Source organism: Polypterus senegalus, chromosome 8 (genome assembly GCF_016835505.1).
Source record: "Polypterus senegalus isolate Bchr_013 chromosome 8, ASM1683550v1, whole genome shotgun sequence".
NCBI lineage: Eukaryota > Metazoa > Chordata > Cladistia > Polypteriformes > Polypteridae > Polypterus > Polypterus senegalus.
In genome coordinates, this window is record NC_053161.1 from 124,669,773 (window position 1) to 124,958,130 (window position 288,358).

Here is a 288,358-nt window from a genome sequence, read left to right on the forward strand (position 1 = left end):
TCTCTTCTGCACATTCCTAAATTATCTCAACCTAGCCTCTCTCACTTGGTCATCAAACGGTTGCACCTGTGTTGTCCCTAAAATATACTCATTCCTAATCCTGTCTACCCTCATTACTCCAAGCGAAAATTGTAGCTTCTTTAACTGTGCCACTTCCAGCTCTTCTTCCCATCTTTTCATCAGTGCCACAGTCCTCAAACCATACAACATAGTTGGTCTCACTACCATTTTATAGACCTTCCCTTTCACTTTTGCAGGTACTCTTCTATCACAAATCACTACTTACTCTCAACTCCACCTAGTCCACCCAGCCTGCACTCTTTCCTCCGCTCTCTCCCACACTCTCTGTTCCTTTGGACTGTTAAACCCAAGTATTTAAATTTGTTTACCATCCACCACCTACCCTGTCATTAGCGCAAATGTACTCCATCTTATTCCTACTGACTTTCATTCCCCCTTCTCTCCAGTGCATACCTCCATCTCTCCAGGTTCATCTAAACCTGCTGTCTACTCTCACTGTAGATCACAATGTCATCTGCTAACCATCATAGTCCATGGAGGCTCCTATCTGAACTCATTTGTTAATCTGTCCAACACTATTGCAAACGGGAAAGGACTCAGAGTTGTTCCTTGATGCATTTGTTACACCACACTCACTGCTACTTTTCTGCTACTTACAGCTTCCTAATACAGTACCATAACTCCTCTCTTGACACCCCGTCATTTGCTTCATGTAAGTCCACAAACATGCAGTGCAGTTTCTTCTGGCCTTCCCTATATTTCTCCATCAACACTCTTAAAGAAAACATTGCATCTGCAGTACTCTTTCCTATCATGAAATCATATTGCTGCTCACAGACCACCATCTATCCACTCTGCCTTACATCCAACACTCTTTCCCATATCTTCATGATGTGGCTGATCAACTTTATATTCCTGTTGTTACTGCAACTGTGCAGTAACAACTTCTTCTCCACTTCTCAGGCATCTTCTTGCTTTTCAAGATGTTCTTAAACAATCTAGTTAGAAACTCTACAGCTATCTTAAATAAACATCTTCATGCGTCCACTGGTATATCGTCTGTGCCAACTACTTTTCCACTATTCATTCTCTTCATAGCTTCCCTCACTTCAGCCTGGCTGATCTCTGGTAGTCCTTGTTGTACTATCTCCACTTTATCCAGCCTACACTCTGTCTCATGTCCTGTATTCATAACTTCATCAAAGTACTCCTTCCAGCTTTTCAACACACTCACCCCACTTTTCAGCAAATTTCCATCCACATCCTTTATTACCCTGACCTGCAGCACATCCTTCCCAGCTCGGTCCCACTGTCTAGCCAATTGGTACAAGTGCTTTTCTCCTTCCTTTGTGTCCATCTTCTCGTATAGTTTGACATACGTCATTTCCTTTTCCTTCGCCACCTCTCTCTTCACCTTGTGCCTCATCTCTTTGTAAACCTGTATGCTTTCGCTATCTCTCCAATTATCCCAATTCATTACTAACCTCTTCCTCTTTATTCTTTCCTGCATTTCCTCATTCTACCACCAAGACTCTTTGTCTTCCTTCCTTTGTCCAGATGTCACACCAAGCACCTTACTAGTGCTCTCCCTTACTACTTCAGCCATGGTTTTCCAATCATCTATCATGTCTTCACCACCACCAGCACCTGTTTCACCTCCTTTCAGGTTCCACCACCTGATCCTTAATTCCATTTTCACTCTCTTCCAATTTTCACCCTGAAATCATCACGCATACCACCAATTGATGCTATTTAGCTACACTACCCTCTGTCACCACCTTATAGTCTATAATGTCTTACACATCGTATCTACCTGTGTTCCTCCTTCTTCTTAAAATATGTATTCACCAACACCCTTTCCATCCTTTTTGCAAAGTCAACCTTCATTTGTCCTTTCAACAGTTTCCCCTTAACACCATACCTGCCCATCACCTGCTCATCACCGCCGTTCCCTTCGCCAGCTTGCCCATAAAGGTCTGCTCCGTTCACCAGTCTTTCTTCTTTGGGTATACTTTCCACCATTTCATCTAACTCATTCAACAAATCTTCTTTCTCTTCCATCTCAACAGTTTACAACAAGAACAGTTTGCAACCATCACCGATGCTTCTGGCCTTACTCCCTTTCCACTTGGTCTAGTGTACACACAGTACATCTACCTTTCTCTGTTCTATTATGTCGGCCAGCTCTCTCCCTTTACAATTCACAAAGTAGCTGGTAACTGCGAAATAAAAATTTTAGACTGTTTTCCTCACTGTACATATTAAATATGTATTTTTTATTTAAGAGTCCATTTAGTAATAAAATGCATACTATTATTCCTGTGTGTGCAATGATAAGTTTAAAGGAAAATCTGAATATATATGTATAGCTAATAACTGGAAGCCTAAGAGACTTTATAATGAATGTGATATTGTCAAAAACAAACTCATTTCTATTTACTATTTATATTGTTAGATCTGTATTAGCTCTTTGCAAAAAAAACAATTATCATGAAATGGATATCTGGTTGTAATAAATCTGCAACTAATCACCCTTGTGCCTTAACAGAACTCATTGCTTTGGCTACCTTTTGCCAGGTAGCAGCTATGTAATAAATATTGTGACGACAAGTGGAAATAAGAGAAGCAAGCCTACTGTAATCATCGCTACAACATGTAAGTGCATACAGTATCTGATTAGGACTAATTTGTTAATCTAGCACTGCCTTGTTTAAAATTCAGTAACTGATTCAAACTGCATGGTGCTACTGCGGTAGTGTCAAATTCTGTCAAATACTGTCATTTATGAAGTTATATTATTAAATACTTGCAGCAGTGATGCAATTGTAAACCTTTTTATCTTTGCTAAAATAGAAAATATGTTAGTTTTCCATGGATTATGATACCAATCAGTCCATAGTGTTGTTCTAATAAAGTTGTTACAGTTCCAGATCCACCTCTAGATATAGAATTTGTTGAGCTGGATGAAACCTCCATTTATGTGTCCTGGAAGCCTCCACTGGGGAGAGTTGATGCATACAAGGTAAAGAGGTATTCCTTTGAGTACTACAGATAAAAAAATCACTTTATCTTTCTGTGTTGAACTTGACTAGAGTAAATAAGGGGTTGGTGGGATATTCTATTATTACTTATTACTGGAATTATGTAACACTTAGAAATACTAGACGGGGCTTTAGAAGCAATAATTTTCATACAATACTAAGAACTTGAATTATGGTGTTATGGAAAGAATGGTTTGACTGCTGCATACATTTCTCATCATGTATATTTTCATGAAATACACATGTCACTATACAGAATGTCAGTACCTCTTTTTTAAAATACAGTGCCTCTTCTCTTTCAAACTGTTACTTGCACCTTAGAAATTTTTTTGTTTAAATTAGATCTAGTGTAAATTTCTCCAAGCAGATTTAAAAACAAATAATATTTTTAATACCTCAACACAAGAAGAGTTGTTTTGAAATGCCAAAGAGAGAAAAAGAGGTTATCATGTGATTTCAATATTAATACTGATAGATCATATTGTGCAGAATTTAGCAGTGTGATTTTAAGACAGCAAGAAGACATTAAGATAAGGTTATATGCTGTAAGCAAGGATGATATTTTGGGATGCTGGAATGTAACACTCTATTATTTAGTACCTGGGCTTTGAAGTGGGTAATTATCAGATGGGAAGCCAGCAAACCAGCTGATGGGTGAAAAGGTTATAAAAATTTAATTTAGATGGTCACAATTGAAAAAGCTTGATTTAATTATGAAGTGACTCAGCCTTTTTAATTATTTTAGGCTCAACATTTCCTTTGCACCTTTTGTAACACAGACTGTTCATGTGTTTAGAACTGCTTGATCATTTTGTTATGTGGTATATTATACAAAGAAAAAATAAAAGCTGAAAAATCCTCAGCCTTATAAACCTCTGACTGTTTTCTTAGCCAAAGCTCCTTCTTAAATATTATAAATTTGTGTTTTATAAAGATATAACATTCTGTTTGAACACAGACGGTTTAAACAAACATGTTATTTGAGTAGAACAGCTATGTAATTTATTCTCAAACAATACAAAACTACCAAACATGCTGTTATTTAAGTAATTTGGAGTAGACTCTGATAGAATTCTCTATTTTGAGTGCACTGTGCCATGCACAGTTAAAAGGTTTCTTAGAATATCTCCTGAAGTACATGGTGTCACTGAGACTTTAACACTATAGTCCCCCATTTATTGGCCACAAAGCTTAAAGACCTGGGACTGAACACCTGCCTCCACCTGCCTCCATGACTCTCTGCTGAATTTTCTAACAGACAGGTGATGAGAGCAGGCAAACTGATTCTCCAACAATATCATTGTCAACACATTCCATAAAGCTGTGTGCTGAGTTCACTGCCATATTCCCTTTACATACACAATTGTGTGGCCAAGCACAGCTCCAACACAATTGTTAAGTTTTCTGGTGACTCATTGGTCTTAGGCCTCATTTCCAATTACGACAAGGAGGCCTGTGTAGACTAGGTTGAGAACCTCTCACTGAATGTCAGGAAGAGTGTCAGCTGGAAGCAGCAGCAGAGCTATGGAGCTCAGTGTAAATGGAGTTCCTGTTGAAAGGGTGTGCAGCCTCAAGTACCTGGATATGTACATCACCAAGGACCTGACATGGACCCAGCACACACAAACTCAGGTCAGGAAGGCAAGACACCACCTTTATCACCAGAGGCGTCTGAGGAAATTCTAGGTCTTGTGAATCATTTTGAAAAACTTTTTACACAGAGCATCCTAACACAGAGCTGCATATCCTGGTTTGAGAATTGCTCAGTCCAATATCCAAAGCCTTGCACAGAGTTGTACGTTTAGCAGAGCGCATATTAAGATCAGCACTGCCCTCTCTGCAGGACATCTACACAAAGTGCTGCAGGACCAGGGTAATTAAAATAATTATGCACTCTAACTACTTCAGAAACATGTTCAACTCAGGCAAGCGGCTACCCAGCTTAATAGTAAAGACCGCAGACTCAAGAGGAGTTTTTACCGTCAGGCCATCAAAATCCTGAATTCTGACATGCCAACAAACATTCAAAAGTAAAACTCACTTTAATTTACTGCACAGCCGCTTTATACTTTTCACTGTTTTTACTGTGTCAGATTTCAGATTTTAACTTAATTTTAATCTAGTTATACTTAATTTAATTTAAATTAATTTAGTTAATTTTAGTTAATTTTATTATCGTTTTATTAATTTTATTATTTATTATATTTTGTGTTTGCTTTTTGTTTTGTTTTGCACATTGTACCTGTATAACTGTGTGTGTGACAAATAAAACTCTTGAATATGGGCAAATTCTACACATACATGTTCAGACAGGCCAATATATTTTTACTTGATAAAAACTCAGCAACCCTAAGTTTCAAACCCTGCTCTGAATATGGTACATTTGTCACTAATATAACTATGTGAGTCACTGTTAAAAGTACAACTTAATATTCAATTTACACCTTATTGTAGACAAAGAATAGAGACTTTCTAAAGAAGGCAGAACATCGAGTTAATGTTTCATGGCAAGGCATTATTACAGAGGTTGCCTAGTGCTTGGTGCCTATATGAGGAGATTACATTTCTACTCATTTAAAAATTAATAGGACTGTCTTTTCTCAAAACTGTGACAATACACTTCACGTTGAAACTGAGATGTGCAACAGATATATTTTTAAATGCCATTTTCTGAGTGGACAAAATCTTAACACTTTTATTGTTCATAAAACTAAGGTTATTCAAATTAGAAAAAGTAATTGCTGTTCATTTGTCTAAAATATTTTAGCCTGCAGTCCTGCTTATACCAATTGAATAAAATACAGTTCATAAACTCACAAGGACTGAATACAGTTAAAAAAGGAACAATTTGTTTTATTAAATTTCTAAACTTAATTAATATTCAATTATACGTACTCTTAAAAAATGCTCTATGTTGTGAGTAATCCTTGACATTTGCAAAAATTTTAAAACGTTAAAAAAACATCAAGAAGCACAAGATGTGATTTTGATATTTTCTCTCTATATACTTATAAACGGGTGGCACAGTGGTAGTGCTGCTGCCTTGCAGTTAGGAGACCCGGGTTTGCTTCCTGCATGGAGTTTGCATGTTCTCCCCATGTCTGCGTGGGTTTCCTCCGGGTACTCTGGTTTCCTCCCTCAGTCCAAAGACATGCTGGTTAAGTGGATTGGCAATTCTGATTTGTCCCTAGTGCGTGCTTGGTGTGTGGATGTGTGTGTCCTGCAGTGGGTTGGTTCCTGCCTTGTGCCCTTTGTTAGCTGGGATTGGCTCCAGCAGACCCCCATGACCCTGTGTTTGGAATCAACAAGTTGGAAAATGGATGGATATACTCATAAACATAATGTTTGTTTGGTACCAAATGTGGTTCATGTTTGTTTTTTAAGTGTTTAAATTTAAATAGCACTGGGCATATCAGTCAGGTCAAGGTCTTTTCTTCCTCTTTTGCACTTGTATTCTCGATTTTTAATCAAATTTAAAAGATTATGTTTGTGATTTGTGCATTAAGGAGAGTGTTTATTATTTGCTACATAAAACTAAATTAGTGCAAAATTATTTAAACTTATCTAGAATAAAAATTGTTCTCTTGTAATTTAATTAAATATTCACTATGCTAGGACAGCATTTCCTTTTGTTGTGGTTCATATTTTATATTTAAGCCTAACTTTTTTCTCAAAGCAAACATGCAGCAGGTTTGATTTATTAATGGAACTCTGATAATTTTAGTCCTCATCCTTCAACTTAAAGGTCCGTCCCAGACAGTTAAAACGAAGGAAACACTATACAAAATACTGTCTTTTTGACTATCCTTCTAGCCTACTGCCCATAAATGAGTTACCGAGGCACCTTGCTGAACGTACATTACCTGATTGCAATGGCTTGGAAGTGGTTCTTATTTGTAAATATATACAGTATGAGGATAGCCAGCAGAATAATTTGTACTGAATACATTTAGGGTAAAGATACTAGGACATGTTGTTAGTCCTATTCTCAGAAGAGCGATGAAGAGAAAGAGAGCAAGTTACTATTTGTCTATTTGTTTCACCCCACAATTGTAATTACCAATATAATGACACACCCCTTCAATAATGATATGATTCAGTGTTAAAGCTAAGTGTTAAGCAATGTTAAGTAGCAGTATTCCTCTGACCAAACATTGCATTTAGTAAGCTGATTTGTCAAAAGCCTCAATCATGATCTAAAGAGAAAAAAAATGCTCCCACCTCACAGGCTAAATGCTAAGATAGTATTTTTACAGGGGACACACTTAATAAGTAATGTCTAGTTTCGACTGCAAAGAGACTGAACTGGCCAAATTTTTCATTTCAGCTATATAAAGAAAACCTGATGTGGGGGAATTTTAATACACCAGTCAATCCCATTTGTAGCATCAGATGCAGTATCTTATCCCAAAGGGTGCTATGTCATGGTGATGGGTAATTTAATCAATTCTAATGTAATTCTGATAAATATATATTCAACTTATGTGATTAATAGAATTATAGAATGGAATAATCTGTTTTAAGCTTATGAGCTCTAATACAGTTATAATGGATGGGGATTTTAATTGTGTTTTAAATCCAGTCCTAGATAGATCATCAACTACAGTGATGATACTATCTAATACCGTAAAGACAATCATAAAGTTTGTAATGGATCATATATCAAGTTCAAGAGAATATTCCTTTCTCTCGCCAGTCAGTAATAGTTACTGAAGAACTGATGATTTCTTCATTGATAATAATTTATTTCCCATTATCTACCTTGTTAAGTACAACAGTATTGTTATCTCTGATCACACTCCACTTATCTTGAAGCTTGAATCATTATGCGCTACACACTCATCTCGTAAATGGTATCTTAACCCCCTATCATTAGCTGATGTGAACTTTACAGACTTTATACCTAAATAAACCGATTATTTTTTAGAGACTAATGCATCCTCAGAGGTTTCCACAGGAATACATTGAACAATTTGGAAGGCATTTTTAAGAGGACAGATTATTTCATGTGTCTCTCATAAATGGAAGACAAAGAAGGCATCAGAGTTAGTGAGATTTCCAGAATAGGCTATGAATACACCATGTCTCCAAATGTGGCACTTTACAGGAAAAGATAGGTTCTACAATCAGATTTTAATCTCTTGACATGAAAAGAAATCAAACAGCTCATCTTTAATATTATAATCATGGAGAGAAGGCTAAAAATATTTTAGCTCAAAAATCCACAAGCAGGAATTTCACAATGCATGAACAGAAATTACCAGTGCAGCTGGAGATAAAATCACAGACCATAAAAATATAACTTACACATTTAAGGAGTACAATAAGTTCTTATATTCCATTCAGTTAAAAGAAGATGAGGCACAATATAAGGAGTTTTTTGATACAATACAAATACCAGAGCTCGATACTCTTAGTGCAACTACTGGATGCCATAAACTCACTCCAAAGAGGGAAAGCTGCAGGCACTGATAACTAACCAGTGAAATTTTATATACAATCTCCATTAAGTTAACAACATTCACAGAAGCAACAAAATTTAACCTCACACTTTTTTCCCAAACATTAATTACCATATTTCCAAAGTAAAATAAAAATTTACTAAAATTTGCATCATATAGACCAATTTCACTTCTTAGCTAGAAGGATTTAGAAAGTGTTTCCTCTGGGAATATCAAGGCCAAACCAGATTCATCTAAGGCAGGCACTTGGCTTCAGACCTTTGGCATCTTTTTAATGTAATATATTCACCCACAAAATTTAACACACAAGAGATCTTATTATCTTTGGTCACAGAAAAAACCTTTCACAAAGTCGAAGTCTATCTATTGACCACATTGCGTAAATATGGGGTTGTCCCAGATATATCTGTATGGTTAAAATTATACCAGTCCAGAAGACTCAGTGAGCCATTGTATTTGTTTTCAAAATTTTTCAGAGATCATGGGAATTATCAGAGAGGGACTTGAACAGAAAATATCACTATATGCAGGAGATATGGTTTTGCACTTTACAGTATTTCAAACCCACAAATATCTTTAGCATTAGTCCATTAGGCATTAGCATTAGCAGAATTTTAAAATACATCTGGACTTAAAATTAATCTAAATAAAAGTGTGTGTTTTCAGTGAACTTTCTAGCACACCATACTCGACAGGAAATCTGTTCATTTTGTCAAAACAAAGCTTCTTATTCTATTTCAGCATCCCTATATAATCCTTATATAATAATAATAATAATAATAATAACTCTTTGCATTTTTATAGAGTTTTTCTCACTACTCAAAACGCTTTAGTGAGTGTGGAGCCACTTTAGCCACTAGTAATGTATAGCATCCACTTGGATGGTGCAATGCCAGCCATTTTTGTGTCAGTACACCCACCACACTTTATAGTAACTTCATCTATCTGCTGTTTCTTCCTTTGAAATTCCTATGAAATCTTATCAATGCTCCATTTAAATTACCTTGTAATCCTGGGTTTATGATAAGAAAAAATGCTAATTTGTTTTTTTAGGATTGTTATTCCTTCACAGAATTTGATAAACTGTATCCTCATATTGTGAGTGGTGACATGTCCAGTCTTAGGCATGCATTAAAATACAAACACCATGTTAATATTCAGATATGAACAAGTAAAATCATTAACTACACAGATTATACATATTTTGCAATGCAAATGTCAACAGCTGAAAACATATTAAAGTAAGATATATAGTTGTTGATGTACAGTAAACTTTTTTTGAGTTAGCAAATTATCTGAAAAAATATTGCCTATATACAGTACTTTTAGTTCTAGTTCAATATGAAAAGAATTCTTAATGGCTGAAAGATAGTTGGAGTTACTGAACATTGCATGATTACCTATTCTCCTTAACAATTCTAATAATATACAGTATATTATATGCAAAAGTATTACAGTATTTTCAAGTCAAAAATATGTATGTCATTTCAAGCCTTTTTGGAGTTGTTATAACATTAAAGCCAAACATCAACCATTCTTGTTTTATCTATGACAGACTGTAGAGATTTAGACACATCTTCAAATGATTAAAGAGTGGTGCTCATTTTGCTGTAATTTTTCACATTTTTTAAGAGCTTTGAAAATAAATAGCAATGTAAATTGTTAATGTTTGTGTATCTAGCTAGTGTGTTCAGTTTTTACTTTATTTTCTTTCCATAGCTCCTTTACAGATTGCCAGCCAACAACAAAACACTTTATGTAACTAGAGTCACTGGAAACAGAACTCAGATTAAAAACCTATACCCTGGAAGTGACTATGTGTTTGAAATCCAGTCTTTATCTGCATCTGAAAGCAGTATGGCAGTTTCAAAGTTGTTCACTGCACGTAAGATTAACTTTTTTTTTCTTTTTGTATTACATATAAAATTAAGAACAAGCTACCATTTACTGCTTTAATTCTGATGATTCTGAGGGGTATACTCAGATCATTTTATCAAAAGCGAAACCCTCACTTGTTCTACCTGGTACAAAATAAGTCATTCAACTCATTTTTTGGAAAAATATTATTTTTGTGTAGTCTTTTCATGTATTAAACATATTAAAATAATCTGTTTCACTCTCCCAAACTGTGCTTCTTATAGGTCCACCTGGTGTCATTTCTCTGTCTGTTTCATCTGTTAGTACCTGTACTGCTGAAATAATCTGGAAATCAAGTTCAGGAATATTTGACCATTACAAAGTGACTGTTTCAAACTCTACTTTTTTAAGAGAATTGACTGTTGCAAAACTGTGGCTTAATTTTACAGCCACTGATCTTTTTCCTGGATGTACATATAATTTTACAGTAAGCAGAGTTCGTAAAAACATTGAAGGAACATCGGCAGTTGTAACAATTGTTGCTGGTAAGTTAAATTCTTACATAGCCTTTGTTTGATTATAAAAAAACAATACTCCTTCAAACCTTGGCTCACCATATCTTGTGTAACCTTTTAAAGAAGTAAGAATATATTTTACTTTATGTTTTGTAGCAGGGATGTCTTCTTGGACAGCAGGAGGATACCGTTGGAAACTTTTTAAGAACAAATTTCATTAGAAAGTATGTCTGCCTTCAAAGAACCATAAAAACATGGAATTAATTACCAAATAGTGTGGTAGAAGGGGGAACTTAAAGAACCTTAATCTCAACTCAGTGTTATTTTGACGAATCTTGGTGACTAAGATTTGTGAGGTTGTTGGATTGAATAGCCTGTTTTCATTAAAATAGTGGCTGTGTTCTAATGTTAATGTTGTGCTTTCTTATTTTGTTCTAAATTATATATTTTAAAGAAGCAAACTGAAAAAAGAACTGTTACCATTGACTCTTAATTAGCCAATAGCCGTTAGTATATGTTATTCTATGCACTTTGGTATGTTTAGAGTTGTTTGGCAGTTTTAAAGTTAAATATTGATAAAACAAAGAAGTAGCCACTTAGTAAAAACTTGAATTAAAGTGTATCGATCTTTTGTTTTATCTTGATTATTGCATTACAGGGACTTTCTCAGCAGCATCTGTTACAAGGCAGAAATTATCCTTGGGGTAATAAAGAGTTATAAATGTGTCCTGACACTAACAGCCAGACTTTCAGTCAGTCATTTTCCAACCCACTATTTCCCAACACAGGGTCATGGGGGTCTGCTGGAGCCAATCCCAGCCAACACAGGGCGCAAGGCAGGAACAAATCCTGGGCAGGGCGCAAGCCCACCGCCTGACACTAACAGGAACCTTGAAATCTTTTATGTAGATAGGGATCTGCAGAGGACCCACTAAAGACACAAGAGGTACAGAATATTAGGTATTTCCATGGAAAAAAAGCTTCTCGGTTCTATATAAAATGTTAGGTAGTTTCCTAAAGCCAACAAAAGAAGGAGCATATCCTGTCAAATTTGTGTTGAGTGAAGGGTCCTTCATGGAAAAATGCAAATGTCGATCCACCATTGAATCTACTTAATCCAGTTCAGGTTTCAGGGGGCTAGAGCCTATTCTGGCTGCACTGAGGACAATGTAGGTATCAGCTATGGATAGGGTGCTGGTCCAATGCAAAACACATTTACCCAAGGAAATAGAAGTTAAAAAAAGGTTGCAGTTAATTGTGTATTATCTTGCTTTTAAAAAAGTGAACTAAATGCCTTTCATTAGGGCTTAATTTAAATTTCCTGAAAATTGGTAATAGGTCTGGTTCCTTAATTCCTTTTCTTGCCTACTACTAAACTATATGCTGCGTGCTTTTTTGAGTATGGCAAGATACTGATATTATGTAAATATCTATACAAGATTAATGAAATGTAGTTCCATTTTTAGTAGATTAAAGACAACTGAAAGTTTTGTTAACAGCAAGCAATGTCTCAAACTTTCTACATGGTAACTAATGTAACAAAATTGTGGGCTACTTTATTTATTAATTTCTATGCTGTGTTTGTGCATTGGCTATAGTAACTCCGAAATGTTCCCTTGGGATCAGTTAAGTATGTTTAAAAACTGAAGGCGGCTTGATATGATGAGGTCTTCATTGTGGACATGCTTATTAAATGCTTTATGTTTTGCTAACATCTGCATTTTTTATTCTTTTGAAATAATATGCATATTTTGCCTTTTTTTCTTAAAATAATGAAAGAGCATATTTATGAAATAACAAGAATGCACTGATAAAGCTGAGTTTATAAAATCAAATTGACCACCTAAACAGCACTATGTGTATACCCTTGATCCCAAGCAGCATTTTGCTTATAATTAGCTAAATTTAGGGAGTATTTTGGAGTGCTTGATAATATGCTGCTATCAACCTAACTGTTTTTGGGCACAGGAGTTACAGTTCCTCTTGTTGCCAGTCATACAACTCTTCAAGATTTGTAGCATTCTTCTCATTTGGCTGTCTGCTGTTCTGATTTCTGTTCATACAGCCATTCAGTTTCATGATATAAAATCTAACAATCAATTTGGGAAATTGACAGCTATAGACAGAGCTTTCTGGAACTTTACAACAAGATTCCTGTTTCAATACCAACCTATACCAAACATTTTGGGCCTGAGTAAATTACTTACTCTGTTTCTGTTCCATCTGTGAAAAGTTGTAACATATCCTAATGTAAGTCACCTAAGATAAAGGCATCAGCCTAATATTTAATAATAATATAACCTCTTTTGCCTCCAGATTGAAACCATGGTGTTAGTAGTAGTTAGTTAGCAGTGGTCATACTTAGTAGTAATAATCATAGTTCCAGGAGACCTAGCATTCATCAAAGACAGAAAGAAATTATATTAATTTTCTATGTCCATTATCTGTTTGTGGCAGCTTCGGTTGTGGAAGTTTTTTATATTTTGCTTCTCATTACAAATAACAAACAAATTATCCAACACAGATGTTGGCAATCATCTTGCACTGCTTTGAATTACTTACTGCAGAGCTATGTGTAATTAGATTAGCAATAGCTGTAATATTTTAAGTTAGGCAAAAGACATCGTAATGATTTATTACATTTACAGGTTATCGGATGCAACAGTTAAAACAATAAAGATGGCACAGAAATATAAACAGAAAATATACTTGTTCTATCCATCCATTCATTCACTTATTTTCATGCATGCTTAGTCCAGTTAACAGTTTCAGAGGGCAATAGCTTAACTCTCCAGTATCATCCCTGGACAGGGTATGTGTTCATCTTAAGAGTATTTTCACAAATACATTAATGTCCATTTTCATTTACAACAGTACAGCTTAGAGCCACCAGTCACCCCTTCAGATATGCAAATGATTTGCAGATTCCATGCAGAGAGTGGGCAACCTGGGATTTAAACTCTTTATCCTAGACCTGTATATACTTTGTTTTATTGTAAACAACAGCTATTTTTCAGTGATTATGTTATATTGTTTTAGATCCAGAGAAGCCACAAGAGGTGGAAGTTGTAAATGTGACATCAAATAGTTTTTCAATACACTGGATAGCACCACCAGGACATGTTGACAGATACCATGTGGTTGTCTCCCCTAGCAGAGAAGATGTCACTGTCAAGGATCTTGGAAGCAATAGAATACAGGTATTGGAGGATGAAAGACACGTAGCCATGTGCCTCTTCATTCTTTTAAACAAGTTGGAAACATTTTTAACTAAGAGATTACATAGAACAGCAACTTCTTTTATGTGTATTACTCTTTAAAATGACAAAACAGAGTCCAAATAAGATGATTTTATACTGTGTTTTCCTTTTTCCCTTGGTCTTGCTCATCTAAAAACTCTGGTAATGAAGTACAGCCTTAACAAACAAAAGGCAGTGGTATTGTGTAATACAACTCATTATTTATTACACGGCTCCCTGACAGACCCACATTTAAAATATTAATGTGGAGAATCATTTCACATTTTGACTTGCACTGAAAGGAGCAAAAGCATTTAGTTCCTTTATGGAGACCATTAAGATGATAATGATTCATACTTTATTTCTATTTCTGACATTTTTTTGTGAATCTGCAAGAGTTCAGGTATTGTACAATGAACTTATAATGCTTAATTTATTATATAAAATATTTTTCTAACTATTGTTATGTCTAACTAATAAAATCTTAAAATTTAAAAGCATTTTCTTTTCATTTTTTATTTGTTTTATTCAAAGGCTACTGTCACCAATGCTGTTCCTGGACAGAATTACACAATTACAGTCTCTGCTGTTTCTTCATCATCATTCAGTTCACATGTTGTAAAATATGTGACAACTTATGAGACACGTATGGCTTATTTATTTCTACATTTCATAAATATCCATTGAACAAAATGTTATTTTTGTGTGCATTCATGTTTGTGCTTTTTAATAAGGTTAACCAGTATCAATGCATCTTTGAGTTTAATTTATGAAAAGCAAGTAGGGACAGATATATTGTACTAATAATGCATATTCTGGCATGGTGTAAAGCTGTTGTGAAAAGCATGTATCTTTTTTTTAATTAATTTCCTTAGGAGCTATAACATTGTATAAAGAGCCTTTTGTGTTTTCTAACATTTTTCATAAATATTAGACGTATGTATCCATCCATTTTTTTAATGTTATGTCAGTGCACATGTCTGTTTATACAAGATAAAAAGAAAAGAATTATTATTTAATACTTTCAGTCCACATTTGTTTCTAGGCTGTATTTCTGACTGTTTTTTGTACTCTGTTTAATGTAGTTCCTTTTTCATTAATAATTATTTTTTTAAATCAAGGTGCAGCTTAACTGCAATTTAAAGCCACATATCGCAATATGACTATGTTTTTCTTGTCAATGTCTGTTATCCCATTCTCATGATTTTTCTTCTTTGATTGGGATAAACTGCTTTATCCAAACAAAGGTTGGTGGGGTGTGGGATTGTACTGTTCTGGAGCCTGTCCTAGCTAATATAAGTCACAAGGCAGGAACAAACCCTGGACAGGGCGCCAGTCCATCTCTGGTTGATCACCCACATACACGCACACACCAAACGCACACTAGGGCCAATTTAGCATTACCAGTTTACCTAATCTGCATGTCTTTGGACATTGGAAGGAAGTCAGAGCACCAAAAGGTAACTCAGGCAGGAAGGCCTGAAAACGCAAACCCTGTTCTCCTTACAGTGCTGCCACTGTACCACTGTGCTGCCCCTATACCGAACATGTGTTGACATATAATACTTGAAGAAAAAGTTTTGGGAAAGTAACACATCTGATTATTTCAGAAGCAGAATCAAAAGTATCCAAAGATAAACTTACAAAAATAATTCAATGTACAATTTTTCATGTGAATATTTAGTATTTTGTATCTTTATCTTTTTAAGCAAATTATTCCATTATGGTATTTTTTTAGTATTTTTCTTGCAATGTTTTAATACTGTATTAATATAATGTATTAATACTGTATAAATGGTTTTGTGACTAAGGCAGATCTACAGTATAAGTAGCACATATTTGTTTGAAGGCTAATCTAAGACACATGTTGAAACAGAAAGGGTTAAACTCAAAATAACTAAACAAGCAAAAAGTGAAAAAATGAAACTCTTTTAAATCAAGCTTTACAAAAAATACTTCCTTTGCAAAAACATCAGGTTCAAGACAACATTGTTTGTTCCAGTTTCTTGCAGCTCTTTGGCTAAAAATGGTGACATAATACTAGTTAAGCACTGGCATAGGCTTCCTTAACCACAGATGGCTTTTTATGGTGAGAAATGCAAAACATGTAGTAATCCCAGTAACATCACTGATGATAAGTTTAAACAGAAAAGATACTGTATTGTGAAAGAAATGTTATTACTGTTCTAAGGGCATAAGCAGATGGCTGCTTAATGTGCATGCTTTGAGTATTTACTTTTTGTTTCCTCTGCTACACAGAGACCAATAGTTTTCACAAAGCAGCCAGGACTTCTGTGTTTACTGACTTGAGGTCATAATGTACTTGGCTCACCTGAGTAGGAGATGTAAGTGGTAGGTGATTTTGACAAATACTCAATATATCAATATATCTACTTTTTCCATTAACTGAGACTTGAACTCTTCAGTGAACTAATTGAGGAATTTCTGTTTGTCTGTATGCTTTCAGTGATGTTGTTGTATTGAGTAGTTGTATATCTTAACTTGGTTGGAACAGGGGATGCTCTTTAATTTAAGACAGAGCTCCTGACCATTGACTGTTAGAACTATGCTACTAAATGGTGGTTCAGAACCACTTTATTGAAGTATGGATAATTCTTGGAGAGGTTTTCTGCTAAGTTGAAAAAAAAAATCTGTGTCCTACAATATGACAGCGTAATCGATCCTGCTGTTTTATAAGTTAATTGCTTGGATTTCCATATTGCCCGCTCAATATTAAAGAAAAATTTTGACCTTCAAATTAAGTTGCAGAACTTGGACTATATATACTGTATCTTTTAATCTTTAATAAAGGTCACAAAGTGTAGTATGCTGCAGCCGGGCAGTGTTTAATGCACTTTTAATATAATATGCCAAATTTCATGCTCATTGTGCTCACGCTTACCTGTAACTATTATCCAGTATATCTAGGGCTGATCCTTGTAGATTGTTAACTTTGCATCCTTTCTTCACAAATTAAGGTGAGATAATTGATCTAGCATTGCTAATAAAATTAACATTAATATTTTGACTTGGAGTTATTCTCTGATTACATTGTTACCTCCGCAATTATTTGAAAAATTTTAAGAAAAGCTGAACTTTCTAATGCTATTGCAGATATTGTTATTTTGGATTCTCCATTTACAATGTTTAAACCTAAGTAATTGAGCTCTGGAAACTTTCCTAGACTTGGCAGCTCCCTATTGAATTTTACTGTACTTGTTGATATCATTTGTCATCTAGGTTTATTTAAATGGTGCAAACTGCTGCTTATTTGCTGGTAATAAATTCAAATCAAAGCATACCAGTTATATGCTTTTTGTTTAAAAACATAAATGCCCCCAATTATCTTCTAGTTGCTTGTCTTTGTATATATACAGTACATATAGTGGCAAAATACCTGTGCTTCGCAGCGGAGAAGTAGTGTGTTAAAGAAGTTATGAAAAAGAAAAGGAAAGATTTTAAAAATAACGTAACATGATTGTCAATATAATTGTTTTGTCAATGTTATGAGTGTTGCAGTCATATATATAAATATAGTGCATCCGATAAAGTATTCATAGCGCATCACTTTTTCCACATTTTGTTATGTTACAGCCTTATTCCAAATGGATTAAATTCATTTTTTTCCTCAGAATTCTACACACAACACCCCATAATGACAACATGAAAAAAGTTTACTTGAAGTTTTTACAAATTTATTAAAAACTAGTAAATTACATGATTGTCAATGTAATTGTTTTGTCACTGTTATGAGTGTTACTGTCATATATACTGTATACACACACAGACACACACACACATAAACATATATACATATCTACACATACACATATCTATATATATATACATATACACATCTACATATATATACATATATACAGTATACACATATCAACATATATATCCATCCATCCATCCATCCTCTTCCTCTTATCCGAGGTCGGGTCGCGGGGGTAGCAGCTTAAGCAGAGAAGCCCAGACTTCCCTCTCCCCGGCCACTTCTTCCAGCTCTTCGGGAGAATCCCAAAGGCGTTCCCAGGCCAGCCGGAGACATAGTCCCTCTAGCGTGTCCTGGGTCTTCCCGGGCCTCCTCCTGGTTGGGCGTGCCCGGAACACCTCACCAGGGAGGCGTCCAGGAGGCATCCTGATCAGATGCCCGAGCCACCTCATCTGACTCCTCTCGATGCGGAGGAGCAGCGGCTCTACTCTGAGCCCCTCCCAGATGACTGAGCTCCTCACCCTATCTTTAAGGGAAAGCCAACCCTGTGGAGGAAACTCATTTCAGCCGCTTGTATTCGCGATCTCGTTCTTTCGGTCACTACCCATAGCTCATGACCATAGGTGAGGGTAGGAAGGTAGATCGACTGGTAAATTGAGAGCTTTGCCTTACGGCTCAGCTCTTTTTTCACCACGACAGACCGATGCAGAGCCCGCATCACTGCGGATGCCGCACTGATCTGCCTGGCAATCTCACGATCCATTCTTCCCTCACTCGTGAACAAGACCCCGAGATACTTAAACTCCTCCACTTGGGGCAGGATCTCGCCCCCAACCCTGAGAGGGCACTCCACCCTTTTCCGGCTGAGGACCATGGTCTCGGATTTGGAGGTGCTGATTCTCATCCCAGCCGTTTCACACTCAGCTGCGAACCGCTCCAGAGAGAGCTGAAGACCACGACCTGATGAAGCAAACAGGACAACATCATCTGCAAAAAGCAGTGACCCAATCCTGAGTCCACCAAACCGGACCCCTTCAACACCCTGGCTGCGCCTAGAAATTCTGTCCATAAAAGTTATGAACAGAATCAGTGACAAAGGGCAGCGCTGGTGGAGTCCAACTCTCACTGGAAACGGGCTCGACTTACTGCCGGCAATGCGGACCAAGCTCTGACACCGGTTGTACAGGGACCGAACAGCTCTTATCAGGGAGTCCGGTACCCCATACTCCCGGAGCACCCCCCACAAGATTCCCCGAGGGACACGGTCAAACGCCTTTTCCAAGTCCACAAAGCACATGTAGACTGGTTGGGCAAACTCCCATGCACCCTCCAGGATCCTGCTAAGGGTGTATAGCTGGTCCACTGTTCCGTGACCAGGATAAAAACCACACTGTTCCTCCTGAATCCAAGGTTCGACTATCCAACGGACCCTCCTCTCCAGAACCCCCGAATAGACTTTTCCAGGGAGGCTGAGGAGTGTGATCCCTCTATAGTTGGAGGGAGGGGGATCACCACCCCGGTCTGCCAATCCAGAGGCACTGTCCCCGATGTCCATGCGATGTTGCAGAGACGTGTCAACCATAACAGTCCTACAACATCCAGAGCTTTAAGGAACTCCGGGCATATCTCATCCACCCCCGGGGCCCTGCCACCAAGGAGTTTTTTGACCACCTCGGTGACTTCAGTCCCAGAGATGGGAGAGCCCACCTCAGAGTCCCCAGGCTCTGCTTCCTCGTGGAAGGCATGTTAGTGGGATTGAGGAGGTCTTCAAAGTACTCCCCCCACCGACCACACAACGTCCCGAGTCGAGGTCAGCAGCGCACCATCCCCACCATATACGGTGTTGACACTGCACTGCTTCCCTTCCTGAGACGCCGGACGGTGAACCAGAATCTCCTCGAAGCCGTCCGAAAGTCGTTCTCCATGGCCTCTCCAAACTCCTCCCATGCCCGAGTTTTTGCCTCAGCAACAACCGAAGCCGCATTCCGCTTGGCCTGCCGGTACCTATCAGCTGCCTCCAGAGACCCACAGGACAAAAAGGTCCTATAGGACTCCTTCTTCAGCTTGATGGCATCCCTCACCGCCGGTGTCCACCAACGGGTTTGGGGATTGCCGCCGCAACAGGCACCGACCACCTTACGGGCACAGCTCCGGTCAGCCGCCTCAACAATAGAGGCACGGAACATGGCCCATATATATACACATACATATACATACATACATACACACACACACATATACATATATACATATACACATACATACATACAGATAAATATACATATATATACACACATACACATATATATATACACACATACATATATATATATACAGTACATGTATATATATATACTGTATATAGCAAAATCCCCGCTCTTCGCAGCGACGAAGAACTGCTTCTAAATTTTTATTAAAAAGAAGAGAAAACCTTTTTAAACTGAGGGAAAATATACCAATAACTATCTGTTAAGGATCTCTTAGTATACCACGTTGTCAGTTCAGCACTCCGGTTGTAAGCGAAGCAACGCCTTACTTGAAATTTGAGGCATTTGAATTGAAATGGGAGATCAGAGGGTATAACGGTGATGCGAAGAATACATTCAGAGTGTGGCGCTCTGGTGTTTTTTTGTGTAGCTGCCTTCACACAGCTTCTCCGCTGCTTTATAAACGAATGCCATATAAGGCTGTCGTTTCTCCTTGCTTTGCGGTTCTGTACTGTTTTATTGTTCGTTTATTACGATTGTTATAGTTATTGTGTAGCTATTCGAGACTTACTGTACTGTTCAGGTACCTATTTCCTTTATTTAATCCGCAGCTTGTATGCTATTTTTTGTTTGTTTATTACGATTGTTATAGTTCTCTTTATATAGCACATTGTCAGTTTAGCACTCTGGTTGTAATATGACGAAGCTGCATGAGCTCACTCTTGAGAATGCAACGTATAGTTAGTTGTCCAGGAGAAAAGCAATCTTGTCTGAAATCAGTGGCAACCTTTGGTAGGGTCTGTTCCCGAGACTTATTACTTGTCATCGCGAAGCAGAGCTTTACTGGAAATTGGAGGCATCTGAATTGAAATGGGAGATCAGAGGGTATAACGGGGATGCGAGGAATACATTGAGTGTGGACAAACTCTAGAGACAGCGTGTGTATTAACTTGTGGATTTTTCTGTGAGTATTTGGTGTCAGCGTGACGAAGTTGCTTCCGCAAGACCGCATTAGCTGTGGAGCTCAGCTCGGAGGATATTATTTTCCTACCTTGTCAATTGTGTAATGCGTTTTTTGAACAGGTTTGATGCATGGAAGTGATCACTCGTACTGCGTTCAGTTACTTCACGTGAGCTGCTCTCTTGTGTGATATTGCGATGTCCACTGCGGTATTTAATGTTAGCTAAGACCCGGCACTTAAAAGTATCTCACTGCAGTCTGGTTGTAATATGATGAAGCTGCGCAAGCTCACTTTTGAGAATGCAACGTATAGTTGTCCAGGAGAAAAGCAATCTTGCCTGAAATCAATGGCAACCTTTTGTAGGGTCTGTCCCTGAGACTTATTACTTGTCATCGCAAAGCAGAGCCTTACTGGAAATTGGAGGCATCTGAATTGAAATGGGAGATCAGAGGTTATAACGGGGATGCGAGGAATACTTTGAGTGTGGAGAAACTCTAGAGACAACGTGTGTATTAACTTGTGGATTTTTCTGTGAGTATTTGGTGGCAGCGTGACGAAGTTGCTTCCGCAAGACCGCGTTAGCTGTGGAGCTCAGCTCGGAGCATATTCTTTTCCTACCTTGTCAATTGTGTAATGCGTTTTTTGAACAGGTTTGATGCATGGAAGTGATCTCTCGTACTGTGTTGAGTCAGTTCATGTGAGCTGCTCTCTTGTGTGATGTTGCGATGTCCACGGCTTTATTTAATGTTAGCTAAGACCCGGCACTTAAAAGTTTCTCGCTACAGTAATTTTAACTCCATTACAAAGTGATCCAAAGTCTCGTTTATACCTCGTGTCTTCTCATTAAACTTGTATCTCGCGAATATGGTATCCGTCGTAGGCATGACAATCGGCAGCAGGAGTGTGTCTATAAACTTAATTTAAACTTACGGTTTACACCGTGCTTTGTTTCCGCAGTAGCTGCACTTATGAATATGCTTGCATGCGTTTTTTCTTCAGCGCTCTTTGGAGCTCTTCCTTGTTTTCTACGTACTGCGTTCACAGTCAGTTCACGTGATTATGTGGGAGGCGTGATGATGCGACACGCAACTCTGCCTCCCATGGCCATCGAGCTGCAGTCTATTACACTATATGGAGAAAAATAGGTTCCAGTTATGACCATTACACGTAGAATTTCGAAATGAAACCTGCCCAACTTTTGTAAGTAAGCTGTGAGGAATGAGCCTGCCAAATTTCAGCCTTCTACCTACACGGGAAGTTGGAGAATTAGTGATGAGTGAGTGAGTGAGTGAGTGAGTCAGTCAGTCAGTCAGTTAGTCAGTCAGCGAGGGCTTTGCCTTTTATTAGTATAGATTTAGATATATATACAGTATATATATATATATATACAGTAATCCCTCGCTATATCGCGCTTCGACTTTCACGGCTTCACTCTATCGCGATTTTATATGTAAGCATAACTAAATATATAGCAGATTTTTACGCTGCTTAGTGGGTTCTGCGGACAATGGGTCTTTTACTTCCTGTACATGCTTCCTCAGTTGGTTTGCCCAGTTGATTTCATACAAGGGACGCTATTGGCGGATGGCTGAGAAGCTAACCAATCAGAGCACGCAGTTAAGTTACTGTGTGCTGAATGCGGTGTTAACCAGGAAGTCTCGTCTTGCTCATTCAGCATCAACGTGTTTCGCTGTGTAAAGAGTTAACTTTTGTGCTGTTTTGTGTTTATCTTTGTGCATAGTCAAGCCCTTCATTAAGGCTCCAAAACGATCTGCTCCTGCTACTGCTTCAGGGTCTGTGCCCAAGCGCCAACTGAAGATGTTAACGATTGCCGAAAAGGTAAAAGTTTTGGATTTGTTGAAGGAAGGGAAAAGCTACACCGCTGCAGGATGTCATTACAGCATCAATGAGGCTACGATTCTTTTTATTTAAAAAGTAGGAAAGGAATATAAGATCTACGGCCGCAGTGTCCTTTTAACCAGGGTGCAAAACTAGTTGTAAGTGGATGTAATAAGGCAGTAGTCTGGATGGAAACTGCTTTAGAGATTTGGATTGAAGAAGAATACGGCGGTGCTACACAGTTGCCTGAAGTGGCTCCTTTAGAAGGGCTGTAACGCTCACCTTTGTTGTGCAGTAAAATTAAACTCATTGTTATCGGACGAGTCATCGTGTCATTGTTGGTGAGTAACCATAATTAATTTTCTACTTACAGTACTTAGTACATATACGTACGGTTAGTGTCACTGTACACACATTTACTGTATACAATTTTTCTTGCATTAAACGTATTTATTGCTGATGGCCTGTCTATCGTAATGGCTGTATCATATGTGATATCGGAGACACTCGATATCTTTAAAATAATATTTAGGTTTTACTGTATATAAACAGTGTGTTTACATACATAATTTCAATGAATCTTACCTTATATCTAAGAGAATACAAAGGGATTATGTTGTATAACTGTGCAGGGAATATTTATAAACAGTGTAGGAAAGTTTATAAGGGCTTAAAATATATAAAAATAACCATACAAACATATGGTTTCTACTTCGTGGATTTTCACCTATCATGGGGGGGTCTGGAACGCAACCCCTGCGATCAAGGAGGGATTACTATATATATACTGGCCCGGACACAGACAGGTACACATGGTTTAATCACTCAACACACGTTTATTTACAACTAATATATACAAATGTGCCACACACAACCCCAAAACGCCAGGGCTCTCCAGGCATCAGGGCGCCCCCAGTAGTGACCACGGGCCCCTATAGGGTTGAACTTCCAAGCTCAGTTCCCGTGGTCCCCAAAGCCACCAGGGCAGTTGCCCCCTCGTGGTCTAGAGGAAGCATAATCCCTTCCGGGCATCCTGGCTGGGTGCCACCCCCAGCCGCTTGCCACAATATATACTAGGTGGCTTTGCTCCCTGCTCGCTTCGCTAAATCCCCCAGTCTCGTATTGTGAAGAGGGGGGCTGAACGCACCCCAAGGAGATGTGATTGCTCCTCCGAAACCCCCTCTTAAACGGTGATACAATGGAAAACAAATACAGTTTTTTTCTTTACTCCTCTTTGCTCGATCAGCTGCTGGATTGCTGCTGCTGCCATGCCGCATGATCTGCATCTCGCGTGTAGCTTCAAACATTTAAAAGCCTGTACAGCAGCTTTCCTTTTGTCTCACTGCCTTGTCTCTCTTCTCCCCCAGGCATCCTCTGCTCCTATTGGGGGTTCCGTTCATGAGGTGCGCCCAAATGAAGTGGAAGATTTTCTATTCTTTTAATTGAGAGACTGAACTTTCTCCTCCGACTACACACGGAGCTCGATTCACTCCTAAAAGAGACTTATGCTTGTTTGAAGTGTTTGAATAATGTTTCTGTCTCTAAAATCTCCAGTGTATCTGTGCAACTCTATGACCCAAGTGTGACAGAGTATGTGGATTTTACTTTCACCAAACACCAAATCTTTTAATTCTCGTGGATACACTCTTCATTGGGAAGAAACACTACTTCTCCCTGATGGCAACACGAATTAGACAATCTACAAGTCTCTGACTTAAAAGTTTAAATCTGAACAATATTTTCAATCTTTTATTGCTATTCCATTATTTCCATTTGTTTGTGCTAATGCGATCTTTACTATAATTTTTTTGAGACTTTTGAATTTTCGTACTTCCATTTTCTCTAACCTGTTCTGCATGTGTATCGCACCAACGTTTTTGAATTCTTTGGGATGTTCTACTTTGTTATCTACTCTTTATCTTTTATTTCCTTGTATATATATGTATATGTATTCTGGAAGACGACCCGGACACAGACAGGCAGACATCGTTTAAAGCACCACAACACATTTATTTACACTATTTACAATATAAAGTGAAAACACACACAACCCATTTCACCACTAAGTCCAGGCCTCTTTCCAATGCCTCTCCTTCAGGTCCGCCTCCATTCCTCTCCTCCAAGCTCTATCCAGCTACACTTCCGACTCTAGCCATCGAATGGAGGGAGGCAGCCCCTTTTATACACACCAGGACATGCTCCAGGTGCCTCCCGATAACCTTCCGCCGGCCCTCCCAGGTGTGGTGGAAGTGCCGGCTGTTCACCCGGAAGCACTCCGGGTGTCCCTGGTCTTCTTCCACCCAGCACTTCCAGGTGTGGCAGAAGTGCTGAGGTTCCAGAGCTCCTCAGGCATCCGGGCGGGCCCCTATAGGTTTTAGCCTCTAAGCTCTGTTCCCATGGTCTCCAAAACCACCAGGGCGGTTGCCCCCTCGTGGTCTGGAGGAAGCGTAAGCCCTCCTCTGGTCCTTCCGGGCATCCTGGCTGGGTGCCACCCCCAGCCTCTTGCCACAATATATACATGCAAACATAAGGTCACATGCTAAGATTCTTGCAATAGAGATCAGTCTAGTTTTATTAAATCTCAACATGTCTCAGACAATTTTTGTTGATTATTGCCTATTGTTGATGGGGCATCATTTCTGTCTTCATCATCTGCAGTACTGTCACTTGACAAAAATTACTACTAAGTGTGTAATTAAATAAATAAATAAATGTTATTTTTAGGGTGTACTACCTCAAGTGGGTTTTGGCTTAGGATTATGTGAATGATTAAAACGTGGTTCTTAGAAACACTGTTATGTCTTCACATTTACTGGTTAGGAAAGGTACTGGGGAGGGTTATCCACTATCACAATTTAATTTCCTCTGTATTGAAGCCACTAGTGATAGCAGCTTGTAGTTTATATTATTTTCCCCTTTTTCATTATTAACAAGTCTTACCATTTCATTTCATTGAACAATGATACTGAAGATGTTTTTTTTATATTTTGGTAAGACAAAATGAGATAGACTTGATAACTTTTTGCCTAGTTCTAATATCATTCTGATTTGAAAATTAATTAGTCCATTTCTGATCTTTTCCTTTGATTTATCTCTGTTAGTCTGTTCCTTTATCTCCTTCTATTCTTTCAAAAACTTCAAATAGTTTGGCTGTGTGATTGGTTATCTTCACATTTGACTATAAGTCTAAAGTATTGTCATATACTTGAAGAAGTGAACAAGCCCCTCATTGGGTGCCCTAATTTAAACATGTCCTTTATGTTTTGTTTAACCGAGATCGGCACCATAGATGATGTCAAAGATGAGCATTGCCACTGAATGTTCTAGGACTAGGATATTTTTCTTTTACTTACAGCTCTCATCCTTATATTTAAATGGATTCACCTTTAAACCCCCAGTTAATATGTATCCTACATTTTAACTTTACATATCCTTAACTCTTATTAGTAAGCTGATTTCTGTTCCGTACCCTATTCTTTGTACTTTAGTTGGTACTCTTTCTTTGTGCGTATTGTACTGAATTGAGATTTTGTCTCCCCTTTCCTCTGCTGGCTGTTGTAATACTGTCTGTAGCAACTTTAAATATTTTTCCAGAAACCTAAATTATCTATTTACCTAGTTTCAGATCATTCGTATGTACCTAACATGAAAGGCACTTAACTTGTAGGTGCTTTTCTTAATTGGAGATATGAAGAAATGTCAAAACTAACTATAAACCTGTTTTCTGTAGCCTCTTACTGTCTTTACTGTACCCCATGTATTCAACCCTTGGGATGTTTAATAGCAGGCTGCCTGCTGACTGGGACTGTCGTTTACTTTCATTCCTTTGCTTCAGCCCAGTTTGCTAATAATAGAGGATTCTGCAAAGCTTCTTTTATGTCATTAAGGGACCACAGTTAGGCAAGGAATAATGATTCATAACATTCAGCTTAATAATTATCAATAATCATACAGAAACATTTTGCTTAAAAATTATATTTATTTTCATAATAACCAATAGCAGCAAATATAAGCAACTCAAAGAATTATGCAACCTTGGTGGGTTCATGCAGTCTTAATGCAGTCTCAATTCAGTTCCAGATTCCAGATAGCCCAGTTCCTTAATTATTGATTATATATTGTTAATCAAAAAGTGCAAAAAAAAAGATTTCTTGCCATAGATAAATCTCCTTGGAAAGTGTTCTGCAGATATGTAGAATGCAGACTCAATTTAAATGTCTGTGACTCCTCTTAGTGCATGAGAAAGAAAACAAAACACTCCATTTTGCAACACAGCACCAAGTAAAGATAAACTAAACCTACACAAAAAAAACAAAATTATTACCTTGAACACAACTGTTTCAGGAAAATAAATCAAATTAAAGGCAGCCAGTCTCTCCCCCCTTCTCATCCAAATTGAGTACATGGTTTTCTACAGTTAAATGAGCAGCTAACACTTTTTTTTTCTCAAAACAGAGGAAGTTATCACACAAGCTCAAGGTTGATTTTTTTCCTCACTGAAATTAAAAACTGCATTTAGCTGCAAACAGACAGACTATACCAAATATTCTAAGGTTCTGCTAAGTCTTTCTGAAAAACTTCAATCTTTCCATTTACCTGAAATCTGCCATTTGAAAAGGTTAAAACATTCCCCATACAATAGTTAATATACAACACTTCCTTAAGCTTTAGTAATTTCCTGTGACCCTTCCTGCTTTGCTTGCACATCTAATTTTACTGGTGCCTTTATGCATATGTTTTGCTTTTCTTCTTCTGCTTATGGGGTATCATTTGGTGTCACCCTCTCTAAAATTTTATTTGTCCTATTACCACATACTGTTATTTTATTAGATCCCATTATTTATAAAGGTGATCTGACTTATCCAAGCGACTTTATATCAAAAGCTTAATATGCATCACAGGCAAATTACTGAAACCAACTATTAAGGTAAATAACAAGCATTACATGGCAATAATTTGTGTACTGTATTTGTGAACAATCAACATGAAGTTAGACAGAGTAAATTAGCTCTCAAGAATATGCTGAAACTCAATGAAAAAGCAACAAAAGCTCTTGTGCATATCAGAGATGCATAAAACATCTTAATTTTTAGGCACTTTTGTTAAGGCACCACGTAAGAACCTTGTTATCAAACTAAAAAAGAGGTAGTTCAAGTTGCAGTGGTTGCAAATAATATATGTAGATGATTTTGGTAGGAATAAAATTAACAAGCTGATTGAGTTTTTAGATGATACTAAACTAAGAAATGGAATATGACCTTCAGTTGTTGAGAGTGTAATGATGTGACCAGTTAGCTGGGAATTGCAACCGTTTTAATATGTAGCATCTTGAACTGACTTAATTAGACATAATAGCATTATGATTTAAAACGCAGCCCTAAGAAGACTGCAATATTTTCATGGATTCTGTGACTATAAAGAATATGGCTACAGATGTACTGTACCTCTATCCATCCTTCCATTCTCTTACCTACATATCCAATCCAAGTTCTCAGGAAGTAACCTTCAAGGTCTGTGGTAAGTAAAGAGTAACAATAATGGAGCTCACCCATACACTCGGCAAAACTCTGTATGGAAATAATGTAGAATTGTCATTTAACCTAACTTAAATGTCTTTGTGATGTGAGAGGAATACCAAAGTACCCTATGAAAAACCCTACATTGACAGAGGGAGAATAAAGAAACTGCCATATAAGCAAAGCTAGCTACATTTGCAGAAAGGAAATATTGAAACAAGTTTCAAACCATGTGTCTGTACTAGTGACTAGTCCACAACTGCAGCAAAATGAGTCACATATGTTTATTCCAAAATAAATCTGAGGCACTGTTTCACAGCTTCAGACATTGGTCAGACATTTGTATAGCTCATCTTATGCTCCCACTTTGAGGCATGAGGCCAACCACACTAATGATATGATATTTATACAATATCTATGACAGTGCAGACCACCGGCTTATTTCATAGCTAAAAGTGAATGAAGAAAAACAACATAGTGATAATTGTTTACTTTTCCAGGTCAACTGAAATGTAACAAAAGCTGTGAAGCTTCATGACTGAATTGCTGAAGCTAAAGCCACTAGTTCTAATCTAGGGATAATTATAGATGGGTCCATATGAAACAGTAACAAACCTCTAATCGTTTGTGTGATATGACCTAAAAACAATACAACAAAGACCATATTTTATAGGAATTCTGCAATAATATATTGTTTTTAAATATATGAAAGAAAGATTAAAAGATGAGTAATTTGTGATATTTAAAAATCTAATTATTATGACTTGTTCATTATAAATTGTTTTTCAGTGTTATTGTCTACCCAGTGTTTCTTACATATACTGATGCAAACAGATCTCACAATAGCAAATGTCAAAAAACAATGCAAAAAGACCTGTTGACAGACCTGATTTGAAAAGTATGTTGTTACAAAACAGCTTTAAATATCTTTTGTAAAACAGATGTAAATAAAAGTATCCTGAATGATTTCTGTATAAACTAGTTTATGTGACACCCAAATAATTATATTTGGATTTTAATTTTATTAGCATTGAATTTAACCAGTATTTCTTGTACACTTAACCAAACAGAAAATATTGGAAAATAAATTTGGCATGTTCACATACAGTACTAAGGTAAACAATCTGAGGTGGAATATGTTGCCTTGATAACAAATCTTTCTTTGTGAAACTTACAGTGAAATCCTGTGATTTCTGGCTGCGTGGCAGTAAACCGTTTCTCAGCTACTGTTTATTCTACTTTTGGACTCATTTTCATTTCAGTTGCTTCTCCATGCCTCGCCTTTTTCTCGCTCTTCATCCAGTGGGTCACACTAGTGCCCAGATAATTTACTTCTTTTAGATATAGTGTTAAATGTTAAATACAATGTAAGCATGTTATTTACCTTGTTTGACATCTGATGGTAAACAATAACAATTTTATTTACTTTCTGGGTTGACAACTTTATTCAAGGTGCCTTACAACATTTGATATACAATTGGTTACATTTCTTTTGTTTTTCCAATTAGAGAACAGAGTGGTGAACTGACTTACTCATGGTCACACAGTGTCAATAGTGGGATTTGAACTTACAGCCCTCCGAATTTAAAGTCCAAAGCCTAATATACTAAATATTGACCGCAACAGCAATTCAGTAAAACTGAATTTTAAACATTCAGTTGGTTTCTTCCTCATCTTTCTCATTAAGAGAATATTCCCATCAGCAGTAGATGCTTACTGGCTCTGCTTACTCAGGAAAACAGCTTGCTCTACTTTATTGTCTTCTGAACACTAAGTAAATAGTATATATTATATATTAATTATATTAACTAGTTTCAATCTGGGTACAGGTGAAACTATCTCAGTAGACCTTTAATATATTAACAGATTATCTCTATATTGTAGACCTTTAATATATTAACAGATTCTCTCTATATTTAACATTATCCCAGATAACTTCCTCAATAACCAGTCTATTACAGCAGCTGCCTCTAATTTGGTGAATTAGGAGAAACCTGTAACACCCTTTATTCAACAAAGGCTTGTTGAAGTACTATAATATTCTACAAAATTTGATACAGCTTTTTATAAAATCCTACTTTTTCAACCCCCTTAAAATTTTCTTCTACCCCCTAACATTTCACTGTGAAAAAGGAAAAAAGGAAATTATTGGTAATGTAATAAAAATATGGAAAAAGTAAATAAATAAATTTAATATACCAGTATTGTTGGACTGTCCATCTTTTCCAAAACTTTATTAGAGTTTATTACAAAAATATAGTGAAAGCAAAAAGCTAGCTTTATAACTTAATTATATCAGTTTAAAAATGTTACTGTTCACAATATTTGTTTATAATAATGTCAAGAAAGAATTTCTTAGATTTGAATAAAAAATTAATCATAATAAAGAACCCACCTAAGCACACAAGTATGGAGCATTTTAAACTCCTGGTTGCCTCAGTTAATAATAATTGGGCATTCTACCTAACATAAATGATCTAAATCAGTCCTCATGGTTTTCAGACTTCACATGGAAAAATTAGATGATGATGGTCATATGGTCATCTGGCCTTCCATCCATCAATGTAGGAACTGCATGGTGCCTAGATCATGTGGTGGTGGTGCAGATCGAGGACCGGAGAAAGTAGGGGTTAGTATGGATTGCGGAGCCATGATAAAAAATAATTAAATACATATACGGAATATCAGGGTTATACTAAAATGAAGCTATAAGAAAACCCTATTAAAATAATGAGTTTTAGCAGTTTTTTAAAATGCTCCACAGTATTTAGCCTGGCGAATTTCTACTGGTAAGCTTAAGCTATTCCAGATTTTAGGTGCATAACAGCAGAAGGCTGCCTCACCACTTCTTTTAAGTTTAGCTCTTGGAACTATAAGCAGATACTCTTTTGAAGATCTAAGGTTATGTTTTGGAGTGTAAGGTGAGAGGCATTCCGAAATATAGGATGGAGCGAGATTATTTAAGGCTTTGTAAACCATAGCAGTATTTCAAAGTCAATGGCACATGTAACCAGTGTAGTGACGTCAAAACTTGAGAGATGTGCTCGAATTTTATTTTTAAACAAAATAACCTTTTATTCTGTCTGTCATTAGTTTGCAAATATATTAAATTAATGGCAAAAAGTTGCCATATAAACTTATATGAAAACTGGTACAGTACTCTCATATAAGATGACTTTATCCACTAATGTTTGGCATTAGACCAGAATATTGTTGCATAATGTAGACTTAACTCAGGTTCACTTAATATGGAAATTAACTTGACAATCTAAATACAGTAGATAATAATTTTGTATTTTGTTATTGCAGAAGGACCTTGGTAAAGAATTCATTATATGTCTACCCACTGACTGTGAGGTGTACACTTACTTGCAGTTCAGTGTTATTCTCTCTTACAACCTATTAGCTGTCTCACTTATGTTCTGGCCATTGCAATCTGATCTTCACTGGATATGTTACACAGATTCCTTTCGGGATCGCCACTCACTAGATTAGGTTAATATTCTTTTATTTATAAGTCTTGCTTGTACTTATGTGGTATGTCCTAAAATAATGAAATAGTTTTGAAATTATCATGGGACAATTAAATTTGCTCAAATCAATGCTTTCACCCTCACTATATCAGCTGTAAAAATAGCACACATTCACATAGCATTCCAGTTCCCACTCATTCTGGACATCTGGGTATTGGTTATTTCTTTGTGCTTAACTATTGTGATTATTACTCTTAACTGCATTAATGTTTTGCAATACAACACAACTTTGTTCTCTTGTTTGTGCCTTTGATACTTTCTGCTTGTAGTACTAGACTCCCTGCTTTATATATTGGGACAACTTTGGTATTTTAGCAAACAAGCAAGTTTGATGGACTGAATGGTCTCCTCTCATTTGACAAATGTCTTATGTTCTTTGGACTGCTACACAACTTTGAGACCAGAATCAACAGTGTGATCTTCCAGTTTTTATTAAATGTGGAAAGATTTTACACGTTCATTATTATTTTCCTTTTTATTTCCTGCCTTGCTGGTACTGTAATTCACTCCCCTACAGGTCTGAGAAGTGTATCAGTCCCTTTTGCATCAAATAAGCTTTTATTTACCATTGTCCATTGCTGAGAGATAAATTTGTTATCATATAATGTGAAACAAACGAACTCACCATTTTTAAAAATGATGCCTTCATGTAGTAAATGACCTTATAATTTTCTCCCATGATTTTAAGCAGTTTTTTTCAAAATGTCAGTATTTCTTACGCAAGTCAGTGCTTCTTCATTCAACACTACTTTTAATACTCAATGTGGGGTTGCATACCTCAGCTCATTTACTTAACTTTAACTCTTTAGTTTCAATTATTTTTTATGTCTTCAGCTAACTGACATAACCTGAAAAAGTGGGGATCATTTTTGTTGGCAGGTAGTTAATTATAATGGAGGATCCCTGCAACTATAGGATTATTTTTGTTATTCTCTTGAGTATTTACATATTTTCCTTGTGATCAGAAATGTATACTGTTAACCACTTTTAACCGTAGGAATTCATCATTTTGTTAGTATAACGGGGAAAAATGCATGGGATATTTTTACAACAGCGTCTAACAAATCTGAAAACTTACACAGTAAATTAGTAACTAGAGAAGCAAAATTGTCCTGCAGTACTCCTAGTTATTACCCATGCTGTATAATTTAGAGTAACCTGCAGGGTACGAATAGAGTTAGTTTCAAGATACTTGAATTATATTGTATTAATCATTTATTCATGAAAAATTAATAAATTAATTTATGTAATCCTTAATACAAATAAACCACCTTAGTTTACAATATTTCTAAGCCATATAAATATATCCTCGTATATTGTAGAAACCTGCTCCCTTAATGAAAGGTCACTGTTAAAGATAACATCTAAATTCTGAGGAAATGCAATGAAACTGAAATCCAAACATTCTTAGTTTAGAGTTGAAACAATTTTATTGATCTATCAAATTTTTCACCTACTAAAACTACTTAATTTTTTCCAAACATATAATCATGAATGCCAGCATATTTAGTTTCAGACTAAATAGTAAGTAGCAAGTTTAGGAGAAGTGCATCTTGTGACATGCATTTTTCTACACATACATTGCAAAATCTGAAATATCAATAAAAGAATATCTGAACTTTCAACTCATTCTGCTTGTCAGCTCTCACTTTCTATATTATGAGCTTGACTATCACTTAACTATAATGTTTCTTTACATATGCCAGCTGGCTTTTGTTTCAAATACATGCACATACACACATAAACACTTTTCAGATAAAGCAAACATCTGTTTTACATAGTGCAGCCCTTCAATTAAAATTGTCATACAAGTTTTCAGCTTCAAACATTTATTAATCACATACTATTTAGTCAATTAAAAACAACCTATCTCTCTCTCTCTTTCCCTCTCTCTCTTTCTCATGATCAAATCTATAAATTCGCTGTAGATTTAAATAGTCTGCATGAATTGCTGGACATTTTAAATTTTGGAATGAAGTACTGACTTAATTAATGGTCAGATAATGATATTTGTGCCTTATGCCATAATGGCAGACATTCTTGTAGCATCTACTGTTATAATTTATATTTAAGAAAAAGCACTTGTGACTATGCCTGCTTTTTGGCTTAATTCACTTAAATGTAGTGAACATCATGAGCTGTTAGTTCCTATTGTTTATGTTTTAGGGAAGCATGGTTTTTATTCAGCTATCTTGTATATGTGCATAGCACATTTATGTTAAGCTGATTTATGACTCTGAATTGTCACAGTGTAGTGTGTGCCATGTGAAAAAATAAACTCATCTGTGTGCAAATGCTGAAACAGGGAAAAACAGGATTTAGCTAAGCAAACATTTTTATTGTAGGCACAAATGATGAACATTATAGACCTGCCATGATGAAAGAAGTTATTACAGTTCATCTGCGTAGAATAAAAGAATCATAGAAATTGCATTATTTTAGTGCGTTTAACCACTTTTCTAATTTTAAGCAGCAGAGATGGAGAAAACACATCGCTAGAAAACTAGAGTGACTGCAGTGCTCAACAGGAGATCATGGAGAAGCTAACCCACCAAACTTGCATTGTGATACTCTTTGAGCAAAACAAAACATGTCAGCAGCAGATTTTTTTTATTTTTATTTAGTATACTAATCAAGTGAGGCCAGTATGATCGCTGTGACACTGTGGTACTTTAAAGTAGTATGCCTCTCACCCAGTTTAATAACAAATGTGGTACGCTTTTTTTACACTTCTTGTAGGCATTCCACCTAAAATCTTGTGATTTATAGTTTGTCATCTTAAACACAAAACCTTATACTTGCATAGTTAGGTACAATCACTGGCTGAATACAGGTTCATATTAGATTAACTAATGATAACCTCTCATGTCACCCAGAGTAACCTCTCAAACTCTAAATGTGACATGGTGGGTTGAAAAATGGATGGATAGTCAAATATTTCAAAATCTTGTCAGATCTATCTCTTCACTTTTCTTCTAATGTTATTTTTTCTTTCTTTTAAAGCTCCCAGTCAACCTTTAAGTGTTGAAGGAGAAGGAGTTGGAAATATTGCTATTTTGCTGTCTTGGACACCATCAAAGTTTTCAAATGGCGAAATAATATCCCATGTGATTTACTTCAGGGAAGTTTGCCCATGGTCTGAAACATCTTTTAAAGACGTTTTGTCCTATTCTAGTAGTCCAGAATATCTACTAAGTAATTTAAATGCTGGATCCACTTATGAAATCAAGGTATTACATTTATTCTTCTGTTTCAGATAAAGCTGAATTTTGTTCATTAATGTATTTTCATAGCATTTTATGTTTTAATAGAAAGCATATTATTAAATTGTAAAATGTAAGAAATGTTAATAGTCAAGTTATACATAAATATAGGAAATTAAAGAAGAATATACTATAAGGCTGGGTTTATACTTCACATGACGTAATGCGTGCTCCAGCAGATGCTACTGCTACCCAAAGCATTGTACTGTTTATACAACGCTATAAAGATGGCAGTGCGAGACATCATCATGGTGAGAAAACATTTGGCTTCCCTGAGTTGTGAATTGCCTGAAACATCCATTAAATACCAAGGACATATTGCCATAATATCTCTGAAAAGGACGGATGTTGAATGATTCATCAGTTCAGGAACCCACCCATTCCAGCAAGCATCAGGCACAAGACAGAAACAATCCCTGGACGGGGCATCAGCTCATCAAGCACACATACTGTATACACTAGTGTCATTTTTGCATCACCAAATCCCCAAACCTTCATGTCTTTGGAAGGAAACCAGAGCACATTGTGGTAACCGACCAGGAAAACAGGCAAACTCCAAGCAGGGAACACCAGGGACGTGACTCCCTGCGAGGAAGCAGTGCTTCTGCTCTGCCACCGTGCTGTCCCCACATGTGTAATTATTAACAGTATTCATTATGTAAATTAAGCTAACAACTTATCTGTAAAATGTAACATACACACTTTAATACATTTCATCATGAAAGTGATATCAAGTATACATCTAAGGATTCTAAATGTGCAGAGAGCTGGAGTATCATAAATTGAATCTGTTCCATGTGGCAATTGCTGCTTGCTGCTGTTATCAGTTCAGCAGGAAGACCCAGAAGCACATAATGATTAACAGCTGGGTTGGTTTTAAGATGATGTTTATGATGGTCTACTTTAATGATAAACTACGAGATTAAATTTGAAGTTTCTACTTTAATCACAAAATAGACCTTTTAACTGTCCTTAATTTTTTTTCTCTGTGGCACAAATACACTGCCGTACATTCTGATGCTGTCGTGAAGGGTCAAAAAAAAAAAAAGACAGCACAGAAGATGGTATGTGAGACTTTTAAAATGTATTGTGTCATTGCATTGGGGAATTTGCAACACTTGAATATAAAAGCACCACAGATGCATTTGTTTGTCGGCATTTTGCTTCACCACATAGAACCATTCATCAAACATCGAAGCACGCACATTGATCCTGTAGGATCCGCAAAGTGGCTTAATGTCACATGTAGATAGCAAACGGAGACTCTGACGTCACGTTACATCTTGATCACACTGTGCCCCCTGACTTTTCGCTGGTACTGCAACTCGCGCTAATTTCTGAGGAGTTGCTCAGTGGTTGCATCAAATGAACGCTGGGAAAGCATGGCAGCCATGATGCGTACACGTACACGTTCTGAGCGTGAAGTATAAACCAGCTCTTAAAGCTATAAAAATACAAGAAAGCCAGAAAATGAACAGTCACAAATACATATATAAGGGTATTTGCACTATTTAAGGGTGTTTACACTATATAAACACAAGGTAGTTTAACTGGAATAAATAATGGTTGGAATATTAGGGGCTAAAATTTCTTATAAATGGCCCAGATTAACCTAAGGTTCATGCCATAGTGTAAAATGAGAAAAAAATTTAAAAAAACTACTGAGGAAAAGGAAGTACAATAAAGCCTAGGCACAATGGACTTGCTGGAAAATTTAGGTCAGCCTGATATGCACAATTGCCATTTCAGTGGTCTCCCACGGCAACACACAAAATTTTAGTTCATCCTCAAGGACAAATGAGAATGGGGTAAGCTGGTATAAGCTTACCAGACAATTTTGATTGCTGAGAGTTGACAAGGTAATACTCTTTCCCCAAACTGGCACCATGCATGTAAAGAGGATATTAGCTAACTAGTCGGTGTACTTGTAAATTATTGTCAAGACAGAAGTTCTGAAGGAAATATTGTCAGCCAAAGTCTGAAATGGTCTTGGGAGACTACAACTACAAGGTCAAACCCAATGAGAGCAGGGGAAATAAAGATATGAGAAATGCTGCTTTATAAATTATTAAGCTGAGTTACTTATACCATGCTGTGCTATGGCCTATATCATTGAGTCTGCCAATAAGACCTGTTCATTGGTGAAATTGTGTTTGGTTATGAACATCATTTTTTCCATCCAATAACATCTTTTGAAGTGCACCGAAAGACTGGTCCAATACTGTGCTCTATGCTCCGTCATTTCAAATTAGCCACTTTTAGATATTATTACCACAGCTTAAGTTAGTGAGCTTTTAAGAAATAAAAGGCTCCGGTCCTCACAGCCCTAAACAGTTAAGCAGGTTAGAAAGTCTGTTTTCGTCTGTAAAAAATACACTGAAGTGGCTTCAGTTATGGTAGTTTCGTGCTACATCTAGAAACAAGGTGAAAACCATACTAATAATCATGTTTTCCTGTGTTTGGTGCAACACTTACATTTTGTGTAAAAAAACCTGTGAAGCATTCTTGGAAAATCTTCATTGTTTCTTGAAAATAACAGCCATTGTGTATAGTGTGACAATATTAAGGAAAATTTTTAAAATAATAAGAATATTCAAAATCAACAAGAACTATTCTAATGAAGCAAAAAGCTTCTGCAGGCGGCCTGTCAGTTCCTTTCTATTATCTGGAGTTAGTGGGAAAGTGCCATTTCTAACCATATCCACTTATCTATTGAAAGACTCTTTCTGGAGTTTTATGTTATGTTAAGTCTAATGTTATTTGCAGACAGTGTGGTGTAGTGGTTTAGGGCTTTGGATCAGTGAGCATGTCATTTTACTTGCCTGGGCTCCAATTGGAAAAACAAATTAAATTTAGTCAGTTACTGCATATCTCAGATGTTTTAAGCTGCCTTAGATAAAGGCATTAGTGAAGAAATAATAATATTTTTAGGTCACTGGAGCTGCTTATTCTTGAACATGTTATATGCAATTGCATGTGAGTTAAACAGATCAGTTCCTGCTTTTCCTAGTGACTTGGCCTTTGTTTATGGTAACTGCAAAACACAATTTTACAAGAAAGTGTATTATTTTGAACTGAAACAGGTACTCAGTAGGAATAGAATGAAATGTGAATATGTATTATTATTATTATTATTAGATCTTTGATTTTCAATTGTTTATATCACTCATCTACTGCTTTTCATGATTTTCCCCAGTTATTTATTTTTCCCTATAGTATGTTTTTGGTAATATGTGTCAACTACTGTATATTTGATTCTTAATATTGTTTTTAGTACAATTTAGATTTTGTACTTAGTCGGTTTAACTACTCATTGTAATTTTAGCCCTGTGATGGTTGTAATATAACCGTGCTGGCAGTATAATGATTTGCAGGGAAAAGGGCAACTTTACATGTAGTGGTGGGTGGCGAGAAGAAGAAAACCTAAATGTAAGATGGGATATACTAGGACATACAGTAAAATCTGAAGGAAGGTTTCATAGATATCCACAGGTATCACAAAGAGGTTAGGGGAAACACCTATGATAAAGTATCCATCTGTGGTATATTAAAGTCTTCTTTTCATTTAGAACTGAATTTTTCTGATAATCTGGATTTTTAGAACATAATTTGCCATTTATAGAAAAAGTGTTTCAATATAAAAAGAGCAAGATCATGAAAAAAGGCATTGATAATCTGGAATTGATTTTGAAACAGGAAGTAAAAACAGATTTTAATGAGGAAATATGGGGAACTAAAGAGAGATCTTGAAACTAAAGAGAGTTCATGGAAATATTTTTACAACTAAAAAAAATAAGAGAGATGATCATGAAATAACTAGGGCTGGGAATCAATTTAAAAAATTAACTAATTAATCACATCATTGTATGTAATTAACTGTGATTAATTGTATCTAACATTAAAACATAAGTGCTTAAATCATCAAGTAAATACACACTAAATCACAAAAATAATGTAGAATCTACACAAAGGAATTAATAAAAAATAGTGGCATAGCTTAAAATTAAACTTAAACTTGTAACAAAATACTACTTGAGCAATGAAGCCGATTAAGCAATTGAGAAAGGCCGCACCTTCATGTGCAGGTTTGTGTCATCCCAATAGCTCCATCAACTCCCTGCAGCTGCGTGAGCTTGCACCCACGGAACATGAGCCGGCCAATTGATCATTATATCTTTAAGGATTTACTACTTACTACTACTACTTCAACTACAATTGAAAGGTTTCTTGGCCTCCTGTTTTTGGCAAGCAGATAGTGTTGAGAGAGAGAGCAACCTGTGCTGATGATATAAAGAAGGCATCAAACATTATTAGATGCAGTATGAGATGAAATAGAGTCACTTTATGCATTGCATTTTGAAATTTTAGCAGATTAAATCACTGGAATTCATCAAAGATTGGAAGTGAGATTGTGTTAATTAACACAACAAGGTAAAATTGGAAGTGAGGATGCACCACAAACACGTTTATTGCTGTTGCATTAACCAACATACTGCACATAGTAAATATTATTCAGCCTGACTTTGAAAATGCTTGCTTAGGACCATTCACTTACCTTTCATTTAGAAAAAAATATATAATCTGAATGTAAATTCTTTCTTAGCTGCTGGTCATAGTCTTTACTGAAGATATGAATACAGTTATTAAATGGTTGAAATTTGGGTGAATTATTCCTTTAAACTCCTTTTGAACTATAATTAACACACTTAAAGAGCAAATTTGAAGAAATAAAAAATGCAAATTCCATAGACTAATATAAACAGAGTCATGCTCTTTTCAATATATTTGTCAAAATGTGATGTTAGTGTTCATTTCTGGCAGTATACAAACAATGTATTTTCAATATAGACATTTAAGTTATTTCTTACCTTGCATGCTTTTCTGGTTTAGGTAGCTGCACAAAATAGTGCTGGTACTGGAAACTTCAGCTATCCAATATTCTTTAAAACAGAAGACAGTGGTAAGTAGAAATATTTTAATAAACTGGTCTAAGAGGTATAAGAATAATTTATTGAAAGACTAATTATTTCATACTATTTATTTAGCTCCTGGTCAAGTTTCCAATCTAATAGCATTTACCTATAATCACACAATGGTAAATGTGAAATGGTTTTTACCAAAACGCCCAAATGGACGTATTACCAAATTTGTGGTCAACACGAAACTGGCAAGAAGTGGACAGCAGGTAAAATCCATTGAAATTAGTGCAGATGAAGTTTTGAAGGACGGTGTACCAGAATGTTTTGTAAGTATAATATTATGTTAATTTAAAATTAAACAGTATGGCTACAAGATTTTCTGTTTTATTGGCATACTTAAATTATGCAAATTCACCAACAGGAAGTGGAAGTACTGTAGTTTTGTAAATTGCAAGTTCTGATGCATAAAACTTGAGAAAGCCCTGGTTATCTGAGTATAGTTTAGAAATGCTATAGATGTTTGGTGAATGCAGTATTAGAAATAGTAAAACAAGAATTTACTGTATTGTGAATTTGAAAATTGAGTCTGGATTAAAGTTTCCATTTTTTGTAACATCTAGTTTGATTTATAATTCAGCAGAGTACATGTTGTCAGTGTTCATCAGTTCCAATGGCATTGGGTTTTAGAGTTTTTTTTATCAGTGAGTTACTGTGTGAAAACAGTGCCCATGCACTCAGAGATTGTAAATGTTTTTTTTACAATACATACATTATAATAAATGGTAATTTAGCAAAAATCAGACTAATACATGCAACTTTTTTTACACTCCCGTTTCATTTGTTTCTTTTTTAACAATGATTAATGAAAGTTCTAGGATAAAAGTTATATTTTATTATATATTGCAGTCTAGGAATAATAATCAATATTAGAATTTTATAATAAAAACAATAGAAATAATAATTTTAGGTTTATTATAAAAATGTTCAGGGTTTCATCAATTATTAAGCTCTAAGAGTGAAAGGCACTATTACAGTGTTGCCTTTGTGGAAGCTGGCCTGGATACAGACAGGCAGACATGTTCATGTCACCCACAACACGTTTATTATACAATATTTACAAGTCAAAGTGCCACACACAATCCCAAAGTCCCCAAAAGTCCAGGCCACAACACAGTGCCTATTTCCTCCTTCAGGCCGCCTCCTGCCTCCTCCAGAGACCTTGTCCACTACACTCCTGACTCCAGCCATTCAGTGAAGGGAGGCGGCCCCTTTTATAGCACCCGGATGTGCTCCAGGTGGGTTCCGTCAATCTTCCACCGACATGCCCCAGTGTGGCGGAAGTGCCGGCTGCATCCCCGGAAGCACTCTGGGTGTCCCCTCTTCTTCCCCCCAGCACTTCCGGGTGTGGCGGAAGTGCTGAGGTCCAGGGCTCCAAAGGCATAGGGGCACCCCCTCATGGTCTGGGGAAGGCGCAAGCCCTCCTCTGTTCCTCCTGGGTGTCCCGGCTGGGTACCACACCTTTTATAAAATATTTTCTGTAATATGAATACTGACACTTACTGTTCCTAAACATTGATATCACTTATTTGGTCACTACTAATGAACAACCTTAAATTGTTTCGCAGCTTTTGTTTAATCCCATTTATACATAGCTAATAAAGCAGATGCCAACTGTTTAGTGGTATAAAACATCAATTTGCAAATATGTTAAAATGATTTGTAGTTTCTTCTGTCTTGCATTTGAAGATACAAATACATTTGTTTATTATTTACTAAACAATATGGAATATTTGAAGCATAACTTTAGGTAATTTATTTTCAATATTTCCTTCTTTTTGACACTAGAATAACAGTGAATTATACTCAAGGACAACATTTAGCCCTACATCATCCCAGCCAGTGTCAGCCATACCTTTTGGATTTGCCTGGAGTGTACCAATCAGTGTTGTTGTTGACCAACTGAAGCCCTATACATCCTATGTTTTTGAAGTATTTCCCTATACTAAAGATTATGAAGGCCAAGTTTCAACTGCATTGGTCCGCATGCCAGAATCTGGTAAATAGCATTGTTTTTATATTCAAACCCTTTGTGTTTAAACAAGCTTCCACCTGTCAAATTATGGCCTCAGATGTTTGTTTCTTGCCCACCCCAACATGTTTGGAATGTTCAGAACTCTGTTCTTTTGTCACTTTGACAAACACTATTCTATCTTGAAGTTCACTTTAAATATATAATAGTTAAAGGCATATTCTTAACCTCAAGCCACTTCAAACACAAGAAACACTAAAAGGTTTCCATGGATTTTTTTGTAAAACAAAATGAAGTATTTATCTGATTGTGCCTAGATTTCTTTAATGAATTAGGTACTAATGAACTGAAAAATGCTGATTGACTGTTTGTTTGAAATTTAGAAGAATTTGTTTTTGAGCTATCTGTAGTAGCTAGCTCCGCCTGGAAAATTTCAACATGCCTTGGTTATAGTGTGGCATGAGATAGGCATAGAAACAGGTGACCTGTTTCAGCCTACAGAAGTTATTGTAAAATCTCCAACATCCATTGGGCTTGGAAACTTATTGTATTAGTCATTCTCATATATGAGAAGTACTATTGAACTAAGTATGTTTGTGTATACAATATTTGCAGGTTGTTTTTTTTTTTACCAGGGTCTGATATTATTAGTTCACTTGAGTTCATTACTGTTGATCATGGTACAATTGTCAATGACTGGAACATTTTTGCCGTACATCAATTCATGCTTTTTCAAGTGATACAGTGATCCCTCGCTATATCGCGCTTCGACTTTCGCAGCTTCACTCTATCGCGGATTTTAAATGTAAGCATATCTAAATATATATCACGGATTTTTTGCTGGTTTGCGGATTTCTGCGGACAGTGGGTCTTTTAATTTATGGTACATGCTTCCTCAGTTGCTTTGCCCAGTTGATTTCATACAAGGGTCGCTATTGCAAGATGGCTGAGAAGCTACCCAATCAGAGCACGTATTACATATTAAATAAAACTTCTCAATGATATACGAAATGCTTCCCGTGCGTTGCTTCGCATACTTGAAAGCCCAAACAGCACGTATTGATTTTTGATTGTTTGCTTGTCTCTGTCTCTCTCTCTCTCTCTCTCTGACATTCTCTGCTCCTGACGGAGGGGGTGTGAGCAGAGGGGGTGTGAGCACACTGGCTTAGAGGACACGTAAACTCCTCTAAAAAATGCTGAAAGACTACCTTCACATTGCTGCCTTCCTTGTAGCTGCTTTGTCTGGCGGTGCCTTGCATACTTAAAAGCCCAAACAGCCCTATTGATTTTTGATTGTTTGGTTTTCTCGCTCTCTCTCTCTCTCTCTGACATTCTCTGCTCCTGACGCACACTCCTTTGAAGAGGAAGATATGTTTGCATTCTTTTAATTGTGAGACGGAACTGTCATCTCTGTCTTGTCATGGAGCACAGTTTAAAAATTTGACTAAAGGGTGTTATTTCATGTCTAGAGGGCTCTAATAATGTTAGAATATGTATTTAGAAGGTCGTAAACAGGTTTTCTATGCTGTAACTGCAAAAATATTCGATTTATAAATAAAGAATCCTACTTCGCGGAAATTCATTTATCACGGCAGACTGGAACGGATTAACTGCGATTAACGAGGGTTGACTGTATGGCATTTATTCATGCTCGTTACCAAAGATAGTATTATATGAAACTGAAACAGGTAATTAGTATAAATAACTGAAATGTTTGGGATAGAAGCAGGATTTTTACATTCATTCAGTCTAGAATTTGTTTTCCAGTTTAGTAAATGCAATAGTATATTTACTTTTAATGGTATAGTATTATTATTAATTTGTTTTTTTAATGTAATGTAATTTCTGGCTTTGAATCCATAGCCAGACAATAAAGTTCTAACACTGTACTGAGTTTTAATTTAACTTACTACAAACACTAAATATGTTTACAGGCTCTACATTTAGGCAGAATTAGTTGAACATTTTAAGTATTGCACAGAACAGAACAGGTGAAAAGAAATAACATAACAACGTAAGAAATATGACAAGTGAGAGGAGACCATTAAGTCCATAAGGCCTGTTTGTTTAGCTAATATCTAAGATGTCCCAAATAATATTGTCAGCTATGTACAGGGTCCACCTATGACTTTGTTCTGGTTGTGGGGGATCCTTAACTGAGCAGTCACATAGTTGAGAGTTACAGCATGTTTGGTAACCATATTTTACTTAAGCTTGAATTAACATTCCTTCATCCAAGTCACAGCTCATTTTTCACATAGTGAGTCACTTTTTCCTGTGCAGGGCACCTCCTCTTCTTGACTAACAGTCAGCTCCATTTATCTATGCAATTAGTTTTTATTGCTGAGTCCAAAAACGACACAGTATATTAGCATAGCCTACTCATTTTATTGTTATTGTAATTGACAAATAAAAAAAAATAGAGCAGGTCATTTTTTTTTTCTATAGTGTCACCAAATTTCAATCAAATCAGTCAAAACATTTTCGCCACCTAGTCTGTTTTTGCTGTTCAGGACACTTCCCTTTCTTCATTTGTTCATCCATCCTATTTGGCACTGTTCATTTGGTATTCTTATGCATAAACCAGCAACCCCATTTCCTTAATGTAGTGCATCAGAATAGACCAATTGCTGTAGCATTATTATTGCCAAATAAAAAAACACGTCAGCTAATTTTCATTTTTCTATAACATCACGAGCAGTGTACTATGTCCTGTTAGAATCTTACTGTCTTTTGAGTTGGTATGCATCAAGGATCCACCCTCATGTCTTTACTGTTCATCTTCTGTGTGGACAACCAAATACTATACCAAATACTATATACTAATCTGTGCTGATGGTGACACTCTCCCTGATGCACAAGCATGAGTCAATGTTGCATGGCTGAAATGGAGGCAAGTCACTGAGATCCTTTTTTTCTCATTAAATTGTGAGCCCCCACTACTTCCGGTTTGAGTGAACGCTGGCGGGACTGGTCGCTGCTGCTCGCCGGTAACTAGAATATTGATTTTGCTAGACTAGTGATTTTGATGCTTCAGCCTAACCTCCGTTTCGTTTGAAATTTACCAATTTATTCTCTGGACGTCTGAGCTGCCTGCGGCCTCCTCACCTACAATGTGGACTGGTAGGATTTTTGCTTGGTTAATGTTTGTTTGGAGTCTTCTGTCGCTCGCTATCCAACCTGCGACTGGCCTCCTCCAGTACCCAGCTGCTGAGCTGCTTTGACTGCGTCTTCTCCAGTCTGTGCCTCTGCTGTCGGTGCTATATTTCGACCCGGGCGTCATACTTCTCCCTCGTCGGAGATACATCCATCGTGGGTCCCGCCGGAGATTCCGAACGAATGCCTCGAAAGGAATTAACTCTTTTTGGTGTGATTTTCGCCACCCTCCACATAACACAGATAGGAACGCTGACCATAGCGTGTTGGCCAGCTTAGCTCGGTCGACTAACACCACTGTCAAATGCGACAGCAACATCGTCAGCTTTGGTCTATTGAACATCCGCTCACTTACGAGCAAGGGACATCTCATTCAGGATCTCCTCATTGACCGTAAGTTTGACTTTCTCTGTTTAACTGAGACTTGGCAGCAACCTCAAGACTTTTCATAACTTAATGAATGCACCCCCCGGGGTTTGTTTACACTTGTCAACCCCGTGCATCTGGCCGTGGAGGAGGTGTCGCGATAATTTATCGCGAGAAGTGGAAAGTCCTGCCGTTGCCTGCTCCTGCTGTTAGCTCTTTTGAATCGACTGTGTGTCAACTGTCTGGGCCAGTTCCAACCATCATTGCAACTGTCTACCCTCCTCCTAAGTCTAACAACAATTTTTTGAACGATCTTGCTACCTTCCTTTCCAATCTATCTGTAATTACTCCAAATATAATTCTGCTGGGGGATTTTAATATACATCTGGACAATATCAATATCCCTCTCACTAGAGACTTTTTATCTTGCCTGGAGAGTTTTGGATACCAGCAGCACACTGATGTTCCTACCCATTTTAAAGGACATATCTTGGACCTGATTTGCTGCTCTGGTGTTGTTCCTTTTGATCTTACAGCAGATGAACTCACTATAACCGACCACTTTCTCCTCTCATTCAACGCTAAACTTACTTTTTCTGTTCCTAAGCTTCCACGTCTCATAGCCTTTCGTAACATTAAGAATATTAACTTGAATTTGCTGTCTTCTAGAATTGATTCGCAAATGGATTTTTATAATTTATCCACTCCCATAGAACTGGTCTCATATTATGACACTTGTCTTAATGGTATTCTTAATTCTCTGGCACCGCTAAAAACCAGATCTGTTTCTTTTTCCTTTTCTGCCCCCTGGTTTACGCCTGAACTTTGGCTTCTGAAAGCTAAAGGCAGGCAACTTGAAAGGTTGTTTAAAAAAAACAGACTCTTTGTCCACAAAGAGATGTATAAAAATCATCTACACTTTTACAAGGATTGTATAGCTCAAACCAAATCTAATTATTACACTCAGTTAATTACTTGTAATACAGGCAACACCAAGTCTTTGTTTTCTTTACTTAATAATGTTACACAACCTCCAGACTCTTTACCATCTCACCTTTACTCAACTGCCTTCTGTAATTCTCTTATGTCTTTTTTCAATGAGAAAATCCAAAAGATACATCAGCACCTTGGTCCACATCCTTTCTGTATTTCTTCTGAACTACACTCACCTATTCACTCTTTCTCTTCTTTCCAGCTTCCCACTTCTTCTGAAATCTCAGATCTCATCTGCAAATCCAAGTCATCTACTTGTCAGCTGGACCCCCTGCCTACAGTTTTGGTTAAAGCCTGCCTCCCCTCTCTAGTCCCTCTTATTTCTGCCATAATTCACTCTTCTCTTACTACTGGTATTATTCCCTCATCTTTCAAAACTGCTGCTATAACCCCAATACTAAAAAAACCTGGTTGTGATCCTACTAATTTCAATAATTTTCACCCCATTTCTAACTTGCCCTTTATCTCCAAATTCTTGAAAAAATAGTAGCTATCCAACTTCACACCCACTTGTCTCACAATAAAATATATGAGAAGTTCCAGTCTGGTTTTCGCCCCCTTCATAGTACAGAAACGGCACGTGTTAAAATTACCAATGACCTCCTTATGGCTGCTGATTCTGGTCTAATCACTATTCTCATCCTTCTTGATCTGAGTGCGGCCTTTGATACTATTTGTCATACCACTCTCCTTAATAGATTATCTTTGATTGGCATTACTCACACTCCACTTGATTGGTTTAGATCTTACCTCTCAGGCTGCACTCAGTTCATACAGCTTAAAACCTTCACATCCCAACCCACTGCTGTTACTTCTGGTGTTCCCCAAGGCCTCTTCTTTTTATTATTTACCTTCTTCCCCTTGGCAATATGTTTCGCAAATATAACATTAATTTTCACTGTTATGCTAGTGACACCCAGCTCTGCCTTGCTGGTAAACCCACCTCCTCTTTTCCATCACCCTCGCTTATTGACTGCATTTCTGAAATTAAATCCTGGTTCTCTTTAAATTTTCTTAAATTAAACAGTGATAACACTGAGGTTTTCCTCATTGGTTCAAAATCATTATTATCCAAAACCAATAATTTTTCTTTTATTATTGACTAGCAAAATGCCCGTGCTTCGCAGCGGAGAAGTAGTGTGTTAAAGAAGTAATGAAAAAGAAAAGGAAACATTTTGAAAATAACGCAACATGATTGTCAATGTAATTGTTTTGTCACTGTTGTGAGTGATGAGTGTTGCTGTCATATATATACTGTATATATATATATACACACACACACATACTGTATAAACATACAGTATAAATATACATATCCATACATATACACATATACACATATATATATATATACACACACATATATATACATACATATATACACATACATCCACATATATATACATATATATACATATCTACATATACACACATACATATACATACACACACATATATACACACAAATACATTGTGGACTGGGACCCGGACACAGACAGGCGGACATCGTATTTTCACCCAACACACGTTTATTTACAGTTATATATTATTTACAGTGCACACAAACCCCACTGCCTCTTGCACCGATTCCCCAAAGTCCAGGCCTCTCAGTCACTGTGCCTCTCTTTCTCTTGGCCGCCTCCTGTCCTCTCTCCAGCTCTGTCCTCTTCCACCCAACATCCCCTCATGACTGGAGGGAGGCGGCCCCTTAAATGGGAACCCAGATGGGCTCCAGCTGCTTCCCGGCACTCTCCTTTGGACACACCCCTGTGTGGCGGAAGTGCCGGCTGTGCACCCGGAAGCCGTCCGGGTGTCTCCTGTTCTCTTCCCCCCAGCACTTCCTGGTATGGCGGAAGTGCTGGGCTCCAGGGTTCCTCAGGCACCTGGGCGCCGCCTGGCGGTGGCCACAGCCCCTACAGGGTTGGGCTTCCAAGCCCTGTACCCGAGGCCCCCAACATAACCAGGAAGGACGCCCCCTCGCGGTCTGGAGGAGGCACAAGCCCTCCTCTGGTCCTCCTGGGCTGGACAACATATATATATACATACACACACACACACATATAAACATATATATACATACATATCTATATATATACATATATACACACACACACACACACATATATATATACACATATATACAGTCTTTGGGGTACGAGCAACTGTTGCTGGGGGTGCCAGAGTCCATGAAGGAAGAAAAATGAAAAACATTATTTGTACAAAATCTTAATTTATTTATCCATTCCTAAATAATTAAATGGCCAGGCTATTTCGTATCAGTGCAATACGCTGCTTGTTAAAACGGATGACTCCCGCTCTTACGTGCAAGTCTGCATGGATATTATGAACTATCGTTTCTGTTCAAGTTCTATTTAAATTTTAAATAGAAGGAATTTTTATTTAGTCAACAGAATATTATTCCGGAATAAATCAACTCAAACCTTAAATAACATAATATTTGCTCTCCATAAAAATATATCCTGTCTAAATTATACAAATTCAAATATGAACATGGTGCATAACAAAACCTGGAAATATAAATAAATTTTTTTCTTTTCAGCAATAACAAATCAAATCATTCATTTGTCTTTGCTCTTATGTCATTTTATCAGACCTGGGCGCCTGCCATCTTTTTTTGGCAACAAGTTTGTTTATGTTTGGTGTGAGGTTCTGTGTTGTGGAGATTCTCAGGATGGACTGCAGGTGCTCATCACTGAGGCGACTCCTGTGTGCTGTTTTGTTAGTCTTCATGACTGAGAAGAGCTTCTCACACAGATATGTGCTACCAAACATGCACAAGGTTCGAGCCGCATGTAGACGGAGCTGGAGCATTTCTGCGGGATTGGAGTGAAAAAACTGTGCGGGCCGTGCAGTATCGTACTTTGCCTTCAGTGTGCCATTACACTGCAGCTCAATCACCTCCATCTGAATGTGCACAGGTGCAGTTTCCACATCAACGGCAAATGGGTTGCGAAACAACTCAAAATTCTTTTTTTGTTCTTCAAAGTCACCAAAGCGCCATGCGAACTCAGTGCGCAGTGCGCTCAGTTTATCAGCAAAGTGCGTATTTGGGAACACCGTTGTGCCGAGTTGGTTCAACATTACTTGGCAACAGGGAAAGTGGGGCAAGTTGCACTGGTGCATTTGTGTCTCCCATAAAAGTAGCTTCACCTGAAATCATTTTTTGATTTTGCACGGGTAAAAACGTCTGCTGAAGTGTCAGATTCTTCTTTAACTCTTGTGCTTTCTGTATCTTGTGCATTGCATTCAGGTCTTCAGGTTATCTTGATGTTTTGTCTCATACTGCCGTCTTAGATTAAATTCTGTAATTACAGCCACATTAGCTCCACAAATGAGACACACGGGTTTACCGGCAATGTCAATAAAAATATACTCAGCCTCTCATCGGTTTTTAAAGGCTCTATATTCAGAATCACCTTTTCTCTTCGGCATCGTGTGGGCTAGCTTCGCAATAACTTGCAGCATCATAAGCTAGACTTGATTAACGCGGTAAGTGTTCGGCAAGGCAGCTGAAGCGCTGCATTATGGGATCTGTAGTTTATTGTGTTACCAGCGCTTCATATCCCCGGGCCATTAATAACAATAATACAGTATATAAAATGATCTCGCGGGCCGGATATAATTACACGCCGGGCGGATGTGCCCCGTGGGCCTTGAGTTTGACACATATGTACTAAATAGAACTTGAAAAGAAACATTTTTTCGAGTGTGATTGCGCAATTCAGATAGAGTTGACGCGCACTACAGTACATTGAGCCTGCGTGCTATTGTGGTTTTGCCTGTGTGCCTCAATAAGTTACCCTCCCCTTGCTCTTACTTTTTTACCGTTCATCTAATGAATACACTGAGTATGGCTTTACCAAAACAATCATTGATCGCGAATAAAGTATCCATTATTCATAAAGCTTCAATTGGTGACCTGTCTTTCTGCGTTAACCGGATATTTTTTCATACGTCTCAAACCAAGGGGATGCAAGGCTAAAATGAACCGAGAAGCGCGTGTACATACTTAGTGCATCCCCTCTTGGGAATCGAACCTCGGCGCTAGAGGCGAAGCCTCTACTATTGTGCCAGGGCGTGCGGTTTGTCTATTTGAGCGTAGCAGTGTAATTTTTTTTTGTTCAGCACTCTTTGGAACTGTTGCTTTTTGTCTGCGCACTGCGTCAGTTCACGTGAGCCGCTGAATATGGTTTTATATGTCACTCGCTCGCTTCTAATTGTTTCGCTGCCTTCTTAATTATATAATGCATGTTTTCTTCAGCGCTTTTTGTAGCTCTTCCTGGTTTTCTACGTAATGCGTGATTACGTGAGAGGCGTGATGATGTCACACGAAACTCCGCCCCCCACGGCTTTCGAGCTCAACTCCATTACAGTAAATGGAGAAAATAGCTTCTAGTTATGACCATTATGCGTAGAATTTCAAAATGAAACCTGCCCAACTTTTGTAAGGAAGCTGTAAGGAATGAGCCTGCCAAATTTCAGCCTTCTATCTATACGGGAAGTTGGAGAATTAGTGATGAGTCAGTGAGTCAGTCAGTGAGTCAGTCAGTCAGTCAGTGAGGGCTTTGCCTTTTATTAGTATAGATAACTCTGTTGTTTCCCCATCATCTTAGGTCAAGAGTCTGGGTGTCATCCTTGACAGTACTCTATCTTTCCAATGTCACATTAATAACATCACCCGGTCTGCTTACTTCTACTTACGTAATATTTATCGCATTCGCCCCTCCCTCACTCCTCATACCTCTGCCATTCTTGTTCATAGTCTTGTCACTTCTCGGCTGGACTACTGCAATTCACTCCTCTTTGGTCTCCCTAATAAATCTCTTCATAAGCTTCAGTTAGTCCAGAATTCTGCAGCATGTATCATCACTGGAATCCCATCTTTTCACCATATTACTCCGGTCTTGCAGCAGCTTCATTGGTTCCCGATCAAGTTTCGTATTGATTTTAAGATTCTGCTACTAACATTTAAGGCCATCCATAACCTCGCACCTCCATATCTGTCTGACCTTCTACATGTTGTCATTCCCTCCCGTAACCTTAGATCCTCTTCCTCCAACCATCTGACTGTTCCTCCCGCCCGTCTAACCACCATGGGGAGCAGAGCTTTTAGCCGTTCTGCTCCCAAGCACTGGAACTCATTACCTGCGGATCTCCGAAATATCAAATCATATTCATCTTTCAAATGTAAACTTAAAACACATTTGTTTAAAATGGATTTTTCTTCTTCCTCCTGATTATAGTGGTTTTGTTTGGTTTTAATTTTTAGATTTTCTGATGTTTTAAGTTGTTTATAATTGTGTCTTTTATTTATTTATTGTTTGTTCGGTGTCCTTGAGTTCTCTGAAAGGCGCCTTGTATAAATAAAATGTATTATTATTATTATTTAATGCCACAAGTTTCCAAACCACTTCAAGGCAAAGATATATACAAGACAGTCAATCACCCAGTCACCCTGTGTGGTATGATATGTTGGTCAGTGACTCCGAAATGAAGAAAGTGAGAAGGATCATGAGAGTTATGCTGATCACTAAGAAGTTCTGTAAAGCACGTCTCCAATGGTATTGCCATGGTTTTCGTAGTAACAATGAATTGGGACTAAAGACAACCCTGTACCTCAGTCCACATGGAAAGGAACTGCACAGAGACAAAGAATTGCTGGCTTGATTGGTTTAAAAAAACATGTAAGAAGTCAGTGTTGCATCTGAAGATGCCTTGGATCGGAAAAAGTGGAGATCGATGTGCAAATAAGTGGACCTGCACAGAAGTGGGCAAAATGCTTGTTAAAATTCTTCTAGAAATTTCCTATATTGACTATCTATGTTAATTTACCCCAACTAATGATGTGAGGGGGTAGTTTGTTCCTCTTAAAGTAACAAAAGACTAGTGGCTAACAAATAATGTCTGCCACAAGTTGTCCCTGCATTTCTTCTTGGTTTCCAAAATTCAAAACCTAGTGAAATTGCAAAGCTTCAAGCATTGAGTATGGCATGTGACAAAAAACATTCTACAATCCGAGTATCTTTGTTTTCCTTTCTGTGACTTTTAAAATAAGAACAGTTCAGACAAATGAAGGCAAAAATTCCATACCACACACAACAAATAAAAAATATTTCTTTTCTGTGATTTATCGGTTTCAAAAATTATTTTGCAGAGAGCAGAAACAGTTATATTGTATATTTGCCAGGTAATTAACTAATTATTAACTATTAATTATTAAGAGGTGGAGGTTGGAGCATGAGCTGATAGCACATTGCCACAACCAACAAACGCTGAATCACCTGGATTGGGATCAATTTATCTATTGGGTTAAATAATATTCAGCCCGGGATATTTAGTTAGGTAGTTTGCTTTCTCGAGCAGTTATCTTATGTAAACTGCCCTTTGGTGCATTGCCCTTTTTTTATTCACACTCTGGAGATGGAAGAGGCAGTTTTTTCTTTCTCCTTTTTGACCCATTTGGGTTCTGCTAGTCCCTTGGCAGATCTGGTGTTGCTTCTGGGTGTGTCCTGTCTAGCACATTCCCATTCTGTTATTGAAATGAGAGTAGAATGGACACTGAGGCATGTAGGATTCTCAAATTTGCATAGTGACGTGTCCTGTGTCCTTTGATCACTCCACCTGTTCAGATGCAGAAAGCATTGGCAGTATGCATGCTAAGGTATTGACAATGCTTTAACTTCTATAGCCCTGCCTTTGTTTACACATATGGATAAAATTGATTAATTTTTAGAATATAGAGTAATGATGAATTCTTTTTTTCCTTCCAGTGCCTGAAGATGCACCTCAGAACCTAGCCAAGGGAAACATCACATCTAAATCATTTTCAGTTTTCTGGGATTCTCCAACAATTGTGACTGGAAAATTCAGCTATAAAGTTGAACTATATGGCCCTTCAGGTACAGTAAGCAGTGTGACAGTGTGAAAAAAATATTATTGTTATTATAGTTCTGGGGAAATGGTACAAGACTGACCTAGGAGCCATTCTGGTCATATATAAAAGCTGAAGCTGTCTGAGCAGAAACAAAAAAGATTGAATTCTTGAGCTGTTTCACAAGAGATGGGTATTTGTGACATATCCAGTGGTGATTAAAAGACCCAGAAGAAAGCAATATATTAAGGCCTTGTAAATTATATTTTTGTGGTTTTGAGCTCTTAGTTTATATATTATATATAGTAAAATGTTATGTATATTTTTTGTTAGTGTTCACATACTGTAATGGCCGACAAAGTAAGACTATTATGAAAAAGAATTCCAAATTTTTAATTAGGGTATTTAATTGAAGGTGATTGAAATAGAAAAGGTTTTTCATAAGCTATAAATGGGACTAGTTTATATCACAACATGAGGAAATCTAAATGTACATGCCCATATATTATTTAAACTCAGTTTTATTGGCATGCCATTTAAATCTTCATTTTATATAACAATTCAATTGTAAGAAAAGTAGCTAGCATTACTGAACAAGATATCCTAAGTAGTTGAATTGCAAATAGAGAATTGCAGAGTTAACAGCCAGACGTCACCCCTCATTGATGTTTCTTCATTCCCTTCCTCAGTCTTACTCCTGTTTAGCCAACAGGCTTAGGCAGGATATTCACAAAAAAGTTTTAGTCAATCCACTTTCACTGTACAGCTGGCTACACTCCATAATTTCTTACTGCAGTCAGACTTTTTTTTAAGAGCTCTGTAGCTGCTTAATGACTGCATGTGCCATCTTGTTGTCAGAAAGGCATGGGGTATACTGTATCTTAAGCTCCGGATGGGTTTAGCTAGTGCAAAGTCTTTTTGCCATTCATGAAGAATACAATCTGGTCATTCCTAATACCCATCCAAAATGATAGTCAGTGGGACTTTGCTAGTTTGATTTTCATTCTGGCCCATGTGAAAGGCTCTTATAATCTTTTCAGGAGTCAAACTGCGGGGGCCGTTGTTTGAAGAATATTAGGCAGGCTATCACTGCACAGTTGGGTTTTTTTTTACATTGTATTAATTATAATCAGATTTTCATTGTACTAGCATGAATGCTTTAAAAGAATGAAATCTTAATTTCCAAAAACTGTTGTATTTTGATACATTCTGTTAAAATCAACAGAGCAGTAGGTGATCTGTGAGTTAGTAAGTACTAAAATAAGCTACAGTAAGTGTCACAATTCCATTTTTTATTCCTGGGAGTTGAGTTTTCAACATTTTGTACATGCAAGTGAGTTATTTTAGGTTGTGGAATATTTTTACCATTATTTTGAAGATGTCATTGCACCACCATCTTTAAACATTTATTATTTACCAATGCCACATGTTGTTGCTGGCCAGGTGCTATGTGCTGACATGCAGAAGTTGGTGTCCTAATTTTGACCAATAATTGACCAAACATATCAGCACAAAAAAAAACACATTCCAGGACTCGTAAGACTAACTACAACAGTTATCCATTTAAGAGTGGTAGATAACCAGTTCTTGAGTTTGGTCTCGTCCGATGCGAGAGATGGACATCTGAAGTGGAGCTCCACTAGCAGTGGTGTTATTTTTCATATTATTTGCTTATTATTCTGAGATATCCTGTATTTATTCAACCCGAGAGGGACTGCTACAGTATATGTAAGCACATATAAACATGGCCAACAAGAAGGGGGGTTCGAAAGAATCGAAAACTAAAGCTACATCCAAGCTGCGATCAGCAAGCCCCAGTTCAAGATACAGCCTATCAGAGACAGACCTGGATCAGATGGGCGAAAGCACAGACTCCTCGGGACCACGGTCCGCTACATCGTCGCCGGCTGAGAGCGAAAAGGGGAGTGAAGGTGCGATCGTGAGTGCAGATGTGGATAGCTCGCCTATTGGAGAAGATTACCTGAAACTGGAAAGGGCCGGGAAGTCTGTGGCTTCAATTACGCAATTACGCGAGCCTGGAGCAGCGGGGACACCGGCTTCAGCAAAGTCTGCTGCTTCATCTACGGTACAAGAAGGCACAATTGAACTATCTGAACTGCAGGTGTTCCTCGCTGAGCTCATGCAAGATATATAGAAAAGCGAGAAGAATAATGAGAAAGCAACGGCAAAGGCACTTGAGAGACTGAAACAGGAATTGAAACAGGAGATGAAACAGGCCAATGAATGGCTGCGACAGGAATTTCAACAGGCAAATGAAAGGCTGCGTCAAGAGGTGCAACTTGAACTTCGACAGGTGCTGGGTAAAATTGAAGAGCACATTCAGGAAAACTTCGGTTAAACTGATCATGCTTGCTGATCAATTGGAGCATCGTAAGGAGACATTCACGAATTAGATTGAAATGGCCGAACATTTAGCTGCCAGTGCCGAGGAAAGAGCAGTAAATGTCAGTTCCGAATGCAAAAAACTCGGAGAAAAACTTGGAGACAGACTGGCTGCTTTAGAAGATGGGAGTAGAAGGTATAATGTCAGAATTGAAGGTCTGCCGGAGAATCGAGAAAGTTCAAAAACTGTGAAATTCACAGCTGAACTTTTTTCTAAAATAATCGGGGGCGACTTTAAAGCAGAATCTGAGATAGCAGCGGCTTACAGCGTCGCGATCAAACACCGTCAGACCCGACCAAGATCTTTTATAGTTCGTTTTGAGCGATTATCATTTAAGCTAGAGGTGATGGCACTCCTCAGAAACAAGGAAGATATTATATATGAAAATAACCACATTCGTATCTTCCTGACTTCTCTCCAGCAACAGCTATTAAACGCAGCCTTCTATAATATTAAACAGCGCTACGGCAAGCCAGTGTCAAATACAGCCTCCTGTATCCGCAAAACTGAAAGTGGAATGGCAGGTCATTTCTATGTCTTCGCTAGCAAGGAAGAAGCAGAAAATGAATTAAGAAAGCTGATCCCTGGACTATTCTGATACATAATAGTGAGTCATGGCTAAATGATAAAGCTAGGATTAATAATCTACTGTCTGATCTATTGTTTTAAAATACGGGTTTTTATCAGCATATATTCTCATATATTCTTATTATTACTTAGTATTACTAGGGCGTTACCTGTTTATGTTTTATTTTGCTTAATTGCCTTTTCCTCCTTTTTCTTTTCTAATTATTTCATTTGTACCCTAAACAAGACTGTTCAATATCATACCCTTGGTTTACTGTTATTGCTATTACTGCATTAAGACTTGTTATGCTTATTTTGGACACATCTTTAACACCATCACCGGGTTTATTATCTGGGTGTATCATCTTAATGCACTAAAATTGCTGAAGACTATATATATATTTTAAGTGCAAAATTCTTTTTTTTTTTTCTCTTTAAAGACTATATTGGTAACAGATATCTCTATCTTTTAACCTAAAGCCACTGCATGGGGCTTGTTGTGCTTTGGACGTGCTCTGTCTCTGGGTATGTCAGAGGACTGGGACTGCGTGAAGTGGGTTTTAGCCTCACTTGGGGAGGCAAAAAGGGAGGGTGGGGGGTTAAGGGGGGAGAGAAAGAGAGCAGGCTTGATCTATACCTAATCTATCCTCTCAATCTTTATAATTATAACTATCAACGTAATAATAAGCTGCATGGCAACAACTCTTGGGGAAATAGGAAATTAAGACCTAAACTATTCTCACTTCCAGTTAAGACTATAAAATGACATCAAAAACTCAGAATCAGTGTCTCCATGATGGGACAGTTAACTTCGTAAGCTGGAATGTTAAAGGCCTGAATCACGAATTAAAGAGAAAGAAAGTACTTTCTCACCTAACAGGTCTAAATGCTAAAATAGTATTTTTACAGGAAACCCACTTACTAAGCAAGGATCAGTTCCGGCTGCAAAAGACTGGACTGGCAAATGTTCCATTCTAGTTTTACAAAGAAAACTAGAGGGTGGGAATTCTCATACATAGAACAGTACCATTTGTAGCATCAGATGTAGTATTGGATCCTGAAGGGAGATATGTAATGGTCATGGGAGACTTATCTAACTGTAAAATGATTTTGATAAATGTTTATGCACCTAATGTTGATGATAAGGAATTTATACAAAATTTATTTGCATCCATTCCCAATCTGAACACTCATAAAGTTATAATGGCTGGGGACTTTAATTGTGTTTAAATCCACTTTTAGATAGGACTTCCTCCACAGGGGGAACGGCAACTAACACCGCAAAGATAATTACAAAGTTTATAACTGATCACAACTTATCAGATCCCTGGAGGTTTTTAAACCCAAATTCAAGAACATATTCTTTCTACTCACCAGTACATCATTGCTACTCAAGGATTGATTACTTCTTTATAGACAATAACTTCTTGCCTAAGATTAAATCTTGTAAATACGATGCTATTGTTATTTCGACCATGCACCTATGATCTTGGAGCTGAAATTACTAAGCCCCATACACTCACCCCAGATGGCCTCAACCCGCTTCTATTAGCTGACGAGAATTGTACTGAATTTATATTCAAACAAATCAAATTCTTTCTAGAGACAAATACATCCCCGAGATCTCTGCAGGAATACTCTGGGAAACTCTTAAGGCCTTCTTAAGAGGACAGATTATCTCATATCTTTCCCACAGAAATAAATCCGAAGCGAAGAAAGTAGCAGAGATAAAAAGCGAAATTACTAAAATAGATGAAGAACATGCCAGACTACCAAGCGAGACTCTACATAGGAGGAGGCAGGCTCTACATTCAGAATTAAACCTCTTGACAACTAAAGAAACTGAACAACTAATTTACAAATCCAGACATCATTACTATGAACATGGAGAAAGCTAATAAGCTTTTAGCTCAACAAATTCACAAGCAAGAAGTGCGCAACGCAATCTCGGTAATCACTAACACGAACAGAGATAAAATCATTGAACACAAAAATATAATGCAGAGACTATAATGCATTTCTGGATACATTACAGATACCACAAATAGATGCTTTTAGTGTGGAGGAACTTGATAAACCTCTGGCATTATCAGAATTACTAGATGCTATAAAGTCACTCCAAGGTGGAAAAGCAGCAGGCCCTGATGGCTACCCTGCAGAGTTTTACAAGAAATTCTCCGCTCAGCTAGCTCCCATCCTATTAGCAACATTTACAGAAGCCAGAGATAACCAATCTCTTCCACAAACCTTTCGCCAAGCACTAATCACTGTCTTTCCAAAACAAAATAAGGACTTATTACAATGTGCATCATACAGACCAATTTCACTTCTGAATAACGACGTTAAAATACTCTCTAAAATCATAGCTAGAAGGATGGAGAAAGTGCTCCCCTCGGTAATATCACAAGACCAAACTGGATTTATTAGGGGCCGACACTTATCTTCAAATCTTCGACGCCTGTTTAATGTAATATACTCACCAACTAAATCAAACACCCCAGAAATATTATTATCATTGGATGCAGAAAAAGCATTCGACATGATTGAATGGAAATACCTTTTACTATTTGGAGAAGTTTGGGTTTGGCCCGAACATTTGTGCATGGATTAAATTACTGTATACTAACCCAGAAGCTTCAGTTTGCATCAATAACATTTGCTCAGACTACTTTAAACTAGAGCGTGGTACTAGACAAGGATGCCCTTGTCACCGCTGCTGTTTGCATTGCCATTGAACCACTGGCAATACATTGTCGAAATACTGATCAGATAAAGGGGATTAGCAGAGAAGGACTGGAACAGAAAATCTCATTATATGCAGATGACATGGTACTGTATATATCGGACCCAGAAAATTCTGTGCCTGCAGTCTTAGCAGCACTCACAGAATTTCAAAAGATCTCTGGTCTCAGAATTAATCTGAATAAAAGTGTACTCTTTCCAGTGAATTCTCAAGCATATAATATTAGATTAGACACCCTACCTTTTATCATTGCAGAACAGTTTAAATACCTAGGGGTAAACATCACAAGTAAACATAAAGCTCTTTATCAACAAAATTTCGCGTCTGCATGGAAAAAATTAAACAAGACTTGCATAGATGGTCAACCCTTCATCTCACACTAGCTGGAAGAATTAACACTGTTAAGCTCCTTTTTTATTTCAAAACATCCCAATATACATTAATAAATCATTCTTTAAGCAATTAGATTCAACAATAACCTCATTTATTTGGAATTCAAAACATCCACGCATCAAAAGAGCGACCCTACAAAGACAAAAGGCAGAAGGCGGCATGGCTCTACCTAACTTCCAGTTTTATTACTGGGCAGCAAATATACAGGCGATAAGAACCTGGACACAAATAGAAGAACATACACAGGCTTGGACCGCAATAGAAGTAAAATCCTGCAGTACTTCTTTGTATTCCTTGCTCTGTGCTCCAATAAACACACGTTATCGGCAATACACTAATAACCCAATTGTGCTCCACTCACTTAGAATCTGGAACCAATGTAGAAAGCATTTTAAGACGGAGAAGCTTCTATCTGTGGCACCCATGCAAGAGAACCACCTCTTTCAACCTTCACAAACATATGCAGTTTTTAATATCTGGAAAAAATTTGGAATTAACTTGCTTAGAGATCTTTATATAGACAACGTCTTTGCATCCTATGAACAATTACATTCCAAATTTAACATTCCAGCTACACATTTCTTTCACTATCTTCAAATCAGGAACTTTGTTAAACAGAACCTTCCAGATTTTCCTCATCTTGCACCCTCATCCACGCTGGAAAAATATTGCTCAATCTCAAGGATTAGACTCCATCTCTACAATATATAAAATCATTTTACAATCCCTTCCTTTCAAAGATCCAAGAGGACACTGGGAAAATGATCTCTCAATTAATATATCAGAAAAGGAGTGGAAAGTAGCAATGCAGAGAATTCACTCGAGCTCCATATGCGCAAAGCATACAATTATACAACTCAAAATTATATATCGAGCACATCTGTCTCGACTAAAACTCTCCAAAATGTTTCCAGGGCATGATCCAACCTGCGAACGTTGCAACCAAGCCCCAGCCTCACTGGGTCACATGTTCTGGGCCTGCACCAAATTAACATTATTCTGGACAAAAATTTTTAATTACCTTTCAGACAGCCTTGGACTCACAATCCCTCATAACCCATTAACAGCTGTGTTTGGGGTTCTTCCAGAGGGGCTTAAAGTGGAGAAAGACAAACAAATTGTGATTGCATTCACTACACTTTGGCACGCAGACTTATTCTGATAAACTGGAAGAACCCAAACTCTCCTCTTTAAGTCAGTGGGAAACTGATGTGTTATATTATTTGAAATTGGAAAAATCAAATACTCAGTTAGAGGATCTGTACAGACTTTTTCAAAACATGGCAGGATCTAATCAGTAATATTTTAAAATAAGTTTATAAAGCACAGAGAATTTATTAATTTAGGTATGTTTACAAGCCTTAAATTTTACGCCGTTTGGCTTGCTCTCTCTCTCAGGGTGGGGATTGATCTGTTCTTAACTCAATTCTTCTTTTTGTAAAAACTTGATTGCTTTGTATGGATTGTAATAAAATTAATAAGAGAAAAAAAAAAAAAAGATAACCAGTTTTTGTCATAGCAACTTTAGATGCATGAACTGAACTAACCTTGTATAATGTATGAGTTGGTTTCAGGGCACTCACCTGCACTCACTTTTATTGGGCCAGTCAAAAAGTATAAATGAATCTGAATAACCCATCTTTAGTTATAACTGAGAGAAAACACATTCATTATCTGGTAGAAAGTTCACACAGACAAAACCCAAGCTGAGATATGTAAAACATTTTAATTTAAATCTTGACACCAACATTCTGCGGTGGTAAGCAAAAAAGATCTATTAACAGTTTCTAATAGTGCATGCAGACACCGATTGATGTGTGACAGACCTCAGTGGCTGGGCTAGGGTCTGTGATGTGACTGTTAAGTTTATCACTCCTGTGTCCTTGCATTCGTTTGTGTATTTAGGCACCCCAGATTCACTTCAATTGATCCCACTCTCCTCTACTCACTAATGGTATACTCATCACTGTGCTCAAATTCCATCCAAAGTAAGAGCTGATGTCTAAGAATTCCACATTTCCACAATTCTCTCATTCATAGTCAGAGAACAGGATGTATGGCTATCCTTCAATTTGCTGGGGCATGTTTTGTCCCTAAAAATATATTAACCAGCAGTCAATCAAAAAGGTATCCCTTTGCAGATGCCTTTTAAATACACTGTGGGAAAGTCAATTGGTCATAAGTTATACATATCATTTGGATATGCACTGCACTTATAATAACTTTCAAACTCTGGCATTATCTATTGATCCCCTCATGCTTCGGACCAATATGACACATCTTTCCCAGTATTTCAATTTTATTGGCCAGATATGTAGCATTACATTCCTCATGCTTGACTAAATCTGTTACTTTTTCTTTAAAATATTACATTGGAATGTATTACTTTTTACCAGTGGTTCTCATTTAATGTTTAACCATTTAGGTTGTATGAAAACATTAACATGTTAGATAACTGTGTGTTACAATGTGATGTATATTTTATTTTATACTGTAGCTTAACACTTAACACATTAATGAAGTACAAAAAAATAGAAAGATGCCAGTTTGAAATGACAAAATTTGGAGTAGCTGTTTTGGAGGTTATCATTACTTACCCCAAGCTAAATCACACAACAATTTCAAATACTTTTTCACTTATCAATTAACAGTTAACAAAATTAAATGTAATTACAATGGAGCATGGATTACCCAAAATAATGGAAATTGTGGATAGTTCAAATAGGTAATGAAAAAGAGATCGGATCGATGGATATATTTAGTTTTTAGCCTTATCAACAAAATTTTTCATAACAGATAGAAAAGTAAGTTATTTTGCCTATATTGTAGATATCATGATCTGAACAGTCTAATGTTACATCATATACATCCATGTTTACTACTGCATGTTATTATGTATAAGAATATCCTTGTTGACTTTATATGGTGACTTGTCAGTTGTTAATAACCCTGCTGGCCAAATATATTTCCCTTATCGGACAATGCGAATTAACTTGAATTCAAATTTTTGCCTATGCCATTTTACTGGTTAATGTTTAAAGAAATACTGTAATCTGTACTAAAAAGATGGTTGAATGATTTTTTTTTCTTGTGCTATTTACCTTTTAGGCCGTATCTTTGAAAACATAACAAGAGACTTAAGATTTTCATATTTTGGTCTTACACCATACACAATGTATACTGTGTTTGTTGGGGCAGAAACAGTTGCAGGACTTGGACCAAAGTCTAATATATCTATCTTCACACCAGCAGAAGGCAAGTATTCTGTTTCCTTTATTACTTGTGATTTACTTATTTACATAAAACAATAGCAAACTATACTGTTCCTGCTTCTGTTGAATGCAGCTCATGTCTTGATCTTGACTGCCCCCTGGTGTTTAATGCTTAGTCAAATTTTTTCTTTGCCAGTAGGTGGTGTAGTTAAACATGTTTTAAAGGTCTAAGTTAACCTAAACATACAGTACATTTAAAAAGCAGTGTGACTGCACACATACCACCCTTTAAAAACTTTATCTTTTTGTTTATATATTTGATTTGCAGTTAAATACAATCAAACAGGAGTTATTATTTGCACTTTTGTGTTAGGTGTCTTTATTCCAGGTTTCATTAGATTTAGAAACTTTGCTAGATTAGGTCATTTTAAAATTATTTGTTCCCAGCTATTTCTCATAAATGAATAAATTGTATGCCAATTCAGATCAATGATAAATTAATGAGAATTTCAGTAATTGAAGAATTCAGGTATCAAATTAATATTAACATCCTCATTCAAATATCTTTTGTAAAAAAAATTAAAATGGACCATTAATAGTGTTCAGTAAAGTTTTTTTACCTCAACACTTACAGGCTAGAAGAACAATTGTTTGTATTAGAGCCATCATTCTTAATGAATACTAATTGTCTGATCAGCAAAGACTTTATTTTCAAAGTATTACAAAAGAGTAATATATTCTAAAATTTGTTTAAGTAAACACAAGCAATTGTAGTAGAAGAACCACATATAGAATGACCCTCTTAGAGCTTTTGTTGAATCCTGATATTAGCTGTAATTAATAAGTTTTTGATATTTTAATTCACTTATTAAAAATCACAAACATAGTCTTAAGTTGTATTAAATTTCATTATTATTTTGACAAAGTACTATTACTTAATTTGAGTAAAGCTCTTTCTATGATTAAATACAGTATACCAGACATTTATTGAAGTGCTGGCATCACTAAAGTATTAGGATACTGTCTGAAATTTGATGAATTTAAATTGTCTTAGTGTGGCTCTTTGTGGATGTGTTCTGTGGTGAACTGGTACAGTTTTCATTGTTGATATTTCCAGCTCCTGCATTGCACAACTCTGAACTGGAATAAGTAGGTTCAGAAAGTAAATAGCTTGATGAAACTTAATTGACAAAGAGAGCTGGGTGGTGGCAGCATGACAGCAAAATACAGTATTTATCACTGCTATGTCACAGCTGCAAATCCTAAGTTCATATCACAGCCTCTTCACTGTTGTTTCCATGATCATTCCATTTTATTCCCACATCCAAACAGCATGTAGTTGAGTACCCACTCTAGAGGTACACATGGTGTACATGAACATGAGTGTGTGATGTGAGTATCCTCTGTGATTGGTGGGTTCCTGCCTCAAAATAAAGTTTGTAGCATTAATTTTTGTGGTCCCGTAATAGAAATTGTATCTTTTGAAAATAAATGAATGGGTGGAGGACATGCGTATCTTCAAAATATAGGCACTATTTTAATTTAAAAACAATCCGGAAGATCATATTGAAAACTTAGTAACAATATTAAATGAAAAGTAGCTGGTATACTTGCCATTCAGGTTCATGAATAAAGTTTGTTACTGGGGAAGCTATTCAACATTCTCTTTTGCAAGACAGAATAACATAATGGTCAGTAGTGATGCAATGATTTTTGAATATTTACCAAACTCTGCAGTAGCTAAAAGCATTTTAATCAATATATGAAGAAAGATCATTCAGTATATGCAGAAAGAGTGAGACAATGTTACTGTCCTCAATATCTCTAAGGATACTTACTGTATTATGTTTATTGAGGAAGAGAGACAGGAATTCATTTTGGCAGCTGTGACCAGTGGCAGGTACCCTCTGTATTCTGCAATATTTACAGACTCTTTAAAAATGGTTCTTACACACATTTATCAAGAGAAAAATGCACTCTTGAAATAAACTGCTGTGAAGGCTCTGAAAAGCAGCATGTCAACAGAACAAGAAATTCTTGTACAAAAATAAAAACATAAACATTTTCAAGTTTTTTTTGTTTGTTTTTGTCAGTTACCTAACTGTTAACTTCTTGGATGTTTTCAGGTGATTTACTTCAAAGAAAAGACCCAAAAGCTGAATGATAAGTTTGATTGTCATTTGATTGGCATTCAGATGTTATACCAAAGAGACAGCATACAAAATGTAGTAGCAGAGAGCAAAATATTTTATACATATTTAAATATAACTATAAGTAAAGGCAAGAAACATTTGGACATTAATGGAATTTTAAATTAGTTGTATATTCAATTTTTAAATTGAACTTTTGCAAATATGTAGAGAAAAGCCAAGAAAAATGACACCTTTTATTGGCTAACTAAAAAGATTACAATATGCAAGCTTTCGAGGCAACTGAGGACCCTTCTTCTTCTTACATCTTGCCTGAAGAAGGGGCCTGAGTTGCCTCAAAAGCTTGCATATGGTAATCTTTTTATTTAGCCAATAAAAGGTCATTTTGTTTGGCTTTTCTCTACATTCATAATGGCTAACATGGTACAACACCCTAGTACTACAAATATGTAGATACATTTGAATGTACTTATAATGAAGCAGTGATAGCTTTTTTTAAAATGATCAATTTTGTCATTCAACAAATAAATGTAGTTTGATATTAATAGTGATGTCTTCTTTTAGCCCCAGGACCAGTGTCTGATCTGAAAGTTAAATTAGTTGGTTCTACATCTGTAACACTTTCTTGGAAGACTCCACTTCAACAAAATGGCATTATTACACAATACAAGATTTTGGTGTTGAAGATGAACCAAGGCACAGTTTTTCAGAATATTGTTATCTCAAGAAAAGAAAAGGTAATTTACATTGAGTTTTTAAGCTTCCTGTCTTACAGGAGTAGAATGGAAAGGAAGCTAGTGCTCTTTTCATTTTCCTCTATTCTAGAAATGTAGGAAAATGACATTGAGTGAACAACTGTTTCACTCCTTTACTATAACCCTGGTGTATCCTTAAAATAGTCTCATAAGAGACTTGCCATGCTTTCTTGAATGACAGTGCTTCTACTTAGCGCTGCCATACAGGTAAAAGCAATATCCTGTCCTTGTGGTTATGGGTCCCAGAAATGGCATCAGCATTGGCATGGGGAAAGCATTTGGAGCCTACAACCATGTATTGGTAATGTTGAACATCAAGAAACAACTGGAAGACACAGGGATTTGATTCTTTGTATACAGCCATCCTTTACATTGAAGCTTGGTTTAGTCCTAGTTTGGTAATACCGTAATTTAGTGGTTGCCCATTTTATTGCTAAGGCTTCTCTTCCAACTTCTGCCTACTTTATCTCACACCTCACTAGATTCTGCCTAAGGTATGGGGTGTTCAGTGCCATTTTGCATGTTTTCCCTTTTATTCTGGATTTTCACATGTGAAGAATCTAATTTTGATATCTGTTTTCTAAAATTTAAAAATATTATTGTCTTTACTATCTTAATTTTATTTTTGTTTATGCAACACTGTTGAAATATGGATCATTTGCCTGTAATTCTCATGATTGTGACATCACAGTAAGTGATGCTATGAATATGGCATATTCACTTTCTGTATTATTCCGTGGTAGATGTAAATACTCTTATTCATAAGTGCTAGTTAGCTTTTTACCCAAATAGGTCCTAGCATTATGTTTTTGTTTTTCTGATTTTTGTCTTCTCCTCAGTATTTTGAGTTACAATTTCATTTTTGACTTTGTGTTCCTGTTTGCTCAGTCCCATTTTAATTTATTGTTATTTTGACTTTTGCTTGCCTCTAACCATGCTTATTTGCTTTTTTATCATCTCCTAGTTATTTTTTGCTCACAATTATCCTCAGAATCCTGCTTGTGATAACACATTAATGATCTGATTTAATCTAGCACCTAGCCCGGTTGTAGATGTTTCCATCTAGAAAATAAAAGGACATTAAAAATTAAGAGAAATCAAAATGACCTTAGAGATTAAAGATTTCTTAAGGCCACAAAATGTGTGTGTAACTTTTCATTCTATAAGGTTTGGATCCTGTTTTCTAGTTCAGATCAGTCAAAGGTGCAATCATTTTGGAAAAATTAGGTAAAAACCATTTCTGGTACCATGCTCATCCTAAGAAGTCTTGGATCAACAACAACAACAACATTTATTTATATAGCACATTTTCATACAAAAAAAATTAGCTCAAAGTGCTATCTGGGATCGGTCTTGGACTTTGTGTCCAAGGCCAGTTTTGCATAGCAGCAACCATTTGACCTGTCCATGGCCCAAAACTGATTCTAAATACTACACCTTAGCAAGTCCAAAGTAGTTTTATTGGACTAATGTGTAACCCTGCTTTTGTAAGAAACTCTAGGATAGCCTCAATGTTGTACAGACGCTGTTCCCAGATGCAGGAAATGACAATGATGTTGTCAAAGTAGACTACACTACAGGCTCTGTACAACTATGGCTGTCTGTCCACCAGACTTTGAAATGTCAATAGAGCCCTTTGGATAGACCATATATTTTTGTCATGCCTATTGTGGATAGGAAGTAAGTATTCCTAGGTTCACAATTAAATCATCAGTCCTTGGCATATGGTAACTAGGCACTGAATCATGAAAGTTGGTTGAATCTCCAGAAGGCATTGCAAAAACTTCTGTTAGAACAATCAAGCCAGAGGAAGCACTGGTACTCTTTTCTATGACTCCAATAAGTAGCATTTTGTTTACTCCCAATTCAACCACACAAACAATTACCCATTGTTAATAATAATATTGTACAAGATCAACTGAGTGAGGCCAGGTTTGTGTCCACAATATTGTTCAACTTTCCTAAAATATTTTGCAGTTGGTTTTTTTGATGAGGGGAGAGCAGCTCCCCTGTAATAAGGTCAGCTAGGTGATAAACAAATTGAGAGAGGTCTCCTACAATTCTGAAGAGTTCTCTCTAGATTTCCAAGGTAGTCATTGATTAACATGATAAATGCATTCAGTGGGCCATCAATGTTTTGTCACATAGTCTACCAATCCCTTTCCTTCCTTTATTTCATAAGGACCCTGTCAATCTACTAATAATTGTGAGAGTATGATAGGAATAAACACCATCACTCTATCTCTAGCCTGGAAATTACACAGTACTGTGTTTTGTTTGTAGAGTTGAACTGTTGTCCGCTCAGCTTTTTTCATGTCCTCAAGCATGAGACGATCTATTTTTTCCTAAATTGGTCACCCAGTTGTGTTAAAATGAGGTCCACAGCTGATTGGAACCATTGTAAATAAATAATCGCCAGACTTGCGTCGTTAAGGAGGGGGCCATGGTAATGTGGCAGGAGCGGTTCCCAGGTGTGATGCAGGTGGTCCCACATTTAAGTGCACAGGTGTGGAATCGACCATGGCTGTGAATGATGCTGGAAGCTGCTAATCGCCACACCTGTGCCACGTCCCCATTTTAGAAGGGGGAGTGTGAATACAAGATAAGAGCAAAAAAAGAAAGAACCGAAGTTAGTGAAGGCAGGAGGAAAAAGACCCGGTGCAGGAGTGAGCGAGGGAATGGGACTAGGCTCGTTGGAGAGAAGGCAGAAAGCTGTGAGGAGAGCACCGGGGAAAGAGTGTATGACCAACACATGGGGCAGTAAGAAGTGGTCGCTCCTATTGAGCAGTTAAGAGGGGCAGGAGTGACCAGGAAGGTGAACGGCTCACCGTGTAAGGCCAGGAAGGCAGTGGGGGGCAAGGAGGCTTGGGGACAGAGCCTCAGCATGAGTGTCCTGGCTTTTGGGGACCCAAATCTCAGTCTGGTGAGGGAGCCTGTACGTAGCCAGGGGACAGAAGGCAGCCGGACCTGATGAAGGTCAGCTGCATCCACTGATAGGGCGACTCCTCTGCGGCAAGACCTGTGAGTGATAAGAAGAGGTGCAAATAAAAAGAAAGAGGACAAGGTTTTTTAAAAAAAGGAGTGTTCCTGCCGGTAACTTAATCTTGTTTTTAATGGATTTGTTTTTGAATTTTTAACCTCCACCAATTCACCTGTTTTTAAAGATTATTTGTTTATGAACTTTGGGCATTGCACTATTTATTTGAATACTGTTTTGATTTTTATTTAATAAAAGCAGTGCACACTTTTGCACCTTCCCCTTGCTTCATGTGGTGCCCGCATTTGTCCAGCTGATCCCGGTCATGACTATCAACAGTGTCGGGTTCAAGAGGCTCCCAAAACATGAAGAGGGGTGCATATAGCAGGACCCGCACTATCAATTCAATTTAATGAATATTCCAACATATTAGTTTATGAATCGCATTGCTCCTCCTACCTTTCCTTAAATAAGTCAAGGATCCCTCTGGGTTGTTTCCCCATGCAGAAACTAAAAATGGGAAAGATGCATGGATGCTTATGGTGCCTCTCAGTAAGCAAAGAGGATAAGAGGGAGCATATGATCGCAGTCTGTACCAACCATTTTTAACATCTGTTTCAGGGTCTGAATAAAATGATCGACCAGACAGTCACTCTCTGGGTGACAGTCAACAGCTTGTGTGAAAAGTGCCTCATAGGACAACAGCTTTAAGAATAGTTTAACAACTGTGAACTATCCATATCTATTTTACTTTAATTTCAGAGTAAATTGAAACTGGCAGTGGTTTCTGGCTAAGGCAAGCCTCTTTCTCTTATTTTGCAATTTTAGCAGTAGCTTTCTATTGCCATTCAACCTGCCAAGCCTGTAGCACTACGTATTCCCCTCACAGTTGATGCTGACACTTGCTTACTTCTACCACTGTCCTAATAGGTGCCTACCACACAAGCTGTTCACTTTCAAAAACTTGTCTTCTGATTATGTTCTGGCTTTGGGTTTGCCAGACCTGTTCCTATCAGTATTTTCTCCTGTAGTGTAGAAAACTGTACACACTGACACCTTGGCATTCTTTGCAATTTCTCTAAAAAAATAACTACAGTTTTAAGGGTTGTAATGGTCTGTATGCCTTTCTTTGCTTAAGTGCCTTTTTCTCATCTTTATAATATCAATACACAGTTGTCCAAATAATGATTCAGAGGGTATAGCAACACAATTTGTTCCAACACTGCTTTTATATAGACATTGGATTTGAGATGCCTGTAGGAATTGTTTTCATCAAACATTAATTAACTTGCATTGCTGCAAAAAATCTGTACATTGTAAACCAATTACTATTTCTGTTAAAAAGGCTTTTTGTATATCTCTGAAAATTCCATTATTTTTCAGTTTCTGGTAATCTGAACTTTTTTTACCCTATAGGAATTTTACAGTATGCCAGTGTATCAGTTCAGGTTATTCACTGGACTTGAATAGATTATATTTGTGGTTTACATTTATCAACTCTTTTAATTTTGCTTTTAGCAAATTCCAAAGGCATAATACCATACAGGTACAAATCGTAGACCAGAGACTATATCGGTGGGATGCAGGAAGTTTGGCACATGCATGCCAATTCAAAGAGGGTTGCACATACACTTATTATACAACACATGCTGCTGAAAATGAGGATAAATGTTCAAATTTTTTTAGCATTTCTCAAATTTCCCATAAACCATCCTCTGTTCCTTATTTCTCTGAATAACTAATTGAGAAGACCTGTCAAATGCATTTAGGTAAAAAAAAATATCCATATGAATCATAGCAGAAAATAAAAGTATTAATCTGCAACAATAGAAGGACTAGTGTTATCCCCAGGTGTGGCATCAACAAAAAATAGGCCATATTGATATCTTTGACACATCTTTCTTTGTCTGTTTAATTAAAATAATATAAAATATATTTGTAGCAGTTCATTCTGTTTTCTAGCAGATTAATTAAATTAAACTTTGGGTTTCTGTTTTATTTCAATTTGATTGCTATTTTTTCTTATTATCAATGTGTTTTTGCACACTCTACATAAAGCATGTTGATTTAGTTCTGCTATGGCAAAAACTCTTTCATAGCAGTGTATTTTTATTGTGATAAAAAATATTACATAATTTAGTCACTTCAAAGGTTGTGCGAAGCATAACAACACCATATACAATTTATAAAGCCAAAACGTCACTCAGGCCTAGATCTGGGTGACCTCCTGTTTCTATGGTCCATGGTACATATCTCTTTTTTGAAAATTATGGTTTTCTGTATTGACTACAACAACAATGAACAAAGGTACAGTATATCATAAACATACTTTATATAAAAAGTATGGATATTTACTGTATTTAGAGATTTATGTATTGTTACAAAATTAGTTTGAATACACTTTTTCCAATAATATGTTAATCAGTTTTAAATTTAAAAAGGAAACCTTTTGTTCTTAAATAAGGAACACAATCTTTAAAGGCAGATATAGCAGATATATAACAAACCATTGGGAGTTTTGTTTTATGTTGCATCATGGCAGTACTGCTGCTACTGTGTTATAAACCGTTGTTTAAATTTCTGTATGCTTTTTCTCCATCATATTAGGAAATCAGATGCTCATTTTAGGTGTTTTTCTAGTCACTAATTTTGATTGTGAAGTCAGTTGTTAATGATTTTCTGTATGTTTGTTTTTGATAAAGTTTTGGGGATGAATTGGCCACCATTTAGTTTTTTCTAGGCCAATGGCAAATTGTGCTCTCGTCATTAGGGTAGTGCCATAATATGTTGTAACTTACAGGGAACCACACTGCAGGTTAAAAGGTCACCCAAGGGAATTCTTTTTTATTTATTTTTTCACTAATTCTTTTCTTGGATGCCCCATTTTTGTGATTAATGCTACATTTTCATCTTGCATTTTGGTTTTGCGTACTGTGTGGCTGTCTTTACAGTGCTGACCATTTTTGTCTTCCTAACTAAGTCTCTTCTTTCAATTGCCTCTTCTTTTTGCTAGTTTTACTAGCGTGACATTAAGAGATGCGATCCCAGCAAAAAGTTCGTCTGTGTGGAGTTTCCATATTCTCCCTGTTTCAGTATTGGTTTTTCTCTGGTTTCGGTTTTTTTTTATTTGTTTTTTTTTTTAGTTTACCACATCCTGAAGTTAAGTTGAGGCAGTGAGAATATATGTGAAAAGAGTAACTATGTAGATTTTGTATCCAGATGTAGATTTATTTTTTTCCATATCTGATGAGATGAGTGTCAGGGCAATTAGGCAAACTAGGTTCAAGAAATGAATTAAGGAATGAATTTTAAAAATGCTATTCCTCTTATTTTTCAATGACTCATATCTGCTTAGATATGTTGTTAAAATGTTAACTTCAGAATTGTATATTTTACGTTCTCTCCAACAATGCATTTCTAATTAAAAATTCTAATAGTTATTTTCATCTTTTTTCTTGAGTCTTGTCTATCTATTTTCAAATTCAGAATTAAAGCTTATATCTTTATTGGTCTTTAATTAACAGAGGAGGCTCATTTTATTTTTTACAAGTCTGCTTCACTGTACATTTGATTTTCAAGTACAGTTGCAATACTGTTTTGCAAAGAGTAATCAGTGTCTTTTATAACACGTTTGTATAATTATTGGGTAGGAAAAGTGACTTTTTCAGGGTCACACTGTCAGTTGAGAGTGGTATTTAAATATATAGTCTATGTTTTGCCATTTTTCATCAGACCAACAAAATTTGCCTTGAGAACCAGCTCATAATTGGAACTTTTTCATTCCCTTCTTCGATTTACTGTTACGTTTAGTTGTTATATTTACTCAGGCCACTGGGTTACTTATTCTTGGTCTGCAATGTTTAAGAGTATTTGTTTGGTAGTACATTACCTTTGCTGTTGTTTATAGAGGGAGAGTTTAGTGAAGTACTGAAATAATATTCAGGTATGTAAATACATATATTTAAAAAAAAAAATCAACAACAAAAATCTTTTTGAATATTTAAAGCCAACGAAAAGGGTGTACCGATCAATACTGGGTCTGGAAGATGAATTGTAAAATATGTATTGCTTAAATTAATGAAACATATTACTTATCTTTTTCACATTTATTTCTACTAAATGATTATAAAACAAATACATTTTATTTAATTTATTTGATTTTTTGTATTGAGAATGACAAAAATGTATTTATTATTCCAACCAAATATTCCACCTTTCCATCTTAGCTGTCACTACTTCTGATCAATTTTTGTTCTAATTATTACTTTCTTGCAGTTCAGTTTGAAGGTTAGTCACATTCAGAAAGTAGAGTAGCCTCAGCCCGTATACTGTATGTGTCTACCCATTATAGATAACTGCTCTTAATAAGTGATGTCTAATGCATTCTATAATAAATTCCTCTGATGTGTTCTTATTGCATTTCTGTTTTAGGAAGCAAATGGGTCCATGTTGCTAAGTGATGGTATGTTAACTGAACCTTTTGAAGGATCTGCAGACACTTCACGACTACCAGCAAATACAGTCACTTTGCCTGCATCACCTGCGGTTAGACTGGCTGCTTTTACTAACAAACTGAGTACATCCTCTGAAGACAACAGCAAAAGCACACTTTCTGACATTTCCCAAGTTCTACTAACTTCTCCATTGCCACAGAGTTCCTTTCTTGTAACAAATTCAAAGAAAGTGTCAACTAATAACATGTTGTCACTTCCCTACACTGGAAATGATGCTGCCCATCTTCTTCAAGGGAATGGAGCTGATAGTGGTTATTCATATACCTTGCCTGTACCACAGAGAGTTAAAAGATCAGTAGTTTCAGTTGTAACCACAGATGGAACAGTGTACCGCAGTCCTACTCAGCCACCACTTTCCTCCAGAGCTGCTAGTGCATTTCCAAATGTTATTGAAGGTAAACATGCACAAGTGTTAGCGAACAGTAAGGAACAGGTACAGCTGGACATATGAAAGGCTGATGTAATTAATGTGTGAATTTGCTGCACTTCTTATGTTTCTTATACCTTTCCTCATCGAAGGATGGTATAATGTTATAAATACTGTATAGTCTGCATTTCTTACATTTGAGAGTTTTAAAAAGGGTCACAATTAGAATGAAATATGTCAAGGCTATTTGAAAGTAAGTGTTTCCTCTGTACTGAAAAATTTAAAATTCAGAGCCAGTTTTTAAACATATTTAGAAAACAGTACCATAGAGTGACATAAAAGGTCTTAAAGGTTCAGACGTACATGTATTTGTTTGAGCCAAAGTTTATATGGAAGTTGAATGTTTTCCTATTGTTATAAAGAGTTTCTAAAGGTGTTTCAGTTTCTTTCCAATTTATAAAGATAGGTATGTTAAGTGGATACCTGCTTAGTCCAGTTCAGAGTCACTGGGGCTAGAGACTATTTTAACAACACTGATCACAGAGCAAGAACCAACTCTGAAACAACATTGGGGTCTCCAGTACTGTGGCGGTAATACCTAAACTCACAACCACACTCATTCATATGACCGTTTATTGCTGCCTTTTAACCTAACATTCAGGTCTTTGGGATGTAGATGGAGAAATGGAGAACTCAGAAAATTTAATGAGCACAAAAACACAATTCAGGGTACACATAAACAGTGAAAGGATATCTTGTTAGGTGCAGATGCAACTCAAAACTATCCCAAAATGAGTGTATGTGCACAAGAGAGTGTGCTGGTCCTGTGGTCTCATTCAGGATTGATCTCTGTAATGCATACTTTGGTACTATAATTAGATTTGGCTTCCCATGACCTTTTTAATGGAGTAATCAAATGTGGGTGGGTTAGGAGATGCAGTATTTAAAACTCATTACATCTCATAATATTCAAGCACTAATATCTGCTTAACTTACCTCTGCGATCAGCTTTCTTTCTTTATGGACTTCAAATTATGAGCAGAATTTTTTATCAGAACCTCATTTTAGTTGTTTGTTTTAACTTTGTCTTAGATTAAGAGTGATTAATTTTTTGGGTTGTGGGATGTAAGGTTGTTTAAGCAGTGCTTGTAATTAATATTTCCGTAGAAGTACTTTATTAATTAAATCATTGTGTAGCTTGCTACTGTGCACGGTATCTGTCTCAATGCTGCTATATAAAATGTGGTACTCTAAAGCATAGTAAATGGTTTTCAAATACACAAGAAGGTGTTATTGCAGGATGTTAAGATTAGCACATCAAATATAGCACAATGATTGTTTCTGTTTCTATACCCAAGAAATGATAAACAAAGAATATAAGAATTTGCTCCTTAGCTGTACATTTATTTATTTATTCTGCTCTGCAAGACCATGAGCATCCTAGTTCTCTTAATAAACATCGGTGAATATGACAGAACCCACTCACATATGCTGTACAGTCACTCTTACATCATTTATAGTTTTCAGTCATCCTAGCAGCAAGCGATTGCTGGGAGAAAATTTAGGACTATTGAGTTACCATTAACAAACACACACACACAAATATAAAACACTTCATACAAGAAGCACTGCTCATTCCATTTTAAAATACAAAAAGAAAGAACCATTTTACCTTTTCTCCACTTGCACAAAGAAAGATTATATGTGGTGACATAAATTTTTAAGTTTTAGAATTGTTGAGTTATAAAACAGTATACTGTATATTGTTTCATATTGCTTGCATCATTTGCCGGGTCATAAATGTGGAGTTTGTATATTCTCCCAGTGTGTTTGCACATCCTCTCTGTGTGTTAGTGGGTTTTAGATAGATAGATGATAGATAGATAGATACTTTATTAATCCCAAGGGGAAATTCACATAATCCAGCAGCAGTATACTGATACAAAGAAACAATATTAAGACCCTCTTTGTTTTCCTCTAAGTATTCTATTTTTTCACTCACATCCCCAAAGACATGCATGTTATTTTAACTGTCATGCATGTGTTTCGATTGTGGGAGAAAACCAGAGCACCTGGAGGAAGACTACATGGACAAATGGCAGATCTTTCAGTATTTTGCTGTTTTTTGCTTTATAATATGTTAAAGAAACTACAACTTTCTTTTAATATTTTGCTATTTGTTTTTTTTTTCTAATATGCTTAAGAAACCACAACCTTCCAGACAGCAGATCTTTCTATTGAAGAAATGTCTTACATTGTTACAAACCTTCTTCCTTACACTGATTACACGTTTAATGTTTCTGCCTCTACTGCTGTTGGTGAAGGACCTCAGGCCAGCATTGCTGTGAAAACAAAAGAACAAGGTAATTTGATATAAATGCGATGGAAATGACAAAAGAGGAAGAAAACAATGTCTTAATCTAATTTGTGGTTCATCAGTTCCAGGATCAGTTCAGGATGTGACATATCAAAATATTACATCATCCTCTGTTTTGGTGTCCTGGAAAGCACCATACAGACCTAATGGTAGGATTACTCACTACACTGTATATGGAATGGATCTGTTTACAAATGAAGCCTTCCAAAAATCTACCAATGAAACCAGCATTATTTTATCAGGTAATAATTGGTCAGAGTTTGAAATTAACTCTGCATGCATATTTGGTGTATACTTATAAAATAAAACTGGTTTTAATAGTGGTGATGACTTATCATTCAGTTAATCTATATACTATTAAGAATTTAATTTCATTTGACTAGATTTAACTTGGATTAATACACAGTTCTTGGTAAAAAAAATTGTTCTAGTCTGTGTTCATTAGCTACATACAAAATCTATTATTTTGCTTCAATGTTGGCACCCTGCCCAGGATTGGTTCCTGCCTTGTGCCCTGTGTTGGCTGGGATTGGCTCCAGCAGACCCCCGTGACCCTATTCGGATTCAGCGGGTTAGATGGGGATGGATGGATGGATGGATTTCAATACTTTTAACTATAAAAACTTAAATAATATTTTTATAGATCATTGTTCAGAAAATAGCTATTAAATTGTGTGGCACTGTAGCATTTTGTGATTCTAGACCTACTTAAAGACTAATTTAGTCAGTTTTATCTAAATTGCAGTTTTTATCATTATCCCAAGAGTAATCAAACATTTTTATAAGTAATACCAAACAATTATTATTTTTCAACATAATAACCCATGAACATTAATTTACTTGTTATAACATTTAAAAGGCTTTTCTCTTCCACTCACATTAAATGTTTTGTCTTGCTTGTACTACCACTTTTGCTAACTTATTATTTTCAGATGGTCACTGCATGGTGCCAAGGTTTGAAGGTAGAGAGGGTGTGACATCTCTTCAGATCTATAGTATTGTACAACAGCCTTTTCATTTTATCCCTTGAGAGTGGGGGTATTGTTGTGAAGCAGGACAGGAATGCTTGGCAACTTTCCTCTGCAATATAGACTATTACCTCTATGCCATACAAAATTGTACAAATGATCTTTCCAGCACCATCTTGAACTTTGAATTTCTTCAGTATTCTTCAGTGTTGCTTATGTTGTTTCAGTTGATATTTGGACAGTGCATCATAGTGAAACAAGTTTCATCCCCAGTTATGAAGCTCTCCTTAATTTTCTCTAAGTCCAGCTTCTTTGACTTGCAGTTCTCCTTGGAACAATTAATGTAGTGATGCTTCATTTCAGGAATAAACATTCTGAGCACTCAGCATGCAGAAATCTTGGTCATGTTTAATTTTTACTGAAGAATAGATTCAACTGACCCAACTAATTTCTCTAGTTTCTGTTATCTTGTGCATTATCACTCTCCAGTTATCCAATATAATTTGTTCCATGGTGGCAACATTTTCTTTCAAACCTATGGTCAACTTTGAAAGAAGTCCTGCTTCAATATAAATCTACTTTCTAGTTGTATCTCTTGACTGTTGCATATGAAGGACATCCATCTGGTACACAATGAATAGCTGAGAATACATTTCTAAATGTCCTCTAGATTTTCAATTTCTGTGATAGCTTGATGCTTTATTTTGTGGCTTTCAGCATTCAAGCTAATTTGATTTAAGTAACTTGGTTGTGAAACAAGAAACATGCAGTACTCTATTAACTACAAATACTAGAAGCTTAAATTGTTTTGATAGTCTCCTTCCTCCCATAAATATATCAATTAATTATTCTTACAAGAAAATCTGAGGTCTAAGGATCTGAAAAAAGGTGATGTTTAAAAAATGTATCATGCCTATTTTATAATTAAATATTTACATTTCAGGTTTAAAAAAGTATGGTCTGTACAAGCTAAGGGTTGCTGCATCAACAGCTGCTGGAGAAAGTTCACTTTCTGAACAGGATGATGTGTTTGTAAGAACACTTGAAGATGGTAAGTTCCAGCAGATGTAACTCTATTATATGGTAAATAAAGTATGGCAAAATGAGAGTATTTTGTCTTTTCAGCAATGTTACTAAATGAAATAAGAATTCATGAAATATAAAAGCAGAATAAGAATAATATAAAAAATAAAAACTTGTTACAACTTGATACAATGTTTAATGTATCAAGAAATTGTGCCTGGTTTGTTTAATGAGCTGAAACATAATAATTAGTGTTCATCTTAATGTGCATAGTACTATAAATATATTAATAAAGTGCATTCGTTGATGTGTTTATTCATACAGTATGTAGCAAAGCTATATATATATATATATATATTTATAAAGTCCTCCTTGATAAGCTAAGTTTCTCAATATGCCTGCAACAAATGCTTTATGCCTGTTATGTTAAAGAGCTTTTGGTAAACTTTAATATTGCTTCTGAAAAACTCAGAGTTTCTTCAGTTTAAGCCGTTCAGTTTTAAATATTTGCATTTAGTTTTATTTTCTTGTTACATTTTTAATTTTATGTCAGAATTATTCATCTAACAGACAGTGTTACAACAGAGTCCTGATGCACCAAAGCAGGACCAAATTAACCTGAGGTTCACATGTTCAAAGACAAAGTTTGGTTTTAATCCAAATTAACAGTGTGAACTACATTTTGAGACATTGAAACAAGGTCTGTTTTGACTATTCTATCCAGAAAACTGTAACCATGTGTTTTGATAATATAGAAAAACAATGCTAAAAGGGAAGGGAAAACATCAAAGATTTTAAATAAACAAATAAAATTTGACAATAATAATCAAAATTAATTTATTTAAAGTAATAAGAATATACCTGTGGTGGGCTGGCGCCCTGCCCGGGGTTTGTTTCCTGCCTTGTGCCCTGTGTTGGCTGGGATTGGCTCCAGCAGACCCCCGTGACCCTGTATTTTTAATATAGTGGGTTGGATAATGAATGGATGGATGGATAATAACAATATACAAAAATGAAACAAAATGGAAGGTTGGAATGTAATGATGTAAAAATGTCAAACATACAAAAAAGGCAAAACTCAAAACAACAAAACTAGAAAACAGTATTATTTTCAAAAATAAAAAACACAAAATTTGTAATAAAAAATAAAAGAAAACAGAACTTAATTTACTCACACACAGCCATAATCTAAATACCAAAATCCAAACATGTAGAAGAACTGGATCATAAAACAACTGCAAAGAAAATGGAAGAATCTAGTATAGAATCACAGTAGTGAATTAATGACACTCCACTAAAGAATTCAAACAAAATATTTAGTTACATATTAATTTCTGGATCATGAACTTGAATTGCAGAAGTTAATAAAGGTGATCATGTTCATTTTAGTTGTGAATATGTCAGACACTCTATATAGCTTTCGATTTCTGCACTCATTGGTGAGAAGGAACAACACTTTTTATTGACTGTAGTCTACTACACATGGTCCAAGACCATGTTGAATTAGTGTTAAAAGTGATCAATTTTGAAGCATCCTTAGTCAATTTAACGTATTATTATGTCTTTATGTGCTTTCAGTCTTGATATCTAAGCAGCAATACTAGTTAACATAAAGTCCATATAGTACTTCAAATTCAAATATGCATAAAAACAATTGCAATATGATGGTTTTGACCAACTCATAGCTGAACTGATAGAACAAATGTATGTATAGTCTTAAGCACCTCCATTATTTACTTCATTTCTGTAGTCAGAAGGGCACTTCCCATGGTTCTTCAATAACAGAAGTTCTGTTTGTTACCACAAGTTTATCACATTTGTTGTACTTTAATACACAAATTTTATTGCAGCTACCTTAATTTTAATTCATGCTGATCTGCATTTTTTCTTAAATACTTACGTTACATTAGCCTTATTTGTTGCTGAGCAAAATTTAAGCAAGAAATCAAGAAAAAAAGTGAGCTAAAGTTATTTTTCATTGATCAAGATATCTAAGCACTTTTCACTGGTATTTAGATAAATTAAAAAAGAGGTATTTTTTATATATATATTTCTTAGCTTACAAAATTCTAGTATGATTATTATTTCTTCACATTTTGTAGCCAAATATTAGGAATCAGTTACAGGTACTTTATTTTTGTCAATATTTATCTATAACCCAAAAAAGTTAAAGAACACCATATTTATACTTTTATGTTTAATCAGGTCATTCTACAGTATATAAAAGATATACAGCAAAAACATTGTGTTTTTAATGTCCTTTTTAGTTCTGGTAGTATTGTATTGTGTTCTATTTTGTTTAAAAATCTATCACTAATGAATATTACTAATTATATTTAACTGAACTAGATTAATATGTTTAATGATGTTATGTTATTTTTTTTTAGAACCAGAGTCACCTCCTCAGAACATCACACTTAAAAATGTTACTGCTACCTCTGCTAACTTACATTGGTCACCTCCAGATAAGCCTAATGGAATAATACAGTATTATGAGGCAATATATGTTAGCAAAACTGGCATGTTTAAGCTAAATACTTCATTAACAAACATTATACTTCAGAACCTTAAACCATACACTGTCTATAATTTTTCTGTAAAAGCATATACAAGATATGGGCATGGGAACCAGTCATCTTCAGTTTTTACGGTACTCACCGATGAAAGTGGTAAGTGATTGTTATTCCTCTGTAGAGTTTATTGAGTTTCTGTAGATGTAGAAGTGTAATCAATAATAACATTTTTAATTATAACCACTTCTTCACTAATTTAGAGTAAAAATGCAGATGCTATGTGTCTACCTTAACAAGGTGTTGTATTACACTGAAATATTTATTTAACTATTTTTCTTACTAAATTACATTTTATGCCTTGTAAAGATACTTACAAGTTGTCAATCAATATTTTATGTTAAATAAATTCCATTGTGAACATCATTCCAAAGTGCTTCATACAGAAAGTGCAGAGAAATGGTTTAAATAACCTCTTCAGATTCATCCAGAAAACATTATTAAATAAAATGGTAATAATAATGCAATGCAGAGTGATGTATATTATAACTGAAATCATTATCATTTTAAATATTGTGATTACATTTTTTCCAAAGCTGTATATGTAGATTAATTCATTTATTTGCTGCTGGGGAAAAATTGCTCAGGGTCTCACATAGAAAGGCTGGCCATGAATTCAAGGTCTTGTATTCTGAAAGCACAAGGTAAGCTGATGTTTGCAGCTTCAGTGCAATACAGGATTAGTGAAACCATACATCATTTATATATTTACAAACAAAAGCACACAGATTCTTCCAGAGCATTATAGAATGTATTGATTAAATAGTATTAGGCAAATGAAATATGTTCTGTGAATGGGCGAATTAGCTGTATAAAGTTGATACTAGTGCATAGGCATTCAAGTCATAGTTTTCAGTAAAGTTATTATTCTTCTGTTATTTTTGCAGCTCCTGGCAGTCCACCGTTTAATTTGACATATGAGGCCATTAGTTCCACCAAGGTGGAAGTTTCATGGATATCCCCTCTGCATGCCAATGGCATTATATTATCCTACACTATACAATATTGGAATGCATCCCACTCTCTGAACCTTACCAGCAACAGTACACAAGTTATTTTATCCAACCTAAGGAAATATGCACGCTACCAGCTGACAGTATCTGCTAACACAAAATTTGGAAATGGAAACCAGACAAGTGATATTTTAAATATAATAACTATGGAAGATGGTAAGTTACCAAGAAAAAACATGTATAAACATGTATAAACTGTGCAGTGCAAAAGCATTTAGACATTTCACCAATTCTCTGACTTTACTGAATAACAAATCCAAAACTAAAATATTATTATCTATGATATTTTTATGTCAAAGCATAGAAAGTAAAAAATACTTTTTAATATTACACTGTTGTATTTTGAAAAAAAAAATCTTATGAAGAAAAGGAAATATGCTGCTTGCATAATTACAAATCCCCAGAAATGTTCTGGGTTGTTCAGGTTAGTATGATGATTCTTGTCCTCTACAATTTTCAAATAAAGTAGGGGTATTTTGGTACACTGAACTTTTTGCTCCTGAGCCATCCCAAAGGTTTGATTGGCATTGTGTTTGGGATCATTGTCCTTTTGTGTAAGATTTGTTTTTTTAGCAGACTCTTGCTTGTTGTTTTCCAACATCCATTCAACTATTTTTTAACCAGATTTCCAGCCCTAGATGCAGAAAAGCAGACCCACAGCTGCTGCCTTCACCTCACGTCACTGTAAGCATGGTATTTTCAGGTGTGGGCAGTGTAACGTGTACACAGCACATATCTCTATGAATTTTATCTAAAAGCACTACCTTGGACTCATCAAAAAGTATTTCCCACATCACAACTGTGTAGATCTTATGGTTTGTTTTTTTTTTTTCAAAATCCAGATTTGGATGTTGTATAATTCTGTTTGAGTAATTGGCCTCTGTTTTGTCACCATCCCATGTAGGCAAGTTTTATGCAGATCTCCTGATATTACTGACTGGTGCAGCTTTACACCACTCTCAGCTACTGAATTCTGTAGCTCCTTTTCTCTTAAGTCTTCCTGTTTTCTATAGTAATGAGAAAAACGATTCTCGAAAACTGAAGTCACAACAAACTCTGTCTCACTTTACACAAAAAAAATCTAGTACAATTTGTGCAATTGACACAAGTAGAAGGGTGTGTAGTCATGTCTAGAAGCACATACATGCATTAATTATGCATGTAACTTATTTAAATGAAGATAAATTTTTTAAAATACTCATTTGCTTGTTGAGCCACCATACTTGTTCTGGTAGTTCAATCCCGACTTTTCCAATAATGATGATTGTCTTGGCTATTATAATCCTAAAGATTCATTGGAGACAATAAAGGAACTTGAAACTTCAAGGAGCTTGGCTGGAATCTGTAGGAATCAGAAATAAAAAGTGTGGTTACTAGCTAACCACAGTGTTTCCATGCAGTGAGATCTTCCCATGAAGGAAAGAGAGAACAATAGTGCATTTTTAGTGCGTCTTTATGTGAAAAATAGGCAGGATGTCACATTTATAAAAATACACTGCACTCATCTGTGGTGATGTTAATAAGAGGCATAGGCCTAATAAAAATGATTATGCATCTGCTGAAAAGAACACAGTTAAATACAGAAGTGTGAAAGAGACTCTAGGGAATAGTATTCCTTGTTTCATACTCCAGAAGAACTTTAACACTTTCAAAAAACTTTTTAGTGAGTTTTCTGTTTTTCAATTGTGAAATCGCCTACTAAGTTAATTTAGTGTCAGTTTCTTAAAACTGTACACAAATCGAAACATCATTGTTTCATTCATCACTAGTTTCAAGGGATGCTCTTTTCCAGGTAGTTTATTGTAGCTTTCACTTCATGATAATTGAATCAACAGTGCCCATTTGGACATAAAAACACCGCCTACATTATGTATTTGTATTTTTATTTCAAACTTTTTTGGAATGCTCTTTAGTCTTGATTTTTAAAGCTGTCTTTCAAATTCATAGCCTGAATAATTATCTCTTTACATTGAGACATTTCTAGAAGAATGTGACCCTTATTTTAACTATACAGTAATCCCTTGCTATATCGCACTTCGACTTTCGCTGCTTCACTCTATCGCGGATTTTAAATGTAAGCATATCTAAATATATATCACAGATTTTTCGCTGGTTTGCGGATTTCTGCGGACAATGGGTCTTTTAATTTATGGTACATGCTTCCTCAGTTTGTTTGTCTAGTTGATTTCATACAAGGGGCGCTATTGGCGGATGGCTTAGAAGCCACCCAGTCAGAGCATGTATTACATATTAACTAAAATTCCTCAATGATATAAGATATGCTTCCCGCACGGTGCTTGATTGTTTGCATTTTCTCTGTCTTTCTCACTCTCTCTGCCTGATGGAGGGGGTGTGAGCAGAGGGGCTGTTTGCACAGAGGCTGTTTGCCTAGAGGATATGGATGCTCCTCTACAAAATGCCGCTTTATCGCGGTGCTTCGGCATACTTAAAAGATTTTTTGATTGTTTGCTTTTATCTCGCTCTCTGTCTCTGACATTCTCTGCTCCTGACGGCACTCCTTTGAAGAGGGAGATATGTTTGCATTCTTTTAATTGTGAGAAAGAACTGTCATCTCTGTCTTGTCATGGAGCACAGTTTAAACTTTTGACTAAAGGGTGTTATTTCATGTCTAGAGGGCTCTAATAGTGTTAACAGTGTGGGAGAGTTTATAAGGGCTTAAAATATATAAAAATAACCATACAAACATATGGTTTCTACTTCGCAGATTTTCATCTATCGCAGGGGGTTCTGGAACGCAACCCCCGCGATCGAGGAGGGATTACTGTACACTAATGGATGTCATTTTTATTAAATTGTTTTAGTCTGTGAAAACGTAAAGCTTCTATATGACACAATGACTGAAGACTTATAAAAATAGCATATATTCTTTTTTCATCTTACAAGTTTTGTGAACATTAGCAGAGTGCCATTAAAATCCTAATTACCAGTGCTTTCAAATTAAAATATTGCTAACAAGTATTTTACTGCACAATTGAGTATATGTAGCAAAATAACATTTTTTGAGCTTAAAGTTATATAGCTATGGTGACGCTTGATACTTTATAACAAACAAGATAATAAGATAAAAGGTATCTAAAAACAGGTTAATACTAAGTTTACATATTCTGTTCAAATACAACGAGAAATCATTTGTACTGTTATACTTCCAAGACTACATACTATATGAAAGAGTATTTAAAGAGGGATTGGCTCTGCCATAGTATTTACAAAAGTAGTAGTTTTATCTTTTGTGCTTTCTGGCTGCATACAAAAATTAAGCATTATGCTACCTGTTAGCTCTAAAACTGTTTCTGAATTGTGTTTTTTATTCAATATTTTTTTCTGCAGTTCCTGATGATGCACCTCATAATCTATCATACAGTAATCTAAGTTCTGCTTCACTTCAGCTCTGTTACTTACCACCTATTTTCCCAAATGGCAAGATAGTGTTGTACACTATTTGTTATATGGGTGCTAATGGCATTCGAGAATATAGAAACACAACAAAACAGTGTGTGGTCCTTAGGGAGCTCCAGAAAAACAGTGTCTACTCTTTAACTGTAACAGCCTACACAACCAAAGGGAAAGGCAGACAAGCCAGTGAAACTCTCTCCATTCATACAGAGGAAGATGGTAAAATGTATATCAGTACAGTTCTTCTTCTACTAACCTGAAGATGTGTATACAATAATATACACTAATAATGACTAATAATAATATGAATTAAAAAATGAGACTAATTGTTACATTACTAATTCATCGCCTATGCATGTATGTGTAACAGTATTTGTTATATAATATTTCACATTTTTTGTTTGTCTCCTCTTTAGAGTGTAGCTCATCTAAAACTGTTGCATATTTATTGGTATATTGGTTTAGTGGTTTAGACCTGCAGACACTTGTGGACAGCTTTACCTAAGGTAGAACACTATACAGAATACAGGGATCATTGGACTATAATGAAAATTTGAAAAGCATTAATTATTTACATACAAGTCTTGATTATTCCAGCATTGAGCAATAACAAAAAAAAAGTTTATGGGGCAGAAATAGTATTAAAATGGCAAATTACATCTAGAAGAAACAAGATAACATAAGTGTAAAGCTTACATTTAAAAAACACAAAGGCATGTATATACAAAAAAGAGGATTTTTCTGTAAAATTTCTTTAACTTTCTTAGCATCTTAGCAAATATTTGCATATTAAAACAACAAAAATAGGGTTTTCAATTTGATTTATGCTTGCCAAGAAAGCCAACTTCCCCTAGCAAATGCACTACATTTTACATATGACCCACATCTGTAGAATTACTAAAATCTTACAGTTATGAAAATAACAGTAAAAAGACATGAACTACTTGCTTTTATTTTTTCTTTTTGTTTTATATTTTGGAAACAATCTCAGCATTGCAGTGAAGACTTAAACTGCAGTCCTTGTGCAGCTTAAGGAATTGTGTTTGTGACCTCATGTGTAAGGCAGTTGACCACAAAGCTGCCTGCTAAGTTTACACTGTTGACTCACTGCATGACTCTGAACAAGTAATCTAACTTTGCAAAGTCTTAAGATGTACTATATGTGTATATAGTTTGGATAAACAGTCAACAAGCTATAAAATGAATACCTTTATTTTGAAAATAATGCACAAATATTGGATTTTCTTTCAGTGCCAGATAGCGCCCCAGAAAATATCACGTTTAAAGTTCTGTCATCGACAACAATGCAGATTTTGTTTCTTCCACCAAGGCTCCCAAATGGAATCATTAGAAAGTATACAATATTTTTGACACCACAAAATGAGACTGCGATGCAAATTGTAAACACAACATTTTTAGCAAACAATATAACAGGTCAGTACTCACCTCTTTTAATGTACTGTTATTCCATACAAGAAGTAGTGAGGTTTTTTTTTTTTCAAATTACCGTAGATGATAAAGCTGTTTTTGTTGTTTTTAATTCATATAAGTTATTTAGATAAAAAAAAGCACTAAACTATGGGATAGGTAGATTCCTATGAATCCACAAAAACATTAAAGGTGAACCTGCACGGAATTTTTAATTGAGCAGATTTATGGCTTTCAAATTTTAATGTAAATCATTGTTCAGTTTTACACAAACTTTGAGATATAATAGGTCTAAAACATGAAAGTGCACCATATTAGGATGACATGGGATTCACAGTGGACTGATCACTGAATAGAATAAAACAGTATACAGGAGGAGTTTAAGCGGTGGCACTTTCTTATGTGTCTTCATCTGGAAGATTATGTGAACTATTGATCTTCATATTATTATAAAGACATAATAGAGCTAGGTGAAATCCAAAAATGAAGAGCTGGACTGTTATCATAACTGTGTGATATGAGCTCTGAGGAAGTACTGAATTAGTTAATCTTTTTAGTTTAAAATGTAAAGTAATAGAAGTGTTTATTATTATGAAGGAAAAGAGTATAGGAAATGCCATCTGTTACTTTAAAATTAATTCTTTAACAAAAAAATGGGGACAAGATGGGTGGTGTTTAATGGCAATTTTCATAGCAACATTGGAATTTGTTGCTTCATATAGAACTTAATTAAAACAGTACATGAAAAATAATAAAATGCAGTCCAGTTAAAAGGAGTAATCTGAGATCCTTTAAAATCTTGTCCTGATAATTGTTTTTTTGCAGCTTTTGCAAGAATTGACAAAGCTATGTTGGATTGAATAGTCTGTTCTCCTTAAAGGTTTTCTTATGTTTATAACACTTATTCTGTAATACTTGTCAGTTTTTAACTCGGATCTCTCATATGCAGTGTACGAAGCCCTTGCTTTTTAAAACAAATTGTATATGCAAATTAAACAAACATGGGTTACTCACTTTGAAACAATATTGTAAATCAGTTTAGAAACACTGTATATTGAATGTAACAAAGTGGTGAGGTTTCTGTACCCTTGCAAAGTTCCCAGATTAAATTAAAGTTTACACATTAATTTCTTGTAAACTGTTGATTCAAAATAGGCCCATTGTGGATCTGGCCAAGTGTGAGTTTGCCACTATGATTAGTAGGCACCCCAACCAGAGTTGCATCTAGTTCTCCCGGGATAGGTACCAGCACCCCACAACCTTAAACTACATTTATGAGTTAGAAAATGAGTGGCTGGATGGCAGAATATGCAGCTTATACAATAGTATAAAACTAACTTAATTCACGGGTATAATGCAATAATATTGCTAATACTGGCATGAAAAGTCAAACATAAACATTTAGTAAATAAATAAATTCAGGAATGGGATTAATGTAGCAATCTTGTGTAAGATATTGTACATTATGAGATGGCCCTGACAACATATGTTTTGGGGAACTTGACTCTCCCTTGTCAGCTGAGAGTGCAAGGTAAGATCCAACCTAGACATTGCTTCAGGCCATCACAAGACACACTTAAAGAAATTAAAATAATATGGGAAGAAACAAACAACTGTAATTTTTAAAGAATGCAGATTTCATTGCTTAATTAATGGCATAATCATTCAATAAAAGAAGAGAATGTCTCAGGTTTTGGTAAACAGCACCCAAGTTGTCCCAACTTGATTGTTCTTGTTTTAGCAAGATTTACAGGTATTGTAGCCAACAGCACATCCCTCATAATATATTTACCTGATTGTAGAAAATAGCCATGAACCATCCTACATTTTAGTAAAGTAAATTGCTCAAAAACTTGAAATGAGAGTGAACTGCAACTGTGAACATCACACCAGGCCCATGGAGCTGAATGACAGTGATAGCTACTGCAACCAACTGTGTTTTGCTTTTAAAATGTATGTTTTATTTAATTATGCTTTATTTACAAATTATAGGTTTACGTAAATATACCAATTACACAATTCAGTTATCAGCTTCCACAAGCAAAGGTGAAGGTGTCCGGAGTAAAAATGCCACTGTTTTGACTGGTGAAGATGGTAAATACATTTTTATTATCATTATTACTAATGGCTGGAATGTTGATAATTTGATGCAAATTTAAGGAATGTAGTGCATATTTTTAACGTGAGGAATGTTTGTATTTTCTACTTTTTATATTATTGAGGAATTATATTTACAATAATAAAATAATTCCTTAGTTTCTTTAGTAATAATCATTTACTGCCAACTGAGTATTTTTCCTGTTTATCAATTCAATTTGAAACTCACTATATTCAATTCAGAGTTGCAGGGGCCAGAGCTGACCTTAGCATCTCTTAAGGTGCCCTAGTTCATCATTGTGAAATTTTTTGTGATACTAAAGTCTAGTTTATTTGATATTATATTGTGATCGTATACTAACTAGTTAATCCTTCAGTGTTCTATTTATATAGCAAATAAATATATCAATAAAAAATCTGCATTGTGAGCAGCATGTAAATGCAGTTGAATATGATAGTGAAAAATTGGCTAAAACATCGTGAGCATTACTCTAATTTAAATGACTTGAAAATGTGCTTTGTTTTGTGTGCAGTTTACAGAAGCTAAACTGCCTGAGATATTTAGATTTGATGAGGTTTTAGTGTTCTGCTGAGTAGGAAATTTGTGTCTTATTTGCCTGTTTTTTATCTTCATATTTCTTATTCAAATGTCAAGTCAATAATGGCCATCTGCTTATTGATATCTACAAAGGGTTAGCAAACCCTTTGTAGTAAATAGTGTAATTTCTGAAAATGGTAATTAACTACTGCAAACAGCAGTTACAACCTGTACTTCTAGAAATTAATGATTCAACTTTCTATATAAATTTTGGGCACAATTATCTCAAACTGTCTTAGGTGTGATATTAACACCACTTCCATCATTAAAAAGGCTAATCAGTGGATGTATTTTTTTTTACCCCAACAAAATAAACTAAATGTTTCCAAGTCCATTCTAGTTCACTTATACTACTTATTATAAGCCATAATTCAAAGAGTGATCATATTCTCAACTGCTATCTGGTTTGGTTGAGGAATGGCCAAATCCAGAAATAACTTACAGTGTGTTGTTGAGTCTGCGGAGAAAATTATTGGCTTTACTATTCCATCTGTTGCAGACCTGTATGCACCTAGTGTCATAAAGCATCAACACTAACTCAACTCACTCTGGTCACTGCTTGGCTCCAAAACTCCCCTTTCATAACTCCCCTGTAGATCAATTAAAGCTAAAACTAATAGACACCTAAACAGTTTCTTTCTTATAGCCCTGGCCCTCACAAATCAGTAATTTAACCTGTCTTGCTTTCTTATTTGAGTGTTCTTTCATATATGAATGTGGCTGTGTGTGTGTGTATGTGTGTGTGTATATGCATATGCATGCTTTGTATGTGTGCATGTGCATGTGAATGTACGCCATATACACACACACTATTGCACTATTTTGCAACTTTTTATAATGTACAGGTATGTTATTTATGTTATTTGTATTGATCTTGTGTCCTGTTATAAGCAACTCCAAAGCTACCAAGTTAAATTCTTGTACATTAAGTATCGGAAAATAAAAATGATTCTAATTCAGATTTTTGCTTTAACCATACAAACTACGAGGGACATTCAAAAAGTTTCTGCACTTTTTTAAAATTCTGTTTATTAAGAATTTCAAAAACAAATGAAATCACTTTTCTACATAGTCACTTTCGTTTGCAATGCAATTTTCACAGCGTCATACCAATCTTTTAATGCCCAATTACTATTCATGCCCCCTTCACCGTTTCAAATGAAAATATAAAAGTGCGGAAACGTCCTTGTATGTATGTAATTATTGATTAAGAAGTATTGCAGTGAAAATTTATCTTTCATATTAATACCTAGCGCTGCTGCCTCACAGTAAGGTGACCTGGGTTCACTTCCTGGGTCCTCCCTGTGTGGAGTTTGCATGTTCTCCCAGTGTCTGCGTGGGTTTCCACCGGGTGCTCCAGTTTCCTCCCACAGTCCAAAGGCATGCAGGTTAGGTGCACTGGCGATCCTAAAGTTGTCCCTAGTGTGTGTGGGTGTGTGTGTGTGTGTGCCCTGCGGTGGGCTGGGATTGGCTCCAGCAGACCCCCGTGACCCTGTATTTAGGATGTAGCGGATTGGATAACGGGTGGATGGATGTTAATACCTGAAAGTTAATGCTGTTGTGTAAATGAATATTAAAATAATGTGCTTATTCATACTTGCAGTTCCAAGTTCTCCTCCACGTGCTCTCTCTATTAAACATATGCCTGACTCTGTTGTGAAATTGTCATGGAAGCCACCTTTGCATCCAAACGGAGAAATACAATATTATACAATTCATGTATGGTAAGCTGTTTATTTTCTATCCAATCACTCATTAATCTCTTTAGACTTTACAATTAATGTAAAACAATTAATGTGTGATCGTTTTGTATAACATATTCCATAACTGAATACATTATTTACCAGATTTATTAAATTACTTAGAGTATGTCAGCATGCTGAAGTAAATAAGAACTGACTTTTAAAAATATATGTGTGCTTTGTAACATGTTTGTATCTTTCTGAAACGTAAACAATGTTTTCTTTTTTTGGAAATAATCATTTCATTATAATAATAATTCCAAATCATTTTGTCTTGTGGATTAATGATAAAGGAGTGGAACAACAGAAATAGTTCAGAATGTTTCGAACATGTCTGTATTGCTGGATGACCTAGAAAGCAACAGTGAATATCATGCTTATGTCACCTCAAGTACTAGACTTGGTGATGGAGGAGTAAAGAGTGAAGTTGTAGTATTCCGCACATCTGAAGGGGGTGAGTGTATACCGTAATCGATACAATACAAAAAGTAAGCACCCTGATGTTTTGTTTACATGTATTTTTTTTTTTGTTTTCAATGTATTTTGATCTGGTTGTAAGTTTTCTGTTTTATTCCAGAATCAGGTTAATTCTGGTATCTTGATTCTAACAAAAAGAGTAACAGAAAACTAAAATGTGGCTGCATATTTAGGAAACACATACTGTACTCTGAAACAACCCATTCCTTCCAATTTTTTTCTTTTGCAAAGTTAAATCCATTTGTTACTTTGATGGAAAATGTCTACAACCATGCATTCACAAAATGCTTAAGAACCTAAAAACAGGGATGCGTTTCAAAACAGGAATATTAAAAATGCTTTATGAAAAAAGCTTCAATGTATATCATTCTCTGAATCAGGAATTGTTTCATTCGTCAAAACAGCATAATGTTAAATTTTAAAAATTTTTAAATGATGTGTTTGAAATTCAACGCTGTGTTTCTAAAATCTTGTGTCAGGATTTTAATATTTAATATTGGTTTAAACTTAATGTCAATCTGTGCTAATCTAGTGTGATCAAAATGGCTTTTTGTCTTTAAGCTTTAAGGTTTGGCCAGTTCCTTCTCCTTGACACTTCTCTTCACTAGCATTATTTTCTTAAATTTTATGAGCAATGCAATTCACATTCTTAGGTGACATTTCTCTGGTTATGTAGATGCACTTTTTATGGTATTATATTGTGCATGCCAAAATGAGAAGCCTGTAAAACAGTTTCAGTCCTCAGGGACTCCTGTGTCTGTAGGCTTTTGTTACATGTTTCACAATCAGTGAGTAATTTTACCACTTAAGGCTCTCATTGTGGTGGCGTGGTGGCGCAGTGGGTAGGGCTGCTGCCTCGCAATTAGGAGACCCAGGTTCGCTTCCTGGGTTCTCCCTGTGTGGAGTTTGCATGTTCTCCCCGTGTCTGTGTAGGTTTCCTCCCACAGTCTAAAGACATGCAGGTTAGGTACATTGGCGATTCTAAATTGTCCCATATGTGTGCATGCCCTATGGTGGGATGGCGCCCTGCCTGGGGTTTAATTCCTGCCTTGCGCACTGTGTTGGCTGGGATTGGCTCCAGCAGACCCCCATGACCCTGTAGTTAGGATATAGCGGGTTGGATAATGGATGGTCTCATTGTTTAACCCTAAACTACTTACGCTGGTGTACTTTGTACACCAATCTCAGTTATTTTTGTCCAACGTCCTTTTACTTGAACCTACTAGCATCATTCCCATTCTATCCTCAGCTTGATTTACTACAAGTATAGTGTCGCAATGGTTTCCCTCCAGTGTGCCCCCAGTCGGTTTCATGAGTGGATGCACAGTCACAAGTTTTATGCGGTGCATTTGGTACACCATGTGGGTACTTACGTATGTATGACAACAATGAAATTTTCTTCTTGCGATGACATTGTCTGCAAAGAACATTCAACAACTTAAGTGAAATGTGATACGTGTGCAAATACTGCAGTGAATAAAAGTGTGACCAGTGCCGAATGAGCATTGGAGAAGTGGATCAGGTTTATTTTCAGGTAGTCCTAGACTGTGTCATACTATTCAGTGCTGTGATATTAAATTACATTAAAAACATGTACAATTAAAAATTTTTGCAATATTTTATTTTACAACCACACAGCGTGCATATAAATAACCATTTTAATACTGGTGCATAAAGTACACTGCGCAAGTACTTAATGAGATGAGAAATGGTATGAGTAGTTAAGGATTACTTTGATGGTCATTTTTACTCTCGAATACTGCTAAGAAAAGAGCTGTGATATTTGAATTCCTAAAAGAAAAATAGAACTATTTTATTTTTTTCCATAATTTTAAGACCTTACCTCTATTTTGTCATTTTCCTATTAATTCATCTTTTTACTAAATAGAAGTTTAATACACATTCTGTGTATACTGTTAATTTATTAAATGCAATCTCCAAACATACTGTAACATTTAAAACCTAATACTTTATTTTTATTGTTATATTTCAGCACCAGCTGATCCACCAGGAAACTTATCTTACGTAAACATAAGCTCCACATCAATAGAAGTGTTATGGATGCCTCCTTCCAAGCCTAATGGTATCATTCAGTTTTACACTGTTTACTACAGTAACAGCTCAGGAAATATTTACAGTCAGGTAACATTATTTTATTATATTAACTATGGTTTATATTTATTATACTACAAATGAATGTAAACAAATTAACCAAAAATATTATAACCTACACAGTGCATCGAAGAGATGTGCTTTCTTTGATGATTTCATGTTTACTCTCAGTTTATTTTGATTTCCTATTATGTGAATGTGAGAATGAGGATGCCCTATCTTTGGTTAGTTAATACCTTGCAGCTCAGATAGGCACTGATATGTAGTTACTGTATATTTCAAAGCCTTTTTTTATCTGTAAAAGAGAGATATATTCTACCTATTTATTCTAGGACAACTCAGACATTTAAAATGCAGTGTTGTTTAGGCATTTCAAAACAGAAACAGATAACACTGCTCTCAGTGCCTAGTAAGATCGTTGCTAGAGTCATCCTCAATAGGATCCATGAACACTTGCTCACCTACCAGGGACCAGAGGAGTCTGGTTTTACACCTAAGAACTCTACCATCAGCTGCATCCTGGCACTGAGGGTTCTCATTAAGCACAAACTCAAATATCAGCAGAGTTTCTTTGCAGCACATACACCATCCTGATCTAAACACTAGTGTGGAGAATCGCTCATGTACTGAAGTCTACAGCTGTAGGTGAACACTGCCGTCACTGTACTTTGTATATAAGAGCCAGATCAAATGTTATTTACCTTGATTTATTTACTTATCTTCCTACAGTGTAAAGTCATAAGTAGACTGCAGGGTTTCCCGTGTACATATACTGTACAAAGTACAGCAACGGCAAAAGTACAACGTGCATTCTTTCTTCGATGCAGAACCCTCGTCATCATCTGAGTTCACCTCTGTTATAGGACATCTTTATGTGAAAACAGCAGTGTCAGATCGGGGGAAGCGTGATCGCGACTGAGAAATAAAACTGAGTAAAAAAAAAACCAAAGCTAACCTTTACAAGTTTCATAAATTTACACTGGCTGTTACAGACTCAAATCAAATGTATGTTTTTATTCTAAAATAGTAAGAATAAGAGCAGCTCACTTCTCAAAACAGAGTCGTCCAGGATCGAACCCATGAAGTTTTGATTACCAATCAACAGTTGTTACCATTGCACCACCAAAGCAATTGTATGAAAGAGGTGTCAATGTCGCACCCTAACGCGAGTTCTTTTTCTGCAGTTATATTATTCAGTAGAAGTGCAATTTTTCTGTTATTTTTGTATTTTGTATGCTTTAGTGTTGTGGACTTGAACCCGGACACAGACAGGCGGACATCTTAAGTTCACCTAACACACGTCTATTTACAGTTATATTTACAATAATTACGTCCGTGCACGTCCCACTGCCTCTTGCACAGTTCCCCCAAATGTCCAGGCCACACAGTCAAAATACCTCTCTCTTGGCCGCCTCCCGTCCTCTCTCTAGCTCCGTCCTCTTCCACCCGACTTCCACCATCGACTGAAGGGACGCAGCCCCTTAAATAGGAACCCGGATGGGTTCCTGCTGCTTCCCAGCACTCCTCCGTAGCCACACCCCAGTGTGGCGGAATTGCTGGTTGCGCACCAGGAAGCCGTCCGGGTGTCCCCTGTCGTCTTCCCCCCAGCACTTCCTGGTGTGGCGGAAGTGCTGGGCTCCAGGGATATTCAGGCACCGGGGTGCCGCCTTGCGGTGGCCACGGGTCCCTACAGGGCTGGGCTTCTAAGCCCTGTACCCGTGGCCCCCAGCATCACCAGGGCGGACGCCCTCGCGGTCTGGAGGAGACACAAGCCCTCCTCCGGTCCTCCTGGGCGTCCCGGCCGGATACCACAGTGTTTACTTGATATTTGGACTTCAGGCTTCACACATTATACACTTTATATGTATATTTTGTCAATTATTACTAAAACATGAAAAATGTTTATGTTTTAATGATGTGTTTACATAGATTGTTGTAGACATAGAACACACATGAAATGCATGTGTTCCAAATAACGATATAATGTTTATAAAAGGTGTCATTTTGCTTGACTTCTCACAACTCTAAGCAACTGACACGCAGGTAAACAGACTTGAGCTGAGAAAACTGTGCGGCGGTGGGGGGATGTGATAGTGGGCTGCTTGCTGTTTATCGACACATTTACAAGACAAAAGATGCTGACGGAGAGGTGTGATGGGATTTAAGGTGGGATTTATGGGTTTTTTTCGTAGGCTTTGGTAATTCTAGTGTTAACAAGTTGTTACTGATGAAATCCCAAATGAGGCACATTACCTGCATTGTGAGGGAATGTCAGTTACAGCACTGCAGCCAAATGGAGTGATTCCCCGAGGGTGATCCGGCTCCTCATTGCTGAGGACCCAAGGAGCTGGATCAGGCCAAGGGAATGCCCATGTAACACCTGGCTGTGGCAGATAGATGGTAATTTCTGAAGGGTGAGACTGGACTGGGGGGCTGCCAACTGGGATGCTGTTTCATTTTTTGGTGGGTGTGCCAACGTGCTGTGCCAGTGCATGCTCCCCAACCTGAATGACAAGTATCTTTAAATATTTCTGAAATAAAAACAAATTATAAATAACTAATTTATAAACAGTATCATTGTTTTATTTATATAGCACCTTTCCCATGTTCAAAGTCCTTCACAGAGGCTGAGCAGGGTATATATAACATTGGATGCAAATAATATCCACATACTTTGAGCATCAACAGGTTAAGTGCCTTTTTCAGCATTACACAGTAAGACCATACTGGGAATTGAAATGGCACCTTTTACCTAGTAAACCACCCTACAGTATATTACATTTACATTTTTTGCTTAGCAGATGATTTTATCCATAGAGATTTACAAAAGAGATCAACATTATCAAGTAAACATCCATGTTGGGGGACTGTTTGGAAACAGGTGTTACAGGACAAGGTTACAAAATCGATTATCACAAGTGAAGAGCTCAGAACAAAATGCAAGCTAGTCACACTTCCTTGTTTACAAGATTCTAACAAAGCCAATATTAATTAGACAGAAATTCACTGAACAAGAGAATTTTCAAACACTTCTTAAACACATTGAGGGAATCAGCAGTTTGAATCATGGCAGGCAGCTCATTCCATCAGCTAGAAGCTATACATGAAAAGAGTCTGGATTCAGATTTGATGCCTTGCAGAGGTGGCATCACCAGACACCATTCATCAGCAGACGCTGTATATATAGGTATTAACCACTATGCAACCATAAAGGATTTAAACTTTAATATGTGCTGCTACAGACAGCCAATGTAGTTACATGAAAAGAGGATAAAAATGTGCCCACCTTGGCTGATTAACCAGATGCGGTAAACTGTACCTGTACTCTGGAGAGCTGCAGTAGCTCAGAAAATACAAGACCAATGCTGCAATAAGATGTTTCATCATATAAATACAGGACCTAAAGACTATTATGTAACATCGGCTTGGTTTTTAATATGACTAGGTCAACAGCCAGACTTATAAAAAAGGAATGCTGTGTCAGAATCCTTACTTTGGTTTCTTATGTGCTATGCTGAATTAATTACCTCACAGGTGAAATAAAATCAATGCCATAATACATTGTGAAATAAAGTGTTTGGAATCCTAATAGCTTGTGTATATAAATTTAATATAGATGCTAGAAGGCATTTGTGGTTTCTCCACCTTCTTTATGTCAATAGCCTGCACAATAAATGCCACTAAAATATGTATTTAAATTTGTGGACTAGGAATAAATCCTTAGCACTTCTTCTTTACATTTCCAAAGTGTTAAGTTCAAATTCTGTCTCAATTTATCTTTCTACTTGTGTGGAATTTACTAGGCATGGGGATAGTTCTCCAGATACTCCTGTTTACTCCCAAAGCTGTCTGTAAAGGTTTCCTTCCAAAACACTATTCACAGTGGGATGGTATACCATATGCTCCCACATTGGCCTCTGGCTTACTACATTGAAATAGAAATGATATACAAGCAAGAAGAGTTTGACAGGCCATTCAGTGTATAAAACACGTTTGGTTAACAAATACTTTAACTGTCCCAAAAGTTTTTCTGCCTGACTTAATCATCTGTGTGAGTTTTCCCTTTCATTTCTTCTTCGTCTTCTTCTTTTGGCTGCTCCCGTTAGGGGTTGCCACAGCGGATCATCTTTTTCCATCTCTTTCTGTCCTCTGCATCTTGCTCTGTCACACCCATCAACTGCATGTCCTCTCTCACCACATCCATAAACCTTCTCTTAGGCCTTCCTCTTTTCCTCTTGCCTGGCAGCTCTATCTTTAACATCCTTTTCCCAGTATACCCAGCATCTCTCCTCCGTACATGTCCAAACCAACTTAATCTCGCCTCTCTGACTTTGTCTACCAACCTTTGAACCTGAGCTGACCTTTGACTAATTGCCAAATCTTGACTTTTTCCTCGTTTTGATTTTTCAGCTGATTATTTCATATATATGGTATAAAATTTGTATTTTTTGTTGCATGCTTTTATTTTTATTGCAGTGCTCTCTGATGTTGTAGCATGAAGAATTTTTTGCTTCCATAATTATATAGTAGTAGCTGTGTAAGTAGCATGGGGTCCTAGAAACTATTGAAACCTTCAGAAAAAAAATTGAAATGTAGTGGTGTCCGATAATTGAAAGGAACTACTCTGGGCATCTCTCTCCTAGGAGGTTTAGTTTTGCCAATGTGCTCGTATTGTTTGTGCATTAGCGGCTAAACGACTTTGTCTTTCTTCAGAGATTTCGTTTTACTGACGTGCTCACCTTGCTTGTGTATTAGTGGTGGTAGGAAAAGTAAAAGGGATACCATTTTTCCAATGTGCTTGCCTCGCTTCAGTATTAGCAGCTAAGCGAGTGACACATTCTTCTGAGGTTTCATTTTGCCAAATTGCTGGCCTCTCTTGCATATCCTCGGAGGTGGAGCCCTTACCCCGACTCCACCTTTCACTTCCGGGCCAGACAGACAGACACACACACTTCCACTCGTAGACGTTTATATATAAGATACAGTATTTAAAGTAATCACCCCCTTGGAAGTTTTTGCATTGTTATGTAAAATTGCATAACAGTGAGTTTAATTTGGCTTCCTGACACTGATCAAAATTCTCCTTAAAGCCAAAGTGAAGACAGATCTCTGTAAAGTGGTATAAATTAACTACAAATATTAAACACAAAATAACTGATGCATAAGTATTACACCTTTTAAATGGCACACCTAAATGAATAGGGTGGAGCCAATTGGTTTTAGAGGTCACATAATTAGCTCAATGGAGATCATCTGTAGGTAGTTAAGGGATTTCAATTTATTTTAACATAAATGCACCTTATCTTGAATATCTAATTTTTGGTGAGTCAGTATCATTGCCTAACCTACACAATGAAGGCAAAAAGAACATCCTAAACAACTCAATGAAAATGTGATTGACACCCACAAATCTGGGAATGGATACAAGTAAATATTTGGGTATCCCGTTTAGTCCAGTTAAATCGATAATAAAATAAATGGAAAGAATATGGCACAGCTGTAAATCTGCATGAAAAATTCTGAAATCAGCTGTAAGAAGTTCTGTGGTCCACCCAGACTAAGTGGCATATTTTGCATAAGCAAAACACTGCACATTATCAAAAACAAATCATTCCCATTGTGAACCATAGTGGTGGTACCATCATTTTCAAGGGAAGTGATGAATGATCCATGGGAGAAGATTTGTTTTCCAGCAAGACAATGACCCTAAGCCTAAAGCCAAAGCTACACAGAAATGACTTTAAAACAATAATGTTAATGTCTGGATCTCAAACCAATTCAGAATTTGTTGTGAGACTTGAAAAAGACTGTTGACTCAAGATGTCCATGCAAACTAAAAAGAGCTTGAGCAGTTTTGCATAGAAGAAATGTGGAAAAGCTGATAAGAGACCTGATTATTGAAATGGCACCTTTATCTGATTGAACAATTATAAGAAATGTGATTAACAAATGAATATCAGCATGTCAGTTGTGGCTAGTAAGGGGCATTTTGGAGTCATCCACTGACTCAAATAAGGAATGAAAGAGAGTAAACACAGAAAAAAGAGTGAATTTATTATAAAAAATAAGGTACAGAGGGATAGCTGTAAACAATGAACAAAATATAATGGAAAATAAACAAAGGGAAAAATGTACTGCTGCCCTTTAGACCCATTTGTAAAGGACTAACCCTTGACTCACAGATGGAGTGCCTACAATTTTACACACAAAACAACCATTCAGACACCTCTCAACTTTTTTCTCCACCTATGGTTCCTTTTCTTCCTGCCAGTTGAGCTCTTGGCAACTTGGACTCCTAACTGCAAGCTCACTGGTATCACGAACAGAAAGAGCTGTTGAGGCCTGTCTAAGAGTTACTTTCTGGCTGAGCCCATGTAACACATTTATGATCAGGACTGCCCTTTGAAACTCCTGGGGCCAGTCTTATAAAACTTCAGGAGTCCCAGCAGTCTTGACTCCATATTAATATTAAAAAGATCAGACAATCCCACAGAAGCATGTCTACTATAATACACAACAGGGGTCAGTTCCTATCATAATGAACCTTTTGCTGTTGAATGCTGGAGTGAATTTAACACAGTATTAATCGATATGTTTAATAGTAATAATTTAATATTTAAAGCAGTGCAAAACATAAATACTTCCACATACATTTACAGTATACAGTATATTTGAATTGTTCACATCACATTGGCTTTTACTTTCATGACTCTTATTTCAAAATATGATTACATGATTATGGAATAACAGTAACTTTAAAAAAGTAATGCACATAAAAACAGATAAAATGCATTTTCTATTAGAATAATACATGTGTGTATCTGTATGTGTATATCATTGCTTCACTAATTTTGAGTAACTGAAAATGTGGTTATATATTTCATTTAGTACAAGTAATTATTAGGGTCTGCAATTTCTTTTTCTAAAGCAGATGCTCAGTTAAGAAGATAAACAGCCATACAGCAGGAAGAACTTAGTTCCAGCTCTGCAAACTTGAAACCTGAGAATTGTGTGTTGGGAAAGTGCCTCTTTCACTGTTCACACCTTGTGTTGATTCCTACAACACTAATTGCAGAAACAGTAGACATGATTTGTTTTAAATCATGGCATGGTCTCTTTAATACACACACACTTTCTTTCAGTATAGTAAGTTAAAAGGCACTATTAACACATTAGCATTTAACATGTTCTCCTGATGTTCCTTTATCAAATGCATATAAACAATTGGTTCAGGATGTCAGACGTCACTAAACAGTAGCTAATGAACAAATGCTGAATCAGACTAAAAGGAAATGCAGGTTAGAGTATTGTAACATTAGTGTTGCCCTTTGTAAAGTGTTAACTAGTAGCTTTGTAGTAGAAAAATAACAAGTAGATAATCATTTGTCTAGCATGCGATTGGCAGTGAGTTGAATTGAGGATAAGAGGGTAAATTAAATGGGAAAAAAAACTGCAGTTAAAAGAAAACTAGAACAATACCCTTTTTCTTAAGTTGTTTTTGTTTTATTAACATAAGTAAATGTTTTAAAATGAAACATTCTAATTGCAGCAAAAATGAACATTATGTTAATTCATCCATCCTTTAAAATGTGTAAATGCTACACAATAAGACTTGGAACAGGTCATTTTACAACTAGCAAATGTCTATATTAGCATATCCTGCCATGTGCTATTAATGCCAGTATAATTCTCAGTCCTCAAGAAATGAATTTCCAGTTTATAAAATGAGCAGATAGATAAACACATGCATTTATTTTTATATGGATTGGCATTGTTTTCCAAAACTAAAACTATCCTGTCATTTTTGTGATTACTCAATATTTACATAAATGAAGTGCACATGCTTTATACATTCTACCTGTCCATAGTATCCCTATTGAAAACACAAATAATTATTCTTGATTTTATATAGTATATTTTTAGGCACCTTACAAAACAAAAAAATGTAGCATATAGGATTTTAAAGTAAACCCCCACAAAATGAGAACCATGGGAAAATACCTAAATATAAACAAATTCAGTAGCATTTGGTGCAAAGCAAGAATGGGCAAGAAACCCATTGAAAATACACTCACACACACACACCTACACTCACACATTCAGGGCCATTAATTAATCTAACCTACACCTCTTTGGGATGTAATGTGAAAATCTGGCTTCCTGGAGAAAAAAACTGCAGATACAAGGGGACTGTTCAGATTCAACAGAGACAATGTTCAGGCCAAGATTCAAAGGCAATACTGTGGAACTGCAGTGCTCAACAGCATGGCCCCCCAAAACACTAAATTGCGCCTCAACTTTTATAGAAGACAATGATGTTTGGCAATTCTATATTACAGGAAAACATGCAAGATTCCTTCTTGTTAGTGGTGATGATTCAAACTGTGCCTGAGCTTGTTGTTTTGCTTAAAGCATTTTGGGTTTTTTTCCCATCTGTTATAAATATTGGCATGTACTTCATGTCACAGAGTTTTAACTGACCTCCTTGTTATTTACAAGACTCTTGTAAAATTTTTTTACATATTTGATATTTGTTGACCTGATTTTAATCACATTTTACATTAAAGTTCAGCAGATGTTTTAAAATAACTTATGCAAGTACCTAAACAGTCCCAAATTTAATGTTTTATTTCATATAATAATATGCCATCACCTGTTTAGGGCAAATGCAGTACCTTTTTCAATTAAGCTTAAAAATCACATTATCTGTAAAACACAATCCAATCAAATAGCATTCAGTACAACATTTCCAAAATAGAGTAAAGATGCCTTGAATCGAAATGAACACTTAAGGCCTCATCCTAACTTGGTCTGAAGAGTTGCATGAGCAATAAATCCATATGATCACATATGATATAATATCAAAAGAATTATTGTACATATTAGCGTGGGGCAATCCAGAGTCCATGTAGGATAAATGGAGCGTTTAAAGCAAAACTGCACAGAAATGATTCCCCAGTTCTTTTGGTAGACACATTATCTGAATTATTTTTGAGGAAAGCCAAAGTGGAACTGTTTGATCATCCACAATGCAAAATTCAGCCCTTTCACAGAGCATAGTCATTTATTCAAACATACTAACTTTTTTGTCTTATTAGCACTCTTTAATACATGAATTTTCATTGGTGGACTTTTTCTATTTAAACTCTTCTATGTGACTGATACCCGTTTTAATGATTGATATTGTATTTTTATAATTTCCTCCTCGTTTTAAGACATTGCATTTCTTTCTTTTGTATGTTTAATATTAATTGTTGTCTTACAGAATGTCACAGATATTGACTTTGAAAACGTAAATGAGAACCAAACCTATTCCACTATAATTAATGATATGATGAAATATAGTTATTATAATCTGTGGATGACTGCTAGCACAGCCCTGGGTGATGGTAATCAGACAAGCACTATCCTAGCTGTACACACAGATGAAGATGGTAAGATGGTTAAAATGACTTTCCTGATTTTTCTTCTTAAACCTATAACTATTTTTTAGTTTAATGTTACATTTTTACTATGGCTACAATGTTAGACAGAATGTGGTGAATATCATTTGATATTAAAATCAATTTCATATTATCACATATAAAATGTCATGTTACTATACCTTAATTTGGTCTCACCTGTGACTTTCCTCTGCCTCAGGAAATAATTCTGAATAATATTCACCTTTAGTAGTTCTATTCTGCTTTTCTAAAACTTTATTTTCTTTTCCAGTTCCCGAAGATTCAGTTCAAAACCTGACACTTTTGTCCTGGTGTGCTCGTCGCATTTCCCTTGCCTGGTTTCCTCCTTTAAAGCCAAATGGCATTATAATTAAATACCATCTTTCTGTTAATAGCAATCAAACTTTCATTATTCAGCCTTCTCATACTTTCTTCATTCTTCATGACCTGACACCATTTACATGTTATGATGTTAATATTAGTGCTTTCACTGTCAAAGGAGAAGGGCCTGGACTCCACATATCAGTACTGACAGATGAAGACAGTAAGTAAGAACAAATAGTCCTATCTAATTTGATCACACTTTCCTTTTGATTAATGGAATATGTCTATGTTCAAACATAGTCCAAGGACAATTCTATGCCTCTCGGTTCTGTTGCAGTAAGATTTCCAACTTCATCCTTTATTTAAACCTCTGTTATAATTTGTTAATTTTTCACAATTATAGTTTTTATTAAGAAGAATACTGCATATAATCAGCTTTATTATCATATAATACATTATTCATTTTTCTTTGTATTAATACAGAACATTTTGTTTACTCTTTAGCACTTTCCACCAGAATAATACATGTTTCTAGAATGTATCCCAGTAAACTGCACGCATAGTGACTTTTTGGCCAAAGTCAAAAGTGAACTTCTATCACGCCGCTCACATTAACTCATATTCTCATCTGCAGAGCTGTCCAAACCAAACATTCTCTAGTAATGTGTGAGTGTGTTCCTTTCTACAAGTACATTATGTATATTGTAGAAAAATGACTTTCTTACAGAGTAGAGACAGGAGTAAAATCACATTTCTTAACAAAAAGAATCAAATACCTTATAGCCACTTTATGTTGTTTTTTTTTCCTCATTGATTTTATAAATAAATCATAGCAACAGTGCAAAGGCATTCCACCCCTTTCCCAATAGATACTGCATACATTACACAATGTTTATCTGAATGTTTTGCAAAAGCATTTAAAAAAAATTACAATAGGTTCAGGGTAAACTTTTTTTTGTTATATACTGTAGCTACTTGTTATATGAAGAGAGTAGAATGAGTGTGTGACTAAGGCAGTGCATCTTAATTGTACTTGTAGTTCTACAACCCACCCTGATCTGAGTCTGAAAACCAGAAGTGTGCATTTTGGTGTAATTTATGTATAAAAATGTACATAACACTACTTTACCATTACTAACTGTTATTCTGGATAACATTAAAGACCTAAGAAGTTCGAAGGGTTAGAAAAAACTGACTAACAGCTCTTTCAAGTCCTTAGTAAGGACAATCAGTTAATTTAAAAATAGTATGTAAAGGCTGTAAATATAAAAATTCACTATGAGTACATAATGAAAACAGACACAATATTTGAAACCATTCTTAAAATTAACTTAGGTAGTGTTTTTAAGTAAACAATGATATACAGGCTTTGCTGCTGGAATATTACATTGATACACTATGTGATCTTCAGTTCCAGATGATACTATACAGAATCTCATCTATCAGAATGTCTCTTCAACGGCAGTAAACATTAGTTGGCTTCCACCAACTTCACCAAATGGAAAAGTTTTTTACTTTGTTTCTCTATGGAAACCAGGAATGAGTACATTTTTGATTAATTCTACCAGCACTAAAATGTACATAACAATTGAAAATCTAGAGAAGTATACAGACTATATTCTGAAGATCACACCTGCAACTGGTGCTGGATTCTTGGAAAACTCAACCGTATCCTTACAGTTCAAAACAGATGAAGATGGTATGTTGACATGCTTTCAAAAACTTTTGATTGAAGTCACTTTTATTGTATTTTTAGATTATGATACAATTCCAGGACAAGACAATTGTACAGTAATGTAGTGTTCAAGATTCAATGTACTTAGGCCAGGCATAATTCTGGGTTAAGCTGCCAGTGGTGTTTTTTCTGGTTTACTGGTATAATTAAAAGGTCTGACATCTGGTTCATTACTGTTCTACTGTTTTGGAGATAGAGGACTTATGTTTGTGTGTGCATGCATGTGTGTGTTATGTGGATTAAGCTGATGTAACTATCTTTTTAATTTGAAAGTAAAGTGAAAAATGAAGTCAAATTGTTCTCAAAGGTGAAAGATTCTAGAGAAATTTTAAAATTAAATCCTTTAGGTTTAGCAAAGTGGCATTCTTATAGATTGTTAGGACTGTAGATGCTGTTAAGTATTAACTGCTGTTAAGATTCTTGTACCGCTGTATTAAAGTAGCTCAAGGAATATTTTTGTTTTGTGTCAGTTTCCAAATATGTAATATATATGTAAGATATGAAGTAGTAAAAGCTAAGGGATCACTGTATAAAATATAGAACCAATATTAGGTTACAGACCCATTTTAATCAGACAAACAGCATTGCCCGATCAACTAGAATTGTAATGATACCAGGTTCCAATTCCTAATTAGTGATCAAAATTCTATAATCTGAATTTTGTGGTAATTAGTAGCTGACATTTCTCAAATTACACAATAAAATGTTAATACAATAAAATGTAACTACTGTTTACCAACAAAAAAGTGCAAATGTATCAACTCTCCGGGTTGACTTAAAAATATACTGTACATGTAGTAAGCAATGTTGAACAATGAAAATATTTCTTGGCAGCGGAGAAGTAAAAAAGAAAAGGAAACATTTTAATAATAACGTAACATGATTGACAATGTAATTGTTTTGTCATTGTCATGAGTGTTGCTGGCATATATATATATATATATATATATATATATATATAGCAGAATACCACTTCGCAGTGTGGGGAAGTAGTGTGTTAATGATGTATGTGTGTGTGTGTATATATATATATATATATAATGTAGATAGGTGTGTGTGTGTGTGTGTATATATATATATATATATATATATATATATATATATATATATATATATATATATATATATATATATACACATACATACAAACATACACACAGGTATATATATGTGTATATATATGTGTGTGTATAGCTTTGGTCACTGAGTGCAAGGGAAAAATAATAAAATATAGTCTATAAGTTATTAAACAGTAAAACATTAACGTTTTAAGAAGTACAGGTACATTGAGCACTACTAGAGTGGTTGTGGGTAAACTACATTTTAAAGACTGTGTAACACAACAGGTAAGTAGTACTAACAGCAGTTAAAATGTATATGGATCATCTCTTGGTAGTTGATCCCTTTTGAAAGGCGCTACACGACAGCTGTGGTATAGAAATTACATTTTCTATGTGAACGTTCAAATTTCTGCCTCTGGTAATGTGCCTTACCGGTATTACCAGCAATTAAAGAAAATTAGTTTTGTGTCCTCTGCAGTGTTAAGAGAAAGGCTTTGGTTTGGGAAAAAAGGTGTAAAGAAAGGAAAGTTGCCTTTTTCTTTTATATAGTATAGATAGATGTGTTCGCTGACGATATGAGCGCCTTTTGGGGACAGCCGCGGTGTGTCTCGTGTAGACTGGTGAGACGTCCCTGCCATTAATCGGTTGTGATGGCACTGTCGGTCCTCCACTCCTGTGCGTGTCTTCATAATCCGAGCTGACGACCTCATAATCGTATGCGTGCAAAATAGAAAGTGCGAATTGACTTAATATTAGTTCGCCGCGGTGTAGAAAAGGGGTCCCGTGTTTGCACTTGTCTGGGCTATAGCTCAGGGGAGGATGAAAAAATGAAAAGTGCTCACTTTGACTTAAGGCAGAAGCGCAGTCAGCGTCTCAAAGGCCGGCACAGCTATGCGCGCGCGCCGGCTGCTCGATTTTGCTGGGCAGGAGACCCCAGTTTTTGCAGACACGTTCACGATATCAAAAGTCTCAGCGCTCTTTGGAGGTCATTCATATATATATATATATATCATATATATATAGCAAAATACCCGCGCCTCGCAGCGGAGAAGTAATGTGTTAAAGAAGTAATGAAAAAGAAAAGGAAACATTTTAATAATAACGTAACATGATTGACATTGTTATGAGTGTTGCTGTCATATATATGCCTGCCTAAATAAGTCACCCTTGCTTCGCTCTTACTTTTTTACCATTCATTTAATCATGGCTAGTGGCAGAAAAATTATAAAATGGAAGGAGGATTACACTGATGGCTTTACCAAAACAATTATTGATGACGAATCGATTATTCATAAAGCTTGAATTGGTTATCTGTTTTTCTTTGTTAACCTCATATTTTTTCATACTTCTTCTCAAACCAAGGTGGTGCAAGGGTAAAATGAATCGGGATGCGCTGATCAATGTAATCGGTGTACCAGGAAATCATGCATTGACAAAAGTTCCCCTTTGCTTGTAATGCAAAGTGTGATTAAATGCATTATTTTTTAACGCGTTATGGAGCACATGCATCAAAGCTTCTCAGCTGTGCTTGTGCTAAGAAAAGGAAAGATTTTAAAAATAACGTAACACGATTGTCAATGTAACCTTTTGTAAGTAGTGCCTGGAGGATTCAGTGTGGAGAAACTGTAGAGACAGCGTGTGTATTAACTTGTGGATTTTTCTGTGAGTACATTACATTACTGTAAATGGAGAAAAATACCTTCCAATTATGACCATTACGCGTAGAATTTCGAAATGAAACCTGCCCAACTTTTGTAAGTAAGCTGTAAGGAATGAGCCTGCCAAATTTCAGCCTTCTACCCACACGGGAACTTGGAGAATTAGTGATGAGTCAGTGAGTCAGTCAGTCAGTCAGTCAGTCAGTGACGGCTTTGCCTTTTATTTGTATAGATATAAGTAATGAAATCAACAAATAAGTTCAGTTCAAATAAAGCATCAAAACAATAATCTATCTGCCTGTGACAACATGTGAAAATTGTAAATACTGTTTATTAACCGTATTTATTGATGTCCCTGTTCATTATATTTTTAACTTCTTAGATGATTGTCTGTACTTTGTGATTAATCACTTCTTTTTTTTTGTATGTTCCTAATGAGATAATCTGACAATATCAGAACCACTTTAGCTTTTGAATCATTAAGTTCAAAAAGTTCTGTTTAACACCCAGACATTAGTTTTGGATATTTTAAAGTACAATTTCTTAACTCATAAATGATATGGCTTTGTTTCTGTATTGGCATTGTGTAAAAGGTGGATTTCCACTGTATGCCTTATAAAACTTCAACCTCCACAGAGCCTTAATTGAATTTGCACATAAGAGAATGTATACTCAGAGAAGAACCAAAAATACATTGGAAGCTTTGAAAAGCTACACAGATAGTGTTTGGGCTGGGATTTGAAATCCAGGACCATGAAGCTAACACCACCATGGCATTTAATGTTAACAATCACAACTTGGAAGTTCCATTGATGCATTTCATACCATAAAATACTTTAATGCTATTTTATTTTGATACATGCAGAAATAAATACATTTTCTTAGTCAATAACATTCACTTCATTGCTTTTTATGTATTAACTACACATCCTGTATGTATAAAGAGAACATATATTAAATCCTGACAGTAATAAAAGAAAAGAAAAAAAAAACAATAAAATACAAGAAATCATCATTCATTAATAGTGTTTCCATTTTCTCCTACTTAGCATAGTTACTTTGTTATTTTATAGGGTTTCAGGAGTGGTTTCCATGCATTGTTAGTGTACACAACTTTTATCACAAGTAACATTTGTTTTTTATTAGCAGAATTTCATTTTTGTGTTTAATATATTCATTTAAATGGAAACAGTACATGTACATACTGTAACAGTTTTATTATATTAGTATTTTCATTATTAATTTTGAAAATGTATCACTTTTTCTAGTCTGTGAAGTTTTAATACTTTGTGCACAATCTCTTTGAAAGCTGATCACCAGTTGAAATCAGCACATTGTTTTGTATTTTTCACTCACCTGCTGTTTGTATTTTCTTTTTTTACTTATCTACAGCCCCAGGTACACCTCCAAAGTTCATTAAATATAAAAACCTCACTGCATCATCTATTGAACTCTTTTGGGAGCCACCTGATCAACCCAATGGGATTATAACATCATATGATATAAACTTTCAAGGCCCAGCAAACAGCCATACCTTCAGTACTGCAAATATGAGCCATGTACTGTTTAACTTGATTCCATACACTTTATACAATCTATCAATATCTGCCCGCACAAGAAAAGGTAGTGGTCCATTTACCACACAGTTAGTGCACACTGACGAAACAGGTTGGTGTATTTTTAAATTCATAGTTTTATAAATTAAGAAAATGTTTTTATTTAAATGATGTCTTTATGTTATCTGATTTCTGTTTTTCTAACTACAGAACCATCTGCACCCCCACAAAACTTATCCGTGATCAGTTGCACAGCAGAGTCTGTTTGGTTAATGTGGAATCCAAGTCTAAAACCAAATGGGTTTGTGCGGGTGTACAGTTTTAAAATATTTAACAATCAGAGCCAACTGGTCTCATATCAGGTATTTTGCTTGCTTAAAAAGAAACTTGCTTAAAAATAAAAAAATAAAAAACTGAATTTTAAACCTTAAATTTTTTTGTCTTATGTGTACTAAGTGTTTACTGATTGAATGCCATAATCTTTCCCTTGTTTTAAGAATTCCTCTGCACAGTTTATGGAAGCAAATCTTACTGGATTACAGCCTTTTAGTCAATACCAAATCAGTGTCTCGGCATTCACACGACTTGGAAATGGAAATCTGTTCAGTAACACAGTCAGTTTCACAACAAAGCAATCAGGTATGTAGGGAGTTTTAATAGCATCATGTAGTTTACAATAAGGCCTGAGAAAGTGGCACAAAAATAAGGTTCTTGAGGTGCATTTGTGTTGTTAATTTTTAAAATTGTGTTTTTCATATTTAAAATTCCATTACCTTACCTTGAGTGTGAAAAATACCAAGAAAAGGAGAAGGCTATATAAATTTAGAATTTTGTAAGTATAGAATAGAATAAATCGAATTCATAGGGTAGTCGTACATGAATTATAAGGACCTACTGACCATAATATAACATTTTTCAATATTTTGGCAGAGCACATATTCAAAACATTAAACTATTCATATTTAACTGTATTAAGGAAGGCATTTAGCAAATGCTGTAGAGTGTAAAAAATACATAGGAATAAGCTTTTATATAGTAATTGGGCTCAGTTGAGGCGCAGGAGTAATAAGAATTAAATTGACTTCCAAGGTGGGTAAATACGGAGTGTAAAGAGAAGTCGGTGAAAAAAAAAATTCTAATATGTAGAAAAGAAGTAACTCCAGCTGCAAACAATAATATGTGAGAAACAGTGCTATATCTGCACAGCCTTGTGAAAATGCCATGTTTCGTGTTGTGTGTGTATGCTTTGGTGAAGTGTTTGTTTTTTTTTAAAATGTAAGAGACTGTTAAGTAAAGGATTTGTGTATATATGATAACCCTTTTAATCTCTTTATTTTAGCATTATAAACAAAACAGTTAAAATTATATTAGGAATGCTAAAAGGCAGAGACAATTATTGCAGAAAATGCTGAAATCAACTAAAGGAATTCTTTCAGTATTGTGGTAGTGAAAGAACTATAAAGAAGGAAGTGAAATGAAGTGTATTTGGAACAGAAAGGAGAACTAAAACAGACTTGGAGATCACAAATGCTCTACTCTCCTGTTTCTCTTGCATTTTGACATGTAAAGAAGCCAATAACCTCCAAGCAGTTACAGGGATTATCAAGGAGGAACTTAATGATTTGTGAATTGTTCAGTAGAGAGAAAAGTCAGTCAGTCTGTCAGTCATTGTCCAACCCGCTATATCCTAACACAGGGTCACGGGGGTCAGCTGGAGCCAATCCCAGCCAGCACAGGGCGCAAGGCAGGAACAAATCCCGGGCAGGGCACCAGCCCACTGCAGGAAACACAAACCCACACACCAAGCACACACTAGGGACAATTTAGGATCACCAATGCACCTAACCTGCATGTCTTTGGACCATGTGAGGAAACCAGAGCACCCGGAGGAAACCCATGCAGACACGGGGAGAACATGCAAACTCCACGCAGGGAGGACCCAGGAAGCAAACCTAGGTCTCCTTACTGCGAGGCAACAGCACTACCACTGCGCCACCATGCCGCCCATAGAGAGTAAAGTGCTGCTTAAATTTAAAAAAGATAAAATCAAACAAATCAAAAGGACCAAATAACATTTATGCTTGAGGAGGTTAATGACTACATACACAAACCTTTCTCATATATTTTTTAAAAATTACTGCACACTGGAGGTATTCCTAAAGACTGAAAGCTAGAAAATGTTTCTCATTATATAAAAAAGGTGATCAGACTTTACTATTTACTATAGGCCGGTATTCTTAACATACAGGTGCCGGTCATAAAATTAGAATATCATGACAAAGTTGATTTATTTCAGTAATTCCATTCAAAAAGTGAAACTTGTATATTAGATTCATTCATTACATTTAATTGTATTTAAAATGTTTATTTCTTTTAATTTTGATGATTATAACTGACAACTAAAGAAAGTCCCAAATTCAGTATCTCGGAAAATTAGAATATTGTGAAAAGGTTCAATATTGAAGACATCTGGTGCCACACTCTAATCAGCTAATTAACTCAAAACACCTGCAAAAGCCTTTAAATGATCTTTCAGTCTAGTTCTGTAGGCTACACAATCATGGGGAAGACTGCTGACTTGACAGTTGTCCAAAAGACGACCATTACAAGGAGTGCAAGACACAAAAGGTCATTGCTACAGAGGCTGGCTGTTCACAGAGCTCTGTATCCAAGCACATTAATAGAGAGGCGAAGTGAAGGACAAGATGTGGTAGAAAAAAGTGTACAAGCAATAGGGATAACCGCACCCTGGAGAGGATTGTGAAACAAAACCCATTCAAAACTGTGGGGGAGATTCACAAAGAGTGGGCTGCAGCTGGAGTCAGTGCTTCAAGAACCACCACGTACAGACGTATACAAGACATGGGTTTCAGCTGTCGCATTCCTTGTGTCAAACCACTCCTGAACAAGAGACAGCGTCAGAAGCATCTCGCCTGGGCTAAAGACAAAAAGGACTGGACAGCTGCTGAGTGGTCCAAAGTTATGTTCTCTGATGAAAGTAAATTTTGCATTTCCTCTGGAAATCAAGGTCCCAGAGTCTAGAGGAAGAGAGGAGAGGCACAAAATCCACATTGCTTGAGGTCCAGTGTAAAGTTTCCACAGTCAGTGATGGTTTGGGATGCCATGTCATCTGCTGGTGTGGGTCCATTGTGTTTTCTGAGGTCCAAGGTCAACGCAGCCGTCTACCAGGAAATTTTAGAGCACTTCATGCTTCCTGCTGCTGACGAACTTTATGGAGATGCAGATTTCATTTTCCAACAGGACCTGGCACCGGCACAAAGTGCCAAAACTACCAGTACCTGGTTTAAGGACCATGGTATCCCTTTTCTTGATTGGCCAGCAAACTCGCCTGACCTTAACCCCATAGAAAATCTATGAGGTATTGTGAAGAGCAAGATGCAATACGCCAAACCCAACAATTCAGAAGAGCTAAATGGCCACTATCAGAGCAACATGGGCTCTCATAACACCTGAGCAGTGCCACAGACTGATCGACTCCATGCCACGCCGCATTGCTGCAGTAATCCAGGCCAAAGGAGCCCCAACTAAATATTGAGTGCTGTACATGCTCATACTTTTCATGTTCATACCTTTCAGTTGGCCAACATTTCTAAAAAATCCTTTTTTTGCATTGGTCTTAATTTATATTGTAACTAGCAGAATACCCGCGCTTCGCAGTGGAGAAGTAGTGTGTTAAAGAAGGTATGAAAAAGAAAAGGAAAAATTTAAAAAATAACGTAACATTAATTGTTAATGTAATTGTTTTGTCATTGATATGAGTGTTGTTCTCATATCTATATATATATATATATATATATCTATATATATATATGCAATATATCTATATATATATTTCCAGAAACTAAAATGCAAGCATATCTTATGTCAAAATAGTAAATCCATAATGATTACTAAAATTTAAGGTAAGTAAGATTTATAATGCGATAGCAGAAATATTGTGTGTGCTTGTTTGCCATGATGGCTATAGGAAATGTCTATAGGACAGCATCATCAACTGTATTTTAAGTAGGAGTAATGTTTGTGTAGCTTCCCAAGCACTGGCATAATAAAGATGCTGCCTGAAAACAGAGAATTTCAGTTAAGCAACCAGGTTTAAGGCATGACTCCTGAATTGGTCCTAAGTGAAAATTATTATTCTGTTGCACAAATAATAAGAAAAGATATTTACTTTAGCAATACAGTATAGTGTTTTAAAATAAACTAGATGTTGTCAGTGGTATATATCAGCTGAAGCAATACAATTTACTCTATTAAAAATCTTCTGTTCTAGAGAAATAAATATTCCCTTGGTAATTTATAATTAATTGTTTATTTCTTGTACAGTTCCAGACATTGTGCAGAATTTGCTTTGCAGTGGTACTAGCTGGCAGTCAGTTCTGGTTCAATGGGATGCCCCTGCCAAGCCAAATGGAGTCATCACCCATTATGTTGTCCAATTTGGAAATGAAATTATGGAATTTCAACCTACTGATCGTGTTCACACCTTTAGAGATCTGTTGGCTAATGCATCTTACACATACTATGTGATGGCCTCTACTGTAGTTGGAAGAGGGAAAAGGTTATCATGTGTTGCTAAGACATTGCAAGAATCAGGTAAGATTTTTATATATATATTAAACAACATATTAAGTTCATGGAAGTGTAGTTTCTTAGTGAGACATTTTTTCCTTAATTGGTAATGAGTCTGTAAGTATGACTATGAGACAGTAGTGTCTGATTTATTCATCTTTCAGACTTTTTTTTCTTAAATTACTCGTGGATAAATGAAATGATTCATCTTGTGAGGAAATTATTACATTGTTTCTAGAAGTTCCAAAACCTTGGTTAAGCTGCATTTTAATGTCAAACGTCCACAGTTTTGGTATGAAAACTAAAATAAATCTCTACATTGATGGTTATCAAGTGTTAGTCACACAAAGGCAGCCAGCATTAAGTCATTCTTAATGCATTTATTTCAGACTTGAACTAAACTGCAATTAGTCTCACTGACTAATGTACCAGTGTGTATATTCCAAAAAAGTATTATTTTTAGGTCTTTTTTTCTCTCATTACTTTACAGTCAGATAAAGTGATATAATATTTGAATAAAAGTCATGAGAAGTGGTTGCAAAATTTAAAAAAATATTATTACCTGATTCCAATAAATTCATGACACAGTTCATTCTTTCACCTCTAGCTGTGAGAAAGCCAAGTTGAGAAGTTGACAGTCATCATGCTATGGTCTTTTTTTCTTCAGGATGGGAATAGGTGCTGATTCAAGTGAAGGTGTATAAATATCTTGAGGGTCTTATTCACAAGTGAGAGAAGAATGGAGTGGGAAATTGTCAGGCGGATCAGAGCAGTGGACGTTTATATCAGTCAGTGGTGGTAAACAGAGACCTGAGCCGAAAGTTGGATCAATGTTCCTGTCCTCAATTATGGTGACAAGCTTTAGGTAGTGACCAGAAGAACTAGATCGTAAATACAAGCGTCAGAAGTTAGCTTACTTCACAGGGTGTTTGGACTCAACCTTAGAGATAGGATAATGATCGTTAACATTCGGGAACAGCCGATGTTCTTCTGCATCAAAGGAATCAGTTGAAGTGGTTGGGGCTTTTGATTAGAATACCTACTGGATACCTCCCTAGAGAGGTGTTTTGGTCCTTTCTGACTGGAAAAAAATCTCTGGGATGACTCAGAACATCCTGGAGAGATTATATCTGTCAGGTGGCCTGGGAACTCCTTGGTATCACCCCTAGAGGAGTTGAAGGAGGTGGCAGTGAAGAGGGACATATCAATGTCTTTGCTCAGACTGACAATCTTGCGACCTGCACCCAGATAAACAGCAGAAAATGGAGTAGATGGTTGGATCAAGGGATGATTTTTTTATTAACACTTTTTCGCTTTCACCACTCAAAAGAATGCATTCTTGGAGCTTGAATTAGATGACTCACTGTGGTTTTTTTCTTCTTTTTTTCTATTTAGTGACCTGACCTCAAATTCGCTAACAATTGGAACAGTTCATAGCAGTAGCCTGGGAATCCCACAATGACGGACAATGCTGCCAATCATGGTCTCAGTCATGGAATGAAGAAAGCTCCCACATGTTAAATGTGTGGAAGCCCAGGCAGTGATAAATGGCACACATAAAACAGACACTAGTACAATATAATTACAGTAAAACCTTAGATTGCAAGTAACTTGGTCTGCAAGTGTTTTGCAAGTCAAGCAAAAATTTTTAATAAATTTTAACTTGATAAACGAGCGAGGTCTTGCAATACGAGTAGTATGCATTGTGAATACGGTGAACACGGCCCCAAAGGGATGTGGCCACTCGTCCGAAACCCCCTCTTAAACAGTGATACAATGGGAAACAAGCACAACTTTTCATCTCCTCTTTGCACGATAAGCTGCTAGCCTAATGCTTACTGCCGTGCCACATGATCTACATCTCACGCTGGGCTTTGAACATTTAAAAGACAGTACCCCAGCTGTCCTGTCTCTCTTCCCCCAGACATCCTTTGCTCCTGAGCCACCATGTCCCTTTGAGAAGGAAGATTTTGTGTTCTTTTGATCAAGAGGTGGAGCTGTGGCAACTAGTTTTGACAGTGCTTCCGGATCGCTCCTGAAAGAGACTCGTGTTTGTTCTGCCTGTATTTGAATAAAGTTTCTGTCTCTTAAAAATCCTGAGTGAACCTGTGCAACTTTGTGACCTAAGCGTGACACTATACACTTTGTCTGCCGAGTGTTACGTGATCACAACTGAGCCAATGGTTCTTCTCTCTCTGTCTCTCTCTCTCTCGCTGCAGAATTGTGAGTAATTGTCTCCCATGCTCGGTCTCAGTCGGCGTGCCACACTCATATAGTCAACATCCGTATGAGCATATACTGTATTCTAAAGCATTGTGACCACATGTATGTGCGTAAAAATTCTTTTCAAAGGTAAAGTGCAGGTTAATTTGTTTTATGTATTTTTACATTATATTTTTTATTAATCATTTTTATATGAATATTTTTGGGTTGTGGAACAAATCTGAGTGTCCATTATTTCTTATGGGGAAATTCACTTTGATATATGAGCGCTTTGGATTACAAGTACATTTCCAAAACGAATTATTCTCGCAATCCAAGGCACCACTGTAGTAGTGCTACACCACTACTACTATTATTGTACTTGGATTCATTTGGCACTAATTCATTAACGATGTGTGAAGTGTAGTCAGATTAATTCACTTAGGCTTTGCTTTACAAAAGTAATTGTAGAAATGGCAATTAAGTAGAATTCCTGAAGCCTACGGAAAAACTTGTAATCCTGGGGCACCTTAAATTCCTTCGCACCTCCCTATCAGCATCTTTTGTTTTGCAAATGTGTCGATCAGCAATAGCATCAAGCAGCCTACTATCCCATCCCCCTCATCGACGGTCTGTCGCTAAATTCTCACAGCTCAAGTCTCTTTATCTGGCACTGTGGTGCCTGAAGTTGTATAGGGTAAATAATATATAGTTGTTTGGAATACATACATTTCATGTGTGTTCTGAGTCTACAACGATCTGTGTAAGTGAAGGATGACAGGAACTGCTGAACACATAACAAAAACAGAATTTTTTCTATGTTATACTAATAATGGCATGAAGTGTATAACATGTGAAGACTTTAGACCAAATAAACACGTGCCCTCTTATTCAAGAATATAACCAAAGGAGTAAAAAAATCATTCGATTTACGTGTTGCTGCCAATGAGTTAAAAAGCTAAGCTCAAATGTAAATTGACAGGATATTGATATGTATTCTTGAATGGTGCAGAGGTAAGAACTGCTGCCTTATAACCTAAAGGTACCAGGTTCGAGTCTGTGCGCTCCAAGTTTTGAGTAGTGAGCTACTATTATTATTACTATAATATAATAAAAACATGCATTTGATTTGAGTCTTAACACCCAGTGTAAATTTTGAATGCTTGTAAAAGTTAGCGCTTGTTTTTTTATTAATCAGTTTTATTCTGTCAGTGACGTTCACGTGGTACAATGAACTTGCCTCTTCCTCTCTGAGTTGATGGCATTTATCTCCATTTTTTTCACAAGAACACAGATGACCACAGTTGGCTCTGTGCTTGATGCCTGCTTAGACCTATTTGTTGTACCGGCAATCAAAATACAATTTCCCGTGACTGCTATCAGACTACCATGCGGCATTTGCACTTTGACAACAAAGACATCCGTGTAGAACGTGTGAAAAACAACAGATAAGCTGTGATCTTGACATCTGGCAACGTTTTATTGAGAACTGTGTTTTGAGTTACAGCTCAGGGCAAAGATTTTCCAAGTCTTATGTGGTCATAAAGCTTCTGGACAAAGGCAGAACCCTAAAAACAGACAACTTCTTCACAGTGCTTTCACTGGCAAATAGACTGCTGCAACGCGACACAACTCTGCTTGGCACCATAAGCAAAATGAGACTTCCACCTGCACCTAAAATCACTTCAGTACGTGAGCAATTCGCCACGCTCGTGCACCCAAGAAGAAGAAGCCTGTGATTTCAGTCTGTAAGAGCTGGTGTAAAGTTTTGCTACCTTTAAAAGAAACCACTAAAGGGATATAAGCAGACACACAAATGCTGGTGAATCGTGTCTTCTTGGTATCTTGTTGTCACTTGAATTTTTTGTTATTCAGTTTTATTCTTGAATAAAATCACACTTGTTTTGCTAGACCTTTGCGAAAGTATTTATTTTATATTCCAGTAACCACTTGAATGAGATTGGATCTGTCTCTGCCTCTCTCGTGCATGCACACACACATTCATACATAAAAACGTCACTATTTGAAAACGCTATGCCATTTGAACATGAGTTGTCATTTGAACATTTTTTTTTTGATCTTGCCTGTACTGTAATAAGTCTGTCTGTATTTTCAGTATCATGCACCATAACGTCTGTGGGGGGGATGGGATAGCAGGCTGCTTGCACTGATTGACATATTTGCAAAACAAAAGATGCTGACGGAGATGTTTGAAGGAATTTAAAGTGATTACAAGTTTTTTCGTAGGGTTCAGGCATTCTACTGTTAATCATCAGCCCTGTTTCATACTGCATATATATAGTATCTCACAAAAGTGAGTACACCCCTCATATTTTTGTAAATATTTTATTATATCTTTTCATGGGACAACACTGCAGATATGACACTAAGGTACAATGTAAAGTAGTCAGTGTACAGCTTGTATAACAATGTAAATTTGCTGTCCCCTCAAAATAACTCAATACACAACCATTAATGTCTAAACTACTGGCAACAAAAGTGAGTACACCCGTAAGTGAAAAACGTCCAAATTGTGTCCAAAGTGTCAATATTTTGTGTGGCCACCAATATTTTCCAGTACTGCCTTAACCCTCTTGGGCATGGAGTTCACTAGAGCTTCACAGGTTGCCACTGGAATCCTCCTACACTCCTCCATGACAACATCACAGAACTGGTGGATGTTAGAGACCTCCACCTTCCATTTGAGGATTCCCCACAGATGTTCAATAGGGTTTAGGTCTGGAGACTTGGCCAGTCCAGCACCTTTACCCTCAGTTTCTTTAGCTTTCTTTTAGGGTTGTTATCATGTTGGAATACTGTCCTGCGGCCCAGTTTCTGAAGGGAGGGGATCATGCTCTGCTTCAGTATGTCACAGTACATGTTGGCATTCATGGTTCCCTCAATGAACTGTAGCTTCCCAGTGCCGACAGCACTCATGTACCCCAAACCATGACAAACCCACCACCATGCTTGACTGTAGGCAAGACGCACTTGTCTTTGTACTCCTCACCTCGTTGCTACCATACACGCTTGACACCATCAGAACCAAATAAGTTTGTCTTGGTCTCATCAGACCACAGGACATGGTTCCAGTAATCCATGTCCTTAATCTGCTTGTCTTCAGCAAACTGTTTGCGTGCTTTCTTGTACATCATCTTTAGAAGAGGCTTCCTTCTGGGATGACAGCCATGCAGACCAATTTGATGCAGTGTGCGGCGTATGGTCTGAGCACTGACAGGCTGATGCCCCACCCCTTCAACCTCTGCAGCAATGCTGGCAGCACTCATACGTCTACTTTCAAAGGAAAACCTCTGGATATGACGCTGAGCATGTGCACTCAACTTCTTTGGTCTACCATGGTGAGGCCTGTTCTGAGCGGAACCTGACCTGTTAAACCACTGTATGGTCTTGGCCACCGTGCTGCAGCTCAGTTTCAGGGTGTTGGCAGTCTTCTTATAGCCTAGGCCATCTTTATTTAGAGCAACAATTCTTTTTTTCAGATCCTCAGAGAGTTTTTTGCATTGAGGTTGCCATGTTAAACTTCCAGTGACCAGTATGAGAGAGTGTGAGAGCGATCACACCAAATTTAACACACCTGCTCCCCATTCACACCCGAGACCTTGTAACACTAATAAGTCACATGACACTGGGGAGGGAAAATGGCAAATTGGGCACAATTTGGACATTTTTCACTTAGGGGTGTACTCACTTTTGTTGCCAGCGGTTTTGACATTAATGTTGAGTTATTTTGAGGGGACAGCAAATTTACACTGTTTTACAAGCTGTACACTGCCTACTTTACATTGTATCAAAGTATCATATCTTCAGTGTTGTCCCATAAAAAGATGCAATAAAATATTTACAAAAATGTGAGGTGTGTACTCACATTTATATATATAGTATATGTAGTGGCGTATGGCTGGTGCTCTTGCCTGGTTGGGACGCCTCTATACTGAAAGGAACAGGGGAGAGAGCTTATCCAGGAGATTACCGGCTTGCAGTGGTGCCATGGGTTTGGAACATGGAAGTTCAACCCTGCTGGGGTCCATGTAGCCCTTGGTTGCAACACTTCCGCCCACTTGAAAGTGCTGCTGGGAGAAGGTCCTCAAGCACCTGGAGCACTTCCGAGTGCCTTATAAAAAGAGCCAGCCGCTACAAGTCCGATAGCCAGTCAGGAGGAGGTGGACATAGCTTGCTGGAGAAGGAGTGGAGGCGAAGAGAGAGAGAGAAGAGAAAATGAAGAAAGGAGTGGTTATGCTTGTGTTTTGATGGTGCTGTGCAGGTGGGAAACGGGAAGGCATTTCCCTTGTAAATAAAGAAATTAAAAATAAACCGTGTGTCTTCCTGCCACCACCAGGAGCGCACCCTGCAGGCCACAATATATATACATATATATATATATATACATATATATATATATATATATATATATATATATATATATATATATATATATATATATATATATATATATATATATATATATATATATATATATATATATATATATATTAGCTGTCCCCCGCATCTTTGCCCGCATAGTAGTGAAACAGGGCTAATTTTAAAAATCAATTAAAAATGTAATAATTTATATTGAAGATTTATAGTGATAGCTTTCGTATCAAGGGCCTATTGATATACAATATTTTTGGTTTTGCTACCAGGGGCGAGAATGTAGCTGTGATCTCGTTGCCAAAACTAAAAAGTTAAGGTATCTCTGGCCATGTGGAAGGTAGGTACGCTCCAACATCAAACGTTGCCACTGTATCTGATCGTTTTCAGCTGTGACGGTAGAGCATCCCCCACATAGGGGGAATAGCATGTGGCCGTTATATCTCTGCCACTTGAGCAGGTACCCTCTAAAACATACATATCTGTGATCTCTCTCACAAAAAAGTCAGATGTTACTCTTTAGCAATCTCTAGGTGATAATGTCTGCTGAACAAACAGGTATTGCTTGCTAAGCCGAAACAAGGTATGCTCCAACACGTGGCGAGAGGTAGATCGACTCGAACGGAGGCTGGCGTGTGAGTGAGGATGGCCTTGCCTGGCTCCCTACTCCTGAGGTCTCGCCTCCCCCTACCCTTGGATTTGCGCAAATAAATCGGTGCTACAAACAAACTATGATACTTGTGCAATGAGAGAAGTCGCAAAATCAACTGGAATGTTCAAGCTAAAGATGTTCTCTACAATGTTCCATTATATATGTAATGTTTTCAAAATTCACTTTCCATCTCTTCATCTAAAATTATCAATAATAATTATATAAAGCTTTTGAATTATAATTGAATTAGACCTGGAGAGATATCCACTAAGAAAAACTGATCTATTTTAGGTATACTCAGTGTGACTTAAATTAACAAGTAAATTAATTAAAATTACAGTAACAAAATCTGAATTATTAATAAGGGCACATAGACCTTTAAAATGTTTAGTTTACAAATAAAGAACTTTACTATACATTTGTAATATTGCACTCTTAAAATACATTGGGATGATGTTCACTACAGAAAAGGCACTGTATAAAAAGGTTGTTGGTTATTTAAGAAGATGTACAAATGAGAGATATCAATGTATTCTATTGAGCTTATTTAAATAGGTAATAGGTAAATTACACCAATATCTTATCCAGATATATTGCCTTTCAGGTTTTCATGCAATGTTTAGAATCCATTGCCTTAGTCACTAGTTCACACTGCTTGCCTCAACAGTTCTACAGTATGTTTGTATGAGTATTGTTTTTTTTTTTACTAAAGTCATTTTAGTCCATTTGCTTATTTTTATTTTATTTTTTTTTTTTGTCTAGTCCCAAGCGCACCTCTGAATATAAAAGTAAAGGCAATTCATCCAACAAATGTGACTTTAGGATGGACCAGACCAGAACAAGTACCAGGCAATTTGCTGAACTATCAGATTGTTGGGCAGATGCTTTCTTTGCTTTGCAATGACTGGATAAGAAAAGAATGTCTTGAAAAAGAAATAAACCAGTTTGTATACGGAGATGGTAATGAACTGGAAGCTACTATTTACTCTTTAATGAAATTTAGAGACTATAGATTTACAGTCGCTGCAACAACAAGTGCTGGTTATGGAAATTCATCTGAATGGGTCTACACAAAAACGGAAATAGGAGGTAAATTGATATAAAAAACTTCTTTCTGCAGTTAAGTTAAAATAGATGTACAAATAATTTGGATTGTTCATTATTTCCATGTGTTTAATTTTGGAGTATTTATTTGCTTTATATTATGGTTTAAAATATTTTGAATAATGTAATCATTTGCTCATTGCTCTCTGCTATGAATTATTATTCATGAAAAAGAAAATTTGTATTTTTGCTGACATTGAAAGCTGAATTTTATAGATACAGTGCATCCAGATGGTATTTACAGCACATCACTTTTTCCACATATTGTCATGTTACAGCCTTATTCCAAAATTGATTAAATTAATTTTTTTCCTCAGAATTCTACACATAACACTCCATAATGACAATGTGAAAAAAGTTTACTTGAGTTTTTTGCAAATTTATTAAAAATAAGAAAACTGAGAAAGCACATGTACATAAGTATTCACAGCCTTTGCTCAATACTTTGTCGATGCACCTTTGGAAGCAATTACAGCCTCAGGTCTTTTTGAATATGATACCACAAGCTTGGGACACCTATCCTTGGCCAGTTTCGCCCATTCCTCTTTGCAGCACCTCACAAGCTCCATCAGGTTGGATGGGAAGCGTCGGTACACAGCCATTTTAAGATCTCTCCAGAGATGTTCAATCGGATTCAAGTCTGGGCTCTGACTGGGCCACTCAAGGACATTCACAGAGTTGTCCTGAAGTCACTTCTTTGATATCTTGGCTGTGTGCTTAGGGTCGTTGTCCTGCTGAAAGATGAACCGTCGCCCCAGTCTGAGGTCAAGAGCGCTCTGGAGCAGGTTTTCATCCAGGATGTCTCTGTAAATTGCTGCAGTCATCTTTCCCTTTATCCTGACTAGTCTCCCAGTTCCTGCCACTGAAAAACATCCCCACAACATGATGCTGCCACCACCGTGCTTCACTGTAGGGATGGTATTGGCCTGGTGATGAGCGGTGCCTGGTTTCCTCCAAACGTGACGCCTGGCATTCACACCAAAGACCAATATTTGTCTCATCAGAACAGAGAATTTTGTTTCTCATGGTCTGAGAGTCCTTCAGGTGCCTTTTGGCAAACTCCAGACGGGCTGCCATGTGCCTTTTACTAAGGAGTGGCTTCCGTCTGGCCACCCTACCATACAGGCCTGATTGGTGGATTGCTGCAGGGATGGTTGTCCTTCTGGAAGGCTCTCCTCTTTCCACAGAGGACCACTGGAGCTCTGATAGAGTTAACATCGGGTTCTTGGTCACCTCTCTGACTAAGGCCCTTCTCCCCCGATCGCTCAGTTTGGATGGCTGGCCTGCTCTAGGAAGAGTCCTGGTGGTTTCAAACTTATTCCACTTACGGATGATGGAGGCTACTGTGCTCATTGGGACCTTCAAAGCAGCAGAAATTTTTCTGTAACCTTCCCCTGATTTGTGCCTCGAGACAATCCTGTCTCAGAGGTCTACAGAGAATTCCTTTGACTTTATGCTTGGTTTGTGCTCTGACATGAACTGTCAACTGTGGGACACTATATAGACAGGTGTGTGCCTTTCCAAATCATGTCCAATCAACTGAATTTACCACAGGTGGACTCCAATTAAGCTGCAGAAACATCTCAAGGATGATCAGGGGAAACAGGATGCACCTGAGCTCAATTTTTAGCTTCATGGCAAAGGCTGTAAATACTTATGTACATGCGCTTTCTCAATTTTTTTATTTTTAATAAATTTGCAAAAACCTCAAGTAAACGTTTTTCACATTGTCATTATGGGGTGTTGTGTGTAGAATTCTGAGGAAAAAAATGAATTTAATCCATTTTGGAATAAGGCTGTAACATAACAAAATGTGGACAAAGTGATGCACTGTGAATACTTTCCGGATGCACTGTATGTATGGATATGGAAGAGAAGGTCTATAATACGGTTTGCCAATTAAATGTATGTCCTGTTGATTTAGTATGCGTACAGATCAATGATAGTGAGTCCTTTCTTCTGACAGCGTTGCTGTGTTCCTGTATACGTGTTGCAATTCTTTTTGAAGTTTGTCCAATGTATTCCGCTGAGCACGAACTGCATACATTTAATTGGGACAGTGTACAAGTAAAATTTAAAGCCAATACTAAAAGTGCCAGATAGCTGAATCCTGGGTATCACATGAGAACACCACCAACAGACACTTGGACATAAATCCAGCATATGCAAACTTAAGAAGAACTTATTCATAATAAACAAGACTTTACATCCAATATTCCCCCCGACCACACGGACTTAGCTACCCCTCCCCACCCCCTCCACGTAATTTATTGCTATATATTGCCTTTGATTCTTGTAAGTCTAAGCATTACCCTCTGATGAAGAGCCCTTGTAGGGGTTGAAAGCTCAGGAATAAAAACTACTTTATGATACGTGATTAATTTTCTCCCTTTGTGGATCTCCAGCTGCAAATATGTATGGATATATACACACAGACACACATATATACATATTTATTTATATATATATCTGTGTCTGTATATAATATATATATATATATATATATATATATATATATATATATATATATATATATATATATATATGTATATGTAAAAGACGTGTAAATATAATTAAAATATATTTGTGAAAAAATATTGCCTATAATATAAAAAAGTTCAAACATTTTAAACCTCATTTAGACTAAATGTACTGTTCGACACGTGTAATTGAATGGGTGAAAGGCTGATGAAAGCTCTGAGATGCAGTCGATCCTAAAGGACTTGACACCCATGTACTCATCTTTCGACGAGGTGGTTATTTACAAAGAATCTGGCAGGCGTTCAACTCCATGTTAATAGGTTAGCCTGTTAGAACTATTGCTCTGAACTGTCTGTTAAAAAGATGCGTTATCCAGATTTACCCCAACCCAGCCAGTTCTTTTTAGCCATGGGCTAAACTTCCGGGTATAGGGAGCAGGAAAAATGACCCTGACCTCCCAAAGACCTGCATTCCTAAGGAAGGATGGAAGCATGATAATTGGGAAATGATGGTTATTAGTTACAGAAAATGCATTATTATGGAAGGCTAAGAAAACTGCTGTAGAGAGGAAGTGATTGGATTATGTGAGAATGAAAGAATGAGGACAGGAGTTTTTTGCAGGGTAAATTGCTGTGATTTATAAGGCCAAGGGGTATAGTGTACCTCACCCTAGTACTGAGTAGACATGATTTGCAAAAAACTCTAAATCTGCCATTGGCAGTTGCTATTGGGCCAAGCAGAGTTCATAGATTAGATTAATCTCCATTTTAAAGAGTTTTTCTTTTAAATGTAATTATTTTACTGTATTAAAAAGGAAGGAACCGGTGATCTTTTTGTGTCTCATTTCCATTTATGTAAATTACCTAACAGATTGAACTAAAATGTTAAGAAATGCTTACATGCAAAGACAGTGGAAATGCTTTTTTAGGTAGGTATGAATTATAAATCAGTGCTAAAGGAAAAAAATGTGTTTGTCTACAGGACTGTAATGGGCTTACATTGACTTACACTTTCCCAACTTTCTCAGATCCATCTACCCATTTTCTGAATTCATTTTTTCCAAAATGGATAGGCTGATGGGCTTAATGATGGGAAGTAGTAGGGTGGTGGAAATGGAACACTGCCAGTGCTCACACCCACATTTGCTCAAAACAAACAAAATTAATATCTCACGTGAGTGTCACTTAATGTATTTGGGGTTTCAAAAAAACCTAGTTCCCTGTGGAAAACTAAGTAAACACTAGAAGATCACACAATCTCCAAAGGAAATATACCCCAGCTGGGAATCAAAGCAGAGTGTAAAGTGCTTTAAAACAAATGTTTTGTACAAAAATGTACATATTTTAATTGTCTGGAGTCTAAATGTGTAAATGCAAATAATGAGATTAAAATAATCTGTATACCTGTACTCTTAACCTAGATAATTTATATAGATTCTCCAACTGTCAAATAGTTAATCTATATAAAAAAACATTTTTTAACTTCTGGAGAACAAAGTCAAATTAACAATTATCAGCTAGCATTTAAATATCATTTGCTATTAACTAGTAGTTAATCCCTTGCTATAGCACTGTTGTTTAGTGTTAAAAAATTCATTTTGGAATGATCTAGACCAGTGATGGCGAACCATTTAGAAACCAAGTGCCCAAACTGCAATCCGAAACCCACTTATTTATCGCAAAGTGCCAACATGGCAATTTAACCTGAATACCACCTAAAACTGAACAGCAGCATAACCAAGGATCTGGTGGTGGATTTTAGGAGGCCCAGGCCCCTCATGGGCCCCGTGATCATCAGAGGTGAGTGTGTGCAGAGGGTACAGACCTATAAATACCTGGGAGTGCAGCTGGATGATAAATTGGACGGAACTGCCAATACTGATGCTCTGTCTGTCTATCTACTGAGCTTTTAATTTAGAAAAGCCACTCATACATTAACATATTTTGTCTTAAAAGAAAAACATAATAATGGAGCTTTCAATGATACAAACAACTTTTTGTTGAAAGGTAAAAGTTTGCATTCGGTATGCTTTTGAACAATTAATGTGCTTTTTGCTGTTGTATGCATGCTGATAATTTGTCTAACCTTGGCTCATACTTTGTAAGTTTGAGAGCAACACATGCAGCACTCAGGTCATCTGTTAGTCTGTTTCTGGTGTCAGATTTGATTTAATTCAAAGCTGAAAACAGCTGCGCACAAGCATAAGATGTTCCAAACAAAGTAAGGAAAGCAATCTCAAGTGCCTTCATTGACTTAAGATTATTTGGCAGAGAAATCCACACTTTAAGGATTTCATTTTCATAACTAACTGTGCTGTCCTTTGTCATCCCTTCGATCCTCTCAAGTGTTTCACGCAGGTCTTCCCTATTAAGCTCCGCTCCCAAAGCTTCCATTATATATTACGGGGTCGTGGATCAGGTGTGGCGATTAGCAACTCCCGGCAATAATTACAGATGCGGACGACTCCTCACCTGTGCGCTTAAGCGAGGACTGCCCACATCACAAAGCTCCCGGAAACCGCTCCGGCCACTCTACCATAACCCCCTTTAAGCCGCGAGTTTATCTGTTAAAACTGGCCTTTTCAGTTTTGAGCTGTGGACCCGCTATACCACATCCCCTCCAACCCCACCACGAGAATCACAGGCTCAAAAGGCTGCAGTCCGTGCCGCACCCTCAAGCAGCATGTGTGCCGCCCGCCTTACCCCAGACAGGAGAGGAAGGAAGCGCTCCCATTGGGCTGCTGGGCAGGGGCGGGTGATGTGAGAAACGTCCTCCGGCGCGTGAAGAGGGGGAGCGGTGAGGGGAGCAGCCCGGCCGCGCATTCCTCTGGCTTTATAGTAACGAACTCTGTGCTCGGGCGACGGCGCGCGTGCCCACTGAGAGGGCTCTGAGTGCCCCCTTTGGCACGCGTGCCATAGGTTCGCCACCACTGATCTAGACCATTAACTGAACCAAAGAGGGTATCTTTAGACTTTTCATGGTTCATATCTCACAATATCAACAATTGTCATAATAAGAATCGCAACATACTTTATCAGTGCTTTAGTAATTCTAGTGAATACATTCTCTAAAATAATAGCTTTGTGGGGAGTTAATATGAAGCAAAAAGGAAAAATAAAATATTATAATTTGGTAATTTTGCTTCAAGGTGATTGGTTTATAACAGAAGATCAGCTAGCTCATTCCAAGCACCATTGTACTTAGTTTTTTTATTAATAGATCCACACAAGAATGTGACAGCAAGCTTGTTATTATATAATGTCATAGCTTCTGACTGCTTGACTACCTACTGAATTAGATCAACAAGCAAGATTTTTTTTTCATAAACTAACATAAAATATATGAAAGAAGTAAAAATGTCTTGGATATACTGTTTTTTTTACACTGGGACTTGAAGTATGCAATAATACCATTTACCATAGGTGTAAAAGACATTGCAGAATATAAAAGAGTATAACAGAGTAAAAATGTTCCAGAACCTAATTTGCAGCAAGGTTATGTTTGGGCCATAGTATATAATTTACTTATGAGATTACACTATCAGTATTGTGCAAATATCCTAGCAAGTATAAGAATTAATTAGCAAAGCTCCATTAATAAGCAAAAGTACCAAACTCAATCCAGGGCAGAATGGGTTTACCTGCAGTAAGTTAGGTGGCTCCCACAAATGCTCAGCACATCCATACAGCCAAACTTTTGCTTATATTACTTGCCCAACACAGGCTCACTTGGAGCCAGAAACTAACCTAGCAGTTTTGGATGTTTAGAATCAATGGAGTGGATTACCAGTCCACCATGAGACAAACTTATGTACACACACACTGTACTACAATTACCCATATTGGGTAAAAATAGAGCTATCATGTAACCTAAGAAAAATGCTTTTGGGATTTTGGAGGTCACCAGAGTACATGAAAAAACACAAGATGAACATTCAGAATACATTGGCCACAGACCGCTGACAAACCATTGCCCTACTGTGCTGCCATACTAAGTACAACAACAACAACAATAAACATTTACTTATATAGCACATTTTCATACAAATAAAGTAGCCCTAAAGTGCTTTACATGATGAAGGAAAGAGAAAAAAGGACAAAGTCAGAATTAAAATAAGACAGCTCTAATTAACATAGAATAATAGAAGATGGCCTGGGAGGACAGAAGAAAAAAAAAAAACTCTAGATGGCTGGAGAGAAAAAAATAAAATCTGCAGGGGTTCTAGACCATGAGACTGCCAAGCCCCCTCTGGACATTCTACCTAACATAAATGAAACAGTCCTCTTTTTATTTAGGGTTCTCATGGAAGAACTAGATGATGATGGTCATGTAGACTTCTGGCTTTTAATACATCAATGTAGGAACATCATGGTGCTTTGATTAGGTGGTGGTGGCGCAGGTCACAGAAAACCGGGAAAAGAAACAGAAGAGAGAAGTAGGAGTTAGTACGGATTTTAGAGTCACCATGAATTGTTATTATGATAATAAATTGAATATACAGAGTATCAGGATTAAATTAAAATGAAGTTATGAGAAGGCTATGTTAAAGTAATGAGTTTTTAGCAGTATTTTAAAGTGCTCCACTGTGTTAGCCTGGCGAATTCCTATTGGCAGGCTATTCCAGATTTTAGTTGCATAACAGCAGAAGGCTGCCTCACCACTTCTTTTAAGGTTAGTTCTTGGAATTATAAGCAGACACTCATTTAAGGATCTAAGGTTACGATTTGGAATATAAGGTGTCAGACATTCCGATATATAAGGTGGAGCGAGATTATTTAAGGCTTTGTAACAATAAGCAGTATTTTAAAGTCAATTTTGAATTACACAGGTAACCAGTGTAGTGACATCAAAACTGGAGAATTGTGCTTGGATTTTCTTTTCCTAGTTAGGATTCTAGCAGCTGCATTCTGCACTAGTTGCAAATGATTTATGTCTTCTTTGGGTAGTCCTGAGAGGAGTTCGTTGCAGTAATCAAGTTGACTGAAAACAAAAGCGTGAACTAATTTCTCAGCATCTTTCAGTGATATAAGAGGTCTAACTTTTGATATGTTTCTTAAGTGAAAAAATGCTGTCCTAATGATCTGATTAATATGCGATTTAAAATTCAGATTACAGTCAACAGTTACCCCTAAGTTCTTTACCTCAGTCTTAACTTTTAATCCTAATGCATCAAGTTTATTTCTAATAACCTCATTATATCCATTATTGCCAATCACTAAAATTTCTGTTTTCACTTTATTTAGCTTGAGAAAATTACTATTCATCCATTTAGAAACACAAGTAAGATATTGTGTTAGTGAAACAACAGAGTCATCAGGTGCTATTGATAAATAAAACTGTGTGTCATCAGCATAGCTGTGGTAACTCACATTATGCCTTGAGATAATCTGACCTAACGTAAGCATGTAGATTGAAAAGAGCAGCGGACCCAGGATAGAGCCTTATGGAACACCATATAGGATATCATGTGTCTTTGAGTTGTAATTACCACAACTAACAAAAAATTTTCTACCTGCCAGGTAGGATTCAAACCAATTTAAGACACTGCCCGAGAGGTCCACCCATTGACTAAGATGATTTCTAAGAAAGTTGTGATCAATGGTGTCAAGTGCGGCACTAAGATCTAAGAGGATGAGAACAGATAAATGGCCTCTGTCTGCATTTACCCAAAAGTCATTTACTACTCTAATGAGTGCAGTACTGTGATTTGTTCTAAAACCTGACTGAAATTTATCAAGAATAGCATGTTTATTGAGGTGGTCATTTAGCTTCCTTCTCTATAATTTTACTGAAGAATGCAGGTTAGAATTGGCTCTAAAATTTTCAAAAGCAGACGGGTCAAGATTATTTTTCTTGAGTAGGTGTTCAACTACAGCAGTCTTAAGACAGTCCGGAAAGACCCCCGTATCTAACGACGAGTTTAATATGTCAAGAATGCTATCAGTTAGCACGCCCAATACTTATTTAAAAAAAACTTGTTGGTATTGGATCAAGGACACAGGTGGAGGGTCTCAGTTGAAAGATTATTCTATGTAAATCAGGTAAATCTATCCTGGTGAAAGAATTTAATTTGTTTATAATGGAGTACTGGGGCTTAGGAGGATCCACAGTGTTGGAGAGATATACTATATTATTTCTAATATCATTCATTTTTAGAAATAAAATACAGCAATAGCCTCACAATCCTTAAATGCTCAAACCAATATGACACACAACGTCCATCTTTATTGTTAATGATTTTAGATCTTCACTTTAGAGAAAATAACTTTTGTAATGACATTGTCAGTGGCAAAATGATACACTGTAGTTTATTTCTATTTGATTTCAATCGATTTTTAATTGTCAGTTCCTCTCATTTAACAAATTTGACTGCTATTTACAGTGCCTACTGAGATGCATTTCTTATTGATTACAATACATTACAATATTTTACTTATATATGTGTGGTGTGAAATATCATAAAACATTTAAAGTTTGAGTTTGTCAGCATGTTAAAATTAACTGTCTTCAAATGTAATTGTTTTAGATCCTGATGAACCACCTGAGAATGTGATTGTGGTCTCCTCATCCTTTAATTCAATTAATATCAGCTGGGAGCCCCCCCGGGTGATTACAGGACCTACATCCTATCTCGTTGATATTTTTTCTGTAAGTAAATCTTTTGCAATTTACACTATTAAAGACATGTCTGTTGACAACTATTAAAGTATTAATTAATACATTAATAAGTAAAAAAGAAAACAAATTTTGGTAGTGCTTACTTTACCATCCAAAACACAACCTCTTGGGCACATTCTAATACAAGCTTGATGGTGTGCTGCCTTTCAACATTTACAAATAAAACATTCTTTTGATTGTCAGCAGAGGAAATTGAAGTCTGTTTAGTGCATCATTGGTCTCTGTCACAGTAAAAAATTGTTAAGGTTACAAAGTCACATCTGTCAAATAAGAACCATGAAACATAATTTCACAGCTTCATTTTACACAATATTTAAGCAGCTGTATTTAATGTAGGTGCAGCATCCCAATTGGAAAAATCATATTAGCTACCTTATTTTTTTTCCACCCAAAGATAAAGATTTAGACACAAAACATGGAATCTATGCTAAAACTAAATAATTTAATTATTTCTAATTCTAATTTAATTATAAAACTAAATAAGGAAAATAACATGTAACTTTGGGGTTAACTTTTTGTTAAAACGGCTATTAGGTGTTTGAGTGCCAGCATTATATTATTTATTTGATTGGTATTTTATTTAATTATTTCTATTTAAATATTAATTAGATCAATTTACATGTGAAATTTAAATAACATTGAATTCACTCCTTTGTTTTCTTTTTTTCTTTTTCAAACTTGTTTATTGCAGTAAAGAGTACTTGTGTGATACAGAAGCTCTAATGACTGCACCATCATATGGAGGAATATATATACAGTATATATATATATATAATAATATATATATTATAATTAAATATATATAATAATAATATATATAATATAATTAAAATTTATATATATAATTAAAATAATATATATAATATAATTAAAATTGATTAAAAAAATCTTTCTAAAAAAACAACTTTCTATGATATGCAATTTTAATTTTAAGGTATTTTAAATTTAATAACTGAAGTACATAAAAGTAAATATTCTTATATTTCTTATATTTATTTAAATAGTTTCACAGAAGTACAGCTGATGTCTGTTACAAACATTGTAGCCACTACATGACCCCCTGTAATGAATAACAGTAGAAGCCTTACAAGCTTCAGGTTTGTTCCTTTAGCTTAGCAGGCTAAGCCATTTGTTTTACTTCTCCATGGGAGGCCTGAAGAGGTACAAGGGCAGGTGCTATTTACATAAAGTACATACACAGTTCACATGTACAGTATTTGTTCAGTATATACACTGTATACTGGCTGTTCTACCTAGCTTCACCAAGAAGAGTGATAAAATGTATATGACATGCTTAAAATAAATAAAAACTAGATCTGACACTTATGATAACCTCATTGAGGCAGAAACATACCTTTTTGTACTACTGTATTTAGCATCTTAGTGCTTCTGAGCTTAAGCCCTCGCAAAATTTTATTGTGAAGTTAAGTGTAAGAAATAATTTTGTACCAATGAAGAATTTGTAGAAGAGTAATGATCTTTGTCTTAATAGTTCAGTAATAATTTTGAAATATTATAGAATGTGAAGAATGCTCTACAGTTGTAACATACAACCCAGTCACTGAGATTCAAATGTGGGTCAAGCAGCACACACACTCTCCTCCTGCCTGAGCAGAGCTCCTGGTAAGTCCCCATGAAGTGTCCATCCACTCTCACTCCTATCAATTCAAAAGACTTTTATTACTCCAGCTCAAACACAGATCTCATCACAAATGGATTGTTTGCTTGCTTATTATTTGCCCTAGATAAAAATTGACTATGGCCTTTTTTGTTCATCATAAAATGAGAATTAAGGAAAAAGGGAACAGGTTTTTGATGAGAACAAATGTTAGAAAGTTACTGTGCAACATAATCTCATTCTTTTTCATCAGGCTTAAAAAATAGTCATTAATTATTGTGGTGAATAAACACCTAAAATTTCTGTTGTTTTATACACATTTATTTCTAATTCTTTGAAGTAAAAATCACATCAATATTGTGTTGTATTCTGGAAATATTGAGGTTGAAAGACACAAACGTCCAAAAAAGGTTGTCATAGTTTTTATTTTTTTCTATATACACTGTACTGTATTGATAAGTAGAAAATCTAAAATTTCATTAGATTAAATTAAGAATTAGACTATACTGGAAATAACTGCAAAGTTTTGTTTAAACAAGTGCAGTGCTTTTTTCCATGATAACAGAAATAAAATTTTACATGTAGAGATTTACACATATAATGCTTATGTGAGTGCATGCGTACGTGTGTGTGTGTGCGTGTGAGTGAGTGTCTGAATTCTCCTACATTACATTAAAGCATGGACAATTTAAAGCATCTACATTGGGAGTGTGGTGTCAGGGTAGAATACGTTGCATGATTCAAATGTGGTTCATTCAAAGGTGATTTAAAATTCCAACAAATCACAATGTAGTATTGGTATCCAAAGTTACCAATTATATTTACTCAGTCAGATATGGTGTCCTCAGTTTTTCTCTTTCTGTCATCTTCTGAACAAAAGTGACTTGGCATAAAAAAAAAATTGCACTTTATGCTGTTTACATTGTGGCTTGGCTATATTGCATATTTTGCTCGCCCAAACCCCTGACTTTCCCTGCAAACTTGCAATACAGGTGTATGATGGCCCTGGCTTTTTAAAAAATTAAGGCATTGCTTTGATAAAAAATACAATATAATTAGTTTATTTAAAATGTATTATCTCTTGTACATAGTACAATAACATTCCTATTTTCCCACAAGACCATCAAGCACTATGCCTCCACTGTTCTTGTCAGACAACCGAATTTCACTTGGTTATGTAAAATATCTCATCTGATTTTCTAAAACAATTTTTATCTGGTGGGAGTCACATCAAAGAATACAATAGGGAGTAAAAAAGAGCCAAGTTTCTTTTTGTATACAGTTTTGCAAAACTCACTAGGAGTTTTTTTTAGAACTTATTAAAACATTTTGAGGAGTGGAAGGAAGAAAGAAACATTGCTCTTTAGGGGTTTAGCAGTCCCGTACACCTTTTTTGGATCCACAGGTTTCACAGAAAAGGTTCCACATTAAAATACATGGAGGTATGGTTTTGCTGAAGACATACCCACAGTGAGACAAAAAGACATATTTCTAGACAAAAGCCATAATCCACCAAGGCAACAAAACTGTTGTACAGAATACGAATAGTAAAAAAAGAAAAAAACTACCTGCAGTCTTTCAATTCGAACTTTGTTTGTGGCACACTGATCCAACAGAGTGTAACTTCCACCCAGCTGATCTGTCAGCCTCCCATCAGCTACAATGCACTCCTGCTGCCTGATGGAAAGCGTAGTTCCCTCATTGTCACAGCTACAAGTTTTCAAATGAGACAAACACTTAGGGAGTGAAAAAAGGTTTATGCATATTTAATACGCCTTTTCCTGGCTCATTGGCACAGTTTTAACTGCTAGCTTAATGGTATATTAGTGCAATTCTTAATCGAAGGGAGGCAAATTTCACTCAAATTTCTGGCTCATCACTATTCTTAAATTTACATTTATTTACTTAGCAGATGTTTTTATCCAAAGCAAATTGCAAAGAAGGTCATCATAACCGAGTAACATCAGTCTATGTATGTTGCTATAGGCAGATAATGTAGGAACTTGAAAAGAAGGATGGTTGTATAGAAGACAATCTGCTGCATTTTGGACTATGAACTAAGCTATTCAGAGATGGGGATTTGAACAGACTGGCTGGCTGGGATAACAAGAAGCTCCATATTTGCCTTGTTGAGCTTTAAATGGTGGGCCTCCATCCAGGCTGATATATCAGAGACTCAAGCTGATACTTTGTTGTCCTCCAGAGGGAATGACAGGTACAGCTGTGTATTATCACCGTGGCACTTATATCAGAAACATGGAATTGGATGATAGGGCCCAGTGAGGTGGTGTAGAGAGGGGAGAGAATAAAGGACCTAGCACCAATCCTTGGGGCACTCAAATGCTTGCCTGGTGCACTCTTGACATCTCTCCTTACCAGAACACACTGTTGGATCTGCCCAAGAGACGCAAGATGCAAGTTACCTTAATTGTAACAATACGATACAATGAAATATCATTTGGAACAGGACTATAGATGCTTTAGATAAAAGTATATAAGTAGATAATAAACTAAGTAGACATTAAACTATAAGAAGCACAGTTACTATTAACAGCTTAAAATTTACATATAGTAAAAGTAAAGGTAAACATGTATGCATAAACAGATAAATAATAAATGAAGTCACAGTAAAGATTACAGTCAATGTAATGGTCATGAGTTCCACATGGGTCATGTATTGTATGTGTGTGACTATGTGTGGTTGATACAGATGCTCAGTTTAATCAGTGGTGGTTTTTGTTATAGGAAGGGGCAGTGATCACTGTGCATTTAATAGGCTGATTGCTTTGGAGTAAAAACTGCTCTTCGGCCCGGTAGTGCGAGCATGCAGGGCTGTGAAATGCCTGCCATAGAGCAAAGGAGTAAAAATGCTATGGCCGGGGTGGGTTGAATATTTAAGTGACCCGAAGTAATTTTCCCTATAGGATTGTATGTAAATACAATTAATCCATTCCAGACCATACAAGCTGTATGCAAATATATTATTTTAAAGATTTCTAAGCACAAAAATAGTTAATTTTATCATTGAATGCACAGTGCAATAGTTAACTAAATGTAAAAACATTGAATAACACTGAGAAAACCTTGAACAGAGAAAACTAACACTGCAAGAGTTCACGCTACAGCCTTACGAACCGCTCTCTGTAAACACGTTTTAAGCACAGGGATAAAAATGAACATTTGAAAAATCTGTAATTTATACCAAAACTAACCATAAACAACCAAGAAAACTAACCTTGCATGGGTCGAGTTCTGGCATGAAAGAAGTGAGGAGGGACTGGGTGGAGAGGAGATTACAGTTTTGAGGTAAAGTCTGTGAAGATGCTGGTTCATTGCATGCTCCCATCTTGCTTCCGGGAGCCCTTAAACCTGTCACCATCGGTAATGTTACTGATGAGCACGACAGTGACGCACTACAATGGAGCAATAGGATAGTGCAAAAATTGCCAAGTGCTTTTATTAAAATCAACAAAACAACAATCAAAAACAGAGTCCAAATTGAAGTGTAGTGCTTTCAGAATCCTTCAATAAATAAATGATCCCATAAAAAATGAAGTGAAGTGGAGTTTAAAATCCAATACAAAAAAGTCTTCATTAAATACAACGAGATTAAAACAATGCTCGAAGCAGTCTCTTTAAAAACAAGCCCGGTGCATTCTTTAACTGCCTTCTTGGCCTTGGTACCTTCTTTAACTGCCTTCTCGCGCTCTCTCTCTCTCTCTCTCGCTCGCTCACGCTCTCTCTCTTACTCGCTGCACAGAGAATGCACAGGGAGAGACTGAACACGTGCAGAAATCATCGGCATGTACAAACTGGAAGGGAAACTGGCTTGTTTGTCACCCGAGTGTGTGGTCGTGAACAGAGGCAAAAGTTTGGTGAACTTTTTGGTCATGTTCCGATTTGTACGTGGTTCGAGACGTTCGTGACCCGAGGTTCCACTGTATATGCACACCCTGCCGCCTTTGTCCTTACCAGATTTAGCAGTCCGATCCGAGTTGTAAACAGTCTGGTTTGAAAGCTCAATAGCCGTATTGGGGATGTTAGTCTTCAGCCAGGTTTCGATGAAAAAAGAGCTGCAGCTATTCATTCTGTGGGACAAAATCCACAGTCTCAGCTCGTCGATCTTGTTGACTATAGACTAGGTGTTTGCGATGCCCTGGTTTGTCCAGGGACCTCTTTCGTCTAGTATGAATGCTGACTCCTGTCTCCACCTGTGCCACCTCCTCACTGGAGTGGTAATCCAGGTGGGCTTCGATGTGCTAAGAAGCTTATCTGGGATATTGGGAAGTGGTGATAGAATAAAATCCTTCATTCCATATCCAGTATTTCTTGCAAACTGTATGTTATGTGAATAGTACTAGACTGAGTACAATTGCTCAGTGTGTTTACAAGTACAATAACAAAGATCAAATAAAGAAAAAAATGACATCTAAATGGAGAGCTTTGAGACTTAATGTAGGGCTCAAACAATCTGAGAGCAGTCCTAGTGATGCCAAGGTCAGAGAGGTTGGCGAGAAGGATCTCAGGATTGACTGTGTCAAAGACAGGAGAGAGATCTAGAAGTATCAGTAGTTCTAGCAAACCGTAGTTGGTCAACCACAGTCAGTAGAGTGGTTTCATTTGAAGACAGACTGGTAATTTGGTCTGTATAAGGAAAGAAGAGACTTGGCTAAAAGCAGCACTTTGAAGTGTTTTGGAAATAAGGAGAGGGTGTGACAGGCATGTAATTACTAACTTGAGATGGATCAAGTGTTTGTTTTTTGAGAAAGGTTAACATATTTGAATATGGTAGGAAAGGTACCTGAGATGAGTAAGGCGTTAATGATGTGTTTAATTTCAAAAATAAGTAAGGGAGAGATAGTTTAAAGGAGACTTGAGAGGATGGGGTCAAGTGCGCAGGTAATGGAGTGACTAGAGAGGAGGTAAGTAATAACTGGCAGATTGACTGTGGAGAATGTTGGGTGATACTTGGGAAATGGCATAATGACTGGCAGTGATGATGAGAACTAACTGCTGATAGCAGTTGCCCTTTCCTGGAAAAGGTAGCAAAGTCATCGGCAGCCAAAAAGGTTAAGGAGGAGGGGGTGAAAGCAGAGAATATAGAGCGTGTGTCAATAGCACTGTTAATCCTGGTCTGAGAGAAACTTATCTTATCATTGGTGGTGTAAGAAGAGAAGGATGATAAAAGGGATTGATACTTATCCAGGCCTGCCTGAGCCTTTGACTTCCTCTATTTCCTTTCAGCAGTCCTAAGCTCAGTCCATTGACTACAAAATGCTTCAGAAATCCAGGAGTAGAAGGGTCTTTCACATGTAGGTTTGTAAAAGAGAGGAAAGATATCATTAAGCCAGGAGGACAGAGTTGAACAGAGTTTCTCTGACAGCAGTGGTATTGAGAAAGGAGAAGTGTTTGGGAGTAGGGAGAGCAGAGGAGACTAGGGTAGAGAAACTGGTGGAAGAGAGAGAGAGAAGAGAGGTGATGATGGAAGGATTCAGTGATGGGAAGTAAAACATTGAGAAAAAGGTAGGAAGCAGAGAGAACTGAATGAAAAAATGGTTAGATGTGTGTAGGGGAGTGACAGTTGCATTTATGGGAGTACAGCTACGTGACAGAGAAAGGTATATCAGATTGGCAGCCTTGTGAATTGGTTGGGTGTGGAGCTGTATTATGCTTAAGGAGGAAAAAAGAAAATATATAGCAGGAAGACTGTTCAGGTCACCGATGATTAGAAGTGGGCTGCTGTCATCTGAGAGGGAAGAAGGTAGTCCATCCAGCTCATCAAAGAAGTTCTTGCGGAAACCTGGAGAGGAATAAAATGCAAAGATGCCTGTTTTTCCACCACTACCAGTGGAGAGGCAGGTATGGATGAAGCTGATACTGGAGGAATGTGCTGTCAAGGTACCTTGATGAATCAGACGTAGATTGTCAGTGTTTCTTCCTCGCCTCTTCCTTTATTATTAACAACAGGAATATATTTTGGAGACATGCTAAAAAGAAGAGTAAAAGAAAAAACAGTTCCTTTGTTAAGTATGAGTGTCTGCTGCCTTGTCTGGTGTCTTTGCTTGGTGGACTCACTCAAATAGATCAAAACTAGTCAGTAAGCAAGCAAACAAAGATGCAGGTTGATGGTGTACTTAAGCATAGAAAGATATGCAGCAAAATAAACTCAACAATTACTAACAATAGTCAGGCCTCAATAATGCTTCAATAAACCTTTGTCAAAACCATTTACTGCTGTATCCACAGATGCAAATTAAAGCTTAGTATGCAAAGCAGAAGCACTTCTGAATTCTGAGATGGAAAGTTAGAACATTGGAATAGTGTTTTGTGGTCCAAGGAGTCAACATTTCAAATATTTTAGAAAAAAAAAACAGCCATTGTCTTCAAAAAGGGAAAGAATCATCCAAGCTGTATCAGGTCCAAAAGACAGTGTTTATCACGGTATGTGTGTTTTTCAGTGCCCATGGCATGGGTAACTTGCACATCTGTGATGGTCCAGTAACATGGAAAGATATGTACAAATTGTGAAGCAGCATATGTTGCCATCCAGATGCTATCTTTTCCAGGGATGTATCCCTGTATTTTCCAGCAGGACAATGCCAAACCACATTCTGCCCAGATTACAAAATGCATGCCAGCAGTCCAGACCTGCCACCAATTTAAAAAGTGTGGCAGATTGCAAAGCAAAAAATACATTAACAAAGACTTTGTACAGTTGTGCAGCTGAAGACCTGTTTAATAGATGAATGGAGAAAGTTCTGCTTGCTAAACTTAATAATGTTGCTTTCATTGTTCAAATGCTGAACAAATCTCTCTACTATAAAAAAAATCTTGGAAAGAGATGAGACATGATTTTCTCAGAGAGACACTTTCACGGCCTGTGAGACAAGTCTTTGTGCCAAGAGATTTAACCACGCCTGGGGACAGAAATAAAACAAAGAGTAGATGACAAAGTAGAATGTCATAAAGAATTCAAAAACGTTGGCATGGTACACATGCAGAGCCAGGTTAGAGATAATGGAAGTACAAAAATTCAAAAGACTCAAAAAAAAGATAGTAAAGATCGCATTAACGCAAACAAATGGAAATTATTACTTAGTGAAATAAAAGAGATTGAATATATTGTTCGGATTTAAACTTTAAGTCGGACACTTGTAGATCGTTTAATTTGTGTTGCCGTCACGTAAAAAAAAGTAGTGTTTCTTCCCAATGAAGAGGTGTATCCGTGAGAATTAAAGGATTTTTTGTTTGTTGAAAGTGAAATCCCGTGAAAGAAAATTTCAAGCACGCAGGAATTAATTTCTCATTTGTGTGAATGCTATAGTCAGACCATTTCTTGTAGATCGAAAGAAACAATATTCACTCACGGGCAGTTATACGTTGCGTTATCATGATGTAATTCCAAACACGGAATCAAAATTCAATGCGATATTGATGAAAAGGTAAAAGTGAAAAGAGATCGAATATATGGACATAGGTGCTCCGCGCGAGATGCAGATCATGCAGCACGGCAGCAGCAGCTAGTCAGCAGCTGATCGAGCAAAGAGGAGATAAAAAAAAACTGTTCTTTTCCCATTGTATCACCATTTAAGAGGGGTTTCGGAGGAGTGACTGCATCTCCTTGGTGTGCGTTCAGCCCCCCTGTTCACAACGCAAGCAACAGTGAAGTGGCTGGTGCGCAGTGCAGGCCTTGGATACGGGCCAGCAAAGCGAGCAGGGGGCAAGGCCCCCTAGTGTTATTAAAAGAAATGGCAATGTTGTACATTGGTGAACACATGAATGTCCAACCATTGCTGGTGAGTGTTGCAGCCATCGGATTTGACATAAGTGTATATTCATAAAACAAATTTACAAGGTATAACATCAAATATCGTGTTATTGTAGTGTTTTCAATATTGTAAGGGATGTACAGAATTTACAAATCACTCCTTTTTGTTTTCATTTGTATTTTTCATAATGTTCCAACTTTTTTTGGTTTTGGGATTGAATCAATTCATATTTATGCTACTGGAACCTTCTAATGTTAATGTGAAAACAGTGCCATGTTTGCTTAATAACATAGAAGAGCTCAGCTGATTTCATATTATTTTTATGTTTTCTAGCTGGACACCCAAGACTATAATGAAACATTCACAAAAAAACCTGAAGAAGCCAGGCTTCTTTTTGTTTCTAACCTAACAGCATTTACAACATATGGTGTCAGAATAACAGCTTATACTGGAAAAGACCATGATGCAAGGATTCATGGAAAAGCCTGCCCTCTAGTCATTGTCACAACAATGGAAGATAGTAAGTGCTTTTGCAAGTACTGTAATCTGTGGACTCATAAAGATGTTCATATGTGGGAATGATATCAGTTGATATTATAATTTTTATAATGATCCAAACAGATTTCTTTCATTGATTTTAGTTGTTTATAGAATAAATGACAGCATTATTATGAAGGTTTCTTGTTGGTTTCCTGCATTTTCGTAAAATTTACTAATAATGAAAAGGAGAAATCACTGCTTCTGTGAAAATAGAACCACTTTTTATTAGATTAATGTATTTGCCACACTTTGTTTTATTTCATTATAAAGTTCTCTTCTGTCAAACAGAAAACCTTGAATTGCAGATTTTAGTATTTTTCCTCTTCTTTAGTTAAATGTTCACATCACTTGTAGGCAAACATGTAAACAGAGCAGCTACTTCAGCTATAAAGGGTGCTGACATATATCAATCTTATTCCACATGTTGGTGGCATGCTGTTTTGCAAGTAGGATGGAAGGCAGAAATGTTTTTATATACACCCTACGTGTGTATTCCTGGTATAGAAGCCACTTAGCGTAAGCCATACTATTCATTTCACTATGGATAAAAAGTTTATTTGAGAAACTCCAGAGAAATTAAAATCAAGTTAAAAACAAATTTAGTACAATCACTTTTTAATATCTGGTATCTGAATCAAACAGTTTTGGAGAAAGATTATTTTATATTGTACAGGCAGAAAAAAATTATACTAACTTTACTATGTTACTGTAGCTATGTTGCTAATCCAGCAGGCTAATCCTGTTTGTCAGATTCATTGCTGATTAACACAAATATGTTTGAGTCCAAAGAATGACACAGCTGCAGTGGGTATGCGGTGAACCACTTACAGTACGTAAAACATACAGTATGTTAAGACAAAGAAATGTGTTGACTTGTACTTGATTAATCAGATTTATCTTGGATTAATCTTTTGCTCAATCTGACAAATCCAATTAACGATCACAGGAAGCCACATCTTACCCTGGCAGCAGCAACCACTTGATAGTGACCAATCCAGGATGGAGCATCAGTCCATCAGGCTTATGCACACACCTGTATTCACCAATGTAGTACCAATTTTCATTATCACTAGTCAAGTAGTTTATAATTAGTGCAGTATTTAGGAGGAAAAGGTGAGTATTTTATGATACTTGTAGACTACATAATCATAGGTAATGGCTGGAATTCCAGAAGTAGCAGCACTCAGCACTGTTTCACCAACATTTAGTAAAAATTAGAAAACGCAAACAAAGGCGTTCAGGAAACCATCAGCTTATCTCACCTCAATGAAAGCAACATAATAATTTTCTTCTGCTTAATATGCATTGTAATATGATTTCTTTTCTATCTAAAAATAACCTTTTGATAAAATGATTCACACATTTGCATTCAAGGTATAGCAATATATGTTTTTTGTTGTCCTTTTTCCCTTTCTCAGAACCTAAAGATCCTCCAAAAAATATCAGTTTTCAAAAATTACCAGAAGATGTAACTAAAGTATACATTACCTTCTCACCTCCATCTGAGCCTAATGGAAATATTATAATGTATCAGGCGACAGTTGAAAAAGATGGCGATTTTAGCACTCAGATCCATAATCTGCAAATAGTTGAAAATAAAAATCAGTCACTGACTGCAGTCATTGAAGGACTAAAAGGTGGATATACCTATAGAATAAGCGTAAGTATTTATTGATATGCACCTATACTGTACATACCTGGGATTCCACACATAAGTATCTGTCAGATAAGGAGAGAAAGGTAGATTAATACAAACACTGAAATCAAATTTTTAAGTTTTTACACAATTTTCCAATTACCTGGTGTGATAAATGTAAGAATGTGATTTGGCAGATACTCGTAATTATGTAAAAGCTGAAATGTTTGTACTAAAGTAAATTCCAAACCAGAAACTAATACAGTGGCTAATTATAACCTAAAGATGCACAATACTCTGTGACAATATTTTAGATACTGTATATGCTATAGTATTTTCAAATCTAAATTTGATATTTTACTAGGGCCTGTATCATAGTGAGCTCTGTGATGTTTTGGAGGATCTTTTTGCATTATCAAGTAGTTTGTAGGATTTTGTAAATAGCACATAAACTAAAAAAATGTTAAGCCTATAAATTCAATCTGAAAAAAAGAATAATGCAAAGTAATCATTATGTAATAATTATGTTGCCATATTCACATAGTGTTATTTAATATGGTTTAAGCCAAATATTAACACAGTAGCAATACATTATAAGGCTTCTTGATCAGAAAATATAGACTATTTCATATGATAGAGTATTCCATAATCTTTACCAAAATTGAAAACACCTTTTGTGTGGGCTGCAACTGTAAATATACATATGATTTATTTAAAAATAAATGGCATGTGTGATTAAACTTTTTTCAAGGTTTATGCAGTCAATGGAGCAGGTTCAGGACCCAAGATTCAACTGAATATTACAACAAACATTCAAGGTACCGGCATATTTTAATTATCACTAAAGTTAGCTTTATGTACATAGCAGACTCTTATTAATTCTTACAAATAAGAAATCTCACAGTGTAGTAAATTTTAATTCCTTTTAAATATATGTAAATATAATTAATATAAACAAGACTGGTTGGAAATTTTCCATTTATACTCTGTAAGCAAACACTTATTAAAGTAGAATAGGTGCAAACTTATGCAGGCACCTATTTTAATTCACAAAACACTTAATGAAAATAACAATTTTGGAGGTTGCAAAAAATAAATTTTTCCTTATAATAATAATGATATTCAAGTTTGTGATTTTGTCATGGCCAGCACAGTGGCGGAGTGGTAGCACTGCTGCCTCGCAGTAAGGAGACCTGGGTTTGCTTCCTGGGTCCTCCCTTTTTGGAGTTTGCATGTTCTCCCCGTGTCTGCTTGGGTTTCTTCCAGGTACTCCAGTTTCCTCCCAGAGACATGCAGGTTAGGTGCATTGGCGATCCTAAATTGTCCCTGGTGTGTGTGCCCTGCCTGGGATTTGTTCCTGCCTTGCGCTTTGTGTTGGCTGGGATTGGCTCCAGCAGACCCCTGTAGTTAGGATATAACGGCATGGATGGATTTTGTCATTTATGTTTTTAGAAAATTGTTGTATTCCACATATGTGCTCGTTTTGCCAGTGTATTTGCAATTACAGCACATTCTGTGTATGTATGCTGTGAATGTATGTCCATATAGAAAGAACTAGCCACAAAGTAGAGAAAACATCTAAAATAAATACCCAGCTCTACTGGTAAAACATCTTAAGATTCCAATATGCAAGAAATAAACATTAAGGAGGAGATCACTCATAATGACATTGTTCTGTGATGATACATGTTTATCTTTTAATGTATACTAGGGGGTTCGCCCCTGCTCACTTCTCTCACCAACCCCCACAGGCCTGCGCTATGTGCAAGCCACTTTGCGTCTTTGCCCCTCGCGCTGTGAAGAGGGTCACTGAATGCACCCCAAGGAAACATGGTCACTTCTCCGAAACCCCCTCTTAAACGGTGATACAATGGGAAACAAATACAAGTTTTTTTTTTACCTCCTAAGTGCTCAATCAGCTGCTAGGTTGCTGCTGCTGCTACCATGCTACGTGTTCTGCATCTCGTGCATTGCTGCAAACAGTTAAAAATCGGTACAGCAGCTATCCTACTCTGAATGCAGTTAAATCTCTTGGCACAAAGTCTTGTCTCGCGGGATGTGAGTTCTTGACATTTTTTTAGTTTATAATTTAAAAACAGAATAAGAATATAAAAATCTAACATCACATTAAAGTTCGATACATTCTGAAAAGAATGATACCCAGTATATATATGTAGGTTTTAAAATAAGTCCAATTTAAAGTGTGACAAAAAAGTGACATAAAAAGTCACATAAAATCGTTGTACAAAATCGTTGCACTTTTAGGCTTAGGATTTTATATATATAGAGTAGATATTATGATGCTATACATTACATATACTTACTGTAACTAAGTTGCTAGAGTTTTTCCATAATTTCTTTTTCATAAAATGTGTATATTTTCTAAACTTTCTAAAATATATATTTAATCAGAATTGCAATGCAAAGTAGTAGGATATATATTTTTTACACTTGGGTCATTTCTTAACCATAAGCATGTCAAATAAAGTTACCCAAGGGTTCTGCACATAAATACATGATATTTTAAATAAATGTATTTACAGGTATTTACAGTAATTCTGATTATACCATCATAATAACAAATTACAGTGAAAACTGAAATGAAAGCACAGTACAAAAATAAATGAAATAATTTTTGAAAAAACATAAACAGGCTGAAAAAAGGTGTTGTAAAAATAGACTCTAAGACTTGATAAAAGAGGTTAAATTTGAAAGTGAAAAAATGCCAAGTAACCTTAGACTTTCTTTAGCAAAAGAAAAGCATTCACCATGAATTAGTCAGTTAGTCTCTAGTGCTAGCATACATTTGCATACAAAAAAACCTACAATTTGTGCAAAAAAGAATGCAGTTAAATACTATACACAAATATCATGTTATTTTCATAGCACATTTAGCTGCTCTATCTGTTAAACAGCAGTTCTGGTGACAGCATGCTTATATTACCTACATACAAACTGCAGGACTTGCCTGTTTAATCTTTTACTTGGGAGATCCAATATCTGATTGTTTTTATATTGCACGGAAAATTATAAAATATTTATTACACACAAATGTTCTTTAAAACATTTTTATTTATCCATGTTAGAATGTTGACGTAAATTAAATTGAACATGAGAAAAACATCCATCCATCCATCCATCCTTTTCCGCTTATCCGAGGTCGGGTCGCGGAGGCAGCAGCTTGAGCAGAGAGGCCCAGACTTCCCTCTCCCCGGCCACTTCTTCTAGCTCTTCCAGGAGAATCCCAAGGTGTTTCCAGGACAGCTGGGAGACAATCCCTCCAGCGTGTCGTGGGTCTTCCCTAGGGCCTTCTCCCAGTTGGACGTGCCCCGGAACACCTCACCAGGGAGGCGTCCATTAGGCATCCTAATCAGATGCCCGAGCCACCTCATCTGACTCCTCTCAATGTGGAGGAGCAGCACCTCTACTCTGAGCCCCTCTCGGATGACTGAGCTTCTCACCCTATCTTTAAGGGAAAGCCCAGACACCCTGCAGAGGAAACTTATTTCAGCCGCTTGTATTCGCTATCTCTTTCTTTCGGTCACTACCCATAGTTCATGACCATAGGTGAGGGTAGGAACATAGATCGACTGGTAAATTGAGAGCTTTGCCTTACGGCTCAGCTCCTTTTTCACCATGACAGACCGATGCAGAGCCCGCATCACTGCAGATGACGCACCGATCCGCTTGTCGATCTCACGCTCCATTCTTCCCTCACTCATGGACAAGACCCCGAGATACTTGAACTCCTCCACTTGGGGCAGGATCTCTCCCCCAACCCTGAGAGGGCACTCCACCCTTTTCCAGCTGAGGACCATGGTCTCGGATTTGGAGGTGCTGATTCTCATCCCAGCCTCTTCACACTCAGCTGCGAACCGATTCAGAGAGAGCTGAAGATCATGGTCTGATGAAGCAAACAGGACAACATCATCTGCAAAAAGCAGTGACCCAATCCTGTGTCCACCAAACCGGACCCCTTCAATACCCTGGCTGCACCTAGAAATTCTGTCCATAAAAGTTATGAACAGAATCGATGACAAAGGGCAGCCCTGGCGGAGTCCAACTGTCACTGGAAACGGGCTCGACTTACTGCCAGCAATGCGGACAAAGCTCTGACACCGGTTATACAGGGACCAAACAGCTCTTATCAGGGGCTCCGGTACCCCATACTCCCGGAGCACCCCCCACAGGATTCCCCGAGGGACACGGTCGAACGCCTTTTCCAAGTCCACAAAACACATGTAGACTGGATGGGCAAACTCCCATGCACCCTCCAAGATTCTGCTAAGGATGTAGAGCTGGTCTACTGTTCCGCGACCAGGATGAAAACAACACTGTTCCTCCTTAATCCAAGGTTCAGCTATCCAACGGACCATCCTCTCCATTACCCCCGAATAGACTTTTCCTTTTTTACTCTCTGTAGTTGGAACACACCCTCCGGTTCCCCTTTTTAAAGAGGGGGACCACCACCCCGGTATGCCAATCAAGAGGTACTGTCCCCGATGTCCATGCGTTGTTGCAGAGACGTGTCAACCAAGATAGTCCTACAACATCCAGAGCCTTGAGGAACTCCGGGCGTATCTCATCCACCTCTGGGGCCCTGACACCAAGGAGTTTTTTGACCACCTCGGTGACCTCAGCCCCAGAGATGGGGGAGCCCACCTCCGAGTCTCCAGGCTCTGCTTCTTCCCTTTCTTGAGACGCCCGACAGTGGACCAGAATCTCCTCGAAGCCGTCCGAAAGTCGTTCTCCATGGCCTCCCCAAACTCCTCCCATGCCCGAGTTTTTGCCACATTCCGCTTGGCCTGTCGGTACCTATTAGCTGTCTCCAGAGTCCCACAGGATAAAAGGGTCCGGTAGGACTCCTTCTTCAGCTTGACGGCGTCCCTCACTGCCGGTGTCCACCAACGGGTTCGGGGATTGCCTCCACGACAGGCACCGACCACCTTTTGGCCACAGCTCCGGTCAGCCGCCTAAACAATTGAGGCACGGAACATGGCCCATTCAGACTCAATGTCCCCCACCTTCCTCGGGACGTGGTCGAAGTTCTGCCGGAGGTGGGAGTTGAAGCTACTTCTGACAGAGGACTCTGCCAGACATTCCCAGCAGACCCTCACAACACGTTTGGGTCTACCAGGACCAACCGGCATCCTCCCCCACTATCGAAGCCAACTCACCACCAGGTGGTGATCAGTTGACAGCTCCGCCCCTCTCTTCACCCGAGTGTTCAAGACATGTGGCCACAAGTCCAACGACACAACCACAAAGTCGATCATTAAACCTTGGCATAGGGTGTCCCGGTGCCAAGTGCACATACGAACACCCCTATGCTTGAACATGGTGTTCGTTATGGACAATCCGTGACGAGCACAGAAGTCCAATAACAAAACACCGCTCGGGTTCAGATTGGGGGGGGGGCATTCCTCCCAATCACGCCCTTCCAGGTCTCACTGTCATTGCACACATAAGCATTAAAGTCTCCCAGCAGTATGAAGGAGTCCCCAGAAGGTATGCCCTCTAGCACCTCCTCCAGGGACTCCAAACTGCTGTTCGGCGCATACGTACAAACAACAGTCAGGACCCGTCAAAGGCGGTGGGAGGCTACCCTCTCGTCCACTGGGGTAAACCACAATGTATAGGCTCCAAGTTGGGGGGCAAGAAGTATGCCCACACCCGCTCGGCGCCTCTCACTGGTGGCAATTCCAGAGTGGTAGAGAGTCCAGCCCCTCTCAAGGAGATTGGTTCCAGAGTCCAAGCTGTGCGTTGAGGTGAGCCCGACCATATCTAGCAGGAACCTCTCGACCTCATGCACTAGCTCAGGCTTCTTCCCCTTTAGAGAGGTGACATTCCATGTCCCAAGAGCCACCTGACCTCCTTGGCCCCTCCCATAGGTGGTCTGTGCCCGGCTGAACCCCATGGGTGCAGGCCCAACCAACAGGCGCTTGCCATCAAGCCCCACCTCCAGGCCTGGCTCCGGGGGGGGTTTGGGGGGCCGGTGACCCACGTCCAGGCGAGGGAAAACACCGTCCAAATTTTTTCTTCGTCATAGGAGGTGTATTGAACCACTCTTTGTCTCATCCCTCACCTAGGACCAATTTGGCAGTTTGGGTGACCCTACCAGGGTTATAAAGCAACAACAGAGCTTCTAGGATCACTGGGACATGCAAACCCCTCCACCACGATAAGGTGGCGGTTCAAGGAGGGGATGAGAAAAACAAATATCTATAAATATGGATCTTAATACTTTCTGTTGTTGTCCTTCAATAATATACATTGTATATAGATATTGTAAAGACAAGATGCATTAGGAATTGTTTGAATCTGTCTATAGGTAAGATTATGGTCAGTAGTATCTGTATTTTCAAAACAGATAATTTTAGGTATGGCATGCACTAGGAGAAGGTTTTGAGAATGTTTGATATGATAAATAATGGCAAAACTGTTCTGAATAGTTAACATATATACTGGTACACCTTGAGAATAGAGAAACTCAACAGTGCCTCAACAAAATAAAAAAGGGAGTAATGTGTTTTTAAAATTACTTGTACGTAGGTATCTATTTTAGAGAGAAACATGTACATGTTCTGTCAAAAACTAGCCCACAGTCATTTCCTGAACAAATGAACAAAAAATATTGCTTGTGTTTGGAATATTGTAATTAAGTCATGTATTTCATTTTCGTGAAGCACTGGAAAGAGGACACTTCTAGATTTCAAACATTGTGTTAGTTGCTTGACATATTGCAGTATTATATTTAAATACGTCACAATTAACCAATTGTAGGTTAATTATGACTGGAAATTTAGGGTCAATAAATTATCCCCTTACACATTTGACCATAGAGACCAGTGCTATATAGCTAAAGCCTATAAAATATAAATAACTGTTTTAGGAATCACTGTCACAAAAAACTCTTTAGTGCTTAAGCATTAGTAGGTTCTGCAGGGTAAAAGCTGAAAGCTAAATCATTCAATTTTATTATACCTTGTATTAACAAAGTTTTTGCTCCTTGCTTATTCTATTTATTATTGCTGTTTTTTGACAGTAAATGACTTTAGCCAAAATACACAGAGCAAACAAACTGACATCAGGCCAATGTAGGCCCATTGTGGGCAAACATATTGGTCTAATGTGGACAACCAACAATTGCCCAATTAGGATTTGCACATCAGATCAACAATCTCTCAGTTAGAATTTTCACGTTGGGGTAACTGTGACCCTAAAGTACAGGTCCAGTGTGAGTAAAAAACAGGAAATCCATATTGGTTCATGAACCTGAAAAAAGTCCATACCTTACTGGTCTCTCCAATTTTTTATACCTGCTTATCCAGGGTAGGGTTGTGTGGCAGCTGGAGCCTATCCCAGTAGGTTACTGGCATTGGCATGAACCTTTGGACAGGATGCCAGCACATCACAGAGTGAGCACACTCACCTACACACTCTAGGGATAGTTTAACAATGCCAGCCCATCTTACCTGCATGTCTTTGGACTGTGGGAGGAAACCGGAGCACCTAGAGGAAACCCATGTGGACATGGAAGGATCATGCAAGCTCCATGCAGGGTGGACCTGGGATGTGAACCACCGTATCCTAGTTGTGAGGCAGCAGTGTTACCACTGCACCACCAAGCCACCTTCCTTACCTGTCTTTTCCTTGAAACCAACTTTTTTAGCATTTAGTTGTTTTTTATGAATAAATTTATGTGTAACCTTTATATTATTTATATTATATTCGCATTTATTGGTTTAGCTTTTTTGTTTTACAACTATGATTTTGAAAATATTACCAGTAACATATAAAAATTGTGCACTTTTGGATAGTATAAAAACAAATGTTTTTGAAGAAATTCAAATTGCTATTTATACTTATACAATCAAAATCTATAACCCAACATCAATACTTATTTGCAGCATTACTTACTCTGTGACAACATTAAAAAATGAGAAACTATAGGGGTAGAAATTACATTGGCCCAGCATTAGCAAACCACCACTACGCAAAGAAGGTTTACTGAACTTATTTTGCCAGTGATTAACCTATTTTTGGACCACTAGGGGAACTTTTTTAATGAGCCACTTAAAAAAGAAGCCCTCACATTTTTCTAGTACAGTATTTAATTGGGTGTTCCTAAGCCTTCATTGCCAATGTCTATCCCACATGGTGCCACTGTGTGTGTATGTTTTCTGGGTGCAATATTAGATAAATGGTACCTGAGTGAATAAATAATATTTATTTTAATTTTTTAATTTTTTAATAAACAATGTTATCCAACACCAAGTGACAATGTGTGAAAAGTTAAGTTACCCATAATTCAGTCACCCAAGTTAAAAGTATAATTAGCTGATTGAACAAAACCTAGACTTAACTAAAGTAATCCTTGTTCAATGTAAATTTCACATATTAACAGAGCCAAGTTGTCTGCACAAAACACACAAAGAATTGCTAAAAAATCAAAAATATCAATTGTTTTTAACATCTTTCAGTCTAGAAATGAGTCCAAATTCATTTCTAAGCCTCTTTGATTCCATAAAAAACACTTGGAGCAATAGTGAATCTCCCCAGGAGTGGCCAAAATACCAGTGTTAAATAATCTAGAAAGTCGTAAATAATTCTGCAGTTTTTTGTTTGTTTCTGTTTTTTCCTTACAAAAAACAGTTTGCAACTGTTGAACAACTGCAAGCCAAAACGAACATACATTATATGGAAATTTCGTATTTGTAAGGAATCAACTGGCCTTTTTGGAGGATGTTCTCTGTAGAGATTGGGTAAAAATATATTTGGAAGGTATAGTTCAAATTATTTCCAGGATAAACAAAACACCAAGACTCAAACATGGTGGTGTTAGTGTGATTGTATGGGAATGCTTTTCTTTCTCAATATGTGGGTGACTTGCCTGGATTAAAGAACCATTAATTCTGGTTTGTGTCAGAAAATTCTAGGGAGAATCTGTGGCTATACACTCATGATTCAAATTGAAACTGAAAGTAATGATTCAAAATATGAAATCAATTTCACATCAGAATGGCTGAAATGTAGCAAAGTAAAGTTTTTGATGGGTCTAAACCTGAATTTCTTCATAGCAATCTATAAGTTTAAAGTGTAATTTTAAAATCAGTTTTGTACTAATAAGTGGCAAATGAAGTGATTTAAGTAAAACTGAAGTGGTCATAGATTTTTGTTCATAATAAGCTATGTGTAAATATATTTTTGATTTAATAGATTGTGGAGAGATAACATTTTTTTAACATTTAACATTACATTTAACAAATTTTTCTAATGAGCTTTCACGCAAACTGCTGATCCTAATGTGATGTGGGAGACCAATTGTGACAAGACCCTGAAGGTTGCTGAGGGTGTTACCGGTGTTCCCAGAAGGAGGTGTTTCATCTCGCAGGGCACCCTGGATATCATCGAGAGGAGTCACAGCACATGGCTCAATGGCAACTCTGGTCTGTACCGGAAACTGAGAAGGACAGCTGCGAAGGCTCTGAGGGTAGATAAAGAGGCATTTGTTAGAGGAATCTGTAAGCAAGTGGCACACCATCTGCGGTCTAGCGACTCACGTCCTGCTTACAGAGGAATTGAAGCATTATGCATATCTGAATCTGTTCCTCAGAGAGTCGCAGTCTGATGGAACGGTCCTTACTGATGACACTGCAGTTGCAACCCGCTGGGCTGGCTACTTTAAGCAATTATTGAAAGCTGATCCTCCGGCTAGGATGTTAGATATCTCTGGGTCCACGGTTCTTAAGGCTGATCCTCCAATTAGCTGTGAACCACCCAATCTCACTGAGATTGCACAGGTGGTGAACCAGCTCGGGGGGAAAGGCTGCAGGGATCTGTGGTATCTGGGGTGAACTTCTCCAGGCTAGGTGGTAAGGCTGTCCTCCTGGCATTGCAGGCAATTTTTGCTTCCATTTGGGAGACTGGCATCATCCAGCTGACTGGAAAACGGGACTTGTCATCCCTATCAGGAAAGGGAAGGGTGATCGCCTGGATTGCAGGAACTACAGGGAGATAACACTGCTCTCTGTGCCAAGTAAGGTCCTTGCTAGGGTTGTCCTTAATAGGATACATGATCACTTGCTCACCTACCAGCGACCAGAACAGTCTGGTTTTATGCTTAAGAAGTCTACCATTGACCACATCCTGGCACTGAGGGTTCTCATGGAGCGCAAACGTGAATATTGACAGAGTTTCTTTGCAGCCTTTGTCGATTTTCAGAAATTGTTCGACTCAGCTGCCCTGTGGGACATCCTGAGGGTTCGCAGGATCCCCTCAAGAGTGATAGATATCATGGGTGGCCTGTACACTGGTACTGTGAGTGCTGTGTAGAGTGTAGGCAGAACCTCTGCATTTTTCCCAGTTGATTCTGGGGTTCGTCAGGGGTGTGTTCTTGCTCCTACCCTTTTAAAAGCTTGTATGGACTGGGTGTTGGACAAGGTCGTGGGGTCCAGTGGCTGTGGGGCATCTTTTGGTGAAGAAAGATTCACGGATCTTGACTTTGCTGACGATGGTGTGATCTTCGTGGAGTCAATGGATGCTCTGATCGGGGCGCTCGAGAGACTGAGTGAGGAGTGTGAGTGTCTGGACTGACTTGCGAGTGTCCTGGATAAAAAACAAGATCCAGGCCTTTAATGACCTCTTGGGCACAGCCTTCAGTAGTGTGTCTGTTTGCAGAGAGAGTGTTGACCTTGTTGAGAGGTTTACTTACCTTGGCAGTGACATTCATGTCTCTGGTGACTCTTCCTGTGAAGTCATTTGACGGATTGGGATAGCATTGGGGGTCTTGAGGTTGACTGGAAAGGGGTGCGTGGCGCTCCCGATATCTATGCAAAAGGACGAAGGTCCAAGTCTTTAGAGTCCTGGTGCTTCCTGTCTTGATATATGGATGCGAGACATGGACGCTATCCAGTGACCTCAGACGAAGACTGGACTCCTTTGGTACTGTGTCTCTCCAGAAAATCCTTGGATACTGTTGGTTTGACTTTGTGTCGAATGAGCGGTTGCTCATTGACTCCCGAATGAGGCACATTACCTGCATTGTAAGGAAGCGTCAATTACGGCACTACGGCCATGTTGCGCGTTTCCCCGAGGGTGATCCAGCTTGTAAGATCCTCATTGTTTGGGACCCAAGTGGCTGGACCAGGCCAAGGGTTTGCGCACGTAACACCTGGCTGTGGCAGATAGAAGGTCATTTCCTGAGGGTGAAACTGGACCACGTGTTTGCCTGGGGGTTGCAAATCAGGATCCCGAGTTGTTTTGCCATGGAGTGAGTATGGCAACGCACTGTACCATTGCATGCTCCCCAACTTGACCTGACTTGGAGAGATAACAAATTGAACTGTGGGGAAATAATGTTATTTTGAAAGATTCTGTTTTATAAAAAATAGTAAATGTACTTTTCTATGTATGGAATTGTATTAACAGGTCACAAAAGCATGTAAGAATGGGTGTCTAATGATAAAAGCTACTATAATTCTTAAGCATACCTAAAAAAGATTGTGCTTGCTGTTTGTTCTCTGTAGCTTTAAAAATGAAACTCCAGTCATTACTGAACAACTTGTTTATCTAAATAAATAAGTCTGATATTTTCCTTATGAAAACCCCAGAAATAGTTATTTATTTTGTCAGATGTTGGCCCTCATGGTGGTTTAGTTGGTTGTGTTGCCACCTTACCCCTCTAATGTCCTGATTTCAAATAAAATTGTCCATGTGTTGTCCTTGTAGAGTTTGTACAATCTCTGAGCATCTGTGTGGATTTGTTTCCTGGTACTATACTCTGTTTTTTCCAGAATCCTGAGTGATGTGTATGTTAGATTAATACAGTTTATCAAATATAATCTAATTGGCCCAGTGTATGTGTGTGTAGCCTGTTCAGGATAATGGTGCAGTAATGTATATTATTCAAGTGAATCCCTTTAGCTATGCAATAATATGTATGAGCTATTTTGCATCAGAGGGTATTGGGGATATATTACAAAATGTTTAATTTAAGTTTTTTCTTTGTCGGTCCATCAGGTCATGTGTTTCACATAAGTTGCTAAGACTTCAGTTGTAAATTTATGTTATTTCATAGGCTTTAGACAGACTAAGGGAAGCTTTATTTTAGACAAAATTTTTTCTGTTGTTGAAAAATGGACCATCACTTGGGTCTTCCACATCTTTTATTTCTGTGGTCCCATTATTATTTTAGATAACATAAGAAAAGTTGCCAAAACTACAATGTATGCTCTGCTGTTTAAACAGTAGTGTTTTTTGCACATTTTTCTTGTCAATACATGGCAATGTTCTTGTGGAATGATTTGGTTCACAGGCAATTTGTTATCTTTAAAGGGGATTTTTAGCACAAAAATAGACTGGATTTCCAGGATGTTAAATGTTTATGTGAACAGAGCATTTGTAAATAAATTGAACTGTTTTTTGTGCTGTATCCTTGAATAATACAATGTGAACAATCAAAAAATAATTGACCATATTTTTACAAATAGAACTCTAGATAGTTTTATTATATTTATTTTCACTCAAAGATGAGTTTTTAATAACTCATCAATAAATTATGTAAGAATTATAGTTAATTTTGAAATCATACAGGTTTATCAGCAAGTGATGTTAGAGCAGCACTAGATATTGGATCAAAATAATTTATCTTCAGTTTCTCATTTTCTTTTAGCACCTCCTCAACCAAATAAAAAGCCAGAAGCCTTTGAACAAAATGGAGCCTTGTTGATTTCATCCACCACAATCACTATCAAGACACCTCAGTGCTTCTTTAGTGATGCTCATGGACCGATCAGACACATCCAGGTTATTGTCTCAGAGTCTGGAGGTAATTACATGCTGCATTGTACTACATGTAGTATCTGTAGTGCTTTACACTTTGTCTGAAATAAATGCATTAAGTGTTTTTACGTAAGATTATACCTGCATTTTATCTCCTGACCTCCCTCAAACCCAAGCACAGTCCCAAACCTTGCACACTGTTTAATTTTCACTGGACAGTTACAGGTCTGATGATTGCACAAGTCAAAATCCAAATTACAAATGTTTATTTCCATTTAAGGCATATAAATGATGAAAATACCTTCTGAAATGTCTGTTTATTACTTGTATATTGTCCCACATTTTTTTTTTAATTAGAGGATGAACATGATTTAATGCATAACATTTTCCAGTTTGAGTTATTTAAAATTACAATGTTTTTATTTAATTTATAGTTTAGTATATTCCCATTTAAATTATTTGGCTATTATGTATATGTAATGTTGATCACTATTGTGACAGTCCATGTAAATTACTTGTCATTGTGATCATTTGCAAAGATAAATTTTACAGTGCTAGAATGGGCATATGGTGATACAGCAAATGAAGAGAGAGGTGTGTTTGCTTAATACCATGTCAAGATGTTTCCAGAGATGTTAAGTATTTCACCTATAGGATATCAATCAAAAAAGCTATAGTCTATTAACAATTAGTAATGATTTGGAAGTTATTGTAGTTTTAGTTCTGTTATATCCAAGTTGTTACATTCTATATAAACATTATTTATTTTGAATTTTTCATACTAAACTTAACACTGCATGGCAGTATTAATATTTTGTCTTTCAAAATGTATTTTTATCTGCAAGAGTAGGTATTGTTTCTGTTCTGGGAAGTCAATAAACAAGATTGTACTAAATAATTAAAGTTCCACAGGGAGGCAATTGTTATGTATTGAAATAAATTAATTATGCTAAACATGCATAGTGTAAAATAATCATGTTTTTTTCTACATTTTTTTATTTTTTTGATTTCATAGTGAAGAATGACATCAATATAAGCACTTGGAAAGAAGCATTTTTTAAGAAGCCAAGACCATATTTTACCAATGAGGGCTTCCCAAACCCACAATGCAGTGACGGTCGAAAGAATCCTTTCTCAGATGAAACATACACAATTGGTGCTGAAGAATCTTGCATGCTTCCAGAAAATGAACAGGAGATCTGCAATGGGCCCTTAAAGCCAGGCAAACAATATGTGTATGTCAGACTACTTTATGCCATTCCAAAGACAACAAATTAGTATCTTAATAATTGAAAACATTTTATTAGGACTTAGTTGTAAACTACAACAAATTTTTCTTGCATTTGTTTTCTGTACTTTTACATTAACTTTACTGTCTTGTGTGCATGTGTTATTTTCCATTTTTGTTTTTCAAACATTTCTGAATAGTTTAATGCAGTTGAAATGCACAGATGACAATATAATTATTCAGTTCTACTAAATAGGATATATTAAATTACATAACAATATAAATATTCAATGTTACTTAATAAAATATATTAAATTACTTTCAATCACTTATATTTAGTACACATTTGTGATTGTTGTTATGTATCATGTATTTGTGATTGTTGTTATCTATTTATTTTTTTTTTTTTATTTTAAGATTCAAATTTAGGGCAACAAATATTAAAGGACAGTATACTGACTCAGAATTCTCAAATCCAGTGAAAACTTTAGGTAAAGTCTTTCTTTTTAACATTTTTTGCCAATAAAAAAAAATGCTCCCTGATCTATATGTATATTTACCACGGGACAAAAGGAATCTTGAGTATAAACAAGATATTCAAAATTTACATCTGTTGGCATTTCTTAAAGTGATCCTGCCATATAACCTAAAATACATATCTCTTTTAAGTTATTTGTGGTTGGATGTTTCAGGTATAGCAGGTCTCATTACTTTGACATATTGATAAAAGACTGTAGAGGGACCATGGTCCATAACATTCCTTTTTTAGATTCTTTCATGTATAGTCTGTCTGTCTGCATGAAACAACTTTGATCCAAATGAACCAATTTTGTTGGAATCTGGCACACTTTTTAATTTGCTGCAAAAGTTAGATTTTGTTGAGATATCCCAAATAGAGCATACTGAACAAAATTTTAGCATTCTGTGCAACTTTAATTAGGGATTAGTTTACGGCTTCAAATTTGACTTGCAAGATGTAATTTCAAGTTGTATATTTTCCTATTTTAATCATCCACTTCTACACCAGCTCACTTTTCTTGCTGCTTGACACTATAATTTATCAGCAAACTTCCAAGCCTGCTTTCCACCATAGTCCTCAGCATCCAGGGACTTTAACTTGCCATCAGATGATTTTTTCAAAAATGTCATGTTTTAGAAATGTGAACTACAATTAGTCACACACCCTCCAAAACCAACAACTAACATCATCACATTGATCAAAGCCATTATTGCATTGCATAAATTAAAATAATGCTGCCTATGACATCTTTTGAGCCACCACAAGCCTATCTGGGCTATATTATTAACTACATGATATTGTAAAGTCCTGTTAACAACAATGTACTCTATTTAATGTAGCTTTCTAACATATGTAATTGCTAATGATGTTCCCATCTATTTAGTGCCAGTCGAGATTGGACACTTTTCACCCAAAATGACTTAATAAGTGATCAGTAAATTAGTCAATCTCAGAACACTATTTTTCATAATCTGATTGTCTAAGCTCTATGGTAATTTAACTTTAGTGGTCTTTTATGTAAAGTATTACAGTACTTGAGGAATTGCATGTGTCATATTGCTGCCAAACTTTCTACAAACAGGCAACAGATATTAACACTGTAGGTGACAGTGAAAGCAGGAATAATGGCTGTTACATTAAATAAAGTGGAGCAATAAACTGAGAAAAGAGAATCAGTGGAGTCATGCTGTGCATGGAGAGGAACAGCAGATTGTAAAAAAAGAGATGCTAATTTTTGGCAGAAATTGAAAGAAATTAAGTTTCAAATGAACCTCTAATTAAAACGGACAGTCCTTGCCTGAGGATGAAGAGATGAGATTGTGTTTAGTACAGCAGCACATATCTGTAACTAGAAACAGAGCGGATAAATAAGGATTTGCCCTCATAGCTTATCAGCCAAATATGTTGATTTAACATGTAAAGTTGTTATGTATATTAGCCTTGTATCATCTTGATAAAAATCTTATGAGCATTTTATTAGAACTGTGACTTGTAATTATGACAAGAATTTTTTTTATTGCTTATGTATTACAGAGGGCGGCATGGTGGCGCAGTGGGTAGCACTGATGCCTCGCAGTTAGGAGACCTGGGTTCGCTTCCCAGGTCCTCCCTGCGTGGAGTTTGCATGTTCTCCCCATGTCTGCATGGGTTTCCTCCAGGTGCTCCGGTTTCCTCCCACAGTCCAAAGACATGCAGGTTAGGTGTATTGGCGATCCTAAATTGTCCCTATTGTGTGGGTGTGTGTGTGTGCGCCCTGCTTGGTGTTTGTTTCCCGCCTTGCACCCTGTGTTGGCTGGGATTGGCTCCAGCAGACCCCCGTGACCCTGTAGTTAGGATATAGCGGGTTGGATAATGGATGGATGTATTATAGATAAATATTTGTGTATAGGTTATATTAGTTTTTAAAAGTATGTTTTAAAGGAATTTTAATTACTTTAGAATTTTTTATGGTCACTAATAAAAAAAGCCTACAGAATTTCATTTTCTTAATAAAAAATGAACAGATAACACCTGTGCTCTGTAGTTTCATTATGACAAGATCATCTTAATGTAGAACATAAGACTTCTACTTGGTTGATTATGAAGGAGCGTAGTGTAAAAAATGAAGTGGATAAATAAATTAAATCAGAATTACTGTCAGAATTTGCCAATTCTAGTAATGTGAATTCGGTGAATGGCGTTGATCCTAAAAAACCAGAGGAGTATCCCAAGTAACTGCATTATATTATTACTGTTATTTTTGAATATGATTTACTATTACAAAAATATTTAGATAGATTTAATAAACAAATGTGAAAACTGACTCATTGATAATGTAACTAAAAAATAAAATGGTTCAAGTTTCAAATCAGTTGACTAAGTAATCTGAATTTTACAGCATTAAGACATTTATTAACTTTTTTAATTAATGTACATATAAAACTAATGTATGTAGAAAAAAAATATATATATTATAGAGTGTCCAAATCAAAACCTATTTGTAGGTGGAAAAATATATTTGTTTCTTATTAGTGATTTATATTATTTCCAGAACAACACAGACAACTATATGTAAATTCATAGTGTTATCTTCGGCACAATTGTGACATAAAAACCAGATTGAGCTATCAGCACCATTGACATGAAACATGTGTTTTGTAAAAAATGAATGATGGTACTCATTTATGACTTTTAAACATTGTTTACCACTATAAGTATACGTGTGGATGTCAGTGAATTTGAATGTATGCAGCAATAAGTAGATAATAATTTCCTCATGAGGATTATAGAATTACTGTTATTTACAGTAAATTTAAATGAGCTGTGATCTCTATTTTTAGATTATAATAATATAGTTATGAGTATACACTTACCAAAGTTTTGAAGTATTGTCTTGTATTCTACAGTACATTGTTAGTATATGCCTATTATAATCAAACATGTATATTCTGATTATAACTAGTAAATAATGCCACAACATGCATTTGGATCAGTCTAGCAAATTATTCTTAAATCTAAATTAAGAATATATAATTATACAGTATTTATCAATTAAAGGTACCACAGAGGCTTAACCATCTGTGTTTATGTGTGTGCTTTGCAATACTTAGGCTTTCAGCTCAAGCTATTGGCCCATCTTACAACCATCCTTTACTTGGGATTGAATTACTTGGACACCATGGATAGTAGTTAATAAAATTGACAGATGAATTATTAGTCAACTGTCCTTTTTCTGAACTTGAATTTTTCATTCAAACGAGCCACAAGGAATATTAGAAACACTGGTTTCGAGTTAACCTTGGATGAAATTCCAGTCCATTGCACAGCATATTTATGCTGAAATGGTCCATGTAGAGATGCTAATCAACCTAAACTGCTCATTTAGACTGACAAAGGAAACCAGAGTATTCAGAAAAACCTATAAAAAACATTATACAATAAAGAAGACTGCAGTGCTACTACTATTATACTCTGCTGCCTGAAATATTATTATTGTCATTGTTCTATATTTTCCATTTTTTCAATTTTGCAAAACCCACATCTTACAAATCAACATTTAACAATTTTAAATATTTTGCAATCCTATATATTTAAATTAAAAGGGTTTGAAAGTGGGGGAATGGATGGAAGGATAGATGAATGCAAACATGCACTTTTAAACAGGGTACATTTTTATATTGGACATTTTACATGAGCTTTAAGTTCAGGATGAACTCAGCTAAATAAACTAAAATTAGTACAGAAACTGTTAAGCTCCATAACGTTCTAAAGGTGACTTTTTACATATTACAAAATAGCTTCACCTAGTGCTCTTTCAACTTTTTAAAAGAGATAAACAGAGGAGAGGTTGTGTTTCAGTCCAGTAGACAAATATACACGAGGAATACTGAGGATTATCACATCACCTTGAAACAGTTTTGCCCGCTTGATGCCATTTAAATGTATTGCTTTGTCTGTTATTCCTCTAACACATTGCGATTGCATGCTACATTAGATTACTTTTAGCCAGACATCCTTGTTAAAATATTGAAATGACTGTATGCGGTAAAAAATTATTCTGAGAGACTGATCATTTTGTTTGAAACATTTCTAGCATATGTTTTCTCTCATCTCACAAAGACTTAGCCGGATGTAAATGTCTTCCTTCTTTATTGTAGGCTAATTTTAAGAGACATTGGAAATTGTTAACCACATTATTTTGCTAACATTTTATATGTTACTTTAAAATAAAAGTAACAAAAAACATATAAATATGATTTTTAAAATGTTAAGCGCATTAAAAGCATAAAATATTTTTTCTCTACTGCACATATACAGGTAAGGAAATAAGTACTTTATATTGGAAATTCAAAATACCTAAATGTGTGAAGAATATGTTACAGAATATGATCAGTATAATAGAATGTGGAAAAGGAAGTGCAGGGCTTTGCTATAGCTTACATCAACAAAATGTAAAGACAGTAAATAAAGGAGAGATTTGGTGCTGTTGTTTTTTTTCTTTTTTAATTCTTTGCATCTCATGGGACTGTTGTATGTCTATTTCAGAGGATGAATCATATTATAAGGGGCAACTTATTATATTCTCAGTAGGGTTAGATACTGTTTCTTTTGTGTTTGTGTACTGGATATTTTGCTCTGTGGTGCCTAGGGTTGGTTCCTGCCTTGTACCCAGGATAGACACCATCTAGGCATACCTCAGTTGCATTAAGCAGTTTGGGTTGGGTAGATGCTTGGTAATTTATATTTCTACTAATTTTCATCCCTTATTTTTATGTTCATAGAGTATATATATTTTATTATTTTATTTATTTATTGCCTTTTTGGTGCTCGTGTCTCAAGCTACCTAGGTAGGCATTCCCATTAGGGTGGCAAAAGGCAAGGACTGTCTGGAAAAGAGAGAGATAGAAAGAAAGAAAAAGATCCCACATTCTAATCTGGAATGATAAGTGCCACTAGTAAGCAGTAAACTCTGCAAATGTAAATAGTGCCTTAGAAAGAAATCCTCTAACGATCTTACTTTTCTGTGTAATAATTAAAAAAAATTACCTAGAATATTGAACATGACTGACACCACATGGCACACTCACCTGCATAAGTTAGGTGTCTCCTTACCTCCTTATTAGTGAGAGAATGCATCCATACAGGACAGGCAAGTTTATAAAAGACCCCTTAGGCTAATAACTGGCAGGAAATATTGTCCTCTTGCCAGTCTTCCTCACTCTCACCTTCAAAAGACCAACATGATCACAGATTTTCTAGCTAGGGACCATATATTGTCATATTCAGCCTGGAAGTTATCTGGTTTCTTTTCTGGGAAATTCTCATAATGTTTTTTTCAGTAATATGGCATTTTACTGCTAAATATAAAATAATATTTCAATAGTTTTTTGTATTACAATATTGTATGTAAATCTTGTAATAATTTCTGAAACTGGTGTAAATTTATTCTTGCAAATATATAATCTCAGGAATCATCAACATCCTATACTGCCAGCTATACATTTTGCAACTAAAGGGAAAATGTACATAAATCATTTGAATTTAATCCCCTGACAACAATAGACAGTTGCCTGTTTTAGAAACACTGCATTTTGTTTGGTTTTTGGAACATTAATTATGATTAACTTGATATAATGAAATTTTAGTACAAAAACTGTAATAATTATTTGGCTGATTTGTGCTATGAAAAGTTGCTTATTTATAGAAGTGTTTTCCTAGTTTGAAAGATACACTTAGAATTATATTTTCCTTGCAGTGGAGGGCATGTCTGACCAAGCTGTCGAGATCACTCTGGCGGTAACTTTATGTGTGCTATCGATTATCCTTTTGGTGGCAGCAATCTATGCTTTTGCAAGGTAAGTTGATACCAAGAGTCATATCATTAAACATGTAACACACACTTCAGCAGGACAGCTACATGAAATATTTCTGCACAATATATTGCTGATATATACAATACATGCTGTTATTTAATATTGTGATTTTCTGTTGTAATCTGTTTTTTACTTAAAGAAAGAGCCAGAGGTGCATAAAGATATGACTTACATTTTAACTAATAACACATTGATCTAACAATATATTTAATGCATTGGGAGATTTTGTACTGATGACATCAATGTTATGTTTTTATGCTGTTTTTTTCAGAATCCGACAAAAACAGAAAGAAGGTGGGACTTATTCTCCTCGTGATGCTGAAATCATCGACACCAAATTCAAGCTTGACCAGCTGATAACAGTGGCTGACCTCGAACTTAAGGAGGAGAAATTAACTCGGTGAGTTCTTTTTCCTATGGATAAAACAGTAGCCAAAATACTTTTGGCTCTGACCTTCTTGTGACCTAAACTTGTTTGTCAGTGTGTTGTAACAGGTTTATTTATTCAGGTCAATGGGCTCCTTTTTCAAAGGTGACCTTAATCTTTCAGACTCTTAACTGCAGCATAAAGAAAAGCACTTAATCTCCAATACAACTAAAATTTAGGTGACAGCCTGTGGGAAATTAAGTGTGGTTTAAATTGAAAGCATGGCTGCTGCTTTTTCAGATAAAAGTTTAGAATGTATAGCATACTGTATAAGATGTAAATGAGCTGGAAATAGCCTTAGTTTTTTGTAAGCATATTTATGTTAGTGTTATTTTTTTATTCATAACATTTTCAAGCTGTATTTTAGCAAATTACTCTTCAGTGAAAGTATAACAAAATATTGTATCGTATTTACTAGTGGATTACATTTATTTTAGTTAATCCAGTAGAAAAGTGTATGAGACAGACAAAACCGCAGATATTACATTTCAGTCAATAACCACTGTATGTTAAACTCAGTGTATCCTATGATACCACTGTCCATTTTTTTTCGTGATCATTTATCAAATAGATATTCTCGTCCTCTGGTTTTAAGGTTTGTGTTACAGTGTCTGATAATGGAATGCATTGCCTTCATCTGAATCATCAAAAAGAGTTTTTGACATTCCACAGCCTTGCCACTAGGAATGAATTGGTCAATCATGATCACACTATTCAGGTCAACAGAATTAAATGTTACTGCTCTTCCTTGGTGCCTTTCAGGCTTAGAATAGAAACTGCCTTAACTAATATATATTTAAAATTGTATTTAAACTCTAGTGTTTTTGAAAATGAAAACTGTTTTTCATTAAAATAGAATAACACTAGATTTACCAAATGATAGTACTATTATTAGTTCTCTTGTATAATACTGTATATAGTAGAAAAAGAATAGACTTGGTTGCAGCAAACATCTATAAATCAAAAGGGTTTATTCCATTTGAAAAATTCTGTTAGTTCTGGTCATGCCCTACCATGAAATGGCTTCCTTGTTGCAATGTAATCAGGCCATGCCCATATTAAAGATCTTCTGCTATTTGTGTGTGAACAAGAAATGCTGCTTTTAAAAATGTTGGAATAAAACAAAATGATATACAAAATATATACAAAAGGTTTACATTAAGTGGCATTAACATTTGAATACACTAGGTCCAGCTTGCTGTGAAAACAAAAGGAACATGTCATTTAGAAATCTGTTCCATCCAAAGTTTCATTCATTGTATTTGCCCTTAAAACTGAGTTTTGGTTGCTATTAAGACATAATTCAATACTTTTTGCAGCTATGTTCAGTTTTGAAAAGCTTTATATTTTCATTTGCTCACCATAAGTTTAAATCTGTTATAATATTCTTGTTATTATATAGTTAATAGCTATTAGAGGAGTTAAAAGCATCATCAGTCCACATTAGAAGGTATCATCTAGAGACACAAAGTGGATGAAATCAGGTGGAGGTCAAAAAGGTATCTGAACATTTAATCTCCAAGATGGGTGGGACATAAGTGAATTAATTTCTACATATTGTAGTAGATCAATTCCAAGCAGGCAGCACTCCAGTCTGTGTGAGAGAGAAAATAAGAACTCTGCATGCTGATTTCGCTTGATGCTTGGATTCATGAAAGATGGCTTTCTGAAGACTCATATCTCAAAGGGAAACCATGTAAACCCATGCCTCTAGAATAGGAAAAGTGGGAAAAATTCTCCAAAATATCTTTTGAAAATAGAATATATCCTTCGCACAGGACAGTGTGAGACGAGATTCCAAATCTAAGATAGATGTGTTACCTATTGGATACAGTTATACAGAAAGAAATGTACACTCTCCAAAAATATCAGTCACACAGTTAAAGGTGCATCTAACTGTTTTGAGCTCTTTGAAGAGATGGATGGATGGGTAGATGGATTATAGGAAGGATAATGATGCTGGAACCAATACACAGTGATAGGAAAGATTAAAGAGTTCTAGAATATCAAATATTAAATCAATCCAAAATGTGATTGAAGGACAGATTGGACACCTCTCTGGGCAGGTGGATGAGATCCTTGCCACAGCTGGAGTGAATATTATTGCAATTGTCCATATCAGAACAAATGACAAGGGTAGGGTAAGAATTTCTTGACTGTATATAAAGAAAAATTAAAAGTACTAGATCCTAAGCTTAGGAAGAGGATCTTCTCTATGATGCAGGAAGCTCATCTTTTCATCTTGCTTTATGCACCAGTCTAGGTAAGATGAAAGTTTCAGGTATCGCTAAAAGCTTAGTGTAGTATAGAATTTTTTAAAGGAAATAGGCACCATTGGGGTGGATTACATTTGAGATGGAGAGACACTGAGGAATTGGGTGGGTATTTGCAAAGGATAGTTGAGAGAACAGGAGAAATTAACTTTAGAATAAGCTGCATGTAACATTTCAGCAGTATTACGCAGTAAATTTAAGGAATACATTTAAAAATGGTTATTTTTATGAAAGTGAAAAAATATATTGTAATTATCAACAAGCTGTAATTGAAAAGAATATCAACAAGCTAAAATTACCTATATTGCTGACAAGAGGTTTTAAAATATACATTTATAAAAGTATATTGAAATTTTCATTAAATTTATTTTTAAGCAGAATCTAAAACCTGTCTGAATCATCAAAGTAGCTTAAGAGGGTATCTTGTCTAAACTTAATATTGTTTAGACCAACTGATCATTTGATCACATACATTCCATAATGTTTTGACAGGGTAAATCAGTAAATAATTAAGGATATCAAGTTAAATTTCAGAAAGGCAATATCAGGGACTGATTTTGGACCCAAGTACTGCCTTCCTATAACTTACAGATATCAATAATGTGGTGTGGCAGGAACAAACCCTGGACAGGATCCCAGTCAATCACAGGGCAAACATGCACACACACCTAAGGGCCAATTTAACATTACCAATTCTAAACTAAAAGTATACATCTGTGGTAGTAGAATCATATTCAGAAATATAAAAAGTCAAATATACAAAAAGGCAGGGAAAAGTGGCCAATCTAAAGTGAAATTCAAAGGCATAATCACTAAAAAGTTGAAAGGTCAAAAACAACTGATTTTTCAAATTCCTCTTAAGCATGACACTACTCAATAGAATGCAATAAAGCCTTACATAATTTAGGTATATGTGTTGATATGAAAATGGTTCAGTATGTGTGAGTTATATATTTAAAATAACATTGAATGCAATGTAGGATTGTTCAAAACTGAAAATTTAAAGCAGTGACCAGCCTGACATCATCTGACAGAGTTAACAATATAAAGACATCAGCAAAGAAAAGTAACTCCATAATGCCAAGACTAACTAATAAGCAAATGTCAAAAGAAATATACATTTTAAAAGACAGTTAGTAAATAATAATTCAAAATGTCCATTAGAATTTTAGCAGTAAAAGTAAAGTCAAAATAGAAGAAAAGTGCTTAAAAAAGCAAGGGGTAATAAAATGTTCAGAAATGGAAGTGTCACATGCTCCCCTAATTCATGTTATTTCTCATGTTTTCACCTCTTAGATGTTACTAAAATGTGGTGGTTAAACACAGTAGTGTGCTATTAGGATTTGAAAGGAGACATTAAAGGGATTTGATTGTAAACCACGTGATTATTATTTTTAGTACCTTGCCTTTCAAAAAAGGTTCTATATATTATTATATGGGAAGAACTAAGTCATCCTAGTGTTAGTGGTAGGGTCACAATGTACTGTAAAGAGTGCAGTACAACAATGTGTTAAACTAAGTAAACAGCAGAAACCAATAAATTGTTGTGCAATTCTTCTGAATTAAATTAAAAAGTTTAGTTTCGTCAGGGTTAGTATTGGAGCTGCTGCTGTGTTAAATATATATTAAATGAATAGAAAAAAATAATTAAAATAGTGTAATTTGCAGAAAATACATCAGAAGTAAATTTGCAGATACCCTTCATGTAGCCAAGTCTATAGAGACGGCCCAGAACAAAATTAGATATGTACTGTCCGGGCATGTGTAAAATAAAGTTTAATGGAAATAAAGGTTCCATTAAGAGATGTAGTCTGAAACTAGAAACTATATCCTGTAAGTTAGATGTTGGTGTTTCAGTGAACTTGTTTCTGAAAATTACTGAACACATTAAGAATCAATTAAAAGGCCAGTAAAATGTAAAGTTGTAGTGTATATAATGCTGTGTGGAGTACAAATCAAAAGCAGCTATGCTTCTTCTGCATAATACATTTTTGAAGCTTTTAGTCCATCCATCCATCCATCCTCTTCCGCTTATCCGAGGTCGGGTCGCGGGGGCAGCAGCTTAAGCAGAGAGGCCCAGACTTCCCTCTCCCGGCCACTTCTTCCAGCTCTTCGGGAGAATCCCAAAGGCGTTCCCAGGCCAGCCGGGAGACATAGTCCCTCCAGCGTGTCCTGGGTCTTCCCGGGGCCTCCTCCCGGTTGGACGTGCCCGGAACACCTCACCAGGGAGGCGTCCAGGAGGCATCCTGATCAGATGCCCGAGCCACCTCATCTGACTCCTCTCGATGTGGAGGAGCAGCGGCTCTACTCTGAGCCCCTCCCGGATGACTGAGCTTCTCACCCTATCTTTAAGGGAAAGCCCAGACACCCTGCGGAGGAAACTCATTTCAGCCGCTTGTATTCGCGATCTCGTTCTTTCGGTCACTACCCATAGCTCATGACCATAGGTGAGGGTAGGAGTGTAGATCGACTGGTAAATTGAGAGCTTTGCCTTACGGCTCAGCTCCTTTTTCACCACGACAGACCGATGCAGAGCCCTGTCGATCTCACGATCCATTCTTCCCTCACTTGTGAACAAGACCCCGAGATACTTGAACTCCTCCACTTGGGGCAGGATCTCTTCCCCAACCCTGAGAGGGCACTCCACCCTTTTCCGGCTGAGGACCATGCTCTCGGATTTGGAGGTGCTGATTCTCATCCCAGCCGCTTCACACTCAGCTGCGAACCGATCCAGAGAGCTGAAGATCACGGCCTGATGAAGCAAACAGGACAACATCATCTGCAAAAAGCAGTGACCCAATCCTGAGTCCACCAAACCGGACCCCTTCAACACCCTGGCTGCGCCTAGAAATTCTGTCCATAAAAGTTATGAACAGAATCGGTGACAAAGGGCAGCCCTGGCGAGTCCAACTCTCACTGGAAACGGCTCGACTTACTGCAATGCGGACCAAGCTCTGACACCGGTTGTACAGAGACCGAACAGCTCTTATCAGGGGTCCGGTACCCCATACTCCCGGAGCACCCCCCACAGGATTCCCCGAGGGACACGTTTCGAATGCCTTTTCCAAGTCCACAAAACACATGTAGACCGTCGGGCAAACTCCCATGCACCCTCAGGACTCTGCTAAGGGTGAAGAGCTGGTCCACTGTTCGCGACCAGGGCTAAAACCACACTGTTCCTCCTGAATCCGAGGTTCGACTATCCGGGGACCCTCCTCTCCAGGACCCCCGAATAGACTTTTCCAGGGAGGCTGAGGAGTGTGATCCCTCTATAGTTGGAACACACCCTCCGGTCCCCTTTTAAAGAGGGGACCACCACCCCGTCTGCCAATCCAGAGGCACTGTCCCGATGTCCATGCGATGTTGCAGAGGCGTGTCAACCAAGACAGTCCTACAACATCCAGAGCCTTAAGGAACTCGGGCGATCTCATCCCCCCCCGGGGCCCTGCCACCAAGGAGTTTTTTGACCACCTCGGTGACTTCAGTCCCAGAGATGGGAGAGCCCACCTCAGAGTCCCCAGGCTCTGCTTCCTCATTGGAAGGCATGTTAGTGGGATTGAGGAGGTCTTGAAGTACTCCTCCCACCGACCCTAGCGTCAGTGAGGTCAGCAGCACCATCCCCACTATATACGGTGTTGACACTGCACTGCTTCCCCTCCTGAGGCGCCGGACGGTGGACCAGAATCTCCTCGAAGCCGTCCAAAGTCGTTCTCCATGGCCTCTCCAAACTCCTCCCATGCCCGAGTTTTGCCTCAGCAACAACCGAAGCCAGTTCGCTTGGCCTGCGGTACCTATCAGCTGCCTCCAGAGACCCACAGGACAAAAAGTCCTATAGGACTCCTTCTTCAGCTTGACGGCATCCCTCACCGCGGTGTCCACCAGCGGGTTCGGGATTGCCGCCACGACAGGCACCGACCACCTTGCGGCCACAGCTCCGGTCAGCCCCTCAACAATAGAGGCACGGAACATGGCCCATTCGGACTCAATGTCCCCACCTCCCTCGGGGCGTGGTTGAAGTTCTGCGGAGGTGGGAGTTGAAGCTACTTCTGACAGGGGACTCTGCCAGCCGTTCCCAGCAGACCCTCACAACACGTTTGGGCCTACCAGGTCTGACCGGCATCTTCCCCCACCATCGAAGCCAACTCACCACCAGGTGGTGATCAGTTGACAGCTCCGCCCCTCTCTTCACCCGAGTGTCCAAGACATATGGCCGCAAGTCCGACAACACGACCACAAAGTCGATCATCGACCTGAGGCCTAGGGTGTCCTGGTGCCAAGTGCACATATGAACACCCTTATGCTTGAACATGGTGTTCGTTATGGACAATCCGTGGCGAGCACAGAAGTCCAATAACAAAACACCGCTCGGGTTCAGATCGGGGCCATTCCTCCCAATCACGCCCTTCCAGGTCTCACTGTCATTGCCCACGTGAGCATTGAAGTCTCCCAGCAAAACGAGGGAATCCCAGAAGGTATGCCCTCTAGCAACCCCTCCAGAGACTCCAAAAAGGGTGTATACTCCAAACTGCTGTTCGGCGCATACGCACAAACAACAGTCAGGACCCTTCCCCACCCGGCGGAGGAGGCCACCCTCTCGTCCACCGGGGTAAACCCCAATGCACAGGCTCCAGTGGGGGCAATAAGTATGCCCACACCTGCTCGGCGCCTCTCACCGGGGGCAACTCCAGAGTGGTAGAGAGTCCAGCCCCTCTCAAGGCGATTGGTTCCAGAGTCCAAGCTGTGCGTCGAGGTGAGTCCGACTATATCTAGCCGGAACCTCTCGACCTCGCGCACTAGCTCAGGCTCCTTCCCCTTCAGAGAGGTGACATTCCACGTCCCAAGAGCCAGTTTCTGTAGCCGAGGATCAGACCGCCAAGGTCCCTGCCTTCGGCCACCACCCAACTCACACTGCACCCAACCTCCTTGGCCCCTCCCATAGGTGCTTTTAGTGCAATGCTATATTCTCTTCATGTTATCACAAGAACATAACACAATTATAAAAAGTCCAAAAAAGGGCTACTAAATCCAAGAATGAAGGGTATTAGTTCTGAGGAAAGAAGGTTTTTATCAAGGTTCTCAAATATGTCAATGGGGCTAGATTAGCTAAGCTACTGTAAAGTGATAACATAGAAAGGTCTATTACCTGTCATGGAAAAAATTCTCTGCCATGAATGCATATACTGATTGTCCCCATTCTTAAGATTGACAGAGCACAACACAATAATGTTTGGAATAAAGGATTAGGCTGCCTAAAAGCATTAGTAGGGGCTATGCAACATATATTTATTCATGCCTGTTGTGTGGTGGGTGCAGCATATGCTCCCAAGCTCTCTCTCTCTACCTTTCATTCAGATTCTAAAATTAGCATTCAGAATCATTAATATAATAACTACTTATCTGAATTTAATACCTTAAGAGATAACTATGGCTGTTTTGTATTATTTTACTTCATTTCACTTACTGAAATACATTGGACTTAAATTTGATATCATTATCATCATATTCATAAGTTTATTTGGGCATTGAACACAACACAAAACTGCACATCCTCTCTTTGACATACTGTTATTAAGTACTTTCAGCCAATAAATTATTTAGCAGAAGTGTGTCAAGAAATGATACTGGGACTCCCCTATACTTAAAGCAATATGGCTTTATAATGCCTCACTCATCTATCTATCTATCTATCTATCTATCTATCTATCTATCTATCTACAGTAGTGGGCAAAGATTTTGGCAGCGATACAAATGTGTTTTGCAAAATTTGCAGCTTCAGTTTTTTCTGTAATTCACATTGTTTTTATATTATTGTGCAGAGTGATCAGATGCATATTAATTTATTGCAAAGAGCTTTATTAGCATAAAAAGTTAACTTTATCATAAAAACCCTTTTTCACGTTTTTTGGCCCTGGCACAAAATGATCAGCTAAGAGTGTCCAGCAAGTGCCAGGACCCTCTCCTCCTGAAGATTCAGCTACACAGAATCGTGTTGTCCCCAGTGCTGAGTTTGCTCAGTATTAGCAGCAGGTGAATGTGAATGGATCTGCACGCACAGTGAGGACTTGGACAACGGTCTTGTGTCAAGAAGGGCAGCAAAGAAGCAACTTGTTTCCAAGACATACATCAAGGAAAGACTGAAATTCTATAGGAAGTACAAGGATTAGACAGCAGAAAACTATTATTTTTCAGATGAATCCTCCTTCAGTCTTTGGGATATCTGGAAAATTGATTGTCTGGAGAAGGAAAAGTTGAATGCTACCATGAGTTCTGTGTCATGCCGACAGTGAAGCATCCTGAGACAATCCATGTGTGGTGTTGCTTCTCATCCAAGAGAGTGGGCCCATTCACAATTCTGCCCAAAAACACTACCATAAATAAAGAATGGTATCAAAACAAGAGCAACTCACCCAAAATTTCAGCTGCAGTTTGGTGATGATCTGTGTATTTACAGCAAGATGGAGCACCATATCACAAGGAAAAAGTGATAACAAAGTGGCTCGAAGATCGTAACATTGAAAGTTTGGGCCAGGAAACTCCAGAGATCCTAATCCAATTGAGAACCTGAGGTCAATTCTCAAAAAGCACTTAGAAGGCAAGAATAGATTACAATCAGTCACGATTTGGCCAGAAGCTGATATCCAGCATGCCAGAGTGAATTGCAGAAGTTATGAAGAAGGAAGGGGCAACATTGTAAATATTGCCTCTTTACATAAATTTGATGTATTTGCCAATAAAAGCCTTTGAAACTTATGAAATGTTTATATTTGTTTTTCAGTGTACCATAGAAACATGTAAAAAATAATCTGAAAAGGCTGAAGCAGCAAAGTTTGTAAAACACAACATTTGTGTCACTGCCCAAACTTTTGGCCACTACTGTCTGTCTGTGTGCCTATCCAATCCCTTTAGCAGAGTAATATCTCTGTGTATGTTATATTGGTTGTTACCACACATAAACTCCAGTGGCCTCTTTGCCCAAAGGGCAATATACATATTGAAGTGCTGGCTTATCTTAAAAAACTCAGGTATTTACCAATACCTGAGGTATAACTTGCGGTTTACTCTCTTATAACATGTACTGAATAAGTCTTTTTGGAAAGAAGCAATGGAAAATAATCTATTAGACAGAGACATACCATTTTTACATTAGAAAAGTCATTGTTCCTTAGTGTTTTAAAAGTGTCACTGTCTTCTCTGAACAGTGAAGTTTCATACCTTGCCAAAGAAACTCCTCTGGGAGACATTGTTTTTATTAGGTAATTGCAGCTGGTAATTTATTCGTAGATCACAGACTAAGAATACCTTGTACTAAAATTTCAGTGTCCTGCTGCTCTAAACTCTGGGTGGCACAATAATAAAAAGCCATTGAAGCTGTTTTGTGTTGTTTGACTTTATTTAACTGATGTTCACCACTGCAGACTCTCAGTATATGTAAGTGGCAGTACAAGATGGAAAGAGCAGGCTAGTAACCATATGTTGAATTACTGAAGGCTGTTCTTCTTGTGAGGTGATTTTTTTGTCCACCTGTGTTCATGTTTTGTTTTGAAAGTGTCACATGTTAACAGCAGTGGTGGTCACTGTGTTGACAGCCATCCCAGTAGGCACATGCTTATTGCTGTTAAACTGGAACACTAATAAACTAAAATGGTTTAAGCAATTGTACCTTTTTAATTTCATCCAATGTTAAGTAATGCCAACTATTCCAAAGTTATAGTTCTTTGACAGGAAGTAATTGGTGACCACACAAATTCGGAACCTTTACAGACAGAAATATTTGTAAGATTCAGTGTTCGATTTATGTTATCATTTTGCCATTATATTAAACCTTTTTATTTTACAAAATGGCTTAAATAAATGCATCTATAAATTGTTAATGTACCAGGCTTTGAAGCAATTAAATAAACAGTATATATAGAATAAGAGAGAGAAAAAACAGTCATAAAATAACTTTTACAAAAACACAGGTAGCATTGGAAAAATAAACTATCTACTTTTTAGAATGATGAATGAACATTATTAATAGAATTAAGCAGGTCTGAGAATGTTATGTATATTGACATTATTATTGCAAACCTCATTTATGTGATTTTTCTGTTTATCATCATTATGTTTCATAGTGAATTAATGTAGCATTAGTATGAATATGCAAGTATTTTATAAATCTTCTTGTTTACGAATGTGACTGAAGACTTGCTTGTAATGCCCACTAACATGTTACTGGGTCTTCATTTCCAGATACTCATCATTTTTCTTTAGACGGAAGGAAATATTTGTCATCCAGTAAGTGGCTAATAAAATTAATTGGCACACTGTTGTGTTCAGTTTGTGAGTGGGGAGTCTTGCTTCGTAATCTATATGCAGAGAGTAACAGTTGTTAGTATGTTTACCACATCAATATCTCAAATGGGCATAGGCAGGTAAATTATTTGTTGACTTTTCAGAAAAAACACCAGAAATTAAATGCTTTGTCATAATTTTTATCATTGGATTTAATGACTATGTAATGCTTCAAAATATTCTTTCCTTTACATAGAATGAGCTGCCTGTGACAGCAGATATTTTGGAATCAGTACTAATGTAGTACTGTCAAGTATGGTGGCTGGTGTGTTGTGAATGCCATTTAGATGATACATTGTATCTTCCTTTTGTAATAACAGGCAGTACCAGTGGTGTTTGCACACCAAAGCCTCTATATGCAAGTGTCATTTCCTATGCCAGACAATTTGTGAGATATGATGCTTTCAATAGGTAAACAGAGTGTGTGTGCATATAACTTTTCTTACTTCACTTTAACCCTATCTTTGGCATTTCTGTTATTGCTTTTTTTTACTTCTCATTTTGTAACTATTCATCTGTCTTTTAATTACATATGCATTTTCAAATGTATGATTGTAGTCTAAAGACGTTTGTTGAAACTTTAATTTTGCACCTTTATATGTATATATTTTTATTAATATTTTGTATGCTTATTTATGGCAAATTATGCAATATTTAATATACCTTTAATTTCTAGTGCTTTTAAACACTTCTAGAGGTATTTAGCATTAAGCTTCCTTTAAAAAGTGTTTCAGTGTTGTGCATGGTATAATTAATTGAAACTGTATTGTAAATTATTTGTTCAGTTCATGATCAAGTGAAGCACTGACAGCAAACTATAAAGCCAACAGACTATGTTTACAGAACTGTTGCATAACCTAATTATTATTATTCTTTGAATGACAATACAAATTGCCAGTTAGGTAAGGTATATTTTTTATATCAGCATATTAAAGCAACTTTTTAGAGTTGCAGCTGTACTATATAATTAAGAAAGTTGATAGTTTACATCGACTTCAGTTCATCTTTCAGTGCTCACTAATATCCACTACATGTTTTATCTGAAACTTGCAGAAAGTGCGGAATTTATATCATTTGATTCTGGTGAAAGCAGCCATATTTATTGGTCATTTGTATATCAATTTCACAAAGACTTTTTATTTAGCACATTTGGTGTGGCAATACCATAGAGGCAAAATCAAAAAAGTTGGATACACCTTTAAGTGTACAGTGGAACAGGTTTAAAAACATTGCACATATAATGCAGGACAAGTTCATCCCTAAATTTGGAAGCAGTAAGAAATTTAAAAAATCTTTCCTTTAGATTATAAAGAGGTAAAAAAGAAACCGAGAAGGACAAAACAGCAGTGTATGGTGTATAACACTAATCACTCCAATGCTAACCATAGGGTATATGAGAATATGAAAGAGCAAACCTTAAAAAGGATATTAGGGAAATTAAATAGCAGTTAGAGGGAAATATTTCAGAAAAGGCAATAGATGACCCAAATAGATTCTTTCAGTATTTTAATTGTAAAAATAGTCAAGAAGGAGGTGAGGTTTATCAAGAAAGATTTATTTTAAATACACAGACTGTGAAATTGTGAATGCTCTAAATTTTCAGTTTCCTGAAGTATTCACATGTGAAGAAGTGGATAACCTTCTATCAGTAAAAGGAATTACTAATAAGGTACTTAGTGATTTGTTAATTGTAGATGGAGAAGTACTGCATGAAATAAATTGGTTGAAATCTAACAGATCACCAGGACCAGATAATACTTTTCCCAGAGTGCTGACGGAGGCTAGTGAGTGCATATATAAACCATTGACAAATATTTTTCAAAAATCACTGCATACTGGGGAAATCAGTAAGAACAGTAGAACATTAGAACAATCTAGATGAGAAAAGGCCATTTACCCCAACAAAACTCACCAGTCATATCCACTTAATTCTTCCAAAATAATAACGTCTAGTTTTGAAACAAAAATCCTACTATCTCCACATTTGTCTATGATTCTCTGTATGAAGAAAAGCTTCCTGTGTTCTTGATTAAGTCTTTTTAAAGTAACAGTCTCGATCCACTGTGCTAATTCCCTTCACAATTTTAAACATTTAAATCATGTCTCCTCTTAATCTTCTTTTGCTTAAACTGAAAAGGCTCATCTCTCTTACTTTTCCTCACAACTTATCCCCTGTAGCCCTATAAAGCTACAGGAATGGAAAATTGCAAATATTATCCAGATATATAAAAGTGTGATTGGCCAGATCCAACTAACCCTAGGCCAGTAAGCTTAACATGCATCATGGCTAAATTAATAAAAAAAGAAATTATCAAGAAACAAATTAGGCACCACATGGCAGGAAGAGTTTTACCGAACAGTCAACATGGGTACAGATAGGGGAAGTTGCATTTTACTAATATTCTGCAATTCTAAAAGCAACAAAAGGATACATTTAGAGAGGTACACATGATATTATTTATCTTCCATTCATTCATCCATTATCCAACCCGCTATATCCTAACTACAGGGTCACAGGGGTCTGCTGGAGCCAATCCCAGCCAACACAGGGCGCAAAGCAGGAAACAAAACCCGGGCAGGGTGCCAGCCCACCGCAGTATTATTTCTCTTGATTTTGCCATTTGATAGGCATTTGATATGGTCCCACAGAAGAAACTAAACTGGGAGTTAAGGGCATAGTGTGTAGACGTAAAAATTGATGAAAACATAGGAAGCAGAGGGTTATGGTGTGAGGTACCTTTTTAGAGTTAAACAATGTTAAAAGTGGTGTTCTTCAAGGGTCAGTGCTAGAACTGCTGCTATTTTTAAATGATCTTTATAGTAATACAAACAATAGGCTGGGTAAGTTTGCAGATGATACCAAATTAGGAGGAAGGGCAGATCATGTAGAATTAGCAGAATCGTTACAGAGGGACCTGGACAGAATATAGGCTTGGACCTATTTGTAGCTGATGGAATTAAAAGTAAATTAATGTAAGGTATTACAAATAGGAAGAAGAAATGTTAGATGTGAATACACAATGAAAGGTCTATAACTTGTAAGTACCTCATATGATAAAGACTTAGAAGTCATACTGGACTCTTCTCAATCAACATCCAGACAGTGTACAGAAGTCATTAAGGAAACTATCGGAATGTTAGGTTATATAGCACCATGTATAGATTTCAAGTCAGAAAAGTTGTCCTTAATCTTTATAGCACCCTGGTGAGGCATCACTTGGAGCAGTGCATGTAGTTTTGGTCCAGAGAAAAATCCAGAGAAGGGCAACTACACTGATTACATGACTGAGGTGTATGAGTTATGAGCAAAGATTAAAGAAGCTGATTATCTTCAGTTTAAGAAAATGGAGATTAAGAGATGTCATGATTGAAGATTTTAAAATTATTAAAGGGATCAGTACAGTAGATCTAGGATGTTATTTTAAAATAAGTTCAACAGGAATGTAGGGATACATGGTTAGTGTAAATTTCAAACAAACATTAGGAAGTTTTCTTCATACAGAGAACCATGGACATATGGAATAATTTACCATGTAGTTTGGTATAAAGTAAGAATTTAGGGCCATTCAAAACTCAGCTTGATATTATTTTGGAAATTTGGAATTTTGGTGTACAGTAATCCTTCCTCGATCGCGGGGGTTGCATTCCAGAACCCCCCGCAAAAGGTGAAAATCCACGAAGTAAAAACCATACGTTTATATTATTTATTTTATATTGTCACGCTTGGGTCACAGATTTGCACATAAACACAGGAGGTTGTAGAGACAGGGACTTTAAAACACTGCAAACAAACATTTGTCTCTTTTTCAAAAGTTTAAACTGTGCTCCATGCCAAGACAGAGATGACAGTTCCGTCTCACAATTAAAAGAATGCAAGCATATCTTCCTCATCAAAGGAGTGCGTGTCAGGAGCAGAGAATGTCAAAGAGAGAGAGAGAGAACAGCAAACAATCAAAAATCAATACGTGCTGCTGGGCTTTTAAGTATGCGAAGCACCGCGATAAAGTGGCCACAAGGAAGGGAGCAATGTGAAAGTAGTCTTTCAGCATTTTTTAGAGGAGTGTCTGTATCCTCTAGGCAAACAGCCTCTGTGCAAACAGCCCCTCTGCTCACACCCTCTCCGTCAGGAGCAGAGAATGTCAGAGAGAGAGAGAGAGAAAGAGACAAAGCGAGAGAAAAGCAAACAATCAAAAATCAATAGGGCTGTACGGGCTTTCAAGTATGCGAAGCACCGCACGGGGAGCATATTGTATATCATTGAGGAGTTTTATTTAATACATAATACGTGCTCTGATTGGGAAGCTTCTCAGTCATCTGCCAATAGCGTCCCTTGTATGAAATCAACTGGGCAAACCAACTGAGGAAGTATGTACCATAAATTAAAAAACCCATTGCCCGCAGAAATCCGCGAACCAGCAAAAAATCCATGATATATATTTAGATATGCTTACATATAAAATCCGCGATGGAGTGAAGCCGCGAAAGTCAAAGTGCGATATAGCGAGGGATCACTGTATAAGATTAGAAAGCTTTATTGGACTGTTCTTGTCAATATTTTCTGATGTTTTAATGTGGTAATGTTCTCTCCAGGCGCATTGACTTTCCACCCACTTTCATAAAGACATGCATCCCAGGTTAATTTACCATTACAAACTGACTCTGTGAGTGTGTCATTGTGGGAGTATGCAAGAGTGGGATGAGATGGTACTCTGTCTAGGACTGCTTCTTCCCTATTCCCTAGAGCTGCTAGAATAGGATATAGTCTCCCACAACAAGCCTGAGAATATTCTGTTTTTCAGACTTGAATTTTTATTTTTCAAGAAGAGCTGAATGTATGAGCACTATTCATTTTTAAGCATTTTATGATGTGTTTGAGCACAGATGTAACAAGATTTTTTGTGCATGTGTCTAAAAGTTCAAAATTCATATCTTAGTCCTATTTACTGAACAACTCTTTGATGCATAGCAGGCTCTTGTATTTTTAATTTCATCAGACATGAAGTAATAAATGGAATATGTGAAACTGTTAAAAGTAGATATACTTTCTGTTCTGTAGGAATAGTCTATTAAGGCTTTACTAGATACAAAATGAATAAACATGAATAGGAAATTTCATATATATTCAGTGCAAGTGTTGCAACACCTTTAAAAATAAAATTTGCAATAGGAACTCCACTGAAGTATCTTCTTCATCTTTCCAAATTTATAATAATAATAATTTTTACTTTTACTAATCAAATTTATGTTGACAGTGTGAAAAAGTAACTGAAGTGCAGGAGACTTATTTATACAAAAAAAACAAGCTTGAAATGTGTGTGCACAACTTCCCAATGTCAGAATTTATAATAGAAAAGTTGATGTTGAAACGTGAGTACATTTATGGCAATTCTGAACCATCCATACACAACATTTCAAACATTTCAGAGAAACTGTAAAAAGTTGACTCCTTTGATCAAGTAGGGAAATACAGCCAAACCAGCTAAATGGCAGATTCTGTTTTGTGAAGTATAAAACACATTTGTAACATTTAAAGTCAAGTATTAGACGTTAGCTCAATCGTTGCTTCTAACTTGCTATGTGACCCTAAATAAGTCATTTAAACTGCTTTTTTGCCATTTGCTAAAATATATGCAAACAGCTTCTCTGCAGTATAAAGCATCTTGGGGTGTTCATGATGTAAGAGCACTATTTAAAATTTAATTTATTTCAATGTTCTGCCTTAGATAATGTTACATATAGTAAGTAGTGTATTTCCCTAGTATAATTTTTGTGCCAAGTTACTTCCCCATTACTTTCATGTCTGAAGTTTCACATACACTTATATGACCTCATTGATGTTTACACCCAATCCAAAAGGTAGATCACCTAAATTTAAATAGACAGGTGGCAATCTGTGTGTGTGTTTATGCATCAGAAACAATTGCACTGAAAGTATCATGAAATTCATGGATGTTCTGATTCAAAAGACTTTTTCTTTTCTACCATAGCATGCTAAAACAGAAATTTGTTAGGCTAAGAAGCAGTTAAATGTTTTCCTGTTTTGATTTTTTCTGCAGGCATTTAGTAGTAGGGTGTTTTACTGGGTTAGCCATTATGGATACAATGAGAAGTCAAACAAAATGACACCTTTTATTGACTAAATGAACAGATTACAATATGCAAGCTTTCATGGCAGCTCTTGCATATTGTAATCTGAATACATTTAAGTTTATTCTTCTTTCTTCTCTGCTTCGTCCTCTTTCTGCCTACAGGTTCCATGAAGTTGTGGAAGAGTTTAGAAAAAAGCCATGTATACATACAGGGAATATGTCATGTCATTGCCTAACCCACTCAATCCAGACCAGTATCACAGGGAGTGTTGTAGCCTGTCACAGCTAGCACAGTGTGCAAGTCAGGAACAAATTCTTTACAGGGCAATATTTTCCTCTAAAAGAGAGATGTGCAGTTTAACATATCTATAATAACTGATGTTTGGATTAGTGAAGTCTAGGGAACAAACAAGAACGGTTTGTCAGCATTTTAGGAAAAATTGCAATAATTTAATTGAAGTGAATGTATTAATTTTTGAATAAAGTAGGTTAGCTTACACCTTAGAATGCATTTTATTGTGTCTGGAGTTATCACATTTGTTAAGCTGTTTGCCTTTTTGGTCCTTGTTAATCTATACAAAAGTGGCAACACTTATTCCAGGAGTGCAGGGTGTAAGCTATAAAGACTTCTTCTAAGCACACAAACACTTTAAATTGCAAAGGAAATTTTTAAAGTGGAGAACAATTTAGGGCCCAGTAGGGCATGATCTGTACCAACCATTCCTATTACCTTGACTTGGTACTGCATCTGACCAAAGGCTTATGTCTGTGTATCCAGCAGTATCTTGTAGAAACTGACACAAGCATGGCAGTCTAAAGCCACTGCTGTATGTTATTTGATCATTGTATTTGCAGAGCAAGAGTTATGGTAGTCTACTTGACATTAAATCATGTCATTTAAAAGTGGAGATAAAAATCAACCAAATGCATATCTTTTCTAATGTTCTGCTCATTATTTTAATGGCCAAAAATAAAGGCATAAAGGCAGAACCTTTGTATAAAAGAATATAAATGCAGAAACTATGTTTACTTCTCTTGTGTTTGTGAAAGATGATGTTGTCTTCTAGAATTAGTCAGACTATTGCACATGATGCACACTAAAATGGTTTGAGTTGAGTGTAATAATTTTAGGGTTGGAATTAGCATGTCTAAATCTAAGGTCACAGTGTTTCCCTAGAAAAATGTCTTGCTTTCTGGAAGTGAGCGGGAACAATACCTCAGATGAGGAAGTTCAAATACCTGTTTCTTGTTTATGAATGAGGATAGAGATGATCAAAAGACTTACCAATGACTTTAATCAGCAGCAGCATGTCCTCAGACAAGACCTTCTTTTTACTAGGTATTCTGCATCCCCTTCACATATTGTCTTGAATTCTGGTTAGTGACTTAAGAAATAAGATCATGAGTGTACTTGGTCAAAAAGGTGTTTCTGTTTAAGGTTATTGAGCTTACTTTTTGTGAGAGTGTGAAGAGTTCAGCAACATGAAGAGACCTTATAGATGCTATTTTTTCAGATTAAAAGGAACCAGTTGCTGTTGCTTGGATTGTAGTGGAGATTCCACTGGAAGGTACAGTGTCTGGAAAAAACATCTAGGAACAGATTCTTGTTGCATTGGGTGAATTATATCTCTTGAACACAAAATTACCTAGAGACAATTGATGGAATATAACAGCCTGCTCTGTCAAATTAATAGTGTGCCACTACAACAGAGAGTGAAATTAAATGAAGGAAACGATTGAATTTGAAACCTTATAGTAAATTCTTAAATAGTGACAAAGGCTTATAAGAGACTGCTGTTTAATAGCAAATTTTTAGAAAATAATCCTTCATGCTAAACATGGTACATGTAGTACTTATAATAAGTTATCTTAGCAATGTAATTGAAACTGGACCGATTAGCTGAACACAACTTTATGAGATATTTTCATCTGCAAGGCCTTTTCTAATAATATTCTTTTTGGTTTGAATAACATTGTTATAAATTATCAAAATGGGGAGATTGAATAGGCCTACTTTATTTTAATTTGGGAATTTAAAAAATCATCTAAAATGTGTAAGTCTTTTAAAAAGAGTAAACTGACGTAGAGAATGTTTTGGGTTTTTTTTTTGTGTAACTAATTGATTGATCAAACCGTTGAATGTTTTGTTCAATTATAATGAAGTTCTTTAGACATTATGAGTGATTCTTTTTAGGATATTTACAATATTGTACATTTTAAAAGGAAAGTCTTTGGCATCTGTATGGTTTTATTTGGCTCAGGTTTAAACTTTATATGAAACCAATTTATATACACTTAATTTAACCTTACCTATTATGTATATATATATAATGCATACTACAGTTTGCTGGTCACCAGCTGTTACTACATGGAATGCACATGAAGTTAAAATAATAGTAAAATTATTATATCACTGAATGCAGTATTTTGGTAGTTTGTATCTTTATCTGTGTTAATCGTGTGAACAGGTATTGTAAATCCTAAAATAGTAGTTTAGGTTGTGGTACTTTTTATTCTGTGAAACAGATGTGTTGTTTACATCTTAACTACCAGGCATTTAGAGGAAAAAATAAGCTTTAATTTTGAAAAATAAATATTATAAAGAGTATTTAATTGTTGATTTAAATCTAAAATATATGCACAAATGTGTTTTCCTCTTGAATTTTTATTAGTAACACTGTCCCCTTGTGATAGTCTCAATTCTAAAGGAAATTGCTTCAAATTATTTTATGTTAATGTTTTGCACCTCTTCACAGCTACTAAGAAATGCATTGAACTTACTTATTTCCTTGTATTATACAGTTATGTAAGAACTATTCTATATGACTACATAATAAAAACCTGTGAACAATTAGTTTTTTCAGTATAAATATTTAAGTTTAGAAAGCATTTGTAGGTATAATAGGGAAAGTATATGTTAATAAAATGGGCTCCAGTTATAAAGTTGATGAAGGATTGGCAATTATAATATTGTTTTGGAGTTTTTATTGTGATCTAATATTTAAGCAAGAATTCTAATATACTTTAGAACAGAGCAGGATATGTCTTGAGTCAAACGTGTCTACTACTGAAAGTGCTAAAAGATTATTATAAATGCTGTTTGAATCCAGCTCATTGTCAGTACATAGTTTTTCAAATTCTTTTTTTTTTATTAAATCTCTTGTTTCAGGCTTCTCAGTTATAGAAAATCCCTCAAGTAAGTTGGATGGCAATTATCATTCTGCTTGTGGTGTTTTGTAGTTTAATGTGTGTGTTTGTTGGTATATGTGTGTGCTTCCATTACTTTCTTTTTTGCTTTAGTTTAAAAGAGTGGTGCTTTTGTCATCAGTTTCATAGACTGCAGCTAAGCTGGGCATAAATCATAACAGTGTGACTAATTGCACGGTAACAAGAGAACAGCTTTTTCCCTCTCTAGGGTTAAACCTGCATGTCTGTGTTTTAGCTTGGGAAGTAATACATGGATGTTTAAACTCCTCAGGGTGCAGGAAGCATATCATAATTAAAGAATGAGATCACCCCCATAATTTTCTTGTGCTGCTGTTAGCATTAGGTTCAACAACAGCAGTTTTACCAAGATAAAAACATTTCTTTTCTGCAGTTTGACCAGCATGCTTAAGTCACTCAAATATAGCATCATTCTACAACTTGAATGTTTACACAAAGTCTAATTTGCCAGGATATTTTAGTAGTAGTTGTGAAATTTATAACTGATTCATATATACAGAAAAGTGAGAAAGCTTGTTATTATTGCAGAAAAATGTCAAAACATAATGCATTTAAGGGGTTCATGCTAACATATTAATAGAAGTCTTCCCAAAAAACAAAAATGTTCTATGTGAGCACAGATTGCAATTTTTTTTAAATTGCCAATTATTGTGGATTTTCAATTTTAGATTTGTCAAAGGTCAATAAAAATATAACTTGCTATTTATAAATGTAATGAACTGCCTAGTGGATTCTATCTCAATTACTTCTGAGTGAGGTTTACACATTTTCCTTGTCTGCACACTGTAGATTTTCTCTAGATTACCTAGATTCTTTGCACAGCTGTGTAATTTACGTTATCTGTTGACTTTACATTACCCCAATACAAGTGCTATGGTAGTATTCAGAAGCAAGTCCAGTGACAGACTATCTTGTTATCTGCAGTTGGATTCTACCTTTTGTCAGGTACTAATGGCGGTAAAGACTACAAAACAGCATGGGATTATTTTGGAAACTGTTAGTTTATAAATTGAATGAATGCCTGTATTTTTCCATCTGTTAGTCCATGAGCATTCATTTTGTAGCTCTTTACCACATTTGACTAAATATAACCCACTTTAGTGTACATGTATTACAAAATTGTAGTTGTCATGTGCCAGAGTATACCAGGTGTCTTCTGTATATGTGTACAATCATTTAATTAATTTACTATATTTTTCAAAAATCACTAAGCAGGCTATAAATGCAGGCAAAAACTGTCCAGTCAGTACAGAAAAATGTAAATTCATTCTTTTTTCTTTTTAGACCAGTGAACAAGAAGTCCTTCCTTCAGCATCTCGAAGAGCTTTGTGCTAACAATAATTTTAAGTTTCAAGAGGAGTTTTCGGTATGTTGTCAACAGTTGTTCAACCCCAATGGTTATTCCATATGTTGCAATGCTTCATACCACAAAGAATGTTGGTACTGATAATCTAATACCCAATTACCAGACTGAGTGTTTGGATAGTAAAGTTAGACAAATTTTTCTTTTTCACCTTATGCTGCAAGCTGACCAAAGGACTTCACAAGAGTATCAATAATTGTTGCTCTTCAGACCTCCCTGTAGTCAAAAAGTTAATTGCATTTGGTCTTCTAGTTATCTGGATAGATTGAGGTTATTTTTGATTTCTGCTAGCTTTTATATTTTCTGACTTTAAACATGTATATACTATAAAATAAGTAATTAGTAAATATTAAAAAATAGGATTAATTGTTTAACTCAATTTAGTCTTTCACTGAAATTGTTTATATAGTTGCCATAGTTTAATATGTAATGTTTGCAGCAAATTTTAGTCGCAGTGGCTGTAAATGTTAAGATTTGAGATATTCCTAAATATATCTGATTCCTTTACTAATTTTGTGAAGATTTTAATATACATACAGTATACATTCATGTGTAGTTCATTCATAATAGCAGCTTCATCATTCAGATTAGCAAGCATAGGGCATGCAGCAAGTCTAAACCTGAGATTGTGTGTTCCACAAAGGGGCTTAACTTACAACAGTTTTGAAGAGAACATTTAGGCCATTCAAACCAAATACTAAGCTCTTTCAAGAGACACTTAATATATTATGAATCAAGCCAGAATACTAAAACCACTTTCGTTTCATTCAGAATATTTTATTTATTATCTGTGCCATTTCTGTCTCAATTTCACATCTCATTTCAGAAAATGAGAGTCATAAAACTTAAGATCTAAGCTATAAAAAGTTAACAAATTAATTGCAAGCAATAGCTTAAATATTTACTTTTTTGTCTGCTAATTTCCACTCTTCTAGCTAGTTTAATAAGTGGTCACATACTACACATGCTGGGCACCTTTTTATTTTTTTATTTGTATTTTTATTTGATTATTTCTTAACCTTCTGTGTCCCTTAATGGATATACAGAAATATCTGAAAACGTTTGTTGAACATCATGTATTGATTTTGTTTATGTTTGCATCCTCTTTTTTTTAATTTTACCAAGCCTGGTAAACACTCTGAATATTTGTCATGAAATATTTGCATTTATAATATATCTTTTGCGAAATTAGTTAAGATACTTGGTGTGGTTATTTGACTGCAGCATGTTGTGCTATGTAGCAGTTTTTTAATAGTTCACTTATTTTAATGGTCTGAAATCTGATTTATGATTGATGTCAGGTGTTGTCTGTGAAATATAACCTGGTGTACTTTTACATTATATTGTGACTTCCACATACGCAACTCTTGAGAGTTCTTTGTTCCTTTTTTGTTAACTCTATCCATGCCAATTAAACAATGACATTCTCCACTTAATTGAAGTAAGTGGCAATTAGATCAAAATAAAAGTTGTGACCATGTTTTCCTATAGTAAAACTGTTTCATAATAAAGACAATACCATCTAGAGTAATAACAAAGACAAAATCAAACCAATGGTGTCAATTAAATAATGCAAATCAAATTTTTTTATTAAACCTCTTTATACAACCAAGAAATTCCTCTAAACTGGCCTATTATTGCAAATAAGTCCATTAAGACATGAAAAAGAGAGAGAAGAAAAAATAAAGTTATTTAGAAGATACAAACCAGATTTCATTTGGAAGAGTTGTGGTACATTGCTAGGTGGAATTAAAGAATGACTTGACATTTTTAATTTAACTACAGTATTTCTACATTTCTGTCACCTGTTAAAATGTGATGGACATTCGGGTTATACTTTTAACTACTTGGTTTATCACTCTGTAATATTGTAACATCTGAAATATTTATGAAGGAAGTGATCATTCAGTAATTATTTCACATAAATGTTTGAATGTTTTGTTTTCTATTACGTCAGTTGCCTAATTCATTAATCATTGGTTAGGTTTCTGTGGTTCACTGTATTATACTGTAAATTAAATTACATCTAGTGCTATTTATAACTGTATAATAGTAAAACTAACCATAGCCAATCCACTCTTTTTTGTAGTTGTTATTTTTTGCTTCATTGTGTCTTGGTTAAAATAGGAATGGGGCTCCCATTCCCATAAGACAAATAGTTCAACCATATACTGTTCTTAGTTACGTGCTGTAATATTTACAATTCAGACATAAAACTTAAAAGGATACATATAGTCAACATACATATTTGGCCTCTGCCTCTTTCGTTTCAATGACATGGTTCTCCCTGGTTACCCATGCAATGGGAGCATAACCAGAGTGTCATAATGCTCATATAACCACTCTCTGGTTCAAGTAAAACATTTAGCTTATCAATGTTGTAAAACATTTTTTCTCATATTATGATGAATGTTTACGACAATTTTATTATTTAAATGATTTCATTATTTAGTTTTAGTCACTGAAATACTTACAGGATTTAAACCTCTGTGACATTGTCATACGGTAGTCAGTGTTGCTCTGACAGTTCTAAGGAACATGCTTCAGTTTTTGGCACCACTGTCTGTGCTCAGTTTCTTTGTACCTATGTAAGTTTCTCTGAATACCCTTCTTTCCTCTTTACTCTGAAAATAGATTAAATGGTTACCTTTAGCTAATCTTTTCTAAGCAAATGTGGGTATAGGCAAGAGTATGCCCTATAATGGAATGACACCACATTTACAATTAGTTTATCTTTTCCGACGACAGACTTCAGTACTACAATGGAATTCATTTTAATAAAAATTTAATTTAAATTGATCATTTGTGGTTTAGATTTAATATCGGATACATATTTTGATAAAAGTGTTACATTTTCCAGTTCAACCAGCATAAGCAGTTGTTAAAAAAAGTTCAAGATAAGAAACATTTAGTTGTGCATTATTTTTAAAAATGAGAAGCCAACCCTAGTTGAGGTAGACCAGCAAAATCCTATTATTTACATTCTGTGTTCACAAGGGTTCAATTTATTAGCTTTAAAAATATCAGGTGGCTTTTTAATGGATGCAGGCTTGTCTAATAAAACAGGCATGCAGTTGACCAATAGCAGGAGTCTTTTCTTAAGAGGCCCAGGATTGAATGAGCATGGAAAAGGATTACCCTCTAACCTTCAGAGTCAGAGATGGTGGTCCCTTTAGGTCAAAGGTGAGAAGCATGAGTTAGGGGACTTAGAACCAGAGATCTCAAGAATACTGTTGGCCATATCACACAAAGTCATTTGATAAATAAGGGGCATCAATTAACAGTGCCACCAATTTATCACTTTATTTGTAAAATGAAACAAGCAGTAGCCAAATACATTCTGTTTCATCATGATTACTTGCCCACAGGAATAGCTTCTTCCTGAATAAGAGATCCATTTGGTAATTGTTTAATCATGTGTTAATTGTCTAGAACAACAAGGTACATGTTGCTTCACAGCTAATATTTCTGTGTGTACCTGTCATACATCGTTTGCATTTTACTGGAGAGAAATTAATAAACCCTAAAAAATTGAAAGTAGAAAAAAGCAAATTGTAGACTATATATGATTTATTTGATTAAAGTTATTTTATTTTTAACAGGAACTTCCAAAGCTACTTCAAGACCTTGCAACTACTGATGCAGATCTACCATGGAACCGATCCAAGAACCGCTTTACAAACATTAAGCCATGTATGTATAGCACTATACTAGTTAAAATTAGAAGGCACTGCAAAAGAGCTTTCTCACGTGCTGATTAATGTGCTGTGAAATAGTGATACGAACATCATCTGCCACACATGTCTTCATAGTACCACACAAAATAACCATATATGCCTATAATTATTATAAGCATTTGATTCTTCAGTCTTGTATAACAGTTCTACTTAGCATTTTAAACCTACTTTGCCATATACAGAAGGCAGCAGCCCACAGGTGCAAGAGACAAGAACAGTAATCGTTTTGTAGTTTTGTTTCTTTGGAAATTTGAAACCTTAACTTATCTTCCTGACTTTCTTCATGCCTATTGCGAATGCAAAAAATGATGCAATTAAACATATTCAATAGGTTTTCAACAAATTTGTTTCAGTGAAAGTTCAGCTGGTATCCAATGAAAAAGGCTTTTGAACAATGACTTTGTGTTTTCAAAAGAAGCACAAGTCTGTCTTTTTTGTACTTCATTTTTCATTTAATAAGATAATAAATGGCTGTATTATTGTAGGCATTAGCATTGATTTGACACCAGGGGAGCATGGCATTCCTCCTATAATGTAACAACATTCAATGATATGAACTTTTTGCAACAGCTGTGGCTGCTGATCCCAGGTTATTGTTTCAGAAACATTGCGTCTGTAGGATATAGCAACCAGTAACTCTGTTTTTAATTCACCTACCCAGGCATTACTGAATACATTTCTCACATAAACACTCTCTGTATATATATAGTGTCTGATTTATATATGCACATATCCAAGGACAAAATGTATACAGTTCCTGTAAAGACATGTGTCTTTTAGTAAAAGTGCTTGGAATTCTATCAATGCCATTTCATCTCTGTGCCATTTAAGCAAACTTTGTTATTAAATAATTAGTCTTGAATATTCTAACCACCATTTAATTATAGAAATTGTACCAACATTATTTTTATTTTTCCTGTATGTGTCATGTGTTCATACATTTAATTTTTTTAATCTCTTTGAGTCTAGCTCTTTGTAATTTGCACATAATTTAGTTTAATTATTGTGTATAATTATTTTCTTTGTATATTTGTATTTCAGCTGTCTACAGTAAAAATGTAAACATCAAGAAAAAAGCTGCTGCAGAAGGATTGTGATGATTATTTGATAATTTTTTCCAAATTGTACAATTGTAGAACATGTTATTTTTTAGTAAATCAAAATGTCCAGATTTTAGTTGTGGTCAGACCTAACAGCTGTGATTCTGTAATGTATATACAGCAATTCTCTACTTTTCACTATATTTTATGTTTTTATTGATGTGGAATGCTGCTGCTGTTATTTTATATAGTCATTGCTTCTGTTTCACTCTGGAAACCTTTTTTATAATTAGATAACAACAACAGAGTGAAGCTTATGTCTGAACCTGGTGTTCCGGGATCTGATTACATTAATGCCAGTTATGTGTCAGTAAGTACAACTGAGTTTCTGATAACTAATTAAGATGAGATTATTTATGCCCTGTATTTATTGTTGAAAAATCTGTTTTTCCATGGCTCTCAGAAATGTTTCATTACACTGATCAGCATTGTTAAATTTTTGATTTTGTAAATTATATATTTATTTAGTTAGTACATCTGGCATATTGCACTTTTAAGTTTAAATACTGAGTTTAAATAATTTGGATTTTAAATTACTTTAAAGTTTAAATTACTTTTAAAATTACTTTTACTTTTTGCTTTTAAAATGCTTTTTTAAATTACTTCAGATTTTGAGTTTAAATACTTTGGATCAACAGGTTACAGAGTAACAGGGATTATAGAAAAGAGGCAGAAAAGAGAGAGCAGGCAGGGTGGAATGGGTGGAGAAGAGTGCCAGGAGTAATTTGTAACAGATGGGTATCAGAAGGAGTGAAAGGGAAGGTCTAAAGGACAGTAGTGAGACCAGCAATGTTATATGGGCTGGAGACGGTGGCACTGACCAGAAAGCAGGAGACAGAGCTGGAGGTAGCAGAATTAAAGATGCTAAAATTTGCACTGAGTGTAACGAGGATTAGAAATGAGTACATTAGAGGTTGAACTCAGGTTGCATGGTTGGGAGACAAAGTTAGAGTGGCGAGATTACATTGGTTTGGACAAATGTGCAGAGGAGTGATGCTGGATATATTGGGAAAAGGATGCTAAGAATAGAGCTGCTCAGGCAAGAGGAAAAGAGGAAGGCCTAAGAGGAGTTTTATGGATGAGGTTAGAGGGGACATGCAGGTGATAAGTATAACAGAGTAAGATGCAGAGGACAGAAAGAGATGGAAAAAGATGATCTGGCATATTGCACTTCACTGTATTTATTTCATAGAAAAGTAATTTGTACCATCTGTTTTAAAATTAACTTACTGGAAAAAGAAATGAGTGTGTTCACTGTTATTAGTTTCACCTATAAATTAAAATTTTGTGGATTTAGGGAGGAAGAAAATAAAATGATAAAACTTTGATTTTTTTTGAAAAACAAAAAAGTCTACAATCAAACATGTAGTGAAGGAGCCTCAATACTGTGGAGCTGATTAGTTGTCTGTGGTACCGGAGAGCTTAAGCATGTGAATGACATCAGAAATTTGGAATATTTTCAAAGCATGGTGTATTATTTAGCTAAATATTTTCAAACTCAGTCTCTGACAAAGACATTAGATCCTAAACAAGAATCCAAAAGCACAGAGGTAAAGCTTAAGAAGAAATGCTGTTTTGAAGGAACCAACAATGTCTCTAAATCCTATATAAAGCTTTTGGCAAGACCTAACTAAGCATTGTGAGAAAATGTCTAGAGTCAGTTATCTTTTCTAAATGTTAAGCAGCTAAGTACTAGTCCTTATGTGGCAATAACTGTGTGATTTTTTTTTTTACATTTCTACACAATAAATACATAGTTTCACAGTTTTTCAATATTCTGTTTCTAAAAGCTGTATTGTTAAACTTTCTTTTTATTTTAGATATCAGTAGGGCATCAATACTTTTGACCACAGTGGGTTTTTGTAGTGTTAGGTTCTTGTAGTTCATGTACATTTTTTCTTTAGCTCTAAAATGAATGTAAAATTCATTTTAAAATATTTAGTTGCTGTCCCATGTAGTTTTAGTTACTGCTTTGCACCCAATCCTAAATCCTGGACTGAGGTTAGTGGGTTTTGAAGATGGGTGGATTAAAAAAATGTTGCTGCTCTGTTCAAACAACTTATTTTAGTGTTTCTGGCTTTTTGCGTAAGCAGCAGGGGGAAATCAGCAGAGACTGCCTGAGATAAAGCCACATTATCCTAAAAACAAAAAGTGGGTAGAAGAGGGGTGAGAAAAAAATGAATAGAAGTAGGGGACACATGTTTCTTGTTCACTATGATACAAGAAAGACATAGCAGCACTTGAAGCTGTACAGAGGAGAGCAACCAAGTGCATCCCAAAACTTAAGGACTCAGAGAATTAAACCAGAGGAGATTGCATGGGGACCTAATTAAGGTATTTAAAATCCTCAAAAAGCATTAATAAAGGTAGATCATTCTAAATTCTTTTAGCTTAAGGGTGAATCATGTGCTTGAGGACATAATTGGAAATTAAGGGAAAATGCATTTACAACCAATCCCAGGAAGCACTTCTTTACGCAAAGAGTTGTGGGGCCCTGGAACAAACTACCAAGACATGTAGTTGAAGCAGAAACCTTGACAACCTTTAAGAAGAATCTTGGTAATATATTGGGACAGCTTAACTATTAGCTACAAAAACAGGCTTGATAGACTGAATGGTCACTTCTCGTTTGTCAAATCTTGTTTTTCTTTTTATGAACATATAAGAGTAAATGTAGATAGATTTTTTTCTTTTTGCAAGCTTAGCACTTCAGTTTAGGTTGTTATTTTGAAATATAAGAATGGAAAATTTGTACAATTAATAACATGAATGAGAATATATTTTATTTTTTAAAATGTACGTGATGATACAGAAATCCAAAGACAGTTGTCATAAATGAATGATAAGTTTCTCTACCTGCCCGTTCCACTACCATAGAAGCAGGGTTGAGAAGCAACCTGAGTTCACTTGCTACCCCACTGCATAAGCATCCTTAGTCTTCAAGGGTAGGGGAACTGTAGTGTTCTGGCTAGTACATATTTTGCAATTTTTGACCTGAATGTAAAGCTCTGCAGAAGAAAGAAAATCACTAATTGTTGCACTGCATCTGCACCAATGGTGGCTGCAAAGAGATAAATATACAAGGAGTTTTGTTTTCAGGCTCTATCTGTTGACTGTTGGTAACATATTTAACACAACTGTGTGCAACACAGGAGGTGTTAAGGGTAAATAACTTGTGAAAGCTGTGACATAAGTCATTTAAGAAAAGTTGCTTGCCTTAGAGTGTGATAAATATGGATTGGAATGTTCCACTAGAGGCATCTTGTGACTTCAGTAAGGGTTTTTCCATTTCAGTTATGCCATTTCCAGAATCATCACTCTAGGTATTGTCATGTGTATTTTTAACTGCAGTAATTGGATCTCTAATGATTATAGGTGGAATGAAAGATCAAAGTGTTGCAATTTTTTTGCATGCATCATAAAGCAGTAGATTATGTATATCTAAAAAAGCACTGGTTATTTCTTCTATTTCTTTTCATTTGTACTTTGTTTAACTTTGAAAGCTTTTTAGTTTGTATACTAATTTAATTTGTTTTTGTTTAATGTTAGTAATAAGTTTTTTTCCTAATTAAATTTTTGCTTTGTTTTATAGAGAGCATTCTAAAGTTTACCCTCACATGAATCCTAAAACATGAAAACAGGTTTTGTTTAAAATTTCACTAGGGAAAAAAGAATGCTTGGCAACAAAAAACAAACAAAAAAAAACTATACATATAAATGTGTACTCAATGTCTATTGCTTTTAGGATAAGCCATAGTATCATGTACTGTCTCACCTAAATATGCCTATTTACCTAAATATGCCTATTAAAAAGCTGAAGCTCCGTTTAGGTTTTAATCGCATGTGCTACAAAGCAGATTAGACAGGTGCAGTCAAAAATATTCACTGCATATACTGTAACTAACCAGGACACAGGGAGTTAATCTGGTGATCGGTCCCTTTTAGAATTTTAACATTTTAAGCAGGCATCAACCAATCCAGAAAAATGCAAAGGTTACTACTGTATATTTACATTTATATATTACTATGTGGCTCCAGTCATCAAGCACAGACCATTTCTGTATCAGCAATACATAAAATCAGAACACAAAAGTTTAATTATGTGGCTCATTAGTAACATATATAAAAATAAACATCACATTTTAAACTAAACTAGAAGACAGAAAGAAGTTAACAAAAACTACAGAATGACATAAATCCTAAAGAACAAATTTCTCAATAGCATTATGCATTCATGGACAAATATGGTTTGTTCAGAGACATATAAATATGCTACCCTGGATAGTATTTAAATGACTTGTTTAGGCTGATTATGTGATTCACTATTGAGGATTATACATTCAACTTTTTGGTGGAAGGCAAGTTCATACTATTTCTTAAAGATTCAGAGTGGAATTTACTTTTTGCTCCTTTTATTACAGGGTTACCTCTGTCCAAATGAATTTATTGCTACTCAGGGACCTTTGCCAGGTACAGTTGCTGATTTCTGGAGAATGATTTGGGAGACAAGAACAAGAACGATAGTAATGTTGACACAGTGTTTTGAAAAAGGAAGGGTACGTTGTCTACAAATTATAAAACAGAATACCCAAGTGTCTTGTTACACCAAGGTTGAGTGACTGCTGCTCCTTATTTTAGATCAGATGCCATCAGTATTGGCCTGAAGACAACAAACCAGTAACAGTATTTGGAGATATTGTGATCACAAAACTCACAGAGAATGTTCAACCAGACTGGACAGTGCGAGACCTTAAGGTGGAAAAGGTAAATCACGCTGTCAGCAGCATGTATCATCCATCTGTGTTCTGTTCAATGCCTATTGTGTTATTTCATATTAACATTTCAACTGATCATACAGTAATGCATAGTTCTCTAACTAGATTCATTGTGCATTAAGTACTTGCTCAAGGTTATATTTTGAGTCAAGGGAGAATTTTGAAGGCACAAGCGTGTTTCAAGCATAACTTATTAAGTCATGTGTCCTCACTAGCTGCTTAATATATTAATGCAGCTTTGATTAATCCATATAAAATAAATAAAATGAAAACTGGAAGAGGGATATTATTTGTGCATACAGTATTTTAACTTATGGAGTAAATGCTGTATGAAATTTAGTTTTAAGTTTTGTTCATATAAATTCCCCTCTTGGTTTTTAGCTAACAGTCACTTTTTCCTAAGTGTGAGCATTTAAACACAAATCTCCAGTATAAATATTTTTTTCATATTTCTTGATTTTAACAGCCAACTGAGACATTTTTGTGTTTTGCAGCATGGTGACTATATGGTTGTTCGCCATTTTAACTTTACTTCCTGGCCAGAACACGGAGTTCCAGAATCAAGCACAGCAATAATTCATTTTGTTAAATTAATTCGAGCTATCAGAGCCCACGAGAACACAACAATTGCAGTGCATTGCAGGTAAGGAGTTTCCTCCAGGTGCTCCAGCATTTAGTTATTGACTTTACAATAGTGTCTTATCAGTTCTTACCGTAAATTAAGTCCAGTGCTGATTGTCCTCACTTTTTTTCACTTTTGGTTAGAATTTTGCAGACGCTTTTTTATTTACATATGGTTTGTCACAAAACACAAATGTAATTCTTTCTAATTATTGTATGACTTATTAAATGTAATGTAGATTTTGAAAATAACCAGACACATGACCAACTTTGTGCAGTCCTACTCTAGTAAGAGTTCTGAAATTCATCCTGCAATTTTTCTTACAATCATTTTTAGATAAAAAAAAAAAAACACTGAAAACAAGAGTACTGACCAGTGGCGGTTTGTAATGCAGGGCACTGGGGCCCCCACTTCCCCAAATATTTTAAAAACTTTTCTTAAATTAATTACATAATGCAAAATATTTATGAAATAAATTAGTTTATTTGCACAATGCGCCTGTGTCAGTGCATGTAAAAATTGGTTCCAAATTGTACTTGTTTAATTTCTGTGTAAATACCTATATTTCCAGATTTAAGGGCGCCAGCCAAATGAGACTGTATGTAAGTCTTCGATCTTTTGGAAAGCAGGTGATCTGAGGCTGCCCTTTAATTGGTTGCTTTCATATTTTTATGGGGACGCAACTCTCTGCGTCCTTTATACTTCCACATTTATTGGCAGAAAATTAGTATTGTCTTAGGGTCTGAACCTGAGACAGGTCTACCTGGAGAAGCTGGTATAAAAGAAATACAGTGATCTCTATGTTGCAGACACAGCACTTAGAATACTTTAGATGTGTCTCCATGCTACTAGAAATTTTCAGCCCTGGGTGTGTGGTCACCAGCGAAACTCACAACACTGGCAGATAGTGGGAAAATGAGTTGCCTCCAAGGTAGAGAGGGGGAGACAAATGAGTGAAGCAGCTTAAAGACGCCACCAAAGTGCTCACTAAGTGTCATATCTGGGAATGCTGATCTCGGAGCTGCTTTTTTACTTACCTTTTAAAAATAAAGCAAACTAATACTTTGTTAATTCCTTGTTTTCCTTGTTTTAATTTTGCAGTGCGGGTGTTGGCAGGACAGGTGTGTTTATTGCTTTAGATCATCTACTCCAGCACGTGAGTGATCATGACTTTGTGGACATTTATGGGCTTGTAGCTGAGCTGCGCAGAGAAAGAATGTGCATGGTGCAGAACCTGGTAAGACAACACAAAAATGAGCAATATTTGCTATTCATGTTCAGTGAAGCAAATCTTTAAGTATGTTGTGGTGAATTTAAAATTAGAAAAATGGAAAAGTAATTTTTAAAAATCCTAGATTGATAATGATCATTTTTTAATTGTTCGGCAATAGATTTTTAGTTAGGGGCTGGAATAAATATATTTTTAAAAATGCATTTAACTACCTACAAATCATTCTAAGAAAGCCTAATGATTATCCGTTTCTAATTTTCCCCTTTGCCAAATTCTTCTCAACATTTATAACCATGCTTGGTTTGCTAAGTTGTTTACCATAACATAATGCTGCTTGAAAGATTTTTCATGTATTTTTTTTTCCCAAGCACTAGTATAAGTATGTTGTAGAGCCTTTTTAACTTTGCATTCTTTACTCATTCACTTTCATTTGGCATCTCCAGGGGCCAAATATATAAACAGTGCATACACACAAAAAAGTTGCGCATGCCCATTTCCATGGTCACATCGCGATGTATAAAAAATAAACTTGGCGTAAAGCCACACACATTCTTAGTTTGGTCAAACCATTGCATATGCATGTTTTCGGCTCAGTTTTGCAAACTGGTGGCACCCAGCCTCAAAGCAGTGCTATTGTTCCTGTATGGTTTCCCTTTATTTTTTTAGATTCACATCCCTGACGCAGCTTTATCAAATACACTTAAATTAACTGCATATCATTTTTTGGTTTAAGTCATCTGATTGTAATCAACCTGCAACAATATAATGATGCACAGAATGGCCAAACTATTACCAATACCATAACTGCTTTATTGTTGTTACTCCAAGTTCACCACTCAGAGTATTTTAACCCACTGTATCTGAGTAGGAAATCACATCTCTACAGCAGCTGATTGGAAATCTCTATGGCAGATTGTTTCAAGAGCAGAGAGAATTATCGGGAAACAGCTTCTAGCACCTCAGTTTTCAACCTTTTTCGTGATTGTACCCCCAAAGGGTGTGAAAGTATGTCCGCGGGTACCCCTTGCACATAAGTTTGCACATAAAAGTACTTATTTTCATAATGCGATACTTGGGCTTGTTTTTGTGCCATCAAAGATTTGATGCGAGGATGAATGCTGCTGATGGCTAGTATAACATCACCTTCAGGCTGGAGCCGGTTTCTTTCTTTAGCTTTTATTGCAGTCAAAGCCGAGAAAACACTTTCACATAAATATGTCGATGGAAAAGGGAACAATGCTGACAATGCTGCATTACTCAAATCTTCGTATTCTTGACACACACTGTGCCAGAAGTCCCACATTGCTGTCCATTCTTGCTTTCAAAGTTCTGTCCACCGCAAGTTCAAATAATTTCTCTTTCAAGTCATCAGGAAGTTCTGCTGTCTCAACATTGTTTTCACAAAAAGGATTCAAAATCCAGTTGTTCTGGGCACCATCCATTTCAATTTCAGGAAAATATCGGAGAATTTAGTTTTCTAGATTCTTCAAATGATTGATGATCAATGCTTTGATATTAGAAAAGCTTGAAAGCTTGATATTTGAGTCTTCACAAAAACGTGAAATTTTTGGGAAGATTGCAAGATGTCCAGCAGAAATTCTGTTTTTCCAGTAGATAACTTTTTTATGAAAAGTTTGCACGTTGTCAATGGAAGAAAATATGTTGCTCTTCTGTCCTTGAAGTTTCAAATTCAACTCATTGATTTTTGCAAATATGTGGGCAAGATATGCAACTTTGCATAACCACTGCTTGTCCTCAAAGTGTGTTAGAAAAGCAGATTTCTGATCTTTAAGAAAGATGTACATTTCGTGTCGGAGCTGAAATAGCCTGTTCAAAACTTTTCCATGAGACAGCCACCTGACTTCGGTATGCAAAAACAAAGTTACATGTTCCGAACCCATGTCCTGGCAAACTAGTCAATAGAGCCGAGAGTTCAGAGCACGTGACTCAATAAAATTTACAACTTTGACCACAGTGTTCAGTGTCTCATTGAACTCCATGCTTAAGTGTTTCAAGGCGAGTGATTGTCGATGAATAATGCAGTGATTCCATTGTACTGATGGATTTTTCCCTTTCACCAACGCTTTCAAGCCTCCTCGGTGGCACGTCATGTTAGCTGCTCCATCTGTGCACACAGAAACACAACACATCCATTCAAGTCCATGAGCAGCGAGACACTCTGAAAGAATTCTGAAAATCTCCTGTGCTGTTGTTTTTCCCAGCAAAGTTTTACAAGCTAATACTTCTTCTGATTGTCCCTTCACCTGATCAACATACCAAACAAAAATCATCAGTTGAGCATCGTTTGATACGTCTCATCCAGTTGTAATGCAAATTGTTTTCTGAGTTTGATCTGCTCACAAACTTGCTGGAATACATCATCAGCCATTTCTCAAATTCTTCTTGATACGGTATAATCCGAATGTGGGATAGTTTTCACCGTATCAATTGCTTTCTTGTCTATCATTATTTCTGCAATTTTTAGTGCCGCAGGAAGTACCAACTCCTCAGCAATATTATGAGGTTTCCATGTTTTCGCTACCAAAAGACATACTTCATATGAGGCGCGCAAAGCTTTCTCAGACATATGCAGATATCAGTGAAACATTGTGGTGCCTTTCATCATACTCTCATGTTGCCTCTTGAAATATTCCAGTGGTTTATGTTTCAATTCTGCGTGTTTGGTTTGCAGGTGTCTCTTCAGAAGCAACGGTTTCATGCTGTGATTAGACAGAGTTTCGTTGCATATGACACAGACTGGAATTGGAGGGTCCACACCATTGCTGACAAAACCGTAGCCTAAATATTCTGCAGAATATTGTCATATTTTTCTGCCCGCAGATGAATCTTCTGGTGGCTTCTTATCTTGCTGCTACCGCAGCTGTTTTTGAGGAATTCCTTGGCCTGTCTTATCAGAAGACGACCCAACACCTTCTGAATTACTCACTTCCACGAACGCATCGATACCACTTCCTTTCAGTTTTACTAAAAACCGGTCCATTTTTGGGGTTCCCGTGAACAATGCAAACACAAGTGATATAACCACCGTCAATTGCCCTCTCTTAAAAGCTACCACCCCTCTGGGGAGTTTACTCACGCGTTGCCCCCACTTTCCGAAGCAAATCTACTCCATGCTTTAGTACAGCTGCACTGCCGCACGTGTTTTGCTGATGAGCCACGCAGCGAACTGGTGACCTTCTTCAAACTCTCTGGTTGTTTTAGGTTTAAAAATTTAAACTAAAACATTGAAACTGATTGAAACAATCATTATTTATTTAGGATAGCAGTCATGAGTCAGTTTTTGAAACTACACCTGAATTCCTTCCTCTTGAAGCCCTTGAATTACATTTTCTTCTTTTTTCCTACTTTTGAGTTTGAAATCAAAACAGAAAGAAAATGTAAAAAAAAACCGCAAAATTTTATGTCGCTGCGTACCCCTGCATAACCCTTCCCGTACCCCTAGGGGTACGTGTACCACCGGTTGAGAACCGTTATTCTAACACATACTGCCTCAGCCATGTGCACAGACGATTTAAACATCTCCCATACGGCAAACACTTCACAGCCTTTCCTGCAGGGATCTTGCGGGTCAGAAACAGTTTCATCCCAAGAGCTGTAAATGCACTCAATCAATTCATCAAGTGCTCCTGGTGGAAATGTTTGAACTTATAAGTAAGAAAATAAGTACCTCACTGTAAACTTGCACTGCAGTTGTAATATTGCGCAACCCGAGTCACTTATAATTTCATATTGTATATTGTTCATTTTTTTATCTTATTATCATGCTAGCGATGAACTGGGATTCAGAGATTGTTCCTGCCTCATACTCGATGCTTGCTGGGACTAGCGCAACCCTGGATGGATAGATGAATGGAATAATTAAACATGTACTATGAATATATTTCAGTGTTCCTTAAAAGATTTGAATTCTCTGTGCTCTAAGATAGAGATGGCATGACATTTATTAAATAACTTTTTGTGTGGCAGTTGGCTACTTGGAGAAAGAAAATGAAGGTCCTGGAATTGGGGGTTAGTATGTTTGAAAGAGACAGTACTGCTGCAATAAATTATTTCATCAAGGGTCAAGCATGGCGCAGCAAGCATCTTGTGGGAGGCAGGAACAATCTCTGGACAGGGTGCCAGCTCATCGCTACCACTGCGCCACTGTACCTCTCTTGTGTAATACATGATTTAATTACTATCATAATGAAAAAGATATCATGTATACATCTTTATATTTAAATTGCTCAGAGAGCTCCAATATCATGAATGTAATGTATTATGTGTCCTGTCGGTGTAAGAGAAAGCCTGTTTAAGAAGCACGTAGTGATTCACACACATAGAGTACATAGAAGAACACATACTGTAGAATACGAAGCATTTAATGTGCTACTTTAGTTACAATGGGATTTGAGAAACTAGTAAATTAAATGATTTTAAAATGAAGTTTATGGCGTTATTACCTGAATGAGAAAATAAACAACGTGATTAAAGTGGAAATTTCGAGATCAAAGTGCCATTCAGATGGTCGGCTACAACTTGCCTTTTCATGGCGACTTTGATATCTGACCACTTCTTTTTTATTTCGGGGACTGTGTGACTTTCTGAACTTGAACTTTCGATCAACTTCCTTTTGTTGTTTATTCAACGGCTTAAACCAACAAATAGTACATTTTTCATTGCCTCCACTTAGTATTCTCTGAAATTCTTCTTTTATCCCCATGCTTTTGCCATTGTCTTTTCACAGAAATCTGTACTTCAGGGAATATTTATATTGATGTGCATATTCAAAGAGGCGTAATTCTGGGAGGATACCGGATGGGGCAGCAGGCACATGCCCGAGCATTATATTTCACACTGACCGGGATTTATGTAGTGGAAGTGTGTGGAAGTTGGCTTACACGCGGTTTTCTACAGCTGAATTTTTTTGTGTAAGCACAGTTCAACTTTTGTCCATACACCATGTTTTAGTGTCAATTCATGAAGCCCCTGGTGAGGATAATAGTCTGAACAGGTCAAATCAGTGCTCATATTTATCAAGCATCTCATAGTAGGAAAGAGGTCTGAGTGTCATATGGAAGCTTATTAAGGTACAGAGAAAAGATTGTCTCCAAAAACTCAGCTTGGTGCAAATTTGGCCCTGCTCTTAGGATTAGGACTAATAGAATTATATCAAATTTTCTATTTTAGGAAACTACTCATAAAAATCTAGATTAAGAAGGGCTCATGAGCTGTTTTAATTCGCTAGGAGCTGCCAAAAGTTGATTTTCAGGCAGAGATTGGCACACACATTCTGGGAAAGGTTGAATGTTTTGGAAATGCTGGACAGCAACAAACTTGTAAAATAATACCTATTTGACAAAGAATGAATAAAATTCATAACAAATCTTGTATGTCACATGATCAGTCCATCTATGTGAAAAAGCTATGTGCTATCAGCTGACATTAAAGTATTGGTAAAGTTATGTTTTTTGGCCATATGGAAAATGCAGCTTCGCAATAGAAGCGATTTGGGTATTTCACAACCAACCATTTCTTGACTTTTGCACTAGACTTTAAATTCCCTTACAACCCGTGAGATAATGTGCAGATTTATACAGTACATATTCTCACCATCCCAGGTGAGGTATTGCTAAAGCAAGCTGAATTCATACAGATCACTGCTTTCCTGGTGTTGTTGGTGTGATTGATAACATGCACATAAAGGATTAGGGTTTGGGGTATATGCATATATGAATCTCAAGTTATATTACAGTATCAACACAGAGGTAATCATGGATGCAAACTGTACTGTAGTAGCCAGCATATCACCCTGAAGTTAGGCGGGACTTGATAGGTGATTGACAGCAAAATGTCACACAGGCACGCTGAGCTCTATATTCCATGAATAGTCATAGTACATTTTACAAAGGTTTAAGAAGGCAGCCAGAGACTCCCAAAGCTTTGGATAAATACAGCCTTGCAGAAGATAAAGGGGGATCACGGAGAGAGGCATGGCACATGACGTTCAAAGACACTCAAGAATTCTGGAAGAGAGAATGCAAGTTCAGTAACAGCACAGGAAAAGCCATGGCTACTTTCAGTGACTGTTTTTTTACGAAGCATTTCCCATGGCCATAACATCCAGAACGTGATTCTTCTGAAAGTACGACTGTGAATCATTTGTTGTTTTACCCTCTTTTGATGTTTTTGTCTTAGTCGTTCAATATCTGTGTTAGTTACAGGATTATTCTTGGTGTTGTTGTAAAGTATCAACATTTATGTGAGGCTAAGTGCAGTATCCTACCTTATGTTTTCATTATTCTTCTTTTACTACTACTTTAAATATTTATTATTATTATTATTATTATAGTTATTATCATCTTTGTGGTAAAGCCTTAGCATTAGTATCAGAAAACTGTAAAATATCATCACACCATTGTTAGTGCTATTTTGCAGCTTGGATGCCGTAAGTTTCATTAATATAATTCATTGTGAAACTCTTACTCCTTGCTGGCAGTGTAGGACACTTTGTAACTACTTCTCATGTCCTACTCTAGGGAAGGACAAATTCTTATCCTAGTCAGATTTTTAGTACAATTCCCAAGAGAAATACGGACATTCTTGATAATACACAGGCACTGATCCATATCCTTTCACAACAGCTACCTGCCTTAGGTAGGTACGTAGTACTCCTAGGCATTGCTTTAGCATCTGCGGTTCAGGATGCCTGGAGGCTCAATTTTTCTTTTTGGATAGCTCCTTCCCTTAGACCAATTTGGCTACCCTCTCTGCTTATGGTAACACTGAAATCTTTGTTTGATTTATTTATACTTTATTTGATAAAGTTAAATACTTTTGATATTAGCTTTTATCCAGTGTTACTGTTTCTATGTTTTTATTGTTATTGTATGAGCTTTAGCATATCAATTTCCATGCAACTGAACTTGTTAAGTGAGATCTTACTTAGTCTTTTATTGTGTTCTTTTTAATATTTGGGAACTTTCAGCACAGAAAAGACACTTTTTAAATAAAATGTATTATTTTTATTATTATTTGTTCTTAGCTTTGTTTTTATCTCCAAATTTCTAAATGATAATTTTGCTTTCCATACTTCATAATGTATTAAATTATTATTATTATTATTAATCTTACTGAATTTAAGTGAATATACATACCTCATTCCACTATCTGAGTAATTCAATTTCTTTTTCAATTCAGGCACAGTACATGTTTTTGCACCAGTGTGCTTTAGACCTGTTGTCCAGTAAAGGAAATAGTCAGTCTGTGTGGTTTGTTAATTATTCAGCCCTGGAGAAGATGGACTCTTTAGATGCCATGGAAGGTAAGCAAACAACTTTTATATTATAAAACAAATACCAAGCAAAGAAAGCAAAGAAAATTAATTGAATGCTGATAATACTACATATGAAGCATGGTTAAGTATAGATCGGTGAAGCTGATGAACAATAAAAACTTTGAAATTAGTTAATCGAATAATCAAAATCTCCTCATGTGTTTAAAGCTGAATATCTTAATAATAAATTCCTCAAAACATTGTACAGGTAAAATTCCATGATAACGAATATCTTTTCAATGAAATTTTCTTTACAACGAAGTATTTTTATGGTCCCGACAGTTTCCCCATATGATGCGAGTCTATAGAAATCTTGTTACTACAAAGTACATTCAGCAGATACTTTCATTATAACGAAGTGCCCAAAAGACCTTGAAACGCCTGAATGAATCATGTGCAGAGCAGCTAGTTCTGTGGTCGCAGCTCAGTTGTGCACAATTATCCCAAAACAGAAACATCATAATTTTTTTCTTTCTTGAACTTTCCTCGTACTTTTTTTTTTTTTTTTGCCCTTTTTGTTTCCTGCAGTTTTCAATGATACCTTTTGCTTATTGCTCGTCAACATTTAAAAAACATCCATAGGAATTGAAGTTATTGTCACCCTCCTATAGAAACGGCAGACATGAAAAAAACGATAACAGTTCATATTAGAAAAAAAACTTACAATTTTGTAGCTCTCGATTGCGGCAAAACCCAAAAAAGACGTTGCCAGTGAATTTGGAATTTCGCCATCGATGCTGTTAACTTTCTTGAAAGACTGAGCAAAAAAAGAAAAAAATCTCGGGTTGCAAACGTATGTGAACTGCTGCATTTGAAGACATCGAAAAAGCAGTTTTGATGTGGTTCAGAGATGCTCGTTCAAGAAACATTACTATTAATGCAGCACTCATTCAAGAAAATGTGAGGTTTGTAAACTCTCTTGGGACCTCCCCTAACTGGACGACACGGCAAAGAGCATCGCAAAGTCCAATCTCCGCATCTATGGAAGACTGTTTATCTGTTGCTGGGGCAACAGCTGGCTCAAAGATATTCTGCATCTCTCCGCCAAAGCAAATAGAAAAGATATCGATGGGTGATGCAGCCTGACTGCTGTGTCTGTGTATAGCAGAGTGGCAGATCACGCTACAATAAATAAGTGTGCCATTCCTGTTTCAGGCTGAATAAAGTTGGTTTTCCTAAAGTGCTGAGACTCAGCCTCGTGTTTTGAGGTGCAAGACAGGGACTTATAGCGTGACCAGATCTTTTATGATCTGCTTCGGTGTCACTTCACTGCAGCGCTATGGGCCTGTTTTTGCCCTGCCATGGCAACAGACAAACAATCTTCCAAAGACGCTCCAATCGCCCTTCAGGAAAGTGTATTATCACAAGGAAATGGTGAGAAAAATTCTCGTCAGCATAACTTATAGGCAGGAAGAGATTAAAATTAACACAAAAGAAGCTATTGAAATGATTGCAATTGCCTGGGCACAAGTTAAAGAAAGCACTATAGTAACAAATACAGAATCTCATTACAACAAAATATTTTTAGGTCCCTGGGAGTTTGTTGTAATTGAATTTTACCTGTATATATATTTAGTTTTTCCATTAATAGCATATTATTCTTTTACATCTTCTGTCTAAATCTTGACAGTGCTATGGCCTGCATATTCTATTTGAAGAATATTTGAAATATTTTGTATTTGACTTTAATATTTTTCTATTTATTGACATAACTTCATAATGTTTAAATATCAATAAAATGTACCCATCTTTCTAATAAAAAAAGAAAATGACAGATTTTATAACTATCTTGTCTATAATTTACAAAAGTAACATCTCATTAAACCAGCTACCTTTGAAATTAGTAGGAATCCTTAGTGTAGTTAATATGTTTCAAGTCCCATAGTTCTGAAAATCAAAAAAATAAAAAAATAGATCACAATGATCATGTAACAATCAAAGTGGAATACTTAATATTATTGGAAATTATTAATTTGGCAAGACTACCAGAATATTTTCAAAATATTAAAAATATCCCAAAACACAGGATAAGCCATTATGAAGAAATGTGAAAACATATTAACTCTAGTTGCATGACTCTAGGTATTAAGGCATCTTCTTAAACTGAGCATCTTTATCAGGATGTGGGGTATCAAAACACACTGGGCAATTCAAGAAAAAATCACATTCTTTCATGGTAGAATTACACTTAAAAAATCATATCAGAAATGTACTATAGATTGATAGAAACCATGGGAATGACTTCAGGTTAAAAAGTCTATGGTGTAATGAGGTGAGAATTTAGCTTTGAGGCCTCAAGTCTAATTGGTGTTTATTTTTGCAGTATATTAATATTATACCTCATACATATATTAAATAACAAACAACAAACCTGGTCCAGATGTACATTTAAATGCATTAACATTTAAATACAGCATGTCCACCTTATATAAGACTTCAAAGAAAATAATCAGGTGGGATAATGTATGAAAATGGAGTTTGTTGTCAACTGATATTTTACATTAATTTAAACTGTTTCCCAGTTTATTTTATGTTATTTGTTCAATCCATTCCAGAGAAGAAATCTGTAACATACACTTGTTTTCCCTCTGAAATTGTACCAGTGCAGGAATAGTAGTACCTTTGATCAATTCAGAATTATTGCAGTTGGAAATAACACGTGCTTCATCTGGAAAATGAATGTTGCAAGTGGAATTAAAAGTGCAGTAATATTATGCAAACTATGTATATACTATCGAATAAATAAATAGATTGACTGCAGTTTGTCTCAAATCACATAATAGAGCCATCTGAATCCTGCTGTTTTTTTACTTTTACATTTTTTTGTCATTGTCACAATGTTCTTTTTGTTTTCTCTGACAAAAAAAATCTCAAAGAAAAATACTGTATGTCATCTTTCAAGAAATGAACAACTGACTAGTTTTTAAACCTCCATGCTCAGCATCTTAAATGGCCAGCTTTTGTACCCATTGTGGCTTTCTAACTTTTTCAACTTTCAACACTTTGTTTCCTACCCCTCTTAATTCCTTTTTCATCTATATATACTTTATTTTTATTTTTTTTCTTTGGGGTAAAAGATTCATTAACTGAAACATTGTGCCTCTTTCCTTCTTCTTATTCTTTACTGTGAACTTTGAAGTTGCAATTTTCAATATATAATACTGTCCATTTGTGATTTAAATAATGCTTTGACACTCTGATATTTACAAAAGCCTCTTGTAGTTAGTGGATTTGATTCAACTCAACCTTTACAGACAACATTAAATATCACACACAGTATTATGCCAGATATTAGTCAGTCAGTATCCAACCCGCTATATCCTAACAGGGTCACGGGGATCTGCTGGAGCCAATCCCAGCCAACACAGGGCACCAGCCAACCGCAGGGCACAAGCACACACACACCCACCCATACACCAAGCACACAGGATTGCCAGTGCACCTAACTTATATGTCTTTGGACTGTGGGAGGAAACCAGAGCACCCGGAGAAAACCCACGCAGATACGGGGAGAACATGCAAACTCCATGCAGGGGGGACCCGAGAAGCAAACCCAGGTCTCCTAACTGCGAGGCAGCAGGGCTACCACTGCACCACCATGCCACCCATGCCAGATATTAATCCCCTAAAAATATAAATGTTGCTTGTATTCGTCTCTAGAATGCATTTTCAAAAATGTCAACAATAATTAGATTTTTGTTTTTCAGGTGATGTGGAGCTGGAATGGGAAGAAACTACTATGTGAATAGTATTATGATTTATAAGGACTATTTTTTTATGAACTGGTCACACATAGTATTTCTTAATTTTAGCTAGGAAATCCTGGCAAAAAAATTATCTATTGAAAATATGGGGGCCAAAAGTCAGTTCATGACAGTTTTCCCAATTCTGTGAACATTGGTCCTGTTTTTTCAAACCGCAGGATGGAGTTAAAAATATGAAACACTTTTGCACATACTGTATAGCTTTTAATATTTATTTATGTCATTGTGGTAACTATACATTTTTGTGAAGTGTTACTTTCAGCCAAATTGGATTTAAAGGTATGTTTTTTGGTTTGTGTACAGTATATTGTGGGATAATATTTAATGTATTTTACAAGTATATATAATATAAAGGAATTTTTTTTGACTTTTATCTGCACTATTCAGAATTCTTTTGACTATGCCTTACAGTATATATCAATGCAAAATACTACTTAAAGCTCTTGTTCTTGAGTTTTTATATGGCAATTGTATATGTTAGTCCCAGAAAGCTATATAGTCATCCTCGGACACTGCACAGGTTCATCAGAAAAAAAAAATACAACATACAATAATACCTAGCTTCAATGACTCCAGAAGTGTATGTAAATATACTGAATACAATCAATTACAGAGCCATGCTTGCGACCAGTTATTGTGCAAAGTAAAACATCACTGAGATTATATTAAATTTTCAATGGCATAAATAACGAATCCAAGTTCAAACTGCATACATTTGTAAGTTTATTTATACATGTATAGATTAACTGTATATATTTTATTGTGAACATTTTGTTAGGTATTAATTATTATTATTGTTATTATTATTATCTTTACTAAAATTTTCAATATCTTTAACAATTCCCTGTAATGGCAGACTTTTCATTGGTACTGCTCAAATCAGCCTGTTTCATTAATTATTTTTTTTGTTTTTAAAAATAAAGAATTAGTTTGGTTTGTCAGTGCTCTTAGCATAGGAAACTGATAAGTACGGACATTTGTAAACTATAAAATACCATATTAAATTTTGCTACACTCTAAGAAAACCATTTTTGAGTCAATTTCATCAACACAATATACATTAAAAATCAGTTTTTAATGAAAGATCTGCAAAATTCAACTCACTTTAATGTATTGTTGATAATTCTTCTGCATGCTGTTTAATATTTTCAGGTGTCTCCTGATTTTTTAACTGCCATGCCTTTATTCACAAATTTCTGCGTGACCATGATATAAATGAAATTATATTATGTCAGTAACACATTTAAAAATACAAACTCTGGACTCCACTATTAACACATAATTAATCATTGTAATTGCACTCTTCCTTGGATGCAATTTACCTTGTTTTGTAGTTTTATACTGTAACTTTCTTGGATGTGTACAGCTCCTTTTAGTACTTGCTGTTAAAAAAGTGTCAGTTATACTATATAAGCTGTCACTCGTAATTTATTGTAACCTTTTTTTTTTATATTTGCAGTGTTTTTATTATACTGTTAATTTTGTTACTTGATACTGTATTATAGTAATGGTAGCTCTGTTAGGGAAATTGGAATGATGCATACTGTTAATGGTGTTAAACAAATAAAGTTTGATGTGTTGATTAATATGCAAATTAAATTATCCAGTGGATTAATGAAGCAGTGACAGAAATCAACTAAATCGAAATCTGATCTTCATTTTTTAGGCCTGAGGACAACCAAAGAGACAATATGAGGGTGAATTTTAAATTTTTAAATGAGCCAAAACATATTAATATCACTATTAATTTTATATCTCCTTTTGTATGACTGTGTATATTTGAATTAAATTTAACTCCGACTTAAATGACACAGAATCCTTCAACATGTACAAGAGATGTCATGATAGCATTTTAATTTCAAAAGAAATGTGACCAATTGGTATGATTTTACATTCATTTATTTCTTTAGTAAAAGCACAACTTACAATCTGTGTATTTACACTAAATGCCTATTTGTTAAAAAATCTTTACAGCAACATATTAGCAGACTCAATAATTAGGCAAATGCATATCTGACAATAATTGTACATAATATTGCAAATCTGCAGATGCTGCTTAATTAATGTCATGATACATTATCATGGTGTACCCTGTTTTACGATTATCAAAATAAGATGATCTTTACTTTCATAAATGACTCAATAAGTAGAGAAGGAGAAAAGAAAAATGAAATGATCACATTGCAGAGACCTATAGAAGAAGTCAATAAGTTACAGTAATATTTTTCACTTTTCACTACTGTACATACATTTTAGACCTCATACCTGCACAGCTTTCCGACTGCTATTCCTATACTCTACTATTGACTCCCTTTCTTGAAATTCAGCTCTAAGAATTGAAGGACTTGTCTTGGAAATAAGAGAATTGAAAAGCTACATAAAGTATGAAATCACATGATTTTTGTAATATAAAATGAATTTCAATTTCAATAAACTTTCTAATATGAAGTGAAAAATGTATTATTTTTTGCGTATTTATTTTTAAGCCGTTGTTTACTTAAAGTACTACAGTTTTCTCCCACATCCTAAAAATGTTAATTGGCAGATCTAGTTAGCCTCATGTGAGTGAGTGATTGAGTGAGTGAGTGATTATGGGTGTGTTTAAGATTTTTATTCATCTTATGATTAGTGGTACCAGGATAAGGACATATTCCCTGTAACAATAACCTGGATGCATGAGCTAGAAAACAGATGGACTGGTGTATTGCAATATTAGATATTACACTTGTCAAATGATGTCAGATGCCCACTTAGTCACATGCAAAGCACTACCAACTATACCCTTTCCTCTCTCTTTCACTCTCTCTCTCTCTCTGTTTTTCATGTGTTTAGTCTTATTCTCTACACAAATCAGCAGTGTTTCAGATAACTGCTATATTTTCTTGGCAACGGTTTATGTGTAATTTTTATTGAAAGGTTTATAAGCATTTACATCGTGTTGATTGATTTAGATCTGACAAACTTCTTCCAATTTCACAAGAAGATGGATTAATAATGAGACTTTTAGTATTTTGAGATTTCCACTTTAAGATACCAATACCTAATTAGCCATCATCATTTATATATTTAAAAGTCAATATGTGTATATACTGTATGTTCCAGCATTACTTCCGAAAGGCTGGAGCGATTTTCATGAAACTTGGTACACATGTTCCTCATTGGTCGACAATACTGTAGGGTGAAATCAGCCATAACCCACCACCTTCTGGGTAGGGTGGGGGGTGATCTTGTGGTCTTGTATGCATGTTATCATCCAGTTGACACTTGGAACGACCACCAGAGGGCGAACTGGAGGCGACTGCCAGCATTCTTTATGTTTGAGCGCCGCTGCGCCCCTGTTGCTTTTGAAATTAAATAGAGTTCTATGCGTGGAAGAGTGTGTGTCTGTCCAACCCGGAAGTGAGACGTAAAGTCAAGGTGAGGGTTCCAGCTCCGAGGATATGCAAGCGAGGCCAGTACACCGGCAAAAGGAAACCACCTAAGAAAGACAGTCACTTAGCTGCTAATGCACAAACAAAGCAAGCATTTCAGCAACATGAATCCTTCTAGCAGAGAGATGCTCAGAGTAGTTCAGACAATTTAAATACTTTCTAGGATCCTGTGCTTTTAACAGCATGGGGTTACACAGTTAATGTGTGTTTTTATTTATATATATTTTCCTCCCATAGTCCAAAGACATGCAAGTTAGGTACATTGGCGATCCTAAATTGTCCCTAGTGTGTGCTTGGTGTGTCGGTGTGTGTGCATGGGTGTGTGCCCTGCCATGGGCTGGCACCCTGCCCTGGGTTTGTTTCCTGCTTTGCGCCCTGTGTTGGCTGGGATTGGTGCCAGCAGACCCCCGTGACCCTGTAGTTAGGATATAGCGGGTTGGATAATGGATGGATGGATGGATGGATTTAGATCTGGTTGTTTTCTATAATTTGTTGAACTATCCAGATGATTTTGTGACTTCTGTGATCGCGCTAAGTAGCATAATTCGCTTGCGGTACCAATGTATTTATGCAAATCCAACAAAGTGGCTGTGGGCTGAGAGCAGGGGGGCGAGGCCTTTCTCATTCCCTCGCCAGCCTCTGTTCAAGTTACTCTACATCTCACCATGTGTTCGAGTGCACATTGCCTCCGCTTGACAATTTTGAGAGAGAGATCAGAGCCCCATGTGTTTTAGAGGGTAGCTGTTGATTGCCAGAGATATCACGAGCATTAAAAAATATTAAGTGTCGCATTTTGAATGGGCATATATGTTGGTTTCTAATTTTATGATTGATTTTTTCAGGTTTCAAGAACAAACTCATATTTATTTTTATTTTTTAAGTTGTGTTTGTTTTTAATTAAATTTTTCTCAAACAATTACAAAAAAAAAAACTTTATTTTCCTCCTGGGCAACGTATTTCAGGTAATTGTTGTTATGAATTGGAATTTCCTCCAAGACAAAAATTGGTGAGGCCTCTAAAAAGAAGCTAGGAAGCTTCAGCTGGAGTAAGACCAAAAATGAGGAGCTGGCAAAACAATTAATAATGTCCACAAAAAAGTCACAAAAACCCCACAAGAGGAGGATCCCCATAAACATCAACGTATGCACAGATAGACAAGCAAAGAATCTTTATAATATAGAACATAATTACAACATCACAAATGAATCCAACAGAAATAACATAAAGGTAGGATAAATAATTATTCAAAATTAAGAAAAACAATAAAACATAAAATGCACATACCTTCACTCATCATCAAACTGAATTAATTAAGCAGGTTGAAAATATTATGTCATGTCCTTTTCTAACCTACTTCACCCAGACCAGGGCTGCAGTGGGGGCAGAAGCCGATCCCAGCACAGGACAAACAGAACATGGAACAAATCCTGGACAGGGTGCCAGTCCATTGCAGCACAAACACACACACACACACACACGCATACACAACACACACAATTAAGCCAATTTAGTGTCGCTAATTCATCTAATCTGCATGACTTTACCAGTGGCAGGAAACCAGAGCACTCAGAGGAAAACCAAGTAGACACATGGAGAACATGCAAACTCCACACAAGAAGGACCTGGGACACAAACCCTGATCTCCTTACTGCAAAGCAGCCATGCTACCACTGAGCCACCGTACTCCCCTGTTATCTTATAGTATTACTTGAAATTTGTACAAAATGCATTGTTAACAGGACAGTGTCCTTTTTGTATTAAATTTCAATTACTTTCTTAATTGTAGCAAATAAAAATCCATATAGACAAACGCTGTGCAATATTGCAGTATATTTGTGAACTGGTACTATATTGACTGTAAACATACAGTGTATTTCATTATATGCAGCTTTATAATTGGTCTTGAGCAGAAAAAGAAACATAACTAAATATTACAAGTTTGCTTTATTATTAAAAAATGTAAAAATTAACATTTCATTTAACATATTGTATTTCTTCTTTTGCAAGTTCTTCATGGGTACGTTTTAATAACTAAAGCTCATCTTCAAATGACTTTTACTAAACTTTTCTTGACATCTGATACGTTAACGAAGCAAACAAAATATCCAAAATGTTTTTTCTGTCCTGAATTCATATAAATATTTATCAAAACAGTTAAACTCTAATAGATTATATCAGCTGTGGTGTATCTTTCCACGGATCTTAATTTTTCAGTTTCTGACATTAAAGTATTCAAAGTTTGTAAATTGAGGCTCATTCATAAATAAGACTACGCACAGTGAACTGATGTTCTTAATTATTTTTTCCATGTTACTTTTAAGGTAGGTAAGATTAGTTTAAAATAAAAAAATATTTTTTTTTATCTGAAACATTTTACTGGTTGCACAGCAATGCTTTTAGCATTGCTACCTTACAGCTTCCGAGTCCTGGGATTTCAGTTCATCTTAAGTTCATGTTGTTTTTTTATAAAGATACTTCAGTTCATTCCCTCATTCTAAAGGAATGTGTATGTCAAGTTGACTGTAGACTTTACAAGAGCTCTGTATAAGTGATTCTGGACGTGTGTAACTCTGACAGGGTAGGTTCTGAAGCACTGAAATACATAGTAGCAACAAAAGCCAACAGACACTGAAGAACCAAACTCAGCCTCACATTAAAGTTAATTTGTTCTGTATAACCAGTACATTGGAATTTCAATAAAAATATATAAACATACATTTCAGAAAACAAATATAGCCTACTGGAGTATACAAAACTGTATAATATGTAGCGCAAAAACTGTAATTTAAAAGTGTTTAAAGTGTTCCAGTAATTGATTCATTTTGTTCCTGCAGTTTACCTGGTGTAAAAATTGTTTTAAGGATTATTGCTCTGGGCTTTAAAGGAATATTCCAGCCAAAAATTATATTTTTAACATTTTTTTTTATTTAACTCATATACTTTGTAGTGATGTCCAAGAAATTTTTTTAATTGCGTGTTTTCATGTAGAGTGGGAAGACCACTGTGCAATTGTGAGTACTGTCTTCAGTTCAAAAAGACAGTCCCATGATGGTTTGTTTTCCTGCTTTATAATGTGTGCCAATTTTTCCAGAAGTATATTTAACTGTATTATAGCCAAAAAGCACATTATTTGATAACTGACACATGGATTATGCAACATGAGTAACATGCAATTTTGTTTTCTTTTTTTGATGGATGTTTCCATGCCATTTGTAGTTGTACTTTCATTGGTCACTTTTGTCATGTATTCAGTCAAAAACTTTTTTCTTTTCATTCTTTGTGAAAACATTACATTAATTTTTTTTCTCTTCCTAAACTACAAGATGTGAGTAATATATAAAATTGTATGATTTTTGGGTGGAGTATTCATTTAATGCTGGAACTCTCTACTTAGCTGTGCCAATGGTGTTAGGAATGGTTCGGTATGGCTAGGGTTTTATTTTCTTGTATTTGGTATGGATCTCAAATGATTTTACATGTAAATCTTACAATCAACTGGATGTCCCTCCTGCCCTGTGTTGTTGTGTTACTGTGTGGTTATAGTGGGTCCGCGGCTTCAAAAAAAAAGGGCCAGTTTTAAATCCATAAAGCCGTGTTATTCTCTGTAAGCGCGATTGCATGACCTCGGGGAGCTAATGAGTTAGTTGGGGCGAGTCACACCTGCAAGCGTGGGTGCGATCATTCTCAAGTATTTCATTGGCTTCCTGCAGTGTGTGATTAAGATACTGCGCCCACTGAGACGTGAGTGTATTTATACAGGTTGGTACTAGGAAAGAGGGGGGAAAAATAAAATAATGAAAGAAATGAGAAAAAGATCGAAAGAGGTTTAAAGACATGAAAGGCAGTCTTAGCAGAAGGATCTGGCCACCTGAAAGGAGGAAGCAGTGCGAGCTGGGGCCCCATGAAGGAGCGTTAGCTGTGGCGTTCTAGGGGCTAGTTCACCCCACTGAACATTCGGGTGGAGTGTGGCAAGCAAGGCAGGTGCCCTCCCTAGGCTTCCGAGGTGTGACCATGTGAGCGCAAAGGAAAAAGAGAGGAGAGCCGACCTGGACAATTTGGATGTCTGGAGGCAGCCAAGATGAAGGTCAGCTGAAAGGAGCTTGTGGCTGCTGAGTCTCCGCCAGCTCTGTGAGCAATGGGTGAGCCGGGGAGAATGAGAAGGAGGTGGGCTGAGATCAGGAGGAGTTAGTCTGCATTTTAACCTCAGATTTTTAACAGATTTATTTATTGATTTTTATGGATTTATATATGTACTGTTTTTAGAACACTGCACTATTGACACTTTTTGATTTTACTTTTGTGTTGCCTGTTTTTTAAAAAAAGCACTTGGGCTCTTTTTCCACCATCGCCTGGCTTCATCAGAGAATTGTCATTTGTCAGCTCATCTCGGTCATGACTATCGATGGTGTTGGTTCAGCAGACTCCCATGTGGGAAGAGAGAGTCTGTAGGGGATCATCACATACTGTACAATAAAATGATGTTACCAGTTTAGGACACTTTCTTTAAAATGCAGTGGAAAAAGTTGAAGATTTCCTGTTGTTGAATGACCATATCTCAGTTATAAAGTTAATGGACTTGTGTTATTATAATTTATGATTTTAGCAAAAGGATACAACAAAACAAAATGAGAAAAAATAAAGAGGTCTCTATCCTGTTTTTATGTACTGAATGATTTAACTATATCAGTATAAAAAACTTTTTGTTTGTTAAAAATTGAATCATTTACATACTTTTGTGCTGGTGTTTGAGAAAGTGAAGGGGCTTTTTCACTATCATTTGCTATTGTAATCCAAGGAATCATATGCAGATTAGAGTTTTTGCTGCTGCTCCACTGATGCTATGTGGGATTGTAGTTCTGTCTCTGTCCCCTGAAGGTTCTTTTGTCTTGACTACATTCTGAGTCAGATTATTGTAGATGATGATACCAATTTGTCATATTTGCTAAATCATTTATGTGTGTGTTTTTGTGGTTGATGCTGATCAGCCCAGTTGGCTGCTATATTTGCCTGTAAAGTCATCGATAAAGACTGAGTGCAGTCTGAGGGACCTCTGGGACACACTTGAAGAGCTCCGGTGTTTAAACAATGCATGGATGATGTTTTACAGCCTGTCTTATCAGCTTGTTGTCTGCCTATTAATTATACAGTACACCAAAGCAGCAACAAGAGCTGGAGGAGTGTTACAGACAACCAAGGAATCTGTTTCAGAGCTATTTTGGAAACAAGTTATATATATGGATAAACCCTTTTAAGTGGTTTCAAATAACGTTAGATTATGGGTAAATATTTACGAATAATTCACTCTTTCTCTGTGAAGAAAAGGACACATTAGTAAAGACTGCATAGATAGAATTACATGCCAAATATTTTATCAGCAACACCTAGACATCCTGCGTATCAATACTGAAGATGGAGATACATCAAGCATATCCATCAAACAAGGATAAAAACAATGCCAGGAAAGAAGGCATCATTAGTGTCTGTCTCTCTTTGGATGCAGAGGCATGTGCAGTCATGGGGGCAAATGAAGAGTCAATTCTAACCATGGTACCAGTCAAGGTGAAGTCTAAAAATGTTGAGAGATATGTAATGCTCAAAAGCTTATCCCATTTTCTTTCTTAGACTGTCACAATTTGCTATACAAGAGTTAAGCTAAACATTGTTAGTGTTTGAATATATATTTTGTCAAAACACTATGAAATGTACTGTATTATGATCACTTGATCTTAATGATTCAATCACATATCTTTTAAATCTGTTCTGGGTGTTACATTATTCTAAATCTAGACACCCTTCACACAAGTTGATGATTTAACATATTGTACTTAAAACAGTCACTGATTACATCCATGAAATCCTGTTCTTGTTCTCCACTACTTGTAAGGTTATCCCACATAATATTGGGGTACCCGAGGTCCCCCATAAATATTATATCCTACTCAAAAATTGCTTTTTTAATATTACCAGAAAGACACATATTGTCACAGTGGTCTGTACAGTGTTGGGGGTCTGTAACACATTCTCAATATTAGCCCCCTACCCTTGACGTTTTTTAGTTGAAGCCAAATATTCTCACTAAAATGAAGCTCATCTCCCATTTGATAAAATTCAAATTATCTTTTACTTTACTGGCAACTCTTCTAGTATTTCGATTATGGCTGTCCTATATAAATAATGTTTAAATATATATGTTAGGTTCAGCTCTATCCCTCTGATTGAGCCAGGGTTCTGTGCTGCTACAATAGTTCAAATTCCCTTGTTTTACTCCACATACTTAAAGCAATAGTTCAAGCAGTTGTTAGTGTACTACTCGTTTTCCTTTGTTTTTTTAAACTGTGTGACAAATTTAGAAGTATTGTTTAATATCTGTATTAACACCTCTGTTCTTTCATTTATAAAACAATAATATCCTGGCTTGTTTTAAACCTGGCCCGGCCTTATTCCATAGTTTAAACAATCCTTAACTAATCTACTTGTATGCCTGCCTAGTATACTGGTGCGCGTCTGCTTCAAATGTAATCCATCTTGGGAGAACAGACCCCATTTATGAAGGTACCCCTTATAACTTACGGCCTGCAAACCTCCATGTTATACATTTCTGTTCCCTTCAGTCTTACCAGGTCTGATGCGTGGCACAAGAAGAACTTCTAAGAATACATCTTTGCTAGTTCGGCTCTTCACGTCAGTGTCCAACTCTTTAAATTTAGATTGCAAGATTGGTAGTCTAACCATATTTATGCCAATAATGCCCAGGATCCATATCTACCCAACCAAGTTGGTTTAAAGCATATATGCCAGAAAGGCAGCACAGCATAGAAGGCTCTCTGTTTCTGTAGCAGACCTTAGTTTCAATCTCCTTAAAAACAGAGTGTCTCAATATTACTGCTTTCCTCTTTCTGAAAGCTGGTTTTGAGTTGACCCATTCAAACTGCTTTTCCCTGCCCACCTCCTTAGAATTACCAATGCTGTACGATTCCAAAAACAAATGGACACCTCTATTTCTGAGCTTGATATTTCTGGACAGTGTGTACCTCTTACCTTGCACCTATGTCTGGCCATGACCCACTTATCTCTACACCTCTAGTCTGAAGTCTCCTCCTGTGCCACTTTATGGGTAAACATTATCTCCCTAAAGAACACCCTGGCAAGATCTGAAAATTCTCAATTACAGTGAAAGCTAACCACCTCCTCCTATAGTTCAGGTGTATTCCTGGGTTTTACGTGTTGGGTGAAGTGGCACCTCTTATATATGTAGGCCTCCTGGTAGCAGGCCTCATTGAAGCATGCCTCCAAAATGTTCCACATTAAAATGGACTTGAATAGTATTTGTCTACCTGCTGAAATTCTCTTGTGTGCCTTTTCCAGCTGCTCTTTACTCATTCTAAGCTGTCTTCTAAATGTGTCTGATTGTATTGAACTTTACCTTTCTTCAGCCCTGTTTCTCTCTTTCTTTCTTTCTTTCTTTAGGTTTGAATTTCTTCTTCTTTTTTCTATTTTTATTTCACTGATTTTTGCCTTTACTTAGTTCTTTTTGATATCTTTTGAGGGTTCGGGCACTTGAGTGTCCTGAGAGTGGCCAGCATGGCCTCCTCTGCGAGTGCTGATCCACACAGCAAAGACTTTGAGTCACTTACTTGCTGACATGGTGTTAAGATTGCCCCTGACTTTTCATGCTCCCTGAAGGAATGTGTATTGGTGGTGGGTCAGGTAGTGGGCTGTGAACACATCTGATCTGCGTCACGAATGAGTAGCGTGATTGTTGTGTTTTTAGACTCCACTGATTTGGTAAACATGCTTCTGGGAGAGGGCATAGTTATCCGTGATTCCCTTGTATTAGTTTTGCTGCTATCTACCCCAGCTAAAAAGATCACCTTATCGAATGTTCCACCTTTTCTTTCTAATGCGGCTTTGGAAAAAGAACTAGGCAGGTATGGTCTAGTGGTGTCAAAAATGAAACAAATTCCATTGGGTTGTAAAGATCCGTGTTTAAAGCACGTTGCTTCTTTTCAAAGACAACTGCTGATGATACCAAGAGAGATTAATAAAGAGCTTAACGTGGCCCTAAGGTTTAGAGTGGACAGCTTTGAATATATTTTTGTTTCGTCAGAGCTGATGAAATGTTTCAAGTGTGGTAACCCTGGGCATGTCGCAAAAAGCTGTCCAGGGAGTAATGAGGAAGATAATGGACAGAGTAACAAAAGGTCTGTCCACTGTGGGCAAAAAGGCTGCAGCACCTTCAGCTGGCATACCTGAGAAAGTTAAAGGGAGCACACAAGGCTGGGGATCAGAAGGAAAGCCAGAGGGAAGTTACTAAAACTGAAAGTGTGGGACATCAGGAAAATGCTACCGGAGTAGTTTCGGCAGCTAGTAATGAGAGAGCGTGTGGGGTGAGATGGACATGGCATCCACCGAGCAAGATGAGGGGTTTAAAGTTCCTACTGCATTAAGGAGAGTCAGACAAGACGAGTCCAAGACTGTAGCAAAGAAATGCTCAGCTCAACAAGACCCCTTTGCAGCTCAAGGGGAGACAGTGCTGGAATCAGAAGACTCTTCGGCTCCAGAGAGCGATGATGATGAAGGGGCTTTCAGTGACTCGTTCCTTCAGTTAGAGGGGAGTCAGGAAATGGGAGATGGGGAAGAGTACAGCTTTGCATGGTGTGGAAAGATCATCCTCAACACAGACAGGCAGACGCCAGTGGTTCAAGCACCACACACCTTTTATTTACAATAACTATTTACAAGTGTCCCGCACACAACCCAGTGCCCCTTCTCTTAAGTCCTCTCTTCGCCACCTCCACTCCTCTCCTCCGAGCTTCGTCCTCTTCTACCCAACTCCAGCTGATGACTGGAGGGAGGCGGCCCCTTTTATGTCCACCCGAACATGCTCCAGGTGCCTCCTGATGAGCTTCCTGTGGCACTTTCTGGTGTGGCAGAAGTGCCGCATGAGCACCCGGAAGCACTCCAGGTGTCCCTGGTAATGCTTCCTCCAGCACCTCCAGGTGTGGTGGAAGTGCTGATGTCCAGGGCTTCACAGTCTTCTGGGCACCCCCTGGTGGCGGTGGCCATGGGCCCCTATAGGGTTGAGCTTCCATGCTCAATTCCCGCGGCCCCCACACAAACCAGGGTGGCTGCCCTCTTATGGTCCGGGGGAGGCATACTCCCTCTCCTGGTCCTTCTCAGCGTCCCGGCTGGGCACAGCCCCTAACCGCTCGCCACAACAGATACGGTCTTTCTGAGCAGAAATAAAGGGCAGGAAGTGTATTATAATCACCTCTTCATCAGTTCAGTAAAATCACTTTTGAAAAGGTCCACGTGAACCAATGTATTTACACAGCAAGAGGGCTATCGTCTGAAAGGTCAGGTCACAAAACTGAGGGCTTCGTTAGCTAATAAGGACGCATGATGGAGCTGGCAGTCACTTCTCTTTCTCTCCCATTGTTTGTTGTCTTTTGTCTTCTGAGTGTTTCATTCTCTCCAACTAAAATGGACAGGCTTAGGACTAGGACGTTCAATGTTAATGGTTGCGGGATGAGGCAAAGAGGGAGGCCCTGTGCGCGTTCCTGAGGGAGAAGTGCTTGGCAGTGGCTTTTCTACAGGAGACACACAGCGATGCCAGTTTAGAGTGTTAATGGATGAGGACCTGGGGCGGAGACGTGTTTTTTAGCCATGGCACGAATCGGTGTGGTGGGATAGCGATCCTCCTGGCTAAACATTTAAGTCCTGTCTCTGTGTCAGCAACAGAGGTGGTGAAGGGCCATCTGCTAGTAGTTAAAATTACACTTGAAAAGTGTTGGTTAGTTTTTATAAACATATATGCACCAACTAATGGAAAAGACTGAAATGCTTTGCCCTGTTGAAAAGCATGTTATCACAATTAACTAGTGATGATCATGTGATTCTTGGGGGGATTTTAACTGTACAGTAAATGATGAATTGGACAGGAACCATTTGGAGCCTCACCCGTCATCTGCTCTGGCACTGCACCTTCTGTGTGAACAGTACGAGCTGCAGGACGTGTGGAGGGCGATGAATTGGGGCACCAGACAGTATACATGGGCGCAGGTGAGGGGCATATCTCTCTCTCTGGACAGGCTGTATTCTTTTAAACATCATTTTAGGCTTTTTACCTCCTGTCTTTTAATCCCAACAGCCCTTTCCGATCACAGTTTAGCCATTTATGATTTTTATTGCCTACTTTACAGCATAAATGCTCCCATTGGCATTTTAACACCCAACTTTTACATTGACCTGCATTTTAAAAATAGTTTTATCTATATCTGGGCACATTGGAGGGGGCAAGTAGGGAATTTTTCATCTGTGAGGCAATGGTGGGACGTAGGAAAAGTGCAAATTCGCAAGTTCTGTCAACAGTACACTTTGAATGTTACTCAGAACATCAATGGTTCTTTTAGAGGAAGAGATTGCAGAGCACCAGCATAACATGGCTTCTGCCTCTTCTGAAGATGGACTGGGACAGTTAAGGAGGAAGAAGGTAACTTTGTCTGATCTGATTGATTAAAAAGTCCAAGGAGCATTGGTCCATTCCCACTTCCTGGCAGAAACAGAGTCAGATGGACCCATTAAATACTTTATTGAACTGGAAAGGAAACAGGGTCAGAGCCGAATGATCCACTGTTTAAAATCACAAGGAGGCCAAAACCTGAGACATACGGATCAAATTTGTTCAAGGGCAGTGGACTTTTATTCTGAGCTCTTCTCTAAAGAGTTGCCAGGGAAGTCTACAAAAAAGTTGCCAAAAGTTCCTGAGGAACTTCTATCTGAACTAAACAAAGATATGTTTTTGAAGTTGGTCATTACTCTTGCTTTCTTCCTGACTCAGCAGTTTGCACTTGATGCATCTCACTGAGCTAGGATTCTTTTTCTATCCTTTAATTCCTTCCTCCCTGATAACTCACTTATGTAGTGTTAATGACACAATTACTGGTTAAATTACTACTTACCTTCATACTGCTTCTGCTTAATGTAGTTCCTGCTTCTCTTACACTGCACTGCACTAGGCATCCCCTTCTCACTTGTATAGCACAGATGACTGTTGTTCTTTTGCAGAAGCAGACAGTGGCAACCAAAAAAAAAAAGTTTTAGCAACAAGTGCCTTAATGTAATTAAACTTGTACCAGATATCTCACACAATTAATGTCCACAAGCAATGTCTCTCTATCGTCTGTATGTACAGTACACTCAGGCTTTACACATCAGGTACTGTAAGTATACTCTTACTGTAAAGATCCACAGTCTTTGCAAAAAACTCTCCATGAGTTTTACTTTTTTCTAATTTTATTTGTCATTTTTATAGTAGGATGACACAGTAGTTAGCAATGTTGCCTCATAATTCAAGAGTCCTTAGTATGAATCCTTTGCCCAGTCTGTGTGAAATTGGCATTTTCTCCTACAACAACAACAACATTTATTTATATAGCACATTTTCATACAAAAAGTAGCTCAAAGTGCTTTACATAATGAAGAATAGAAAAATAAAAGACACAGTAAGAAAATAAAATAAGTCAACATTAATTAACATCGAATAAAAGTAAGGTTCAATGGCCAGGGGGGACAGAAAAAACAAAAAAACTCCAGACGGCTGGAGAAAAATAAAATCTGTAGGGATTCCAGACCATGAGACCGCCCAGTCCCCTCTGGGCATTCTACCTAACATAAATGAAACAGTCCTCTTTGGATTTAGGGTTCTCACGGAAGGACTTGATGATGATGGTCATGTAGACTTCTAGCTTTCAGTCCATCACTGTTGGAGCATCATGAAGCTTTGAGAAGGTGGTGGTGGCGCAGGCTGCCACCACAAAGAAACCGGAAAAAGAAACAGAAGAGAGAGTAGGGGTTAGTACGGATTTTAGAGCCACTGTGAATAGTTATTATGAAGAATTGAACATACAGAGTATCAGGATTAAATTAAAGTGAAGTTATGAAAAGGCCATGTTAAAGTGTCCTAGTGTTTGTTTATGGTGCTCTCTTAAAACAGATTCCTTCCAGGTGCTTTATAGTTATGCCACCTCTGCCATGATGGAGAAGAGCCATCCCTTTCAGCTATCTTGGCATATAGAGCATATGCTGACCAGAAGAAGACGATCAATATTGATTTCACATGTGCCGGTGCCATGACAGTTGCATCATTTGGGAAAAAACCCTTGTGTTAAAGGACTCAGCATTTTACTTTCTCTTTATATTCTATTCTATTATTTCTTGCCATAATTAAATGGGATGTGGCAGACCCCATATCTTCATCCTGTTCTGTTCTCCTTATTTGCACACCATACTGCCCTTAGTCTAATCTAACAATACTGAAGTACACTGCCATGGTCTCATTACTTCCTCACTTTTGCATTTTTCTTCAATTTAAATGGAAGTTTAAAATTCCCTGTCGAGTTAAGTTTAGATTCTGATTTTATGATGTTCAAATAATTGAAAAAGTTTTTGGCATGGTGTTAGTATGCATGTCTGTGGAAAATCAAAACCGATGTTCACATCTAAAATTACAATTTGTGTCAAAAGATGATTTTTTTTGCATTGTGTAGAACCTCAAGTTTTATTGCTTCCTAGCAAAGGTCAAGAAATTTAGAAAAGCAGTTTCTGAGATATTCACCTGAATACTGAGACCTAGGATGATAATAACCTCTGTAAACACTGCCCTTTTTTCATATAAGTTGCATTGTGTTTGCCTTGTTACACTCTCCAGGCTTATTTGTTTTATTGTCCATCCTTCACAAATAGTTTAACTTAAATACAACACTAACTACCCCTGGAAATGTATTGATTTGACCTTGATTTTTGCAGTCTGCTCTGTTTCAGCATGGGGCATCACGGGACTAAATTGCACAAGTCATTTTTTAGATACAAAAATTATTTTAAATATAAATGTACACACAAATGGAGGCATTTGCAAGAAAACACACACTCCCACACAAAAAATGTATAAGTGAAGATTGGTGACACTTTTCATGCTCTACCAGAGCATTTGCTCTATGATGAGGAGAAAGAAATGAACACACACATACACCACAACAGATCTGTGAAGTTTAATGCTGTTAATGTTGTTCCAGTTTGTTTAGTTTCAAATTAAATGTCATGTATATTGTTTGCTTCATTGAGTCTCCTGCTCAGTTTACCTGACATGTATTTGTGTACATAATAAATATTATATGTTAATGTACTTGATTGTATATTATAGAACAGTCGGTTGTATTATACTGTAAAATCTTCTTCTGTTGAGTGGTTTCCTGTGGTATCACTAAACTGAAATTCACATTAAAGAACTGAATAAGCCATTCCACACCAATTTTTAATCATCTCAGGATGTTGTAACAACAGTTGCTATATAACAGTCCTGGGGCCTCATGTATAACGCCGTGCGTAGAACTCGCACTATAACATGGCGTAAGCACAAAAGCCTAAATGTGCTTACGCACAGAAAAATCCAGATGCAGCAATCTGTGCGTACTCCAACTTTCATGTTCTTCCGCTACATAAATCCTGATCAGCATGAAAACTAATGCTCGTGCACGCGCTTTATGTAACGCCCCCAACTCCTCCCAGAATTACGCCTCTTTGAATATGCAAATGAATATAAATCGCCCTTAAGCTCAGCCTTCTGTGAAAAGACAATGGGAAAAGCACGGGGGAAAATATAAGAATTTCAGTGAATACCAAGTGGAGGCAAAGGAAAAACATACTATTTGTTCAAATAAACCGTGGTATAATCAACAAAAGGAAGTTGATCGAGTGACATAGCGTGTTGGAGAAACTTGAAAGCTCACGTTCACAAAATCGCACAGTGCCGGAATTAAAAAAGAAGTCACATATCAAAGTCGCCGTGAAAAGGCGAGTTGTAGCCCACTGTCTGAGTGACATATGAAAGTGTATTAGGGTACAGAGAAAAAAAGGCACACAGTGGGGAAAAAGTACAAAATGTCAACTTTAATCTCAAAATTTCCACTTTAATCACATAGTTTATTTTGTTATTAAAGTAGAACATCATAAACTTCATCTTAAAATCGTTTAATTAACCAGTTTCTCAAACCCCATCGCAATTAAAGTAACACATTAAATGCTTTGTTTTGTATTTGATCTTCTATGTGCCTATGTGTGTGAATCACTACTTGCTTCTTAAACCGGCTCTCTTCCTCCAACTGGACACAGAATCCATTACATTCGTGATATTACAGCTCTCTGAATAACTAAAATACTGAGATGTATACGTGATATCATTTTCATGATGATAGGAGTTAAAGCACGTTATTAAACATGTGTTTCACTTCGATGAAATAATTATTTGCAGCAGTACTCGGGGCGGCTCTAGGCTTGTCGTGGCACAGGGCAGAGGAAGAATCGGTGGCTCCTTCGCCCGCCAATGTCAGTAAGGTAGCTTATGCACGGTGGATGGCCACGTCCGTTGTAGACACTGCATAGCCGCCTCGTGCTCATGACACAAGCATTTAACTTTTGTCGAAATTTGTCGCTGCGTTTTTAGCTGTGTTGTTATTTTCTCTTTCTGTTTTATATTCAGTATATATTGGCGTAGCCGTCACAGCAGTCAGTGCTTTTCTTTCCCCAAGTAACCGATCGCCACACAATCAGCTCTGTAATAGACGTTAAGCCATCTGTAAGCTTAGCGCCGATTCTTCAAAACGTTTAAGGAACATTGAAATTTCTTCGTAGTACATGTTTAATTATTCTATCCTTCACGACACTCCCAGTGAAGAATATAGATTATTTAAATTAAGTTAAAGTTTTATCTGTATAATTTAATAAACATATTTTGCTGCATTTCACCTTAAAAATGATATCGTATGTAAATACGCGCTTTATAAAGTGGCTCAGGTTGTGCAATATTATAACTATAGTGCAAGTTTACAGTGGGGTGATTGTACTTATAAGTACAAACAGTTCTACAAGGTGCTATTGATTAAGTGCATTTAAAGTTCTTGGGATGAAACTGTTTCTGAACCGCGAGGTCTGTACAGGAAAGGCTTTAAAACATTTTGCAGTGGCAGAGACAGCGTGTGCTTAATGCTGTATACCGATAATTCTCTTTCTGATCAGCTGCTGCTGTGATTCACACTCAGATACAGTGATATAAATACTCCGAGTGGTGCAGTGAGAGAAATATGGAAAAAGATGATCCGCTGTGGCAACTCCTAACGGGAGGAGCTGAAAGAAGAAGAAGAAGGTGCAGTGTGAGCAACAACGCTAAAGCAGTTATGGTATTTGGAATACTATGGCTATTCCCTGGACAATTATATTGTTACAAGTTAATTACAATCAGATGCGTTACACTAATAAACAATATGCGGTTAGTTTCAGTGTATTTATAAAGCCGCGTCAGGTGTAACCACACAGGAACAGTAGCATTGCTTTGACGCTGGGTGCCGCCAGTCTGCAAAACCGAGCGGAGAACTTGCGTACGACAAGGTATGAGGTACCGTGGAAAAGTGCGTGGCTTTATGCCAAGTGTAGGTTTTATACATTGCGATTTGAACGTGGAAAAGTTCTTACGCAACATTTCTGTGCGTACGCACCGTTTATACATGAGGCCCCAGATCATTCAAATGCTACGACTATCTAAACTATATCAATACTGTCTTCCACTCCATTTTCAGGTTATCTGAATCCTGATACATACAGTCAAATTATAGAAACCCTGGTGTGTGCTGCTAATGGTATATAAACCACCCTGATACCTAAGATCTACCAATTCTAACTCCTTCATGTTTAATACTCATTGAAGATTATTCTCCTAAATGCCCCTTGCTTCATCCTTTCTTTGATTTGTCTTTAAGTTCCCAGTACATTGGTTGTGTGCTTGGTTAGGAACTGAAAGGTGATCACTTAGAGAGCCAAATTCACTTCTTAGCACATTAGTTCTCTGAGAAAGTTTGCACATTCCTGTCATGTGCATGTAGGGCCTGATCCAAATACTCCGATTCTCTGCATTTTGATGCAGTTTGGTCTTACATGTGTGAGTTTTGCATCACTCTGCAATGGAAAAAGGAGCTTCAGTAAAGTGAAGGATGATTTGATGGTTCTAGGAGAAGACTAATGGTAAGTAAACAGAGATAAAAATCAAGAAAAGGTGTAGAATTCTATAATATTTCAAAGGATAATCGTTAAATAGAGAATCTTAAAATAATTACTTTAAATATTTAAATCTAGGAAAAGTATTCCAAATTCTGTTATTTATTATTAATGTTATATAATTGTTCACATATATTTCTTCTACTTTGGTCTCACTGTTGGTTAGTAATGGTCAGCCCCCTGGCCATTAAGCCATGATACCTTGTGGCCAATTCAAAGCAAACATGTCAAATTAGTTATGAGACTTGTGTGTCATGAAGACTTTCCCATGCTCTCTGAAATGATCCGTAAGTATCCATATCAATTCTGAAATGTTAATCTATGGGCGCTTTCATTAGGAGACTGAGTTCATTGAGAGAACTTTAGCAGTGTACCTATTCATCTTGGCGAATTCTGCCTTCACTCATATAGCAACAACAATTCTCTGCCTGATTTTCCACGCTGTGATTGGCAGCAGTCTGCAGGCCATCGTTATGTCTTCCGAAGAATCGAGTGTTTGTGCAGAGGTGTCCATTTGTCACTACACACTCTGACACTGGCATTAGGATATATGCCATTTAAAACTCTGTTCTATAACCACCCGCAACACAGAAACCAGAGAAGTGAAATTAAATCTTCACCCTTTCACTGGGCGTCTCTGGAGTATTTATTTTGCAAGATAGTAAGGAAAGAATGCCATGCAATGTGAAACTGATTCTTACAGGGATGAAGCAGAACTAATTGAGATGTTATTAGGGGTAAACGGAACATCATATAAAGGTAAATTATTGGAACATTTTAATCTCCGGGGCATTCCACTATTGACTGTTTCAGGCATCTCTCTTACTTACCACTCAGCTAATAACATGTCTTGACTCTTTGTAAACCTTTCAAATAACTATCAGTTTTGTTTTTTTTTTCCTTTGACATATGAAATTAGCTTTATTAAATATGAAGGTTTACTTTTGCTATTGGAATTATTCATTTTGGTATTTTTTGGACACTCACAAGCATGCAGAGCCATCAACTGTTTTTGACATATAGACCCCCAAGCTTTGCAAGGTCAGGCAAGTGATTTTGTGGGCAACAGCTGCGTTTGTTGTACAACGTAGTACTGACTGGAGTACTAAAGCTGTACAAGAACTGTCTGGTGCTGCTGAAGCTATTGTAGATCTAAATAGGAACTGCTTAGTCCAAATAATGCATTCCATCTGAGTGGCAAAGAGCAGTAATTTTCTTCATTCCCAAGGTGCAAGACTTGAAAACAATGAGGCCATTTAGGAGACATTGCACTGCTAAATGTAGAGGGCAAAATGTTCTTCTCTGTAAAGCAAAGAGGACAACCATCTACCTGATGGAGCCATATTCATCATCAGTAAGGAAAACACACCCTGCATCACACACCAGCCCATTCGAAGTCAGAGAAGACGATATATAGCTAGTCTTTCAGAAATGCTTTAAGGCTGGTGATGATACTAAGGGACTTCTCTAATGTGGCGATGAAGAAAATGGGTACCTGAGTGGCAGCTGGGAGAAAGTGGAGCCCTAATAAGGAAGTGGACAGGGTGTAATCCAGGCTTCAACATCAGGAGACAATGGGCAGGATCAATACAGGGTGGGCAGGTCTTGGATGGAATGATTCACCCAACCTATGGTCAATGGACAGAAAGAAAGGAAATAAGGACATAATCATCACCAAGGTGACCAGGGTGGAGCAGGCATACAGTGTGAAAGCAGTGGCACAGGACTGACAGGGCCATTGGATATTATGGTAGGGCATTGCAATTCAAGTGGCAAATTGGAAAGACTTATGGAAGCTGCCACAGGCTAAGGTCAGTTTACTTATCAGAGCTACCTATGACACCCTGCCAAGCTCCCAAAATCACTAGCAGTGGTTTGGCATAGAGCAAGTCTGTGACCTATGCAGGACCATCAATTCCACCCTCTAACACATACTGTCTCGGTGTAAACTCTCAATGGCAAAAAGTCACTTCAGATGTTGGCATGACCAGATGTTCAGAAAGATGACTGAAGTAGTGGAAAAAGGACATCTTGATGCAAACTGCGAGAGTCCAGCAGCAAAACAGCAACTTGTTCCTTGGGGAGGGAGAGCCCCTGGATCATTTCAACAGAAAACCAGCACCAAAGCTTCTGACTACAAGAGTGGAGTGGAAAATGGAGCTGGGCCTGGTCAGGTAGCACTACTTTCCAGGGGAGATCTGCAGCATTTCACTTTGACCAGACATGGTGCTGTGGGCTGCAACCGTAAAATCCACTGCTGCTGATTGAGCTGACAATGCCATGAAAGTAAGGGACAGAGGAAGAGAATAAAATACTTGGACATGGTTGCAGAATGCAAAGAAGATGGATGGTGTGTGTTGCTCTGCCCAGTTGAGGTAAGAGTTAGAGGGTTTGTGGAACCATTTAACAACACGTCTGCTCAAGGACCTGGGTTTACAGATGACCAGGCAATTAGAAGAGAAGACAAGCTTCTGATTGTGGCTGAGGAGGAAGGACAAAGCTTGGGTAACAAGTAACTCCTGAGGAAATGGTTGCCTGAAGGGGGTGTCAGGGAGACATCCCAGTTCACTGCCCCACCACCAGGAGATGTTCTAGGATAAGGAGTGAAAGATCAAAGTACGGTGGCCCATAGCTGATGTTCCTGTAGGTAAGGCTAATTGAGCAGGCACCAGTGGAGTTGTGGCAGGTGTAGACTCATACAGGAAATCACCTACCTGTATGTTTGATACATTTCCCCATCACTCTATGTGAGGTAATGTTAAAGCAAGCCTTTTTCATGCAAGTCACTGTTTTTTCTGGAGATGTTAATGTGATGAACCTCATGCACATAAAGGTCATTGACCCAAGTGTGGTTCTGGAGTCTACCTAACCTTACCTACCTGAATTAAAAGCAATGCAGACAAGAAACCTTGGCTCAATGACATAATGACAAAGACTACAGCACTACTTAAACTTTAATAAAACTAAATAGAAAAATACAACTTTGAATGATGAACTATGGCACTGAGAGAGAGAGAGAGAAAGAGAGAGAAGACTTTCTCGAGTTTAGGAATTTCATGGTACTCTCTACAAATGGCACATTTATTCACTGGCACTATTGCTTCACTTTAGCTGTGAATTTGAAAGTTCACATTAACACTTATATTTCTTATTTGTCTTTCACTTTCTGAAAAGTTTAGATCTTGCTCCCGCTCTGTAATTTAGTTTGTGTATTTATCAATAATTTAAACCTTTTTCCTCCCATTACAGAATCACAAAGAGATAAAGTCTGAAATCTGGGAGATAAAATCTGCAAATCATCATCAGTTGACTTCCTGTTTTGACTGTACATCAAGTAGCAGACTATGTGCAGTTGAGAACTTTCTTATTGTAAGATGGATGCTTTTAAGGTCTGGGAAACTACTCCTGGACCAACTTGGTGCTGAGAAAAAAAACTGGATCTATCGATTAGCACCTTATGGTATTGGAGATGTGAAACATATCAAGGGAAAAAGATTCTGAGGGGCCATGCAGGTAAGAATTTCATTGTTCTGTACTTTAAACACATTAAAAGTTAATTTGAAAATGTGGGAACTCCACACAAATGGTGAATGGGCTGAGCGATTCCCTTGGCTTTCATCTGAATATGCCAGTCACTCTCCTTGTAAATAACATCAGTTTAATTTGTTATTTCTAATGAGAATTAAGCACAATCTAGGGACATTTTTCCTTACAGCTATTCTCCTAACAAGAAGTCTACTAGTCCCAGACTGGTTTACTTTTTGTATGGAGTGTACATTTTCTTCTTGCATATCCATGGGCCACTCCTTAGTCTCCATGTGTCCCTCAGAGACATGCTGATTAATTTACGATTTTAATATTTTCCAGTATTGTAAGCCTACCCAGTGTGCTACTGTCTTCCCATAAAGGATAAAATAATGAACCAAAATTGTCTTCTGTATTCCATTTTGCCACAGATGATTGATTGTTACAATAGTTTTGTTTATACACGAGTTCTACTCAGTTTCACTGCTTTACACGTTATAGAGGGAGAAATGGGTTTGGAGAAAGTTGATATCAAATAATTGGGTGGCTTTCAAAAACTGATATAATGAATACAGTTTGGGCTTTTTCCTTGATTTTTCTTTGTACAGTATATGTGTCTTATTACACTTACACTATATACTGATAGATCAAATGACCTGAACGACAGTCAGGCCATGTGCTCAGGTCTCAGTCTTAGAAAAGTTTGTTTTGTGCTGCAGTCACTTGGTGCTGTGTAGAGATATACGAGCATATATATATACAGTATTCTATTAAAGTGGGCTTCCTGTACTCACTAATACAATCTGCAAGTCACTGGCTGGGGTACAGATTCCTTTTTTATGTCTCTTTTTAATAAATCTTAATGCTTTTTGCTTATGTTCATATTGTTGGTCATTTAGTCTCTGTGTTTATGCATCTTCTACTATGTTCTGTGTGTTTTGTGGCTGATTCCTTAAGAGGCAGGGCCACCCGCCGATCACCGTTACCGGGCTTCCCCTAGCCCTATAAAGTCTTGCGCTTTATTTTAATGTACTTGGTGGTTATGGTGAGTTCTAGTGGTTATTTTTATTGTGTAATTTTTCTGGATTTACTATATTTTGATCCCTTGTTCTGTTTTTCAACCTCTCTTTTAAAGTTCTGTTTTGAGGTCTTAATTTGCTTTGGAATTGCATATTTCAGGCAACTCCTGATAACCATTTGGCACTCCTTGAAGCTTTCCTTAAGAAAAGCATTTTGGTAATGAATATTCTTATTTATAAAGAATCATCTCAGTAGAGTGTTGTACCTTCATCAGGCATGGTGTAACTGCATTTGGTCAAGAAGAAGATATCGTTGTCCAAGTGGGTTTGCCTGATGAAGGGGCTTTAGCTGCCTCGAAAGTTTGCATTTGTAATCTATTTAGTTAGCCAATAAAAGGTGTCATTCCATCCTACTTTCTCCTATAAAGAATCATCTGTCCTTTTATGGTACACAAGCTGAAGGTATAAAGAATCTTCCTTTTGTTAGTGCATTTTGCTACAGTTTGCTGGAACATGGTTCTTCCAAGTTCATGACAAGTACTTTACTTTTTTTTTTGTCTTTTGATTTGATTCTGGTCGTCAGCTTTTGCCTGAGATTCTTCTAATTCAGATCCATGGACTAATTGTTAGCTGACCATGCTACTGTGTTCCCCAGCCATCCCTATCACTGCTTTGAGTCTTCCTTTTTGCCAGTGCCACAGCCATCCAACTTAAGCCATATCATTTTTAACAGCTCATTCCAATAGTCTATGTCAGCTGCTCAATATGAGGTAATTCACCTACCAAAATTCAATCAATCAATCAATCAACATTTATTTATATAGCACATATTCATACAAAAAAAATGTAGCTCAAAGTGCTTTACAAAATGAATAGAGTAATAGAAGACACAATAAAAGATAAACATAAGTCAACATTAATTAACATAGAATAAGAGTAAGGTCCGATGGCCAGGGTGGACAGAAAAACAAAAAACTCCAAAGCTGGAGAAAAAAATAAAATCTGTAGGGGTTCCAGACCAAGAGACCGCCCAGTCCCCTCTGGGCATTCTACCTAACATAAATCATCATATTTTCATGGAAGGACCTGATGATGATGGTCACGTAGACTTCTGGCTTTCAGTCCATCATTGTTGGAGCATCATGATGCTTTGAGTAGGTGGTGGTGGCGCAGGCCGCCACCACAAAGAAACCGGAAAAAGAAACAGAAGAGAGAGTAGGGGTCAGTACGGATTTTAGAGCCACCATGAATAGTTATTATGAAGAATTGAACATACAGAGTATCAGGATTATGTTAAAGTGAAGTTATAAAAAGGCCATGTTAAAGTAATGTGTTTTCAGCAGTGTTTTAAAGTGCTCTACTGTATTTGCCTGGCGAATTCCTATTGGCAGGCTATTCCAGATTTTAGGTGCATAGCAGCAGAAGGCCGCCTCACCACTTCTTTTAAGTTTAGCTTTTGGAATTATAAGGAGACACTCATTTGAAGATCTAAGGTTACGATTTGGAATATAACGTGTCAGGCATTCCGATATATAAGATGGAGCGAGATTATTTAAGGCTTTATAAACCATAAGCAGTATTTTAAAGTCAATCCTGAATGACACAGGCAACCAGTGTAGTGACATCAAAACTGGAGAAATGTGTTCGGATTTTCTTTTCCCAGTTAGGATTCTAGCAGCTGCATTCTGCACTCGTTGCAAATGATTTATGTCTTTTTTGGGTAGTCCTGAGAGGAGTGCGTTACAGTAATCTAGTCTACTGAAAACAAAAGCGTGAATTAATTTCTCAGCATCTTTCAATGATATAAGAGGTCTAACTTTAGCTATGTTTCTTAAATGAAAAAATGCTGTCCTAGTGGTCTGATGAATATGCGATTTAAAATTCAGATTACAGTCAACGGTTACCCCTAAATTTTTTACTTCCGTCTTAACTTTTAATCCTAGTGCATTAAGTTTATTTCTGATAACCTCGCTGAATCCATTATTGCCAATTACCAAAATTTCAGTTTTCTCTTTATTTAGTTTGAGAAAATTACTATTCATCCATTCAGAAATACCAGTAAGACATTGTGTTAGTGTATCGAAAGAGTCGGAGTCATCAGGTGCTATAGATAAGTACAGCTGTGTGTCATCAGCATAGCTGTGGTAGCTCACATTGTAACCTGAGATAATCTGACCTAACGGAAGCATATAGATTGAGAATAACAGCGGACCCAGGATAGAGCCTTGTGGAACACCATATCGGATATCATGTGTCTTTGAGATTTGATTACCACAACTCACAAAGAATTTTCTCCCTGCCAGGTAGGATTCAAACCAATTTAAGACACTGCCAGAGAGGCCCACCCATTGACTAAGGCGATTTCTAAGAATATTATGATCAATGGTGTCAAATGCAGCACTCAGATCTAAGAGGATGAGAACAGATAAATGGCCTCTGTCTGCATTTACCCAAGTCATTTACTACTTTAACAAGTGCAGTTTCTGTACTGTGATTTGTTCTGAAGCCTGACTGAAAAGTATCAAGAATAGCATGTTTATTTAGGTGGTCATTTAACTGCATAATGACTGCCTTCTCTAAATTTTACTTAAGAAGGGCAGGTTAGAAATGGGTCTAAAATTTTCAAAGGCAGAGGGGTCAAGATTATGTTTCTTAAGAAGGGGTTTAACTACAGCAGTCTTAAGACAGTCTGGAAAGACCCCGTATCTAATGACAATTTACTATGTCCAGAATATTGTCAATTAGACGCCTGATATTTCTTTGAAAAACCTGGTTGGTATTGGGTCAAGGACGCAGGTGGAGGTTTCAGTTGAGAGATTATACTATGTAATTCAGGTAAGTCTATCCTGGTGAAAGCATTTAATTTGTTTATAACGGAGTACCGGGCTTTGGAGGTTCTGCAGTGTTGGGGAGATATACTATGTTATCTCTAATATCATTAATTTTTTGAGTGAAAAATACAGCAATGTTCTCACAGGTTTCACTGGAAGTATTCTGGGGCATTCCTTTGTGTTACCTGGGTTTAACAGACGGTCAATTGTTGAAAATAAGACTCTGGGATTACTAGCATTGTTATTTATAATATTAGAGAAATAGCAGCCTCTCAAGACGGACAGTGTTATTGTATTCTGTTATTTTAACTTTTAATATTTCATAGTGGATAGTTAGTTTTGTTTTTCTCCCTTTTCGCTCAGCTCTACGACATGTTCTTTTAAATCAGACACTCTTTGGGTCTTCCATGGAATAACAGTACTAGAGGATTTTTAACTGTCTTTTCAGGTGCAACTATGTCAACAGCAGTTCTTACTTTAGAATTAAAGTTTTCCACTTTACTATTTACATTATCCTCGCTATTATAGCTGGCATTATAAACGGACTGATTGCTTAGAATAGTTGTAAGCTTTAAAGCTGCTGATGAGTCAAAGAAGCGTTTTTTAACAAAATGCTTCTCATGAGCATTTTCTATCTTTATTTCTATATTAAATAGTAGAAGGAAATGGTCTGATAGACCGATATCAGTGACCTGCTTTATATCAACTTTAAGTCCTTTAGTAATCACTAAGTCTAACGTATGACCTGCTTTATGTGTAGGCTGATTTACGAGCTGCCTCAAATCAAAAGAGTCCAGGAGGTTCATGAATTCCTTTACCTTTTGGTCACACTGATTGTCGACATGAAAGTTAAAGTCGCCGACTATTAAGAGTGCATCATAGTTTGTAACTAAAATTGACATTAAGTCAGAGAATTCCTCAAGGAAAGACGCGTTATATTTAGGAGGTCTATACACGGATAATACGAGAACGTGAGAATCTCCATGAATAACAACGGCGAGATACTCAAAGGACTTAAATTTACCAAAACTAACATCTTTACATTTTAATCGGCTCGAGTAAATGTTTGCCAAACCGCCTTTTTCCCTGGCGGTCGGCACGAGTAAAACTGTAATCCGGAGGCGCAGATTCGATTAAAACTGCCGCCCCATTGGAATTAAGCCATGTTTCATTTAGCGCAATAAAATCAATGTTTCTATCACTAATAAGATCGTTTATAAAAAATGTCTTGTTAGTTAAAGCTCTAAATTTTACAGTAACGTGCAAAGTAAATATTACTGTTATGTATTAATGAAAGGGCAGCACATTGGCGCAGTGGGTAGCGCTGCTGCCTCGCAGTTAGGAGACCCGGGCTCACTTCTGTTCTCCCCGTGTCTGTGTGGGTTTCCTCCGGGTGCTCCGGTTTCCTTCACAGGCTAAAAACATGCAGGTTAGGTGTATTGGCGATCCTAAATTGTCCCTCACGTGTGCTTGGTGTGTGTGTGTGCCCTGCGGTGGGCTGGCGCCCTGCCTGGGATTTGTTTGTTGGCTAGGATTGGCTCCAGCAGACCCCTGTGACCCTGTGTTAGGATATAGCGGGTTGGATAATGGATGGAAGATAGATAGATAGATAGATAGATAGATAGATAGATAGATAGATAGATAGATAGATAGATAGATAAGAGAAAAAAAGAGAAGAGAATCCGCTTCCTCAATTGAAATGCTTATTCTAAAATGTCATTAATTACATCCCGTCAGGTTTTAAAAACGTTTTTCACTGATTTTTACAGGAGATGGACATCTGAAGCGGAACTCTATTAGCAGCAGTGTTATTTTTTTCTTTTTTCTTTTTATCATCCCAAGGTATCCTGTATTTACCCAACACGACGAGGTTCTATTACAGTCTATGCAAGCATATATAAACATGAGTGGCAGGAGAGGGGCTCAAAGAGAAATGGAAAAGAAAGCTAAAGCTTCATCCAAATCTAGACAGGCAGCAAGTCCAAGTTCAAGGTATGGCCTTTCAGAGACTGACCTGAAACTGACAGGTGACAGCACAGATTTCCTGGGACCCAGCATCACTTCATCATCTCCAGCCGAGAGTGAAAGTGGGAGTGAATGTGCAAGTGATTCATCTCACAATGTCAGCATTTTCATCTACTCCTTGCAAGCCGGGAGCGTTGACTTTGACTGGGTTTGCCACTTCACCTGCGGAGCATGAAGACCAAAGTGATCTGTCTGAACTGAAGATAACAATCGGCACAATGGTCACCGACATAAAGAAGCTCAACAAAGATATAAAGAAAGAAATAAATGATATAAGGAAAAAAAAATAAAGGACATACACAAGACAAACAAGAAGCTGCTGCAGGATACTAAAGACCAGGAGAAATGTATGAATAATCGCTTTGAGGCATCCTCCAAAGGTATGCTAGAAAAAACTGAGGAACAAATTCAAGAAAATACATCTAAGTTTGAGAATAAACTGAAAGCACTTGGTGCTCAGTTGGAAGACGTTAAGCAAACATTCACAACTGGTATTGAAACAGCCAAACAACTGGCATGTACTACTGTTAAATTCTGTTCCATACTGGTAAATGTTTTTATTTTTATTCTGTATTGAGGATTTGTTCTGTTCTGTGTATTGTATTGTATTGACCCCCTTCTTTTTGACACCCACTGTATGCTCAGCCTACCTGGAAAGGGGTCTCTCTTTGAACTGCCTTTCCCGAGGTTTCTTCCATTTTTTCCCTTCAAAGGTTTTTTTGGGAGTTTTTCCTTCTTAGAGAGTCAAGGCTGGGGAGTTGTCAAGAAGCAGGGCCTGTTAAAGCCCATTACAGCACTCCTTGTGTGATTCTGAGCTATACAAAAATAAATTGTATTGTATTGTATGTACTGCTGATGGAAAAGCAACAGCTACAAATTCCAAATGCAAAATACTTGCAGACAGACTTGCTGCACTGGAAGATGGATGCAGAAGGAATAATATTAGAATCGAAGGTGTCCCTGAGAATCATGAAAGTTCAAACCCAGTAAAATTCATAGCTGAACTATTCTCCAAAATAACAGGAGAGGACTTCAAATCAGACACCGAGATAGCAGCAGCTTATCGCATACGGGGATCAAATACCTCTAAACCTAGAACTCTTATCATGCGTTTAGAAAAATTACGATCTAAATTACATTTAATGTTACTTCTCAGGCAGAAACACAAGGTTATATTTGAAAATAACTTAATTCGTATTTTCCCTGATTTGTCACCCTCAACTGTTGCTAAACATGCCGCTTTTTATAACATTAAACAGCGCTTACGGAAAGCCAAGATCAGATACAGCCTCTTGCATCCTGCCAGACTGAAGGTGGACATTCAAGGCAGGCACTACATCTTTACCTCTATGGAGGAAGCAGAAAAAGAGCCAAGAAAACTGATCCAGACACTTTTTTGAAAATATGATCTTGAGTCGCATCCTGCCATGGCATGGCAAAGAAGATCTTACTGGCTGTTTGATCCGTTTGATACTGGTACTGTAATTATACATCCTTTTCACTTTTTTGTTTAAAAGGAAACTGTTTAACATCATACCCTTGGTTTATTGTATTAGGGCTTAATATGCTTATCTAGGACTACTTTTTAACATCATTCCCTGGGTTTACTATCTCAAGAAGTTTAAGATAATATTTTATACTTATAGTATTTGAACTTTATTGTCAATATATATTGCAATTTTAATCCTCATATGCTGCTGCTGGGGGGCTTGTTTTGTTTTGAACGTACTCTGTCTCTAGATATGTCAGATGACTGGGACTTTGTGCAGTGTGGTCAACCTCACGTGGGGAGGCGAAATGGGGGGGGCAGGGAGACTGGGGGAGAAAAAGAGCAACCTATCTCTAATCTAGCCTTTTAATCCTTATAAGTGCCAACGTAAAAATCGGCTACATGGCAATAACTCCTGGGAAAACTGGAACTTAATGTCAAAGCTGTCTTATTTTCAGTTAAGGCTACAAAATGGCAACAAAAGTTCAGAAGCAATGTCTTCATGACGAATAGTTAACTTTGTGAGCTGTAATGTTAAAGGCCCGAATCACTAATTAAAGAGAAAGGAAGTATTCTCTCACCTAACAGGTCTAAACGTTAAAATAATATTTTACAGGAGACCCACTTATTAAGCAAGGATCAGTTCCGGCTGCACAAAGACTGGACTGGCCAAATATTTCATTCAAGCTTTACAAAGAAAACTAGAGGTGTGGGAATTCTTATACATACATAGAACAGTCTCATTTGCAGTATCCCACGAAATAGACAGTTGTTCATAGATTAGGAGTCATTGTGACACCAAGGCTCTGTGATAGGCATTCAAAGATTTTGGTCCAGAATAATGTTATTTTGGTGCAGGCCCAAAACATATAGTCGAATGAGGCCGGAACTTGATTGCAACGTTCACAGGTTGGATCTTGCCCTGGAAATAGTTTGGACAATTTTAAACGTGACAAATGTGATCGATAGATGATTTTATGTTGCATAATTATATGCTTTGTGCATATGGAGCTAGAGTGAATTCTGTGCATTATGAAATGTTGAGTGAGAGATCCTTTACCCCACTGTATTCTTGGATCTTTGAAAGGGAGGGACTTTAAAATGTTTTTATATATTACAGAAAAATTGTCTGAGTCTTCAAGACTGATCAATATTTTTTCCAGAATAGAAGTAGGTGGGAGGCGAGGAAAATTGGACAGGTTTTGTTTAGCAAAGTTTCTAATTTGGAAGTAGTGAAAGAAATGTGTTGCTGGAAACGTAAATTTGGAGTGTAATTGTTCATAGGATACAAAGATGTTGGCTGTGTACAAATCTCTAAGTGATTTAACCCTGAATGTTTTACAAACATTAAAAACTGCGTATGTTTGAGAGGATGGAAAAATGATCATGCAGAGGTGCCACAGATGAAAGCTTCTCTATCTTGAAGTGCTTTCTACATTGATTCCATATTCTGAGTGAATGAAGCACAATCAGGTTGTTAGTATTTTGGTGATAACTTGTATTTTTTGGGGTGAAAAACTTCTGTAAACATTGCTAATAAAAGAGGAGCTAACTTAATTGAGATTTGCTTATGCAGTTTGGTGGGGTAGCCATCAGGGCCTGCTGCTTTCCCATTCTGAAGTGAGTTTATAGCATCTAGCAATTCTGAGACTGCCAGAGGTTTATCCAATTCCTCTGCACTGGGAGTATCAAATTGTGGTATCTGTAATGCATCCAAAAACACATTAGGTTTTGTCTACTCTTTTTTAACTGAGTAGAATATAAGCAGTCTCTAAATATGTGCATGATATTTTATGGTAAATGATTTTGTCTCTGTCTTTGTTTTTAATTACTGGTACTGCATTGCAAACTTCCTGTTTGTGGATTTCTTGAGCTAAGATCTTATTACCCTTCTCTCCATGCTCATAGTAATGATGTCTTGATTTAAGAATGAGTTGTTCTGTTTCTTTATTTATCAAGAGGCTGAGCTCTGTATGCAAAGCCTGTCTTTTTCTATGAAGTGCCTAATTTGGACACCTGGCATGTTCTTGATGTATTCTGGTAATTTCACTGATTAGCTCTGATACCTTCTTGCTTTCTGATTTATTTTTGTGGGAAAGATATGAAATAATCTGTCCTCTTAAGAATGCCTTCAGAGTTTCCTCTGAGGATATAAATTCTACACAATTCTCAACTACTAATAAATTTGGGTTTAGATGCCAGCTCCGAGGTGAGTATGTGAGGCCTAATGATTTGAGTTCCATGATCGAAGGGGCGTGGTCGGAGATAACAATAGTGTCGTACTTACAAGATTCAGTCATAGGCAAGAAATTGTTATCTATAAAGAAATAATAAATTCTTAAATAACAGTGATGTACTGGTGAGTAGAAGGAATATACTCTTGAGTTTGGGTTTAGAAATTTCAAGGGGTCTGATAAGTTGTGATCGGTTACAAACTGTGTAATTGTATTTTGCAGGGTTAGATGTCATCGCCACTGTTGCAGGAGACCTATCTAGATCTGGATTTAAATCACAATTAATGTCAGCAGCCTTTATAATTTTATGAGTGTTCACATTTGGAATGGATGCAAATACCTATCATCCACATTGGGTGCGAAGATATTTATCAAAATCACTTTACAGTTAAATAAATTACCCACAATGATTACATATCGCCATCTGGTACTACATAATGAAATTGTTCTTTGTATAAGAATTCCCACACCTCTAGTTTTCTTTGTAAAGCTAGAATGGAATATTTGTCCAGTGCAGTCTCTGTGCAGTCAAAACTGATCCTTGCTTAATAAGTGGGTCTCCTGTAAAATACTATTTTAGCGTTTAGACCTGTTAGATGCGAGAATACTTTCTTTCTCTTTAATTTGTGATGGAGACCTTTAACATTCCAGCTCACAAAGTTAATTGTTTGGTCATGGCGACATTGCTTCTTAACTTTTATTGACATTTTGTAGTCTTAATTTAAGATAGTACATTATTACATACGATAGCTTTCACCTTAATTTCCATTTTTTCCACAAGTTATTGCCATAAAGCCTATTGTTGCGTTAGCTGTTACGATTATAAGGATTAAAAGGATAGATTAGAAATAGCTTGCTCCCTTTCTCTCCCCTGACCCCCATATTTTGCATCCCCACATCCCCTGACATACCTGGAGACAGAGCACGTCCTAAACAAAACATGCCCCCCAGCAGCGGTGTATAAGGATTAAAACAGAGATATCTATTGACAGTACAGTCCAAATACTATAAACATAAAACATAATCTTAAACAGTACTTAGAGAGTAAACCCAGGGAATGACATTAAACAGTAGCCATAGCCCTGGATAAGCAGATAACGTTTGATTGTAACCCATAATACAATAAACCAGGGGTATGATGTAAAACAGTCCCCTTTGGAAAAAAAAAAACACATACATACATACACGCATATAATTGTAATTAAAACATTAACAAAAAGTGGCCAAGAAGGAAATAGGATGTACAATTATGGTATCAGTATCATTTCGAGCGGATCAAACATCAGGTAAGATCTTCTTTTCATGCCAGGACCTGATGCAGCAGACGATCGTATTTCAAAAAATGTCGAGATCAGTGTTCCTAGCTTTTTTTCTGCTTCCTCTGTAGAAGTAAAAATATGGAACTTGCCTTGAATTACCATTTTCAGTTTGGCAGGATACAAAAGGCTGTATCTGATCTTGGCTTTCCATAGGAACTGTTTGATGTTGTAAAATGTGGCACATTTAGCAGCTGATGAGAAATCAGGGAAAATACAGATGTGGTTATTTTCAAATATAATCTCTTGTTTCTGTCTGAGAAGTAACATTATATGTAATTTAAATTGTAAATTTTCAAAATGCACAATGAGAGTCCTGGGTTTTGAAGTATTCGATCCATGTATACAGTAAACTACTGCTATCTCGGTATCTGATTTGAAGTCCTATCCAGTTATTTTAGGGAATAGTTCAGCTATGAATTTCCCTGAGTTTGGACCTTCACGATTTTCAGGGAGACCTTTGATTCTGATATTATTCCCTCTGTTCTGTTCCTTTAAAAGTAGTTCTTTTCCATGTCATTTGTGGGTGGAGGTCCAAGAGGTGGGACCACTCTTACTTCACCACTCATAGGCCCTTCCTCAGACTATATAAACTTAATTCAACAGCCTAGGAGTGGGAACCATTGATGTGGAGTTTGTAAGTATTGCAGTTTATTATTGGGTTTTGTGCTTTTTTCTTGTTCTATGGCATTTTTGTAAGGATTCAAATTACTGAATTGTGTTTTGGGACTTTGCTTTTTTAGGATTGCCTTTTAGGCAACTTCGTTGGGCTTCTTTTTCACTTTTGAGCTCTTCTTTGTGTTTTTCATATTTTGTGTTAATAAATCCTATTTTTAATTTATGAAGATTCTTTGCTTACCTTATTTATTTTCAGCTAAAGGTTGATGGTTACCCTTCTGTTTGTGGGGCATTCATTAGAGATTTTGGAGATTTTTATAGTTATTTTGTCAGCTCTTCATTTTTGAGTATATTCTAGATGTAGCCAGCAGGTTGCTTTGGAGCATGGCTGAAGTTGAGGTTATATCTGCTTGACGGACCAAGTAGAATTCTGGTGTGCTTCCTTGCTTATTTTGGAGGCCTCTCTCTAAGTTTACTTTGGAGGAAACTCCAATTCATAGCAAATACATTGTGAAACCTCTTCTTGCCTTGCACACACCACTTTATTATATGTAACTTGATAACAGAAAAGGAAATCATAATGTTATTTTGTAAAATGAAACATACTACCTACTACCCTACATATCGATTTCTCAGCTCTTTCAGGCCACACCTCTTTAGAGTAGCAGTGAGCAGAAGCACAGAGCAGTGATGTCTCCCACAGGCACGTAGCCCTTCGCAGACACCTGAGTAAGTTCAACTGAAGTAAAGCCAGCAGCTGACCAGGTGAAATAACCGGCAGTGAGAAATCAAAGTCGATCGCTCAGCGGGTGGTGGAAACTTAAAGCCGACGGTCTCTTAGTGATTCAGCTGAACGCAGAAAACACCAAAGCACTGAAGTTACTACAAAACGGAGAAGATGATGTCAGCGCTAAACGTAAGCTCTATCTGCTCTCTGCCCATTGAGGGCATGTTTATATGTTGTGTGTCCTGCAACATGTACAGTTCAGGTTTTCTGACCGACAAGTGTAGACAGCTTCACCTGCCAAAAGTCTTTAGTTAATTTATAGTTGGTCAAGAAAATATGCTAATTGGAGGACTGTGTTAGGAACCTGATAGCAATTAAGCAAACCGAAAATTGGATCGAGTTTGTTTAGCCAATTCGGTTACTTCTGATTCAGCTTCAGTCTCTCCAGGTCCCACTGTAGTCAGTGCGCGGCCAAAGTCAGCAGCACCAATTCAGCCACAGGGCGAGTGGGTAACAGAAAGACGGGGGTCTAAGAAGCCAAAATTTACTCCCTCAGCACCCAGGTCACCAATTCGGACCCAGAACAGGTTCTCAGCTCTCCGCAGCACGCCTGTAGAAACTGAGAATAAGAAGGTGCTCATAACTGGCGATTCCATAGTGCGGAATGTTAGAATTCCAAACTATGTTAAACCAGCAGTTAATGTTAAGTGCCTCGCAGGGGCCAAGATTTCAGACATAGAGACCGCATTGGACCGTGTCACCGACAATGAAGTATCTACCTTATTGCTGCATATCGGCAATAATGATATTTATTTACAGCAATCTGAGGTATTAAAGAGGAACTTCATCTCTCTATGCACCAAAGCTAAAAGAAAATGTCAGAAATTTAGCTGTATCTGGCTCCTTACCAAGATTATATAGAGGGGACGTGATTTAGAGCAGATTGCATTCCCTTCACTGCTGGCTAGAAACCTGGTGTGCAAATAAAAGCATAGTGTTTGTGAACAATTGGGATTATTTTGGGGAAAGGCCTGGATTTTTCAAAAGAGATTCATCCTAACTGGAGGGGATTTTATGTATTATCCCAAAAGTGGCTGGTTTACCCTTTCGCTACAAGCCCAAAAACCATGGAATTGCTGTCTGCTTGTTTAAAAGGTGCTCCTTTATTTAAATCCAAGCTGAAAATGAAGTCCTACTAAAACGAGTCACTTGTTTATTAGAATGTCCTTGCTTATTGTCACATTCTCTTTCAAGACTAGACTCAGAAGGCAGACCCAATCCTAGCAATCTCCCTGGAGCTACAAATTCAAATATAAATATGCATCTGAATTCAGGAAAAAGAGGTTCTACCCCTTAAAACTATATTGATCATGAAGAGATATAATAGACCTATGCATTTGTTAAGTATATTTAACCAAGTAGTTGAGGTACTTTTACACCCGTAATCAACAAATTTATTTGAAGTGACTGCGTCTGTTCTTCTAATGAACTAGCTGCAGAAACTTTCTCTGAAGGTCAGGCATTTCTTGTTGCTAAACATGAGAATAAATAAGTGTCAACTTAGAAATTCTGATAAAATAGATGCATCTGTACACAGCTGGGAAATGAATGTTACACTGTCACTGGCACAGTCTGATACCTTATTTAGTCTGAAGCTACAATGACTTTATGCAGTCATTACTAGCCAACATTATGCCTCCCTTGGTTGACTAATAATGTCAAAGTTAGCTCAATTATTTATCTAAAGTAGTGGTGCTGTTGCTGTTTCATTAATTACGTTGTTAAAGACTGGGAAAACTGACTTTTTAGGTGTTCTGACATGCCTTAATATATTGAAAGTGAACCTAAACAATAAGCTAACCCAGTATGAGTGAGTGGGGGCATGTGTGCCATGTAGTGGACTAACAATCCATTCAAGGTTGGTTTCTGCCTTGTAACTGGCGGGATAGGAACTGCTGCCCTGCAACCTTGAACTGGAGAAGCAGATTACAAAGTGAGTGGATGGAAGGAAAAGATAAGTAGGACGTGCATAGCAGAACATACTGTATAACAACAAGGTGAACTTGTGCTGACCGTCTGCCTCCAAAATGATGTTAAGGAGGCTAAATATTAAACTGGTGCATTTATTAAAATAAACCACACTACGGAGACATATACTATAGTACTAAATAGGGGGAAAAAACAAAGTAAAAATAATCCAACAAAAACAACAAACCTAAAACCATTTGTGGCCTCCCAAACAATTACTGACTACCCATCTACTTAGTAGAGGGGCTTGCACTTCAAAGTATGAGCAAGTCAATCTCAGGTTCTCTCTTCTTAATCCAGCCTTGTCCTCCCACCAGTTCACCTTGCAACTGTAGGTTTCAAAATACCTTTGGGCTGCTTCCAGGGCCTGAGTCTTTCCAGGCATTAGTCCTCTAATGGCACCTGTCAAAGAGTTGGTCAGTCCAGGCCTCTCTGACCTCATTTTCTCCAGACAGACGTTCAGGCATCTATTTGCTCAAGTGCCTTCCAATATCCCTGTGGAAACTGCAGCTCTCTCGTCGGACTCAAAGTCTCTCTTCCCAGTCCAGGTATGCCAATCGGTTTGTGGTGTGCGTCTCTTTTTTCTGCATTTTTACTTGCCTTGCACCAATCTGGCAGTGTCCTGTTTACTTGCCACCTATTGTCAATTATACACCCCAACAAAGGGTAAAAACGAATGTGAGGCTATGTAAGTGTGTTCAATAGAATTTGACAGGTAAAAAAATATTTTAAAGGTAAACCATAAATGAAAAGATGACTTGGAAACAAGGGCAAAGTAGTCACATGCACTATGCAGTGTTGCATTACTGAGCTGCCATTGAAATGTTTCTCCTAGAGCCACTGCATACCAGACAAGACATTACTGTACTTGTAATCATTTCTTGATAGAATTGAGCATAATGGACTTGGTGGATTTTTCTGATTATCATTAAAACAATTTGCATATACAGCATGACACAAGTATGGAATGGCAAAATGCTTTCATCTTTTTAATGTTTAAGATAATATGGGTCCTTGAAAATGTTTTTAGTGTGAATATGTTCTTACACAATTGGTTTTAAAGTGCTGTTCTCTTTGTGCAGACTTTCTGTGAACATTGATAGTAACAGGGCCTTATACATGGGCATGCATCCTCAAATAGAAAATGTAAAACACGTTCTCCCCAACCAGACATTCAGCATTCCATTTGAAATGAAGTGGAAAGTTATTCATTATGTGATAAGTTTTAGAAATACTAGAGAAGTATGATTTTAGACTAGGGAAGTCTAATTTTAAATACTGACGGGGTTGAAAGGGCACATTTTCCAAATAGATTTGAGTTCCAAAAATATGGGGTCATAATGATGAAATGTTTAGTACTGTTTCCTCCCAGCTCCAAAGACCTGAGCCTGATTCCTGGCCTCATCACCATTTCAGTAATGTATACATGTTTTCCTTGTATCCATGTGGGTTTTTCTTGGATACTCTGGTTTTCTTCCCACTTCTCAAAGCAGGGCAAGTGTGGTTAATCACTGAATCCTATTTGTCCTAACAGGAGTGGGAGTGGTTGCATCTGACCTACTTGTGGTCCTTCAGGTCTTCATTATTTGATGTTACCAGAATTGAGATGATCTTCCTGTGATCCTGTAATGGAAGACATACATCCATCCATCCATTTTCCAACCTGTTGAATCCGAACATAGGGTCACGGGGGTCTGCTGGAGCCAATCCCAGCCAACACAGGGCACAAGGCAGGAACAAACCCAGGGCAGGGCACCAACCCACACACCAAGCACACATTAGGGACAATTTAGAATCGCCAATCCATCTAACCTGCATGTCTTTGGATGGTGGGAGGAAAATGGAGAACCCGGAGGAAACCCACGCAGATACAGGGAGAACATGCAAACAAGCAAACCCGGGTCTCCTAACTGCGAGGCAGCAGCAGCGCTACCCACTGCGCCATCCGGAAGACATACGTATATCTAAATAATGGTTGGATGGGAAGCTTGTATTGAAACAGTATCATAAAATGAACAACAAATGAAGGAAATGGAAAGGAACACCCAGAATTTGGTGAAGCTGCAAACTAACAGTGGAAGTGATGGTAAGTCTTTGACAGGAGACATCTCTTCATCGGGGGTGAATTTGGGATTACTTCTCACCTGGGAATGAGATGTACCTCTTTCAGTGTGGTGAGTACAATGTATTTAATATTAGGCTTTTTCTTAATGTGTGGCATGAATAATACTGCATGTCAGTTGAAACATGAGAGCGAGGCTTAGAGAAAATGCAAAAGTTTTGGGGAGAAATATTTGCCAGAAGAATACTTGCAAAAGAACAATCATTACTGCACTGTGAACATTTTGTTAATTTGATTTAGTGCATGCCAGTTGAACGAAGTCTCTGTTTCTGCTCAGAAATTCACTTCATGGAGGGGCAAAATTATGATTGAGATGCTGTTGTTTTGTAAGAAGAAACCTTTGCTGACAAAAAGTCATCGGCCATTGGTGTGTAGGAGATCTCCTTTAGTTTGACTGGCAATGACACTCATTCTGTAATCCCAAGGTACTAAGTTCAGGTCCTACTACTACAATCTGGGAGAGGATGGATGGGCAGGAGGTGTCACTCTAAGCAAACTCCCAAGAAGACAGTTAAAATAAGAAATAAGTTTAGAGCAACTGTCGAACCCTAGAGCTACAGTTAATAAATGCGGGTTATCTATTTTCATAACACTGTGTATACATAGTGAGACACTGATGGCTCTATACTACAAAGCTATTCAGTGCAGACCGTATGTACAATATATACTGTAAGGTGTCTGAAGGCAATCTAACGCTTGCAATGTGAAGCATTCTGGAATGACAAGGCAGTAAACTTAAGTATGTCAAGCATTCTTTTGAATCCACTGCACTCCATAAGCTTTTGGCCTATGGTTGGAGGTTGGATCAGAGTTTACCTGTATTTAAAAATCAAAAGATAGGAATCTTTTCAACAAACGTAATCTACAGAGTATATTTTGCTCTTAAAGATATACTTTGATATTTTGTGTATTTGTGAAGATAAACGCCGTGAAAGGTGTAGCTTGTGATTAAATCAAAGGACAGCTGAATAAGATGCAGTAATTTTCTGAAGTTATTTGCACTTTATTTACAATGTGACAGTTTACAACAATAGCAAGAGGTGTGCTTAGGACGATCAATAATATGTAAAAGCATTTGACATATGGCCTTATTGGATTCTAAACTTTTGGTGCTCAAGTTAGACATGCATATTAAGTCAATAAAACAATACCATAAAAGCTTCTTAGACGATTTTCCTCAGTCTCACTTGAGTCTACTGCCTCATCATTTTTAAGGTGTGCAGAATTCTGAGGACAGTACTTGCTCATTCATCTGTGGTGTTAGTTATGGTGACCGTTGGGGTTCAATACTGAGACATCTTTTTTTTAGGGTTTGGAAGAAACATTTATGAACTCTTTGGAATTTTCTGGATACCTTCATAAGACTTCAAAATGTGATGAGATCCTCCTCTAAGAGAGTAACTGAACTCCTGTTTTGAGACAACATTCAGGCATAGATCTGAGGCAGAGGACTTGCTGACAGTGCTGTACATGATAGCTGGTTTGTTGGGAAGGTAAACTGGGTGAACCATCAGTGTGTCATATGACCTGTACTATTGACTGTAACAGCCATCATGTCATTATATGTGCCAGGTGATAGTGCTACCTGCTCAGATGATAGCACCTCTCCCTGACCCCCAGAGCACAGAGAGGCACTACAGTTCTGCCCATGCTCTTGGGGTGCTCAGTTGTGGAGTGCACCATAGGATTCCTGTGTCATATCGGAGGCTGCTCTACCAGCCAATGAAGGTCTGCATAATTGTGATTTCATATATGTTAGGTTGATTTGTATAGTCCATATATGGTTGTTTTAGGATGTCAGCCGCACATGGTTCAAGGTGGATTCATGTATTCACATCTGCAAGATGATTGTGATTTATAAATGGCAAATTGCAAAGACATTTACATACACCATGTTTTATGAATCAAATGCCTTTATTTAGTGCATGCATTTTCCTGTTTCTTGGTATACACATACTTTCATGCTGGAATGCATGCAACGTTTAATAAAGAAGACCCCATGTGGACAGCCATTAGGATGAAATTCAGTATGGTTGCTTTTTTCCCAAAATGTCATCATCCTGCAAAGATCCCTACAAAAGCATACCATACAACATACATGCAAGGGACAATAATAACTTTCGGGCAACAGTTACTGATCTGCAGGTGATTATGCCACTGGGTAACATCTGTGCCCATGAACAAGAAAAGAAAAGTGAGTAGTTAGAAAATCACTGTTGTGGAGAAATCGTCAGTAAAAAAATGAGCAGACTCTTCAGAAAGGCGGTCAGAATTTAGACTATATTGCATAGCGCAGGAAAGAATTGCAGACACATAAAGGTATCTCAGTTCATGAAATGAAGCCGGTGGTTTGGGCGCAGTTCGTTTTTATTTCAGTTCTAATCACAAAACATCCCCATTTCATTTTTATTTATTTATTTATTCATTTCATTTATTTCTCGTCATCCACTTTACAGAGTTATCTTTGTAATAATGACCTCGTGCTGTACCTGTATTCATAACAATTACCTCGCCTTGTAAACTCCTTTCCCCTAATAATCATCAATCTTTTCATAACAATCATTAGGACTCGAAGGTCGTGCTTGTCTCCTGGCCTGGAGATGACCATCTTCTGATCATGATGTACATTTCTCATATTTTCACATTCCTAATCTTGATCTAATAAAAACTGGAGGCATTTTTATTGATTAGGCCTCATCATTAAGTTGGAACCAGGTGACCCACACATGAGAAAGTGAACTGCTTAATTAATAAAAGACTAAAATCATTGGCAGCTGTGCTTGTAAGCGCCGCATGCAGCTTTAGTAATAAGAGCCAAGCTGCTGGAGTGAATGCAAACGGCTGTTTTGATAATCAACTCTTAAACTCCTGTATAGCTCAATCAAAGCTAACACAATGCAGCTTGTTTTTAACTTGATCATCTGGAATATTCATAAACCTTAAAATATAAAATTAAATACAATTTAAAAATGTTTATATGTTTAAAGCAGTAATACGTCCCGATCGACCAGTAGATAGGAAAGGTAGTGCAGGTAGATCACATTGCATTCATTTTTTTTAAATGTTAGTCTATCATATATTCTCCCAACGGCATTTGTCACTTGATTGACATACAGGGCGGCCAGTCTGAGATCTCTTTTCTATTAACACACTGGTCATCCCGCACGCACGATGAAACGCGTGAGCTACTGCAAAACTCCGGCTATCTAAGTGATCTAGTTAGCCTTCCAATTTATATCAACTAAAGAAGTGATTTAAAAAAAAAAATTGTTGTTTATGGACTGGATGTGGAATTGGAAGAGGATTTTTTTTCTCACAATGTCACAATCGGAGTGCGTTTGTCTGATCTGTCAATCTATCATTGCTATTCCAAAGAAGGAAAATGTGGAAAGGCACTTTTGAACTGTTCATAAAAACTGCAAAACTGACGTCCTTCTGAAAAGCGATCTAAGAAAGAAAAAGGAGAGGGAATTAAAATTGCAGTTAATCGGACAGCCGTCATTTTTCACTCAGCTGAATTCAAAAGCAAAGGCAGACACACCGAAGCATCGTTCTGGGTGAGTCACTCGATCATTAAGCATAAGAAGTCCTTCCAAGATGGAGAGATGATAAAAGATGCCTTCGTTGAGGCAGATGGCTAGGGAGAAATTCCTGCTGAGATTTCAAGACCCCTGGCCAGAGAAAAAGGAGTTTCTCCTTGTCATTAAAAATGCAGAATACAAACAACTTAATAACGATCAATGGCCGCTAGACGGCATTTTTTTTCCAATCTGACCAACATGTTGAATGAGCTTAATTTACAGCTGCAAGGAAAAGAAAACCATGGTCAATATGATTAGCTCAGTTAATGCTTTCAAACGAAAAATGCAAAATCTGTCTTCAAAGCTGCAATGCCTTGATTTGGGGAACATCCAAAACCTCGCATCAGAACTGGAGATGCATTAATGAAGGCGTGTGTGCAATTTGACAGCATACGCTACACAGAGCAGATTGAAAATTGTCTGTCAGACTTTGACAGACGGTTTCAAGACTCAGCTTTACTTGACTTTATATATTCCGCTGCTGACTTTATATAATCAGGTTTTGGTGTTATATATTCCGAAGACTGACTTTATATATTCCGAAAATTATTATACTGTATTTGCCTGTTTGGCACCCCATATAAAGTATAAAGTATACTCAGTATATATATATATATATTTTTAACACAATCCCTTCATTTCAGGGACTCAAAAGTAATTGGACAATTGACTCAAAGGCTATTTCATAGGCAGGTGTGGGCAAGTCCATCGTTACATCATTATCAATTAAGCAGATAAAAGGTCTGGAGTTGATTTGAGGTGTGGTGCTTGCATGTGGAAGATTTTGCTGTGAACAGACAACATGCGGTCAAAGGAGCTCTCCATGCAGGTGAAAGAAGCCATCCTTAAGCTGTGAAAAAAGAAAAAACCCATCCGAGAAATTGCTACAATATTACGAGTGGCAGAATCTACAGTTTGGTAGATCCTGAGAAAGAAAGCAAGCACTGGTGAACTCAGCAATACAAGAAGACCTGGACGTCCACAGAAGACAACAGTGGTGGATGATTGCAGAATCATTTCCATGGTGAAGAGAAACCCCTTCACAACAGCCAACCAAGTGAACAACACTCTCCAGAGGGTAGGCATATCGATATCCTATCTACCATAAAGAGAAGACTGCATGAAAGTAAATACAGAGGGTGCACTGCAAGGTGCAAGCCACTCATAAGCCTCAAGAATAGAAAGGCTAGATTGGACTTTGCTAAAGAACATCTAGTAAAGCCAGCACAGTTCTGGAAAAACATTCTTTGGACAGATGAAACCAAGATCAACCTCTACCAGAATGATGGCAAGAAAAAAGTATGGAGAAGGCGTGGAACAGCTCATTATCCAAAGCATACCACATCATCTGTAAAACACAGTGGAGGCAGTGTGATGGTTTGGGCATGCATGGCTGCCAGTGGCACTGGGACACTAGTGTTTATTGATGATGTGACACAGGACAGAAGCAGCCGAATGAATTCTGAGGTGTTCAGAGACATACTGTCTGCTCAAATCCAGCTAAATGCAGTCAAATTGTTTGGGTCGGCGTTTCATGATACAGATGGACAATGACCCAAAACATACAGCCAAAGTAACCCAGGAGTTTAGTAAAGCAAAGAAGTGGAAAATTCTTGAATGACCAAGTCAGTCACCTGATCCTAACCCAATTGAGCATGCATTTAACTTGTTGAAGAGTAAACTTTGGACAGAAAGGCCCAGAAACAAACGGCAACTGAAAGTCGCTGCAGTAAAGGCCTGGCAGAGCATTAAAAAGGAGGAAACCCAGCATCTGGTGATGTCCATGAGTTCAAGACTTCAGGCTGTCATTGCCAGCAAAGGGTTTTCAACCAAGTATTAGAAATGAACATTTTATTTCCAGTTATTTAATTTGTCCAATTACTTTTGAGCCCCTGAAATGAAGGGATTGTGTTAAAAAAATCCTTGGCTGCTGTCCCTCAAACAGATGTTGCCATTGGTCACAATTTGACTGACTCGCAAAAAACAGAGTTGTTATCTTGGATTGGATGGAACACTGATGTTTTTTCCGCCCTGCTGAGCCTCACTCGTCTTGCGGAACATAAAATCACTACTGATCCCGGAGTTAAGGTGTTGTTGCATCCGGTTTGGTTCCTGGAGGCACGATGGAATGTCATGTGCAAAGAGGTCAAGCAGATGCTAGCACTGGGTATTATTTGTGAAAGTAATAGCGACTGGTGCAGTCCTATCGTATCAATCCCAACACCAAACGGTTCAGGCACTTGTATAAGGTCTCCAAATTTAATGTGTATCTAATGCCCAGTGTTGACGAGTTGTTGGAAAAACTGGATCAGTCATCCTATATCTCCATGTTGGAACTCACAAAGGGTTACTGGCAGGTGCCTCTTGAAGCTTCCAGTTGCGAGAAAATGGCATTCGCCACTGCTGACGGTCTTTACGAATTTAGTAGACTAGGGAAGGGGTGTGAACACAGGGAACGTGGCCTCAAAGGGATGTGGCCGTTCCCTCAAAACCCCATCTTAAACAGCGATACAATGGGAAACAAAAACAGCTTTTCATCTCCTATTTGCAGATCAGCTGCTAGCCTGCTGCTTGCTGCCATGCCACGTGATCTGCATCTCGCGTGGAGCTTTGAATATTTAAAAGACCACACCGTGGCTGTCCTAGTGTCTCACTGTCTTATCTGTCTTCCCCCAGACATCCATTGCTTTATTCTTTATGTGTTATTATGCTGTATTAGAATAAAGTTTCTGTCTCTTGTAACCCCTGAATGAACCTGTGCAACTTTGTGACCCAAGCGTGACAATGTAAAGTGGTTTGAGCATGGGAATGGTGCTATAAAAATAAAAACTATTAACATTAAATCAACTGAATTGATGTGAACTGACTTGAACATGGTTTCCATATATGTGAAGCTTGCGAGTTCTCCTTGTATCTCTGGATTTTCTTTGCAAATCACCACAGACATGCAAGCTAAATTGTCCCTTACAGGGTGTGTGAGTGTGGGCCTTGTGATAAACGGCGGCCCTGTCCAGGCCTGTTTCCTGCTTAGGATCTCTGTCCTTGATACTAAATTGGATTAAACAAGTTGGAGAATATTATGTAATGTATGGAACTGTTATAAATAGCCTTCATTCAGTGATTATGGCATTATTTAAGAGCATAGAATATCTTCCATCTTGTTAGTTGCATCTACATTGCAGAACTGACAGCTACTCTGTGATTATGTTACATTTTCCATTAGTAGAGTTCAGAGGCTGACGTTCTTATTCTTTTTATTATTGCACTGGTGTTTTTATTTCCCATTAAGATAAAATTATTATAACTTTCATGATATAATTAAACACATCAATGATTTAAAAAAAATCCATGTGTTAATTATCATACAGTACATTTCTCTGCAGACTGGATAAGAGCGCTGCACCAAGGATTAAATTCTGAATGAATAAATTAAAGAATGCATCAACTAAAAGTAAGAGAAAACATATTATAATCAAAATAAACATACAATAACACTACCAATGGAGTGAACTATTATTAATTGACAAATTACAGCATGTGCACTGTACATACATATACATACAGTTGGCTTTCTGTCTTCCTACAACTTAAATACAAAAATGGATAATAATAATAATAATAATGCGAAGTCATTTATATTAGGGAGACTCACTTAGACACCTCTAGTTCTGTCTCACTCTCAATCCATTATCAAACTGAGTAAACAACACACAATTTGGGTACAAAGTCAAAAAACAACACCAACAATGCACCATAACGCATCTGTTCAATATGGATGACATAAAGATATACACAGGAACAAACAATTACAACAGTTACTAGAAATAACTGAACTGTATTTACAAGACATACTCATGGAGTTTGTATCCTTACTCTCTTGAAAATGGCAACAGAATCAATGTCAGGGCAGATGGTGAGCTAGGAAAGTACCATGGTTTCCAAGAGGACAAACTTACAACACAAACAAATTAAATATCTTACACAACAATATACATCACATCTGTCACAAATACTCACAGCACACCTACATGCAGGCCACACAAGCAAAGCCATCAACACATACGCCATACCGATATCGATGTATTCCTTTGTAGTTATACTGTATATTGGTCACAGACTTGCAACATCTCCAAAGGAAAACATGAACACTACTGAGAAAACACAAACACCGCCACTATAAAGCAGCCATTGAAGAACTCACCAGGGGTGTGGAAATCCAATTTATTTCTACTTGTCCAAGGACAAGTAAACTTAGAAAATCCACTTGTCCGCCAGTTAAATTCACTTGCCCATAAACAAATAACAAAAGTGAAAAATAGTTTATTTTTTCTGATCTCTTTTATTGATACCAAAACTGCCTTCCATTTTAAAACTGAAAAAAGTTCTTTCAGAGAGTAGTATTTTGCCACCTTGCTCTAGAACATTATATAAAAGATTTCCTTATTGTAACTAGCTAATAAACAATGCCTTCATTATAGCTACACTAGTTCTTTTTTCATATATTACAGTTACATAACAGAACACTGTCCTGATTCATGTTCTGCCATGTTCTTCAGCTTTTGTCTTGCAACATCTTCTCCCCCAAGAATCTTTACTATCTCAGACAGCATGGGCTGAATGCTGTTCATTTCTTCTTGAGCTGAACTGCATGGTTCCTGGACTGATGACCCTGCAGAAGTGGATGCTGATGACTTTTCAGGTTTTTTATGAGTGATGTGCCTGTTGCCAGGTGACAGCCAGAATTCCACAGCTGGTCGTGGGTCAAACTCTTGTAAAGAAGCAGTATTGAACAGCCTAGCATAACACTCAACCTCCGAGTGTTCCGCTTTAGAAAACGCTTTTTCAATTGAACCAACTTTTTTCTTACTTTTAGACTCATGTCTCTATCTGACGTACTAAACCCCCAGTTCCTAACCTTTTTTCTTTCTGCACATAACCAATCACCACATGATAAACGTATTTGTGAAATTAAAACTAGTTATAAGCTAGCACTGTGTCCGTATTTTTTTCACCGTGGCCTTAATACGCACCCGTAGGTTTTTCAGTGCCTGTTGTCCCAGTTTTAATCAAGCAATGATCCATTTCTCATATGCGATTCTTCTTGTTTCAGTTTCAGCAACACGCATATAGCGAGAACAACGTGCTTACTGCAGTGCATTATGGGTTACACAGGTAATTCCTAATGACGTATTCGAAATTCCGCAAGATGGTACATTTCCAAAGAAGTAAATATTACCGATGTTGAAAGTAGTGGTAAAAATGTGCCCTGCACAGCACATATCATTCCTTTTTCTCCAGAAAATTGCACTTGTCCGCGGACAACTGAAACCAGAAAAACACGCTTGTCCGACGGTCAGTTTACCCGTGTCGGAGGATTCGGGCGTTGGATTTCCACACCCCTGCTCACTGTTCCATGTACTGAGGGAAAAATTGATCTCCTAGACATAATTGATTTACACAACATACAGCTTCCTAATTTAAGAAAGTCGTTCCACACCAAACAGTATGTGTGTAGATCATGCAGATACAAACTACACACTTACAGGCATACTATGGACAGCATCACAGAGGACATAACAACCACACTACTGCAAACACAAGCAGACACCCAGAGTACGTATATTACATGGCAGGCATCCTCATAAACTCAATCAGCCCTGTGTGGTCAAGACTGCATCAAATAGCTGGTTAAGCTGGGTGATCTGTTTTGGCAAACAGAAGGGTTTTTGATTATTTTAAATGAATTTTATTAATCCTAAGGGAAAAGTTAGATGATAACCACAATAGAAGCATAAAAAGCAAAAAGATACAGCCTCTCAAGAAAAATAATACAATCAATCCATACATTAATAAATAAATAGATATTAAGATATTAACAATGAAAAAAAAAAAACAGAAAATATATTCTTAAGGACACTAACACTACAGAAAGTACATGCAGCTACTGCCACAACAAGAAAGAAACAATCCAACACATCACATCAGGTTGTAGATGGCAAACATTAGACATCAGGAACTGGCAGAACAAGACACATACAAACCAGATTATAAGTACACCCCACCAAAGTACAAGAAAATGCCACACATAAACTGGACTGGGACAGAAACATTAAACTGTCCGCCATCACAGAGGAGACAAAACACTCTTAGACAAACAAAATAAAACATTATACATTACTGATACTGCCATGCTAAACACACACAATTCACAAAATACACACACAAATAAAATGCAGAAGTACATGAAACTGACAAAAGGATTACGCTGCTTGTGGAGAATTGACAAGGTGATCATTGTTGTCTCCAGCACATACATTACATATGAACATGATAAAAACACACAAACATTACAACTGCAGAAAGGCAGCCATTTTAAACGCATGTCACATAGTGAGGAAATTGCTTAACACAAACACTGCGGCCCCTAAAGTATCTAAATATACACACACACAACATAATACTGTCCTCTCTCTTGGTTTAGGGCCTATGTATGTGGTAAAAATGGGACTAGCCCACAATATATTTTGAAATATTATAATAATAATGTATATTTTGGCAAAAAGGAAGGAAAGAGTCCCAAGTTGCTTAAATGTGAAGTCTTCAAAGCTAAACGGAATATATCCTTCCACTTTCTCAGTTTTTCATTTTACTTCCAGGCTGGGTCACAAAGCACCCCAGAAGTAACATACAGCACAGCAAACGTTCAGAGATGTGAATGCCTTTTGTTATGTCGATACATTCTGTGATAACGTATTATTATTAGGAAGGAAGCCGATCTCGTGCGGCAGGGAGGTTTCAGGGTGCCCGGCCATTTCAATGCGGGGGCCGTGGCCCCTCGTAAATCCCTTTGGGAGATCCACGTGCTTCCAGCCCGGTGTCCGATGAATAAAAGTGCGACCAGTTCTCCGAATCTAATGGCAGTGCTCGAGCCCCATTCTCTAAGAGAGCAGTCGTTGACCATTTGTTTGAAGTAAACATTGTTGGCACCTGTTATCTGTTATTTTGAGCGCAGTTTCACCTTTCACTGCTCGCGAGGTGTTAACGCGTACTTTTGAAACGCGCTTGTAGTACCCCCGGAGACTCATTGAAATCAGATTTGAAGTTTGATGCACTGCGACAGCTAAAACTTGGATAGAGTTTCACCTGCTGCTATATATAAGCTGAGTGATTTGTGTCATTGCACTATTTAAATGCCATCCCGGGGCTGTTTCTGTTGGTTTTAATCATCGCTGACTAACGAAGAGCTGCCCCCGGCCGCAGCAGCCACAGCACCATGATGGACCTTTTTGAGACCAACGCTTATTTTTTCAACGACCTGAGGTACCTGGATGGGGATTCTGGGCCTTTACAACACCTGGAAATGGCAGACGTGTCTCCCTTGTATCAAGGCAGCGACAGCACCATGTCCCCCGGGGGGCAGGAGCAGATCCCCTCCGAGACGGGCTGTGACAGCAGCGAGGAGGAGCACGTATTGGCACCCCCGGGGCTGCAGCCCCACTGCGCCGGCCAATGCCTCATCTGGGCTTGCAAGACTTGTAAAAGGAAGTCGGCCCCACCGATCGACGGAAAGCCGCCACCCTCCGAGAAAGGAGGCGGCTCAAGAAAATCAATGAAGCGTTCGAGGCTTTAAAGAAGAAGACCGTGGCAAACCCAAGCCAAAGGTTACCAAAGGTGGAGATTTTACGCAGCGCCATTAGTTACATTGAGAAACTGCAGGACCTTTTACACACTCTGGATCAACAAGATAAAACGCATGACAATGTGGACCCGTATAACTACAACCTGAAAGAACAGCACATTAACAAGGTAGCAAACAACTGCACTTCTGTCATGTATGATTCAAAAAAGAAAAGTTCATTTCAGCTGCTTGGCGTGAACGATTTGAAATAAAGCGACTGCCGGGGATTGGGGTGGGAGGGATAAATAAGCGAGCGACTGTGGTCAGTTTAAATTAAAAGAAACACCAACAGAGCCTCTTTAACTTTCTGTTTCTAGGTGTCCAGTACGGAACTGTACGGAAGAGGCAGCTGTCACTCAAGCTGGCAGGACATTCCTGACCATTCCAGCGTATCTGCCGCAATCCGGACTGAAGGTAAATGACTAAAAGCAGACGCAAAACCCTGGGTGGTCTCCAAAAACATTTTAGTAAACAAATACAAATCGCTGTGTGGATTTTGTAAGGAACTTGAAACTGAAATTGTCACAAAGCAGCAGCATTTAGTGATATGTAGAGCGTTATGCCATTTATAGCGCCTTGCCGCCCCCCGTCTGTTAAGAGATCGGCTTCTCTCAGAAAATAAAAAGTTTACCGAAGTACTTCCAGTTCTAAATAGCTTTAAGTTTACCAGCCCCGAGACGCTTATAACACGTTCATTATTTTTTTAATCAACAAAAGAAAATGTTATTTTTAAGTAAGTTGGACGGTGTGAGTGAGAATGGGGGGCGGTTCAAGTGCGCCCTGTGACTGACGGACGTCCCGTCTCAGGTTTGGCACTAAGACCTGAATGTTAGCAGGAGAAAACAATATTAACATATTCTCAACATACTTTTTATGCGATCTTTATTGTGATAGCTATTTTTCTGCTCCTTAAAAGAAAAGTGATTGCCCCCATATTAAAAATAACCGTTAGTTTCTAACACTTTGCTACAACTGCTACCCACTGGGCGTGGGGCTTTCTTGTTAATGAAAGTCTCCAACTAATCAATACTGTTTTTCTTTTTTCTTTTTTAGGACCGGGTGTTGAGTCTTCATCTTCAACCAGTCTCCGTTGCCTTTCCTCCATAGTGGACAGTATTTCAAGCGAAGAGCCCAAAATTAATTACAGCGACGAGGCCATTGACAAATAAGTACCGGGTTTCACTTCCCCCTCGCATTTCCAGACTGACTTCGTAATTCCGACGTCTAAGCTGCACCATTAGGTGACCGAACTGTGTCACAGCCTTTGTTATTGTCCCGTGGGCACGTTAAACGTCCATTCCCGGAGTGTTTTAAGAATTAAAACAAAGGAAGAGCCCTAAGCTGACAGTCTGTGCAGAAAGCTGGCCAGTTTCTTTTGTAAATAGAAGTCATTTCTTAATATTTTGTAAAAAAAAATTATAATTAATAACATTAAGTTTTTTGTTTTTTTTAATATGGTTAATATACATATACTGTACAAATAAATTATTTATACATTTTTCTGTTCATTTTCTCTGTTTGATCTTTAGTCTCAAAATCAATTTTCGCAAAAGCGGCTCCCAGCAGAGGTTAGCAGAGAAACCAAGTCAGTCAGTAAAATGCATACAGGTAAATAACTAACTGCGTAAAAATAGTTGGTGAAGGATTTTATTTGTTTACCTTATGCTTTTGATCTCATTTCATTTTTATTTTAACTGCAATAGTTTTGTCAGTGATTTTCTTATTAGTTAGCTATAATGCGTGATTAACATTTTAATGCTTATATGTTTTTACAACTTCCTATTGTCTTGCCTATTTTAAGGATATGACATTTGTAATAAATAGTCCAGTAATAGTCTAAGTGAACCAAACGCAAACATTTCCTTATGAGTGAACCCAAATCATGAATATCAGCCGTAAGCAATTAATTTAAAAGCCTTGTAATGGCTCTTAAAACACACAAATACAGTATACCACATGCAGAGAACAATGGCACGATAGCTAGGGCTGCTGCCTCACTGCTCTGAGGACTTGGTGTCTGTGTTGAGTCTGCACATCTCCGCCGGTCTTTGTGTGTGTGTGTTTATTTCTGAAGTTAACTTTTAATGACATTGGCTAATTGAATGACTCTAAACTGGCCTTGCCTTTCGGAGTGTGTGTAAATGATCAATGGCCTGTACAAAAAGGCTCTGGCCTGGTCATAGATAGATGTGAAAGGCACCATATAGACAGATAGATAGATATGAACATTACTGATAGATAGATGGATAGATAGATGGATAAGTAAAAGTGGCTAAGGATCTGGGCTGGTAACTCAGAAGTTGCCACTTTGAATCCTGGCAGTGACGGAAGAAATGCTACTTCATTGGTCCCTTGAGCAAAGCCCTCAACCTGCAATTGCTCCAGGGGCGCCTTACAAGTAGCTGACCTTGTGCTCTGACCCTAAAGACTCTTTGTAAGTTGGGGTATGCAAAGAATAAATATCATATACAAGATATTGTAAATGGCAAATAGAGTACATTATGATTATCTTAAGGCAATAAGTCCCTTTTCTAATACTCTGTATATGTGTCAACTCAACTGCATACTTGCAACAATTCAGTGTCGTCTTATCTGCAATCCATGAAATATCTATCATGTATACGTCCATGTATAAATAAAACATACATTTGGTTAAGTAGATTTCATAATAGTGGCAGCAAGGTGGTTCGGTGGTTACCTGTTCTGACTCCTGTGTTTTGGGTTTGAAATGACACCTCTAGGCTTTTTCCATGTTTTAGTTACCTTTTCCAAACCAAAAAGACATGCTGGGTGGGCTGATTGTTCATTCAAAATTGGCCAAACGTGAGTGGGAGTATGGTAGGGCAAAAGGGTGGGCTTTACATTGGTGGGCTGGTGTTCTGTCCAGGGCCGATTCTGTCTCTTTACCAAGTACTGCGGCTCCCCATATTTCTGGTTTGCATTAAGCAGACTTGAGAATATTATGTGTTAGATATATATTTACATTTACTTATTTGTGTGACACCTGTACCCACAGTGACTTACAACATTTTATGATACAATTGGTTCCATTTCTTTTGGTTTTCCAATTGGAGTACAGGCAGGTCAAGTGACTTGCTCAGGGTCACTCAGCGTCAGTAGTGGAATTTCAATCCACAATCTCAGGGTTTAAAGTCCAAAGCCTTATCTGAGGTTCAGTATTTGTGACACTCAGGTAAAACACAGATCATCACTTGGTGGAGAACTGGCTTAGTCAGATAAAGAGCCTGCTAGACCCACCCGGGACATTCAGATGAGTAGTGAGGGTATTCTTGGAATTACAATCAGATTACTGTTGTTTGGATGAGGTCAATGTTCAGCACCTACTGTATGTCTCAGAAGGGGTCAGAGACAACTAGACTGAACAGACCATGTCCAGGATCTCTGTAGTTGAGGCAGCTGCAAGGCTCCATAGCCAGAAGGACGTTGGCTACAGTTATTTACATCAGCAGTGAGGGATGCTGTTTAGGTTGCAGAAAGTAACCATCAGTGCAGTATTAGCGGGAGCCTCTCCTGATTTGTCTGAGAAGCACTAGCAGGCCAAAAAGATAACAACTTCACCAGTGGCCTAAATGAAAGGCTTTGTGTGGGTTGCATTTGGTGAACCCATGGAGAATGACCTTCACTTGAAGTAGAAGAGGTTTTAACAAAGCATTTAATGATCCAAAAAAGTTTAAGAGAAAGGTTACTCAGGCTTTTCTCTGCAATGACGAGGAAGCATTGATCTCACTTGAAGATATTATTGGCAGGTGGAAGGAGCAGTTTGAAGAACTCTTAAACCCAGTGGATTCTGCCTCCTTGGTTGGGATTGGGTCCATGTCTGTGACTAATGTAGGCCAGTGTGGTGATTTAAACTCTCTGTAGGTTGCCAAAGGGATGGAGAGGGTTCAACTGGAAATGATGAAAGCACTGGTTATTGCGAGCATATATTGTCTCCCACAACACTCCTCTGTTGTGTGAAAGGTGAAGATGGTGCCTCAGAAATGGCAGGCTGGAGCAGTAGTCCCAATTTCAACTAAGGCAGACAAAAAGGTGAGATCCACTTACCAAGGGATCACAGTCTTCAGCCTCCTTGAGGAAAGCCTTATTTGGGAACGATGGAATGGAGACTCCATCCGATAGTTAAGCCGATCCAGTAGGAACAATACAGAATCTGCCGTGGCCTGAAACAGTGAGGCAACTCTTGGTTTTTAATTGTATTTTAGAAGGGTCACAGGTATCCCGATCCTTTCCAGATGTGATTTGTCCGTGTACTCTGTAGTATCTTTTGACAAGTTTTTCAAAACTGATCCATTTGTTCACTCTCTTTGCAAAGTGACGTGTTTGCATACTTGGCATCAGGTGAGCTTGTTCAAGTAGCTGATGAATGTTTTGAAGTGGCTTTGTCTTGTCTTCTGCTGAGGCTTGGAGATTACACAGAGATAATACTGTATCTCTGTGTAAATGAGGATGATATCCTGTTAGCCTCATCAGGTGTGATCTGTAGCAGAATTAGTAACTCCATACTAAGGTCATTGTCCTCTCCCAGAAAACAACTTTCAGGTAGGTTGCAAAGGTTTACATTACCAGAGGCCTTGTTGACAAGTGGTGGTGGAGGTTATGATGAGATTGACCAAGGAAATGGAGCAGCGGCCAGATGTTATAGCACTACTGTGGTGCTGAAGCAGAGCTAAGTTCTTGGATGAAGTTTACAGTTTTGGTCTCTATTCTATCCTATGTTTAAAATTCATAGCTAGTAATGATACAAATGAGATTGTGAGTACAAGTGACCACAATGAGGTTTCTGTGCTGGGTTGCTGGCCTCAATCTCTGCGACAAGATGAGAAGGGCAACCATATTGAAAGACCTCGGAGTAGAACCTTTACACCTTTGGAACAGGAGGAACACAGTTTAGATATTTTGAGCATGTACAGTAGTTAGGAGGACCCCTTGGAGCCTCAGTCAGCAGGTATACAAGACATGACCCATGACCTGCAGGAATTTCCAGGACAACATAAAGAGATCACGTCTCTTGAGTGGTATGTGTGTTTTCCAAGAATGGCCTATGGAAGTTGCTGGTTATAATCAGGCCTTATCAATCCAGGTCAGCATACTGCTTCTGTGACCACCATCAGAAAACAAGTAATGAAAAAAAAAATGATAAATTGTCATTGTTTTCCTTTTAATTCCACTCAAGTGAAAATGTACATGGAGAGTTGTTAAATATTTAATTTCTTATACATCTTATAATGGACACAAAGATCTAAAACAGGACAAATATGGTTTTCCCTTAAGCAGCTACCCCTTCTTCCCTTTTTTAACATTTCCCCTAACTTTCCATTATATTTAAAAACTTGGGTTGATTGCTATACAGCATTTAATAGGGAAGCCTGGTGGCACAGTGGTCAGCACTGCTTCTTTATGGATACTGGCTCTCGAGTCCTCAGCACGGTCACTGTCCGCATGCTGCCCTGTCCTGATGTATTGTTAAAGAAGGAGTAAATAAGTCAGCGTAACAAACTTGGAAAATGAGCTGTATGCTTTAGAGAACTTTAGAAACTATAAAAGCGTAGAGCTACTTATATGGAGAGCCATGCTTACATGCAATATGTGGTCACACTTTAGTTTGGGTCTCCACTATAAATCAGCGATTAATAGTCTATAAACATTTATTAACATGCTATGACCATGAAGGGTAATTCAACGTGTTACTGTCGGTTTCATTGTTTTATATAAAGGTTCATTATATCAGTTAGTTGTAAAATCTTTAGGGATTACATTTTCCTTTTTAATAGTGATCAGTATAAAACATGTTTTATGTTCTAGTTCACATACTTCTTACTAAAAGAATGAACCATTTATTAGGTTCACTTGATTTTTATAGAAACCTCAAATAGAAGACACTATAAATAAGCTAATGTCCCTTTAAATATTCAGCAGTAGGTCCATTTGAACCGCAGGCACTGCCGAGTGTTACCCACATGAAGTAATCAGTCAATAAGCAGTTTTTATTGGCATTACGAACATAAAACTGAACTGCAGAAGACAAAACGACAGGCTAACCTGCTCCTCTCCTTACTTTGAATTACAGGTCACATATTCGGTGAGCAGCCCAGAACGTGGCTCACTGTAATGATATCTTTAGCCATTTTATTTAATATTTCTGTGTTGTTATTACATGATATATTTTTTGCCATTTTTCAAACAGCTGTTCATTGAACTGAACTTGGCTGGAAGCTTCTCAGTGTTGTGGTTAGTCAAAAGAACGCACGTCTTACATAGCCGCATTTTAAGCCTGTTACCAACACGAAAAATGACACTGTCTAAAAATAAATCCCAGATCTTTTGTGCCATCTGTCTGAAAACAGAGCGTCTCCTTACTGCATGCTAAGGGATGCCTGAACCACAAATGTGTGGCCTTGTGGTAACCCCTGCAAGGCGACGTTTGTGACTTTTGCCCAAAGTAGCATACACCAGGACTGAAACCTGACGCTGGAGGGTCATTATCACCCCGGTGAGTACATGCCTCATCTGTGTCTGGCTTTCAGAAAGTCTCTTATCAAGTAAGACATTTACAAAGCAAACTAGTTCTATGGGCTTGTGAGTGATGAAACAGTAGGAGGAATGTCTAACATACATCTAGTGCTCTCAAAGGAAGCGTGAGAAAGGAGTTGCGTTCAGCTAAGAGGCAAACAAAAATGAGATTATAATGCTTAATAACAACCAATGGCCATGCTGCGACAAATACTAAATAAATCAACAAGAGGCACGAGCCATCATAATACTGTATATGAAGTCCAAAGATGGGTGTCATTTATCTGCATCAGCAGGTGGAACTCCCATGTGCCTTCTTCAAAGCATCATGTCAGAGTGAAGAAATGAAACAGGAAAGCTTCCTTTATCAGTTGGCTTCATTTATAGAACACATTTCAATATAGTGTAAATTTCTCCAATCAGCTTTAGATAAACTAGACACACACACACACAAACCTCTGAATTAAAAATTATGTAAAATTCCAAACTAGTTAAAGAAATTAAAAGTCCAAGGTACAAGAAAAAAAGATGCCTCATATGTAAACTGTTATGGCAGAACAAAGCACAAAGTCAAATGTTATGTAAGATCTCATTTTCTAATCCAAAGAAATGAAGTCAACAACAACAACAACATTTATTTATATAGCACATTTTCATACAAACAGTAGCTCAAAATGCTTTACATATTAAAGAATAGAAAAATGAAAGACACAATAATAAAACAAAATAAATCAACATTAATTAACATCGAATAAGAGTAAGGTTCAATGGCCAGGGGGGACAGAAAAAACAAAACAACTCCAGACGGCTGGAGAAAAAATAAAATCTGTAGGGATTCCAGACCATGAGACCGCCCAGTCCTCTCTGGGCATTCTACCTAACATAAAGTCAGCCAGTGACTCACTCCAACGAGTCCATGACTTGCTCCGATAGAATCAAACAGGCTTCAGTCGTTGTGGTGAGCCCTGTGTGCAACTGATAAATGACCATATGCACGTACAACGCATTTAACATAGCGTCAAGGAACAAGAAACATGGGGGCTTTGGACCTCACAAACAGAAGAGAAGCCTGTACGTCTGATGAAAAGAGAAAGGGAAAATGTAGCTGTTAACTCTTTGCCCAGTGCCAGCTTCGTCACACACAGCTCGCCACTAAGCTCTCGCCAGTAAGAATGTGCATGAAGTTCTGGACACGGTAGCTCATTTTGACATGCCCAGCAATTTTCAGTCATGTAAATCGAGGAAAGGCCGTCAGCAAGTCCCACATACCTCACAACTGGAAACAGGATAAGGTGACATTGGTTTAAAGCAACACATACAAGTCTGATGGGTCTCATTCTTCTTTTAAGAGACCACCAAGGCAGTGGAGATATTAGAATGAGAATTCAATTAAATCAAACTCAGTTTAGCTAAAGGCTCAGACTGCTTACAGAAATTTACATCAATAATGCAATAACTGTAAAATCTGCTTTCTGTCATCTCCAGAGGTTAGATGTCTCTAAGATTTGGAGTTATGTTCTTGTTATGTAAAATTATGGAATTGAAAGAATGGTGTATGTACTTTTGTCTCATTACTGAATTTCAAGTCTATCCCTATGCTGTGACCTACTTTAGGGAACCATATTGAAACAGCAAGAGTCCTTAGGGCAGGGGTGCCCATGACGTCGATCGAGATCGACCAGTAGATCGCAAAGGTAGTGCAGGCAGATCGCGTTGCATTCAAAAATGTTTTTTTTAAATGTTGGTCTATCATATATCCTCCCTACGGCATTTGTCACTTGATTGACATACAGGGCGGCCAGTCTGAGATCTCTTTTCTGTTAACACGCTGGTCATCCCGCACGCACGATCAAACGCGTGAGCTACTGTAAAACTCTGGCTATCTAAGTGATCTAGTTAGCCTTCCAATTTATATCGATTAAAAAAGGGATTTAAAAAAAAAATTGTTGTTTATGGGCTGGATGTGGAATTGGAAGAGGATTTTTTTTTTTCCTCAGAATGACACAATCAAAGTGCGTTTGTCTGATCTGTCAATCTATCATTGCTATTCCAAAGAAGGAAAATGTGGAAAGGCACTTTCGAACTGTTCATAAAAACTACGAAACTGACTTCCTTCCAAAAAGTGATCTGAGAAAGAAAAAGGAGAGGGAACTAAAATCGCAGTTAATCGGACAGCCGTCATTTTTTGATAAATTCAAAGCAAAAGCAGACACACCGAAGCATCGTTCCGGGTGAGTCACTCGATCATTAAGCATTATATAATGACCCGGCAGTCAGCGCTGGCGGCATGGTGCATTGTGGGTATTTCTGTAACGTTACTGTTTGTACTGGGCAAGCAAGGCAATTGATTTCCTGTTGTACTATAAACGTTATATGTGTTTGTGTTGCAGTTGCTTGGGTGGGCTTGGGTCATTTGCAGCCCAGGAGTGGTAAGTGTAACAGTTACCATCATGGAGAAAGATGTCTTTCTGAATGACCTTGGCAATGGCCTTGCAATATGTTGAGCTTTGTTTCTGACTATCTGCTCTAATAAAGAGATACAAAAGGACAGAGCTGTGTGTTGCTAGATTCCATCTATGCAATTATGTACGGAGACACTCGGGGTCGTGCGGTGTATGGGACACGAGTGTTCGCTTGCTTAATGAGCTGGGTACAGCTGCGTGCATGGCGCTGGCATGCCGCTGGCCGACCAGCTTGGGGGAAGTGCGCAGTAGAGTTCGGCTCTGAGAACTTCAATACTCAACCACCGGTTGTTACAATATGAAGTTCTTCCAAGATGGAGAGCTGATAAAAGAGGTCTTTGTTGAGCCAGATGGCGAGGGAGAAATTCCTGCTGAGATTTCGAGACCCCTGGCCGGAGAAAAAGGAGTTTCTCCTTGTCATTAAAAATGCAGAATACAGGCAACTTATTAACAATCAATGGCCGCAAGACTTGGCATTTTTTTTCCGATCTGACCAACATGTTGAGCTTAATTTACAACTGCAAGGAAAAAAGAGAAAACCATGGTCAATATGATAAGCTCAATTAATGCTTTCAAACGAAAAATGCAACATCTGTCCTCAAAGCTGCAGCGCCTTGATTTGGGGAACATCCAAAACCTCACGTCTGAGCTGGAGAGGCAATGGAAGGCGTGTGTGCAACTTGACAGCATCCGCTACAGAGCAGATTGAAAATTGTCTGTCAGACTTTGACAGATGGTTTCAAGACTCAGCTTTACTTGAGCCAATCGCTACATTTAAGTGCTATCCATTTAGGGAAGATGTTGAGGGTGATTCACTCGCATCAGAAATTGCAACACTGTTTCACCTAAAACTCCTTTACAGTGGAGGATGAGATTTTGACATTATAGGATGACATTCAGCTGAAGACTGGGGCTCTTGGACAGTTTTGGAACTTACTTACAGAGGAAAAGTACCCAAACATGAGGAAATGTGCTACCTCCTTGACTGCATTATTTGGCTCTACTTATTTATGCGAGTCAGCCTTTTCCCACATGAAGATTATTAAATCCAAATACTATAGTGACCATAAATGTATTGAATTGTTACTGTGCCATAAAGGTTATTCAGTTATGCAAGGTATGGCAACATATATTTTATGTATAAAGTATACTCAGTATATATATATCATTTTTAATGTAGGTAGATCATTTTGACCTGGTCATTTTAAAAGTAGCTCGCAAGCCAAAAAAGTGTGGGCACCCCTGCCTTAGGGTGTCACCCCGGTAGCCCCGTTTACTTACAGCAGTAGGAAAAGCAAAAGGGCACACAAAAGAACAACAAAAAAAATGCTGACCAGAACAATGGCCCCCACAGAGCTCTCTGGGTTTTGTATCTTCCACAGGCGTGAGACTCCACATTCTGGGGCCTTTCCTTTTTTGTGGTGTCCCAGCCCTGGGGGTCTGTTCTTGGCACCACAGTTAGGGTTGGATGCACTCACTGGGTGTCTTCTCGATGCTGGGGGAGAAAGAGGAGATACCGTTAGTGACAGCACCTCTTCTAGAGCCGGAGTGATGACTTACCGCAGTTGAGCCTGGGAGACGATCCCCAGTCGTATATGCATGACATCACACACACACACACACACACAAAGTCTCTGGCTATGGTCACCCCCAACCCCAAACTAGACTGATTGAGTTTGAGAACATCTTGCTACTTTTTCTCTTCTCTTTCCAAATGCATGCTGATGCAGCCCAGCTTTCTCTGTCTACGTTTACAGTATATAGCACCTTATCATGAAGAACATGTTCAAAGCATGCTTCACATGTACTGTCTGGTTTAACTGACTGTGTGCTACAGTTGACTAATATTTCATGCAATGTTACTTTCTGTGCTGCCCCCAGGCTTAAGAGCAAAGGCTCCGGCTCTCTGTGACCCTTTAAAGGGAACAAAACAGATTTAGGAAATGAACAGATGGACAGTAAATAAATATGTCCACTGTCAAGTTCAGCCATCTCCCCATCTCTCCTGTGTACTGTACTTCTTGTCTCAAATGCCATAACACTTTCTGATCTTCTATATAATAAACTCTGCTCTTTATACCTGTAAGAACCCATGAACCACCTCCATGCAGGGGCAGGCCTTGGTTAGAGCTGTAGCTTCAGAGCTGGTTGTAAATTACCCATCTATATGGAGCTTGCATGTTCTCCCCAGGTCTAATTCTAAATCAGCTGTGTGTGTGTGTGTGTGTGTGTGTTTTCACTGCACTGTATTGGCCCTCCCTACCTGGGCACTCTGGCATAAGTGACTTATGGCTCACTCTTTATTGTGTTCCACATTGTGAAAAGGTAAGTGCGGACATCTTTGAATTGCTTGGTTTTGCATAACAACTACTTAATTTTTACCACATTCTAAAAGTACATTAATCTAACAAGTGGGGAAAAAGGCAATAGATTTTCATTTGTAAAAATGTATTCAAATGGAAAATTTGTTGAAATTAAAATAAACAGATTTCTTGCCTGTCACGTTCCACAAAGTCCAGCCCTTTTCAATTACTAACTGACTAACAATTGAATTTATGTCAGTGCAAAATAATAAAAAGAGGTGCCAACTATCATGAAAAAGTAAGTCTGAAAAGACAAATATGATTAATGCATTTCTGGCCCACCCTCCTTACCACTTCAGGCCATAAAGTGTATTTAACTTTCTTTTCTGAGGACACACAGTAGCTCGTGTCATTATTTAACTTGACACACTTCTTTAATCAGTTCATTGGATTTCCGTTACAAATGTATTAACTTATTTGGAGCCTTTTTTTTTTTTAAGTAAGGCAAAACCAAAAATGGAAAGGCTGTTCTCCTGGTGCTAGTAAGAGTGATTCTTACCTTGACAAGGTCAGTTGAACGCACTTGTCTGAAAGTGCAAACAGTCCTTGGGCTTTGATTCCTGTTCAGATTATAAATAGACAAATGAGAAGAAACGTCCCCATAGATGGAAATGTGATTATCTTTTTGTGAAACCTACTGCTATGCTAGCCCGACTGACCGCAGGGCATCGTAACCAATTAGTGTAGCAGCCGCAGATCTGGAATGTCGCCAGAGGAATTCTGCCCTCTCCTCTTTGTCTAAAATCCTAAAACAGTTGTTGTGTGTTTCTTTTTAAGGATAATTCACTGGTAACAATGAGTAACCCGACTGATGAAATCAGAACTGTTAAATGCAGCTCTTATTCACCTGAGCGAGTATAAACTGTTGTTTGGCAATCAACCCGTATACTTTTAAAGTAGTACAAATCAAAATGAAGGTGCAGGGTCCAATAATGAAATGAGTAGCAGAGAAGCCCACCGCTGACATTTTTTTTTAACCTACTAATACTCAAACACCTGAGGCCAAAACACCAAAATACTCAAAAGTCAAAGAGCCTTGTGGTCAGCTTGGCTAGGAGTGGAGTTCAGTGCTGGAGGTCGACCCAGGCTGGTCTTGGGGGAGCCGATGATGTCAGTGTGTCAGCAGGTTAAGCGAGTTTTCACACTGATTTCACACTCATTTTTAGCATTTCCATTAGGTGTTGATATTGCATTATCTGTTTGGATTGGTCCTATTCAAAGGAGTGACATGTCATAGGAGTGACATAACAAAGGAGTGAAACCTCAGATATACATTTCAAAGGAGTGACAACCATCCAACCAACCATCCAAGTGGTAGGTGAGGCGACAATGATTTCTTTGGTGAGCGTGCTTTCAGTTGTGTGTGGTAGGTGACTCGTTATGTCACTCCAATAAAATGTCACTCCTTTAATACAGTATTTATGTCACTCCTATGAAGTGTCACTCCTTCGATTCAGACCCGTTTGGGTATGTTTGTTCAACTCCAAATCCACAATGGTTACAATGTTTTGCCCTCATAAAAGTCTTCTGCGTTGGCATATGACGGCACAATGGACAACTTCCTTCTATAAAAGCTTTGTCATTGATTTGGGTTTTAATATGATTCGTTTTGGACACTTTTGATCTTGTTCTTTTGATTGAAAAATGATGTTTGGTGTCATGAACTAGGAGTTTCGGCCATTAAGGAGTTCCAAAGTATTTCCAATAATTCCCAATCATCATCAAACCCCAGCTAGTAACAAGGGTAAGCTCCAAATTAAGAAAAAATAAATAAATAAAAGATTTATTCTTCACAAAAAGTATTTCAACCACATTGAAGGTCTGTGGACCACAAAGGCAAAATGGAAATGCCTGAAAGACAATGGCAGTCTCAATCAAAGCAGTCCTAAAACAGATTTCAAGGCAAGAATGAAAAACAAATCAGAAATTCAAAATGCCAGCGGTCCAATAATTAACAGAATTCACAATAAAATAACTAAACTCTCAGGGGCCACACTCAAAATGAACCACCAGGAACTATGGGAGACCCTCTGGATTCATATGGCGAGGCAATAATTGGCAGGTGGTTATGCCTTTTATGGGACCACCCACAAAAAAACATGGAAAATAGGATTGACAGGTTTCTAAAAAAATATGGCCTAAGGACAGCTTAAAAATAACAAATTTACCCCAAAAAATGGCCTAATGTCTAAGGAAGACAAAATGACACACTACAAGACGGGGTGAGTGGTGTCAGAGCGAAAGGGTTAGATACAAGCCATCAAAGCACGAGGGTGGATAACAGAGTACATACTGTCACACAGCTTACAATCATAAGGAACATAGCAGGGGAAGGGGAGCCAGATGGATGAAAAACATGATAAACATTCATTTCAATTTCATTGAAAAATAGCCCAACATATTGCATTGTTTTTTTAAAAAGTAACTAAAAAACGCCAACACCGAAAGACTATTTTTTCCTATGGACAACCATCAAAAGCTAGATGAGAAAGTCACGGACCTGGCAACACTGATGGAACATAACACAGGCAGCTTACAAACATAAGCAAGATAAAAAGCAAAGTGACATTAACATAAAGCAAGGAATCAAACATGAACAAAAGAGATAAAATTCATTAATTCAAATTCCAGTCAGGAGCTGAACCCTGGCTGAGATTACGATATTTGTGATGTAGGAAGTGTTTTGTCGCACGCGTTCTGACGGGTGATTTATGGTTGCAGCCAAATTATTTATAGTTGTGATGGCTGTTGCTGATCATAAGACACAGGTGTGGCTATGAATGATGTTTCCAGATTGTATTTAAGATGGAGCTACAGTAGCTGGTGTGTCCAACCTTTAAAAGCATCACCAATTTAGATAGGGAAAGGCTGTTAAACAGGATTAGGACCTTGGCTTCACTTTTTTGATTTTGTCTGTTCTGCTTTAACATATTAACATGTTAACATGTTAAATGCACGTTAACTTGTAGCAGGCCATTTATAGACAGGTGCCACCTATGAGTTATCACCTACACCGTCTTCAGGGCTGCAGCGCCTATCACGAGCATATGCATGGGTAATGTATGGAAACAGAGGACAGTAGACGTCAGAGATAAGACTGAAAAACACAATGAACCTCATTTAGAAGAATGCATTGTTAATCGTGGCACTCATTTGTAATAACATTTTTTAAAATTAAATAATTAAATACAAGTTGAATAAACTGCATACATGAATTCGCTTTTTGACTGCTTTGCTCCTTATCTGTCGCCATTAGTCAAAAGACTAAGTTAACTAATCATTCATATTATCCTTTCAAAAATCATCATAGCCTCACAATGCACACACAATGATGAAGCATTTATGACTCTCAGGTTTACTAAAGCTTACATTAAGCATTTTCACCGGCAGCGATATACAGCACTTCAGGAGTCTCTGTTTTTATTAATATTTATTGTTTTATTAACAATAACTTTCCACTTTTCTCTTTTAGTAAAGATTCTCTTATTTGGGATCTCAGACTACAAATTTTAAGAGCCCCTATCTTAGGTTATAAAGGAACAAAACTACAAATGCAAAGAATATAAATGTATCTGCTTAGTGATTGTCAATCCACCATGTCAAGCCTATACTGTATACAGTATATATATATATATATATATATATATATATATATATATATATATATATACACTAGGGGGCTTTGCCCACCCCAGGGCACGCTAAGTGCCAGCCACTTCACGTCTCTTTCGCTCACGTTGTGAAGGGTTGGGGGGCATAATGCACGCTAAGAAGATGCGGACGGATCACCTGCTGTCTTTCTGCTCCTGCTGCTGAGCTGCATGTTCTGCTTGTCGCACTGCACATTGATCATTTAAAAGCCTATGCAGCAGCTGTTCTTTGGTCTCTCGCGGGACATCCGGGAGATAGCGAGTGACATCATATATTCCGCAGTTACTAAGTTACAAACGCAGCACCCTGAGGCGCTTGTGATAATCGCTGGAGACTTTAACCATGTAACGCTGGACAAAACATTACCTGCCTTCTTCCAGTATGTGGATTGTAACACTCGGAGAAACAGGACTATCGACCTACTGTATGCAAACGTTAAAGACGCATACAGTGCCACCCCGCTGCCTGTGCTTGGGAAAGCAGATCATAACCTGGTTCTGCTTCAGCCTCAATACAAACCAAGAGTGAGGGTGCTACCTACAAAACCACGCTCATTCAGGAAGTGGTCCCCTGAGGCAGAGCAGGCTCTGAGAGACTGCTTTGGAACTACAGACTGGGATATCCTGCTGGGGTCACATACTGTAGTGAGAACATTGAAGAGGCTGTTGACTGCACAACTGATTACATCAACTTCTGTATGGACATTGTAGTTCCAGTAAGAACAGTACGCTGCTATGCTAACAACAAGCCATGGATTACAAGTGACATCAAGGGCCTTTGGAACCAGAAGAAAAGGGCTTTTAAAGGCGGTGATCAGCATGAGCTCAAGCGCATGCAGAAGGAACTCAGAGTCCAGCTCAGGGCAGTGAAGGAGCAGTACAGGAGAAAGCTGGGGCAGAAATTGCAGAATAACAGCATGAAGGAAGTGTGGGATGGGATGAAGATCATCACTGGCTGCAGCTCGAAGCGGGGTGCCATTATCGAGAGAGAAGTGGAGAGAGCAAACCAAATGAGCAACTTCTTTAACAGGTTTGACCACCCTAACCCACTCTCACCTCAGAGAACTTCATCCTCCACCCATACTTCTGCCAATACCAGCATAGGAGAGAGTTTCCCCCCACCCACAATTACGGCAGCACAGGTGAGCAGAGAGCTGAGGAGACTTCGTGCCAGCAAAGCAGCAGGTCCAGATGGAGTATCACCACGACTGCTGAAGGCCTGTGCGTTGGAACTGGGGAGTCCTCTACAGCACATCTTCAACTTGAGCCTGGAACAGGGGAGAGTCCCGAAGCTTTGGAAAACATCTCGCATCACCTCAGTCCCGAAGGTATCATGTCTTAGTGAGCTGAACGACTTCCAGCCTATCACTCTGACGACTGGTGGTGGATTTTAGGAGGCCCAGGCCCCTCATGGACCCCATGATCATCAGAGGAGACTGTGTGCAGAGGTTGCAAACCTATAAATACTTGGGAGTGCAGCTGGATGACAAATTGGACTGGACTGCCAATACTGATGCTCTATGTAAGAAAGGTCAGAGCCGACTATACTTTCTTAGAAGGTTGGCGTCCTTCAACATCTGCAGTAAGATGCTGCAGATGTTCTACCAGATGGTTGTGGCGAGTGCCCTCTTTTACGCAGTGGTGTGCTGGGGAGGCAGCATAAAGAAGAAGGACGCCTCACGCCTGGACAAACTTGTTAGGAAGTCAGGCTCTATTGTAGGTATAAAGTTGGACAGTTTAACATCTGTAGCAGAGTGACGGGCATTAAGCAAACTCCTGTCAATCATGAAGAATCCACTGCATCAACTGAACAGGATCACCTCCAGACAGAAGAGCAGCTTCAGCGACAGACTTTTGTCACTGTCCTGCTCCACTGACAGACTGAGGAGATCGTTCCTCCCCCACACTATGCGACTCTTCAATTCCACCCGGGGGAGTAAATGCTAGCATTACTCAAAGTTATTGTCTGTTTTTACATGCATTTTTATTACTATTTAGTTTAATATTGTTCTTTATCAGTATGCTGCTGCTAGAGTATGTGAATTTCCCCTTGGAATGAATAAAGTATCTATCTATCTATCTATCTATCTATCTATCTATCTATCTATCTATCTATCTATCTATCTATCATTATTACTTTCCCTTTTTTTTCTGAATTTGCACATAGATTATTATTGTTCTTTTATGCATCCTTTTTGGCCTTCTTTTCTCTGCAACGCTTCGTGTCTCTTTTTGATGTGCTGCTTTTTCTTCTTCACTTAGTTTTTCATGTGCCATCTAGAACGTATAACATTTTTAAGAGGTGGAAGCACATGAAGTGTGTCTGCCAAAAGCATTTCAAGAACTGCGAGTGTTAGATGTCCATGAACTTGTTTTAAATTGTTTGTAAGTTGGGCGTGACATGTAACCGTCACCGTCTCACGGGTCTTGCTTCCTAAGGTTGTAATGTCTAGTCTCGCGTGACGTCAAAGTGCCTCTCTGAGATAATCACGTCTCGACCCAAGATTTTTTTATATTATATATATATATATATATATATATATATATATATATATATATATATATATACAGGTGACATAAAGGTTTCTAGGTATGTTAACCACATGACTAGTGGAATTAAATGTTTTTTGTTGATGGATTGGCTCTTCTGTACTCAATGATTAATTGATGCTTTAAATTATGAATTATTCAGTATACTTAATTGTATTAATTTTCGTGCCTAAACTAAATCGTGTTATAGAGCAGGGGTGGGCAATGTTGGTCCTGGAGAGCCGCGGTGGGTGCAGGTTTTTGTTCCAACCCAGTTTCATAATGAGAAGTCAATTACTGCTGATGAAGCACTTATTGCTTAAGTGACATTTTGATGATTCATTTTAGTGGTCTTGCTTGCTAATGTTCCCCACCCATAATTGCTTCAGTCTTAAACAGCTGCATCCACTGTGTTTTAATGGCTCCTTATTAGCAATAAGATGTAAATGACAAAGCAGCCAGCAGTTCACCATTTAGCTTGTTTCAATTTACATCTCTGTGGTTTCATCTTGCACTGTTTGATTTAATAAAACACTTAATAGAACAATGTGACACACTGAAAATCAAACATTTTAAGCTTCAAATCATTTGGATGACATCCTTGGAAAGGAATAAATCTATGATATAAGAACCTTACATTGCAGACTAGCAAGCCATAAAATTAAATAAGGTCTGAGATTGGCAAGGATTGATTTCTAACTAAACAATTGGGTTGCAATGAAAACCTGTAGCCACTGTGGCTCTCCAGGACCGACATTGCCCACACCTGGTATATATTATAAAGGAACATTTCTCTAAACTTTCAGATCAAGCAAAAGATGTCTTAGAGTTACAGCAAAGGAATGAATTAAGCAAACAAGAAGCAGGCTGTACCCGTACTGCAGTAATCCTGGACATTTTTCACACACGTGTTGACGACTATTTAAAAGAATGAGCCATGCAGCTCTGGCTGGGGTTTGTGGGACTGAACCACCAAATGACTCACCAGTGACAAATTCTTTTCAGATGCCAGTTAAATCAACAGGAGAGACAGGCTTGTATTAGTTCTGTTCTTGTTGCTAAGATAGGGCAGACACCACTTAAGGTGTAGACCTCATGTCAGTGGAATCTTGAAATGTATGATTCCATTAATTAAAGGGCAGTTTGAGAGTTTGTGTTCAATAACCACCACTTTCTTTATAATTAGAAGCACTCGCCCGTGACTAATTGTTGGCTGCAACTGGCTTAGAAAGCACAATTGCCGAGTTAATTGGGCAACCAGAGAACTGGAATCTTGGTTTTCTTTGTGCTTTCAGAAGTGATTAATAAGGAAAGAACCGGTAGTTACTTTGTGTTCCACTGGAGATTTTACCTGCTCAGTATAAAATTTTTAATAATATCTAGTAAACAAAAATCGTCGAAAACTTCCAACCATATGAAATGTGACTAGAAATTGAGTTATTATTTATTATGAGCTGAATTAGACTGCAATCAAAAACCTTTAACTGCTCTCTTTTATCTCCACAATTATCACAAGGTTCAATTTTACAAGTGTGCACAATCGGATTCACTTCGGGAATGAATGGAAAACTGCGTTTAGCTCCACCAGTGGACAATACGAATACCATTGGTTTTCAGTCATATGTTAATGACATTTTCCAAAAAGTGCTGTGACTATTTGTGTTTATAATGAAGACATACCTTGTTCTTTTTATCTTAAAACATGGAACTGCATGATCAACATGTTCAAAAGGTCCTTTGGAGGTAAAACTATGTATTGGCTATATTAGAGAAATGCAGTTTTCATAAGTCTTCTGTAATCTGTTTAAGTAACATGATTTCACAATCTGATTTAAAGGTGATCTCCATTTTAAATCAGCAAATATTCAAAAACCTAAAGCTCATACATTTATTTATTAGGTATGTAAATTATTAGCACTGATTTAGTAAACATTTTAATTGTAATTTCACCAGTTACAGCTTCTTATAATTTTGCATACACACAAGAGGAACAAAACTCCTTTGATACTATTAAAGAATTACCAAGAAATTACAGAGACATTTAGTTAAAGTAGAAACTCGGACACCTTAAGGAGTGTCTGGATGACATATCGTGACGGCTCAGCTATTAGCTGAACAAACGGGCCTGATGGACTGAATGGTCTCATCTTGTCTGTCACATTCATTATGTTCTAATTATTTAATATAGCCCCCATTTTGTTTAACCCTAGTATAACATTTCAACACAAAGAACATTGATGTTGCAACTACACTATCTCAATCGTCTTCCATGTACCTGAAATTACCTGCTAATGTTCCGAATTACGACGTAGGAAATCAAGAACTGTTACCAATAAACTTCACTTTGAAAGAATGGCACCATTGGTTGGAGTGCACTGAGCTCTCACGTATCTTAAGACAATGAGACATCTCAACCTCAGATAAACCGGAATGGAGTTATTGTTCACTCAGTTTCATTTTATTTATCTGGACTTTCAGAAAACATTTGTTAAGGTACCACATGAGGGGCTGGGCATCAAACTAAAAGATGAGGGCGTTCAGGTTATTGTGTGTTGATGGGTGCAGAACTGGCTAAAACACAGGAAAGCAGAGGGTGATGGTGCAAGGAATCCTATCAGAACTGGGTGAAGTTAAAAGTAGTGTCGATGCTTTTTCTTAATATGCTATATATAAATGATTTGGATAGGAATATAAAAAATAAGCTAGTTAAGTTTGCAAATGATACCAAGCTAGCAAGATTGTCAGATAATCTAGAAATCATTACAGAGGGACTTGGACAGCATACAGGCCTGAGCAGATTTGTACAGATGGAACTTAATGTAAGTAAACATAAAGGATTACATATAAGAAATAAACAAATGTTACTTTTTAACACACAAAGGGAGGTCTATAAATCGAGAGTACACCTTATAAGAAGGATTTAGGAGTCAAAGTGGACTCTATGCTATCAACTTCCCGACAGTGTTCAGAAGCCATTAAGAAGGCTAACAGAATGTTAGGTTATATAGCACGATGTGTGGAGTACAAGTCCAAGGAGGTTATGCTCAACCTCTATAATACACTGGTGAGGCCTCATCTTAAGTACTGTGTGCAGTTTGGTCTTCAGGCTACAAAAAGGACATAGCAGTGCTAGAAAAGGTCCAGGGAAGAGCGACTAGGCTGATTCCAGGGCTACAGGGGTTGAATTGTGAGGAAAGATTAAAAGAGCTGAGCCTTTACAGTTTAAGCAAAAGAAGATTAAGAGGTGACATGATTTAAGGGTTTAAAATTATGAAGGCAATTAAAACGGTGGGTCAAGACTGTTACTTTAAAATGAATTCAGCAAGAACACACAAACATTAGGAAGTTGTTCTTCACACAGAGAACCATAGACACTTGGAATAAGCTACCAAGTAGTGTGGTAGACAGTAGGACTTTAGGGACTTTCAAAACTCGACTTGATGTTCTTTTGGAAGAATGAAGTGCCCAGGACTGCTTGAACTATGTTGCATGGTCTGTTCTCATCAACATTTTGTTTTATGTTCTATAAATGAGGGAAATTGTAGAATCTCAATTAGTTCTGCTTAAGTATACTAAAGTTAATAATCTTGCTAATATTAATAGTGTTTTAACATTGTGGTTCCCTTATTACTCCATTACATGAGCATTGTTCTATAACACAGCCACAGGGGATGTCGGTCCCAAGCCTGGATAAATGGGGAGGGTTATGTCAGGATTGGCATCAGGTGTAAAGTTTTGCCAAGTCAATATGTGGACAACAATACAAATTTCCATACCGGAACGGTCGAGCCCTAGGTTAACAACGACCGCCACCAATACTGTTAGTTAACAGGGTGCTGGTGGAAATTGGGCTACTGTTGGCCGATGAAGAAGAAGGAGAAGAAGAGGGGGGAGATATATCCAGAGGCAGGAGGAGAGGAGGAAAGTAAAGAGAGTGGAACGGAGGGTAGGAACTTTGAATGTTGGCAGTATGACTGGAAAGGGGAGAGAGTTAGCAGATATGATGGAGAGAAGTAAGGTTGCTATATTGTGCGTGAAAGAGACTAAATGGAAGGGGAGTAAGGCCAGGTGGACAGGAGGTGGATTCAAATTGTTCTATCATGGTGTGGATGGGAGGAAAAATGGAGTAGGAGTTATTCTGAAGGAACAGTATCTCAAGAGTGTTTTGGAGGTGAAAAGAGTGTCAGGCAGAGTAATGGTTATGAAGCTGGAAATTGGAGGTGTGATGATGAATGTTGTTAGTGCATATGCCCCGCAAGTTGGGTGCGCAATGGATGAGAGAAGATTTTTGGATGAAGTGATGAACAGTGTACCCAAGAGACAGAAAGTGGTGATTGGGGCGGATTTCAGTGGATATGTTGGTGAAGTGAACAGAGGAGACATGGAGGTGATGGGTAGGTATGGTGTCAAGGAGAGGATTGAAGAAGGTCAGAGGATAGTGGATTTTGCCAAAACGATGGTAAAAACTGTGGTCAATACGTATTTTAAGAAGAGAGAGAAACATAGGGTGACATACAAGTAGATTACATCCTATGCAGAAGAGTCAATCTGAAGGAGATTGAAGACTGCAAAGTGGTGGCAGGGGAAAGTGTAGTTAAGCAGCATAGAATGGTGGTCTGTAGGATGATGTTGGAGATCAAGAAGAGGAACAGAGTGAGGGCAGAGCCAAGAATCAAATGGTGGAAGTTGAAAAAGCAAGACTGCAAGGTTGAGTTTAGGGAGGAGGTGAGACAGACACTGGGTGGCAGTGAAGAGTTACCAGACAGATGGGAAACTACAGCAGATGTAGTAAGGGTGACAGCAAGAAGGGTGCTTGGCGTGGCATCTGGAAAGAGGAAGGAGGAAAAGGAAACGTGGTGGTGGAATGAGGAAATATAGCAGAGTATACAGAGGAAGAGGATGGAAAAGAATAAGTGGGATAGTTAGTGAGATGCAGAAAGTAGACAAGAGTACAAGGAGGTAAGGTGCAAGGTGAATCGAGAGGTGGCGAAAGCTAAAGAAAAGGCGTATGATGAGTTGTATGAGAGGCTGGACACTAAGGAGGGAGAAAAGGACCTCTACCGATTGGCTAGACAGAGGGACCGAGATGGGAAAGATCTGGAGAAAGCATATGTCATGGTGCCTTGAGAGGGGTTATGGTATTGTTTGAGGAAGTCGGGAGTGGCAGAAAAGTACGTAAGAGTTGTACAGGATATGTATGAGGGAAGTGTGACAGTGGTGAGGTCTGCAGTAGGAGTGATGGATGCATTCAATGTGGAGGTGGGATTACATCAGGGATTGGCTCTGAGCCCTTTCTTATTTACAGTGGCGATGGACAGGTTGACAAACGAGATTAGACAGGAGTCCCCGTGGACTATGATGTTTGCTGATGACATTGTGATCTGTAGAGATAGTAAGGAGCAGGTTGCGGAGACCCTGGAGAGGTGGAGATATGCTCTAGAGAGGAGAGGAATGAAGGTTAGGAGAAACAAGACAGAATACATGTGTGTAAATAAGAGGGAGGTCAGTGGAATGGTGAGGATGCAGAGAGTAGAGCTGGCGAAGGTGGATGAGTTTAAATACTTGGGATCAACAGTACAGAGTAATGGGGATTGTGAAAGAGAGGTGAAAAAGAGAGTGTAGGCAGGGAGAATTGGGTGGAGAAGAGTGTCAGGAGTAATCTGTGACAGACAAGTACTAGCGAGAGTGAAAGGGAAGGTCTACAGGACAGTAGAGAGACCAGCTATGTTATATGGGCTGGAGACGGTGGCACTGACCAGAAAGAAGGAGACAGAGCTGGAGGTGGCGGAGTTAAAGATGTTAAGCTTTACACTGAGTGTGACGAGGATGGATAAGATTAGAAATGAGTACATTAGAGGGTCAGCTCAAGTTGGACGGTTGGGAGACAAAGTCAGAGAGGTGAGATTGTGTTGGTTTGGACATGTGCAGAGAAGAGATGCTGAGTATATTAGGAGAAGAATGCTAAGGATAGAGCTGCCAGGTAAGAGAAAAAGAGGAAGGCCTAAGCGAAGGTTTATGGATGTGGTGAGAGAGGACATGCAGGTGATGGGTGTAACAGAACAAGATACAGAGGACAGAAAGATATGGAAGAAGATGATCCGCTGTGGCTACCCCTGAAAGAAGAAAGAGACATGAGCATTGTTCTATACCACTACATCAGTATCAATATATGTAGGATATAAATTCTTAAAGACTATTTTATAATATTAGTAATTTTAAAATATTAGCATTGTCTAGCATTGTAGCAATACTATATTTTTTATTTATCAGGAAACACAACCGCACAATAGCTTTTCCAGCAGGGTTTAATTGTTACGTTGTCTGGGGAAGTCTTGAGCAGCAAGTGTATTTGCTTTAAATCAGACCATTAATAGCAGACATGCAGACACTGGTACTGTGAGCTGTTAGTAAAAGTTAAAGAGAACTAAGATCCTGGAGTAGTGTGAAATACTTAGGAGGACACATTTAAAGAAGGTGGCAGTGATGAAGATAACATCAATGAAACGCTGGAGGATTATGAGTCAAATGAGGTAAGTAATAATAAGATAGATGGTATTTTTAGATTACAAGCGATTCAAGCTTTGAAATAGAATGTGCCAAATCAGCTAAAGGCATGCAAGAACATTGACATTACACTAGAAGAAGCAGAGAAAAAAAATACGTTTTACAATATTTATTATTGGAAATCTGGGAGAGAAATGTGTGATACTTCATATGCTGTAGTGCCACCGGGAGAGCTAACCATTACCATAATAGTGACCAATTAATGGCAACCATTACAATCCACAAGCAAATGAAACTACAAAGAGATACAAATCTTTTACTAGAAACTAGAAGACAAGTGAAACAATTAACAGGCATCTCACAGACTTGAAAATGCTAGTAGCTTTGTGCAATTTTGAAACATTCATGTTGGGTACACTATGAAAAGAAATATGTGGATATGAACAACAACAACAACAACATTTATTTATATAGCACATTTTCATACAAAAAGTAGCTCAAAGTGCTTTACATAATAAAGAATAGAAAAATAAAAGACACAATAAGAAAACAAAATAAATCAACATTAATTAACATCGAATAAAAGTAAGGTTCAATGGCTAGGGGGGACAGAAAAAACAAAAAAACTCCAGACGGCTGGAGAAAAATAAAATCTGTAGGGATTCCAGACCATGAGACCACCCAGTCCCCTCTGGGCATTCTACCTAACATAAATGAAACAGTCCTCTTTGGATTTAGGGTTCTCACGGAAGGGCTTGATGATGATGATGATGGTCACGTAGAGTTCTGCCTTTTAATCCATCCATCATTGTTGGAGCATCATGAAGCTTTGAGTAGGTGGAGATGAAAGAATAAATAGAAAGATAATCAGACATGAATTTTGTGCGAGACTGCAGCATGCAAAAATTCAAGAATATAAGGCAGGTAAGAAGTCAAAATGATTGTTCTAAATTGGCCCTAGTGTGTGCTTGGTGTGTGGGTGTGTTTGTGTGTGTCCTGCGGTGGGTTGGCACTCTGCCCAGGATTGGTTCCTGCCTTGTGCCCTGTGTTGGCTGGGATTGGCTCCAGCAGACCCCCTTGACCCTGTATTAAGATTCAGCGGGTTGGACAATGGATGGATGGATAAATTGGCCAAAGAAAATCCAAGAATTGATGGTCAAATTGCAAAGATAAATACCAACAGTAACAAGAGCCCTTTGATGGACGATATTTTTGAGTATATCCAAACGTTTGGCTTGGATGCACAGGATACTATGCTGTCATCTTTGATAGGTGGTATTTTATTTCATTTTTTTCAGTTTTCTTTGGGTTTTTATTCAGATGTTCTATGTGTAGAATAGGCTTTTGAAGCGCAAGAAATTTATTTCTGACATTTCAAAGTATTTTTATTATTTTTATTATTTATTTTAAATAATTTTCATATTGTTCAAAATTTTTTGATTACTCTCACAACATACATTTATTTTCCCTTGGGCCATTTTGCGGAATTTGTGTTGATGGTTGCTATTCCATTGTTACGGAGTGTGACCTCACTGCGTTAAAGGTATAAAGGTCAGTATTGTAAAGTTCCTGGTTGTCTGAGATTGCGGATACGATTGGAAGAGAGTTGCCAGTACTTGTTTTTTTTGGTGAAAGGATTGTCTGAGTGTGTTTTTCTGTCATGAATTTTGGTTTAATGTTTGGGGTAGACGGCACAGTTTATTAATTTTATTTGGTATGAAAGTTGGTTTGGCATTTTGATTATGTCTCAGATCCTGATCGTTCTTTCAGATAAATATCTGCCTATACCTTTGGGTGGCAGAACAAGTGAGAGGTGATGACATTGCCAGTGTTGTACTCAGTGGTCTATGAATATACCAAGTACCTCATTGGAGCTCACCAGCTTATCGTATCGTGGGATTCCTTCATACAAGGCACCTCGCTGTCTAGGGCACTTACAGAACTTTCTTCAAACATTCGCGCGTTATGCACTTGTGAAGTTACACTGCTTATCTTGCGATGCATCAGTCAGTTGCATGTATGGAATCTTTTGTATAAAGACGTGGTTTCATTTTTTTCATGGCTCTCCCTTATTGTGTCTTTAAACAGCAGTACCTGGATAAAGAATATCAAATATAGATTTTACTGTGTGGATACATTTGTCTACAAAATAAACAAATACAAATGTACTGCCCCTGTTGTTTGGACTTGAATATAAACAGCAAGTTCCTTGACTAACAGAATTCTTTGTTTAAACTCGACATAGTTAATAGCCTAGACATGAGATACCTTTTCCAGTGACTCATTCAGCTTATCTTTTGCAACTGCAGTCAGAGTTTCCATCACTTAATTAATAATGTTACATTTAATTTGGTTTTAAATAACATACTTCAATATTATTATATTTCTTATTTATGAAATTCATGAGCACTTCAGACAGTTGTTATCAGGTGTAAGATCCCTCCTCATTAAAATAAATAGAAATTAATAACCCTTTTCATGCTCTTCAAGCATCAGATTTTTTTTCGTAAATCTAGTTAGCTCAGCTCGTATTTGTGAATGTGTTTGCAATTTATCTGTTTTTGTTTGATTGCATATTGATAATCTCTACCTGAACCCAAATCCAAAGTCAACATCAACTTCCAAACCAATAAGAAAAGGCCTGTAACACTGTAGAGACAAGGAAGGCCGTTATTTTTAATCTCCTCTATTTCCAAGGGATTTGAGAACAAAATTACCGAGCTTTGAACTTAATGAAAGTATTTTTGTTCTTATTGCCAGTTAAATCCACCTTGAGCCTCGCTGAGTGTGTTTCTACCCTCTGATTGCCAAAGGTTGTGGTGCAAGAACTTAGTCTATAAGCCACATAATGATGAAAATAATTTAATGGTACAGCAGCCTGAAGAAAGAGTATCTTATGCATAAAAATGACTGAAGTGTATTTAAACATTTTGGTCATATATTTAATGCATTTGCTACAGCTTGCTTTATATCATTTTTCAGTCTCACTTCTGAATTAAATACCAAAGGGCCAATGCAAATCTAAATAACATGTCAGTAACACATATTAAAATTTCATACTTTCTTCAAATGTAAGAAGGATTTCAAGACAGATGAGTGTACTTATGCATGTAATAACATTTGGAATAGAAAAAAAAAAACTAGAGATGCATACCAATCAACTCTTTTTCTCTGGTTTTTCACGTTTTACTTTGCACCAGAAATCTGACAACTGAATTGGGAATTAACGTAAGTATTAAAATAATATAAAATATCCGTGCTGTGATCCCAATGCCATACCTCAGCTTTATTTCATAATTGGCTTGTGGACTGGAGGAGCGTCCTCCTGGTGTTATTTTAACTAAACCTGACTAACACAATAGAGCAGCAACAGTAGAGATAAATATGGACAGAAACAGACTTCATTTCCAAGCATATGCATGACTCTATTTTACATAGAGAATAGGTGCGTGTTTTTTTCTTTGGCTCTTACATTGTTGTGGCTGTATTACATTTAACGCTTGACAGACTTATTCTTTCATGTAGCAGCAGTATTAGTGCATGTACAGAAAATGGAGTAAAACGTCAAATTTCCTCTGGGGACAAATAAAGTTCTAACTATTTATCTATATTGAATTTCTTACTTGAATGTTCATTCTCTGGGGCAATGATAAATGTATTAAAATTTGTAGCTTTATGTTATTTAATAGAAAGCACAGCTTTGTCAGATATTAAAGAGATTATTGAACAGGTGTGTTTGGTATGGTTTTGGTCACCTTACTGCCCTGCCCCAATGCACTCTTCCTCATTTCATATTTTGTGAACATTAGTTTTATTTTTGAAATTTTGAAGCCAAAACCCATCCAGCCTGGTGTAGGCCAGAGCCAGCTGTTAGAGTTGGTGGTCGGGCTGCCTGGGAATGAGCCTTGACTGGGCATGCTAGTGTGGGTTCTGGTCTGTTTTCTTGCCCCACAATATGTGTGCTACTGCAACCACAACACCCAAGAGGCTGGCCTACCAGGGTGTCACTGTTATGGGACCACCCTCAGTCTTTATATTCAGGTTGAGCAAATAAGAACTTGCATCAATATTCTAAATTTGGTGGATTCCTGCTTTGTTTATGAATCGTGTATTGGTCTTGTTGGCCTTGGGTTGATTTTTTTTAAGTCATACCCCTTTTCTCTTAATTTTTTCTATTTTTCTTTGTTTTTCCATTTCATTTATTTTTTGACCTTTAATAAATTCTTTAAATCTAAAGAACATGGTTTTGTTTTTGTCTTATCAAGCGGTGATTCTCTCCCTTGAAGGGCATTTTTGAAGATTTATTTTTAAACTATTAAAGCCTGGGTATCATTTTGGGCCCCTGCCATTTGAGTTTTGAGATTAGGCTGGCTGGGGTAAAGATAATAATTTCTGTGAGAGGTCCTGGTCTTTTGTGTATTTTAAGATCTGTGCCTGTATTTGTCATGTGTCTTAGAATTACTGCTAGAAACTACACTAAAAGTCAGACTAAGATAAGAATATAATACAATACAATTAATTTTTGTATAGCCCAAAATCACACAAGAAGTGCCACAATGGGCTTTAACAGGCCCTGCCTCTTGACAGCCCCCAGCCTTGACTCTCTAAGAAGACAAGGAAAAACTCTCAAAAAAACCCCAGTAGGGAAAAAATGGAAGAAACCTCGGGAAAGGCAGTTCAAAGAGAGACCCCTTTCCAGGTAGGTTGGGCGTGCAGTGGGTGTCAAAAAGAAGGGGGTCAATACAATACAATACACAGAACAGAACAAATCCTCAATACAGTATAAAAATAAAAATTTTACAAGTACGGAGCAGAATGTAACAGTAGATGATATCACATAATATGATTTGGATTTGTTTAGAGTCCTGGAGACCTCAGCCATCAAGCTGCCTCCCCCATTTGGCCATTCCACAGCTGAAAGGAAAAGGACCCCTCTACCCCACGATTCCTGTGATCCTCCATCAGGGGTGACTTTACCTTTGGGAGGCAAAACAACTTGGCAGGTGGGCCATGGCACCGAGTGCCACATTTGAGTACCGAGAAGAGAAACAGAATAGGTGGGGGTTAGTATTCAATTCTAACTATCATGTTACTTATGTTTTAGTGCTAATGACTAACAACAGAGATGCAGTCTGTACAGTTAATCAGCAGCTCTAGTCAGGATATGCTAAACTGAAGTAGTGAGTCTTCAGCCGAGATTTAAAAGCTGAAACCGAAGGGGCATCTCTTATAGTAGCAGGAAGACCATCACTTTTGTTTTTAGGGGAGCCACTGTGTCCAGATCATCTCTCAAGGTCACGTTATAATGTGATGTTAGCTGATCTAAATTGCTTTCCACAATTACACTCAACTTACTCAAAGTATCTACAAATTTTGAAGCAGAATTACAATCTAGATGTCACACTGTCTTTGTTTTAATCTGTGAGTATATTGGCAAGGACAGAACTAAATCAAATGTAATTAAGTAGTGATCGGAAATAACTTCATTTAATGGAGCAATATTTAAATTTTGACTTTCATCTTTGTAAGTTACAATTAAATCTAATGTGTGGTTATGATTATGAGTTGAACATTTGACATTCTGACAAAATCCTACAGAATTTAACAAATAAGTAAAACATTTGCTAAACGTGTCAGTTTCCACATCAATGTGTACATTAAAATCCCCCATCAGTACTACATGACCATAATTTATAGCCAAATCAGATAAAAGGTTGCTAAATTCAGTCATGAACAATGAATATGGCCCTGGTGGTCTGTAGACTAGCACTATAATTGTGTTGGAATCTGTTTTAATATTTTAAATGAATGCCTCAAAGGATGGAAAGTCATCTAAATCTTTAGACGTGATTTTCATTTTGTTACAAAGAATTATTCTAAGGCTTCCCCCTCGACTAGAATCTCTAGACTTATGAAGGAACGAGTATCCATCTGGTGACGCTTCAGCTAGGGGAACAGTGTCATATTTACTAAGCCAGGTTTCAGTGAGAAGACACAGATCAGATTTTGTACTTAATATAATATCATTTACCAAAACAGCTTTACTGCCAAGAGAGCGAATGTT

The 288,358-nt window shown here is 37.2% G+C and overlaps 2 protein-coding genes across 2 annotated transcripts; both read left to right on the plus strand.

Annotated features, from left to right (window-relative positions):
- The first annotated feature begins 4,547 nt into the window (after positions 1-4,547).
- Positions 4,548-209,985, plus strand: ptprq (protein tyrosine phosphatase receptor type Q). The gene is made up of 48 exons (XM_039762178.1): positions 4,548-4,694; positions 10,244-10,409; positions 10,666-10,926; positions 13,936-14,096; positions 14,670-14,781; positions 34,914-35,140; positions 40,064-40,133; positions 40,219-40,418; positions 41,938-42,148; positions 53,428-53,556; positions 62,744-62,890; positions 65,562-65,734; positions 73,161-73,638; positions 75,815-75,973; positions 76,050-76,229; positions 77,899-78,006; positions 80,366-80,647; positions 86,227-86,409; positions 88,396-88,497; positions 90,702-90,822; positions 91,134-91,294; positions 93,311-93,459; positions 102,695-102,863; positions 104,608-104,895; positions 109,043-109,318; positions 109,417-109,568; positions 109,704-109,845; positions 113,551-113,820; positions 121,805-122,131; positions 131,154-131,275; positions 141,026-141,212; positions 142,651-142,892; positions 143,620-143,686; positions 155,542-155,697; positions 156,667-156,886; positions 157,297-157,375; positions 163,139-163,233; positions 163,523-163,651; positions 183,544-183,570; positions 184,884-184,965; positions 188,565-188,655; positions 190,033-190,109; positions 194,221-194,355; positions 194,438-194,563; positions 195,069-195,217; positions 196,298-196,433; positions 203,628-203,751; positions 207,471-209,985. The coding sequence occupies exons 1-48, from the start codon at positions 4,548-4,550 to the stop codon at positions 207,506-207,508; spliced, it is 7,833 nt and encodes a 2,610-aa protein (XP_039618112.1). The 3' UTR covers positions 207,509-209,985.
- A 47,759-nt stretch (positions 209,986-257,744) lies between these two features.
- myf6 (myogenic factor 6) lies at positions 257,745-259,704 on the plus strand. Its single transcript, XM_039761748.1, is given in 4 exon segments — positions 257,745-258,127; positions 258,130-258,383; positions 258,573-258,669; positions 259,309-259,704. Coding segments are annotated over 4 exon segments (744 nt in total). The 5' UTR covers positions 257,745-257,850; the 3' UTR covers positions 259,425-259,704.
- The last annotated feature ends 28,654 nt before the right edge of the window (positions 259,705-288,358 follow it).

Coding starts and splice junctions, on each gene's coding strand:
- ptprq (XM_039762178.1), top strand. CDS start 4,548: ATGTCAGGAAGAGTGTCAGCTGGAAGCAGCAGCAGAGCTATGGAGCTC. Junction 102,864..104,607: donor TGTACACACAGATGAAGATG/GTAAGATGGTTA, acceptor TGTGATCTTCAG/TTCCAGATGATACTATACAG. Junction 163,652..183,543: donor AAGGAGGAGAAATTAACTCG/GTGAGTTCTTTT, acceptor CTCTTGTTTCAG/GCTTCTCAGTTATAGAAAAT.